General features: G+C 48.4%; 4 protein-coding genes, 1 long non-coding RNA gene and 2 other non-coding genes across 22 annotated transcripts; 3 read left to right on the top strand and 4 right to left on the bottom strand.

The window, feature by feature from the left end:
• Positions 1–5,854: 5,854 nt before the first annotated feature.
• On the top strand, positions 5,855–128,063 carry NTMT1 (N-terminal Xaa-Pro-Lys N-methyltransferase 1). 10 transcript variants are annotated; one of them, XM_053281959.1, is made up of 6 exons: positions 5,855–5,939; positions 11,095–11,307; positions 20,842–20,918; positions 124,754–124,929; positions 126,270–126,522; positions 127,507–128,063. In XM_053281959.1, exons 3-6 carry the CDS (start codon positions 20,870–20,872, stop codon positions 127,761–127,763), a joined length of 735 nt encoding a protein of 244 aa, XP_053137934.1. In that variant the 5' UTR covers positions 5,855–5,939; positions 11,095–11,307; positions 20,842–20,869; the 3' UTR covers positions 127,764–128,063. The 10 variants fall into 10 exon arrangements, with proteins under 10 accessions (XP_053137934.1, XP_053137938.1, XP_053137935.1 ...); XM_053281963.1 differs by lacking the exons at positions 5,855–5,939; positions 11,095–11,307; positions 20,842–20,918 and adding exons at positions 115,031–115,093; positions 121,310–121,367 and having other exon boundaries at positions 124,646–124,929; XM_053281960.1 differs by lacking the exons at positions 5,855–5,939; positions 11,095–11,307; positions 20,842–20,918 and adding exons at positions 115,033–115,093; positions 121,310–121,367.
• On the top strand, positions 30,022–30,086 carry TRNAT-GGU (transfer RNA threonine (anticodon GGU)). The gene has a single exon. It is a non-coding gene; the product is annotated as a tRNA-Thr (tRNA).
• On the bottom strand, positions 38,418–40,757 carry LOC128338864 (uncharacterized). The gene is made up of 2 exons (XR_008312733.1): positions 40,540–40,757; positions 38,418–38,777 (listed from the first exon to the last, which is right to left on the bottom strand). It is a non-coding gene; the product is annotated as an uncharacterized LOC128338864 (long non-coding RNA).
• A 2,474-nt stretch (positions 128,064–130,537) lies between the features above and the next one.
• ASB6 (ankyrin repeat and SOCS box containing 6) lies at positions 130,538–148,657 on the bottom strand. Of its 5 annotated transcripts, none has more exons than XM_053281956.1 (7): positions 148,617–148,657; positions 141,095–141,293; positions 139,354–139,535; positions 135,044–135,150; positions 134,354–134,462; positions 133,438–133,524; positions 130,538–131,674 (listed from the first exon to the last, which is right to left on the bottom strand). In XM_053281956.1, the coding sequence occupies exons 2-7, from the start codon at positions 141,238–141,240 to the stop codon at positions 130,998–131,000; spliced, it is 1,308 nt and encodes a 435-aa protein (XP_053137931.1). In that variant the 5' UTR covers positions 141,241–141,293; positions 148,617–148,657; the 3' UTR covers positions 130,538–130,997. The 5 variants fall into 5 exon arrangements, with proteins under 5 accessions (XP_053137931.1, XP_053137929.1, XP_053137927.1 ...); XM_053281954.1 differs by lacking the exon at positions 148,617–148,657 and adding an exon at positions 144,227–144,380; XM_053281952.1 differs by lacking the exon at positions 148,617–148,657 and adding an exon at positions 143,744–144,177.
• Positions 148,658–167,174: 18,517 nt separating this feature from the next.
• TRNAA-GGC (transfer RNA alanine (anticodon GGC)) lies at positions 167,175–167,246 on the bottom strand. Its single transcript has one exon. It is a non-coding gene; the product is annotated as a tRNA-Ala (tRNA).
• Positions 167,247–174,737: 7,491 nt separating this feature from the next.
• Positions 174,738–243,535, top strand: PRRX2 (paired related homeobox 2). 2 transcript variants are annotated; one of them, XM_053281780.1, is made up of 4 exons: positions 174,738–175,035; positions 235,930–236,114; positions 237,224–237,402; positions 238,495–243,535. In XM_053281780.1, the coding sequence occupies exons 1-4, from the start codon at positions 174,786–174,788 to the stop codon at positions 238,631–238,633; spliced, it is 753 nt and encodes a 250-aa protein (XP_053137755.1). In that variant the 5' UTR covers positions 174,738–174,785; the 3' UTR covers positions 238,634–243,535. The 2 variants fall into 2 exon arrangements, with proteins under 2 accessions (XP_053137755.1, XP_053137756.1); XM_053281781.1 differs by having other exon boundaries at positions 238,498–243,535.
• Positions 243,536–246,499: 2,964 nt separating this feature from the next.
• On the bottom strand, positions 246,500–271,142 carry PTGES (prostaglandin E synthase). 2 transcript variants are annotated; one of them, XM_053282393.1, is made up of 4 exons: positions 271,063–271,142; positions 261,000–261,191; positions 255,599–255,681; positions 246,500–247,654 (listed from the first exon to the last, which is right to left on the bottom strand). In XM_053282393.1, exons 2-4 carry the CDS (start codon positions 261,105–261,107, stop codon positions 247,405–247,407), a joined length of 441 nt encoding a protein of 146 aa, XP_053138368.1. In that variant the 5' UTR covers positions 261,108–261,191; positions 271,063–271,142; the 3' UTR covers positions 246,500–247,404. The 2 variants fall into 2 exon arrangements, with proteins under 2 accessions (XP_053138368.1, XP_053138369.1); XM_053282394.1 differs by lacking the exon at positions 271,063–271,142 and adding an exon at positions 264,787–264,910.
• Positions 271,143–271,737: the final 595 nt, after the last annotated feature.

Consider the following 271,737-nt stretch of genomic DNA (forward strand, 5'->3'; position numbering starts at 1 on the left):
GGTACGATGCCTCTGAGTACCAGTTGCAGGGGAGCAACAGCAGGAGAGAAGGCATGCCCTCAACTCTTGCTGTAGGCTTCCAGTGGCATCTGGTGGGCCACTGTGTGAAACAGGATGGGCCTTGGGCCCATGGACTAGATGGGCCTTGGGCCCGATCCAGCAGGGTTGTTCTTATGTTCAGTTCAAGGTTTATTACGGTCTATGACCAGCACAAGTTCTTATGTTCTTAACTCACTGGAAGGTGAACCAAATGTAGTCAATCATCCAAATGCCAACCGAGGTGAGCCCTGCTTAGCAGAAGAGACCATTCATGCTTGCTACCATGAGCTTGGCTCTCCACCCCGAGGCTTGGGGGGCAAGCTTCCTCAGTGTGAGGATTGGCGTGGAGGGCGTGGGGGGGGGGAAACAAGTTGGCCCCTCTTTTTGTCTGTGAAATGTGGGAGGGGGCAGGGAATTTTCAGATCAAGCCCCCATTCGCGAGATGGGGTGGGTTGGGGAAGGAAGCTCCAGGGTTTGGCAAACGGAATGGGACTGGTGTGCGTGAGAGCGGAGTTGTGTACCTATGCGAGGGTTGCGTCAGGAGGCTGTGTTCTATTCTCGCTCTGTGCACCCTCCGCGGTTGTTAGCCATCTTTGCCTCCTCCTCCTCCTGCTGCTTTCTGGGCCTTCTGCCATGCATGTCTGGAATAGATTATCCACCTCCTGCTCTCCCTCCCTCCCTCTCTCTGTACTTGCCAGACCTGCTTTCTCCTTTCTCCACAGAGTCGCTTCTCAAGACTCGGCAGAGCTTTCCCTGATCCAGCCGCACTGCCCTCACCTTTCCAGAAGCTTCTCTGCGGCTCGGTGTCGATACGGCAAGGAAAGCGAAGCACACAGGATGACCCTGAGTTCTGATTTGCCCCTGGTACTTTTCCTTGCAAATGTCCAGGCGGATTCCGCATTCCTGCCGAAAGATTTGTTTTCTGTTTACGCTGGTTTCCTCTCTGTGTGGGCGGGGGAAACCCTCATGGGGGAATCGAACCCCGCTCCACACACACATTTGAGTCCAAAAGGATGTAGGATTTGAATGGGCTGAGCGAAGCAAGCTTTTACATGTATCTCCCACTTATTCTCCAAGGAGCCCAGACATGGTACATGGTTATGTTTCTCCTCACAACAACCCTGTGAGGTAGGTGTGGCTGAGAGAGACGTGACCGGCCCAGAGTCACCCAGTAAGTTTTGTGGCTGAATGGGGATTTGAACTCGGGTCTCCCTGCTCCTAGTCCTACACTCTAACCACTACACCAGGCTGGTTTTGTTTAAAGCAAAGCCAGCTACTAGTTAGTAGTTGTACTACTGAGGGCTTCTCTGATGCAGCTGGGATGGTGGACTAGATTGGCCTTTGGCCTGATCCAGCAGTGCTGTTCTTATGTCATTAATTCATCCAATTCAATTGGTTTAATTCATCCTATAATGCCTTTATACACATCTATGGTGCAGCCACATTTGGAGTTCTGCATACAGTTCTGGTCACCATATCTCAAAAGGACATTATAGAACTGGGAAAGGGGCTGAAGAGGATAACTGAGATGATCACAGGCCCAGAGCAACTTCCATTCAAGGCAAAGCTACAACATCTGGGGCTTTTTCGTTTGGAACGAGAGTTCTCAAACTCGGGTCCCCAAATGTCGTTGGACTACAACTCCCATCATCCCCTGCTACAATAGTGAAAACTGGGAGAGGAGCTAGTCCAACAACATCTGGTGATGCAAGTTTGAGAACTCTCAGTCTATTTTTTTAAAAAGCAACTAAGCAGGAACATAATAGAGGTGTATAAAAGTATGCATAGTGTGGAGAGAGTGAATTTTTTTGTGTTGGACTAGGAGCGAGAAGACCCGATTTCAAATCCCCATTCAGCCATGAGACTTGCTGGGTGACTCAGGGTCAGTCATGTCTCTCTCAGCCTAACCTACCTCGCAGGATTGTTGTGAGGTGGAACATAACCCTGTTTCTGAGCTCCTCTGAACACCTCAGAGAAAGAGCAGGATATAAATGTAAATAATAACTAAATAAATAATACAATACAGGGGCGTAGCAAGGTTGGTGTGGGCCCAGAGACGAGATGTTAAAATCCCCCCCCTCAAAGTCCAGGGCCTCCGCACACGCAAGGCCCCCAAGGATTTAAGTCTGCTATTTCAAAATAAGTACTGTATGCTGCCTAGAAATACATTTCACTGAACACACACACACACACTTTACAATATATAGTGATATACATTGAGTACTATATATGTGTGCTGCTTTTAATGCCCAGAACACACTAGAAACACTAATTATTAAAATGGGCCCCTCGCTGCAGATTAGCCAAGGAGACTTTCAACCATGCGGTGTGAGCCTATGTGTTTTCTCAGAATTCTGAACAAATTCAGTAAAGTTTGATTGCAGGAGGTTTTTCAGAGGAGGCTTTTAAAGCCCTTTAACACACATCTCCTCTGGAATGGAGGTGCTGCATTCACATGTTGGCCAGATTGACCCTGAAGTCCCTGCGAGTTATTGGGGAGCGAACTGCACACAAGAAAAACACAATAAAATAAAATAAAATAAAAGCACCACACATGCTTCACAGTTCTCACTCAGACCTTCTGGGTTGCAAAACAACTTGAGCATAAGTGCATTTATAAATGAATGAATGAATAAATAAATCTAATATTGTTTGTTCCAGAAGTTTTTATAATTTTCTGCCATGAAACAAGCCACTTATAGGGCTTTCTAGAAAGGTTTTTTTTAAGCCAGCAAATTTCCCCAGCTGTTTTAAATTAAATATTCAGAGACTTCTCAGTCTCTCCCCCCCCTCCATATCAAAGCCCTATGGCAAGCAGATGATCCCTATATATGGGCAGCGGGGTGTGTGTGTGTGTGAGACCACAAAAAAGGAGTTCACATTCTACCTGGCAAATGCTGGGCTGGGCAGAGGGTCTGCTGCAGAGAACCGTAGGGGCCACTCTGCCTGCCTGCCTTCCTTGCTTGCTTGGGGCCTGCAGGCCTACTCGAGTTCAGGCTTCACTGAGGCCTACACGGAGGCCTCCGTGGAAGCCCCGCCCACCCGCCGATCAGCTGAGAGGCGGGGAGAAAAGGCTCTCTTGGCAGCTGGCCCTGCTGCTTCCATTGCCGGCCAGGAGGACAAGCAGGAGAGAGGCAAGTGGCTGAGGGTCCCTGGGGCTGGGCAGGGGGCAATAGAGAGTCATGTGAGGTGTCTTTGGGGGGGCCCCCAGGCAACCACCTCCCCTTGCCTAATGGTAGTTACTCCCCTGATACAATAACTAGATAAACACGTGATCTTAGCCAAAAGGCCGAGATACTAGAACCTGGGTCATGCCATGAAGTTGATAGCCAGGATTTTTAGTACCAAGAAAAGGAATTGATTTTTTCACACAACTTGGTGACTCTGGGCCAGTCATGGCTCTCTCAGCCTAACCTACCTCACAGGGCTGATGTGAGGAAAAACAAAACCATGTATCCCGCTCTGGGTTCTTTGGAGGAAGAGTGGGATATAAATGTAAAAATAAATAAATAGCCTATGGAATTCCTTGTCACAGGATGTGGTGGCGGCTCCTTGGAGGAAGAGTGGGATATAAATGTAAAAATAAATAAATAACCTATGGAATTCTCTGCCACAGGATGTGGTGGTGGCTCCCTGGAGGAAGAGTGGGATATAAATGTAAAAATAAATAAATAGCCTATGGAATTCTCTGCCACAGGATGTGGTGGCGGTTCCTTGGAGGAAGAGTGGGATATAAATGTAAAAATAAATAAATAGCCTATGGAATTCTCTGCCACAGGATGAGGTGGTGGCCACCATCTTGGGTGGCTTTAAGTGAGGCTAAGGAGAATTCATGGAGGACAGGTCGGTCAGTGGCTACTAGTCTTGATGGCTAGAGGGCACCTCAAGGCTCAGCGGCAGGATACTTATGAATACCAGTTGCAGGGGAGAAATAGTAGGAGAGAAGGCATGCCTAAATCTCCTGGTTGTGTGGCTTCCCAAGGCATCTGGTGGGCCACTGTGGGAAACAGGATGCTGGGCTAGACAGGCTGTGGGCCTGGTCCAGCAGGGCTGTTCTTATGTTCTTATTTCTACGGCGATCTCTAATCACAACTGACCCGGGTTTCCAGGATCAGTCTCTATTTGCTGTCACTAGTAAATCACCACCCTAGTCTTACCTCTTGGGAATGCCTTGCTGAAACCGTCTTAGTGATGAATTGCTAGCATTTAAGTTCTTTAGAGCTCAGCCTGCTCGCCCAAACACAAACACCCCAATCTCTGGTGGATCCCTCTCATCTCTAGTGCGCATCCAGTGAATGCTTGCGCATGGCCAGGAAGGCACCACAAAAAGCAATGCCTCTCGTTTCTCTCCTGCAGCTGCTGAGGTCTATTTCGAACTGTTGGTAAATGTCCAGGGCAAGGTGGGGGAAAACAATATTTTCACTCGTTTCTGGTTTTGATTCAAAATATTTTTGCTTTCCTTCTTTCTGTTTTTTTTTTTTAAATTTGCATTCACTTTCACTTTCACTTGTGTTTCATTTTTGAGACAAGGGGTTGGAAACAATTGGCTGGTGGCTGAAGCTCCACCACACAACTACCTCCTCCTAGCAGTCAATATTTTTCTATGCACATGCCACACAGTACATCATTGTTGCAAGGTGGTATGGGTAAAAACCATGACAAGAAAGAATTCATGAAACCATGAAAAAATCATGAAAAGAAGCAGTTGTTGTTGTTTTTTTTAACCCTCACTGTGTTGTGATGATGATACACCATAACTGAATGAAGCCCTTTGGAATGGTCTAAACTAGGTGTTCTGAAACTTGCGTTGCCGGAGGTTGATAAACTATAGCTCCCATCATTCCCTGCCACATTTGAGAACCTCTGGTCTAGGCTCAAAACACTAACAGCATCTCTCTGCCTCTTGATTAGCAATCTCTAGTAATCTTCCTCTGCCTGTCCCTACTAAAGTGTTGAGAAACTGTATAATGTGTGCATGCGCACTTGGACATTGGTGAAGCCTCACACAAAAGGAGCCTGGATGCAATCATACATACCTGGGATGTGCACGAATCCAATTTTGCGATTCGATTCAAATCCGAATCAAATCTGTCTAATTTGAATCAAATTCAAATTGAATGAGTTCAAAACAGGGCCGATTAGATATGAATTTGAATCAGTTCAACCCTGTTTGGGTGCCTTTTTAACCAATCAGGGTGCCTAGATGGTTAAACACCAAACGGTTGTCGAATTGATTCTAATAATTTCAAATTCAAATCTGGCTAATTTGATTAGAATTTGAATCGAATTACCATTTTTAGGGGTGATTCAACTCAAATTTGAATCACTCGAATCACCTAGACCTGAGTCGAATCAATTTGAATTTGTATCAGTTCACACATCCCTAATATATACTTAAATGTGCTCTTTTGTAGTGTTTCATTAAGGGGAAAAGATGCTCATGAACGGAAGGAACGGGATGTTTTGCTTAAGAACATAAGAACAGGACTGCTGGATCAGGCCCAAGGCCTATCTAGCCCAGCATCCTTTTTCACACAGTGGCCCACCAGATGCTTCTGAGAAGCCCACAGGCAAGGTTAAACCACACATGCGCATGTACAAAATTTGGAAACTAAAACTTGAATCAGTGGAGAATTCCTCAGACCTCAGTTCCACTTGAAACAAGACCACGTGGAACTCCAAAATCCAGAGAAAAATTCCTAGGAGTTGAATTTCAGAAGTATGTCTACCTGAATTCTTTCTTCTGGAGATGCTTATCCCAGACCGTGTGCTCTGGCACTAACTACTCGTCTTCTCTGTTGCAGAACGAGGCATCCTGGGATGGGAGAGCAGCAGACCCGATATCACTTGCCAGGATAAGTGATATCCAAGACTGGATATCAAGTGATTGCCAGGATTAGGTCAGCAGCCTGTAGTTAATCGATTTGTGAGATAAATTGATGAAATGTAACTCAGGTTTATGGGGCATCAGATATTTAATTTTAACACAAGTACTCAAAATCAACAACACCCCCCCCCGTGTTGTTTTTTTTAAGTTGCATGCATATAATTTCAACCAAAGGATACTACCTCCTGCTCCAAATGTTCTTTTTATTTATATGTAAATGTATGCAAATGTAGCCTTCAATCTGATGCACATGTATCTGCTGTGAGGAAGCCCTATCTAACATCGTTTGGACTTCTCTGTAAAAAATATCTAGGGTCAGGCAAGTGATGGATTCATTTAGCAAATATGTACTCATATTTAGAAGAATGAAAGGCGATCATGAAAAGAGATTGTTTTTAGTATCAGGGAAGGACCTAGATATTTTGGTATCAAAGCTAAATGCGCAAATGGTCAACACCATAGGGATAGAGAAGGCTCAGAGTCAGACCATTGGTCCATCCAACTGAGTAAACTTTCAAGTATGAGTTGACTGGTGTGGTTGTCCTACCTGGAGTCTGGATGTGCCGTTTTTGATGGTCTTCTGCAGGCCCTGATCTTCTGCAGGCCTCAGGTTATTTCAGGCTGAAAAAGTATACCCAAGATACAAATATGATGAATATTTATATACCACTTTTCAACTAAAGTTCCCAAAGTGGTTTATTTTGATATATATGTATGTATTTCTTTTTTACATTTATATCCCACTCTTCCTCCAAGGAGCACAGAGTGGTGTACTAGATACCTGAGTTTCTCCTCACAACAACCCTGTGGAGTAGGTTAGGCTGAGAGAGAAGTGACTGGCCCAGAGTCACCTAGCAAGTATCATGGCTGAATAGGGATTTGAACTCGGGTCTTCTCGGTCCTAGTTATTATTATTATTTCTATATTTTATATCCTACTCGTCCTCCAAAGAGCCCAGAGCGGTGTACTACATACTTCAGTTTCTCCTCACAACAACCCTGTGAAGTAGGTTAGGCTGAGAGAGAAGTGACTGGCCCAGAGTCACCCAGCAAGTTTTATGGCTGAATGGGGATTTGAACTCGGGTCTCCCTGGTCCTAGTCCAGCACATGTATGTGTGTATAAATAACTAAATAAAATGGCTCCCTGTCCCTAAAGGGCTTACAATCTAAAAAAGAAACATAAGATAAGACACCAGCAACAGCCATTGGAGGGATGCTGTGCTGGGGATGGATAGGGCCAGTTGCTCTCCCCGCTGCTAAATAAAGAGAGTTGCCACTTTAAAAAGGTGCCCCTTTGCTCAGTTAGCAGGGATTGATTTGAAAAATATCCCCTAATGTGCACTAGAAAGAGATTATTCATTGGGACCTACATGTTTTGGGGAAATAATGTATCTTTCTCTGAGGTACAACAGGGTCATTCTGAGGGGATTTTCAAGAACACGAAGGTAACAAGTAGCATTGCCACTGTGGGGACTTATGGGAAATAAAAACGGAGGCTGCTAGATACTCCGAAGTTCCCCACCTCAGTCTCAAATTCGCCTCCCCAAAATGGGCAAATACCTCCCCCCCCCACAATAAAATAATATTTTGCCACATAGGATAGAGAACATACTGAGAGAGACCCTTTTCTTGAACCAGGTCAGATATGTTCTAGTGCACTGCAGAAGTTGTCTTCCTTCTTGTTTCTGTGTTGGTGCTAGGACTGAGTCAAAATGGCTTCCCCACTTCTGCCATCCCTCAGACAAAGAACAAAACTGAGGGAAGGAATTGGGAATTTGGAAAGCAAGAGAAATCGAGACAGGAGTGCAAGGCTTTCAGGTGGGGTTCTTCCTGAGCGATTGGCCGCCTCCATTTTTATTTCCCATGTCAACAATGCTATCCATCATCACCGGAGTGTTCCCCTCAGAATGACCAAATGACCAAAATGTTCCCCTCAGAATGACCAAAAAATCCCCTCAGAATGACCAAATTTTACCCCGGAGAATAAATAATGGGGCCACTGACCACCCAGAGGAGGGCTCGTGGCCCCATTTTTATTCCTCTGAAGTGAAATCTGATCATTCTGAGGGTTTGGGGTTTTTTTTAACGCCCAGGTGTGCATAGAGGTGTGTCACAGCGGTTGTAAAAGTGGTGAGAAAGGGAAGTTTTTCCACACCTGGCCTTTAGCTCGCATCTCCTTTGGAAAGGAAGTGTGCCTTCACATATTGGCCAAATTTACCCCGAAGTCCCTGTGAGCTATCAGGGAACACTTCACACACGTTGTGCACATTGTATGTTAGAGTGTAGCCTGATTTATATCTGGGGTAAAAAAAAACTCTTTGCGTTCAGTTTTGGGAGCAACTCGAACTTGCCGTAAAGCCTGGCGGTAAACTGTCTGGGAAAGCTTCAGATGAGCTGGTGGCTTCAGGGCAACTTTGCCTCCACTCCCCAAATCTCTGACTGAAACCTGTGGTTCAGAGAAGCCTTCCCTTCTTCTCTTCCCTGTTTCGGGCAAAGAGTCGAATCTGTGAAAATCACCTCATGAGTTTCATGGCCATGGAAGGATTTGAACCCAAGTTTGCCCAGTCCAGACCCAAGCGAGTTTTCCACTGTGGAAAAAGACTTCCGCCTAGGAACGGCCCTCGAATCGGCCGAACCGCTGTGTAGACGCTACCCTCAGGGGCATGGGAGCAGCCCCACTTTGGGAAGGTGGAGTCGATGGTGTGCAATAGATCGAGAGATAGGTAGGCCGCCTTTTGGGGGGGAAATTAAAAAAAAACAAAAACCCAGGCCTTTCCCTTCCGCTCCATGGCTCGTGGGGCTCCGCCGGCTGGCGCGCCCGCCCGTTCCCCCTCCCCGTTCTCCGAACCCCCTTCTCCGAGACGGCGCGCTAAATAATTGATTGCCTCGCTAAATAATAGATCGCGAGTTTGCTCCTTTTGCTTTTCTCTGCCTTCCTCTCCTTTATTTTGTGGTGGGTTTTTTTGGGGTTTTTTTTTTTTTTGGTTTTTTTTTGGGGGGGGTCTGTGTTGTTTGCCTCTTTCCAGCCTCCTTCATTAGGGGTAGAAAGATTCTGGTTGGAAATGTGGGGTGGGGGGGATGTGAGGCGGTGGTGGCGGCAGTGGCACTGGGGGGGGGAGCGGGCTTGAGGAAGGGGCGGTGGTGGAGTCGCAGCTGAGGCAGAGGGAGAACATTCCGGGGGAGATAAAGGGCTGGTTTGATGTGTGTTCATGTGGTGGGGCTGTTTTGCCTCGCGTACTTTTCTCTCTCCCTCCCTCGCTCTCCCCCTCTCTTTCCCCCCCCCCTTCCCGGAGAGAAGGTTGGCGCCAGCAGTCTGGAACTAGGCTGACAAGCTTTTGAGTTATAGAAAAGAGGGAGGAGGGAGAGGGAGGGAGGGTGGAGGGAACGAGAGCAAGAGAAAGAGCGAGAGGCAGCTGGTGTGCGGATTATTTCAGGAGAGCAAGAAAACACACCAGAGGCTGGGGAGAGGGGAGCGGAGGGGGGAGAATAGCAAGGTTTTGAACCAGCTCTTCTCCCCCCCCCTTTTGTAAAAAGAAATCATTGGCTCTGTGTGTGTGTGTGTGTGTGCGCGCACAAAGGAAAAGAGCAAGATTTGAACCCACATTTTCTTTCCTTTTTGCAAAAATAAAAATAAAAAAAAATCACTGGGGGGGGGCGGTGAAAAGGGAAAGCACAAGATTTGAACTAGCCATTAAAAATCATTCGAGGGGTGGCGCGGGTGGGTGGGTGGGGGCTGGAAGGATGATTTGAACCAGACTTTTTTTTCTTTTCTTTTTGCAAAATAAATAAATAAATAAATAGAAATCGTGGGGTGGGGTGGGGTGGGGTGGGGTGGGGTGGGGTGGGGTGGGTGGGAAGAAAAAAAGTAAGATGAGAACCAGCCTATTTTTTTAAAAAAAATATTTATCATGGGGGGTGGATGGGAAAGAAAAGAATAGGATTCAAACCAGCTGCTGCTGCTGCTGTTTCTTCTTCTTCTTCTTCTTCCTTTCTCTCTCTCTCTCTTCAATTTCCCCTTTCCCCTTTCCCTTCCCACCCTCCCTCCTTCCTGCCTGCCTTCTTGCCTGCCTTCCTTCCTCCTTTAAAAATCAGTTTCGGGGAGTTTGTGGCATAGCATGTGTGGGGTTCGGATTAGTCACATGGGGGGGCAAGGAACAAGGGCATGTTCAAAAGACACCCCCCCAAGAGAGGGAGCATTTTATTAACAACAACAACAACAACAATAACAGGAGCAGCAGCAGCAGCAACAACAACAACAACAACAACAACAATAATAAAAAGAAACACGCCAGAGGTTTAAAAGAGCCGGCTTCAGAGAGACTTTTGGCTGTGGTTCAGCTCCGCTATCCCGTGAGGACATTCCTTTCTGCTGAACACGGCTGTTCCGTTCTCAGCCCTCTCTCTCCTCCCTCACAAAAGTTTCCTGATTCTGAACGGAGTGGACTTGAGTCCGTGTGGTCTGTTCGCCACATCCCAGGCTGTTCTGCTCCCCCTCCCTGTGTGCAACCCCCTCCTCAAAACAGCCACATATGGCATGGAGGTTTATATGTGACAGATAAGAGGTGGCGGGCAGGCCGAAAACAGATGGGTGAAGTTGGCCTCTGCCAGATGTTCATGACAAGGGCCAAGGGGATCTTGGTTGGCTCAGGCCAACAAATGCTGCCCTTTGCTGGTGGCTTTGGGAGGGCACTGTTGAAAGATTCAGTGTTGGTCAATCTGAAGAGCACGGTCGGCTTGTTCAAATGCACCACACTGCACAAAGCTCCAAAACTATGGGAAAAATCCCTTTTGTTCAAGATGAGAGTTAAGGTGTTTTCCATTTTCACCCATACTCTAAAAAGTATGGAGATTGCAAGTTAAGGTACCCACCTTAACTTCTATGCCATGTAAGCTGTAAAGCTATTTTATGGTCTTTTATATTATGCTGGCTTAAGAAAGTAGACAACGTACATCCCCACTGCCTTGGTCTTTCAACTCAATTCAGGGCTGGGGAAGGATGCACCCAGGAAGAAATTCAACAGGCACAGATTCCCCATCACTTGCTAGAGCTGCCCTGATGGCATTCTGCCTGGTGCATCTCTACAAGCCACAGTGCATCTTTAAAATGTGATGCATGCATGATGCATTCATTCATACATTCATTCGTTCATTTTTGCATTTATATTCAGCTCTTCCTCCAAGGAGTCCGGAGCACGGTGTTTATCCTCAACAACCCTGTGAGGTGCATTAGGCTGAGAGAGAAATGACTGGCCCAGAGTCACCCAGTGAGTTTCATGGCTACATAACATAAGAACAACCTTGCTGGATCAGGTCCACAGCCTATCGAGTCCAGAATCCTGTTTCCCACAGTGGTCCACCAGATGCTTCTGAGAACTCCACAGGTAAGAGATGAATGGAGATGTGAACTCTGGTCTCCCCAATTCTAATCCAACACTCTAACCCCTACTTTGCCTAGACTAAATGTTCAGGCAGAAATCCAACAGGTCCACAATCCCACATTTACACCTGGTGCATTTCTGCCTGATATATTGTGACACCATCCACAGAGTCCTAAAAACCAAACTGCATGGGACAATAAAGGTCACACACTGCATTCAGTACACAGCCTATGAACAGTGTAGATAGGACTGTTCATCTTGACATGAGTACTGTTTATATACTGCTTTTCAACAACAACAACAGCAGCAACAACAGCAGCAGCAACATTCTCAAAGCTATCCACATAGAAAAACAGTACCAATAAGAAGATGGCCCCCTTTCCCCAAAGGGCTTACAATCTAAAAAAGATGTATAAGAATATAGGAAGCTACTTTCATTGATCCATCTAGCTCAGCATTGTCTACCAGACTGGCAGCGGCTTCTCCAAGGTTGCAGGCAGGAGTCTCTCTCAGCCTTATCTTGGAGATGCTTCCAGGGAAGGAACTTGGAACCTTCAGCATGCAAGCAGGCAGGTGCTCTTCCCAGAGCGGCCCCATCCCCTAAGGGGAAGATCTTCCAGTGCTCACACATGGAGTCTCCCATTCAGATGCAAGCCAGGGCAGACCCTGCTTAACAAAGAGAACAATTCATGCTTGCTACTACAAGACCAGCTCTCCACCTACTAAGATGGAGAGGATTAAGTAGTACTAAGGTCTGGGTATTTAAGAGAACATCTGCTTTGTTATGAACCCCACCACCCATTGAGATCATCAGGAGTGGTCCGTCTGCATTTGCCACTGGCTCGTCTGGTGGCCACTCAGGGAAGGGCCTTCTCCGTTGCTGCCCCGAGGCTTTGGAATGCGCTCCCTAGTGAAATAAGAGCCTCCCCATCTCTGACATCTTTTCAAAAGTCTCTAAAGACACATTTCTTCACCCAGACTTTTAACTGATATTGTTTTGATTGTTTTAATGTTGTTTTTAGAGTATTGTTTTAAAATTTTAAATTGTTTTAAATATCTTGCTATTAAATTTTTTTTTAAAAAAAATTAATGTTTTATTTTTAATCTTGTTGTAAACCACCCAGAGTCGTAGGTTTTGGGTGGTGTAAAAATATGATACATACACACACACACACACACGAGAAACCACCAGCAACAGCCACTGGAGGGATGCTGTGCTGGGGTTGAATCAGAGTTGCACAATTTTAGCCTTTGTGCCAGAGTGCACTGCTGTGGGACACTGTGCATTATATGGGCCACCATATTTTTCTCATGGGTACAGCATGACATGAGATTGACATCCTGGGCTTGTTCTCATGGCTGACAGTAGGGTAGGAGGAGAGTCCAGCCTGGCTGGGGATGATGGGAGTTGTAGTTCAACAGCAGCTGGAGGACCAAGGTTCCCCACTGCTGCTCTAGGTGGTGGGGGTGTGTGTCCACGGGGGTTCCTCTTCCCCGTGCTAGTCTCCTTGCCTCCCAAACTGGCCCATTTGGCTTGCTCTTCAGCTTGTTCGGGCCTTCCCCCTCCAGCGTGGTGGCCATTATGGAGGCTGGCATGCCTGCTCAATCGGCCTCTGTGTGGCCTGGCATGACCTGTTTGCACATTACTAGTGTGTGTGTAGGAAATCGAGGCTTTGCCTGGGGTAACCCCGAATTCTTGGGTCGGCCTTGCAGATACTGAAGTAACTCTTTATCCCGGGGTTATAGTTCCACTGGTTAATTTTACTGTCTTGACTAAAAAGAATCTGTCTGAACATTTCAAATAGTCAACTATATTTCGGGGTGGGCTCCCTTCATCTGTGAGGCCTAGGGTGACTGCCTTCCTTCCTTCCCTTAAAAAGGACCCTGGCAAAAAGGATCCCTTAGTTAGTGCAAGATGATCACTTAGCTGTGCTAAAATCCAGAGATTTGTGGAATTGTGCTCTAGTGTGCATGTGCCAAAGTTCCGCCCTTGCTTAACGGTTGCGCATTCCAACACTGGAATTCTTTGGATGTCAGAATGAACAGATTTTCCCATCTGAATCTTTAATTGTTTTGTGGGTTCGCTCTGCTTCGGCTCCAAAGTTCCCTGTAACAGGGATTCCCAGACGGCGTTGACTACAACTCCTGTCATCCCCTGCTTCCGTGGCCTTAGTGGGGGTTCTGTTCCGCAGTTGTACCGTGGATACAGAAACTGTGAATGTCAAGGCATTAGGGCAATGGGGAATTCAGGGTTAGGTTCCTGGTCACTGGGAAAATTAAAACAAATGCCAATTTTCAGCTAAATTTGGAGGTGGGGGACGTAAGGTGAAGTGCGTTACCCTTACCTTTGCTGTTCTTCTGTATTGTGCTGTGCCCCCAGTATACCTGAAAATCAACCAAAAATTGGCCATTGGTTGTTTTTTTAAAAAAAATAGGAGCCATTTTGTGGCTTTGAGAAACAAAATGGTGGCCAGAAATGACCTCCGTGGTAGGCCACCTCCGACCCACAGATATGTGAGGTTGACATCCCACCCCTCGTGTATGCTGAGGTTGGGTGTCTTTTACCCGACTGCAGATACACGCATCTGCGGATAATGAATCTGTGGATAAAGGGGTATCCCTGTAATCCTGTGTGACTGCAGTATTGTGTATTGATTGAGAGATGAAATATCCAGTTCGTCTTGTAATATTGCCAAACACGTTTTGACTATCCTCAGTCTTCACCAGTGGTAATATAAAAGAATTCTCACTTCCGCTAGTAGTCATGGGGCTAGTCAGCTTTTGGAGTTGATCAAGTCAGTTGTGGCCTACTGGCCAGTGTCCTACATAGGCACATAGGAAGCTGTATTATGGTTCCATCTAGCTCAGTATTGTCTGCACAGACTGGGAGCGACTTTTCCAAGGTTGCAGGCAGGAGTCTCTCTCAGCCCTGTCTTGGAGATACTGCCCGGGAGGGAACTTGGAACCTTCTGCAGGCAAGTAGGCAGATGCTCTTCCCAGAGTGACCTCATCTCCAAAGATCTCCATCTTATAATCCACACATGTCGTCTCCCATTCAAATGCAAACCAGGGTCAACCCTGCTTAGCAAAGGAGACAATTCATGCTTGCTACCGCAACACCAGTGGGAAACACTGGCTTATTTTAACCCCTTAGTTACACAGCAGAACGGAACTGTCCCTTGGGATTTCTGTGAGTAAAATTCTTCAAGGACATGCGTCCAGCAGTGGAGGGAGACAATGCTCTAGTGATGAAAAATTTAAAGAAGTCAGCCCCTTATTGCCCCAAAGAAACAAGTGGGAGCAGGAGCCTACATCCTTAGAAGTTTTCCAAGCAACCATTGGCTCTGCATGCAGTTCTGTCTTTACATCAGAACATCCTGTTCTAGGCTGAGTCTGGGGTCCTCAGAGGCAGGAGTCTGGGAGCAGTGTTCCTTGTAAGAGGGATTCTCAGATGTTGTAGACTCCAATTCCCATCATCCCCAGCCAAAGAACATTTTAGTTGAGGATGTAGGGAGTTGTAGACAACATCTGGGAATCCTTGTTATTGGGAACACTGTTTAGAACCTTGGACAGCTCCAATGGAAAGGGTTCAGGACCACGGCTAGCTCCAAGCCGGAATCCCCCCTCTAGCCACACAGGAGAGAGAGGTTGCTCCAGTGAGTGCTTGAAGCAGACTGCGGGAGTTTGTGGCAGAGCGAATCGGCCCTGCTGCTTCCCTAAGGAAGGCTCTGCTGCTTAAAGGGGCCTGGCCTGGTTCTACCACCGCTTGCTCCGGTGACACTGGGGAGCCTCGGAAATGTTGGTAGGGGGTCAAGGAGAACAAAGTCTTTCTGATGCCAAAGTCAAGGCTGTGTCTTCAGTCGTGGTGGAGGTGCTGGCTGAGGTTGCCCTGATGTTGCTGGGGTCAGACCCACGGCCCATTTAACATCTCATCTGTCCATTCTGATGGGCAGCGGCTTTCCATGGGCTCCCGCACCCTACTGCCAAGTCTTGCTGGGTGGAGGACCCTGTCACTGAGAGGGAAAGCTGCCATGACTTCCACCTCCTGCAAGGAGAACGCTGCACCCCCATGGTAGGAACCTGCTGTCACCGTGCGGTGGGCAGATGCCTGTGAGAACAGCCCCACCCCCGCCATCTCTATGCCACTGGGCAGAAGCAAAGCAGGGAGCCACAGAGGCTCTGGGGGTTTCTATAGGATGAAACAAGAGGTGACTCAGTCCTTCAAGAGAGGCAAAAGCCAGCCCTTCACGTGCCACAGGACGAAGTTATTTAATCAACCAACCTACACCAATCAATGTCTATCGATCCCACACTCTTGTCGGTTTCTATCCCACTCTTCCTCTCATGAGCCCAAAGCAGGATGTTTATCCTCACAACAACCCTGTGAGGTAGGCTAGGCTGAGAGACAAGTGTCACTCAGTGAGTTTCATGAAGGCATGGGGATTTGAACCCAAGTCTCCCTGGTCCCACTCCCAACACCCTCTTTGCTGGCTGTCGTCCAAGCTGCAGTAGGTTTTAGCCCAGGGGGTTCTCATCCTTGGACTACAGCTCCCATCACCCCCAGCTACAATGGCATTCTGGATGATGGGGGTTGTAGTCCAGTCGTTAGGGCTTGTGAGTGATGTGAGTCGCAAATGGGCACCAAGCATGAGAACCCCGGGGTTAGAGAAATTCATGGCATGTCCCAAAAAGACAGCCTGTCCAAATGCCATCCAAAGTGTAAGGGGAAACTGAGTCATGGGTTGACAAATCAGTCATAGATCCTGGAGGGGTAGCTGTGCTAGTCTCTTCAGCAAACACACACACGGACACATAAACAGCTTGGGACCAAGTTACTGGAGAGAGTGTCTTGCCCCATACGTCCCGACTCGGACCTTAAGATATTCTTTGGAGGCCCTCATCTGAGTGCCCCTGCCAAACGAGGCAAGGCGAAACTGGTGGCTACTAGGGAGAGGGCCTTTTTGGTGGTGGCACCCTCTCTGTGGAATAGCCTCCCCAGTAAGGCTTGCCTGGCATTGTCACTTTGTTCTTTTAGACGCTCGGTGAAAAAAACTTCTCTGTTCACTCAGGCTTTTAAAAATAGTTTCTAAAACGTATTGTATTTTGTATTTTGAGTACGTTGTGATTTGTTTGTCATGCTTTATGCGTTTTTCTTGGATGTTTTCTACTGTTGAGTTGTTGTGATCCTCCTAGAGAACCATTTGTTATGGGGTGGCCAACAAATACAATTAATTATTAATTGTTGTTGTTGTTGTCGTCACATGACAACTACCACTAGAAATAAAATTTGCTTCCAAGATGCCTCGAAACCTTTCCTCAATCAGCCACATTGGCAGTTCTCCACGGGGGAAGTCAGGCTGTGTGTGTCTCCACGGAACAAACCTCAGAAGCTGCCATATACTGAGTCAGACCCTTGGTCCACCCAACTCATTATTGCCTGCACAGACTGGCAGCTGCTTCCCCAAGGTTACAAGCAGGAGTCTCTCCCAGCCCTGTCTTGGAGATGCCTGGGAAACACCGGGAAGGCAGAACCAGACGGAGGGAGGGAAGGAAGGAAGGAGGGAGGGAGGGATTCCTGCTGGGGAGGCCCCTTTTCTATTCTGCAGCAAACCTCACCTTTTCATATTCTAATGGCTCCCCCCCCACCTTGATTTGCGAGCTTTCTCTGAGGCTCCTGCTGGGAATTCTCCCCATCACAGGCACACGCCGTGTCCCTCGGTAAATTACACTGAGATATAATGAAGGAGGAGAAATCAGCAACTTGGTGACGGGGCCTCTCCAGGGGACTTTAATTCAAATATTTGTGGAGCAGAGCAAGTGGGGCGTCGGGAAAGCACAGGCAGCGCCTCCCTGTAGGTGATGTGCAGGTGCTCGGAGCTGCTTGGGGACAGAGGAGGCTGCCTTCGCTGCTGGTCCATCATGTTCAGTATTGCCTACACTGACCGGCAGCGTCTCTCCAGGGTTTCGGGCGGGGGTCTTTCCCAGGCCTACCTGGAGATGCTGCCAGGGATGGAACCCGGGACCTTCTGCATGCAATGGGGATGCTTTATTCAGGAGCTAGGAGTCCTTCCTCAGATATGAAGCTGCTGTCTACTGAGTCAGGCCTTTGGGCCATCTCTCTCCGTACTGTCCACGCCAGGACTGTACAGCTTCGGCCCTCCTGCAGGGTTGAAGCTCCTGAAGATGGTGGACTACAACTCCCATCAGCTCTGAGTATTGGCCACAGTGAGTGGGGATGATGGGAGCAGCCATCCCAAAAGGTCTGGAGGGCTGAGGTTGCGTAGCCCTGGTCTACTCTGACTGGCAGCAGCTCTCCAGTGTTTCAGGCAGGAGGCTCTCCCTGGCTCACCTGGAGATGCTGCCAGGGAGTGAACCTGGGACCTCCTGCAGGCCAAGCAGATGCTAGCCAGCATGCATTGTCCCCTTCGCTAAGCAGGGTCCACCCTGGTTTTCATTTGAATGGGAGACTACATGTGTGAGCACTGGAAGATCTTCCTGCAGGGGAAGGTGCCACTATGGGAAGAGCACCTGCTATTGTGCTTGCATGTAGAAGTTCCAAAGTTCCCTCTCTGGCATTTCCAAGATATGCCTGGGAAGGACACCCGCCTGCCAATTTGGAGAAGCTGCTGCCCGTCTGTGCAGACAATACTGAGCTAGATGGACCGAGGGTCTGACTCAGTAGAAGGCAGCTCCCTATGTGCCACACGCCCTCGCCCATCCAAAACCAAACCAAGGAAGACCCTGCTTAGTAACGTGGAGGCCTCTTGCTCCTGACCTCAAGACCAGCTGCCCTCCCCATTCCATCTCCGTGGATACCAGCACACAGGCCTCCCCGCCGCCTCGCCTTGCCGGCCGGCTCTCTCCGTTCCCTCCCCGCTTTGTTCGCTCCCTCTGAACCGGCAGCAGGGAGGGACGGTGAATGTGGCTTTGTGGAGAGCCGGGGGGCTCAGGTGCCCCCGCGCTTTTGTGCAGCTGTTCGGGGTGACGCGGTGCCGAGCGAGACGTGTTGTTGCCATGCCGATGGGGGCACTGTGGCACAGCGCAGGGGGCTGGGCACACCTTGGCAGGAGAGCCCGCAGGGTAGGAGGCCATTCGCAGGCACGGAGGCAGGCGGCCCGATTTCCTTGTGGGGTCCTCTGTGCAGGGTCCGGAGCCACGACATCATGCTTGATCGGCCTCCGTCCCTGTTAGGACCAGGCCCAAAGTCTTAATGTGCTCGGCTCTGGGCTGAAGAGGCCCGTCTTGCAGGGATGCAGTCATGGCAGGACAGGATCCGTGCGAGAACTGAGGAGGGTAACGACAAACCTCCACTGGATATGCAGGAGTGCAGTGAAATGTTGCTTTTCAGCATTCGAAGCTGCCAAATACTGAGTCAGACCCTTGGTCCGTCTAGCTCAGTATTGCCTGCACAGACTGGCAGTGGCTGCTCCGAGCTTGCAGGCAGGAGTGTCTCCCAGGCTGTATCCTGGAGATGTCAGGGAGGGGCTTTGCAAGCATGCAGATGCTCTCCCGCTAAACTACAGCCCCATCTCCTAAAGGGAACATAGGAAAATTGGAAGCTGCCAAATACTGAGTCAGACCATTGGTCTATCTAGCTCAGTATTGACTTCACAGACTAGCAGCGGCTTCTCTAAGGTTGCAGGCAGGGCTCTCTCTCAGCCCTGTCTTGAACACAGGCCCCCTCTCCCTTAGCTACACCCCTTCCTGTAAGTGTAAAACAAGGAGGATCTTGGGACCTTGTAAAACATGACATCCCAGGTGGCGGGGATCTTGATCATGAGCTACGCCCCAGCTGGGTGGGAGAGTCTCCCCTCCTGCCTCGTCCCCGAAGCTGGGGATGGAATCTGGGTTGGGTTGCTAATTCTGTCCAATCATAATCAAGATCTGCACAGTTCCAACCTTGTTTGCCACTGAGTAGGTTGGTTTTTCTTCCTCCCTTGTTCAGTGCTGGACCAGAGGAGAGCTGGTCTGGTGGTGCCAAGCCTGACTTTTCCAAGATAGCTAAGCGGGGTCCGCCCAGGTTGCATATGAAAGGGAGACTAGAAGTGTGAGCACTGTAAGAGATTCCCCTCAGGGGATGGAGCCGCTCTGGGAAGAGCAGAAGGTTCCAAGTTCCCTCCCTGGCAGCATCTCCAAGACAGGGCTGAGAGAGACTCCTGCCTGCAACCTTGGAGAAGCCGCTGCCAGTCTGTGAAGGCAATACTAAGCTAGACAGACCAAAGTTCTGATTCAGTATATGGCAGCTTCCTATGTCCCTATGTTCCTAATGCTGGTTACAGGGGCAGGGTGGGGCAGGGTAACGTCCTCCTATCCAGCTTCTAGTCTTGGATCTTTGGGGAGGCAACTGAATATGTCATGTAATGCACCCCCTTGAAAAAACCCCAGATGCCCTCAGTGTCCGCTGTAACAAGGACTCCCGGAAGTTGTTGACTACAACTCCCACCATCCCCAGCCTTTGGTCAGATTATGCAGGATCAGGGTTCCCTCTAACAAGGATTCCCAGCTGTTGTTGACTACAACTCCCAGAATCCCCAGCTGCAATGGCTTTTGCTTGGGGATTCTGGGAATTGTAGTCAACAACATCTGGGAATTCCTGTTAGAGGAGACACTGTGCAGGACCCTTCTTACTGTGTGCGTTACTTCTTACAGGGCTTTGTATACAATTTGGAAAGAAATGGAGGATTCCTGGTTCTTTAGTTCCACTTTGGAAATAAGACCAGGATATCTGGGGACAAATTTAGGTGTGGAGACTTTGGTAAACATCCTGACACACTTAATCAAAACATCAAGACATTAATAAGTTGACCCAGACTTTACAGGGGAGAGGAGGCTTTGAACACACCATTGATATTTTCATGTAACAGTCAACAGATCCACTTGCAGTATCAGACAAAAGTTGACAGTGCCCACATTTGCACGTAACACGGAACGGCAGTTGAACAGGACTGCGGTTCTGTGGACGTCACTTCTTAATGCGGGCAATTGGAGTCTGACACGGCAATGAAATCAAGTGTTTAGAATTTGAACTCCGATCGGAACCCTCAGGTTGTAGTGATTTTCATTGCTGCAACCTCAGGTTCTAGGCAGCCTGTGGTATGTCCAAATATGGAAACGCAGGCTGCTGGCCCTGGAACCAGAGTTGAAGGAGGAAGCTCCTCCCTCAGCTCCGGTGTGATTGGCTGTGCGGGCTGTCCTTCAGTAAAGAAGGAAGCCCGCACAGCCAGCGGCCCCACCTCTCTGCACTCTTGCTGACTACAGAAAGACTGCTCTCCTAAATGCCTGAATTTGGACAAGAGAGCAAAAGAGGGGGCTGCAGAACCGTGGATCTATTGGCCAGTATCTGATAGACCCCCTGACTATCTTTGCTGATTTCCCCTGATCCTGTTCCATTTGTCTAAAGTATGACACCCAGAACTGGAACCATTACTCCAGATGAACTGGTATGGAGTCAAATGGAACGATTCCTTCTTGTGACTTGGAAACTTTGGTTCCATTGAATGCATCCTAAGACTGTGTTCACATTTTTTGCCTCTGCAGCACACCACTGGCTCACATTCAGCTTGCGATGGATTGCATTCTGGAGATTCTTCGCATATGTATCTCTGCCAAATCAGGTATTCCCCGTTCTGTACTTATGCTGTTGATTATTTATTTTGCCCAAGTCTGGAGCCTTGCATTTGTCTCTGTTGAATTTCATTTGGTTCATCGCAGCCCAGTTCCCCACTCTATCAAGGTCATTTCGAATTGTATTCCTGTCTTTCTTCCCATTAGCTATCCGTCTCAGTTTTGTCATCTGCAAATTGGATGAGGATGAACTCCACCCTATCTAAATAGTTGGTAAAATGTTGAAGTGTACTGAGTCCAAGACAAAGTTTGACAAAGTCAATGATCGCTGATCCCCCCCCCCCGTTCCTTCCTACACCTTTTGAAAGAAGTGATTGTCAGCAAAACATGTCAAGAATGTGTTGGCAATTCCATGCTTAGTGGAGTTTGTCTCCCAAGAGATAGCAGCTAGTTGGAGTCTCCCATCTTATTAGGATGTGCAAAACATTTTGAGGTTGAAACGTTTCGATTCAAAACAGGCCGTTTGGGACATTTTGAACTCGAAACAAAACACCCTTCGAATAAAGGGCCTTTTTCGAGCTCGGAACAAAACAACCCCATTTTGATCGATACGTTTCAGCATTTTGAGCACCATTTTGGAGGCCTGTTTTCCCCTTGCTGATTGGTTTTCTGGCACTGGTTTCCAATTGGCTTGTGATCTTCTTGCTTCTCGGTTGGCTTGTTATCATACAAATCAAGTGTTGTCCTGGGCAACTATTAGCTGGGGGGGGGGAAGGGAACGCAAAAGGAGGGAGTTTCAAAAGGTATTCAAAAGGACTGGGAGGAAGAGAGTGCTCTTATAGTGTGTTTTTCTTGAAGAAAAGGAGAGAGGAAGGAATCAAGGAATGTTTGATGTTGTGGTTTTCTCAGTACTAATATGCTGTGCTATTGCTGCTGTAACTAGTTTTTCTGGATCTCAGATTTACAAAGGGAGAACTTGGGTGGGTGCCTTCCTTCCTTGAGTTGTTGGTGAGATAGTGTTGTGGCGAGAAATTTACAGTGACAGCTCTCTCTCTCTCTCTCTCTCTCTCTCTCTCTCTCATATTACTTGGTGATTGCTGTGATGAGCTCCATGTCTGGCTTTGAGATTAACTTGTGCTTCAACTGCTCTGGTCAGCTCGGCAATTGGCATTGCCAGGTGTACTGAGTCAAAATGTGGCTGAAGTTGCTCTAGGGGAGTGCTAGGTGGGAGGAACAGATTCCCTTCTTCGGTGTACTTCTGCCATGTCCTTTTTCATGGCGGGGTCACAAAATGCATTGCAAATTGCAATATTAAAGTTTGTGCACTCTGTGAGTGCAGTTTGTTCTCACCATAGGAAACAATGGGGGAAACTTGAAACACCCCATTGTTCCCCATAGGTAGCTCCTAGGGATACCAAGTGGGTGGGGTGGTAGGGTCTGATAGGTGCTCCCTACCACCCAATCCACAAAAGAAATGAACAAGTGGGTGATTTTAAACAACCCACCCAGCCCTATAGTATCCGAGAAGTTCATGCACATTTGAGTTACACGCCTTTCTGAATAATATGTATACATCTCAAGCAATGGATATCATGCACCAATCTCTCTTCTGTTATGTTATTGTGGAGTTTGCTAAGCAACCTTCCCACTCCCCTGGTTTCTCCTGCGGCACTGAAGCCTCTAACTTTAGTAGTAAAACTTGTTCTTAACTTCAGGCTTTCGTCTCTGTCCATAGGATTTAGTGTAGAGCCCTATCATAGTAAGCTGACATTTACTGAGTCGAACCATTGGTTCAGCTAGCTCAGTGTTGCCTACACTGACTGGCAGCAGATCTCCGAAGTTTCAGGCAGGAGTCTCTGCCAGCCCTACCTGGAGATGCTGCCAGGGAGTGAACCTGGAACATTCTGAATACAAAGCAGATGCAATAGCACTTAGCTATGACATACAACACTGCTTTAGACAGAGACAGACCCTTAGATTAGGTGCACTGTGGCAAGAAGCAAATAAATAGTGAGTTGTTTTACCTAGACCTTCTCATGTGAGCACAGAAGCTGCTTTCTACTGAGTCTGGCCTTTGGTCCATCTAGCTCAGTATTGACTACACTGACTGGCAGCAGCAGCTCTTCAGGATTTCAAACAAGAGTCTTCCCAGTCCACCCTGGAAATGCTGCCAGGTATTGAACCTGGGACTAGGAAAGTGCATGATTCAAATTTTGCGGTTCAGTTGGAATTGAATCTGCCTGATCTGATTCGAATTTGAATAGAATTGGTTCAAAACAGGGTTGATTCAATTCGAATTCATAACGATTCAATTCAAAGTTAAATCGATTCAACCCTGTTTTGGCAGCTTTTATAACCAATCAGGGTGCCTCAATGGTTTTTAAATGGTGCCAAAATGGTTGTTGATTTGATTTGAATTGATTCGGACTCAAATTAGGTCAATTCAATTCAAATTCAAATCAAATTACCCTTTTGGGGGTGATTCAATTCCAATTCAAATCTCTTGAATCACCTAGATTTGAGTCGAATCAATTCAAATTCAAATCAGTTCGCACATCCCTACTAGGGACCTTCTGCATGCCAAAGAGATGCTCTGCTACTGAGTTCTGGTAGCGAGAGATTAGGGGAGTTGTATCCTCGAGCATCTGGGAACCCAGGTTTGAGAACCCCTGTCTTAGACTATTGGAGTGAGGATAGATGTGGTTAGTCAGAGCAATAGGCTGACCCAGTTTAATGCAGCTTCATATGTTCAAGCTCAGCCACAGAATGCTACCGGCGGCATTGACTGGGAAAATAACCTTGTGTTAGTGCAGTACGGCATCTACAAAACGCTGAAACCATCTTCTACTGAGACGGCCCATTGATCCAACTAACCCGGCCTTGTCTCTTCTCACTGGCAGCTGCTCCCCAGAGCCTGCTTCCTGGGATGCTTTTAACTTGAGACCAGGTATGCAAAGCATGCGCTCAGCTGCTGAGCTGCATCCCGTCCCCAGTAACCTCTGCACAAACGGGCTGGCTGCATCAGCCGCAGCTGGAGGCTTGGCAGGGCAGGAATAGTGAGAGGCCTGAGGGAGGACATTGTTCAGTTACACGGATCCTCCCAGGCTCTTGGCAACAATAGGAGGCTTTGTCAAATGCTTGGCTGAAATCAAGATATGCTATGCCCACAGCATCCCCATGATCCACTGAACTAGTAATGTGATCAAAAAAGGAGATCCGATCTGTCCAATGTGATTTGTTCTTGACACACCCATGCTAGTTTCTAGTAATCACCACATTTTTTTCTAAGATGCAGAGGTGCTTGGGCCCCAGGCGGGCCAGGTGAAGCCTCCCCACCCATTCGGCCAGGTATGCCTCCAAGTAGCGGTGTGAACAAACCATTTGACGTTGAACCGCTTCGCATCGAACCAGGCTCCTTCTGTGGCTCGATCATGAACCGAATCAGGGTCAGTTCGGTCCACGATCAAACCAAACCAAACCAAGGCCAGTTCAAGATTAGTTTGGCATCAAAGGGAGGTGGTGGTAGAAAGGTAGTCAAAAGTACTTACCCGTCCAGCCCTCTGCATCTGCGGAGGCCAGACTCGTGCTGCCACTACGTGGGCGGACTGCTGAAAGAGCGATCCAGCAATGGAGCTGTACTGGAGGGTGGTGAGCGGTGGCTCTGGCAGCCATGCCAGGCTGGGATGTAAGAAGCTTATGCTACTTTTCTCGCTGCTCCTCCGCTGCTCTTCTGTAGGTTCACCCACCCCTTTGTTTGTAATGGGGAATCCTAACCAGATTCCCCTTTATAAGTACTGCCACGCAAACCGCCAAACCGGTTCAGTCAAATGGCCCGGCCTGGCCAGTGGGTTTGACTGAACTGTTTCGGTGGAATGTGGTTTGGTTCAAATTTGATTTGGATTTAAACCGAACCATGATTTGGGGTTCATGCATACCGCTACCTTCGAGGAGTAGTGGGCATTCTGCTCAAAATAGTCCCCACTCCCTTTACCTCACCCCCCAGACTGGAAATATACAGCAAAGTGACAGACAGTGCAGTCATAAGGCCTGTTCACATGGCCATTTGCAGGAGAGTGCAGGGTCATCTCTCCTGAAGGTAGGAGACTCCTCCAGCCTCCCAGGAGCCAGGCCAACCTCTTCACTTCCTCCCTGGACAGGAAATGGGCTGGGTGAGACCATGTTTGGAGGAAAGTACAGGGCATCTCTCTTGTAGGTAGGAGACTCCTCCAGCCTCCCAGCAGCCAAGCTAACCCATTCACTTCCTTCCTGGACAGGAAATGGGCTGGGTGAGGCCATTTCTGCAGCGGGGTACAGGGTCGTCTCCCCTGCAGATTTCAGTTGACCTGGCACTGATCTCCCTACCCACCCCAGTCTTTCCTGCCACATGATCTTGTACAGGAAGAGCAAGCTAGCCTGCAAAGCAGCTTGGAAGGTTTGGCTTAACCCAAAAAGACACTCTTTGCTACGAGAAATTTGGCCAATGTTCTGAATAAGCTTCAAAATGTCAAGCAAGCTTTATCAATAAGATAAATTAGCACCATTAATTACCTTACCTTTATCAGTATTTAATATATAGCAACATCTTCACTCCCCTAATAACATTCTTTGCCCCCTTTAGCCCCCCCCCAAAAACTAATTGTTTAAGAGTCACCCCTGCATTGGGCCCTGATATCTCTTCCAGGGAGGGGGTATATCTTCCTGAGCCCTACAGTGGGTGAAGGAGAACCCAGCAATACATGTGTCACCACTGCATGGAAGAATCTTCCACCATCAAATGGAAATTCTTCTTAATGTAGCCTAAATCTGCTTCCTTCTCAATCCAATGGCCCTCAGGAGCAACAGAGATCAAGTCCACTCCTTCTTTTAGGTAGCAGCCCTTCAGATATTTTAAGATGATCCTATCTCTCCTTAGACTTCTCTTTACTAGATCCTTCAACTGGTCTTCAGAGGACTTGATCTCCTGACTCCTCATCATCTTTATTACTCTTCTCTTACAGCCTGGACATAAAATTGGAGATGTGCACGGAATGAATTTTTCAATTCGTTTTGAATTCAAATCGAATTCTGAAAATTCATCTCGAATTCAAGTCAAATCTGAATCTCATGGTTCAAAAATTCAGTTTGAATTGGAATTTATCCGACCCTGTTTTGGTGCATTTTTTAACCAATCAGGGGGCTCGAATGGTTTGAAAACAGTGCCAAATGGCTCTCAAATCGAATTCAAATCAAATTTCAAAAAATCTATTTAAATCCAAACCAAATTGCCCTTTTAAGGGGTGATTCAATTCAACTTTTAATCACTTGGCTCACCCAGATTTGAGTCAGATCAATTCAAATTTGAATCAATATGCACATCCTTACTTAAAATATGTTGCTCAGAACTGGACACTGCTACATACGAGGTCCGACTAGCACAAAATGCAGTGGAACAATTACTTCTCATGATACACTATGCCTCTGTGCATGCAGCTTGAGATGGCATCCACTTTTTTAGCAGCTGCATCACACTGCGGGCTCATGTTCAACTTGTTGTCCACTAAGATCCCTAGATCCCTATCATGTGTAATGGTTCCAAGTCAGGTCTCTCCCATCGTGTACTTGCACATTTTTCATGCCTAGATGTAGGACTTTTTCATGCCTAGAACTTTTTCATGCCTAGATGTAGGACTTTACATCTATCTCTGTTGATATTCTCCTCCTTCTCCTCCTGGCCCAACGTTCAGCCTGCCCAGATAGCTGTCTTCTAAACTTTTCACTTCCCCCTACCTCCAAGATTTGTATCATCTGCAAATCTGAGAAGCATCCTTTCATTCAAGTCACCTATAAAAGTGCGGACCAGTACAGGGCCCAGGACACAGTCCTATGATATTTCATTTAATACCTCCCTCCTGGGTGTCATGGAGCCAGCCAGAGTATTCTCTGGATGCTGTTCAGGCAGCTGTGTATCTTCCTAGCAGTAGCATTGTCTAATCCACATTTGGCCAACTTGTCAACAAGGATCTATCATGGGATACTGGCCAATGCTTGGATGAAATGGAGACAGCCAGCACTCCCATGATCCACGAAACGAGTAACTCTATTGAAAAGGGAGATCAGTATAGTCTGGCATGAGTCATTCTTAACCAACTCATGCCAGCTCCTTGGAATCACCACATGCTTTTCTCAGTGCTCCAAGAAAACTGCTTAATAATCTGTTCTAAGTACTGACGTCCTGTTGACTGGCTTCTTGTCGTCCCGTTGACTGGCTTTTCCCCAGCTACTCTTTCCCTCCCCTTTTTGAAGATCGGGACAACATTTGCACATTTCCAGTCGTCTGCTTTCTAGGGATGCTGAAAGATGACAGACAGCAGCTCCGAGATCACTTCTGCAAATTCCTTCAGTGCCTTGGGATGTAATTCATATGGCCCTGGAGATTTAAATTCATTTAAGGTATCCAGGGGTTCTCTTGACATCTCGTCACATATCTTTAGCCTCCTCCTTTCTCCCTTAGAGATGACGTATATCCATGGCCCTCACGTTCTCCTCTTGCCATCAGACCTTTCTCCATCCTGTCTATAGTCTGGGATTCTCAACGTTGGGTCCCCAGATGATATTGGACTTCAACTCCCACAATCCCCAGCCCCAGTGGCCTTTGGTTGGAGATTATGGGAGTTGAAGTCCAACAACATCTGGGGACCCAATGTTGAAAATGCCTGGTCTAGGTCAGGGGTTCTGAACCTGTGGTCCACGGACAACTGGTGGTCTGTGAGGGTACTGCAGGTGGTCTGGGGAGAGGAGGATAATGTAATATTAACAAAATCCCGTGTGTCTCTTATGTAGCCCTCCTGTGCCCCATGCTATCTTTCTCCAGGGTGGGGGGTGTCCCTCAACCCTCAGGAGCAGGTTTTGGAGGTGAAATTGGGTTGAAGAAAGGAGGGAATTGGGAGAAATTGCCTCCATTTTCCCATTAGGTAAGAGTTCTCTATTACTACTACTACTACTACTAATAAGAGAGCCAGCGTGGTGTAGTGGTTAGAGTACTGGACTAGGACTGGGGAGACCCGAGTTCAAATCCCCATTCAGCCATGAGACTCGCTGGGCGACTCTGGGATAACAAATGATTAGAAAAAGCAGCATTTTTAATACCCCTTGATATATGAGTTTGACTCCTGTCAGCCATATGAACATAGGAAGCTGCCTTCTGCGTAGTCAGACCCTTGGTCCATCTAGCTCAGTATTGTCAACCCAGACTGGCAGCGGCTTCTCCAAGGCTGCAGGCCAGAGTCTCTCTCAGCCCTATATGGAGACGCCGGGGAAGGAATCTGGAACCTTCTGCATGCAAACATTCCCAGAGAGACCCCCCTCCCTAAGGGCTCCATGTTCTTACAGTGCTCACACATGTAGCCTCCCATTCAAATGCAAACCAGGGTGGACCCTGCTTAGCAAAAGGGACAAGTCGTGCTTGCTACCACCAGACCCGCTCTCCTCCTTGTAGACCAGCTCTCCTTGTAGACTCCTGGTCTCATGGACCATGTTAAACATTTTTCAAACTGCTTGCTTACGGGGAAGTGTTTCCGATGACGACATTGTGGTCTGCATCAAGTAAAAGGCTGGGAACTGGGGGTCGAGGTGGAAACGGTATCATTTCAATGTCGCGTACAGCGCCGAGCACCTAACCTGCTGTCGACGCCCTTGTGGGGGAGAGAGACCATTCCCAAGGACAGAAGAAAAATTGCCGGGTGCCCACCCCATATTTAGGGCCCCCCCGACCCTGCCCTTTCCTCCCGCCCCCGCCCCCCGAATTTTCGAAAGGGCCAGTGATGCCTCTGTGCGCGCGTGCAAATACACGTCCAAGTGTATATGCCGATGAAAACGGTTGCACACCCAGACACTGCAGTGGTGTGGCTGTTTGGAAGGAGGGAAATGAAAAACAGCTTCAGCAGAGCTGTGGGGGGAGAGAGGGAGAGCGAGCGAGCGAGCGAGAGAATGACAGACTGTAATCCCCCTTGAGTGCCTAGTCTCATGAATATTAATAAGGTGGTAATTAAAATGCAGGGACACAGCAAGATGGATGCAGGAGCCGCGTTCGGAGCGCTGGGAATGGGGAATGGGTTGGGGGGGGGGGAGAGAAGCATGCGGCTTTCCAGGCAGTTTTTGATTTGGCTCTCTGATGAAAAGAAGGAAACGGAGCCTTCAACTTTAATCAGTTTGGAAGGGGTTTTCTTCTCCCTCTGCCTCCCTCTCCCTGTGTGTGTGTGTGTGTGTGAGTGTGTGGGTTTTGACACAACCGATCTTTAATTACTGATTTTTTCGGCTCCCCTGCAACCCGCAAGCAGCACCGTCTCCAGCCGTAGCCCGGAGATAACGAACCCACAATGCCTCTCCTGTTGCGGCGGCGGTCTCTTTCAAAACAGAACACGTCCGACTGGCATTGCCTCTCGGCCTCGGGTTGAAAGATGGCGGCTCGCCCGTCTGGGAGAATGGGGGCCCCGTCCTCCACCCCACCACCCCCGCAGTCCTGCCTTTCCTCCCCAATCCAGGAGAAGCCCATCATTTATGCCAATGGTGGTGGGGGCCGTGGCGGCAACTGTGGGGACGTTCTTCGCAATCCAGGAAGCGAGTGGCTTGCATTGCATCGGATCCCATGGCTTGACCTGTGGCAACCTGAGGAGGATGGTGCTGTAGGAACATAGGAACATTGGAAGCTGCCGTATACTGAGTCAGACCATTGGTCTATCTAGCTCAGGATTGTCAACACAGACTGGCAGCGGCTTCTCCAAGGTTGCAGGCAGGAGTCTCTCTCAGCCCTGTCTTGGAGATGCTGCCAGGGAGGGAACTTGGAGCCTAGATGCTCTTCCCAGGGCTGCTCCATCCCCTGAGGGGAATGTCTTCCAGTGCTCACACCTCAAGTCTCCCATTCATATACAACCAGGGTGGACCCTGCTTAGCTAAGGGGACAAGTCATGCTTTTGACCACACAACCAGCTCTCCTCTCCAATAGGAAGGCATTCTAAAGAAGTAAGCATTTCTTCTTCACGGCCAAGTCCTCCCTTGGGTTGACCCAGTTTTTCTCCTCCCTCCAGAAAATTCTCCATGGCTTGCAACCCCAGTTGCTACTAGGCCTTTCTGGTCCTTGGGGTTCGCTTGCAAATGTGCCTGTTGACTGCTCAAGGAGAGCTCAGTGGAAGAGCATCTGCTTGGTATGCAGAAGGTCCCAGGTTCAATCCCTGGCAGCATCTCCAGGGATTGGGAAAGTAGGTAGAGCTAGTTTTGGGGAAGCAGGTAGGGCTGGGAAAGACTCCTGTCTGAAATCTTGATGTGCCACTGCCAGTCAGTGCAGACAGTACTGAGCAAGATAGACCAATGGTCAGACTCAGTATAAAGCAGCCTCCTACGTACATATATGTTGAAAGACCTGGGTGTTCTTCACACAGCAGGCTTTACTGTGAGTTTACTGCAAGGTTTTACTGCAAACTCGAAGTTGTCCCCAAAAACAGATGCAAAAAGTGGATTTTTTAAAACCCCGGATATAAATCGGGCAACTTTCTAGTGCACAGTGGAAAACCTGAAGTGTGTGTGAAGTTCTTCCTGATAGCTCACAGGGACTTCGGGATAAATCTGCCCGATATGTGAATGCCCACAGGCCACTCCGTGGGGCGTTGTGAGCTAAAGCCCTGTGTGAAAAATACCTGGAGAACATAGGAAGATAGGAAGCTGTTATATACTGAGTCAGACCATTGGTTTATTAGGCTCAGTATTGTCTTCACAGACTGGCAGTGGCTTCTCCAAGGTTGCAGGCAGGAGTCTCTCTCAGCCCTATCTTGGAGATGCTGCCAAGGAGGGAACTTGGGACTTTCTGCTCTTCCCAGAGTGGCTCTATCCCCTGAGGGGAAGATCTTCCAGTGCTCACACTTCTAGTCTCCCATTCATATGCAACCAGGGAGGACCCTGCTTAGCTAAGGGGACAAGTCAGGCTTGCTACCACCAGACCAACTCTCCTCTCCTGTTGGAAGCCTAGCCTGTTGGAACATTTATTGCTGGGCTCGGTGGCTCATAGCTACCTGCTTTGCATGAAGAAGTCCCCAGGTTCAGTCTCTGGCAGGATCCTCACTTAGAGCTGGGAAAGACTCCTGCCTGAAACCCCAGGGGAGATCTGTTGCTAGTCGGTACAGACAACTCTGAGATGGATGGGCCAATGGTGTGACTCCATTGTCACACCAGTTTCATAATGAGCGGAGCTGTAGCTCAGGTTTTGCATTCAGAAGGTCCCAAGTTCAAGTCTTGGCACCTCCTAATAGGGCTGGGGAAAACCCGTTTTCTTCAAGTCTGGTCAGGCCTGGTGCCAAACTGTCCAGCCAACAGTGTGGGAAGTAGATCTACCCACGAGCGAGATGAAGAGGGCATCTTGAAATCTCCGGTCCTGTTGAGGTTGCATCGGACCCTTGCTGGGCCGATACGTGCAGAGGCAGGACGGGGAAAGAACGGCCGTGTCGGCGGATTCGGCAGGGCACCGCTGCCCTGATTGCTTATGGAGTTTACTTAAAAGGAGGCTGGAGTTCATTGCTGAGCTGGTGTCACTGATGAATCACATCCTGCCGGTGCTGGAGTCACCTCCCCGCCCATGGCTCAAGGCTTTTGAACAAGTCTCGGCTGCATTGGAGGCTTTCCTGGGTCCTGACAGGCTTTTTATCCCACGGAGACATCCATCCCTTCATCATCCAGAACCCTGATTATGAAAAAGGCTCGGGGTGAGTGAGGGTTTCACTCGAGGATTATTTGGCAGTTTTCACAGGGACATCGGAAGCTGCAAGATACCGAGTCAGATCATGCACCCATCTCGCTCAGTGTTGTCTACAACACTGGCAGTGGCTTCTCCAAGGTTCCAGGCGGGAGTTTCAGCCCTATCTTGGAGATACCCGGGAGGGAATCTGGGACCTTCTGCATGCAAGCAGGCGGGTGCGCTTCCCAAAGCAGCCCCATCCCTTAAGAGGGAATATCTTCCAGTGCTCACACATGCAGTCTCCCATTCAAATGCAAACCAGGGCAGACCCTTCTTTGAAAAGGGGACAATCCATTCTCGCTACCAGAAGGCCAGTCCTCCATCCACTTATACCCAGCATTTTACCAGGGTGGGAGCGAAACCTGTCCTACGTACCTTCTTTCTCACATTTGATCCCTGCTTCTCCTTTCTAGGTTTTCCCTAGCACACATATGTAAGCAGAGTGTGTAATCAGAAACAGTAAAAAGCCCAGTTAATGTGGAGTACAACTTGTTATGGAGTGGCTTACAACGTTGTATTGTTGTTGTTGCTGTTGCTGTTGTTGTCCCTTGCCAGCTGCGAGGGTTCAGTTCCTGGAAACCCCCGCATTTGGAGAATGCGCCGTTGACAAGGCATTGAAATGAATGGGAAACAAGGGGTTAGGGGAATCGTGATTGGGAAAGTACCTGGAAAATAAAGGGAAAAAATAGAGAAAATCCCTCTTGACCCCCCCCATGACCCCTGATCCACAGGAAAGACCCCCTGATCCCCAGAAATGACCCTCAAACCCCTAAAAATCACCCCGACCCCTGGAATGATCTCCTGACCCCGGAGATCCCCCCCGCTGCCAAACTGCCCATTTTTTTAAAAAGGCGCCAAGCTGCAGATACTTGGGTCACGGTTGATGGAGGTGGTGACAGTTTCCCAGTCGCGGATACTCAAATCTGCAATTGGGAGACCCTCAATTGATATTGATGAGGGATGACTGTATTATTATTATTATTATTATTCACCATCATCAACAACATTGTTATAATGCAGGGCTGTGCAACTTTGGCCCTTCTGCAGCTGTTGGACTACAACTCCCATAACCCCTGGGCATTGGCCACTGTGCCTGGGATTGATAAGAATTGTAGTCCAAAAGCTGGAGGGCTGAAGTTGTGTTGCCCTGCTTTCATGTTACCTTGGGGTTCAGGGACTGTCTCTAGATTGTACCAGGGAAAAGCCCAGGGAAAATAGTTTTCATTGGGCCCTCATGATGAAACAACATTTTTCTGATGCTAATGGAACTAGAAGAGTCTCTGTTGTCGGGCTCCCATCTGGAGCTCCATAAGTGCAGAGCCCTAGGTGACTGACCCCCTCGCCCTCCCCTTCAGACCTCCCTGTTGGGGACTTGCTAAATGATTTCCTTTCTTCCAGATGCCAGAAAGCTGACAGTGGTTGAGAAGGATCTTGCAGTAATTGTACTGATGATCACACTGAGATGACTTTTTTGGAGTGTTTTATCAGTGCATGCACATGCATACATGGGGGGAAAGAGGGCCCCGTGGAACAGAACAGTCACTCCACACGCAAGTGAAACTCTGCAGCTCCCCACAAGAGAGGAAGAGGTATTACCTCCCTCACTGCACTCTTCCTCCGAGTGGGGCAGGAATCACACTGAGATGACTTTATTGTAGTGTTTGATCAATACACAAACAGGCTCGAGTAGCAAAGAGAGGGAAAAGAATTCAATGAACTGAATGCTGCAGTCAATATATATTCTCGAATTCCAGACTTAACTTTAGAAATTCTCCTGCTTAATCCAGAATTCAGGAGCAGCAGAGAGAATCCATGGAACAACCAAACATGTGAGGTGGAATCTCTCCATTGAGGTGTTCCGATATGTCCCTATACAGAGAGAGAGAGAGAGAGAGGGAAAGGGGGGGGGGGAGAGAGAGAGAGAGAGAGAGAGATGGGTGATCTCATAAGCTTACTTTCCTTAGGGAAAGTGGGCTACAAAATAAAATAATAAATATCTCCTCTCCTACTTTATTAGGGGAATGTGGATGGTTGCCCTGTATGGCGCATCCAAACCACACAAGCATAAATGCAGATCTGAACCAGATCTGGAGCCATTTCATTGATAGACACTGAGCCTTTACTTCTGGGGGGGGTGTAACCCCATCCAGAACAGGCAGATCGAAACTATATCTTGCGTTCTCAGTAAAGGTAAAGTGTGCCTTCGCGTCAGTTTCGACTCCTAGTGCCCACAGAGCCCTGTGGTTTTCTTTGGTAGAATAGAGGAGGGGTTTACCTTTTCCTCCTCCCATGCAGTATGAGATGATGCCTTTCAGCATCTTCCTATATCACTGCTGCCCAATATAGTACCAGTAGGGATTCAAACCGGCAACCTTCTGCTTGTTAGTCAAGCATTTCCCCGCTGCGCCACTTAAGGTGCCCACAGTCAGTACCTCTGACTTATTGGGATTCAATTTCAGTTTATCCCTCATCCAGCCCATTACTGCCTACAGGCAAGCATTTAGGGATATATAATGTCACACATCATAAAGAAGACTAGTTTTAAAACAAAATGGTACTGAAGCAGCCAGTTGAGTCTATGAACACCAGTGAACAGGTATGAAAATGTGGAGTGCAGTGATGTGTCTATGCTTGCCATCAAAGCGTTCTCCAGAATTGCTCATCACCCAGTCCTGTTGTGAATGATGACTCGCTCTTTCCTAACACAGAGAAAGCCAGAGCCTCTTCCTTGTGATTAATCAGCCAGGGCTGTTTCCAGGACCTCCTCTGAGCTTCTATACCTGTACAAACTTATTCAATGTAATTGGGCAGGTCCCGATTTAATGTTGCTGGCATAGTTACGCTAATAACTCCAACAAGTTTTGCTTTGGTTTCGTAAGGGTCACGGCTTCCCCTAAAGGAGTGTGGTTGTGGTGAGAATTCTCTTCGAAAGCTGTAGCCTCTGAGAATACAGTTCCCAGGGTTCCCAGTGTTAGGGGAATGTCTACGAAACCAGTTTGAATCTGTGGATTAAATCTGCCCACAATGCACACAGCAGCAGACTAGACACGTTATCTAGTCTGGTGGTTCTTATCTAGTGTGGTTGCTATGGGCAGCCTCCAGTCTCAGAGGCAAGAGGCCTCTGAATCCCAGTTGCAGGGAAGCCACAGCAGGAGAGAGGGCATGCCCTCACCTCTTGCCTGTGGGCTTCTCAGAGGCATCTGGTGGGCCACTGTGGGAAACAGATGCTGGACTAGATAGCCCTTGGGTCTGATCCAGCTGGGCTCTTCTTCTGTTCACACCCAGTAGTATACTGCTGAATTTTTTTTACACTAGTGAATTTTTATTCTCCCTCTCTCACTAGAACCAGGGGGTGATTCCATGAAACTGCAGGCCAGGAAATTTAGGACCAGCAACAGGAAATCCTTTTTCACACCGCACGTCACGAATCTATGGAATCAATGGCTTTCTCTGCTGTGGGATGTGGTGATGGCCACCAGATTAGATGGCTTTCAAAGGGGCTTGGACAAATCCATGGAGGACAGGTCTATCAATGGCTCCTAGTCTGGTGGCTATAGGTCACCTCCAGCCTCAAAGGCATAATGCCGCTAGATACCAGTTGCAGGGGAGTAACAGCAGGAGAGAGGGCATGTCCTCACGTCTTGCCTGTGGGCTTCCCAGAGGCATCTGGTGAGCTACTGCAGGAAACAGGATGCTGGACTAGATGGGCCTGATCCATCAGGGCTGTTCTTATGTTCTTATGATGAAAGGATAAGTTGAACATTGCCTAACTAGGAACATAGGAAAACATAAAAAAGCGGCTTTTACCATTGGTCCATCTAGCACAGTATTAAGGCTGTTCTCACAAACAACTTAAACCAGGCTAGAGATAGGTTGTGTGCAGCATGTGCTACTCATGTGTAGCGCCAGGATCCACATGGATCCTGCCACTGCTTGCCTGCCTAACCCCACTTTTAAGCCTGGCCTTTAGCCAAGTGAGGCCTTAACCCTGGCACTGGGATTATGTATGTGTTCTTTGTATATGTTCTGGCTGCTTGCAGCCTGAGCACACACAGAGACAAGTGCCTAGAGAGCCCATCTCATGGGGGTATCTCCCCATGCATGGTGCTCATCACGCAGTGCATTGTGGGATACGTGGAGGCCAGGATGCATCGTCCTGGCCTCCGGAGATCTGAGCTGTGTAGAGGAATCATCTGGGAGGAAGGTAAACTTAACGCAGACTCCCCCCTGCCCTCCCTCCCTCCCTCTGGTCTTGTGAATACCCTTATTGTCTACACAGACTGGCAGCGGCTTCTCCAAGGTTGCAGGCAGGAGTCTCTCTCAGCCCTAACTGGAGATGCCAGGGAGGGAACTTGGAATCTCCTGCATGCAAGCAGGCAGATGCTCTTCCCAGAGTGGCCCCATCCCCTAAAGGGGAATATCTTACAATGCTCAGACACATAGTCTCCCATTGAAATGCAAATCAGGGTGAACCCTGCTTAGCAAAGGGGACAATTCATGCTTGCTACTTTGTCATAATTTCAAGGGGACTGCTTTGAGTCATGTTCCTTATCACGTCAGCCCGCCTTTTCTTTGGAAATGGGTCTCCCAACAACACGGGAGAAGTCTCAAGACGTCTGTGTGACTTCCAGAACCTATATGAAACAACAATTCCATGTATTAAGACAAACAGATATATATATATTTAAAAAAATAAATAAATAAGGGAGCAGCAGTATTGGAACAGTCCAGGCCAACAGATCACAGAATTGTAGAATGTTAAAAGTTGGAAGGGACCTTAGCGGTCTTAGAGGTCCAACCCCTGCTCCCTGCAGGAATCTATTACTTACAGTACCCCTGTCAAATGGCTGCCCAGCCTCTGTCTGAAAACCTTCAGCAAAAGAAGAGTCCACTACTACTGCATGAGGCAGGTTGTTTCACTGTCCAACAGCCAGCATAGTGTAGTGGTCTCCCCGGTCCTAGTCCGACACTCTAACCACTATGCCACACTGTCTCTCATGCCATGGTGGCAGGGGGGAGGAACAAACCATTGGGGAATGCACATGAATACACATGATGGTGCGGGGGGAGAACAAACCATTCTTCCCAGATGTTCTCCAGGCTATTGCAGTGCCAGTTTGTAGCGGAGAGTTGGTCTTGCAGCAGTGAGCATCAATTGCCCCCTTTGCTTAGCAGGTCTTGCCTAGATTTCTATTATAATGAGTGGCTGCAGTGAAAAAAATGGGACTCCGACTAAATGTAAAGAGAACTAAACTACTGACAACAGGTACAGCGACCAGCCTCAGAACTGATCACGAAGATATGGAAGTGGTGGATAGCTTCTGCCTTTTGAGATCGACCATCAACAGAAAAGGATCCAGCAGTCAAGAAATATGCCGCAGCCTAGCACTTGGTAGGGTTGCCATGAAGGCCTCGGAAAGGATATATTGAGATGCCATGATGTGTCTATACCTACAAAGATTAGAATTGTTTGGACAATGGTTTTTCCCGTGACACTCTATGGATGTGAAAGTTGGACTTTGAAGAAGCAAGATAGAAAGAGTATTGATGCTTTTGAACTTGGGTGCTGGAGAAGGCTTTTGAGGATACTGTGGACAGCCAGGAAAACAAAGCAATGGATCATAGGACAATTCGATCCCTGTCTCTGGGTAGGGCTGGAGTGCTGCTACCAGTCAGAGTAGAGCAAGATAGCCCAATGGACTGACTCAGTATAAGGCAGCTTCCTCTGTCCCAGGCAGTGTTCCCTCAAACAGGGATTATTTCCAGATGTGCCTGACTACAACTCCCAGAATCCTCAGCTGCAGTGGCTTTTGCTTGAGAATTCTAGGAGTTGTAGTCAACAACAACTTCTGGGGATCCCTGTGAGAGGGAGGACTGGTCCCAGGGCACCTAGCTGAGCTGGCCAGCCCATTTTTGTTGACTGTACAGTTTGCAATGAAGCCGTGGAAGGACTGGGAGACTTCTGTGAGAGAGCCCAGAACTGGAGCTGCCAATTATTATTATTGAGAGGTATTTCTGGGCCCTTTCCGTGTACATAAGAAACATAGGAACACACAGAGCTGCTTTGTACTGAGTCTGACCCTTGGTCCACCTAGCTCAGTCTTGTCTGCACTGACTGGCAGCAGCTTCTCCAAGATTTCAGGCAGGAGTCTCTCTCAGCCCTACCTGGAGATGCTGCCAGGGATTGAACCTGGGCCCTTCTGCATGGAAAGGAGATACTCTTTCACTGAGCCGCGGCCCAATCCAGGCCCGCATTATGACATGCTGAGGCCTACGTCAGACTTTAAAAGCCCCATAAAGGAAAGGTTGAGTCAGTGTCGAGTAGGTGTCGCCTCCTGGCACCCACAGAGCCCTGTGGTTGTCTTTGGTAGAATACAGGAGGGGTTAACCATTGCCTCCTCCCACGCAGTATGAGATGATGCTTTTCAGCATCTTCCTATATCGCTGCTGTCTGATATAGGAGTTTCCCATATTCTGGATTTGAAACAACAGCCTCCTGCTCTCTAGGCCAGGGTTTCTTAACCTTGGGCCCCCAGATCTTGTTGTACTACAACTCCCAGAACCCCCAGCCACAAAGTCCATATCTGGGGATTCTGGGAGTTGTAGTCCAACAATATCTGGGGGCCCAAGGTTAAGAAATCCTGGCCTCGGCAGGTTAGTTCCCCGCTGCGCCATTAGGTGCCTTACCATTTGTGTGTGTGTGTGTTTATCTGTGTGTGTGTGTGTGTGTGTGTGTGTGTGTGTGTGTGTGTGTGTACACACACACACATCTCAAAAAGGACAATGAAAATAGAAATTAAAAAGCTTTATTTTTACTTGGTGATGATGCAGTGGAACCCTGATCATCCAACCAAAAACAGTTATCTTACAAAGAGCCTGCTTGCATTCGAAATTTTGAAATGCAGGGAATTAATCCATGGAAATGCATTCGGTCAAACTTGAAATTTCGTCTTTAAAAAAAAAAAGATCCAGAGGCCCCTCATCAAGTGGGGCTCTACACTGCAGATTCCTTAGCTGGTGCCTAAATCCATCTCCGACCCCATATCTGACAGTGCTCCCACGTCGTCTCCCATCCAAATTCAAACCAAGGCAGACCCTGCTGAGCAAAAGGGGGCATCCCTGCTTGCTTACCGCGAGACCAGCTGTCATCCTAGGAGGAGAAAGAAATGGTTTGAAAAGCTGGGGACAATGCAGCAAACCCATCTTGCAAACCCGCCAGAAACACTGATAATCGAACCGCGAGGGTTCAGGCCAAAGGCACTGCATGGCTAAAGCCCAATTGATCCCCAGGCTGGCCCTGCTTAGGAAACAGGGACCATCAACATAGGAACAGAGGAAGCTGCCATATACTGAGTCAGACCATAGGTCCATCTCGCTCAGTATTGTCTTCACAGACTGGCAGCGGCTTCTCCAAGGTTGCAGGCAGGAATCTCTCTCAGGTCTATCTTGGAGATGCTGCCAGGGAGGGAACTTGGGACCTAGATGCTCTTCCCAGAGAGAATCCATCCCCTGAATCTCTTCCAGCGCTCACACTTCTAGTCTCCCTTTTGTATGCAACCAGGGCAGACCCTGCTTAGCTTACGGGGACAAGTCATGCTTGCTACCACGAGGACCAGCTCTCTTCCGCTGGGTGCCTGCAATTCCCCTTTTAGTCCCCGAAACGCCGCCACCCTGCCCTGCTAAGAGGCTCCGGGCTTGCCTGGGCTGCAAGGAGTTAAATTCCTTTCCAGTTGAGCTGGCAAGCCAAGCCTGGCGTATTAGCTAGATCGCAGTAGGAGAGGGGTGGGGAAGGAAGGGGGGGAGAGGGGAGGGGAGGGGAGGGGCCGGGGGTTGAAAGCTTCAGAGATCTATTCTCAGGGGCTCTCCAGAGGGAGGGGGGAGAAGGCTCCGCTTCCCAGAAACTTGAATTTATTTTTAACCCAGGGAGGGGGTGGGAAAGAAAAAACAGAGGCTGGAAAAAAAGTTGCTGGCGCAGTGGATGTACTGCAGAGGGGAAGGACAGGCTTTGGCGGACGGGAAATGCTGAACAGGCTGCAGGCTTGGCCTTCCACATCCACCCCTGGCTTCCTTGCCCGGCTTCTGCGGGACCCCAAACGGGTTGGTTCCATTTGCTGCCAAGCTGCGGCCAGCGTTTGCTGAACCGAAATTCCGGGGCTTGCGCAGGGTTCCTCTGAGGATGTGCAGAGTTCTTCCCTACCAGAGTGAGGGAAAGTTTGCCCTGGGGTGGGAGGACAACACAAAGAGAGGGAGGAGAGCTGGTCTTGTGGTGGTGAGTGTGGATCGTCCCCTGCGGCTAAGTCCCCTGCTAAGCAGGGTCTGCCCTGGTTTGCATTTGAACGGGAGACGACATGGGTGAGCCCTGGAAGATATTCCCCTTAGGAGATGGGAAGTGGGTCTGCGTGCTTGCAGGCAGAAGGTTCAGAGTTCCCTCCCTGGCAGCATCTCCAGTTAGGGCTGAGAGAGAGAGAGAGACTCCTGCCTGTAACTTTGGAGAGCTGCTGCCAGTCTGGGTAGACAATCCTGAGCTAGATGGACCAATGCCCTGACTCGGTAGAAGGCACCTTCCTATGTTCTCGTGCTCTGATTAGGAACAGAATGCCTTTTGTGTGGGAATTCTCATGGATCTGGTTGGAGGTCAACTGGACATGTATTGGAAATTTGTATCTTTCTCTCAGGTCAAAGGTGGCAGAATTCTCAGGTGTTCTAGGAGGAGAAATAATTCTTATTCCAAGGATCATAGAATGTTAGAGCTAGAAGGGACCTTGGAGGTCTTCTAGTCTAGGATGTGTCATCGGCCTCCAGAGCTGCACGCTGCACCACGCAGCGCAATCGCTTGTCCGGGGGGAAGGTGAGTTCAACTGACCTCCCCGCTCCCCCCGTCTACCCGCCTGCCGCCCGTTCGTGTGAACAACCTCGTCATCTACCAGTCCGGGCTGTACTTTGTAGTGGTCGCCATTTTGTTTCCCACTGTCGTGTCTGCCAAGAGCATTGTAGAAACAAAAGAGAGGAAGTGTGTCCAAAAAATATGGTTGCTCCCACTGAAAGCTGCCATTTCCCCCCACAGTACTCTGGAGTAATGCTGTGCCTGGTGCATTGTGGGTAACTGCCACCTCCCCCACAGTGGTCTGGAGTGACACTGTGCCTGGTGCATTGTGGGTAACTGCCACCCCCACCCCAGTGTTCTGGAGTGACGCTGTGCCTGGTGCATTGTGGAGAAATAAAACTGTGACTGCCAGGAGGCAGTTGTGAAGAGGGTCTGTGCCGACCACTGTGAGCACATGAGCTGGCAGCCATGGTAAAAGCAGGTAAAGGCACAAAAATGAATGTGATTGATGGAACAAACAAACAAATCTTGTATAACTGAGTATTGAATCAGGAAAAAAGAATGAATGAGTTCCAAAATGAACTAAACAAATGGAATGATCTCATAAACAGTCCCTTTAAGTATCTTGGGGGACCACAAGTTGAGAATGAGCCAGCGGCGTGATGCAGCTGCTGAAAAGGCAAATGTGATCTTAGACCGCATGAACAGAGGCAAAGTGTCCAGATCATGAGATGGAATCATTCCACTCTATTCTGTACTTGTCAGACCTCACTTGGAATACAGGGCCCAGTTCTGGGCACTGCAGTTTGCAAAGGACATTGATCACCTGAAAAGGCTCGGAGGAGGGCATCCAGGATGGTGAGGGGTCTGAAAACCAAATCCTATGAAGAGAGGTTAAAGGAGCTGGGTATGTTTAGCTTGTAGAAGGGTGTGTGTGTATGATAGCCATCTTCAAATATCTAAAGGGCTGTCACAGGCTGATTCTCTCTTGCTCCTGAGGAGAGGAACAGAACTTCTTTGCCTCACACCCTTGGTAGGGATCAGCCCGCTTTCAAAACAGGCCTTGGAAACTTTGAAAATGCAGGCGGGGCAGTGAAAAGGGGTCTTGCTAGCAACATCCTCTTCTCTGCTCAGGTTTCTTGCAAGTTTCTGTCGTAGTGTGAAGAGAGGACCTCCAAGTATAGTTTGCAAGGGTCAGATCCTCAAGGGGTCCTTGCCACCCTGCTGGAGCCTCAGTAATCTGCCGCCTGAGGCCACTGCCCCACCTTGCATCATGAAAAGGCCGCCCCCAGAGAGCTCCAGCCCTGAATGCTCAATGTGTAAGGAATGGGGCTCCAAACAAGAACCTTATTCACACCTATTCACATCGGTTTTAGAATGAATAGGGGGAAAGCCGAATGGACCCATTTGGCTTCATTTCCATTCATTCCAAGAATGAATGCACACTCCCAGCCGAGAGAACAGATCTGCTTTAGAGCGCAAGTGGGGAATTTCATCACAGGATGCTTAGCAAATGTTAGCAATTCATAGGAACATAGTAGGCTGCCTTAAGGCTTATACCGAGTCTTCCTTATAAGGAAGCCGCCTTATACTGATGGAGCTGTGGTCATCAGCAGCTCCAGAAAGTGCTTGCTCCAGTTCCAGAGTGGAAGTTTGGCCAGAGTGGGAACACAGGAACATAGCAGCTGCCATATACCGAGTCAGACCATTGGTCTATCTAGTTCAGTATTGTCTACCCAGACTGGCAGCGGCTTCTCCAAGGTTGCAGGCAGGAGTCTCTCCCAGCCTTATCTGGAGATGCCAGGTAGGGAATCTGGAACCTTCTGCATGTAAACATACAGATGCTCTTCCCAGAGAGGGCCCCATCCCCAAAGGGGAATATCTTACAGTGCTCACACATGTCGTCTCTCATTCAAATACAAATCAGGGTGGACCCTGCTTAGCAAAGGGGACAATTCATACTTGCTCAAGATCAGCACAAGATCAGCTCTCCTCACTCCAATTCCCTACAAGGAAAAGAACTCGTACCTCAGGGGGAAAATGTTGGCAAGCCTAAGCCCTGATGTGCTACAGGCAGATTTTTTTTTTTTTTTTGAGATAAAAGAATATTCAAATGTGCAATCTCCCCCATCTTCAGCCTGAACTGATACAATCAGCACTGCCCCATTAGTACTCTATCACTTCATTCCCACCTTTTCCTGATGTCTGGGCAATTCCAAAAGTAACGGAATCAGGCATGAATTACTGCCTTGGCCATTTAAAGAGTAACGGAACCAGGCATGGTAATGGAATCAGGCACTAGCAAATTTTCAGCTGAATATTCTGTACACCCACTGGCAACAGAACAAGGTGGTTCTCATGAGCAAATGGTTCTGCAGCTCAAGTGGCCACACAAACGCCTCAGTGGCATTCTCTAAATCTGAAATTGGGAGCTGGGGCCTCCAGCTATCCCACAATGCATTGTGCGAGCAGCGGAGAGTTAGCCCTCAGTACTGAAGCCACTCCGCTCTGCCCAGCCCTGCTATCTTTGGAACTCTTTGGTAAACATGGCCGCTGGCTCCCGGGAGCTCAAAAACCCAGCATGGTTGCCCAGATGATCAAATGCTGAGGTAGGACAGCAATTTCTGTCCTACCTCAGTTTAGACCTGGATTAAAAAACCTGGGCTACCCATTTAGGTAGGAGGGATTTCCATGGCTCCAGTTCAGCCTCTGAACCCTGGTTTAGCCTCTCCTACTCAGAAATGACTGGTCATGAGAACAAGCTCAATGTCTCCTATAAAGTCATTTTTTTAAAAAACAAAACCTTTAAATATTATTGATAATGAGGCTATTCTCATGATGGGGGGAAACCGGGCTAAAGAAGCCCAGCCCAGTTTCCTCCCATTGTGAGAACCAGTGGGCTTGCGGGTAAGCCCGTTGGTTCTCTGGTGGCTAGCCCGCCAAAGTAGCCCTCCCCGTAGTCCAGGTTAGCAGAGCAAACACTCAGCTAACCCGGGTTTTCTGACCGTCTGCCGCCACGACGCAGCTCCGCGCCATGGCGAGACACAAAGAGACCCCCGCCGGGAGGCTGCAAGCAGCCTCTCAGGTTTGGAGGTCTCTCCAGGATGCCCTGCGTGCTTGCACAGGGCATCCTGGAACTTCTGGGGGCTGTGTGGCCCCCCCGATCTCCGTCGCCCTGTTGGCTCCGATCCGGCCACCTGGCTACGAGCGGCTGCTCATCTGCAGAGAGAGCGGGCTAAGCTTGCTCTCCCCGCAGAACCGCATCCGGCTCTTCCCTCCGATCGTGTGAAGTGCCTCAGTGTCTGAAATGTGTGAAACACATCAGTAACAGAACCAGACACGCTGTCCGAAATGGTGATTCCATCCCCGGCATATTTTTCATGCTTTAGCCCCTATTCTAATATTTCAAATATGGCTTTCTCTTGCCATTGGGTATACATCATATCCACTTGAAAATGTGTTTATGGCTACAGTTGTTGAGAAAGTGGTAGCGTGCCTGATTCCGTTACCCTGGGAATGGCCCTTCTATGGAGCCTTCCTTTACTGACTGAGATGGGAATGAGATGGTAAAGCCAGAATTCCTAGACTGTCCGGATTCAGACTGGGATGAGGTTGCGTCCACCTCTCCCCCCACCGCCCGATATGTTGACTTACTACATTCAGGGTGCAATTTTCGATATGACAGCATATTAAAAAATACTAGCTGGGCCGGGCACAGAGCATCTGCTCCTCTAGTTCTCTCCCCGCCCACCACCACCGCCCCTTTCTTTCCTTGCCTGCACGCCGTGACCATTTTCTTCCCTTCCTGCCACCGCCGTGTTCTTCCCTGCCGGCCCGCCTCCTGCCGCCACCATTTTCTCCCCTCCATCTTTCTCCTCTCGCCCGTAAGCCTGTTCGCAGGCACAGGGGAAGGCTGGTTAAGCTTACCCCCGCCCCATACAAGCGATGGCTTGTTTCTGGGAGTGTGGACCACGCTCCCAGATGAGCAGGGCTGCGTGCCTGCAATGCACAGCTCCAGAGGCAGGGATGTCACTTCCCGGCCTCTGGGGATCCCACAATGCACCGCATGACACGTGCAACACATTGGGAGTTTCCCCCAGGAGATGGGTGCACTAAAAATAGCCCCAGCGAACACATCATCCTGGAGCCTGGGTTAAGGACTCGCTCGATCTCTTAACCCTGGCTAAGAGCCGGGTTTTAAACCGGGGCTAGGCGCAGCTTTCCCACCAGAATTGGGCCCAATCCCAGCGGTTCTCACGTGTAATCTAATCCAGGGGAGATTAGGGGGAGATCCAGGGGAGATCCAGGAGAGGAGAGCTGGTCTTGTGGTAGCAAGCATGACTTGTCCCCTTAGCTAAGCAGGGTCTGCCCTGGTTGCATTTGAATGGGAGACCACATGTGAGCACTGTAAGAGATTCCCCTTAGGGGATGGAGCCACTCTGGGAAGAGCAGAAGGTTCCAAGTTCCCTCCCTGGCAGCATCTCCAAGATAGGGCTGAGAGAGACTCCTGCCTGAAACCTTGGAGAAGCCGCTGCCAGTCTGTGAAGACAATACTGAGCGAGATGGACCAATGGTCTGACTCAGTATATGGCAGCTTCCTATGTTCCTATGTTCCAGTGTGGGCTTCTCTAGCCTGGGTTAGGCTGTATATGAGAACAGCCTCATGGTCTCCCCCCAAATCTATCTATCTATCTATCTATCTATCTATCTATCTATCTATCTATCTATCTATCTATCTATCTATCAAATTTGTACACTACCCCAAACTAGCATCTCTGGGGCTGCCCCGGGGCTTTGGAATATGCTCCCGGCAGAAATAAGAGCATCTCCTTCTCTGTTTGTTTTCAGGAAGTCCCTCAAGACTCCCCTGTTCTCACAAACTTTTAATTGGAATTAGTATCTATTTATTTATTTATTTATTTATTTATTTATTTATTTATTTGACATATTTTTATACCAGCCAAAACTTACGACTCTGGGCGTAAGTTTAATTTTAGTTGTTTTAGTAACTGTTGTATGCTATTGTTTTTATTGTGTCATGTATTTTAATCTGTGTTGGCTTTTAAATATTTTAAATGCTATACACCGCCTAGAGATGTACATATCAGGTGGTATAAAGATATGATAGATAAATGAATGAATGAATGAATGAATGACTAAAATAAAACAGGTTAAAACACAGGAATTTTTTTTAAAAAACCTTAAAACCATTTAAAACCAGAGTCAGATTAAAAAGCTTGGGTGAAGAGGTAAGTCTTCAAGTGCTTTTTAAAAGTGAGGCTCATATTTCAGTAGGGAGCACATTTCACAGTCTTGGGGCAGCCACAGAGAAGGCCCTTCCCCCGTGTGGCCACCAGATGAACTGGTGGCAACTGAAGATGAACCTCTCTGGATGATCTCAATAGGTGGTGGGGCTCATAATGAAGAAGACGTTCTCTTAACACCTGAAATTGAAGTTCAAATGGGGACAATAGCAAATCAGGGCTCACCATCTAAGAAAAAAACATAAGGTAGGCACAAGCAACAGCCACTGGAGGGATGCCGTGCTGGGGATGGATAGGGCCAGTTGCTCTGCCCCTGCTCAATAAAGAGCATCGCCACGAAGAGGTGAAATCTTGCCAAGGATCAGCTAAGAGAGAGGAGTAATCCATTTTCAAATGGGGAACCCCAAGGCTTCCAAAAACGCTTTCAGAGTAGTCCAATATGTGTCTGAATGGTAGCAGGTCCCATTGTACTCAATGGCCCTTACTCTCAGGTAAGTATGCCTTAGCCTCTCCACTCCACACAGTGAAAGTCACTATTTTTAATATTAAGGACTTCATTTTTGGCACGAGCAGCGTCCTTCTGTTCCTGCTCCCTTTTTGTTCCAGAAGTTCACTCTGGTTTGCATTCCTCCCCTCCCAAATTCCAGCATAACTTGGAGAATGTTTAAAATAAATCCCAGAACTGTAGCGTGTGTGATACCCTGCAACGTTCAGTGGTGGGCGAACTTCATCAGGACCAGGGAACAGGGATGTGCCAACAGGATAGATGTCGAACGTGTTCCAGGCCATGCAGAGACCCATTGCACAGGCACGGTGGCCACCAAAATTAATTTTTTTTTTAAAAAAAATGTCCACGAAACCCCCCAGACTGAACCAAATGGTGGTGGGGGGGGGAGGTTGAGGGGGTGCCAGACCGAACCGGCCTGGTCCAGTTTGGGTCTGGTTCAGACTTGAATCAAACCAGACCAGCCAGTTCCATGCACACCCCTATGAGGGATGTGCAAACTGGTTCGGAAGCAAAGTGGGTTGAGATCGAACCGGTTAGGTTCGGCGACTCCGCCGCCCCCGGTTTGGTTTGGCATCAAGCCGAACCCCCTGACCTGTTCAGAGGGTTCAAAGTAACTTGTTTTACTTCAACCCCCTCCCGAACCAAACCGGGGGAGGGGTTTCGAGGGAGTACAAAACCGAACTTGTCCGGTCCAATTCGAGTCCGGTTCAGACTTGAACTGAACCAGGCCAATCTGTTTTGTGCACACCTCTAACCGGGACTAGCTAAAAGCCACTACAAGGTTGTTTTCTTTTTATTGGCCAATGAGATGTGCATGCAGATATGCGGAAGGCATTTCCTAAGCATTGTACCACACCATACTGAAGCAATCAAATGCTACAAAATCCTATAACATCCCCAAACAATGAAAAGCCAAACATACTCTTCAGGAACCCCAATTATTCAAGGATGAGGGGACTTATTGGCAGAGAGCGACTGAAAGCACCACAGCTTAAGTCAACCTGCTTGCAGAAGGGTAACAGAGGGCATCTCTGCCATGGACTTCTTATTAAAGCTATTTTCTGAAGCACTGGGGCTGCCACCGAAAAGGCCCTGTGCCCGGAGGAGACCAATCAAAATAATGAATATTCAAAAGTCAATGCTTTTATTCAGATTGATTCATGATTTATTCTGTCTTAGATCCTGTGTGCCTCTAGGTCAGCATTCTCTGGGGTGGGCCAAGGGATTGTGGTTTCTAAGGTGAGGTGTACAATGTTTCCTTGCCCCATGCAAGGGGTCCGGCCCCCTTCAGAACTGATCTTTGTAAACTTTGAAGGCTTTCCATCCGAGAGCTCTAAAAAAAGGGCTCCATCTGTCTTAAAGGACCCTCCCAGCCCTGAGAAAAGCACAGCACAGGAGAACCTCATTATACACGGATTCTATATCTGGGGTTTTGCGTGCTGACAGGTGTCTAATTGACACCCGATTTCAACATTTGTGGATACGAAAGGGTTAAAGCCTACATATCCACGGTTCCTAGAGGGCGGGAAGTGACTGGAGGACTGGTGGTCCTCCACCCCGCCCCCAGTTCGGTTTGGCATTGAGCCGAACTCCCTGACTTGTTTGGGGTGTTTGAAGTAATTTTTGTTTACTTCAACCCCTTTCCCCCCAAGCTGAATCAGTGGGGTTCGAGGGGGTGCAAAACTGGTCTGGTCCAATTTGAGTCCGGATCAGACACGAATCGAACCAAGCCAACTGGTTTTGTGCACACCCCGAATCATTTTGTGTGTGGGAGTCATTTTGTGGCTGATTTCAGCAAAAAAGGGGGGGGGAATCCTCAATTTTGGGGACTGTTTGGACTTGGGGGGGGATTTGGAGGCATTGCTGGATACCAGGAGACCCATGGAGGATGGTAGGGCACTGTATTTGACCCATTTTGGTGGTTTTGGTTTTGGTTTTTTTGATGAGTGCTTACGTGGTTTTATTCCCATTTGGGAACCTAACTCCTGCGTTCCCATGAACTCAATTACTCATTATCTGCAGTTTCGTTACCTGCAGTAATCTGCTGGAACGGAACCCTCGGAGGTTTTTTTGTCAGAGTGGCTTCTTCTTGAAAAATAGTGAAGACTATCTATCTATCTATCTATCTATCTATCTATCTATCTATCTATCTATCTATCTATCTATCTATCTCCGCCTCCTCTCCACTGAAAGTTCAAGATACTCGGTTCTCACCAGAACAGAGCGATCCGACGTTTTCTAACCAGAAGACAGAGCTGCTAACTTAACTCTGCCCTGTGATTTCATCCAAGTGGAATTCTCTCCGAAGGATCCAGCCACATCTCTGCCATGCCTCCAGTAAGCCAGGATGGAAAAGTCTCCTGCGAGGTCAAAGATCAGAGGTCAGCAGAGAGGAAGGGCCAAGAAGATCTTTCGCGATGAACAAATAATGGGGAAAAGGAATGCGAGGGCTGAAATGCCTTCCCCACAGGAGCCTCAAACATCGTGAAGTTTGCTTCTTTCCAGAATCAGGGATGGATCCTCTCTCTCTCCAGTGCCTTCCTCTTAGGGGGGGAAATAAAATAAAATAGGGGAAAAATAAAATAAAATAGGGGAAAAATTAAAGTCTTGTTCTCCCTACCCACCTCTCCTCTTCTGTCTCTTTGCGATTGTAAGCTCCTCGGGGGGCAGAGACCTATCAACGTTTCCAACTGTGCCAGTATGCATGGTCTTCAAGGGACTGTGCGCACTGCGGGCCCAGAATAAATAATATCGGTCTTCATAACCAGCTAGGCCATTCCTTCATATCTTCATCCCTTTCATTTGGAAACGCCAGCTTTTAATATTTTTTAAAGTTGTCCAGAATCCAGAAACAGCCTTTGTGGTGTTTTTGGTCAACCCATTCCTTAATCCAGGCCAGTTTTTGAATAGGGCTTGAGTTACTTATCCTGGAGTGGAGGTGGGGCTAACAAACAGCCAGCAGCAAGAGCCCAGAAAAGCAGTCTGCACTTGCCTCTCTCTACATCATATCTGTTTCATTAAACTAACTCTTCATGTCCCTGACTCCACTCCACTGCCTTGTCTTTGCATACCACAACTCTTTCCCTTGGGTTCTACAAGCCTCTTGCCATTCATTCTCTAGTGAAGGCAGTTTTTCCCACCCCAAAGGGTCGGTTTTTGTGCTAGAATCCACCCGAGGGGGCTTGCCGTTGGGCAAAGCAGAGAATGACTCTTCTTTGCACTTGAGGAGGACAGTCATAGGAACATAGTTGTCTTCTAGCCAGTCAGACCCTTGGTCCATCTAGCTCAGGATTGTCTACCCAGACTGGCAGCAGCTTCTCCAAGGCTGCAGGCAGGAATCTCTCTCAGCCCTACCTTGGAGATGCTGCCAGGGAGGGAACTTGGAACCTGGAAGTTTCTGCATGCAAGCATGTAAATGCTCTTCCCAGAGCAGCCCCACCCCCTGAGCAGAATATCTCACAGTGCTCACACATGTAGTTTCCCATTCAAATGCAAACCAGGGTGGAACATTCCTGTTAGCAAAGGGGACCATTTGGGCCTGCTACCACAAGACCAGCTCTCCTCCGTTCATTTAGTGAACACCAACCCACCCTTCCCTTGCCACCCCACTGCATGACTTGTCTCCATAGCTAAGCAGGGTCCACCCTGGTTGCAAATGAATGGGAGACTTGATGTGTGATCTCTGGAAGATATTCCCCCCTCAGGGGATGGAGCCGCTCTGGGAAAAGCAGAAGGTTCCAAGTTCCCTCCCTGGCAGCATCTCCAAGATAGGGCTGAGCAGGGGTGTATCTAGGGTAGGGCAGGCAGGGCACGTGCCCCGGGCACCACTTGAAGGGAGGGCGCCATTTCTTAATTTTTTAAAAAAAAAATCTAAAGGCTGCCGAAAACAAAATGGTCACTGTGCATTCTCAAATGGCCTCTGTGAGGCCCTAGGCCATACCAGGCCTCACAGAGGCCATTTGAGCATGCGTGGTGGCCATTTTGTTTTCAGCTGCCATTTTTTAAAAAAAAAGTTATTTTAAAAAATTGGCCGACGCACATGCTCAGATGGTCCCTGTGAGGCCCTAGAGGCCATCAGGGGGGAGGGGGAACCTTTGCAGACTCCCCCCCACAGCCTTTAGGAAGCCCCCCGAAGGGGCTACAGGTAAAAATATTTTTTAAAAAATTAATATAATATAAGTCACTGTACACATATTCATATAAGTGACTTGTATGAGACCTTCAGACTTGTATTTTTCAGCTGATATTATGGTAAAGTTATCTGAAAGATGGGTGTCAGATGTTTGGACAGGGGGCGCAATTTCAATGCTTGCCCTAGGTGCTATTTTCCCTAGATATGCCTCTGGGGCTGAGAGAGACTCCTGCCTGCAGTCTTGGGGAAGCTGCTGCCAGTCTGTGTAGACAAGACTGAGCTAGATGGACCAATGGTCTGACTCAGTATATGACAGCTTCCTAAGTCCTTATGTTACCCCCCTTTTTTTAAATGGGAGGGGAGCTGGTTTTGTGGTAGTGAACATGAATTGTCCCCTTTGCTAAGCAGGGTCCAGCCTGATTTCCATTTGAATGGGAGACTACATGTGTGAGCACGGTAAGATATTCCCCTTAAGGGATCGGGCCACTCTGGGAAGAGCATCGAGATTCCAAGTCCCCTCCCTGGCAGCATTTCCAAGATAGGGCGGAGAGAGATTCCTGCCTGCCTGCAGCCTTGCAGAAGCTGCTGCCAGTCTGGGTAGACAATGCTGAGCTAGATGGACCAAGGGTCTGATTCAGTATATGACAGCTTCCTATGTTCCTAAGTTCTCCTCCACGTGAAATGTGCAGAGGCTGTTCCCGGTCACTCCAAGTGCAGTGAGAAGGACGGACGGCCCAGTGGGTTGTGTTCTTAGCAAGTGTTTTTCTGCCGGGAAAAGGGTCTGAAAGCCAAGAAAGAGGCGGGAGGGGAGAGGTTAACAAAAAGAAGGGGGCAAACCCTCGAGAATGGCCTAAGAAAGAGGGGGCCAAAACGGCAGAGAGAGAAGACGACATTGTGTGGGGTAGAGGGAGGGAGGGGTCTTGGAATACATGAATGCGCATGAGAGGAGGGCAGAATCTGAGCACCGGGGCCTGGGTGGAAGTCGGAGGGAGTGAAGGGGCCTCTTTGATTTCTCTGTGCCTCATACCAGACACTGTCTAGACTCCTACAATTATTGTCAGCTCCGAACACCCAGGCGCTGCCATTTCAGCTGAAAAAGAGCTTAACAAAGGATGGGGGGTGGGCGGAGAGAATAGGGGGAAAGCTGGGTGGTGGTGGTTCCCCAGCCAAGATTGAAAGGAGAAAAAGGAGGAGCGCTGGCCTGATGTTAGCAAGCAGGACCTGTCCCCTTTGCTAAGCAGGATCTGCCCTGGTTTGCATTTGAAGGGGAGACTACATGTGTGAGCACTGTAAGATCTTCTCCTAAGGGGATGGGGCTGCTCTGGGAAGAGCATCTGCCTGCTTGCACGAAGAAGATCCCAAATCCCCTCCCTGGCAGCTTCTCCAGATAAGGCTGGGAGTGAGAGACTCCTGCCTGCAGCCTCAGACACGCTGCTGCCAGTCTGGGTAGACAACGCTGCACCAGCAGAGCCAATGGTCTGACTCAGTATAAGGCCGATCCATATGGCTGTGAGTCACAGCTCAGTGGTTGAGGACATGCCTTGCATGCCGAAAATCCCAGAATCCAGCCCTGGCCAGCATCTGCAACCCTGGAGAGCTGCTGCCAGCCTGGGTAGTTGAAGCTGGACCGATAGTCTGACTCAGTTTAAGACAGCTTCCTGTGGACCGATGGAGAGTCAGCTTCATGGATGTGGAAGACATTGGGTCCTGAATCCTTCCTTCTGTGCAGAAAAGGGTCAGCCAATATGATCAGGGGACTGTCGATCAGCTTTCCTATAACAGCAGGTTCCGGTCGTCCATCATCCCCCAACATGATATCCAATCACAATGGGAAAATGTGATGACAAGAAGGGGAGGGGCCTGTGCATGTCCTCTTGAGCTGTTCAGATGATGTGCGGAGTTACAATGTAATGAATAAACCACCACATCATCGAATTTTGGAGTTGGAAGGGGCCCTTGAGGTCCTCTAGTCCACCCCGATGCACAACGCAACCAACTATAATGGGCTCCCTGGCAGGTGACCACCAGCCCCTGCAGGCTTGGACGACGCATATCGAGTTTTTGAAAGTCCCCAGGCCTTAAATAAGACCTAGTAACCTTTCCCAGGGTGATGATGGGGATTCTCCATTCCTTGTTTGGATGCCATCTCACCTCCCTCTGTTTCTCAGAGTGTTTCTGCCTGAATGTCGCTTTTCAGTGGACTAAGTATTGGAACATAGCAAAATAGGAAACTCTTTTATAACAACTGAATCAGGCCCTTGGTCCATCTCGCTCAGGATTGTCTACACAGACTGGCAGCAGCTTCTCCAAGGTTGCAGGCAGGAGTCTCTCTCAGCCTTATCTTGGAGATGCCAGCGAGGAAACGTGGAACCTTCTTCATGCAAGCACATAGATGCTCTTCCCGACAGCCCCATCCCCTAAGGGGAGTCTCTTCCAGTGCTCACATGTGGTTTCCCATTCAATTGCAACCAGGGTGAACCCTGCTTAGCAAAGGGGACAAGTCATGCTTGCTGCCACAAGACCAGACATCTCTGACAAAAAGCTCACCTTTTCTCTGACTGCAAGGGGAACCTATCAAGCCTGGACAATAGGAGCCATTCAGAAAACCTGTTTGCCTTTCCTTTCTCAGGACTTGTGAGTGTGCTTTGAGATCCACTGCTACGGGAAACACCTCTATCAGGCAGCAGTGATGTAGGAAGATGCTGAAAGGCATCATCTCATACTGCGTGGGAGGAGGCAATGGTCAATGCTTCCTGCATTCTACCAAAGACGAGCACAGGGCTCTGTGGTCTCCAGAAGTTGACACCGACTTGATGGCACACCTTTACTTTTAGCAGGGTCCTCTGGTAAGCCAAATAAATACTTGACCGAATGAGTCATGAGTTGTTCTGAGATATACTGGAGAAAATCAGTTCAGTCCCAACAAATCAGCAGAGTTGTATGAATCTTGAAAAGGCTATGTTTGCTTGATGGCTATAAAAAACAAAACAAAAACACAGTGGTGTAATACCTTTCAAAGAAACGAGTGAACAAGCTTTTGAGTACAGCAGAACGCCGCTTCAGACAGCAATAAAAATCCAGCCCACTCAAATCTTGACAGATCGGCAGGGCTGTAAAAATCTGGAAGCGGCTATGTTTGCTCCATAAAGTAACAGTGGTGAAATACCTTTCTCAGAAGTGAGCAAGCTTTTGAGTACAGCAGGATGCTTCTTTAGTCTGGGTGATAAGCAAAATCGCAGTAGAAATTCAGCCCACCCAAATCCCAACAGATCGGCCGGGCTGTAAGAATCTGGAAATGGCTTTGTTTCCTCCATGGCCAATCCAAAAAGTAACCTTTGAAAGAAGCAAGCAAGCTTTATGAGTGCAGCAGAATGCTTCTTCAGGCTGGCTGGAAAGCCAAACAATAATAAAAATTCAGCCCACTCAAATCCTGACAGATCAGTAGGGCTGTAAGGATCTGGAAATGACTATGTTGTTTGCTCCAAAAAGTAACAGTGGCGAAATACCTTTCACAGAAGTGAGCAAGCTTTTGAGTACCGCAGGATACTTCTTAAGGCTGGGTGATAAGCAAAGTAGAAGTAAAAATTCAGCCCACCCCAATCCAAACAAATCGGCTGGGCTGTAAGAATCTGGAAATGGCTTTGTTTCCTCCATAAAGTATGCCCTCAAATTGATTTCGACTTTCCATGGCCGATCCAAAAAGTAACCTTTGAAGGAAGCAAGCAAGCTTTTGAGTACAGCAGAACACTTCTTCAGCTTGGGTGGTAAGCAAAATAATTCTTAAAACCCCCAAATGAAGCACAACACTGTGGTGGGGCACAATAGCATCATCTGCACTGCCGACCCTTCATAGATGAAAGTGACCAACTTTGCAACACCCCAGTGCTTATTATTATGGATCCCTTCAAACCTTTCCCCTCTTTTCCTCATCCACAAGGGCTCCATGCTGTCGGCCTGACATGGCATTCCTTTCCTCCACAATAACCTTCCCCCTGCTGATTGAAAATGCCCATATGCGCATGTGCACGCCACGCGCATGCGCACACGCTTGTCTTTTACACCATCTGCAGTCCACCTGCGCTGTGGAAACTGCAGCAAAGTTGCCATGTGAAAGCCACATTCGGAAAGGATGCGATCTATTTTGAAAGCGGGCTGGTGGGGCGGGGGAGGCAGCCAGCTGGCCTTTGACTGTGTTGTGCTGGCCACAAGGGAGCATTCTGCAGGCTGGTGATCTCACAGGCCTTTGAATTGCACCAGGATTGGCAATCCAGGGACGGAGAAAGGTCTTCAGAGCTGAGAAAGGTCTTCAGAGCTTGCTTCTGAAGGTGACTTCTTCTTCCACATGAGCAGAGAGGGCCTAGGCATTTCAGCACCCGAGTTGAGGTGCAAATACCGCCTTGCCCTATGCCCCTGGTGGGGCCCAGCAAGCAGATGCTCTACTTCTGAGCGATGGCCCCTCTTCATAAACATCGGAAGAAGCTGCCTTTTTCCTGGCTGTTGGTTCATCTAGCTCAGTCTTGTCTACACAGACTGGCAGCAGCTCGCCAGGGTTTCAGGCAGGCGTCTTTCCCCAGCCCTTTCTGGTAGGGATGTGGATGAATGGTTCGGCGCAGAACCAGTTTGCCTTGAACTGAGCCGGTTCGAAGGTTGGATTGCAGACCGAACCGGGGGCGGGGGGGGGGGTAGTTCGGTCTGTGATCGAACTGAACCAAGCCCCATTACGTGCTGAACGGGCAGCCGGAGCGGTGGTGGTGAGAAAGGTTGTTAAAAGGCCCTTGGACCAGACTGAACAGTCAGTTCGATCAAACCGATTCAGCACAACCCGGTTCAGTTCAAATTGGTTCAAATTTGACCCAAACCGTGTCTTTTGGTTCATGCAAATCCCTACTACCTGCAGATGCTACCAGGGATTGATCCTGGGATCCTGGCTTCTGCAGACAAGAAGGTGCTCTTCCACTGAGTTACAGCCCCCACCCTGAACATAGGAAGCTGCCTTCTACTGAGTCAAACCACTGGTCCACCTAGCTCAGTCAGGGGCGTATCTAGGGTAGGGCAGGAAGGGCACTTGCCCTGGGCGCCACTTGAAGTGGGGGCGCCATTTCTAAAAATAAAAAAATAAAAAAATGGATGACTGCTGAAAACAAAATGGCCACCATGCATGCTCAAATGGCCTCTGCAAGGCCCTAGGCCATGCCAGGCCTCGCAGAGGCCATTTGAGCATGTGCAGCAGCCATTTTGTTTTCAGTGGCCATTCAAAAAAAAAACAAAACTATATGGCCACCACACATGCTCAAATGGTCCCTGTGAGGCCCTAGGCCTTGCCAGGCCATGCAGAGGCCATTTGAGCATGTGTGGTGGCCTCCAAAATGGCCACCATGCCAATCTTTGCAGGTCCAAACAGGCCCAGAAATCAGCCTAGGACGGGATGTGGCAGTGAATTAAGAGGCTGGCGGGGGGGAGGGGGAACCTTTGCAGGCCCCCCCACAGCCTTTTGGAAGCCCCCCAAAGGGGCTACAGGTAATTTTTTTTTAATGAGCCCCAGCATACTGAAATTTGTAATTTTCCAGCATTTTTGGGTCTGGCTACATCCACTGCTAAATAGTTTTTGAAATATTAAAAGATTAAAGAGCTTGAATTGTATTTTTGAGCTGATGATATGGTAAAATTGTCTGAAAGATGCATGTCAGATGTTTGGACAGGGGGCTTCAGTGCTTGCCCTAGGCGCTATTTTCCCTAGATACGCCTCTGAGCTCAGTACTGTCTACACAGACTGGCAGCAGCTCTCTAGGGTTTCAGGCAGGAGTCTTCCCCAGCTCTACCTGGAGATGCTGCCTGCCTGGGATTGAATCTGGGACCCTCTTCATGCCAACCAAGTGATCTACCACTGAACTATGCCCCCCCGCCACCATCAAAATCACCCAAAGGAAGCCGCTGCCAGTCTGTGAAGACAATACTGAGCTAGATAGACCAATGGTCTGACTCAGTATATGGCAGTTTCCGATGTTCCTATGAACGTGGTGGAAGGTAATGAGAATAATTCTACACAGTTGCCACCCCACAGAAAAAACATATAGGGGAAATGGACAGCCATCTGCTTTCTCGGCATCCTCAAAATCACCCCAGCTTGGTCCCTGACAAATGTAGCCCAACGCCGCGGATTCGAGATGGAGCCTTCTTCACCGAGAACATTGGGCTAAATTCAAGGACAGGTGCCATAGATCTCTGAAGACTAGATGTCGCCCATGGCCCTTCATACCTTGCTTGTGAGCGTCATAGAAGCATCTGGCTGTCTGGCATTCGACACAGAGCAGACCATCGCGGCTGGCAAAGAGGATGTGATCAGGCAGTGCTTGATTGCATCGTCACAGGGACAAGATCCAGAACGATGGGGAAAGGAAAACCCACCCACCCCCACCTCTTGGAGCAGAAACTCTCCTCGGAAGGGAAGACCTCCAGATCGCTGGCAAGAATTAAGACCGGTTTTGCGCTGAGAGTACAAAAGAAGAAGCAGGCCATCTGGAGGGACCCTAAGCCGCGCCGGCTGCCTTTTCAGACGGAGCCATCTGTCAAACGTCCCTGGTCTCGGACCAAAAGAGTCGGGAGGCAGGAGAGAACATGCCAGCGCTTCGACTCTGCAAGGAGGGAGGCGAGCTGGTCCTGTGGCAGGCAGCAAGCATGGATTCCCCCTTTGCTAAGCAGGACCAACCCTGGTTGGCATTTGGATGGGAGACCACAGGGCAGGGATGCGCACCTGACATGTGCGCGCGAGCGGGCACGGTGTGCACATGTGCACGCCTGACGTGCACATGCGCATCGGTTACTTCCTGTCACTTCCGGTCCGACGAGGCAATGGGGCGGCAGGGAGGGACACTTTCAAAGTGTAGAAATGCCAGTGGTGGAAATGCGGCAGGAGGGGTCAGAGCACCCTCTCCCGCCCTTAAAGGTATCCCGCCCCACCACCTTTGAACTGGCCGAACCGCCAGTTGTTCAGACCTGTCCAAGTCCCCTCCCTGGCAGCATCTCCAAGATAGGGCTGAGAGAGACTCCCACCTGCAACCTTGGAGAAGCCGCTGCCTGTCTGGGTAGACAATCCTGAGCTAGATGGACCAGTGGTTTGACTCAGTATAGGGCAGCTTCCTATATAGTTGTTCCTATGTTGGAGATGCCAGGGTAGGAACTTGGGACCTTCTGAATCCAAGCAGGCAGATACTCTTCCCAGACTGGCCCCATCCCTGAAGGGGAATCTCTTCCAGTGCTCACATGTATTCTCCCATCCAAATGCAAACCAGGGCAGACCCTGTTTAGCAAAGGTTACAATGGATGCTCGCTACCCCAAGTCCAGTCACCTTAAGTGGCGCAGCGGGGAAATGCTTGACTAAAAAGCAGAAGGTTGCCGGTTCGAATCTCCGCTGGTACTATATCAGGCAGCAGCGACATAGAAAGATGCTGAAAGGCATCATCTCATATTGCGCGAGAAGAGGCAATGGTCAGCCCCTCCTGTATTCTACCAAAGAAAACCACAGGGTTCTGTGGGCGCCAGGAGTCGACACCGACACCTTTACCTTTACCTACCCCAAGTCCAATTCTGCTACCAAGGGAGGAGGAAATGCCAGCGTGCACGCACCTTCCCCACAATCACTTCCCCCCACCTCGCTTGTCGCACACAATCAAATATGGAGAGTGTTCTTGCCCTACCCACGAAATGGACGTGACAGCAGCCCTCTAGGCTGGCCTCAGTGGGCAGCCACATAAGGTTGCTGCCAGTCAGAGCAGACAATACTGAGCTAGACGGACCAAAGATCTGACTCGTTATAAGTTTTAAAACAGAGGATGGATGGCCACCTGCTGTTAAGGATACTGTAGCAATTTCCTGCTCTGAGCCAGGGGTTGGACTAGATGACCTCTGAAGATCCCTTCCAACTCTAAAATTCTAGCATTCTATCAGCACAATAGCTGCAAGTAGACTCTTGAAGTAAGGTCACATTTGTCCAGAGGAATGTGCTCTCAGAGGCACTTGGTAGTCCTGTAAGCGAGGCAAACCCGATAGATAATCCACACTATCAAGCTTCTCCTGTTTCACTCCTCTTTCCATGACCTGGGTCTGTTCTCAAACACTGGGAGAGACTTTTTTTAAAAGTGCTTAATTAGTCCCATCTCAGCGGAGGAAACCCTCCCGGGTAAACTCTGAATTCTGATTTTCCTCCCAAAATATATATATACATACAGCTAAGATTTGGGGCTGAGAGCAAAATGCTGTCGATCTGCACATTCAGCGGTTTTCCAAGGGAAACGGCATCTCCCTCATCAACAAGGAAGCCATCCTCCCCTCTTCAGTCTTGATGAGTCTTGATGGGGATAGGAGAGCTGGTTTTGTGGTAGCGAGCTTTGGTTGTTGTCTTTGCTAAGCAAGGTCTGCCCTGCTTTGCATTTGGATGGGTGACTACCTGTGAGCTCTGTACGATATTCTCCTTAGGGGATGAGTTTGTAGCTCAGCAGAATAGCATCTGCTTTGCATGCAGGAGGTCCCTGTTTCGATCCCTGGCAGCAACTCCGGGTAGGGCTGAGAGAGACTCCTGCCTGCAACCTTGGAGAAGCCGCTGCCAGTCAGTTTAGACAGTTCTGCACTAGATGGACCAGTGGTCTGACTCAGTGTAAGGCAGCTTCCTATGCCCCTACAAGGGGGAAAAAAACATTTCAGGGAGTGTGTGTTTGTTTGTGTTCCCTGAAATGCAGTTTACAAATGCACATCTTGTTACTTACAAACATACAAGGCGGAAATTCTCTGAAGTGGTTATTCTCGTCAGGGTTTTCAGGGTAGGGATGTGCAGGATTCGGTTTTTGTGATTCCGTTTGAGTTTGAATCGAATCAGCCTGGTTTTATTTGAACTCAGATCTGCTGGCTTCAAATCTGGGGTCGATTCGCTGTGGATTTGATTTGATTTGAATCCGAATCAATTTGGTACCAAAGTGGGCTGGGTGGTAGGTCCCCATGGGTGCCAACTAACACCCAAACCCCAAAGGTATCGGGCAAAGGGGTGAATTTTTAGGAGTTTTAATGTGTTGTGGATTCTCTGATTGACATCTTTTAATTAGACTTATGGCTTTAATATTTTTAATGTTGGTTTTAAATGATTTTAATGTTTAGATGATTTTAGTTGTTTGATTTAGTTTTGATTTTAATTGTCAATTGATTTTAATTGTGTTTATTTTGATGTAAGCCATTTTTGAAAGAGTGGTATATAAATCCAATCCAATCAATCAAATAAATAAATAAACAGACAGACAGACAGACAGACAAACAAATAACGTCTTCACGGAAATTCCCTGTGAATGTATGATTTATCATCCCCTCTCCTAAGGGCAAAGATAAGGTGATGTTGGCAGCTCTTTTCTCTGCCCCCTTTCCATACCCCCTACCCCTATTTCTTTCCCACCCACATCAACCTCCCTCCTGCCTTTCCCCCACATTTTCTGCTCCCAACCCTCTGACGTCTCAAAGGGGAAAATAGAGCCGTGCTTGTGAACACCCCTGTTCTCGTACTGCCAAGCATCCTCATTAAATATCGCTGAAGGCCCTACGTGCTCTGCTGTGTCTGCTGTCTTCATGGGTGCTGCAAAAGCCAAGAAGGTGTCCCCCCCCCCTTTTGAGCTGAAGATGCACCAAAAAGACATCATTACCCTCCAGCAGGTGATCAAAACTTGGCTCATAACAGTCCAAAATACACCTCAGCACAAGCAAGAAGAGAAAAGACCAGTTTATGCCTTGCATGTACCTTAGTATTCATCTGCATGCCCCATGTGGCTTAACATTCATGCGCATGCCCCATGTGCCGTAACATTAATGCGTGTGCCCCTCATGCCTTAACATTCAGGCACATGCCCCATGTGCCTTAGCGTTCATGCGCATGCCCCATGTGCCTTAGCATTCATGCATATGCCCCATGTGCCTTAACATTCATGCGCATGCCCCATGTGCCTTAGCATTCATGCATATGCCCCATGTGCTGTAACATTCATGCGCGTGCCCCTCATGCCTTAACATTCAGGCACATGCCCCATGTGCCTTAGCGTTCATGCGCATGCCCCATGTGCCTTAGCATTCATGCATATGCCCCATGTGCCTTAACATTCATGCGCATGCCCCATGTGCCTTAGCGTTCATGCACATGCCCTGTGTGTTTTAGCATTCATGCACACACCCCATGTCCCTTCGCATTCATGTGCATGCCCCATGTGCCTTAGTGTTCATGTGCGTATTCTGAACACTGCATGTGCCTGAGTGTTCAGACATATGCTTTGATTTACATATGCACAAGATATAATAAGCATATGTATGTATGTCAGTCATTTATATACTGCCTAATAAAAATCTCCAGGCAGTTTACAAACTAATAAAATAAAGCACTCTACTTAGGGCTTAAAGCTCAAAAGACCCTGGGAAGGGACTTAGCCCTGAAGAATGATGGCTCTAAGGAACTCACACTAACAATGTGTGTGTTTTTAATGCATATTTTAAATACATTTTTATTACACCATGTGCATACACACGACGGCCCCTGAGCACAGACTTGACAGACTTCCAGAAGGCCCCCAATTGAATCCCATCCCCAGGTAGGTCTGGGAAAGACCCTCTCTAAAATCCTGGAGAGCCCCTGCTGGTCAGTGCAGACACTCCGAAGCTAGATGGACCAAGGGCCGGACTCAGTATACGGCAGCTTCAGAAGGCCCAGATCAGAATGTTGTTGTCGATCCTCCCTGGCAAATATGGACAAGTAGAGGAGAGATTCTCCTTTCCTGGGATCAGCTTGGGGTCCAGCCACAAGGAACCCCGCCCAGCGCAGGCTGGCAAGAAACCTGATCTCCTTCTGCACACACACACACCCCCCGCAACCTGAGGCTTCTTTTCCATGACTCATCCGAGCCGAGGTTGCCGCAGCCTTCGCTTCCCTCCTCTTCCCCAGCATGGCGCTCCTGCGTTCTCACTCCCCCCCCGCCACTGCCTCCCCCTTCCAGCCTGCCGTCTTCCATAGGCACTTTGTGCAAATGTAACCTTTCTCCAAGGCTTGCCTACATCGGAAACCTGGGAGGGGGGCTGTGGCGAGAGGCAGAGGCAGGGAGATGGTTTCTCTCCTCTGTCTGTCTCTCTTTAAAAGAGAAAAGGAAAAAAAGTCAGCCACCAGAATGCAGCCGGTTCTGGTCTGGCTGGCACCCAGAACTTATAGTGCATCACAGGCCGGAGTGGTTCGGACTACGGAGGGATACCTTTTCCGGCTGAGTTTTGTTGCCTCTCTTCTAAGGAAACATCCCCTCTTTGACCGGACTCAGGACCCTTGTGGTTTAGAATCCCAGCATCTGGAGGCCTCTGGGAAGTGGTCCTGGTACTTTTCCCCTTCCAGGGTCTCAGCAGGGATGCAAAGCCTTTGTTTTGTTTTGTTTTGTTTTGTTTGTTTTTAAATCCCGCTTTTCCTCCAAGGAGCCTGGAGCATACAACATACTTCAGTTTCTCCTCACAACAACCCCGTGAAGTAGGTTAGGCTGAGAGAGAAGGGACTGGCCCAGAGTCACCCAGCAAGTCTCATGGCTGAATGGGGATTTGAACTCGAGTCTCCCCAGTCCTAGTCCAGCACTCTAACCACTACACCGCGCTTCCTCTCTTATTGGAAATAATGCGCTGCTCTTGCTACTCCGGCCATTTATTGCCATTCTTCCTGTCTTAGGAACATAGGACGCTGCTGGTTACTGAGTCAGACCCTGGGTCTATCCATCTCAGTACTGTCTACACTGACTGGCAGCAGCTCCCTGTGGTTTCAGGCAGGGGCTTCCCCAGCCTTTCCTGGAGATGCTGCCAGAGACGGAACCTGGAACCATCAGCATGTAAGTCCTATGGTAGACTAGTGTTAGGACATCCTAAAACATGTGACGGTAGCCATAGGAATGCATGGCATTTCCACATGGCCATTCGGACATTCAATGCATTCCATGGCCATTTGGATGCATTCGATCCATTCCATGGCATTTCAGTGGGCATTCCTTGTCATTCATTCTAGTACCTTCCCTATTTAGGGCTGTCAAATTCAGCCCTCCTGCAGATGTTGGCCTACAGTTCCCTTGATCCCTGGTTATTGGCCACTGTGTCTGGGAATTATGGGAGTTGTAGTTCAAAAACAGCTGGGGGGGGGGCTGAAGTTGAGCAGGCCTGATACATGATCCTTGATGTAACAGAACCTCCCCGCACCCCACCGGCCAATTATCGCATCTATCTGAGGGGTGTGGCCATTGGGATGGGGGTGGCTGTCATGGTGGGTGTGGCAATGGGGGCTGTCAAGGAGAGAAGAGCTGGTCTTGTGGTCGCAAGCATGACTTGTCCCCTTAGCTAAGCAGGGTCCGCCCTGGTTGCATATGAATGGGAGACCACTCCTGTGAGCACTGGAAGATCTTCCCCTCAGGGGATGGAGCCGCTCTGGGAAGAGCAGAAGGTTCTAAATTCCCTCCCTGGCAGCACCTCCAAGATAGGGCTGAGAGAGACACTCCTGCCTGAAACCTTGGAGAAGCCGCTGCCCGTCTGTGTAGACAATACTGAGCTAGATGGACCAAGGGTCTGACTCACTATAAGGCAGCTTCCTATGTTCCTATGTTCATGAAGAGTGCCTGCACTTCTGAATCTGCAACGACATCACTGCCTCTGGGGAATCTACGAGTGGGGTCATGAAGGCAGCGGTCTTCCCTGCTGTCAGCCTCCACCCCCACTGTCATTCGGGGTAGACTGCACCTGAGCATGGAGGTTCGATTCCTGGCAATCATGGGTGAAAGCTGCTGATAGTAGGCCCTGGCCCAAGTTAATAGACAGAATATGGATGTGTCCACTGCAGGTAGGGCCTTCGCTCAGTGGCAGAGCCTCTTCTTGGTGGCGCAGTGGTAAAACTGCCGCCCTGTAACCGGAAGGTTACAAGTTCGATCTTGACCAGGGGCTCAAGGTTGACTCAGCCTTCCATCCTTCCGAGGTCGGTAAAATGAGTACCCAGAATGTTGGGGGCAATATGCTAAAATCATTGTAAACCGCTTAGAGAGCTCTGGCTATAGAGCGGTATATAAATGTAAGTGCTATTGCTATTCTTGCGTGCAAAAGGTCCCCCGTTCACTCCCTGGAAGCATCTCCAGGTAGGGCTGGGAGAGGCTCCTGCCTGCAACCCTGAAGAGCTGCTGCCAGTCAGTAGACAGTACTGAGCTCGATGGACCAAGGGCCTGACTGGGTCAAAGGCAGCTTCCCATGATGTTATGCAAAACAAAACAAAAGCCCTCCATGTTTTTAGGTGCATATTCAGGAACTGAATCTATGAAGTAGCTAAAAGTGGAGGCAATGGAGGCCTCTTTGGAAAAGTGTGTGTGTGCCTGTGTGTTTGGGGGGGGGGGAGGAGAGAGAGTGCGAAAGAGAGAAAGAGGGGGAGGGGGAGTGTGTGAGAGCAGGAGAGAGTTTATGTGTGGGGAGGAAGGAGGGAGAGGGAGAGAGAAAGAGACAGAGAAAGGGGGAGGGAGAGGGTGAGTAAAAGAGAGAAAGAGGGGGAGGGAGTGTGTGTGTGTGTGAGAGAGAGAGAGGGAGAGTGTGAGAGGGGAGAGCGAAAGAGAGAGAGTGTGTGTGAAAGAGAGAAAGGGGGAGAGAGAGAAAGAGGGAGACTGTGTGTGAGAGCAAGAGAGAGGGAGAGGGGAGAGAGATAGAGAGTGAAAAGAGAGGGAGAGGGAGAGAGTGCGTGTGTGAGAGAGTGTGTGAGAGAGTCTATGTGTGGGGAGGAAGGAGGTAGAAGGAGAGAGAAAGAGACAGAGAGGGGGAGTGAGAGGGAGGGAGAGGGCGAGTGAAAGAGAGGGAGGGAGAGTGTGAGAGGGGGAAAGCGAAAGAGAGAGAGTGTGAAAGAGAGAAAGGGGGAGGGAGAGAGAGGGAGAGAGAGTGTGTGTAAGAGCGAGAGAGAGGAAGAGGGGAGAGATAGTGAAAAGAGAGGGAGAGGGAGGGAGGGAGAGTGTGTGAGAGCGGGAGAGGGAGAGAGTGGGGGAGAGTTTATGTGTGGGGAGGAAGGAGGGAGAGGGAGAGAGAAAGAGACAGAGAAAGGGGGAGGGAGAGGGTGAGTAAAAGAGAGAAAGAGGGGGAGGGAGTGTGTGTGTGTGTGAGAGAGAGAGGGAGAGTGTGAGAGGGGAGAGCGAAAGAGAGAGAGTGTGTGTGAAAGAGAGAAAGGGGGAGAGAGAGAAAGAGGGAGACTGTGTGTGAGAGCAAGAGAGAGGGAGAGGGGAGAGAGATAGAGAGTGAAAAGAGAGGGAGAGGGAGGGAGAGTGTGTGAGAGCGGGAGAGAGTGCGTGTGAGAGAGAGTGTGTGAGAGAGTCTATGTGTGGGGAGGAAGGAGGTAGAAGGAGAGAGAAAGAGACAGAGAGGGGGAGTGAGAGGGAGGGAGAGGGCGAGTGAAAGAGAGGGAGGGAGAGTGTGAGAGGGGGAAAGCGAAAGAGAGAGAGTGTGAAAGAGAGAAAGGGGGAGGGAGAGAGAGGGAGAGAGAGTGTGTGTAAGAGCGAGAGAGAGGAAGAGGGGAGAGATAGTGAAAAGAGAGGGAGAGGGAGGGAGGGAGAGTGTGTGAGAGCGGGAGAGGGAGAGAGTGGGGGAGAGTTTATGTGTGGGGAGGAAGGAGGGAGAGAGAAAGAGACAGAGAGAGGGAGAGAGGGAGGGAGAGTGTGTGTGTGAGAGTGAGAGAGAGGGAGAGTGGAGAGATAGAGAGTGAAAAGAGAGGGAGAGGGAGGGAGAGTGTGTGAGAGCGGGAGAGAGTTTATGTGTGGGGAGGAAGGAGGGAGAGGGAGAGAGACAGAGAGAGGGAGGGAGAGTGTGTGTGCGAGAGAGAGAGAGAGAGCAGGGGAGAGAGAGTGTTTATGTGTGGGGAGGAAAGAGGGAGAGAGAGAGAGATGGTGTGTGTTAGAGAGAGGGGGAAGGAGGGATGGGGGGAGAGAGACAGAGAGAGGGAGGGAGAGTGTGTGTGCGAGAGAGAGAGCGAGCAGGGGAGAGAGAGTGTTTATGTGTGGGGAGGAAAGAGGGAGAGAGAGAGAGATGGTGTGTGTTAGAGAGAGGGGGGAAGGAGGGATGGGGGGAGAGAGAGAGAAAGTATAAATCCACCATCAGCTCCTTTGGGATTCCATTCTGGGCGGGGACCCCCCATGAAACCCGGCCTGTGTTTGTGGCATGCCTGTGTGGGGTGGAGAAGAGGTTAACAGAGGGTGAAAAGCTTTTGAAATGCAGCTTCCTCCGCCCCCCCTCCCTCTCCCATGGGCTCAGCAAATACCCTCCTCCAGGCCTCTCTCCCCCCTCCCGACATCTGCCTCTTCTCCCTCCCCCTCCCAGACATCCATTATTCCCAAAGACCCTTTCTGTTAGGACCCCGGGAGCAGGAGAGGCAGGCAGGCAGAGGGCCTGTAATTGAATAGGCTCCTTTTGGCTCTCAACCCCGGTCAGCTGATGGCCTCCAGGCCTGTCCATCAGACTGTGGTAAATGCTGCACCCTCCGACTGCCTGCAAACACTGCCAAGGAAGGGGGTGATGGGAAATGGGGAGGGGGCGCTCAGGGGTCTCCCTGTTCAGAGCCTCGACTCCCGCCCGGAGATCTTGCTGCAGAAACGGCACCGCTCCCATCTGCTCCCGGAATAGCATCCCTTTGGATTCCTTTCCCCCTTTTCTTTTCGAGTCCCTGAAGCTCTTTTGTTAATGAGAGCCGGTGTGGTGTAGTGGTTAGAGTGTTGCACTAGGACCGGGGAGACCCGGGTTTGAATCCCCCCCTTCAGCCATGACACTCACCGGGTGACCCTGTATCTCTCAACCTAACCTACCTCGCAGAGTTGTTGTGAGGAGAAACATAACCCTGTACACTGCCCCGGGCATTGTGGAGGAAAAGCGGGATAGAACATTGAAAATAAAATAAATATCAGAAATAAATAAGTGCCAGAGAACTCAGCATGGAATAACAGAGGGCACCTTGACGTATGATGAAGTACCTCTGGGTATATGCAGAGTTCCTCAAGCTGGTGCCAACCATGGCAATAAATTAGGATGAGGGGGAAAGTAAATTTTCTCTATTTTCTGGCCCCAAGGGCAGTTCACACGACAGACATTTGTGTAGAAGCCTCCTCCCCTCCCTTGGGCTCTGGGTGCATTCCCAATTTTCGATCGTGGACCATTTGGAGACAAGGTCGGAGGCGGGGAGCTGGGGAAGGAATCTTTCTTTCTTTCTTTCTTTCTTTCTTTCTTTCTTTCTAAACCGCTGTGAGAACTTTGGTTCAAAAGCAGTCTATAAATATTTGTGTTGTTGTTGTTAGTAGTAGTAGTAGTAGTAGTAATGGCTCTGTGGTCACCAGGAGTCAACACCGACTCAACGGCACAACCGTAGTCATAGTCGTAGTCGTCATAGTAGTAGTAGGGAGGGAGGCGCTTGGACCCCTGCCCACCCCCCAAGCCACCCTCGCCCTGCCCAGCTGGGGCCCAGCTCACGATCAAGTTACCTGCCTCCAACCTTTTAAAATAATTGACACAGAATCGAAAAATAGGGAGACCGCCCAGCTCCAGAATTCGCATAGGAGGCCCATTGTTCTGGTACCCACCCACTGAAAATCACATATTTCCTGGTTTGCCTTTGGGGCAGGTTTCAGGGATTTTAAAAGGGAGCCTGAGGTTCGAGAGATGCCCTGACTTCAGATTCCAGCCACACACAGACACACACGTCCCAGGAAGTTCCCAGAAGTTAACTCGTCAAGTTAAGTCACAAAAGTTAAAAGTTAAAAGTTAAGAAGAGAAGTTAAAGCTAAAAGTTAAAGAGAAGTGGGAGTTAGAGAAGTTAAAGTTAAAAGTTAATGTTAAAATTCAGAAATTAAAGTTAGAAGTTAAAGTTAAAAGAAGCTAAAGTTAGAAGTTAGAAGTTAAAAGTTCGAGGTTAAAAGTTAAAAGCTAAAAGTTAAAATTAGAAGTTAAAGAGAAGTTGGAGTGAGAGAAGTTAAAGTTAGACGTTAAAAGTCAGAAATTAAAGTTAGAAGTTGAAGTTAGAAGTTAAAAGTTAAAAGTAACTTAAAAGTTAAACAGACGTTAGAGTTAGAGACGTTAACGTTAGACACTAGAACAGAGAAGTTAAAGTTAAAATTAAAAGTTAAAGTTAGAGAAGTTAAAAGTTAACTTCTGGTTAAAACCAGATCAAGATTTTGCTCCCTCGAATCTCAAACTGCTCGTGATGGCCAAAGGTACATGTCACTGTTTTTAAATCAGAAAAGCTGTTTCTGGTGCAGGCGTCAGTCTGCCGGCTTTCCGGTGGCATCTCCCTGGCTACTGTGAGAAACAGGATGCTGGACTAGATCTGGACCCATTGGGGTCCTTAGATGTTGTTGGACTACAGCACCCATCACCCCCTGCTTTGGGTCAGTGTGGCTGGGGATGATGGGAGTTGTAGTCCAGCAACATCTGGTGGAACCTCTGGGACAGATGAACTTTCGGACAGATCCAGCAGGGATTTTGTTGAAGCCTTGTTAAAACACCACACGGAAGAGAACCATGACACAGTTGTACTGAGGTAGCTTTCTCGCGGCTGTTTAATAAGGCACACAGGGCTGGTGGGGTCATAGAATCGGAGAATGCTAGTGCCAAAAGGGACCATGGAGTTCATCTAGTCTAACCCCCTGCTTGGGAAACTGCGGCAGCACCCTTGACAGATCCTGACCCAGGCTCTGTTTGAAAATCTCCAGCAGTGGAGAGAGCCCACCACTGCAAGAGGCAGACTGTCAAAAACACCATCCGCTGTCAGGAAATTTATCGGAAGGTCTAGCCTAAATCTGCATCCCCGGAATGTCTCGCCGAAATCCTCCTTCCTTATCGCTTCTAGTTCTGCTCTCCGGAGTCACAGAGAACAAATCCACTCTTCCACCTAGGTGAGAGAGCCCTTCCGATCTTTGAAGAGGGCCATCATTTTCACATCTCCCCTTGGCCTTCTCTTCTCCAGGCTAAACATCCTCAGCAACTTCTACGGCTCCACCTAGTTATTACCCCTGCTAACTGAGCAAAGAGGCGCCTTTTAAAGAGGTGAGTCTCTTATATTTAGCAGGGGGGGAGCAACTGGCCCTATCCGTCCAGCATCCCTCCAGTGGCTGTTGCTGGTGTCAACTTTAGATCTCTTTTTAGATTGCAAACCCTTTGGGGACAGGGGGCCATTTTATTGATGTATTGTTTATTTTCTATGTTTTCTTTGAGAACTTTGGTTGAAGAGCGGTATATAAATATTCATAGTCATAGTAGAAGAAGGACCCCTGCCGATCCCTGAGACCGCCTTCCGCCCCCTCATTGCCTTTGTGGGGTGATAGCACAGGCAGAAGCATAGTTAGCCATGGACCTTGGAGATCCCTTGGGAATCATCAAAGTGTCCTAAGCTACTTGGAGGAAGAGAAAGAGAGAGAGATTTATAAAAATATATAGATGGAGATTTATAAAAGAGATGTATGGAAACTAAATTATGTGCCTTCTGGCCTGGCATCAGCAAACTGGCCCCCTAATACCTGGGTAGGTGCTGAGAGAGATGATGATGATGATGACATTTATTTCCCACTCTTCCTCCAAGGAGCCCAGAGCGGTGTACTACAGTACATACTTGAGTTTCTCTTTCACAACAACCCTGTGAGGTGGGTTAGGCTGAGAGATATGTGACTGGCCCAGAGACACCCAGTGAGTTTCGTGGCTGAATGGGGATTTGAACTCGGGTCTCCCCGGTCCTAGTCCAGCACTCTAACCACTACACCACGCTGGCAACATCTGGAGGACTGAAGTTGTCCATCCCTTGTATACATGGTTATTTCTATCCTCACGAGCCACCCTGTGACGTAGATGAGCCGGGGCTAATCCTACTCACAGTCACCAAGGTCACCCCGTGATCTTCATGTCTGAGCAGGGATTTAAACCCAGTCCAGATCTTGTTGCCACCGCGGGAGACCGGAATCCGGGCCGAGTTCTGATCTTGGGACCAGAACTTTGGTTTGATCGAGCATAAAAATACTAATATAATAACGCCCTCATACGAATCTATGGTGCGGCCACATATAACAGAGTACGGTGTACAGTTCTGGTCACTGTATCTCAAGAAGGACATTGTAAAACTGGGAAAGGTGCAGAAGAAGGCAACCAAGATGATCATTGGCCTGGAGCACCTTCCTTAGGAGGCAAGGCGACAGCATTTGGGGCTTTTTAGTTTGGAAAAGAGGTGAGGACTACGGAGAGACATGATTGAGGTATATAAAATTATGCCTGGAGCAGAGAGAGTGGACTGAGAGACATTTTTCTCCCCGTCTCACTAGAACCAGGGGTCATCCCATGAAAGTGAAGGTCAGGAAATTTAGGAGCGACAAAAGGAAGGACTTTTTCACACAACACACCATTAATCTATGGAATTCTCAGCCACAGGATGCGTTGATGGCCACTAGTTTGGATAGCTTGAAAAGGGGTTTCTGCAAATCCATGGAGGACAGGTCTATCAATGGCTACTAGTCGGAGGGCTATAGACTACCTCCAGCCTCAGAGGCATGATGCCTCTCATAACCAGTTGCAGGGGAGCAACAGCAGGAGAGAGGGCAGGCCCTCGCCTCTTGCCTGTGGGCTTCTCAGAGGCATCTGGTGGGCCATTGTGGGAAACAGGATACTGGACAAGATTGGCCTTGGGCCTGATCCCATTAAGCTGTTCTTATGTTATGTGGCGCAGTGGGGAAATGACTTGACCAGCAAGCCAGAGGTTGCCGGTTCGAATCTCCACTGGTATGTTTCCCGGACTATGGGTTTCCCAGACAACAATATAGGAAGTTGTTGAAAGACATCGTCTCATCCTGTGTGGGAGATGGCAATGGTAAACCCCTCTTGTATTCTACCAAAAACAACCACAGGACACCGACTCGAGGGCACACTTTACGTTTACCTTGAAGCTCCCCCAATGTTTCTGAACTGGGAAGAAGGGCGCGGTAGGGGGAGAGAAGGAAAGAGACTGGAAACCCACACAATTTCCCAACAGGGCTTTGTATGCACACAGCGATCTCTGCAGCAAAAGCGGAGCATGGGTGTCCAACGAAGTGTCTTTCGGCGGGAGGTGCCTCCTGCATCCCAAAGGCAAGGCTTCCAGTAAATGGAGTTGATCTGGTGGAGAGATTAACTCAGGAGATCTTCCTGGCGGGATGGGGAGGTGGGCAGGGCTTTCCCGGCAAGACCCCCCGCGCATATCTTTACTACAGATAGCACCTAGCAGGAAGTCAAGTTATCTAAAGGCCTTTTGTTTTGCAGGCAAAGGGCTCTTTTGTGTCGGGAGGGAATTGCCTGCAGGGGGTGGGGTGGGGAGGCAAATTCCATGGGCCAGCGGGGGCCCCCCCCACCCCAGAGCTGCTCTGAAGTGTAAACATTCCCCAAGACCATGGGTGGTGGTGGGGGGAGTGTTTGCAGGATGGAGGATGATGGGTTTATAGCCCCCAGCCTGAGGGTGGGCGGGCGCAGAAGCCCCACTGAGAAAAGAGGGCTGTTTCTCCTCTTGCCTGAATGCAGCAGTATTCAAGCTTCCTGCCTTCGGGACACTTTTTCTCTGCATGGGGAGAGAGCTGGTCTTGTGGCACTGAGCATGAATTGTCCCCTCTGCTAAGCAGGGTCTGCCCTGGTTTGCATTTGAATGGGAGACTCAAGGTGTGAGCTCTATAAAATATTCCCCTCAGGGGATGGGGCGGCTCTGGGAAGAGCAGAAGGTTCCCAGTTCCCTCCCTGACAGCATCTCCAAGATAGGACAAGATTTTTTTTATTGAACCAACAAACTACCAAAGCATACAGTACGTTGCCAAGATAGGGCAGATAGAGATTCCTGCCTGCAACCTTGGAGAAGCCGCTGCCAGTCTGTGAAGACAATACTGAGCTAGATAGACTGTGAAGACAATACTGAGTTAGATAGACCAATGGTCTGACTCCGTATATGGCAGCTTTCTCTGTTCCAATAATATTGTTTAAGCTGGTCTTGTGGTAGCCAGCATGACTTCTCCACTTAGCTAAGCAGGGTCCGCCCTGGTTGCATATGCATGGGAGACTAGAAGTGTGAGCACTGGAAGATATTCCCCCTAGGGGATGGGGCCGCTCTGGGAAGAGTATCTGAGGTTCCAAGTTCCCTCTCTGCCATCTCCAAGATAGGACAAGATTTATTTATTTATTTATTATAGGACAATTTTTTTTATTGAACCAACAAACTACCAAAGCATACAGTACGTTGCCAAAGCACGATTATATACGAAGTGGTTGCTTGTACATGATATATCTACAAAGATTTACACACAATGATTTGGAAACCCACAAGGTTATGACGTATATGCAGGTAGTACTGTAACTCGGGGGTGGGGGATTTCAAGGCACATCAGGTAATCGAGGGGGTTACGTCCGACGTCCATTTCCACAATTTGTCCCATTGCTGTTTAGAAGAGATACTCTTGTCTTTTTGCACATAACCATACAAACTTTTCGAGAAGAGATTTACTGTCTCATCTGCGTGAACCAAGATAGGGCTGAGAGTAGAGTTGTCATGTCCCCCAAATTCTGTGTTTCACCTGGATTTTAAGCATCTCACCCAGATTGCTTAGCCCACCCAGATTTGCCCGGATTTCAGCTTCCATTATTATTATTATTTAAAAGCCAAGCTCTAGCCCTTGTAGAAGTGGAGTGATGGAGCAAAACATGCAGTCGCTATTCTGCTCAGAAATTAGTTTACAGCCAATTTGCATAATATGCAAATTAGGCACCCAGATTTGGAAAGCCAGCATGTGGCAACCCTAGCTGAGAGAGACTCCTGCCTGCAACCTTGAGAGAAGCTGCTGCCAGTCTGTGCAGACAATACTGAGCTAGACGGACCAAGAGTCTGACTCAGTATATGGCAGCTTTTGATTTTCTGGCTTAGGAACATAGAAAGCTGCCTTATACTGAGTCAGACCCTTGGTCCATCTAGCTCAGTATTGTCTGCACAGACTGGCAACAGCTTCTGCAAGGTTGCAGTCAGGAGTTTCTCTCAGCCCTATCTTGGAGATGCCAGGGTGGGAACATGGACCCTCCTGCATGCGTAGGCTCTTATTTTTCAATTATTATAAAAGTAAGTGGTATGTGACCAGTACGTAATGCACTTACAGCACAATCCAATGTATGTTTACTCAGAAGTAAGTAATAAATTGTGGCAGGGGGTTGGGAGTTGTAGTCCAACTGCAGCTGGAGAGCTTGCTTTCTAGCATTTTACACAGTGCTGGCTCCAAGATTCAGGGAAGGCATCGAGTAAAATGGTTCTATAGGGAGTAGTTTGGTGGTAAGAAAAGTATGGATGTATCTCGCTGGGAGGGGAAAAGGGAATTAATGCAGAAGCGGTGAGGCCCGAAATGCAGGTAACCTAACAGGCATGTTCACACAATCATCCAAATCTAGGTTTAATGTGGGTTACCAACATACCTTACCAAGGTGATAATAGGCTGAGATTCCCATCTCGGTATGGGTCCACACAGCCACGCTGTTGGTGACCCACACTGACCCTAGATTCAACGATTGTGTGAACTGGGCTGAGGTTGGGAACTGACATTCTTCGCCCAACACTGGCAGCTCCAGATATTATGAAAACAGCACAACCGGCCCTTTTCTCCTGCTTACTTGCTGTGTTATGAGTGAAGCCCTTCAGAGAGTAAGAGGCCAGCAACAGCTCTACTTCCTATCCTTCCTGAATTCTTCTAACTCCCCTTTGAAAGCCCTCTTTAAAATGGCCACATGCACATCCAGTGGCAGGGAGTTCCACAGCACAGCGCCCCCTTGAGTGCAAACGGCTCCCAGCTCCCTGTCTTGAATCCGCGGCCAAGCAGATTCCCGGTGCCTGTCGGGGGCTGAAGCGGCGATGCTCGAAATCTCCCGATGAGCTGGTGTTTCTTCCCCAGTCCCTGTATCGACATGCAGAGAGGCAGCTGGGATCTCGGGGTTCTTGGGAGACAGGCTGAAGCAGTTCAGGGACTCTGCAGTGGAAGCAGCGGCAGAAGGAAGGGAACGGGGGCCTCATCACCCAGACAAAAGATCAATAACTAATTTCACCGCAGCAGTGAAGCAGGTTTTTCCCCGATAATTGTAAGCCAGCAAGTTGGGAATGAAGCTCTCGCGGTTGCTCCTCGCTAACCTGCGCCCGATCAATCCCCGCCACCGCTGGGGCAGCCAGCAAAACTCATTTTTTCTCTTTTTCTCCCCCCCCCGCCCTTTTTCCTCCAGTTGCGCTCTCTGTTTGCTTTGGGGGGGGGGAAATATATCCTTGCAGCCCAGAGGCACACAGAATTAATTGCAGCCCAGCGTTAGGGTGGTGGTGGAGGGAGGAGATGCTTGCTGGTTGTCGGGAGGCCTGAATTGTCTGCTTTGCTATGCAGGGCCTGCCTTGGTTTGCATTTGGATGGGAGACTACATGTAAGCACTGTAAGATATTCCACAAAGGGGATGGGGCCACTCTGGGAAGAGCATCTGAACAGTTGCATGCAGAAGGTTCCAAGTTCCCTCTCTGGCACCATCTCCAGATAGGGCTGAGAGAGACTTCTGCTTGTAGCCTTGGAGTAGCTGCTGTCAGTCTGTGTCAACAATACTGAGCTAGATGGACCAATGGTCTGACTCAGTTTATGGCAGCTTCCTATGTTCCTATGAAATCTGCCAAATAATTAGGATTCTGGATGATTAAGGGATGGATGTCTCCGTGGGATAGAGCTGGCATCTCCAAGAGAGGGCTGAGAGAGAGACTCCTGCCTGCAACCTTGGAGAAGCCGCTGCCAGTCTGTGTAGACAATGCTGAGCAAGATGGACCCAGTGTCTGACTCAGTATAAGGCAGCTTCCTAAGTTCCTAATCAGGATGTCAGCCAGTATTTCAAGTGAGGTCTGACTAGGGCAGAATAGAGCAGAATGGTTGCTTCTAGTAATCTGAACATTCAGCCACCTAAGATTGCATTTGCTTTTTAAGCTGCTGCATCACAACTGCTGGCTCACATTCAACTTCTAGTCCACATCTTGTAGAGCTCCCATTTACTTCCATGGGGCTTGTGCAGAAAATTTTTTCCATGTTGCATCCTACGTTAGTTTGTGGCTGGAGTTCCGCTTCCACACTCTGCTTTGCAACATCATCAGATGCTGGTCCTGTCCTGTATTATGTATTTACAAATCCGTTGTCGCCCAATATGGTCTGAAGGTTGTAAATGTCTGTTTGCTTCCCCTCTGTCAACATACTTATGTTAGATTTCTTCCCCTCCCGGAGGGGGCTCTATCATGGAATAGTTAAATAATGATCCAGCTATTGGATAGTGGATCTACTAATACCGGGATTCCCAACCACCTGTAGTACTTCATATCTTGCTGAATAATAATAATAATAATAATAATAATAATAATAATAATATAATATCCCACTCTTCCTCCAAGGAGCCCAGAGCGGTGTACTACATACTTAAGTTTCTCTTTCACAACAGCCCTGTGATGTAGGCTAGGCTGAGAGAGAGGTGACTCTCCCAGAGTCACCCAGCTAGTATCATGACTGAATGGGGATTTGAACTCGGGTCTTCCTGGTCCTAGTCCAGCACTCTAACCACTACACTGGCTTTGTTAATATCCATTGGCATAACCGGTTGGGACTGGGGAAAACATTTTCTATTAGGTCAGATTAACTGTACAATTAAATATGTTTAAAAGTTTCCACTTGTGAGTGTAACTGACATGATCAAAAGGTTCTGAGCCATCTTCCCCAGGAATGAAATATTGGGATCTCCCGGAGGCATGAAATTAACTAGACCAAAACGGCTTGATCTTTTGGTCTAGTCAATTTCACCATTCCTTTGTATCTATGGTAGATTGTCTGCTCCACCTTTCCGTCATATGCCCTGCTCCTTGCTTGATTGTTGCGGAAATCAGACAGAGGAGAACGAGAAAGAGAATGAGAGTAAGTGGGGGGGGGACCCACTTTATTTGTTAGTTGCCCAATGACAAATTGTTTTCTGGGTGGCTTACAACAACACAACTCTAAAAACATCCAAAGAAAACACATAAGACTAAACAAACAAATTACAGCATAAAACAGAAAATACAAAATACAGCACAAAACATTTTAAAACATTTTTAAAAGATCATTTTAAAAAACTGAGTGAACAGAAAGGTCTTCACCTGGCAAGCCTCACTGGGGAGGCTGTTTCATAGACAGGGTGCCACCACTGAAAAGGCCCTGTTCATAAATTAAAAGCAGATCCTATGACGAAAAGAAGAGCAGGATAGGGCAAAGAAAGGTGAGTCTCACCTTAAAGCCTGGATTCTGGTTCTCAGATGCTTATGGACACAACAGTATTATATATTTCGGGGTCCAGCTTCCATAATTTGCCTCAGCTTTGCAGACCCACAGACCTCCTGCCTCAGTTTGCCCTCTGTATGTTTTTTTTTAAAAAAATAAGGAGTCATTTGCTGGTCTCAATAGCGAAGAGGTGGCAGCTTTAAAATCAAAAGATAAATCCCACCAAAATTTGCAAGACTCAGGCCTGGAATGCAGTGGAATGAGGGCAGAATCCTGAGATGGTAGAGAGTACTATACCACTTCTGTTGCATCACCGAAGTGGTATAGTCCTCTCTACCATCTCACTATTTGTTTTAAATCCGTCCACCCCATATAGGAATCACATAAACAAAATACAACCACCAGCTTTTCTAGGCTGTATAAACTTTATCGACGGAATCCAGTTTTCAGTTGCAAGGAGCTCTCCAATGATGACAGGTTTGCTAAAATAAAAATTTTAACAAAATATCCCCATAGGTAGAAAGCTAACAAACCCCCTTTCTCCCTGATGTGCTACATTTTTACTTGCAAGATTTTTTATATATGTGTGTGTGTGTGTGTGTGTGTGTGTGTGTATATATATATATATATATATATATATATATATATATATATATATATATATAAATATATATATATGGGTAGGTGTTGAAAATTACATGCAGTACAGTGATGATTGCTATGAAAGATGCTATCGCTTTGCAGCCTGAATCGTGTATTGTCCATTCCATCGCCTTTGGATTTTACCATCTCACTCTACTCCAGGTCCAGATTAAGTGCTAAAATGGAGGTTCAAGAGTTCAGCCTGAACCAGATACAGAAGCACAACTCGGTGTCTACCTTAAGTGAATCCCAGGGTGAAAAATTGTCCTCTGATTGCTGCCTTGGCTTAAACTCCTAATCAATATCATCTCCAGCAACTGATATGGCAGCTCAGAGTAAACCATTACTCTTCCCCACTGGTGTCGCCTTGAACCCCTTCCCCGCTGGATGAAACGAGGGCCGTCAATCTTCAGGGACAACTCAAAAACAACTCATTTTGGGGGAGCAAAGTGTTGGCAAAGCATGTTATTAGGAGAATGAGGATTTTGCTATACACTAAATACTTCTAGAGGTAAAGCAATTAATGTTTGCGTATTTACCTCGTTAATGAAGGATGTGTGGCATTTTCAAATGTATTCAGAAAATAGGCCAAATTCTGTTTAGCAAAGGTTGTCTTTTTGGATTCGACCAAAGCTTCCAGTTTAATTTCTAGGCTGGTTTCCTCTTCCTGTCCAAGATCACATGACAGGAAAGCTTGGGTGGGGGAGAGAGGTCAGAACCAGGCCAGCTGAAATCTGCAGGGGTGATGTCTCTGTACCCCTCTGCAAACATGGTCTCACCCAGCCCACTTCCTGGCCAGGAAGGAAGTTCAGGGGGTTGGCCTGGCTGCTGGGAGGCTGGAGGAGTCTCCTACCTACAGGAGAGATGACCCTGCACACCCCTGCACACATGGTCTCACCCAGCCCACTTCCTGGCCAGGAAGGAAGTTCAGGGGGTTGGCCTGGCTGCTGGGAGGCTGGAGGAGTCTCCTACCTACAGGAGAGATGACCCTGCACACCCCTGCACACATGGTCTCACCCAGCCCACTTCCTGGCCAGGAAGGAATTTCAGGGGTTGGCCTGGCTTCTGGGAGGCTGGAGGAGTCTCCTACCTACAGGAGAGATTACCACATACCCCCCTGCACAGATGGTCTCCACCAGCCCGCAAGGAAGCTCAGGGGTTGGCCTGACTCCTTGGAAGCTGGAGGAGTTTCCTATTTATTTTTTATTTTTCCTTCTTTCTTTATTTTATGTGCAATATTCGCATAATAACACAGAGCAGTGACATAATAGCACAGTACATTTAACAGGGGTTTCCTATTTATAAGAGCGATGACCCTTCAACCCCCCACCCTGCACACATGGTTTCACCCAGCCCAGTTCCTGGCCAGGAAGGAAGCTAGGGGCTTCTGGGAGACTGGAGGAGTCTCCTTCCTGCCTGGCTGCTCCGGCTTCTGCGGCTTGTTCGGGGGTAGAGGATTGGACGAGGCTTCTTTCCACAACAGAGGCCGTTGAAAAGAATTAAGCCAAGTTACGATTCCATCATAAACCACCTAACGGCACAGCGGGGAGATGACTTGACTAGCAAGCCAGAGGTTGCCGGTTCGAATCCCCGCTGGTATGTTTCCCAGACTGTGGGAAACGCCTATATCGGGCAGCAGCAATATAAGAAGATGCTGAAAGGCATCATCTCAGACTTGGAGGAGGCAATGGCCAACTCCTCCTGTATTCTACCAAAGAAAACCCTAGGGTTCTGTGGTCGCCAGGTGTTGACGCCGACCCGAAATGTGCCGTCGAGTCAGTGTCGACTCTAGGACCATAATATATGATGGCTGTATTGCCTGGTCGTTTGCTGTCAAGTTCCCATCTGGTGAATGGGAAAGCGAAAGGGGGTGGGTGGGAATTTTTTGGGGGGTGGGGGTGGGGGAAAGCATCCACATCCTTTTCTACCCGTTAGTCATCCCTGTCCATCTCGGTCCCCAGACCGTCTGTGGCCCAAATATTTGGATCCAGCATATCCTGAATCATTTTCGAAGCTCGATATCATGAGAAAGGAAGTGGTGCATTTTAGGGGGAGCGCGCGGGGGGGGGGAGAGCTTACCCAAATGGCTCCATTAGAGAAGGCACAGCCTTCTCCAGGCATCAGCTGAAGGTGACAGCAGGGAGCCTGCTGTGGTGGAGGGAGGGAGGGAGGGGACTCGATGTTCGGGGGAATTAAAAAACAGGACGGGAGAAAGAGCTGCCGGATGGGTGGCAAGGAAGGAGAAGGAGCAAGCGAGGGAAAAAAGAAGTCGAAGTCAAGCCTCTGCAGGCAGCGGCTTTGAATACGAAAAAGGATCTTTGGCGGCGCATTAATGACTTTGGAATACTTACCACCTGCTGCTTCCATGCTGTCAATCAGTAATGCGGATTACTTCGCCGTTCAGCCCCGGCTATGCATCTGAAGCGTAGGGGGCATCCCGGAGGCAGCGAGGAGGGTCCCCTAGCTTCTTCCCACACGGAGAGGAACATTCGGAGCACAGGAAACTGCCATATTCTGAGTCAGCCCCTTGGCCCATCTAGCTCAGCATCGTCTACCCAGACCGGCAGCGGCTTCTCCAAGGTGGCAGGCAGGAGTCTCTCTCAAGCTCAGCCCTATCTGGCAGAGGCCAGATCCGGCCCGTGGGGGTGTTTTTGCTGCCCGCAGGTAGCCAGCAACAGCAGGGGGTCACAAAGAACTTGGCATTTGTGTAGGGCTGGCACAGGCAGGTGTCCTACTGAAAGCATGGGCGTAGTGTCTATTGGGCAAGCAGGGATAAATGTCCCTGGGCCAACAGGGTCAGAGCCCATCCCAAGCAGACCGGAACCAGGAAGACCTGAGTTCGAAACCCCATTCAACCATGAAACTCACTGGGTGACTCTGGGCCAGTCATGTAGCTCCCAGCCTAGCCTACCTCACAGGGTTGTTGTGAGGATAAACCTAACCATGTATACCTCTCTGAGCTCATAGGAGGAAAAGCTGGATAGAAATGTAAAAATCAATCAATCAATCAATCAAATAAATAAATAAAATATCTGGTAGGCCACTGTGTGAAACAGGATGCTGGACTAGATAGGCCTTGGGCCTGATCCAGCAGGGCTGTGCTTAGTTTCTTAACTCCAAGGAAGTGGGGAGTGGAGGGTTTGAACAAACAGAGTAGGGAGTTGAAAAGGAACTAGGACTGAGTGCCAGTGGCCCATGATTTGCCAATCCTGAGAAAACCAGCGCGGTGGGGGATAAAATTAGCACATGAAATTAGACCCCAGTTAGAGGAAGGACTCTTGTCTTTGTTGTTAACTTTTGTTATGTCACCATACTCAGCTAGAGGCTCAAGTAACACATGCACACCAGGGATAAGCAGCAAGATTTTCTTGCCGGTCCATACTTGCTCGCTTTCTTTACACAAATACCGAGCATTAGGTGGGGTGGGAAGAGGAGAATCTCCCTACAAGCACAGCTGCAGGTTACATCAGGGTCTTAGAGAGACATCCCTGCCTTCTGCCTGGCCTTGGCATTCCAAACTCTTAAAAACCAGACTAAACATCGGAACATAGGAAGCTGCTTTCTACTGAGTCCGACCACTGGTCTATCTCGCTCAGGATTGCCTACACTGACAGGCAGCGGCTTCTCCATTTCCCCCCAGCCCTACCTGGAGCTGCTGCCAGGGATTGAACCTGCGACCTTCGACATTAGGGCTGCATATATGGGGATCAAAGCCATCTGTCAAATCTGCACTTGCAGATGTCAACTAGGAGAGGAGAGACGCCACCACTCCGAATTTGGTGCAGAATGTTGAAAAAAACCAACAGCACTACCATCAGGTGAGGGATACGTGACTTACACGGTTTCCTTCACCAATGAGTCCGCTGTTATCTCACCTTTTGAAACATCCTTCAAAGAGTGCAAAGTGACGCATATTGGGGCATAAAAAACCCCCAACTTCACATATACACAGATGGGGTCTGAGCTGTCAGTAACTGGCCAGGAAAGAGATCTTGGGGTCATGGTAGACAGCCCATTGATAGTGTCAACTCAATGTGTGGCAGCTATGAGAAACACCAATTCCATGCTTGGAATCCTTAGGAAGGGGTTTGAAAATAAGAATGCTAATAATATACTGCCCTTCACAAATCTATGGGGCAGCCACATCTGGAGAATGGTGCACAGTTCCGGCCACCAGATCCTGATATTGTAGAACTGAGAAAGGTGCAGAAGAGGGCAACCAAGGTGATCAGGGGCCTGGAGCACCTTCCCTAGGAGGCAAGGCGACAGCATCTGGGGCTTCTTAGTTTGGAAAAGAGGCAACCACGGAGAGTCATGATTGAGGCTTATAAAACGATGCATGGAGTAGAGAGAGTGGACAGAGAGGGGGATTTTTCTCCCTCTCTCACCACACTAGGGGTCATCCCATGAAACTGAAGGCCGGGAAACGTAGGACCGACAAAAGGAAGGACTTTTCCCACACAGCACATAATCTGTGGAAGTCTCTGCCACAAGATGTGGTGATGGCCACGAGCTTGGATGGCTTTAAAATCTGGACAAATCCACGGAGGACAGGTCTAGCAACGGCTACTAGTCTGGTGGCTATAGGCCACCTCCAGCCTCAGAGGCAGGATGCCGCTAAATACCAGTTGCAGGTGAGTCACAGCAGGAGAGAGGGCATGTCCTCATGTCTTGCCTGTGGGCTTCTCAGGGGCATCAGGTGGGCCACTGTGGGAAACAGGATGCTGGATTAGATAGGCCTTGGACCTGGTCCAGCAGGGCTGTTCTTTCCCTCTGCTCCCACTGACTTTCAGCCAGTGATCTGTTTAAGGAAAGGGATGACCAGTAGCCATTACATTACAAAGCCTGTGCTCTTACATTACAAAGCTTCTGATGGGTATCTCTTCAAAAAAGACTTCTGATGGGTATCTCATTCAAAAACACAGAGAGAGATTCCCAGCCAGCAGGAGACCAACTCCTAATCATCATCTCTCGATGCAGGCACATTTTCCCTTGGTTGTTTGGCTTGAACCCTCTTTCTCTTCCAGTTGCATGGAGCTTGCTGCGCTCACCTGACCTGCTGTAGAAAAATAAAACTCAAAATAAGTGATTATTATAGCCTGCCTCATTCTAAGGTACTATGCCTGTTAACCGTATGTAATCCCCACTGAGTTCAATGTGTGGTACAGCCAGTGTGGTATAGTGTGCAATTGGGACCAGAGAGACTCGAGTTCAAATCCCCATTCAGCCTTGAAACTAGCTGGATGACTCTGGGCCAGTCACTTCTCTTTTCAGCCTAACCTACCTCACAGGGTTGTTGTGAAGGTCAACATACTCATGTACACTGCTCTGGGCTCCTCGGAGGAAGAATGTGATAAAAATGTAAGAGTATAAACAAACAAACAAATGGTACTTACTCCATTGTGGCAGATGTAATAGTACTTTTAAACGATTTTAGACGAAATAGGACTTCTTCAGACATTTCTGTACTGCCGACTTATGTGTGCTTATGAGACATAAAGTCTTATTGATTTCAGCAGGACTTTCCACTATCTGAATATGCAAATAATTGTAGCCTTAAACTGGTTTGACAGGCCTTACCTCTCCCCCGAGGGAATTCTGGGTCCTGTAATTCTGCCAGTGATCTCCAACTCAGATTTGCCAGCACGCAGGTGAAACTACAGTTCCCAGAAATCTCCAGTAGAACCCATCACTGCTGAAGTTATATCAAACTAGTATTTTTAAGCCCGTTATGATAACGGGCGCTAGCTTTCTATCCCGTCTTTTCTGTCTCTCTCTCTCTCTTTCTGTCTCTTCCCCCCCCTTGTCCCCTCTCTCTTTTTGTTTTTTGTTTTGTTGTTGTCTCTGTTTTTGTTCTTCCTTATTTTGCTTATACTTTTTTTTGGGGGGGGGGATGAATAACGGCCAAAATGGCCCATGAGAAGGTGGCCGCCCCCGCCTATCGCCCTCCCGCGCACCCAGCTGCCGGAGCCCACCTTACCCGCTCCAGCCCGAAGGAGAAGAAAGGAACTCGGGAACAGAGCTACTCTCTGTGTTAAGCTGCTGCCCATACTGTCGCAATGGACGCAATAGGCATCCTTTGCGTCCATAGCGGCAGTTTGAGCAGTGACTTAGCACAGAGAGGAGCTCTGCTCGTGAGCTCCTCTCTTTTCCCTCGGGCTGGAGCGGGTAAGGTGGTCTTCGACAGCTAGGAGGGCGATAGGCGGGGGCGGCAACCTTCTCATGGGCCATTTTGGCCCTTAATCTTTTTGGGGGGGGAGCGGGGAAGGTGATTTTGGGCAGCTGGGAGGGCGGGTGAGCAGGCGGCGGCGGCTGTGAGCGGGCGGGGGCCTCGTTCGCTGCTTCGCCGCCACCTCGCCCAGCTTCATTTTGGGCAGCTGGGAGGGCGGGTGAGCAGGCGGCGGCGACGGCTGTGAGCGGGCGGGGGCCTCGTTGGCGGCCTCGCCGCCACCTCGCCCAGCTTCCCTGTCCCCCGTCTCGGTCTTCCCCCGCCGCCATTGCCCTCGCCTTTTTCAGGGCGGCCGCTTCTGGTTGCCTCGGCCTCCTCTCACCGTGCCGCAGCTCATGGCCGAGGCGGCGGCTCCGCTGCCGCCTCGGCCACTTTCCCCCGCCGCCACACACCGGCTAATGGCCGCCCGTGGCTGTGGGACACTGGTGTCTGAGGTCCTGTGTCCCTTGGGCTCTTCTGGGCCTGCGCTTCCCGCAGGCCCAGAACAGCCCAGGGAGGCAGGGACGCAGATCCCCAACGTTCCAAAGCCACGGCCACTCACTTAGCCTTTTATTATATAGGATGGATACAGATGCATTGTGCAGAACCGGCCTTCAGAGTGTCTAGTTATGAATCAGCCGCCATAGCTCAAGGGTAGAGCATCTGCTTTGCATGTAGAAGGTCTCCGGTTCAATCCCAGGCAGCAATTCCTAGGCAAGTTATTTCCCTGCTGTGCCATGAGGTGGCTGTGGTCTTGTGGTAGCAAGCATGACTTGTCCCCTTTGCTAAGCAGGGTCTGCCCTGGTTGCCTATGAATAAGAGACTAGAAGTGTGAGCCACTGGGAGATCTTCCCCCTTAAGGGATGGAGCCGCTCCGGGAAGAGCATCTGAGGTTCCAAGTTCCCTCCCTGGCAGCATCTCCAAGATAGGGCTGAGAGAGATTCCTGCCTGCAACCTTGGAGAAGCCCCTGCCAGTCTGTGAAGACAATACTGAGCTAGATGGACCAATGGTCTGACTCAGTATACGGCAGTTTCCTATGTTCCTATGTAAAATTCCTATCTGACACCCTCAAGAAATGCTGCCAGACAATGCAGGCAATACTGAACTAGACAGACCCATGGATTTGACTCAGTGTGAGGCAGCTTTATAGGAACACAGGAAGCTGCCATATACTGAGTCAGACCATTGGTCTACCTAGCTCAGTATTGTCTTCACAGACTGGCAGCGGCTTCTTCAAGGCTGCAGGCAGGAGTCTCTCTCAGCCCTATATTGGGAGATGCTGCCAAGGAGGGAACTTGAATCCTTCTGCTCTTCCCAGAGCGCCTTCACCCGCTAAGGGGAATATCTCACAGTGCTCACACACGTAGTCTCCCACTCATATGCAACCAGGGGGGACCCTGCTTAGAAAAGGGGACAAGTCATGCTTGCTACCACAAGATCATAGCTTGGTGGTAGAACTTTTGACAATGAACTCAAGTTCAGTCCCTGGCAGCATCTCCAGGTAGGTCTGAGAGAGACTCCTGCCTGCAACCTTGGAGAAGACGCTACCAGTCTGTGCAGACAAGTCTAAACTAGATAGACCAATGGTCTGACTTAGTATAAGACAGCTTCCTATGTTTCTATGGAGGCTGCCTAGTGGAATAGAGACTGGTTGTGGGTGCCATTCTCCCATGTGACATGAGAGGACACCTGCTAGGCCCAAGGAGATCACAGGACCATCAATCCTACCATCCTGTTTCCAGCAATGGTCAGCATGAGATCATCAGCTAGGCACGAAGACATTTTGACCATCATGGCCAGAGGATTCTGGGAACTGAAGTCCATCAACATCCGGGGTCCCAAGTTTGAGAAACCCCTGCCCAATGGGGAATACCTTACAGCGCTCACATGCAGCCCCCCCATCTAAATGCAAATGAGGGTGAACCTGCTTTGCAAAGGGGACAATTCATGTGTGCTACCACAAGACCAGCTCTCCCTTGACCTGCTAGCTTTCTACATGCGGGGAATCGTCCCATGGAGGGACGCTCCGTCAGTGAATCGCGCTTCCACTGCACTCTAAAGTGGTGCGGCTCTGGGTTCAGGTCCAGAGAGAATTAAGCCCGTGTGCAACTCTATGAGCAGGCAGGCCAATTGCAGCAGTCTCCAGACAAATCGCGGAGGCCACCGGCGGGTGCACGTGATACAAATCGGGGACGTTGCAAAGGCGACGAGGGAGGGAGAGAAATGAAGTTCAACTCCGGGTCGTCCTTGAGAAGCAGAGAGGCTCGAGCGCTATGCCTCTATATACTTATTATATGAACAGAGATTTCTAATCCATTTTGGTCAGGAAACCCGGAACGACTGCTCCGGCGAGGAGAACGGATCGAGGACCCGGGGTTATAAATCTCGCCGTTCCCGCGTGCTCCTCCGCTACCTGTATCGACATGCCATATATCTTGCCGCTGGATCCATAACAACCCGGAGAGAGCGGAGGGGACACACACACACCCAGACACACACACACACACACACACTCGTTCCCCCCCCGCCCCCCGTCTTTCTGTCTCTCTGCAAAATGATGCTTGCAGAAAATAGGTCTCTGGTTCAGCAGAAAGGGGAACAGCTCGCTGTCGGGATTATGGATAGCCGCAAAAGAGGGGGCCCCAGCCGGCAGCGAGGTGGAAGATGTGCGGCAGGGAGGAGTGGAGGGGTGGGGGAGAACACAGACTGCCAGTCACCTCTCTCCCCCCCCCCGCCCGACAATAAGCAGCTGAAGTTGTCAGCAGAGACTCACAGAGAGCTGTCTCAGCACAATTTTTATTGAATCCGCTGCAGCGAGCCAAGGAACTCAGCCGGCCTTACCTCCTGCTTCTCTCTCTCTCTCTCTCTCTCTCTCTCTCTCTCTCTCTCTCTCTCCCTCTCTCACACACACAGAGGCTCCCTGCTGATCCTCGGTTGTATTCCATCAAGATCCACCAACAGACAAGTGGAATGGGTCCACTTCTTGGGGCGGGACATAGGAAGACAGGAAGCAGCTTTTTTACAGAGCCAGACCCTTGGTCCATCGAGCTCAGCATTGTCTACACTGGCTGGCAGCATCTCTCGAGGGTGGCTACCATGGGGCTACTTATTACATTTATTTATTAATTAAAAGAGGTGATATACTGCCCCATCCACAGACTCAGGGCGGTGTACAAACAAGGACAGCATCCAAGATCTTTTAAAAAAATATATTAAAGGGGAAAAGCCTGGCGGAAAAGAAATGTCTTCAATAAGGTTTTAAAGGCTGAAAGGGAGGAGGCAGACCAAATTTGGCAGGGAGGGAATTCCAAAGTGAAGGGGAAGCAGCAGAGAAAGCCCTACCTAGTACTGTGGACCACTCTGAGACCAGGGACTAAAAAGAGGGCAACTTGAGAAGATCTCACAGGATGGGACAGGACTGGCCGGGAATCAGTGGGAATCAGTGGCACACAACCATTTGAACCTGCCTTCTACTGAGTCAGACCACTGGTCCATCTAGCTCAATATTGTCTACGCTGACTGGCAGCAGCTTCTCCAAGGTGTCAGGCAGGAGCCTTTCCCAGCCCTGTTTGGAGATGCTGCCAGAGATTGAACCTGGGACCTTCTGCATCAATGGTGATGCTGCCCCACTGAGGTAGGGCCCGATCCCCATCTCTTTCTCAGTTTCCAAATGGTGGTAATGGGCTGGAGAGAGGACCAGGCGAAACACACTTTCCCAACCAGGGCAAGAGAGGAGTCCCTCCCAAAATTGAGCCTGCCCTATTGAATTCAATGGGCTTTACTCCCAGGCCCATGGGTATAGGATTGCAGCCCCCCCTCCAACCCCCCCCGCTAGCAAATACCCACACCTCTTTAGAGAATCACACTTCACCCTGTAAGCACAATTTTAACATCTCAGCCTAACCTTGTCAGAAACAGGAAACTGGGTGAGGCAGAGCTTGAGCGTGACCCAAGCCGATTTTCTTTCAAGGGCTGAAAAGTCTCCTGGGGGAGCTTCTTTTCAAGAGAGATGAGTGAGGGGAGGGAGAGAACCTGTCTCCCTGCTTAGCATGTTAATTCTCACCCTTCCAGGAACCACAGGTAGAAATTAGCTTGAGCTTTTCCGCTGGTGATAGGTTTTCAGCAATGACAAAGTTTCCAGTCCCTGGTGAACAGGGACTTAACAAAGGAGTGGAAATGCTACGTGGCAATGTGAGGCAGACGGGTGTGAAAAAGAGCCTTCCGTGTGGGCTGCAAATCTCATCTCTGAATCCTCTTGCCGTGCTTCCGCATGTGTTAATGAATGAAATTCTCAGCTCTCTTGGTTGCAGTCCGATTTTGTGCTCAAGCATGTTAATTAACAGATGTGTTAAAACATGATAAAGAACGACTCTTGATTGCCCCATGACTTCTTATAGGAACACTGGAAACTGCCTTCTTCCGAGTCAGACCCTTGGTCCGTCTAGCTCAGGATTGTCCGCACCGACCGGCAGCGGCTCTTAGAGGTTTCAGGCAGGAGTCTCTCCCAGCCCTACCTGGAGATGCTGCCAGGGATTGAACCGGGGACCTTCTGCATGCAAGCAGACACTCTTCCACTGAGCTACAGCCCTATCCCCTATGGTAAGACTGCACAACCTCAGCCCCTTTGCAGATGTTGGCCTACAATTCCCATAATCCTCACCATTCGCCATTGTGCCCGAGGATTATTGGAGCTGTTGTTCAAAAGCAGCTGGAGGGTTGAAGCTGAGCAGGAATATCTTACAGCATCCACATCTAGTCTCCCATCCAAAATCCAAACCAGGGCATACCCTGCTTAGCAAAGTGGGCAATCCATGCTTGCTACCACAAGGCCAGCCCTCCATCCCTCACCCCTGCTTGAGGTAAGCTTTGTTTTGACGGCGGTGTCTGTGTACCTGTGCACACCTTCAGAGATTCAACCCTCACCCTCCCCTTCACTCTGCCCCTTCATGGATGGGTTATGTAGATCCAAGCATTTGGGTTTGACAGAGTTCTGGCTCTGCCTGTGGGCTGGTCCACAGATGCATATTTATCCGTGGCAACTTGTATGAATCCACAATTGTAAATGGAGCACCGATCATAGATCAAATAGCCATGTAATTTGATGTTGCCAATTCACACGTCCATCTGCCAGCCGTCTGGTACACAGGGTGAAATTGAACTGATGTACACGTCTGTCTTATTGAAGCTGCCAAAGCGGCTCCCGCCTCCGAATCGGCGTGTATGCTTTTCAGGCTAGCATGTCTATTGATGGCAGCCGCTCTAGCCACAGATCTCTATGGTTCCCATGCAGGGAAAGACAGGCTGGATGCCAGTAGCTGGGCTGAAGAGGTGCGAGGGTTCCCACAATAAAAGGATCATGATAGGAAGGGTCCTCCTTGTTGGAAGTGAAGGACCATACGCTGTCTCTTGTCTCAGTGACATAGGAGGACAGACTAGTGAGTCAGAGGGCTAGAGAGTCAAGACAATGGTCATCCCTTCTCTGCTACTCTGACACTATCCCTTTGATGTGTAGATTGCTAATCTCAGGGACTTCCTTCCTTCCTACCACTTCCTCTTCCCCTTTTCTTCCCTTCCTCTCCATTGCAACATGTAAGCTCCTTTCTCCCTGCACCATGTGTACAGAGATGCAGAATCCCTCTGCATCCAGCTAGACAGATAGATTAGAGATCCTATCTCCTCACTTTCCTATCTAGAATGGAGTTATCTAATAAAGACTCATATTGATTTGAAACTATGAACTGGCTCCAAGTTACTTTACTCTCAGCTTACACGCATGCCTAACCAAATTCCGCTGTGTTGTGCCTCTGTGCACTCTGCTATAATGAAAAAGGGTTTCTCTTACCAGAGAGAATTCCCAACACTCCTCTCCTCCATTCTCAGTTCAAACCTGGGTAGAAAAACTGGGTAGCCCTGCTTGAAGTAACCTGGGGAATGCATGCGTTTTGATGGTCCTGCAGATCGGGGTAGGCTCCTACATCAGGATCAGAGTGTATGCTTTGCAGGCTAGCATATCCACTGATGGCAGCCACTCTAGCTAAAGATCTCTATGGTGTCATGGTAGCCTGCCTCCTACCCTGATTTCGATGGCCGTGTGAACCCACTCTTTCAATTACTGTCAATCTATTTCTCGTTGGGGTACATAGGAACATAGGAAACTGCCATATACTGAGTCGGACCATTGGTCTGTCTAGCTCAGTATTGTCTTCACAGACTGGCAGCGGCTTCTCCAAGATTGCAGGCAGGAATCTCTCTCAGCCCTATCTTGGAAAAGCCAGGGAGGGAATTTGAAACCTTCTGCTCTTCTCAGAGGGGCTTCATCCCCTGAGGGGAATCTCTTCCAGTGCTCACACTTCTAGTCTCCCATTCATATGCAACCAGGGCGGACCCTGCTTAGCTATGGGGACAAGTCATGCTTGCTACCACAAGACCAGCTCTCCTCTCCCTGAACCCCCAAGGGCACCGCTCCCCTTAAACTCCTGGATTCCAGCAGGCCCCAGGATTCGCACACAGCCCGCAGGCAACCAGATTCCATGCCTTTGTCTCTTCCGACTGCCTTTCCAATGACTCCGATCACAAAGAACACAGAAGGGATGCTAGAAAGCCTGCCTCTTGTTCTCGCCTGTGCAGCATGACACCAGTAACCATAGAGATCTTGCGAGACGTCCCGACTGGGAACAGTGACTCCATTCCCCGCTAGGTGGTACAAAAAAGTCATTAAAGGGTTGATTGTGGAGCCCTGGTGAGTCAGAGAAGAAACATGACCTTTATGTTCCCTGCATCTCCTGACCCTGGTCACTGATTTACCCTCGGGACCGTTGCTTCCTGGCCAGGCGAATGCAGGGGACAACGTCAGAGCAGGAAGTGTGGGATCAGAGAACCTATAAGTAGAGCGGCACATTCCAGAGGGTTAACCCCGCTAGCTGGTTGCGCTCATAGCTGCCTTCTACCGAGTCGAGCCATTGGTCCATCTAGCTCAGCATTGTCTACACAGACTGGTAGCGGCTTCTCCAAGGTTGAAGGTGCTCTTCCCAGAGCGGCTCCATCCCAGAGCGGAAGATCTTCCAGTGCTCACACATGGAGTCTCCCATCCAAATGCAAACCAGGGCAGGCCCTGCTTAGCAAAGGGGACAGTTCATGCTCGCTACCACAAGACCAGCTCTCCTCCTTGGTGTCCCTGGCTTTGTGTAGCTAGGAAAGAGAGGCTTCCAGTTCACAAGAGGAGCTGGGACCCCTCTGCTTCCGACCCCACCTTCCTCTCGACAGCAGCGGGCTCCGGGCTCGTCTCGGGCGTCATCGGCGGCTTACGAAACGACTGGAGCGCAGCAGGCAGCTTTGCTTCTGACCTAGAAAAGAGATAAGGCTTTAACGCTCTGACTCAGCCGGGGCTTGGGTGCAAGCCAGGCAGCCTCTCGGGAGGTGCTGGGCCTGGCCGTGGCGTTCCGGGCTGCCACTTCCACGGCATTTTGGCCTCGCAAGGCAGGCATCAGGGGGCATCTCCCAGGTTTCCCATGCGGCAGGGAGAGGAGGAGACCAGGAAAGGTGGATGGCTTTTTGTCCACACTCAGTAAAGGGCTAGGGGCAGAACCTGGGAAAGGCATGCTTGTTGGGCCCATCTCCTGCCTCATAGGAACACAGGAGGCTGCCATATACTGAGTCAGACCCTTGGCCCATCTAGCTCCGTATTGTCTACCCAGACTGGCAACGGCTTCTCCAAGGATGCAGGCAGGAATCTCTCTCAGCCCTATCTTGGAGATGCTGCCAGGGAGGGAACTTGGGACCACGATGCTCTTCCCAGAGCGGTTCCATCCCCTGAGGGGAAGATCTTATATTCTCCCTGCCTCCTACCTTGGTTTTTGCATCCACAGGACCCCCAGATCGGGACCGCACACGGCTCCTCTACCCTGGCTGTCTGCTCCTTTGGCCCTGTTTAGGGTCATCTAAACAGTCTCGTTGTTTTGCATTTCAGCAATAAAACTGAATTGATTTGAGATGGGCAGGATGTAGCCATAGATTCGTGGCAGAGAAACTACTCTGCATGCAAAATGTCCTAGATTCAATTCCTGGCAGCCTCTCCAGGCAGGGAGAGGAAAGCGGGTCTTGTGATAGCAGGCATGCCTTGTCCCCTTTGCTAAGCAGGGTCTGCCCTGGTTGCATATGAAAGGGAGACTAGAAGTGTGAGCACTGGAAGAGATTCCCCTCAGGGGATGGAGCCGCTCTGGGAAGAGCAGAAGGTTCCAAGTTCCCTCCCTGGCAGCATCTCCAAGATAGGGCTGAGAGAGACTCCTGCCTGCAACCTTGGGGAAGCCACTGCCAGTACGTGTAGATAATACTGAGCTGGACAGACCAATGGTGTGACTCAGTATATGGCAGCTTCCGATTTTCTTATGTTCCTTCCTAAACCGTCAGTTACATAAGTCTCAAGGCGGCCCATAAACAAATAAGAAAGCCCAACGTTTAAAAACAAACATGAAAACATATGGTAAACAAAATGCAGTTGAAGTCAATAAAAATTCAACTAAAAGCCTAACATTTGGCTTACCTTCGGAGAGGATTGCTGGTCTTGTGGTAGCAAGCAAACTTGTCCCCTTAGCTAAGCAGGGTCCACCCTGGTTGCATATGAATGGGAGACTAGAAGTGTGAGCACTGCAATTCCCATTAGGGGATGGAGCCGCTCTGGGAAGAGCAGAAGGTTCCCAGTTCCCTCCCTGGCAGCATCTCCAAGACTGGGCTGAGAGATAAGATATTCCTGCCTGCAACCTTGGCTGGCAAGATGAATGCTGCTTTCATGCAAGGAACCAAGAGGGACCCACCCTAGAAGGTCCTATGGCCGAGTGGATGCTTCAAGTCGCTCTGCCTCGTGCGTCCTTGGTCCACTTGCGAAAGCGTTGCGCCTGCACAGTAAGGATAGCAGAACAGCTCTGCGCCATCCCCTGCAACAAATATGGACTGAGGAAGTGGTTCCATGGAAGGAGACACACCACAGGTTGCACCACAAGAACATAAGAACAGCCCTGCTGGATCAAGTTCTAGGCTCATCTAGTCCGGCATCCTGTTTCACACAGTGGCCCACCAGGCTCACGGGCAGGAGATGAAGGCATGTCCTCTCTCCTGCTGTTACTCCCTTGCAACTGGTATACAGAAGCATCTTGCCTCTGAGGCTGGAGGTGGCCTAGAGCCCTTAGACTAGTAGCCGTTGATAGACCTGTCCTCCATGAATTTGTCCAGGCCCCTTTTAAGGCCATCCAAGATGGTGGCCATCACCACATCCCGTGGCAGAGAATCCCATAGGTTAATTATGCGCTGTGTATGATTAATTATGCAGCAGTGAATTGTGCTCTGGAATATAACTTCTCACCTTTGTGGATCCAGTTAGCACAACATCCTGGTACTATAGTCTCTGGATCTCAACCACTCTAAGGCAACTTCCTAAAAACCTCAATACAATCAAAGGTAATACATATTTATAGAAAGGGGAGCGAGAGTTGAAATTAATTAATTGATTGATTTGTTAATCAAGAAAGTGTTCATTTCTTCTGGACTTTTTTTGTTTTCAGGCAGGAGAGAGGCCATGCCCTGATCTACTTCTTGGGCTTCTCAGAGGCATCTAGTGGGCCCCTGTAGGAAACAGGATGCTGGACTAGATAGGGCCTGATCCAGCAGAGCTCTTCTTATGTTCTTATTCACACATTTTATTGTCAAGCGTATGGGGACAGGGGACGGGGGATGGACTTAGGAACACAGGAAGCTGCCTTTTACTGAGTCAGGCTACTGGTCCATCTTGTTCAGTATTGCCTACACTGACTGGCAGCGGCTCTCCTAGATTTCGGGCAGGAGTCTCTCCCAGGCCTACCTGGAGGTGCTGCCAGGGATTGAACCGGGGACCTTCTGCGTGCAAAACAGTTGCATGACACCTGAGCCATGGCCCCATATCTTAACAGCGCTCATGTGCTGCCTCCCATTCAAATGAGAACCAAGGTAGTTCCTGCTTAGCAAAGGGGACAAGCCCTTCTTGCTACCACAAGACCAGCTCTCTTCTGCATGATATCCGGGAAGATCTGTCTGTGTTTTCCATGTCTGGTAATATTTTCCAGCAACAGTCCTCCACAGGAATCTTCAGAAAGCATGATTGCAGAGAGAGAGAGAGAGAGAGAGAGGAGGGATGGAAAGAGAGAGAAATAGAGAGGGAGGGAGGGAGGGAGAAAAAGGGAGAGAGAAACACAGAGAAAGAGAGGGAGGGAAATAAAGAGAGAAACAGAGAGAGAGAAACAGAGAGAGAGAAGGAAAGAAACAGAATGAGAGAGAGAAACAGAGAGAGGGAGGGACGGAGGGAGGGAGAGAAAAAGAGAGAAAGAGAGAGAAACAGAGAGGGAGGGAGGGAAAGAAACAGACAGAGAGAAAGAAAGAGAGGGAGGGAGGGAGGGAGGGAAAGAGGAGGCTGGAACTAGCCTGGAGAAAGAGCCTTAATCCTAGCAGTACGAGGCTTTTAGGGCAAATGGAGTCTTCAGAATTAATTGCTAGCCTAGAGGTCTCATCAGATGCGGCATCCTCTCTGGCCTCCCATCTCCTCAAACCGCCCCCCCTCGCCTTCCCTACCACGCATAAAGCTGACAGCCTCCATCTCCACATTCAGAGGACCACCGCATCAAGGAGACACGGCCCTCCCATTTGTCTCCGCGCCAGGCGCTGGAGAGTTCGGCGGGGATAACGTTGGGGACTCAGCTGGGTGACGATGCCGGGGAAAAGGCTTAGATATTTATAGGGGACCGGATTGCATGCAGGGAGCAGCAGACCAGCTGTCATATGGCAGGGGCCAGGCTGCAAGCAGGCCAGACAGAGGCAGAAAGGCTGGATTAACCCTTTTAGCCTTGCAGGGTCCTTCTACCTCCTTCGGCCAAGAGAAACGTCCACCCCAAGCCTTGACTTTGGTGGCTTCGCGATCATACGCAGTTCCAAAATTCTTTTTTAAAAGACAAGGAGCAGGGGTATGGCTAGGTCCTGAAAAGATCCGGGTCGTGGACCCACATCCCCACCCCGTTTGATGATTAAACTCAATTAAACCCCCAAGGACAATTACGAACTTTTTTAAAAAGTCTCTAATATTAGAATAATACAGCACTTTTGAAGGTAGAAGCAGCAGAGCAGTGGATAAGGCCAGGAGCTCTTTCTAAAGCTGCTGCTCCTCCTTTCTGAAAGAGGCCATAGGGACCACAGAACATAGGAACTGAGTCGGACCATTGGTGGGTCTAGCTCAGGGTTGTCTTCACAGACTGGCAGCAGCTTCTCCCAGGCTGCGGGCAGGAATCTCTCTCTCCGCCCTATCTTGGAGATGCTGCCAGGGAGGGAACTGGGAACCTTCAGCATGCCAGCATGCAGGTGCTCTTCTGAGAGCGGCCCCACCCGCTAAGGGGAATATCTTTTGGGAGGAGAGCTGGTCTTGTGGCAGCAAGCATGAATTGTCCTCTTTGCTAAGCAGAGTCCACCGTGGTTTGCATTTGAATGGGAGATGACAGATGAGCACTGGAAGAGATTGTTCTCAGGGGATTCATTCATTTATGGTTTTATTTCATTGTCAAATTGGTATACCACCTTTCATTAAAACAAACCCAAGGTGTTTCACACAAAAAACTAAAAACAAGACTACAAAAAGGACACCATTAAAATATTAAGCAAAGATATCAAACACATTTGACTGAAAAGATTTAAAATACAAGCATAAGAACTGTACAAAATTCAAAGAAGCAGCCATAGAGGCAATCATACAAAAGCCTGGCTAAAAAGCTGGGGATGGGGCCATTCTGGGAGGTCTGCTGCCTGCTTTCGTACAAAAGATCCCAGGTTCCAGCCTCTCTGGTGTCTCCAAGATAGGGCTGAGAGAGACTCCAGCCTTGGAGAAGCCACTTCCACTCTGTGTAGACCAGGGTTTCTTCACCTTGGGCCCCTAGATGTTGTTGGACTACAACTCGCAGAATCCCCAGCCACAAAGGCCATGTCTGGGGATTCTGGGAGTTTTAGTCCATAAACATCAGGGGGGCCCAAGGTTAAGAAACCCTGGCGTAGACAATCCCGAGCTACATGGACCAATGGTAGGACGCGATATAAGGCAGCTTCCTCGGTTCCTATCTTACGGGGCTCACACACCTAGTTGCCCATCCAAATGCAAATCAGGGCAGACCCTGCTTAGTAAAGGGGACAATTCCTGCTTGCTACCACAAGGCCAGCTCTCCACCTGGTCCTGCAGGAAGAGATCATAGGGACATAGACAGTGGCCTTAGACTGAGTCAGACCTTGGTCCAGTGTCCTCTACACTGACTGGCAGTGGCTTCCCAAGGTTTCAGCCACCCACAAATTTTCGGCATGGCAGTCGACCAGTGAGGGCATTAGGGCAAAGACAGGTGTAATTGTGTATAGAGTGGGGCCAGTCTTCACTGCATTCAGAATAGATGTATCTTTTTCATACAAGGTGAAACTCATCACAAATGACCTCATGGGTGCTGGCCAGTCAGCGTTTGCTTCCAACAGTCAAGTTGAAGCAAATGCTGATTGGCTAGCGCCTGTGATGTTAACCAGAAATCTCCAGCTGCAGTTTTGCACTCCTTTAAAGATGCTTTTTGTGCAGAGTTGGCCTAATCATGACTGGAGAATGCCTCCCTGCTTCCAGTGGTTTCCAGCAGAAATGGAGATGGTAGGGGCAGATAGGGAAAGTGGTGGAGGCTTGTGTAGGCTGCTCCGTCAGCCCAGCTAGGCCCTTTGGAAGGAAATCCAGTGGGGAAGGATGGGAGAAGGCAGGAGGAGATAGTAGGCTGAACTCCCCTTTGGCACCATAGGGATCAGGAGGTGGTACAATCCCCCTGCTTCTTGACTGGGGAAGGCAGAAGGAAAGTATAGCCCTCCCCAGCTGGAAAACAAAGAGAGGGCATGCCCCAAAGTAAGTAAGTGGTGTAAGACAACAAAGAAAGCAAGAGCTGAGAAAAGGCAGCATGGTGTTGTGGTTAGTGGTTAGAGTTTTGGACACTGATTGGCTAGCGCCTGTGATGTCAACCAGGCATCTCCAGCTGCAGACCTGAGTTCAAATCCCCATTCAGCCCCATAGCAACTCACTGGGTGACTCTGGACCAATCACTTCTCTCTCAGCCTCTCCTACCGCACAGGGTTGTTGTGGGGATAAGCATAACCATGTACACCTCTCTAGGCTCCTTGGAGGAAGAGTAGGAGAGAAATGTAAAAACCAAATAATAAATGAATGAATGAATTCAAGTTTGTCTCACAGCAGGCTAACAGCCTCCTTGCATTCACAACCCCCCAGCCCATGATAGCTTTGGGGTCCTCGTGCACAGGCCACCCTGCATCATGGGATTTGTAGTACACTTTGGCTGCTCACAGGATGGTGCTTGAGTGTGCCAAAATCCAGTTTCCCCCTGTTGCGGATTCTAGAGTTACCTGGGTGATGAATGTTAATGATCTTTCTAGTGCAGAGTAGTACACATTGTTTAGAGACATCCCAACCCTGCACCCAGCTTTGCTGGGGGAACATCTCTGTCGGTGCTGGAAGCCAAACTATTCCCCAACCTGCGTATTTTGCTAAAGGGATGGGAAGCAGAAGAAACTTGCAAGGCCTGGATCAACAGCCAGGTGGTTGCAGAAGCTCTGAGTAAAAGCCAACGTTCAAGGAGGAGAATTGACTACAGAGAGAGCTGGAGGAACAGCATTATAGCACAGTTAATTTGGTTGCAATCGAGTTTCATGAGCCTGTGGTCTGCAAGAAACTCTGGATGGCTTTGGATTACATTTCTCAACCGGGAACATGCTAGCTTAAGCTTTATTGTGGGCCACTGTTTCTGTCCTCCCAGACATCAACCGGCAAATTATGTTCCTCTCCTCTCTGCCGTTTTCCCGGGCTGCAGGGTGGTTTTTTCCCAGAGAAAACAAACAGCAAGTCGAACAGCAAAGGCTCTCCACTGTTGGGACTGAAAACACGTTGTGTTCGCTTTCTCTCTTCTGCCCACACACCACCCACTTCTCAAGAACTAGGACTTTCAGCCAGCTCTGCAATCCAGTCCAGGTTTTCCAGCCTCCTTCTTTTCTGGGCGGGTGTGGTGGTGGTGGGGCGGCTACATTACAATCCTGAAGGAGTCCTCAACCTGTCTGACACCAGTGCACAACTTCAGCCAAGCCCACCCACCCCTTCACTAAGGGCAGCGGCAGAGAAATCCCAGGATGGAGTTCAGGGCTCATTGGGAATGGATTGTTACCCCCTGCCTGTTTTGTTTTTGTTAATGGAAGGCTGGGGCCCAGAGGGGGGGGAGAGGGGAGAGAGAGAGAGAGGAGGGGGAAGGGAGAGGGAGGGGGAAGATCCTCCAAATTACTATCTGCCTCTGAAAGCCTGTGTTTGGCATATCCCGCGCAAACAGGGATGATGCCAAGGAGTAGTGGGCACTCCCCCCTCCAATATTTCCCACTCCCCATTTCATGCCCTCACCCACCAGACTGGAACTTGACCGCAAAGCATCAGACAATACAGCCAACATATATCATGGTCTTGTAGCTTGAATTCCTTCTTTCTAAAAGGTCCCGTTGTTTAAAGAAGCCTCGTCCACTCTCTCCTCTACCCCAGAACAAGAAGCAGAAGCCAGGTCAGCCAGGGAAGGAGGAGAGTCCACCAGCCTCCCAGGAGCCCTTAGCTTGGGCTGGGTGAGGCCATGTGTGCGGGGAGGTACAGAGCCATCGCTCTCGTAGGTAGGAAACTCCCTCAGCCTCCCAGGAGTCAAGACGACCCCTTAACTCCCTTCCTGGCCAGGAGGTGGGCTGGGTGAGACCATGTGTGCAGAAAGGTACAGGGTCATCACTCTTGTAGGTCGGAAACCCTCCCAGCCTCCCAGGAGCCAGGCCAGTTCCTGGGCTTCCTTCCTGGCTAGGAAGTGTGCTTTGTGAGACCATGGCTGCTTTCACACATCATGTGGGACCCGAGTTGCAGGGGCCAGCGGTTTCCCTACTGTTACATCCGAATGTGTGCTGCCCCGTTTGCCCAGCGTCACGAGGTTGCGCTCTGCAGACTCCCGTCCGAACCCTCGGTTTCTCATGAGTTCGGCTGCTCGTAACTGGGGTTCTGAACGCAGCGCTGGAGGCTGCATTCGGTCAGACCGGAGCGGAGGGAGGAAGCTGCTCCCTCTCTCTGGGGCGTGATTGACTGCGCAGGCTGTCCCTCAAGCAAGAAGGAAGCCCGCACAGCCAGCTGCCCCTCCTCTCCGCAGTCTCCCTGACAGCAGAGAGCCCACTCTCCATTTCACATTTTGTCTGAATGCGTCAGAAGAACGGCGGGGAGTGAGAGTAGGGGAACCATGGGACCATTGGACCCGTGGGTCTGTTACATGCAAATGGGGCCCATGTGTGCGGGGGGGGGATAGGTACAGGGCCATCTCTTCTATAGGTAGACGACTCCTCCAGCCTCCCAGCAGCCCGGCCAACCCCTGAGCTTCCTTCCTGGCCAGGAAGTGGGCTGGGTGAGACCATGTGCACAGAGGGGTGCAGGGTCATCTCTCCTGTAGGCAGGAGACTCCTAAAGACTCCTCCTGGCCAACCCCTTCACTTCCTTTCTGGACAGGAACTAGGTTGAGTCAGACCATCTGTGCAGCGGTGGAAATAGGAAATAGGAAATAAACTAACACTAATTATCTTACCTCTGTCGGTATCCTCCTTCCCTTACTGAACAGCCACCACCTTTTTACTGGTTGACCAGCTGAGTTCAATCTCTTTGCTATTGTCACTCAAATTTCTGTTTCTCTACATCTTAGAAGATGGGGTCGTAGCTCATTGACAGGGCACTTTCTTTGCATGCAGAAGGTCCCGGGTTCAATCCATGGCAGCATCTCCAGGGCGGGCTGGGAAAGACTCCTGCCTGGAACCTTGGAGAGCTGCTGCCAGTCAGTGCAGAGAATGCTGAGCTAGATGGAACAAGTGTCTGACTCGGTATATGGCAGCTCCCCATGTTCCTAGGTCTCTTCCTTAAAAAAAAAAAAAAAAGCACTTTTTCATATTTATGCAACCTCCCAGTTCCTTTCTATCAGTTTCCCTGTTACCATAAACAAAACAAAACAGTTTGAAAGACATACTGAGCGCACATTTTCCACCCCACATCCCGTACAGGTGTTATTTCAAGGCTTGCAAAAATATTTGGCTGCTCTGGAAGCGGTGAAACTGACTAGATCAAACATTCTTCAACCTGAACTAGTCAATTTCACCACTTCATGCTAGGGCGATAGGGCTGCAATCCTGAGTCTGTGCCCCTTTAAACCTGCTGCTGGATCAAGGGGTTTAGCAGCTGTGTGGCTTCCTGCCTGCTTCCCTCTCCCTCATCCAGCTCTGTGGTCCACCTTCCTCTCCTGCCTGCTGTGCAGAACATCTGGAGTCCTGCAAGTTACAGCAGGTAGCTGGGATAATAGGAAGGGGGGCGGGCGGGGGGCAGCAGAGGCAAGGAAGAGAAGAGATCTACCAGCAGATTTAAAAGGAAACTCCATTTAGTATGACCATTATTATTTATATGCTGCTTTTCAATAAAAAGGGAAAAGTTTACAAAGCATTGCGCAGTATTATTATTATTATTATTATTATTATTATTATTATTATTATTATTATTATTAGGAATGTTAGAGGGCTTGTAGGGGAGATTTCTTTATCTTTACTTTATCTACCCCATTTTTAGGGGTAAATTAAGGTGTGCTGTCGAGTCGGTGTCCACTCCTGGCGCCCACAGAGCCCTGTGGTTGTCTTTGGAAGAATACAGGAAGGGTTGGCCATTGCCTCCTCCCACGCAGTAGGAGATGGTGATACTTTTCAGCATCTTCCTATATCGCTGCGGCCTGATAGAGGTGTTTCCCATAATCTGGGAAACATACCAGTGGGGATTCGAACCAGCAACCTCTGGCTTGGTAGTCAAGTCATTTCCCTGCTGCGCCATTAGGTGGCTGTACAGATAAGGGGAGCACTGTGAATTAATATTGCCTGGAGTTCAAGTTCTAAGTAGTGTAGTTAGGAAATCCATCAGGGGGTAGATAAGGCCTACATGCCTAGCTGCTTGCTACGTACAGGAAGAGGGGAAAGGAGAACGCAGAGATTTTTGAAGAGTTAGGTTGCTGAAGATTTTGGAAGTGTCACATCCTAAGAGAAGATTTGAGGTCCCCCCCCCCCCCGCCGGGAAGAAGATATATTCCACATCTTCCAACATCTCCTTCAATATGGCTTTGAAGTTCTAATGAAGATCTGATTGAGATTTATGGGAGAGGATATGAACTCATATGGACACTTGAAAAAGTAGTTCAAGACAGCTTTATTGTCATCATCACATCTATTATGGACTACACAGTTCTCCTTTTTGATTCATTGCCGTTTCGTGTATTTCATGTTTTGTTAGCATTTTTGCCTCACATGATCCGACTATAATACCATGTATAAGTGACTTCATAAGTTTCAGTATCTTTTACATTTATATATTCATTCTTTATGTCCTTTCCCCCAATTGTATTATTGGATCCGTTGGGTAGTGTTTTGCTCTCTTGTTCAAAGGCAAACCAGGGCGGACCCTGCTTAGCAAACCTGTTCACGCTTGCTACCACAAGACCAGCTCTCCTCCCCTGGTTTGTTGATTAGATGAGTATTTGCCAGCCAGAACATGGATGCATTCAAGCCTCTGGTTGTCATCCTTATCCAAATAATTTGATTAATCCCCAAGGCAGATGGAGAGAAAGCCAAATGGCCACAAACCTGATCTTTCAAGCACTGACCACCTTCGCCGCCTGTTAAACTGAGCCATGCTCAGAACCTTCCCAGGGTGAAAGAATTCAGCACAAAATAGATGGAGATGCCTTTTTGTGTTTGGACTCTGTGCTGGGGGAGGCTCAGCGGCTTCCTGAAGATACCAAATGCCACATGCAGAATAAATTTTGCAGATCAATATGAGGTGCGAGCATACACAGAGGTCTGCTTTCCTTTGCTGTGTTGGGAAATTTAACACTGCCTTGCCTTGATTGGATAGTATCCTGTTCTTTTTGGAAAAGAGAGAACGGGAGGCTTGTGTGATCTTAAGAACATCGAAACATTGGAAGCTGCCATATACTGTACCGAGTCAGACCCTTGGTCCATCTAGCTCAGTATTGTCTTCACAGACCGGCAGCAGCTTCTCCAAGGTTGCAGGGGAAATTGAAAATGTGTTCAATACTTGTGGAATTCAATTCTTACCCCGTGGTGGCCTTCATTTTCCAATCACTTTTTATTGCCCCCGGGCCTGAAATTTTGGGGGTGGTTGCAAAACAACTCACAAGGGGGGGAAAGCCACAAACCCAGCTCAATTCAACTTGACCAAAACCGGTTTCCCGCATTCAGTTGATTGCTTGGTTTTTTCCTCCCCGATGGTCACATGCGAGCGAAGTTGATCTTCTGGCGGCAATTTAATTTCACTTGTGAAGTTCCTTTAAACAGAAGGGGAAACTGGCAAAGTGCTTTGCATATTTAGACTTGAGAGTCACATTTATCAAACAGAAAGTAAAATTAATCAAACAAGGGAGAGCTTAGTGTGATGTAATTTGTGGTGTGCTCTCTCTCTTCTCTTTCCTCCTCCTCCTTTCCCCCTAATCGGAATGGATCCTATCCCGCTCTCATCTGTGCTTCTGTACACTCAAAGGACGTCGCTTTTAATCCTCTGGGGTGTACACCATTCATTCAATGCAAACTTGGTGGATCAAAGCCTGGACCTCACCAACGGATCTGCAGCCAAGTTCATATATTAGAAAGTTTCCTCCTCTTAGAAGGACTCAGCATTCGAGAGTATAAAAGCAGTTTTACTGTGATGTTGCTTCCTAGTAAGGGGCCAAATGCCCTTTATAGCAGTCACTACCAGCAAATTAATTATGTAAATCCATGCCAGAATGAAGGTTTTTCAGGGAGATCTATGAGGGCCAGGGTAGTGTAGTGCAGTGGTTAGAGTGCTGGACTTGGACCGGGGAGACCTGAGTTCAAATCCCCATTCAGCCATGGAACTCACTCTGGGCCAGTCACTTAACTCTCAGCCTCAGCTACCTCACAGGGTTCTTGTGAAGAGAAGCACGGCCATATACAGTGCTCTGGGCTCCTTGGAGGAAGAGTGGGATATAAATGTCAAAATAAAAATAATTAAACTGTTGACCGAATTCGAAGGGAATAGAGAGAAGCCAAATTCTCCTGTGTCTTCTGTGTTTTGTCACCATTACTACAGCATTCATCCCAGGGGTGCAGCTATAATTGAGCAGATGGGTTCAAAGAACCCAGGGCCCCCAGCTCCTGAGGGCCCCCCAGCTCCACACCTCCTTAGTTACTTCATTATCTCACTCCGAGGGGCAGCTGGGGATTGGGGCAAACACAGGCCCCGTCTCCCCTAGCTATGTCACTGATTCATCCCTTGCTTCATGGGTATCTGGAGAGGAGGGTAAGGGGGGAAGGTTGTCTGTCCACATGGTTGTCTGTTAAATGCCCTCTGAGTCCATGAACATTCCGCTCCACTGAATTATTTAGGGACAGTTTCAGGAGGGAGGGATTGACCCCTTATTTCCCCCCCCCTTCAGATATTTTTGGTATCAACATATCTGTGGATGACCATGAATTTGCTGGTAACTCCCTCAATCCCTTTGGACTGAGCTAGCTGTTGCCCACCCCACATCCCTGAAAAACATCCTGCAGAGGCCCATGATGTAAAACAACCATTTAACAAGATACGGAAAGTTAAAAAATTGTTTATGCTGGTCTGTGACCATAATAAAGATTGATTTGATTTGATTTACAAAAATCGCACACACAGCCATTGAATTCTGCAATTACTAAGGAGTAACTCACTTAGCTTAGTAAGAATTACTGGGAATTAAACAAGTTTGTTTGCTTAAAATATTTATACTCCGCCTGCCCAGTACACTACTGGATGGGGCGGATTATAACATTCATCAACTGAAATATTGATCTAAATACATCTACCTGTATATAGATTTGTTCTACAATATAGAACACCACACATTAATACAATTAAAAAGTTAAAAGATCAGGCTAAGGTCGCATTTAAAAGAAACCAATTTTATAAAGTTTCAGATGAAAAGTCATAAGTAATAAGCTAAAAACTAAGAAACCTGCCAGATATAAGCAGTGAATATTAGGAAGCCTCTCCAAAAAGGTGTGTCTACATTTTCTTCATAAAAACAAAGAGGGAGCTTAGGTTTAGGACTGAGAAGAGAGCAGAGCTGGTCTTGTGGTCACAAGCATGAATTGTCCCCTTTGCTAAGCAGGGTCTGCCCTGGTTGCATTTGAATGGGAGACTTGATGAGTGAGCACTGGAAGATATTCCCCTTAGGGGATGGGGCCGCTCTGGGAAGAGCAGAAGGTTTCAAGTTCCCTCCCTGGCTTCTTCAAGACAGGGCTGAGAGCAACTGAGAGAGAAACCTTGGAGAAGCTGCAGCCAGTCTGTGTAGACAATCCTGAGCATCTTAAATGATGCTGAATAGTGGTAACAAAAAGCGTAGTGAAATTATACACACACACACACACACACACACACACACACACACACACACACACAAATGTGCCACAACAGAACATCATCCTAAATTATTAAATTATTTTTTAAAAGGTTTTGTAAATTGTGGACGATGCAAGTCCTTTAATGGTACTAGAGAAAGACCTGCTGTTCTGGTAGCTCCAGGTCTTAACACTCATATCAATTTCGGAGGATAAATACAACTGAAGGAAACCCGGGCGGGTGTGCGGCTGGGGGAGTTAGTCATGTGACTTGCCTCTGGGGGCCCCCCAAGGCAGTGGGCCCCCAGACAACAGTCTCCCCTTGCCCTATTATAGTTACGCCCCTGGAACACCCAATATGCATCACCAAAAAAGAAAGAGACCAAGTCTCAAGATGCTTGTAATCTTTAATAAACCCAATGTGTTTCAGCCAATGGCCTCCCGCAGGGGCAAATTTGTTGAAACCTTATGAGAGATCTCTGATCAATGCTATCCACTGACTTCAGTCCACTGATTTTTCAGAATCAAACCAATAGGGATCTGCGAATCAATACAGATTCAGATCTGTTTGACTTGAATCCGGCCAATTTGAATGATTCAAGTTTGAATCGAATCACTCCTAAAAGGGTAATTTGATCTGAATTCAAATTGAATCGACCAGATTTGAATTCAAATTGATTTGTCCACAGTTTAGGGACATTTTGGCACTTTTAAAAAACCATGCGGGCGCCATGATTGGTCAAAAAAGACACCAAAATAGGTTGGATCAATTTGGATTCGAATCAAATTGATTCCTTTTCTAATCGAATGCACCAGTTTCGATGCAAATTCAAATCAAATCTGAAAATTCGGTTCGTGCACGTCCCTATAAACCAATATGTTCACTATTTCTCCCAAGGCCCACACCAACATTGACGATCTGATCATCATCAGCTATTACCCTCCGGGGACCCAGGCTGAAAAGCACCACCGTACAGACAAGCCTTTACAGAAAACGCCGTCTCCAGCATCTCCCAGAAAGGAAAACAAGGACAGCCATTTACCAACGGCGGATCCCTGGAAAATAGCAACTGCCCCCCGGTTGGAGCAGATGGTACCCACCACGCTGGCTCAAAGCAGATGGAGACCAGAGACTCCATTCAGGCAGTCATGAAAGAGGCAGTATCCCCAAACCAAGAGATATAAAAGGGGTCTCACTGGGGTGGATGCCAGGCCCGCTTCAGCCTGCCTCCTCCTGATGGAAGGAAAGAGCTGAGCGGCTTTGAAGCAGAAACTCCCAGCAGCCCTGGCTTGACTGCGCCTGTAGCTCAGGCAGTGTCGGCGTCCCTCTTTCCCCCAGGAAAGTTTCCCTGGGAAAAAAGCTTGGCTCGAGTCCAGCCATTAGCAATGGAAATATACCCTCTCCCGGAAAGCATCCGCCAGACTGGCTTCCCCCCCTTATGACTCTATTCTTCCCTTGCTGCTCGGCACGCAGCCTTTGGTGGGAATGGAGTCCACTGCCTGTGCCTGATGGCCTCTCCTTCTTGTGACCACCAGCCCTTTTCAGGAGGTGGCCCACGTGTTCGCTCGCCCTCTTTCTGAAGGTGGTCGGGCCAGGGCGTAACTATAATAGGGCAAGGGGAGACAGTTGTCTGGGGGCCCACTGCCTTGGGGGGGGCCCCAGAGGCAAGTCACATGACTGACTCCCCCAGCTGCGCACGAGCCCAGGCTTCCTTAAGTTGTTTTCATACTCTGAAATATTAATAATAGCAACAACAACAACATTTATATCCTGCTCTTCCTCCAAGGAGCCCAGAGTGCATGCAAAACATGCTCCCCCGATGAGCCATGGTCCCATCCTCTAAAGGGACTATCTTACAGTGCTCACATGTAGTCACCCATCCAAATGCAAACCAAGGCAAACCCTACTTAGCAGAGGGGATAATTCATGCTCGCTACCACAAGACCAGCTCTTCTCCTCTTAGTGGCATTTACTAACCATTGGTCTCTTTTATTCTTAATATTGTCCATGGCGTGAAATGCTTCTCACTCTTGAGTCATGGTCTATTTTGTAGGATGCTGGTTTATCATTTTTTAATCTGGTGTCTGTTTATATATACAGGGATAGGCAACCTTGACTCTCCATCTGTTGTTGAACTACAACTCCCACCATCCCCAGCTACAATTTATTGTGGCTGGAGAGGATGGGAGTTGTAATCCAGCAACAGCTGGACAGCCAAGGTTGTCTACCCTAGATATGAGGTATTAATTATACTATAGGCTATCTTTGGTTGATCTTCTTGTTTTTTGTGCTAAGTGTAAATTTGCCATTCTGCAGGTTTCGTCTCCGTAACCCAGGGTTATTGAAATCCAATCTCTGATAGAGATGTACGAATCGATTTGAATTTGGATCGATTCGACTTGAATCTGCCAGATTTGAACGATTCTAATTCGAATTAAATCACATCTAAAAGGTGATTCTAATTCGAATCAAATCACCTCTCAATTCAATTTGAATCAAATCAGCCAGCTTTGAATTTGAATTGATTTGAATCATTTTGATGATAGTAGGGACATTTTGGCACCTTTTAAAAAAAACCATTCAGGCACCCTGATTGGTCAAAAAGGCACAAAATAAATCGAATTGCTTTGAATCCGAATCGATTCAATTCAAATCTGAATAGAATCAACCTGTTCTGCATGAGTTCAATTCAAATTCAGATCCAATCAGCCAGTTTCGGTCGACTTTGAATCAAATCTGAAAATTCAATTCGTACACATCCCTAGTCTTTGAGCTGAAGGTGCGATGTCTTGACTCGAATGTACATCTGGGCTAGCTTCAGAGATTCACATGTTGGGCAGCTGTGGAGGGCGTGGAGCGCTCCGAAGGGGTCACTGCTACTGACCCCTGAGCACACTGCTGTGCATAGAATCACAGAACGTTGGAGCTGGAAGGAACCCCGGAGGTCTTCGTCCAGCCCCCTGCTCTGTGCAGGAAACTGTTACATCATCCCCAACAGATGGTGGTCCAGCCTCTGTTGGAAAACAGCTAGTGAAGGAGAACCCATCACTGCAAGAGGCAGGCTGTTCCACTGTCCAACAGCTCTTACAGTTAGAAAATGACTCCTAATGTCTAGCCTAAATCTGTTCCCTTGTAATTTCATCCCATAATTAATTACATTTATAGACTGCCCCATCCAAAGGCTCTGGGCAGTGCTGACACCATTAGCTGGTATGATGAGGGAAATTACTCAAACTCATCCCACTGAAATGCAGCTTCCTTTTAATTTCAATGGGATGACTTCAAGTAATCATCAGGCGTCAGCAGAGCCTGACTTCATCATGTCAGGCTCTAGTCATGCCCTCAGGAGCAACAGAGAAGTCCGTTACATAGGAACGTAGGGAGCTGCCATATACTGAGTCAGACCACTGGTCTAGCTAGCTCAGTATTGTCTTCACAGACTGGCAGCAGCTAATCCAAGGTTGCAGGCAGGAATCTCTCTCAGTCCTATCTTGGAGATGCTGCCAGGGAGGGAACTTGAAACTTTCTGCTCTTCCCAGAGCGGCTTCATCCCCTGATGGGGAATATCTTCCAATGCTGCTCACACATCAAGTCTCCCATTCCTCTGCAACCAGGGCGGACCCTGCTTAGCTAAGGGGACAAGCCATGCCTGCTACCACCAGACCAGCTCTCCTCTCCTGATTGGCATGAATCTATGTCACTGCTTCGTTCCTGCTTCTATGTGTCATGAATCTAGCCTTCAATTGGTGGTGGTCTCAGGGATCAATAGTCATCCATTCCTGGCAGCAGCATCAGACAGGGCTGGGAAAGATCCCATCTGAAACTCTAGAAAGCTGCTGCCGGTCAGTGCAGACAATCCTGAGCGGGACAGCCCAATGGTCTGACTCCGCAGAAGGCAGCTTCCTGTGTCCCTCATCAAAATGAAGCCATCAGTGTGCACATGGGTTAAGAGGTTGAGCCACAGGTCAGCAGCAGTGGACATGTTTTGCACACAGATGGTTCAGTTTCCAGTAAAAAGAGGACTTTTGGAAGCAGGACTTGGGAAACGGGTCTGAGTGCTGGGCAAGCTGTTCCCTGACGGCAGACATCACTGGACTGGGTACGTGCATGTAGACGGCCTAATAAACAGTGGCTTAGGTCCCACAGTCATTCAAACCTAGGTTTAATGTGGGTCACTGACATTAGTGTGATTGTGTGAAATCAGGTGGCTTGTGGCCCAAGATGAATCTGAGACTCTTGCCTTGGTGTGGGTTCACACAACCATGCTGAGATCAGTAACCCACATCAAACCTAGAGTTGGACGACTGCGTGACTGACTGATCGAAGGGAGGGGATCTGGTCTTGTGGTAGCAAGCATGGATTGTTCCTTTGGCTAAGCAGGGTCTGCCCTGGTTGAATTTGAATGGGAGACTACATGTGAGCACTATAAGATCTTCCCCTCAGGGGATGGAGCTGCTCTGGGAAGAGCAGAAGGTTCCAAGTTCCCTCCCTGGCAGCATCTCCAAGATAGGGCTGAGAGAGATTCCTGCCTGCAACCTCGGAGAAGCCGCTGCCAGTCTGGGAAGACAATACTGAGCTAGATAGACCAATGCTCTGACTCAGCATATGGCAGCTTCCTATGTTCCTATGGTGAGTCCTTTTAGGTAAGGGTATAATCCTCCTTTATCTTTTGCTGTGGAAACTTGCTTTTATTCATTTACTTATATCCTGCTCTTAATCTGAGGAGTCCAGAGTGGTGTACATAGCTCACAACAACCGTGTGATGTAGGTTAGGTTGAGGGATAAGTGACCAGCCCAGAGTCACCCTGTGAATTTTAACCGTAATGTTTCTCTAAACAGTGCAGATTATTTATGTATCATCATCATCATCATCATCATCATCATCATCATCATCAATACTATTACTATTATTATTACTACTAGTTTTATTTATTTATTTATTTATTTATTTATTTATTTATTTAGTACATTTCGATACTGCCCCATACAGAAAAGTCCCTGGGCGGGTCACAATCTAAAAACCATTAAACCGTTGACACAATTAAAACAATTAAAAAATACAAATAAGAACTCTGAAACCAGCAGCTTTCAGACGATCCTCTAAAAGCCTGGCTAAACAGGTATGTTTTCCGGTCAGCAACATTCAGAGAAGGGGGAACTCTGGTTTTGCTTAGAAGCGCATTCCAGAGATGGCTCACAGAGGCTTGTAGGTTGCTTTTGACAGCCGATGGCTACTAGCTACGATGATGCCCCCACTTGCTGGGCGGAACATTTTGGAGCTGGGAGGCTGGCAGCAAAGACGGCATCATCCCAAAGTGGCTTTGGGTTTATAGTGGAAGAGTCCTTTGCACACATCTCTGGGCGGTGCAGAAAAAGCAAAGGCCTCCTCCAAAGCCTCTGGTGATTTCACCCTGGCTAAGAGAGGATTAAAGAGCCCTTGGCATGGATCTCGGGAGGGAGGAGGGAGAGCCTGCATTGCTTGCCTTCTTCCCGTTCTTTGAGTTCAAAGTCAATCCGCTGTTTTAAAAAAAAACCCAACAAAAAACCGGGGAGTTGATCAGAAGGTTAGGAGAAAGAGTTCCACCAGGCGCTGTGCAAAATAATGTGTTTGGGAGCGAGGGGATCTGTCTGTCTGTGCGGTCATTTTTTCAATACCCTGTGGGGTTTGCAAGACACAGGCAAGGGGTACAGGATGGAGGGAGAAGGGAAAGACGACCACTGAGGAGGAGGGAGAGGAGGCGAGACCCTGGTTGCCTTTGCTGCCTGGTCTCTGCTGCTGGTTACTGCCTGGAATTAGTCTTACTCTCCCTCCCTCCCTCCCTCCCTTCTTCACTGCCTTTCTTTCTCCCTCTCTCTTTTTCTCCTCCCCTCCCTCCCCTTCTCTCTCTCCCTCCCTCCCTCCCTCCTTTTCTGTCCCTCTCCCTCCAACTCTCTCTTTCTCTCCCTCTTTTTCTCCTCTCCTTCCCTCCATCTCTCTCCCTCCCTCCCTCTTTCACTCTCTCTCCCAGTCCCTCCCACCCTCTCCCCGTCTTACTCTCTCCTTCTTTCTCTCTCCCTCTCTCTCCTTCCCTCCATCTCTCTCTTTCTCTCTTCTTTCCCTCTATCTCTCCCTTCCTCTCTCTCTCTTTCAGTCTCTCCCCCAGTCCCTCTCTCTCCCTGTCTTACTCTCTCCTTCTTTCTCTCTCCCTCTCCCCTTCCTACTTTTTCTCTCTCCCTTACTCTCCCTCCATCTCTCTTTCTCTCTCCTTTCCCTATATCTCTCCCTCTCTCCCTCTTTCACTCTCTCTCCGTCCCTCCCTCCCTCTCCCTGTCTTGCTCTCTCCTTCTTTCTCCTTCCCTCCCTGCCTCTCTCTCTCTCTCTCTCCCTCCCTTTCCTTCCCTCCTCCTCCCTCCCTCCCTCCCTCTTTCCCCACCTCTGTCCATCTCGCCCCTTCCTCCTTGCAAAACAGGGGCTGGCATACTGCACAACGTTCTGCATGGATTGTAACGGAACATGCGCACAATTGTGCAACGTTGCGCAGAGGCGTGAAATTGTGCAAAAGGAGTTGTCTGACAGACGGCTATGTTTTCCAGGGGCTATCCATTGGGCAACAGTGTTTGCACAATTTCATGTGTTTCCACCAGGGCACTCTTGCACAACTGCGAGCTTCAGTCTGAGATCTCGATTCAATGTGAGATCTCCGATTCAATCCCTGGGCCGTATCTCCAAGTAAAGTGGCTGGGAAAGACCCGAGTGAAAACCTGGAGAGACGCTGCCAGTCAGTGCAGACGGTACTGAGCCAGATGGACCAAAGGCCTGAACTGGTTTAAGGAAGAATATGTCTCCCATATCTCAGTGGCATAACAGGTTCCGCCTGGTTTAGTACTCCTCAACAGCATTGTCTGGTAAGGAAAATATTCTTGCCCAAAACTTTGAAGAGCTGCTGCCAGTCAGAGCAGACAAACAGTACAGATCCCCCCCCCAAAAAAAATAACTGAAGAGCACCCTCCTCATTTTACTGGTCTCCCTCTAAAAAAGGTTACCTTTCCACCACCCTCCATGTTTATTTTTCTCCCACAACTATTAAATGTTTTTTTCTCTCTCCCCTGTGTTAAAATGTGTTTTTCTACACACACACACACACACACACACACACACATACACACACACACACCCAAATTAGGGAGGGGGATAAATGTGTTGTTCTCTCCCCAACAGTGGTTTTTCCGCAACAGTGTTTTCCCTCTCCCGCTCACCACAAAAATTTAAGTGAGGACTAGCTCCTTACGTTTCCCTTTCGTCTGCACTCCAGCAATATTGCGCTCGATAGTCAATGGCAAGATAATTGGACTGGGAAGGCCCTGTCGCCTTGGAGAGGTGCTGCCTGGTGGAGACTTGCAGCCTTTGTTAGCTGCTGCCAGTCAGAGACTTGCAGCCTTTGAGAGCTGCTGCCAGCGGGGGACACGGCTCCTTGGAGGATTGCTTCCAGATGCGGCACACAACCTGAGTGAAATGTACCAGTGATCTGACTCTGTGCATTGCTCATCTGTGTCAGTGCTTGTGATCCTGGATAACACACACACACACACACACACACACACACCGTGTTTCTCCCAAAATAAGTGTCTTATATTAATTTTAGCCCCCCCCAATGCACTAGGGCAATTAGCGGTACATCAGAAATTACTGCTAGGTCTTACTTTCGGGGTAGGTCTTAGGTATATATATATTTAAAAATATCTAAATTTTTGACAATGTAGTCTGCCGGTTTAGTGCTGTTTCCCTGTACATGAAGGTGGAGATTAAAAACAAGGGAGAGACTTGGGGAGAGCGGAGAAAATGAATGAAGGCTTGCATCTAAACCAGACTGCTCCTCCACTGGTGCGGAATCCGTCCCTGACTCAGTTTCCAGCAGGCCTGGCCATGGGGCTGCCTGGCTGGCAAGATGTTCTCCTCCTCGCTGGCTCTTTTGTTCCTCTGGCGCTCTCTTTTCAAAACCGAGGCTTTGCATACAAAAGGGTTTGTGGGGCAGGGAGAGAGTGGGGCATGCAGTGGGGAGCCTGCCAAACGCACGGGGCAAGCGCGGCTTGCCGCTGCTCCTCCGTTGCCTGGCATAGGATGTCCTCGGCGCAGCGGAGAGAAAAACAGAGGGAGGCGGGAGGGGGGAAAAGTTTCCAATCCATTAACAAAGAAAGAAGCAAAGTTGAGCAGAACAGCCTGGAGAGCCGCCGCACGTTGGGAGCGGATTTCGCCTCTTCGCCCAGCCCGGCCAAAGAAAAGCCAACACTTCCCCCAAGTGGTCGAGGGAGGGAACTGCAGGAGATGAGCCCAGCAGCCTCCCTCTGCGGGTGCGAGTGAGGAGTGCGGAAGGCGGCGAATCCGAAGGGAGCCTCTGGATGGGGCATCATTGCTCCTCCTGGCCTGAGTGGGGCGGCGGGGGGGGGTGGCGCCCGGGGGTCGTCATCCAGTCGGGTGATGTCGTAGTTCGGAGGGAGGGAAGGAAGGAAGGAAGGAGAGGGGAGAGAAAGAAAGAAAGAAAGAAAGAAAGAAAGAAAGAAAGAAAAGGGGAGAGATAAGAAGGGGGAGAGGAGACAGGGAGAGGAGGAAAGAAAAGAGAGGAGAGAGAGATAAGGGGAAAGAAAGAAAGAAAGAACGAAAGAAAGAGACATAAGAAGAGAGAGGGAGGGAGAGATGGTGAAGGAAAGAAGCAAGAAAGAAAAAGAAAGAAAGAAAGAAAGAAAAGGGGTGAGATAAGAAGGGGGAGAGGAGACAGGGAGAAAGGAGGAAAGAAAAAAGAAGGAGAGAGAGAAAGAAAGAAGAGGGGAGAGAGGTAGAGATGAGGGGAAAGAAAGAAAGAAAAAAGAGGGAGACATAAGAAGAGATATAAGAAGAGAGAGGGAGAGGAGAGACAGAGAGAGATGGGGAAAGAAAGTAAGGGGGAAAGAAAGAAAAGGGGAGAGCTAAGAAGGGGGAGAGGAGATGGGGAAAGAAAAAGAGAGAGAGGAAGGAAGGAAGATAAAAAGGGGAGAGAGGAGACAGGGAGAGAGGGGGAAGGAGAGAGAGGGAGATTCCTTTATCTCTTTGCACTGTCGTGTGCTCCCACAGCTTAGTGGTGCAGCCCCCACCCGCCTTGCATAAAGACAGTCCCAAGTTCCACCCCTGACACCATTTGCAGGTAGGGCTGGGAAAGACTCGGCTGAAGCCCTGAAGAGTTGCCGCCAGCCAGTGTGGAAAATACTGCACCAAGTGGTCCGAGTCAGTAGAATGCCGCTTCCTTTGGCGGGGTGGGGGAGAGGTGCTGCCGTTCAGTGACTGCGCATACGCCCTGCTGCATGCAGAATGTCCTGAGTTCAATGTGCAGAGTCATCTGGAAAGAACCCTGCCTGAATCCTTGGGGTGGGGGGTGCTGCCGGTCAGAGTAGCCAGTCCTGAGGGGCCATTTCCGTTCAGTGCAGCTTACCCAGGGACGGCCCTTTCATGAGGCGTGCTGGGGTGGCTGCCTCAGGGGGCAGATTTTTGGAGCCCCAGCAGAGTAGCAAGATGCCTCCTGTGGCCCTCAGGACAGCTCTTGGGGAGCGATTGGATCTTTTGTCGGCTTTGCAAGGAGTACAGAGAGACGAGGAAGGGCTGCCCCCTTCTCCTCGCACTCCTTGTAAAGCTCGCGAACGGCATGAGAAGAGGTTGCCATCAGCCTTCAATGGGAGGAGAGCTGGTTTTGTGGACGTGGGCACGAATTGTCCCCTTTGCTAAGCAGGGCCTATCCTGGTTTCCATTTGAATGGGAGACTACATGTGAGCACTGTAAGATTTTTCCCCTTAAGGGATGGGGCCAGCGTGATGTAGTGGCTAGAGTGCTGGACTCAGACTGGGGAGACCTGGGTTCCAAGCCCCGTTCAGCCGTGAGACTTGCTGGGTGTGACTCTGGGCCAGTCACTTCTCCCTCAGCCTAACCTACTTCACAGGGTTGTTGTGAGAAGAAACTGAAGTATGTAGTACACCGCTCGGGGCTCCTTGGAGGAAGAGCGGGATAGAAAATGAAATAAATGAGTAAACAAACAAATAACTAATTCAGTGGAAGAGCATCCACATCTTGCATGCAGAAGGTTCCCAGTCCCCTCCCTGGCAGCATCTCCAAGATAGAGCTGAGAGAAAGATTCCTGCCTGCAACCTTGGAGGAGCTGCTGCCAGTCTGGGTAGACAATCCTGACCTAGATGGACCAATGCTCTGACTTGGTATACAGCAGCTTCCTATGTAATCTTCCCTCCACTACCCCCGCCCCCCGCACCCAAGAAGGAAGTTTCCCACACCTGGCATTCAGTTTGCATCTCCTCTGGAATGGAGGCGTGAGTTCACATATCGGCCCAATTTACCCCAAAGTCCCTGCAAACTATCAGGGTGCACTTCACACCCGATTCATAGTTTTCATCCCATCTTAGAGTGTAGTCCGATTTCTATCTGGGATAAAAAAATATGCTGGATAATTGAGAAAGCCAAAGAATACCAGAAAGAAGTCAATAAGTCAAGGGCTTTCTTGCCTACAGAAAAGCCTTCGATTGCGTCAACCATGTCAAGTTGTGGAATGTCCTTAGGAAAATAGGCATCCCAGGACATCTCACTGTTCTCATGAGAAACCTATACACAGGGCAGGAAGCCAGACAGAACACGGCAAAACGGACTGGTTCCAGATCGGCAAAGGAGTAAGACAAGGCTGTATACTTTGTCCGTATGTATTCAACTTATATGCTGAACATATACTGAGAGAAGCTGGACTGGAAGATGAGCGTGACTTTAAAGTTGGAGGAAGAAACATCAATAACTTGCGCCACGCTGATGACACTACTCTGAGAGCTGAGAATGCGGATGATCTGCAAGCTCTAGTAATGAACGTCAAGGAGCACAGTGAAAAAATGGGACTACAATTAAATGTAAAGAAGACTAAACTAATGACAACGGGTACAGCAACCAGCCTCAGAATTGACAATGAAGACATTGAAGTGGCAGATAGCTTATGGATGTGAAAGCTGGGCCTTGAAGAAGCAAGATAGAAAAAGCACTGACGCTTTGATCCTGGGTGCTGGATAAGGCTTTTGAGGATACCATGGACAGCCAGGAAAACAAACAAATGGATCATAGAACAAACTGATCCAGAATTTCCACCCGAGGCACAAATGACCAGGCTCAAACTATCCTACTCCGGACACATTCTGCAAAGACCCAGCTCCTTTAAGAAGTCCGTAATGCTGGAAGGAAAGAGAAGAAGAGGATGACCAGCAGCAAGATGGATGGACTAAGAGAATTAGATAGATAGATAGATCCTTTAACATAAGCTAGACATGTTTTGGCTATGATGTAGTCTTCATCAGTGGCATTAATGAGAAAGATTCAAACTCCTTGTAATCCAATAGAATCATTTTCAACAGTATATACATAATGGCATAAACTTTTTGAAAGGATTTAACTTGTTGTTAAGATGTAAAAGGGTGTCGCGGTTTTGAAAGGAAGCAACCAAACAAATAAATCCACCATACAGAACTATCTCCAATACTGATAAACATCAATATTGTTTATCATATATATAGCACTATACTGTATATAAATGACTGTGTGGGCATTTTATTTCTCTTTCCCTTTCCTCTTACAACAGATCTTTCCCCTTGGGAAGCTGGTCTAGTCAATTCCACAAATCATGGTCTAGTCAATTTCACAGAGCATGGTCTAGTCAATTCCACAAATCATGGTCTAGTCAATTTCACAGAGCATGGTCTAGTCAATTTCACAGAGCATGGTCTAGTCAATTCCACAAATTATGGTCTAGTCAATTTCACATAGCATGGTCCCCTCAATTTCGTGGTACAGTACAGACAGAAGTCATGCAACCCTCTCTCCCTCCCCACCCCGGATTTTGTAGTGGTACAGTCCAGACAGCTCAGTGAGAGCTGGTTTTGTGATCTGCTCTTTTCCTATTGGCCTGTAGTCCCCTCTGTGACTCTTAAGACCAGTACAGTCAACAGAACTCTGTTTCCACAGTAACTCATTGGCTGGAGTTTGATTTCTAATGGCAAGGTAAAGCGCTTTCATGTTCCTTGTATCTTACAGTTTTTGAACATATTCTTCCCAATCAGCACTTCCAATATTTAATGTTTAATAATAGCACTTTCTGCTTTTGAATGTTCAAAGCACTTCATGTGTATCCCCATGTTCTAACCTATACAACAACCCTGTAAGGCGTGGTGAGGTTTTTAGCCTAAACTTGGAGTTCCGAACCTTTGGTCCCCAGATGTGTTGGACTACAACTCCCATCATCCCCTGCCACCATGGCAAAAGGCAGGGGGTGATGGGAGTTGTGGTCCAAAAACATCTGTGGGGCTCACAGTTGGGAATTCCTGACCTCAAGTTTCTAGTCCATCTGGGTTTAGGACTGTTCAGACCCCTGGAATGATTAGACAGGCCGAGCCACTCACACAGGCTTTGGCTGCAAAATGGAAAGAGTTATCCCTACTAACTGAGCAAAGAGGCACCTTTTAAAGTCGACGACTCCCTTACATGTAGCAGGGGGAGAGCAACTGGCCCTCTCCAGCCCCAGCACAGCAACCTTCCAGTGGCTGTTGCTGCTGTCTACCTTATTTGATGATGAGCCTTTTGGGGGACAGAGAACCATAGCTCTCTCTTTCTGTGCCAATCACCTTGAGAACTTCTGTTGAAAAGTGGTAGATAAATATTACGAGCCCGTGGCAGGCCAGTAGTTGGCCTAAAGTTCTTTTGGGAGGGGTTGTAAAGAAGTGGGGTGGGGGGGCTTATCTGGGCCTTAGTAGCCCCTACCTGCAAGAGTCATTCAATTATTATTATTTTTAATTGCAGATTTTTATTTTTGTTTGGCAAAGATGCCACGAAAAACTCACACGGGGCTGCCCAACCTCTGGCTATTGCTGGACTACAACTCCCATCACCCCCAGCCAGTGTTCCCCGTAACAGGGTTTTCCAGATGTTGTTGACTACAACTCCCAGCATCCCCCACTGTGGTGGCTTTTGGCTGGGGATGATGGGAGTTGTCCTCAACAACCTCCGGGAATCCCTGTTACAGAGAGAACTGCCCTCAGCTACAACGCATTGTGGCTGAGGATGATGGGAGTTGTGGTACCTCAAGAGCCGGAGTGCCAGAAGTTGGGAGCCCCAAAGAGAGTTATCGGGCAAGTTGCAATGAGCCGATTATTAGATACACCTTGGCATGAGAAAATGCATGATGCGAAACTCTGAAATGTATTATTTATTTTTTAAGCGGAAGCTTATTTCGCGTGGCGCCGAAACCCAGCCCTGACAGCACCCTCCGCAATCGCATTTTATTTTCTACAACGGGGTTGGGGGAGAAGAATCCAGCTGCTGATGAACTACAACTCCCATCACCCCCCCAGCCACAACAGACTGCAGCTGGGAACGATGGGAGTTGTAGTTCAGAAAGAGGGGGGCTGGGAAGAACCCCGCTGGGCTGGGTCTCCTTCTGGCCAGCCGCCCTGCGCGTCCCCCTTCCCCACCGCGGCGCGAAGTGGTACAGCCCCCTCCGCGAGGGCTGTACCACCCGGCTCGGATCACCGCGGGATTGAGCGCCGGCTGCTGGAGTCTCGCTTCCTCCTGCCACTTTCCCAGCCTCTCTATTTAAGGAAATGGCGTGGCGAGGGGAGGAGATTCCCCAGCCCAATGCACGGCCTCGGTGGCCGCCGCCGCCGGCGGGGAGGAGGCGCGATCTGCCGCACTCGGCGCAGGCTTCCCAGCCAGGGAGGGGCCGCCGGAGGGAGGCCTCCCTTCCTCCCCCAATCGCGCCCCCCTCCTCCTTCTCTCTCTCCTCCTCCCCCCCCCCCCCACCGCCCACGCCTGACTCAGACACGGTGCGGGCTCGCCGGCGCCTGCCAGGGTGAGTTTACACGGGGCTTGCCCAAAGCGGAGTGAGTCCGCTTCAGACAGATCCCCGTTCGCGCGTCCAGGGAAAGAGGAGGCAGACAGAGGCGTGGAGAGCGCGCGCCCCACGTGGATCAAGGAGATGGGGCGGGGGGGGGAGTGGGGAGTTGGGGGAAGGGATTCGGGGCGGGGGGAGCTGGAGAGACGGAGGGTCCCTCCTCCAAGGGCGGGCTTCTGCCCCCCACCCAGGAAACTGCCTTGTGCTCAGTGGCTCGTCAAGTTCAGCATTTTCTGCCCTGGCCGGCAGCGGCTCCGCTTTCCCAAGTTTCAGACACAGGGGTCTCCCCCCCCCAGCCTAACTTGAAGAGGTCAGGACATGAAATCGGTGCCTTCTGCGCGCAAGCAGATCCACTGCCACTGAGCTGTGTGGTGGCCCCATGCCTTGTATCTCCCCCCCCCCTTCATAGCTGCCTTCTACCGAGTCAGACCCCTGGGGCATCTCGCTCAGCACTGCCTACACTGATTGGCAGCGGCTCTCCAGGGTTTCAGGCTTTCCCAGCCCCACCTGGATGCCTGGAGATGCTGCCAGGGATTGAACCTGGGACCTTCTGTATGCTAAGCAGATGCAGCCCCACAGGGTTCTGCCCCACCTCTTCCTCTGGATTGTGCTTCCACTCTTGTGCCTGAAGGCCTGTACCCTATAGCAACCATACCATGCACCCCACTGTGCGCTCACCACTGCAGCCAGGGGTGCAGAAAAAAGCATTTTAGGACAACCCCCCCCCGTTTTAACTGCACTCTAATCTATGTCTGCCCCCCAAGTGTCATTTTCCCCCCAGAAACAAAGTGAGGATTTGCTTTCAAGCTTTCCTTCTGTCATCAGCCCTGAATAATACCCTCCCCAGCTTTCATCATCCCTCATCCATCATCATCATCATCATCATCATCATCATTATTATTATTAATTTGATTTCTATACTGCCCTTCCAAAAATGGCTCAGGGCGGTTTTACATGGAGAAATACTAAATAAATAAGATAGATCCCTGTCCCCAAAGGGCTTACAATCAATGGCCTTGGCCCGCCCCCCGCCTGCATGCATGCATGCGGAAATCTCTCCATAATTGTCCCATAGACTCTTTACTCTTAACCTAGGCCACATGAGTGGTAACGGTAATACCGGATTTCCCATTAATAAGTCTAGGTTTCTCCCAAGTTATTTAATGTTAGACATGGGTGTGTGTGTGGTTCATCTTAAATTCAGAGTTCTTTTTCTTCGGGGTAAATGCAGGTGTAGGAACATAGGAAGCTGCCATATACTGAGTCAGAACCTTGGTCCATCTAGCTCAGTATTGTCTTCACAGACTGGCAGCAGCTTCTCCAAGGCTGCAGGCAGGAATCTCTCTCTCAGCCCTATCTTGGAGATGCTGCCAGGGAGGGAACTTGGAACCTAGATGCTCTTCCCAGAATGGCTCCATCCCCTCAGGGGAATCTCTCCCAGTGCTCACACTTCTAGTCTCCCATTCATAATGCAACCAGGGTGGACCCTGCTTAGCTAAGGGGACAAGTTATGCTTGCTACCACAAGACCAGCAATCCTCTCCGAAGGTAGGCCAAATGTTAGGCTTTCAGTTGAATTTGTATTGACTTCAACTGCGTTTTGTATACCATATGTTTTCATGTTTGTTTTTAAACGTTGGGTTTTCTTGTTTGTTTGTGGACCACCCTGAGACTTGTGTAACTGACAGTTTAGGAAGGAACATAAGAAAATCGAAAGCTGCCATATACTGAGTCACACCATTGGTCTGTCTAGCTCAGTATTGTCTACACAGACTGGCAGCGGCTTCTCCAAGGTTGCAGAGGCAGGAGTCTCTCTTAGCCTTATCTTGGAGATGCTGCCAGGGAGGGAACTTGGGACCTTCTGCTCTTCCCAGAGTGGCTCCATCCCCTGAGGGGGAAGATCTTCCAGTGCTCACACTTCTAGTCTCCCATTCATATCTAACCAGGGCAGACCCCGCTTAGCTCAGGGGACAGGTTGTGCTTGCTACCACAAGACCAGCTCTCCTTTCCTAGGTACAACCTGTATTTAACCTTTTTTTTTTTAAACGGGGGTGTCATCTTAAATTCAGAGTACTCTTTGATTCGGGAAAATACGATGCGAATAAATACGATGCGAATAAAGTGTGTCTGCCCCTGAACATGTTGGTTCTGATGTGGGTTAGGAGGGAGGGGACTGTCTTCAGGGTGAATCTTCTGAGTGGGCATCAATTCCTGGTCTGCGACTATAGGCAATCATAATTTTATGTCTCATGATTTCCCCCTTCTAGCAAAATTGCTTTGCCGTGTTTGTCTGGGTTGTTCATCTGGGTGGAGGAAACTGAGGCTGGTACTGTGCTGTTTTTGCCAGAGGCTGGCTGGTTAGTGCTTGGCTGAGCAGGGATTTGAACCTGGATTTTGAATACGACGCTGACTAGAGGCATGGGAGAAAGCCATGCATTCTTATTCTCATCTTATTCCTCTTTCCAAGAACTCTATCCACTATGGATTATGTCCAGGGGTTTTTGAACTTGGGGCCCCCAAATGTAGTTGGACTATAAACCCACGATGCGGCAGGGGATGATGGCAGTTGTAGTCCAACATATCTGGGGGCCTGACTTCGAAAACCCCTGGAATATATTTATAATTACACTTTCCCTTTATGAAGGATTACATGGAACACAATTCAAAAATGTCATTCTCCCCCCCCCCCCCAACTATGGGAGTAGGAACTGGTTTTACAGGTGCAAAGTAATAACCTAACAGCCCATACAAGTTTCTGGTCCTCAGCACCACTGGTGTTGCCCTGTTTGATCTTTGCCCTGGAATGGCTTGGAGGCCTTGTTAGGAGGCTAGAAGGTGGACCTCCACTTTGGGGTTAGTCTTGGCTCTCGTAGAGAAGGTCAGGTAATGGATCTAGAAGAATGTTGTTGATCTTTGTGGCTCCAGAAGAATATTGTAGTCACACTTCCAGGACTGCTGCAGGCGGAAACTGCATGCATTGTTGTTGCTAAAATATTTATATACTGCTTTTTAAACAAGAAGTTCTCAAAGTGGCTTGTATAGAAACATGAATAATATTTCTTAAATAGGAACCTTCCTTCTACTAAGTCAGACCCTTGGTCCATCTAGTTCAGTATTATCTACCCAGGCTGGCAGCGGCTTCTCCAGGGTTGCAGGCAGGAGTCTCTCAGAGCCGTATTTTGGAGATGCCAGGCAAGGAACTTGGAGGCTTCTGTTCTTCCCAGAGCGGCTCCATCCCCTGATGGGAATATCTTACAGTGCTCACACATGGGGTCTCCCATTCAAATGCAAACCAGGGTGGACCCTGCTTAGCAAAGGGGACCATTCATGCTTGCTGCCTCAAGACCTGCTCTCCTTCCAAGCTGCAGTCCAACGTCTAAAGGAGGGTTGATGACGATGATTATTTTTTTGTTAGCCGTCCTATAACAAATTGTTTTCTGGGTGGCTTACAGCACAACACCCCAGTAAAAATAAATATATAAAAATCCAATCAAAACGCATAAAACAAGACTGACAAATTGCAGTATTAAAAAACCATATGCCATACCAAACATTTTGAAAACTTTTTCTTAAAAAGATCAAGGTGGGTGACCCTGACGTAAAGCATAAGTATGCAGACTTTCGATTCTTCTACCAGTCATTTGTCTTCCAAGTTAGGATATATGAAGCTGCCATACTAAGGACCTTGTGCATGCAGATCACATGCTCTTCTACTGACCCCCCCCCCCCCAGCCCTTCTCCACAATCCACCAGTTCTCAGATATGGGCCCCTGCTCGGCCGACTACAACTCCCATCACCCCCTGCTACAATGTGGCAGGGGGTGATGGGAGTTGTAGTCCAGCAGAATCAGGGGGCCTGCGTTTAAAAGTCCCTGCATCTATATACGCATGCTCAGGAGCAGTCTCAGGGGCTGGCAGCACTGGGGCGTCTACCAGGGATCGGGGCCCACTGCTGATCCCAGTGGCCGCTTCTGTGCCGATTGCCTTCGAGGTGCGGTGGCAACTCAGATCTCCCGGGGTCCACCCAGGTGGAAAGGGGCCCATGGGGGCAGTTTGGCGAGGTCCCCCTGAAACCTAGGGTCCAGCCTTGATGCATCTTAACCTGGTCCATCTCGTCCAAATCTCTCTGTCCTGGAACAGAGGCAGCTGCCATCTACTGAGTCTGACCCTTGGTCCGTCTGGCTCAGTATTGTTGACCCAGACTGGCAGCAGCTTCTTGAAGACGACAAATAGAAGTCTCTCCCCGCTCTGCTCTCTGTAGGACAGACTCCCACCACCATATTTCATGCCTGTGAGTCAACCTGAACGCATTCTTCTGTTCTTTTTCCCCAGCACTCAAGTTGCCATACTGCCAATCCTGAACAATCATCCAAAATGGGGTTGAGCCAAGGTATTGTAAATTATCCAAATCTGTCCCCTCTGCCTTTTCAAGGAACACAGGAAGCTGCCATATACTGAGTCAGACCATCGGTCTTTCTAGCTCAGGATTGTCTTCACAGACTGGCAGCGGCTTCTCCGAGGTTGCAGGCAGGAGTCTCTCTCAGCCCTATCTTGGAGATGCTGCCAGGGAGGGAACTTGGAACCTTCTGTATACTTTATTGTATGTATTACAGTAATCCGCATAGCAAATGGGTCATTAATCTTTCATCTCAGTGACCGGGTAGATCGGAGGAATTTTATCAATCTATACACAATTTTTCGTGTTGCTAACATTTGTGTTACAACATTTAAAACCCGGCGTGAAATTACACAGTTTATGTCAGTTTATTGACCAAGTGTCGTAAATAAATAGGCAAACTTGAAGATCACACAGGAATAATTCTGTTTATGATGTCCGCAATAATTGTATTAATTTAGACGGCTGTAGATTGCTTCATTGTGGTGTATGCTGGTCGTGGATTGTAATAAAGGCTTGATTTGAGATTGAATTGTCTCTCTCTTTTGGAAGCGTTTTGGGGGGAAAGGATAGCTCTCTTGTGGTTTATTATATGTGGTCTGTGTGGATTGAGTTGTTCCAAGCTAAGGGCGCTAGAGAAGTCTGTGTCCCGTCTCTATGTTTGGGATCGAGAAGGCGCACCCTCGTAAGCGATGTATATTTAGCTCCTGCACTCCCATCTTTCACAGTCAGAAATATTTCTGGGGTTAGAACATTGGATGCTTTCCTTTTAGCTCTTTCCTGCTTTCCGGGCTTGTCAGCCGTAGAGAAGGGTTCGCTGTGCCTGCTTGATCTGCTGCACAAATCGACCTTTCCTTTGTTGAAGACCGCTGATTTTAGCCTTAGTCTTGCAAATATTGCTGGTCCATGGATGCTTGTTTCTGTATGGTACCGTATGATCTGGATTTTAATATTTCAGAGGTTATTAATGGTGGCGTTGAGGTTATGGGGGGGACCATTCTCCTTTATTTTCTAAAAAGTAAATAGGAATGTGCATGAATTTCAGCCAGATTGATTCAACACTGCTTGAAACGAATGAGATTTTGCCGAATCTCATTCATTTCAAGCCATTTTGAATCATTTTGAATTGCGTTTGATATGAATTTGAATCTATTTGGCCAAAATTTGTGCACACCCTCAAAATAGATGTTTGAAACTGGAGAAAATAGAGTGTAAAAAGGGGATGGATTTGAGGGAGAAGAAGTGGGTGTGTTCACCTTCTTAAAATCTTTAAAAGGTTTTAGACATGTTTAAAAAATGCTGTGCGAATGTATGTCCCACCATTCCGTTTCTAAGGAAGCTCAAGTCCGTCCGCAGATTTAAGAAAAAATGGTAATCTAAAACCTCGACAATAAAAACGGCAAACTGCTAAATTAAGCTAGAGAATTTTATAGCTGCTGGGAGTTAGAATTTACAACCCCTGCTAACAGGGCACATAGGCTCCTTTGGGAGAGATGGCAGAAATCTAACAGGTGCCGCTTCTCCAGCAGCATGTCCACAAAAGGAAGTGATTCCACAGCCATTGCCTTTTGAGAACTGATCTGTGGAACTCCCTGCTACTGGATACAGTAATACGATATTTCTTTTATTATGGTCGGAGAAGGAAGCATGGTTCATAAATACTTGCTATTTGTGGGGAGGGAGTATGTCAACATGTATTGAGGTAACTAGACAACATTCCTTGTCCCTTATTCTGCACTGACAGACAGAGGCATGAAGCTGGGAGATCCTTCATTCAGGCTGAGAGCCCAAACAACTCCTTGTGTATTCATCCGACTGGATGGAGGGGGGACAGAGGTGAAGCTGCCGCACCTGTTGAATTTCTGGCTGGAGACTTATTATAGTAGGAGGCGTCTGGGGCAAGTACAGAGCCTTGCAAAAATGCACCCAGTAGAAATTCATCAGGGGCATTTCTAGCAAATTTCTAGGCAGAGCTGCACCTGTTGCATTCTTGACCAGTCCAGCTGAAAGAGCACGGCAATGTGTAGGTGCACGAGGCCTTATTTCTGAAGCCAGCATAAAATAAGAGCTGTGGACAAAGTCCTGCTTCCATGGGTGCCTTAACTTGCCATTTCCCTGTTTTTTTAAAGCACCTTAACTCTCACTTTAAACCGTATTTTTTAATATATTTAAACTCTACTCCTGCAAAGAATGAAAAGTCGTAGACGTTGTGTAGGATTCAAATCCAAATCATATCTGTTTGACCATGGGAGTCCTAAAAAGAGGACCAAGTGCTTTGAAACCACGATCTGTTCCATTGCTTTTGTCTCAGATGGATGTTTTCAGGCAATGTAACATCGGAAGCTGCCTTATATCCTTTATTAATTCTAAAGAACGCTGTAAACCCCTCTGAGCCTTTTGGGAAGAGCGGGATATAAATGTAACAAATGAATATAAGTAAGTACCAAATCAGACCTCTGGTCCATCTAGCTCAGGATTGTCTACACAGACTGGCAGCGGCTTCTCCAAGGTTGCAGGCAGGAGTCTCTCTCAGTCCGATCTTGGAGATGCTGCCAGGGAGGGAACTTAGAACCTTCTGCTCTTCCCAGAGCGGCTCCATCCCTTGAGGGGAATCTCTTCCAGGGCTCACACTTCTAGTCTCCCATTCATATGCAACCAGGGTGGACCCTGCTTAGCTTAAGGGGACCAGTCATGCTTGCTACCACAAGACCAGCTCTCTTCCCATACAATTTTGGATCGGAAGAACCCTAGTCAGTTAAAAGATTCCATGTGTGTGCTTTTTTGATAATGTTTGGGTGGTGTAGAATTGTGGGTGATGGCTTAGCATAGGGTTTCTTAACCTTGGGCCCCCAGATGTTGTTGGACTACAACTCCCATCATCCCCAGATGTGGCCTTTGTGGCTGAGGATGATGGGAGTTGTAGTCCAACAACATCTGGGGGGGCCAAGGTTTAAGAAACCCTGGCTTAGCAAATAGACTACATTTAAAAAGAGAGTTTTCCCCGCCAGGATTGGTTCCTCCTCAGTGATGTCTAGTAGTACTTGCCTTCAGTTGAGATGTCTGGGTCCTCCACATTCCCCGCCCCCCCCCCCCAATGTCCTGTTATGCAGAGTGGGGAGGTGGGGAATGTGGAACATCCTGACACTGGATGTTTTATTAGATATCATGAAGCTTGAAGGGGGGGGACTGAAGACGTGGCTCCCAATTTCAGCGGTAGCCACGCCATTTCTATTGACACGAAGCTTGACCCCAAACGATGCTTTTCTACGCAGGTCTTTGGGTTTCATCTTGGGCTGGAGTTGCATAGATCCTCGGGTATCCTTTCTTCTCCTCTTCTGGGTTACGAAGAAAACCTCCTGACCCCAGTTTGCTTTGCTCAGGGAAAACACCCAAAATGACAAGCGACATGGTAGAGGACGAACTGGAATTCTACTCTAAGGCAGAGAAATACTGGAAGGACATCCCTCCCACAGTGGACGGCATGTTGGGTGGATACGGACATATCTCCAGCATCGACATCAACAGCTCCAGAAAGTTCTTGCTCCAGTTCCTACAGGTAAGTGGAATCGTCCATGCCGAGCAGGAGTAAAGGTTGTCCAGAGGGGGAACAGAAGCAGCTGCCATATACAGAGTCAGACCCTTGGTCCATCTAGTTCAGTATTGTATTCCCAGACTGACAGCATCTTCTCCAAGGTTGCAGGCAGGAGTCTCTCTTAGTCTCAGCTCTATCTTGGAGATGCTGCCAGGGAGGGAACTTTGAACCTTCTGCATGCAAGCCTGCAGGTGCTCTTCCCAGAGCGGCCCCATCTCCTAAGGGGAATATCTTCCAGTGTTCACACATGTAGTCTCCCTTTCAAATGCAAACCAGGGCAGACCCTGCTTAGCAAAGGGGGGAAATTCATGCTTGTTACTACCAGACCAGCTCTCCTCTGTGTGGTGGTTAGGATAAAGCTGTGTATTTAGGAGCAACATTTAAAATGGAATGGAAAAAGTGTTTCTGGTTCTCATTGAGGTTGCCAGGTCTGGACTGTGCCACTTAAGAATGCTGTTGGGGGCCCTTGTAGGGTAGAATAACCCTCCAGACCCCAAAATTGCCCGCATGTAGAAAACTAGTGTGTCAAGGAGGAGGATTTTGGTTTTCTATGGGCAGGCCAATTTTGTCTCTGGGAAGAGCATTCTACCATGCGAGGGCCCACCTACAGTCTGAAGTGGTACAGTCCGGACACAGGCTGACCGCCTCAGTGAGAACTAAAACTTGCATAGTTCCCAGGTTAAGTTCAGTATATCCCCTTCTTTCTTTGTGAGAGCCGGTGTGGTGGTGTGGTTAGAGTGTTGGACTAGGCCTGGGGAGTCTGGAGTTCAAATCGTTGTTTAGCCCTGCAACTCAGTGGGTGACTCTGGACCATTGCTTCTCTCTCAGCCTGGCCTACTTCCCAGGGTTGTTGTGATGAGAAACATAACCATGTCCTCCACTCTAAACAGAACCCTGTCCTGACTGACAGGCTGGTGAACTCCAGAGCTCAGCCAGTCAGCACACCAGGTGGGTGGGACTTAGCGAGCCATGAGGAAGAAGAGAAGGTTCCTTTGCGAGAAGAAGCTAGACTGGAGGTAAGACATGGTTATGATAAGAAAAGGCAGGATAGAAATGCAAAAATAAAGTCTACTCTTCGCAGACTTGGGCAGCAATCCTTTTCCTGCAGATGTAGGAGTAAGCTCCATGGAAATAATGGATTTACTCCCAAGTAAACAGAATTGCAGCCATAACCTGGAAACAGAGACCGTGTCTGCAGACCTGAAGGAGACGGTGATGCCATCTGGTAGATGCAGGAAACTGACTCAATAAAAGATCCAAGGCCTGCTCAAGATTCTATCCCTCATTGAGCATTTTCTGTTCAGGAAGGACCAAACAGGACAGGGACATCCCGAGCCTTGGACTGCGGGGCTGGCATCGGCAGGATCACCAAGCGACTGCTCCTGCCCCTCTTCAAAGCGGTGGACATGGTAGACGTCACGGAGGATTTCCTCAACAAGGCCCGCACCTACCTTGGGGAGGAAGGCAGGCGGGTCAGAAATTACTTCTGTTGCGGCCTACAGGACTTCAGCCCCGAGCCCAGTGCTTACGACGTCATCTGGATCCAGTGGGTAATAGGTGAGGGTCCCCCCACTCCCCACCCCACCTAGGCCCAAAGATAGGTGGTGCCCCAGACAAAGCCTGCTGTTGGGAGATGGGGGTTGCGGGACGGGAAGAGAGACAGAAACCTACCCCGTTGTTGGGGAGAGTCAAGTTAGCCTGTCATGTGCCTTGACTGCTGTCCTAACTTGGGGGTGGGGATGATACCCCTGATGGGGGCATGTTGGGGCCAAACTGGCCCAAACAGACAGGGATGCCCATAAGTGTACACAGGAAGCTGCCATATACTGAGTCAGACCCTCAGTCTATCTAGCTCAGTATTATCTACACAGACTGGCAGCGGCTTCTCCGAGGCTGCAGGCAGGAGTCTCTCTCAGCCCTATCTTGGAGATGCTGCCAGAGAGGGAACTTGGAACCTAGATGCTCTTCCCAGAGCGGCTCCATCCCCTAAGGGGAATCTCTTCCAGTGCTCACACTTCTAGTCTCCCATTCATATGCAACCAGGGCGGACCCTGCTTAGCTAAGGGGACGAGGCATGCCTGCTACCACCAGACCAGCTCTCCTCTCCCCTCTGATTGCCGAGAGCTATATCAAGAGAGACTGGCCAATGATGAGAAGCCAGTTACCTATGAGAGCTCAGGCTGGCAGGAACTCTGTGAGTCAGTTGAAGAGCACCCCGGGGAGGTTCTGTGAATGCACTTCACCTCCCTGTACATCAAGGCTGCTCAACTTCAGCCCTCCTGCAGATGTTGGCCCACAACTCGCATAGTTGTTGGCTATTGGCCGCTGTGGCTGGGGATTATGGGAGTTGTAGTCCAAAAACAGCTGCGGGGCTGGGGGGTGAAGTTGAGCAGGCCTGATAGGTGGTGCTCTTGACAATAGATTTATTTACATCTCCGCAAACCGCTTTGGGGACTTTAGCTCGCCATATCCGCGAGCTGCCTTTAGAGTGCTTTTGGTCCAGTTCAACAGGCCTGCCTTCTCTTTCGTCCCACCCTGCAGGGCACCTGACGGACGACCACCTCTCCAGTTTCTTGAAGAGGTGCCGGCTGGGCCTACAACCCAACGGCATCATTGTCATTAAGGACAATATGGCCCAGGAGGGCGTCATCATGGACGACGTAGACAGCAGCGTCTGTCGGGACCTGGACGTTGTGTGCAAGATCATCCGCCAGGCTGGCCTCAGCCTCCTCGCCCAAGAGAAACAGGAGAACTTCCCCGACGAGATCTATCACGTCTACACTCTGGCCATGAGATGAATGAACCCTCTCCAGCCTCACCGAGATTGCTCTCCCAGAGTTCTCGTGGCACCACGTCTGAGCGAGAGCGGCCTCCGGGGTTCCTCCACGGTGGAGGGTCTGAGATGAACAAGCCAGGGAGACGGTCCAAAAATCTGGGGAGGTGTCTTAACAGTTGTGGCGGAGACTGGTCTGGGGCGGGGGGGAGTGCAGCAGAGTTTGGCTTTTTCTTTGTTTGGCCTCTGCGAGCGACTGCTGGTTTTTTGTCGGAAAGAAAATCTGCCTAATACACGCGAGTGTGGTCGCAGCTCTGGGTGTGAACTCTGCGTCGTGGTATGTCCGGTGGGTTTGGGGCTGGTTTCAAGGTCGAGGGGATGCTCCCCACACGTAATTTCTGCTCCCCCAGCCACCAGACTGGAACGGGAGAGTAAGGTACAGTCATCCTTTGTCAATCGCAAGGGTTCTGTTCTGGGGAAACCGCGCGGTTGGTGAATTTGTGGTTGGCGAGCCATTGAAATCAATGGGAAACAAGGGGTTAGGGGAATCGTGGTTGCGAAAGGACTGCAAAATACAGTAAGAAATAGGAAAAAAATCACCACGAGTCCATTAGAGGAGTGAAGGGGACCCCCAAAGCCACTCCGACCCCCCAAAATTGTGGAACCCCCCTCCCCAAAATTGCCAAAAAATCTCTCCACATCAAGGATACTCCAGTCGCAGTTGATGAGACCTGCCACAACTTCCCAGTTGTGGATACTTAAAGTCGCAATTGGGAAAGCTGTGGTTGCCGAGGGAGGGCTGTACCACAATATTATATTCTGATCCTATCGCTCTGGGATTCTCAACGTGTGGGTCTCCAGATGTAATTTGGACTTCAGCTCCCATAATTCCCAAACAAAGGCCACTGGGGCTGGGTATTATGGGAGTTGAAGTCCAATTATATCTGGGGACCCACACGTCGAGAAACCCTGCTGCAATTAATTCTTTTAGACATCCTCCGTTGTTTAAAGAAGCCTCCTTCGTTCACTCTATCCCAGAACAGGCAGCAGAGGCCAGATAGTTAGAAGACTCCTCCAGCCTCCCAGGAGCCGGGCCAACCCCTTCACTTCCTTCCTAGGCAGGAAGTGGGCTGGGTGAGACCATGTGTGTGGTGGTGGGTGGTGGCGAGGATTGGATGCAGGCTCACTTCTCCTGCAGATTTCAGCTGACATGGTACTGATGTCTCTCTCCACCCCTGCCTTGCCACATGACCTTGGGCAGGAAGAGAAAACAGATAGGAAAGTTTGGCTAATCCAAAAGAACAATATTTTCCAAGGCGAATCTTAGCTGGCATACACAAATTCGTATCTGTGGTGCGAATGCGACAAATATTTATATACTGCTTTTCAACAAACGTTCCCAAAGCAGTTTACATAGAGCAATAAGCATAAAGATGGGTCCTTGTCCCCAAAGGGTACTAAAAAGAAACATCAGAGAGACACCAGCAACAGGTACTGGGGGTATTGCTGTGCTGGGGATGGATAGGGCCAGTTTCTCTCCCCCTGTTAAGTAAAGAGAACAGCCACTTTAAAAAGGCGCCTCTTTGCTCAGTTTGCAATGTGTGGTGCTCCAGGTAGGACTGGGAAAGACTCTTTTCTAGCTGAAATCCTGTTAAACCTTCGTTGCTCTTGGGACGAACCAACTGTCTAACTCAAGGCTGGTCCCTAGATATTGTTGGAGCACAATGGCCATCCCATGATGCTGTGTTGCACCAGTTCCATCCAGCCCAACGCAGTCCTGGCAGCTCTCGGAGGGCGGCTGGAGGTTTCCCCCGAGCCCAGCTACATTAATATTTACCTGCCACTTTTCAGCCAAAAAAGATCTAAAAGCAGCTTACTTAGCAAAAAGAAGGGATTCGAACCGAGGACCTTCTGTGCGCAAAGCATGCCCTCTGCCTCCGAGCGACAGCTCCTTCCATGCTTTCAAAAGGACGTGGAAGACCGTTGTAGCTGGGGATGATGGGAGCTGTAGTCTAGCAACAGCTGGGGACCCAAAGTTCCAAAGCATGGAAATTGTAAGTTAAGGTACCCTCCAGTGTTCCTTGTAACAGAGATTCCCCAGTGCTGTTGACCAGGGATGCTCATCGTTGGGTCCCCAGATGTTATTGGACTTCAACTCCCATAATCCCCAACCAAAGGTCTCTGGGGATTATGGGAGTTGAAGTCCAATAACATCTGGGGACCCAACGTTGAGAATCCCTGCTGTTGACTACATCTCCCAGCATCCCCAGCTGCAATGGACTTTGGGAATTATGGGAGATGTCATCGTCAACATCTGGAAATCCCTGTTACAAGGAACACTATCTGCTCACTTGATGCGGAAGTTAAGCTGGACACCAGCATTCCCTGTAACAGGGATTTCCAGATGATGTTGACAACTTCCCTAATCCCCAAGTAAAGGCCATTGCAGCTGGGGATGCTGGGAGTTGTAGTCAACATCTGGAAATCCTTGTTACAGAGAACACTGGTGTTCTCAGCTTCCATACCATATGAGCAGTAAATATTCCACCTTAATTTCTACACCGTCTAACCTGTGCTCCAAAGGCATAGAAATTGTAAGTCAAGGTGGTCTACCTTAACTTCCTCACCACATAATCAGTAAAGGCCCTGTATGGCCTCGCATCTTGTGCTCACTTACAACACAGCCTCCATGCCCCACACGTTGGCTTTGCTGTTTTGCACAGACGGATGGATAAAGCACTAACGCCCCTTCCCAATTTGGCAGCTTTGCAACTACCGAAAGATACTCAAATCAACGTGTAACTGGTGCTGACGCATAATTTTAATGGCCTTAAGTGACTGGAGTTTTTCTATCTGCCCCAAATTCAGAGCAGGCATTGGGTCATCAAGGGTTGTTCCAGTTGAGTCCTCCAGCCCCACAGAGGCTGATCTGGGTTCTTATCGGGCAAGGCACCATTCCACCAAAGCCAGGAAAATGTTCCTTTTCTGACCAATCTTTTGACCCCCAATTATACGTGGTTTAGCCACAGATCCTACCCCGTCGGAGGTACCGATCCCCCCATTATGGGAGCAAGGCCAGTGTGCTGAGAGGAAATGCCACCGTAATGCCACACGTGATAGCTTGTGAACACTGTCAGAAGTGACCAGCCGATGAACGAGCTTCTAAAGTTGGCCAATGTGGGTTATGAAGGCCTCTGTGGGCTGGTGTACCCCGTTACCGACAAGTGTGTTGTGTGGCAAATCTTCTTGTTCCGCGGAGTCACACGTCCTCTTCTGTGGAACTGCTTTGGTCTATGAGGAGGTACCATTTTAGCCGGTCGGGCAGGGGCAGAAGCTTGATTTTCACGTCCACCGGCCAGGGTCTGAGGTGCTTCCGGATGTAGATTCTGCAGAGGTGTTTCAGGCCGGGCGGGGAGCGCTCCAGCTGCTTCAGAGAGCTGAAGAGCGCCTTGATCTTCTCCCCGTGGAAGCGGCAGTTGCCGGGGTTCACCTCAAAGTTGCTCGGCAGCTTCACGGCCTGCGAGCTGGCCGCCATCAGCTCCAGCACCGTCTCGGCCTTCTGCAGCAGGTCGGCGGAGAAGCGGTCGTCTTCGGACTCGCTGAGGTGGGAGCACAGCTGCTCGAAGACGAGGTCGAAGCCCGACCAGCAAGACGGCCCGTGGAGGGAGCAGTTGTAGGCCGCCCCGGACTCCAGCAGGAAGCGCAAGAGCGGGAAGTGGAGGCGGAAGTTCTTCAGGCAGAGGTGGGTGAGGGACTCGTAGGGCGGGCACTCGCTCGGGTCGGCCCCGTGGGCCATCAGCAGCCGGGTGACCTGGAAGCAGAAGCGGTGGATCATCTGGGCTTCCTCCTGGTCTCCTCCCACGGTCTCCCCGAGAAGTAAGATGATGAAGGTGAAGACGGTGTCCCCGTCTTTCGTGGTGGCCTTGACGTCGGCTCCTGAGGGGTGACGAGAGAGATCCATTATGTGCATTATGGTTTACATGGACGTCCTGCCATAAACGACCATGCAAGAAAGTCGGGAAAGAGTTTCGAGCTCGTTGCCTCTACGTTAGATACTTGGGTGTAGAGTCGAGCGCAGAGGTTCCCAGCTGGGGATACTTGTATCCCTTGGGGTGCTTCTAGAGAAGAGAGGTGGTCTTGTGGGTGCAAGCATGAATGGTTCACTTGCATAGGAAGCTGCCATCTACTGAGTCAGACCCTTGGTCCATCTCGCTCAGTATTGTCTACACAGACTGGCAGAAGCTTCTCCAAGGTTGCCGGCAGGAGTCTCTCTCAGCCCTAGCTTAGTACATAAGCACAGCCCTGCTGGATCAGGCCCAAGGAGGCCCATCTAGTCCAGCATCCTGTTCCCCATAGTGGCCCACCAGATGTCTCTGGGAAGCCCACAGGCAAGAGGTGTGTGCATGCCCTCTCTCCAGCTGTTGCTCCCCATCTTGGAGATGCCAGGGAGGGAACTTGGAACCTTCTGCATGCAAGAATGCAGGTGTTCTTCCCCAAGTGGCCCCATCCCTCAAGGGGGATATTTGTGCACCGCTCAAAGCCTTTGGATGGGGCAGTCTATAATTTTTTTTAATTAAATCATGCTCATACATGTAGTCTCCCATCCAAATGCAAACCAGGGTGGTCCCTGTTTAGCAAAGGGGACCGTTCATGCTTGCACAAGCCCAGCTCTCCTCTCCCTTTGCTAAGCAGGAACCACCCTGGTTTACATTTGGATGGGAGGCTACATGTGAGCACTGTAAGATATTCCCCGTTGGGGAGGCAGCTGTAGCTCAGTGGAAAAGCACCTGCCTGCTTGCATGCAGAAGGTTCCAAGGTCCCTCCCTGGCAGCATCTCCATGGTAGGGCTGAGAGAGATTCCTGCCTGCAACCTTGGAGAAGCCGCTGCCAGTCTGTGAAGACAATACTGAGCTAGATAGACCAATGGTCTGACTCAGTATATGGCAGCTTCCTATGTTCCTAAGTGCCGTGTGTCCACATGTCCAGTGTGCGAGCGCTCCGGGAGTGGTGAAGGTGAGGAGGAAAAGCCATCTAGGTCCTCCTCCATCCCAAAATGCACTGTACAAGGGGGATTTCTATACTGCCAGGATTTCTTTCTGTCCGACGCTATGGGCTACCAGCACCCCAAGTATCCACATGACCTATCACTTTTTTTAGCCTGGGATTTAAACCCGGGCGACCCAGCTGAAGACTGCCAGGATTGGGACCAATCCCAACACTTCTCACAACCCGCTCTACCTGCGTTGGGCTGTGCGATCTCAGGTGGAGCTGGTCGTAAGAATGACCTCTCTCTTTCGGGAGCAGGTAACCTTGGCTCTCCAGCTGTTGTTCAACCACAACTCCCATCATCCCTAGCCACCAAAAAAATTGTGGGCAAGGGATGATGGGAGTTGTAGTTCAACAACAGCTGGAGGGCCAAGATTCCCTACTGCAGCTTTCAGGGGGGTATCTGAACTGCAGGTTTGCAACAGAAGGGGTGGGCTTGGTTGGTTGGTTTTTTAAAGTTGGGGACCCCCTGGTTTAGAGCAGGGTTTCTTAAGCTTGGGCCCCCAGATGTTGTTGGACTACAACTCCCATCATCCTCAGCCCCAAAGGCCATGTCTGGGGATGATGGGAGTTGTAGTCCAACATCTGGGGGCCCAAGGTTAAGAAACCCTGGTTTAGAGCGTTGGATTTCAAAGTGGCAGAGTGGGCCTCACCTCCTTCCAACAAGAGGCGAATGTTTTCCGTGTTGTGGATTTGGACCCCGTCACTGCTCGCCAGAGCATGCAATAAGGCCGTCTTTCCTGGATGGACGTGAAGAGAACAAAGCCATTTAAACAAAGACAATGAGAGAAGTTTCTAAAACTTGCCCCCCCCCTGCCCCCAAATGCTGTTGGACTACAACTCCCATCATCCTTGACCACTGCGGCTGGGGGTGATGGGCACCCCAACTACCTCTGGAGACTCAGGTTTGAGAAATCCTGACTTATACCAATGCTATTTATTTCATTTTGCCTCCTCTACAGATGATCTTCGCTGTTGGTTCGGACAGCACGGAGGGTTACCCTCTCTTGTTAGAGATGCCCCTGATGATGTTGTGCCTGATGCATCTCCGCCAGCCACGGTACTAACACAAGACTGCCACCCAGTATTGTATGTATCCCGTCAGAAATCCAACAGGTCCCCCATCGAGTCAGAAACCCAACTGGTCCCCGAGCCAGTCCGTCACACTTGTGACTGTAAGAGGTCACTTCGTACAGATCTAGCCCTTCAGCGAAGCAATGTTTGCGACAACCCTCTGAAAAGGTGGGACTCTTGGTACACCTGCCATAGGCCTATGAGATGAGGTGGAGAAGTTATAAAGGCTGATTCTAAGAGAGCCAGCGTGGTGTAGTGGTTAGAGTGCTGGACTAGGACCGGGGAGCCCCGAGTTCAAATCCTCATTCAGCCTCTCAGCCTAGCCTACTTCACAGGGTTGTTGTGAAAGAGAAACTCAAGTATGTAGTACACCGCTCTGGGCTCCTTGGAGGAAGAGCGGGATATAAATGTAAAAAATAAAATAATAAATAAAATAAATAAGTTGGAGGGATACAGATCTCGGCTCGGGACAGACAAGGGGAGGAGGTCACTGACCGTTTTTATCAGCCGCGTTGATGTCGGCGCCAAGTTGCAGGAGACGCTGGAGGCAGGGCAGACGCTCCGATTCCTCGCTCGCGAGATCCAAAGGGCTGCTCTCGTGAATCTAACACAACAGTGGGGTGGGGAGGAACCACAACTGGGTGGTTTAATCATACTCAACATTTGATGCTAAGCACTTTTTAGAAGGGGATGGGGCCGTAGCTTAGTGGTGGAGCATCCGCTTTGCACGCAGCAGGTCCCCGGTTCCATCCCTGGCAGCATCTCTAGGTCGGCCTGGGAAAGACCCCTGCCTGGGACCTTGGAGAGCTGCTGCCAGTCAGGGCTGACAACACTGAACTTGAGGGACCAAGGGCTTGACTCAGTAGATAGCAGCTTTCTATTGGGGATGGGGACGTGGCTGCTTTGCATGCATAAAGTCCCAGGATCAATCCCTGGCAGCATCTCTAGGTCGGCCTGGGAAAGACCCCTGCCTGGAACCTTGGAGAGCGGCTGCCAGTCAGGGCTGGGAAATACCCATCTGAAACCTTGGAGAAACTGCTGCCAGTCAGTGCCGACAATCCTGACCAAGGGTCTGATCTATGTTCCTTTGAAGGGGTGGGGGTTGTATTTTAATCCAGTGCGATTTCTCCCTATGTCGCCAGCCCCCGCTGCCCCCTCCCCAGACCAAAGGGGTGCACTCCGTACCCTGTCTCTCCGATTAATGTCTGCCCCACGCTGCACCAAGAGCTCCACCATGTCCGGCTGGTTTCGAAGCACCGCGATATGCAAAGCCGTGTAATAGGTGACCGGATCTTTAAAAATAAAATAGAATCACATCACATCAGAAGAGGACAAGAAGCAAAGATGCATTTACTTAGCATTTAAAACATAAACTATCCAGAGACACAAGTTTTGGGCGGTAAAAAATATGTTGAATAAATAAATGAATATTCTGTATTTACCTGCATCCCAGACTATGCCCCCCCCCCCCGAGTTCTTTGATATTGGAATTGGGAGGATTGTCTTACATTCAGGGTCCTCATCTTTTGGGGTAAATATGGCTATAACCTGTATTCAACCTTTATTTTTCAAGCGCCTCGTCTTACATTCAGAGTCATCTTGTATTTGGGTAAATATGGTATTTGATGTTAGACTTTGTGGAGAGGTAAAGTAATGGTGCAGTGGGGAAATGCTTGACTAACAAGCAGATGGTTGCCGGTTCGAATCCCCACTGGTACAATATTTGCAATATAGAAAGATGCGGAAAGGCATCATCTCACACTGCGCCGGAGGAGGCAATGGTCAACCCCTCCTGTATTCTACCAAAGACAACCATAGGGCTCTGTAGTCGCCAGGGGTCAGAATCGACTTGAATGCACACTTTATTTTTCAAAGAAAAGTTGCACCTCGAATCAGTGTTGACTCCTGGCACGCACAGAGCCCTGTGGTTGTCTTTGGTAGAATACAGGAAGGGTTGACCATTGCCTCCTCTCACACAGTATGAGATGATGCTTTTCAGCATCTTCCTACATCGCTGCTGCCCGATATAGTACCAGCGGGGATTCGAACTGGCAACCATCTGTTTGTTAGTCAAGCATTTCCCCGCTGCGCCACTTAAGGTGGTCTGGAGGCTTTTAGGGAAGCCTTAAAGACCCATTTTTTTTAGCCTGCCTTTTAATATCTGGTTTTAATTTTAATCTGGCTTAAATGGTGTGGTTTTTTAAAAAAATATTATTATTATGTGCTTTTGATTTGAATGTAAATTGCTCTGAGCCACTTTAGGAAGGCTGGGATCCAAACTGATCAAATGAATAGATATCTAAAAGACGGTATATTGTGTCTCCCTGATGTCGGCGCAACTATAATTCAAACAATAAACCTCTGAGCAGGGAGGCAGTCCTCCTACACTGCAGGGCTGGTGTTAGCACAGATGAAAAAGAGCAACAGCTTACCCCTCAGCGTGTATGGCCAGCAATACGGGAAGCAGCAAGACAGACAACCCACCGCCCAGTTCCTCCCCATTGCCTTCCAGCCACCCAAGCGGTATCCCCCATATCATAAAGGCAACTTTGCCCAGAAGCGGCCATGTTGCTACAGAGACAGCCTGCAAGGAATCTCCCCATGACATCACAAACCCCATGTTTCTCACCAGGTCTCCAGAGCCTCGGGCCTCCGGGCCCAGGGGGAGGAGCCTGGGAGGAAAGGGGTGTGGCCTGGTGGGTAGGGTGCAGGGGGGAAAGCTCTCAAAGAGGTGGCGGGGAGCAGGGAGGGTAGGAAAAGAAAGGGGGATGAAAAAAATACACAGCTAAAAGACTAATTCTATTGGTTGGCAGGTATAAAGTAACCATAGGGCTGTGCAAGTTTGGATGAGGGAGGTCAGGAATTCTTCAAAAAAGGACCTCTCTCTGGAACATAGGAAGCTGCCATCTACTGAGTCAGACCATTGGTCTCTCTAGCCCAGTATTGTCTTCACAGACTGGCAGCGGCTTCTCCAAGGTTGCAGGCAGGAGTCTCTCTCAGCCCTCTCTTGGAGATGCTGCCAGGGAGGGAACCTGGAACCTTTTTGCTCTTCCCAGAGCGGCCCCATCCCCTAAGGGGAATCTCTTACAGTCATCACACTTCTAGTCTCCCATTCAAATGCAACCAGGGCAGACCCTGCTTAGCTAAGGGGACAAGTCATGCTTGCTACCCCAAGACCAGCTCTCTTCCCAGTAAAAGGAAGCCTTTTATGGAGTCAAACCTTTGGTCCGCGTCGCTCAATATTGTCTTCACAGACTGGCAGTGGCTTCTCCAAGGTTGCAGGCAGGGATCTCTCCCAGCCCGACCTGGAGATGCCCACAGGCAACCTCTGGCTTGCTAATGAACTCATTGCCCTGCTGCGCCATGAGGTGGCTCTCTCCATCCCTAGCCCAACATAACTTCTGGTTTTATAATGCAGAATGCCAATTATGCAGAATAGCAGTTATGGCAATCCATCACAATGTGCTTCTATAGGGCCCCAGAAGCTAATGTGGAACAAATATGGCTCTATACCACCACCTACTGACTGACACAAATATTACAAACCCACCAGGGTGTTTTCTAGATCAGTGTTTCTCAACCACCAGTCCGCGGACCTGTGCTGGTCCGCAAGGTGTTGGCTACCGGTCCGTGAGGCATCACTAATAAAAATCACACACACACACACACACCCAAAATAATTTCAGGCTGGTAAGGGCTCTCTGGAGCTTATCTCCAGGCAGCCCTCGCAGCTGGATAATGTTTATTTCACTTTCTCGAAATGAACATTATCCAGCAGCGAGGGCCGCCTTGAAAAGAGCTCCAGAGAGCGTCCCAAAATTGTTTTTTTGGGGTGCCTGGGGGTGGGGTGGGGGAGAGGGGGGCAACCCCCTTACTAACTGCGGGTCCAGGAAACTGCACAAAAATAATAAACTGGTCCTCCAGGACTCCAAAAACGTTGAGAATCAGTGTTCTAGATAACATGTTAAAGAAATGCCACGGCTAATAAGCTAAGTGTCCGTCTGTACGAATTGTGTTTTGACAGCGTCATGCATGCAGTGACAGCAAGGTGCCATTTGCACACCCGCAGCCTGCTTTCCGGGTTTTATCTTTATGTTTCCATATGTAAGTTGGGGGGAAATAGCTGTATTATCCCATTTTAGGCGGGCCGTCCCGCGGATTCCACAGTGTGATATGGAGGCTTCGTTCAATTCTTTGACATTTCAATATCTTAATCTTCTCTCAGCTTTTGAAATGATCCTTAAAAAAAAATTTTTTTTCCTCCTTGGGGTTCTTGCACAGCGGTACATAGGTGCCATTTGCGTTGTATTTCCTTTCCGCCATATCTCCCTGCCCTGTTAATGTTAAACTCATTGTGGTTATATTTCTTTCCATATTTCTGGGATTCTGTTTCTTTCTGTCGAGCTGTGTTCTTCCTTTCCTCTTTCAGCCTCTGCCAGTGAATGTTTTAATTGGTTTTTAAAAAAACCTAATTATCAGCCATGGCAAGGAACAGTTACGTTTGTGCAAGCTAGAAAAGACGGCACAGCGCCCCCTACAGGTGGTTCTGCGCAAAGCCACCAAGAAGAAAAATCCTCATTTAAAAAAGAAAACACCTCATCACGTCATTGTCCCCACCCCCACCCGCCTCCTCTGTGACCCCATTGGCCCAAAATGGGGCAGTAGGAGGGCCCAGAGAACACATCTTACAAACAATATGAACAGTCCCTGCTGGGAAAACACGTCATTATGGATGGCAATCTGAACGGCCACAGCTTTACCACGAACGATGCAACAAGTGGCTTCTACCCTTTATGCTTTGGATACGATCCTGCCAAGCCGAAGCACCTTACACCAGTTCCAACCGCTGTAGACCTCACAGTCTGGAAACCACACAGAATGGGTGGATGGAGGCAAAAACCATCATCTAGTTCCTGTCTTGTTTTTGGTTGTGCCGTCGAGTCGGTGTCGACTCGTGGCTACCACAGAGCCCTGTGGTTGTCTTTGGTAGAATACAGGAGGGGTTTGCCATTGCTGTCTCGGCGTCACACTTTACTAGTTTCTGTCTAGAAAGGAAGTGGGTTTAAAAAATTATCTGCATTGGGGAGCAGATCTACAGGAGAACCTCCGTCTCCATTTTGAGGCTCCCGATCTCGAAATAACGGCCAGAAATGACCTCTGAGGTCATTTCCAGCCACCACCATCCCCCAGACCTGCGGATATGTGAAAATTAACCCCGTAGTTGCTGATTCCTTTTGCCTATTCCGAGGTTGAGTGCCAATTCCTCGACCGCAGATATGCAAAACTGTGGGTATGGAGTCTGAGATTGATGAGGTTCTCCTGTATATAGGTTCCACTTGGAACCTATATATATATGCTCCCAAATGCAGATGAAACCTGGAAAATATGCACTCACACCGAGTGAATTCACCATTTTTGGATTTCTCTTGTCACGCAAAGAGCGGACGATATGATACCCCGGCTGAAGCTGGAGGTACGTCATTCTCCTCTCCTACCTTCAAAGACAATATCTGCCCCACTGCGCAGAAGGGTTTCGGCAGCAGGCACCAGCCCGAGTTCGGCCACCTTCAGCAAAGCGTAGCTCACGCCTTCCTGGTAAAACGGGGAATGAGCTTCTCTCTCCAGAATCTCATGGAGGACCAGTAATCCGGTGTCACCTTCGGCCGCATAGCTGGGACTGCACAAAGACAGAATGGTCACAGGACGTCAAGTAGGCGGGGTAAACCTTTTTGCAAAATTTAAGAGAGGGGCTAAGGGGTTAAGAGGAAGTGTACCTTGGTTTTACACCCAACATTCCAGACAAAAGAGGCCCAAGGCACCTACCATCCGCACAAAGGAGTTGGGTACCATGGGAAAATTATTCCCAAGGCGCCTAGCATTTAAGGAGCTGGGTCCCATGGGAATGTCGCATTTCCCAGAGGCCCTGGCACCCATGATGCTGCTGTTGCAGGGAGATAGGCAGTCGTTCTCCAACTATAATCTGAGCCAAAGAGGGACATTTAGGGTCTCAGTCCATAACGCAGGTGAGCATTACAAGCAGAACGCTTTTGTAAGGGCGAGCCTGGTTGGGTCATACTTGAGTGGCATCACCGAAACACAGGGCAAGAGGGGAAACTAAGCTCCTACTCTCGGTACCAACCTGACTGTCAGGGGTTAAGAGGAGAGTCTTATTTTTTAATCGAATCACATTCCTGTGCCACAGGTGTTACAGGTGGGGGGACCCTATAAAGTGACAGTTTCGTCACACATCGCCTGGGAGCTGCGTTCTGATAATGCAATCCCAGGAGGCTGTGCATATGGATCCCAAAACCGTGTGGGTGGGGCAAACGATACGAGCAGCATCCTGGGTGGGCGGGAGAGATTGCGGTCCACCGTATTGGCTGTAGCAAAGGAAGCCAAGTGTGTGACTTCTTCGAGACTGAGTAACACAATGTGAAAAATAACCTGCATCTCTGGTACCCCACCGAGACTGTGTGTGTTACAATTATGAGACAGCCTACAGCCAGACTCTGCTACTCATGAGTAAAGGTAAAGCAAAGTGTGCCGTCAAGTCGATTTCGACTCCTGGAGCCCACAGAGCCCTGTGGTTTTCTTTTGGTAGAATACAGGAGGGGTTGACCATTGCCTCCTCCCGCACAGGATGAGACGATGCCTTTCAGCATCTTCCTATATTGCTGCTGCCCGATATAGGTGTTTCCCATAGGCTGGGAAACAGACCAGCAGGGATTCGAACCAGCAACCTCTGGCTTGCTAGTCAAGTCATTTCCCCGCTGTGCACATAAAAACACAAATCGAGGTGTTTGGGGCTCATACCCACACGAAGTTACTCATAAGTTGTCTTATGGAAATTAATAGGACACGTTTACTTGACCTATTGATTTCAGTGGGAGCACACCCAGTGCTGATTTTCTGAAGCCTGTCAGGCGGAGGAGAGTAGAGGCATGCTGAGCTCCAGCACGTAGCCAGCCAATTAGGAGCCGAGGAGGAGGGGCTTCATGATCCTCCCTCCCCTTCTGCAGCGGACACATCACTGAGGACGCATCGGCTTCAAGCTGGCCATTCTCATATGGGGAACAGATGGTGAGGCTGCACCATTGGGAGGGAGGTGGGCTTTGAGTACCCCATGGAGCCCTTACAGTACGCCTGGGTATCGCCTCTTGGGGGGCGTCAAAGTGTTAAAAAACAGGTGGAGAGAAAAGCACCCATTCCCACCCACCCATCCTTAAAACCGGGTACCTCTCTAGAGTTTCCTGTCGCTCCGGATCCTGCAGACCTAAACAGCCCAAGATCTCGTCGGCCAACGGCTGGTATTCAAAGATGATCCTCCGGAAGCCGTGCAGAAAAGGCATGGTGGTCGCTGAGCTGTCCTGGCGGAAGATCATCCAGAAACAGCCGCTGCTTTCACAGGCAGGCAGAGGCTTCCAACGTGGCCTGCCTAAAAACAAATGTAAATCGCTTTTTACAGACATATTTATTTATGATACGCGTATATCCCGCTCTTCCTCCGGGGGCCTCAGAATGAACGAGAGGGATAGGCGGCCTGAGGAACATAGGAAGCTGCCATATACTGAGTCAGACCCTTGGTCCATCTAGCTCAGTATTGTCTACACAGACTGGCAGCGGCTTCTCCAAGGTTGCAGGCAGGAGTCTCTCTCAGCCCTGTCTTGGAGATGCTGCCAGGGAGGGAACTCGGAACCTTCTGCATGCCAGCAGCCAGATCCTCTTCCCACAGCGGCCCCATCCCCTAAGAGGAAGATCTTCCAGTGCTCACCCAAATCTCCCATTCAAATGCAAACCAGGGTGGACCCTGCTTAGCAAAGGGGGCAATTCATGCTGGGTACCCCAAGACCAGCTCTCCTCCCATAACCTCAGCTTTCCAGCTATTGTTGAACGACAACTCCCACTATTCATCAGCGCAATGGGCCATTGTAGCAATGGATCCTGGAAATTGTCATCTAACTTCTGGGGCACAAGGTTAGGAACCCCAGCTCGAAGGGGGACAGCAATCACACCCCGAGAAAGAGGAGCCACTCTTTGTCTTCTTAGTCCACAATTTATATCCCTTCCCAGATAATTCTCCCAAGGAAGTGTAGAGACTCAGTATATGGCAACTTCCATGTTCCTTTGTTCCTAAGACTACCATATTTACCTGAATCCAAGATGAGCCTCCCCCACTACCGGGCCAGTTCCTTTCCTGTTAAATATGGGGAGGGGCAGGATGGTCATCTTAAACTTGGAGTCCTCTTTTGGTGGGATAAATACAGCGATAACCTGTATCTCACCTCTCATTTAAGGCATCATCTTACATTCAAAGTCGCCTTCTATTCAGGTAAATACAGTAGTCGGCCCAGACAGCCCTGCCCTCCGTGAAGTTGTCTAAGCCCCCTTCAGGCAGAACATTAGGACAAGAACATGGTCCACGGAGCCACGAGCCCAGTCTCGAAAGGCTAACTTTCCAACTGCTAATCGGTCAACTCGCCTATGGCGAGTAACAATCCCCTCCAGGCGACCAGCCGGCGGGGAACGAATCCCTTTCATTTCAGGCCTGCAGTGACTTACATGGGGACGCCTTTGAGATGCAAGGACAGGGAAATCTTTTGCGGGCTGGGCATGTCGGTCACTCGTTTGTCCCAAGAGGTCTTTAGACCTGCTCCATTCTGCTACATCCTCAAGGGCGCTTAATGAAACCCTCAACTTGGTCAGGTGCTGGGAGAGGCTTCAACGGCTCTCTCACCACCGGATCTGCTGACCAACACCATTCCATCCAGGTGTTGATCCAGCGCATCCCATGATCCTCCTGGCCTTGGAAGTCAGGTGATGACAGAGGGCCAATCAAATGCTTTTTGTATGTATATCTTCCATTACTCTCCCGGTCTCCCCGCTAGCAGCCCAGAGTGGTGTACGCGGTTCTGTTGATTGATCCTCACAGTTTCGGTGACCTCCGCGCATGCGCAGAGGCTATTTGCATGACCTTCACACACCTCAGAGGGCTTCCCGGCACCGCTTGCTTTTGAGAGAGGGAAAGTATTTCTCCCTCTTCCAGCGTTTCATCTCAAGGATGAGTTAACTGCATTCAAAGCGACCTTGTAGGCTGCCATGTCAATTTCTTAAGGGAGGGCAGAACAGAATGGTGTAAAGAGAAAACAATCATTAACTTGGCTTGTTTATTTTTAAGGGCTCGGTCTGTTTTTAAATGCCTTGTTAAAAGTTTGTCAAACTTTGTTCACAATCTACTTTAGCTGCAGCGGCTTTTAGCTGAAAGCCGTAACGTTTGTATAATAACTTTAATAAACAACTAAACTAAAGTAAATTAACTAAACTGAACTAAACACCCTTCTCCTTCCTCCTTGCTAGATGCCAGCTCTAACAATATGTCCCATTCGGACAGAAATCACTGCAACAGGGGTCCCCAACTTGGGTCCCCATGCGACGTTGGACTACAACTCCCATCACCCCCTGCCACAATGGCCGAAGGTAAGTTGAGGTCTTTAGCCTAAACCAGGGCTTTCCAGCCTTGGGTTGCCAGATGCTGGAGGACTACAGCCCCCATCATCACCTACCACAGTGGCTTTGTGGCTGCGGGTGATGGGAGTTGTAGTCCACCAGCATCTGTGACCCAAAAGTTGGGATTCCCTGCTCGGCAACACACACACACACACACACACACACACACACACACACACACACACACAGCAATCTAGTTTCCGGCTACACACACAGGCCCTACGCCGAGAATCCAACTAATATTTCTCCCTACATATTAATGGGCAGAATTTGCACAACATGGAGTGGGGCCGTAACCCCAAACAATCTAGAAATCCAGCCCCTCCCGATCTTTTGGAAAGAACCCAGTTGCTGCCAAATGGGGATGGCATGCAGGCCTACCCGACAGGGGTGTTGCTGCCAGCAGGGCTGGTACACCGTGAAGCATCTTGAGTCCCACCAAAATGCTTCACGCATTCTTAGGATGGGCCGATACAGCCCTGGGAACCCCTCCGGAGACGCAGCCTCCTTGCATCCAATCCAAAATGGATTCTCTCCCGCCCTCTGTCGAAAACCCCCCAAAGAAAATCCTCCAGAGCCTCAGCCCCTTTGGGCAGCAGGCCCATTCCTTGGAGGGGGGGCACCCCCCCCACACACTCTCCCCCATCCTTGCTGATCACCCAGCCCCATTTCCTCCCCTCCCCGGTTTGCTCTCCTGCAATCAACACCTTCCCTCCCCCTACAAGTCTCGGCACAATCCCCACGGATTCAGAGGGCCTTGCTGCCGAGAAGGGCACAGCATGGGGCCGAGAGAGGAAACCCCACCAGGCGCCTCCCCGCCCAGCGGCCCCCAATTCCTTCCCGCCAGAGACACCCACCCCCTACCTTCACCGACTCCCTCCTGGCCAGCCGGAAGGCAGCGGAAGGAAAGGCGAGCTGCCAGCACATTTCAGATTTGCAGAAAGGGCTGCCAAGAAGAGGCAGATCTGGCTTCCAAGTGCCCTCTGCAGGCTGGAGGTTCCCTGCATGGGGGGAGAGGCTGGAGCGGCGAGGTCCCTCGCCCTGCAGGGGGCAGGCTGCCCCAGCAGAAGCCAGCCAGCTCCCCTCCCTCCAGCTTCCCAACCTGTGGGCCACCAGATGTGGAGCCACATCTGGAGGACCACCAGTCGGGGCATAAGAACATAAGCACAGCCTTTGCTGGATCAGGCCCAAGGAGGCTCATCTTCTCCAGCAGCCTGTTTCCCACAGTGGCCCACCAGATGCCTCTGAGAAGCCCCAAAGCAAGAGGTCTGTGCATGCCCTCTCTCCGGCTGTTGCTCCCCTGCAACTGGGCATCTGGCCTCTGAGGCTGAAGGTGGCCTGTAGCCCTCCGACTAGTAGCCATCGATAGGCCTGTCCTGCACGAATATATCTCAACCCCTCTCAAAGCCATCCAAGCGATTGGCTGTTACCACATCCCGTGGCGGAGAATTCCATAGGTCGATTATACGTTGTAGGAAAAAGGACTTTGTTTTGTCGGTCCTCAATTTCTTGGCAATCAGTTTCATGGGATGGCGATCCCCGATTCTCATGTGATGAGAGCGCAAGAAAAATTTCTCACTCTCCACTGTCTCCACAGCATCATGATTTGGTAAAATTCCTACAATGTTTCCCCTTAGTCATCTTTTTTTAAAACTAAAGAGCCCCAGAGGCTGTAGCCTTGCCTCAGAAGGAAGGTGCTCCAGGCCCCTGATCATCTTGGTTGCCCTCTTCTGCACCTTTCCCAGTTCTACAATGTCCTTCGGCCTTTATGGTGTAGTGGTTAGAGTTTTGGACTAGGACCGGGGAGACCTGAGTTCAAATCCTCCCTCAGCCATGTCACTGAGTGACTCTGGGCTAGTCACGTATCTCTCAGCCTAACCTACCTCACAGGGTTGTTGTGAGGATAAATATAACCATGGGCTCCTTGCAGGAAGAGCAGGATATAAAGGTAAAATAAAATACCTGGGGGCGCCAAGGTTCCACAGCCGTGCTCTAGAAGTAAGGCCATTTATTTATTTATTTGTTAATTTAATTTAATTTAATTTATTTATTTATTTATTTATTTATTTATTTATTTATTTAATTTTCATACCGCCCTTCCAGCATGGCTCGGGGCGGTTAACAATTAAAACAAAACCATTAAAATTAAATTTAACAAATTAAATTAAAATTAAAATTAAAATGAACAAAACAATTAAAACAAAAATTATAAAACAGTATAAAACAACAATTAACCATTAAAACATCATAAAACAGCAATTAAAGAATCACAACACTTTTTAAAAAAACCTTGAAAACCAGGTTACAACATTAAAACCCATTACAACTATTTAAAAACCCTGGAAGGACAGGCTCTCCCATAGGTTATTGGCCGCTGTGGCTAGGGATGATGGGATCTGTAGTCCAACAGCAGCTGGGGGTGCCAAGGTTCCACAGCCGTGCTCTAGAAGTAAGCCTGTTAATGCACGTTTGGAAATGTCACATAAGCATCATTAAGGTATGTAAGTCTTATTAGTGGCATTTGCTTGGTATTGCCAAACTTATTCAGACAACGGGCCAGATGCTTCTTAGAGAAGAGCTGGTCTTGTGGTACCAAGCAGGAATTATCCCTGTTGCTAAGCAGGGCCCACCCTGGTTTTCCACCTGGATGGGAACTACGTGTGTGAGCACTGGGAGATTTTCCTTTTAGGAGATGAGGCCACTCTGGGAAGAGCAGAAGGTTCCAAGTTCCCTCGCTGGCAGCATCTCCAAGATAGGGCTGAGAGAGATTCCTGCCCGCAACCTTGGAGGAGCTGCTGCCAGTCTGGGTAGACAGTACTGAGCTAGATGGACCAAGGGTCAGACTCCGTATAAGGCCGCTCCCTATGTAAGAAAGTGTTTATTTAAAGAGGTTACAAACTTAGATAGAAAGCCTGTATCCTGTACAAGCTACCAAATGGTGGAAGGCAGAGGAAGAAACAGAGCGAATGAAGAATGGAGTGTCCTAAGCATATCAATCTACGACTCACAAGCGACTTCGAGCATAGATACAGAAGAGAGCGAGAACCAGGGGGCAGCCCTACACTCTCCAGTTCTGCTCCTCATGTCCCTGCGGTCAATAGGAATTATTGTTGAGAGTCGATGCCTATGGACCTACGACAGACAGTATTCTCCATCTCCCTCAACATGGACCCCACTAAGGTTCATGGTGGTACTGACCTTGGAGGATGGGATGGGACAGGGTGGGATGGGAGAGAGGAAGTGACATTGTTGCCCACTTCATGGAGAGAATCTCTTTGCTACCCCACCTAAAGGCTAAGGGGGCACAGAGGTGGTCTTGGGGGTCGGCAGCTGACCCCTTTGAAGGCCTGAGGATGGTTGACCAACACTGAGGCCGTTCACACAATCAAAAACCGAGTTCTACCCCACTTTGGGAGCTGTGTGTGCTCCCAATTTTCAGTTGTGTGACAGCAAGGTAGGAGGAAAACTGGATAGCTCTTCCCTCCATCTTGCTTCCACACAATCACCTCTACCCAGCTTTGCTTCCATACGATCACTTCTACCCAGCATTTCCTCCTACCTTGCTTCCACGCTATCATTTCTGCCCAGCTTTTCCTCCTACCTTGCTTCTTCACAATCACCTCTATCCAGTGTTTCCTCCCACCTTGCTTCAACACGATCACTTCTCCCCAGCTTTTCCTCCTACCTTGCTTCTACACGATCACTTCTCCCCAGGTTTTCCTCCCATCTTGCTTCTACACGATTACTTCTACCCAGCTTTTCCTCTTGCTTCCACACAACCAAAAATTGAGAGCACACACACAGCTCCCAAACCCGGGTAGAACACAGTTTTTGATTGTGTGAATGACCTCAGTGTCAACCCCTGCTGCCAACTTTGCTCCATTCTGACTCCTAGAAAATAAATAAATCTTGGCCTCTTAAACATTACAAAAACTTCTACACTTCTCATGATGATGATGGTCAGAACTTGGAAAGCGACGGTGTCTGTTTCAGTGGGGGCCTTGCTGATTTCAGGAATGATGGATAAGGAGACCATTCATCTTTGCTGTCTGCCAATAAAAAAGAAGTTTTATACCCCATCCAACTTAACGGTCGGGGTACTTATCTCCAGAAATTAATCTGCCCTTTGACATTTCCTCTCTATTAGTTTTTTTTTCTCTTCTCTTTAAAAAAACACAACCCACTTCTTTATTATTAGCTTCCATCTGTTTGTAATTTATAACCCATCTTTTCTAGTTCCAGTTGACTTTATTGGTCTTCCTCTTTCAGGGCCAGATACTGATTTCCTCCCAACCCAACCTATGTTTCCCCATTTTTCTTATGTTTGAAATGTTACAAATTTTCCAGTTACAAATGCTGTTTGATTTTTGTCTGTAGAAAATGTATGTGTAAGTGGGTGGGGAAAGCAATTTAGCTAAAGTTAAGTGTTTTTTTTTTTTTAAATTAAAAAAATCCTATTGATTTAATCAGAGAGTTAACTCCAAATACAGCTTCCTGCCTTAACCCACGAAGGTGAGAAGAACAAAAAGCTTAATTTTGGCACTTAGGATTCTACTTGGCGAGCTGATACGTAACACGATTGCCTCAAAAGCTGTAACCAAGACCTAAGGTTTGCAGTTGTAAAGTGTCCTTCAAAATTGGCATTTTTTTAAAAAAATAAAGAATTGGTCCCAGTGAGTGGAAAGGAGGTGTGGTGTAGTGGTTAGAGCAGGGTTACTTAACCTTGGGCCCCCAGATGTTGTTGGACTACAACTCCCATCATCCTCAGACATGGCCTTTGTGGCTGAGGCTGATGGGAGTTGTAGTTCCAAAACATCTGGTGGGGCCAAGGTTAAGAAACCCTGGGCTAGCATGTTAGACTAGGACCGGGGAGACCTGAGTTCAAATCCCAGTTCAGTCACGAAACCCACCGGCTGACTCTGGGCCAGCCACTTCTCTGAGAGAAGTAAGAGCCTGGCCTACCTCACAGGGTTGTTGTGAGGAGAAACATAACCATGTATACTGCTTTGATGTAAATGCAAAAATAAATAAATAAATAAATAAATAAATAAAGAAATGAAATGAAATGAAATGAAATGAAATGAAATGAAATAAGGTCATCTTGGTGAAACTACGTGGGTCAGGTCAATGCCTGGATAAGTGCTATCCTGGATACTGTCATATATTTTGCCTTGGCTTTAATGATAGAAGAAGGCAGAGGCTGCATTCACATGTAATGGGGAACTGAAGTTGAAGCAGCCAGAGGATTCCCTACCGTTACATCCGAACACGTGCAACTCGGTCCTGACCCTTCCATGACCTGAGCTTTCATGCCGGAGACTCCAATTCGAACCCTCGGTTTGTAGTGAATTTCGCTGCTCCAAACTGGGCTTCCATGGAACCTCCGGTACATCCAAATGCAGCACTGGAGGCTGCATTCGGCCATAATGGAGTTGAGGGAGGAAGCTCCTCCCTCTCTCCCTTACATGATTGGCTGTGCAGGCTGTCCTTCAAGCAAGAAGGAAGCCCGCACGGCCCATTCCCCCTCCTCTCTGCAGTCTCGCTGTTTGCAGAGAAGATGCTCTCCATTATGTCTGAATTCAGATGGGAGCAGGAGCAGAACCGCGGGACCATTGGACAAGCAGTTCCATGTTACGTGAGAATGCAGCCAGAGTATAAATCAATGGATATTTTAATTGCCTGAATTGGAAGGGGTAGAAGTACAGGAGCATCGGAAGCCGCCTTATGCTGAGTCTGACCCTTGGTCCATCTAGCCCTGTATTGTCTACACAGAACGGCAGCAGCTTCTCCCGCAGGCAAAAGTCTGTCTCAGCCCAATCTGGAGATGCCAGGGAGTTTTCTTGGAGATGCCAGAGATACCTGGGGACTTTCTGTCTGCAGGCACGGAGACCCTCTTCCCAGAGCGGCCCCATCCCCTAAGAGGAATAGCTTACTGGGCTCACACATAGAGTCTCCCATGCAAATGCTTGCTGATTGGCATTGGCCGGTGACGTTGCTAACCATCTGCCTGGGAGCTGTGTTTCAGGTCTTGAAACGCTCTGAGCCTGCTGAATTGACCCAAGTGGTAGAAGGGAAACAGGGCCTGATCTGTGAACTGTACATCCATTCATAAATATACCTGTTTTATATTCTTACATTCTTGTGAGTTCAGTCGCAGTTTGTGCCCTCAAGGATCAACATGTTAAAAATACTGTGTGTGTCACTGAGTCAGACCATTGGTTTAACTAGCTCAGTATTGTCTTCACAGACTGGCAGCGGCTTCTCCAAGGTTGCTGGCAGGAGTCTCTCTCAGCCCTATCTTGGAGATGCTGCCAGGGAGAGAAACTGGAACCTTCTGCTCTTCTCAGAGCGGCTCCATCCCTTAAGGGGAATATCTTGCAGTGCTCACACTTCTAGTCTCCCATTCATATGCAGCCAGGGCAGACCCTGCTTAGCTTAAGGGACAAGTCATGCTTGCTACCACAAGACCAGCTCTCCTCTCCTAAAAACGGTGTGTGTAGGGGGATAGTGCTTAACATGAAGCAAGGTAGGGGAGGGTGGGTGATCCAAACTCCAAAGGCCTTTCGGTCCAAGCTCCCAAATTACCTAGGTGCACCTCTGAAGATAGACACCAGCAACAGCCACTGGAGGGATGCTTTGCTAGGGATGGATATGGCCAGTTGCTCTCCCCCTGCTAAATCAGGAGAATCACCACTTGAGAATCACCCCTTGTATGTAGTCCGGAAACCGCAGTTGGTCCAGAATGCAGCAGCCAGGTTGGTCTCTGGGTCATCGCGGAGAGACCATATCACTCCCGTATTGAAAGAGCTACACTGGCTGCCGATATGTTTCCGGGCAACATGCAAGGTGTTGGTTATAACCTATAAAGTCCTAAACGGTAAGATATTCCCCTTAGGGGATGGGGCCACTCTGGGAAGAGGCTTGCAAGCAGAAGGTTACAACCAACTTCTGTCCCAAAGGCACAGAACTGGTTTCTTCCATGCTCGGACTGTATTTTTAAAATCAAATCTGTATTTCCTCCCACCTGGGGTGTCTTTCCTGCGGATTCCTAACTTGGTACAAGCCATCTTCCGACATCCCCGTGTCGTTTGAACCGTGTCGGTACGGCTCTCTTGCTGGCTGATTCCCGGGCCTCTGAAGCCAATGTACTTTTGCTAACAAGCATATTGACGGTCAGCAACTGAAATATCAGATTGGGGGGTGGGGTTGCGGGTGCTTTTAAGTCACATGAACATACACCCACCCACCCCCCAAGGCAACCCAAATTTCAGGAAGAAATCAATCACACCCGGTCTCTGTTTCCCAGCCTTTCCCCTCTATTTATCTTTCTACTACATTCCTGACAGCCGGATCGCTTTCCGAAACGAGTTTACTTAAGTCTCGGTCCGAAAAGTGCTGAGGGCACCACAGCTGGGGTTTGGCTCTGCTTGCTGGGTGGACCCCAGGGAGAGGACGTGAACCATATTCAAGCCCCGTCCCTCCCCTTGAGGGGTGGCTGCTTTCGGAAATGCACACGGATCGGATTTGGTAACCTGCTTCCCTTCCATCAGTTATTGGAATGGGAGGAGAGCTGGTCTGGTGGGGGGCAAGCATGAATTAGGAACAGAGGAAGCTGCCAGATACTGAGTCAGACCATTGGTCTATAGAGCTTAGTATTGTCTACACAGACCGGCAGTGGCTTCTCCAAGGTGGCAGGCAGGAAAGGAATCTCTCTCAGCCCTTTCTGGAGAAGCCAAGGAGGGAACTGGGAACCTTCTGCTCTTCCCAGAGCGGCTCCATCCCTTGAGGGGAATCTCTTGCAGTGCTCACACTTCTAGTCTCCCATTCAGATGCAACCAGGGCAGATCCTGCTTAGCTAAGGGGACAAGTCATGCTTGCTACCACAAGACCAGCTTTCCTCTTAGGGACAATTCACTAAACAGGGTCTGCTCTGGTTTGCCTTTGAATGGGAGACCATATGCGAGCACTGTAAGTTATTCCCCTTAGGGGATGGGGTAAATGGCAGCTTCCTATGTTCCCTATGTTCTTAAATGAGCAGAGCTGCACAGCTTTGACCCATGGCTGGAGATGATGGGATTTGTAGTCAAGCCTTTGGAGGAGGAAGTGGGGATCTCTTGGCCAAGTAAAGAAGCTGTGAAAACCACTACGCAATCAGCATCGTTCTGGGAAAGTTCTCCTGGTTTTCATACCTGACCAGTCCTAGTTGACAGACCGCTTCCAGCGGCATCTGGTGGGCCACTGTGAGAAACAGGATGCTGGACTAGATGGGCCTTGGGCCTGATCCAACTGGGCTGTTCTTATGTTCTTATGTTCTAACATGGTCCACAGAGCCATGAGCCCAGTTTTGAAAGGCTAACTTTCCAACTGCTAATTGGTCAACTCGCCTATGGCGAGCAACAATCCCCTCCAGGTGACCTTTGGTGGGAAAACGGATCCCTTTCATTTCAGGCCTGCAGTGACTTACATGGGGACGCCTTTGAGATGCAAGGACAGGGAAATCTTTTGCGGGCTGGGCATTTCGGTGACTCGTTTGTCCCAAGAGGTCTTTAGACCTGCTCCGTTCTGCGACATCCTAAAGTGCGCTTAATGAAACCCTCGACTTGGTCAGATGCTTGAGAGGCTTCAACAGTGTGGAACTGTGTGGAAGCAAGGTAGAAGGAAAATCTGGTTCAAAGTTATTGTGTGGAAGCAAGGTAGGAGGAACCTCCTCCCTTTCTTCCACATGATCACTGAGACCCAGGTTTCCCTCCAACCTTGCTTCCGCACAACCAAAAATTGGGAGCACACACAGCTCCCAAACCCCAGGTAGAACACAGTTTTTGATTGTATGAATGACCCCGTAGTCTCCCATCCAAATGCAAACCAAGGCAGACCCTGCTTAGCAAAGGGGACAATTCATGCTTACTAACACAAGTCCAGCTCTCCCCCCACCCCACCCCACTGGTCTTCCAGAAGGACTTTCTGGACATAAAAGGCAGCGAGGGTGAATGAGTAGAGACATCTAAGACAACAGAAAACTTTCAGGGCTGTGGTTGAGTTACATTCTTGGGAACAACAGCACAGGAGTTTGTGCAGGCTTGGAAAATGTTGCCCGACGAACAGGATGACCTCACGAACTGAAGTAACTGAAATGGAATGAAATTTAACAGGCCAATGTGAAAGGTCAGTCACTGAGGGGCCCATAACAAAAAGCATTTTTATGAGTGGTTGGGGATTCCCCAGATGGAAACAACAGAGGAACGCGATCGGGAGATTGTGGCCCAAAAGGCAAATCTGATTATCTATCTATCTATCTATCTATCTATCTATCTATCTATCTATCTATCTATTTTTATATACCACCCTTCTTAAAATATCTCAAGGTGGTTTACATCAAAATCCAAAACACGTAATCAATCAATTAAAATTTTAGAAGCATTTAAACCAGCTTACATTTAAAATTAAAACTAGATATCATTAAAATCCAGGCTGAAAAGATGGGTCTTTAAGGCTCTCCTGAAGGCCTCCAAGGAAGATAATCCTCTTATATCCAGCTCATCATCTTCATGGGATCAGCCACAAGCCACAATCTCCTGATCGCATTCCTCTGTTGTTTCCATCTGGGGAAACACCCTGCCAGTCAGTGTAGACAATACTGAGCTAGTTGGACCAGTGGTCTGACTCGGTTTAAGGCAGCTTCCTAAGATCCTCTGTTATTCTGTCCTGAAACTAAGCATGAGAGTTGCTCCAGCCCTGAAGGATTTGGGAGTGGTTACCTCCAGCACTCCTGGTGAGGCTGGGTTGCTCCTTCAATGCAGACTCCTCCAGGCTGCTGTCCCCTTAAATGTCTGAGTACAGGTGTTAGGCCCTTAAATGCTTGCCTACAGGGAGTAATGGGCTGGATGAGGGATAATAAACTGAAGCTGAATCCAAGCAAGATGGAGCTACTCATTGTTGGGGGTCGTTATCTGCAAGACGAGAAAGAACGTCCTGTTCTGGATGCGGTTACACTCCCCCAGAAAGAACAGATTCATCACTTGGGATAGAACAAAACCCCAATCCAGCTATTTCCCCTTAGTATTCTTTCCCAAAATCAGGAACCAGTTTCAGCACCCTGGAGAGCTCTCAGGAAGCAAGTTGCTCTGATGAGGGCCAGAGCTGGCGTGCAGCCTTAAATACCTCCAGGTATTTAAATACCCTAACCCACCTCCTCTGGGTCTCCATCACCCTGCCTGGAGAGCAGAGGGATTTAAAGCAGCAGTCCTCTGGCCTGGAGTCTAGCATCAAGTTCCTTCTGGCCTGTTGGTGGCACTGTCATGCACTGTTGAGTAATCACAAAGAGGACAATTCATTGGGGAGCTTGAGCTTAGGTTTCATGCATGTTGGTTCTGTGGCCTCCCAGCTGGCAGACTCAGCTTTGACACTGCTGCTCAGGGCTGGGGTCATGACCCCTCCCAGCAAGCCATAGCTACTAAACCTCGGAGTAGAGATGTATACAAAATGAATTTTTCTTTTCATTTTGAATTCGAATTGAATTCCAGAAATTTGTTTGTAAGTCGAATCAAATTTGAATCTGGTCCAAAAATTTGATTCGAATTCATATCTAATTTGAATTGATTTGACCCTGTTTTGGTGCCCCTTTTAACCAATCAGGGGGCCTGAATTTTTTTTTTTTTACGTGCCAAACAGCTCTCAAATTGAATTTGGATCAGATTTTATAAATCCGATTCAAATTCAAATGGAATTTTCCTTTTAAGGGGCGGTTCGATTCTGATTCAAATCACCCAAATCACTTAGATTTCAGTTGAATCAATTTATTTATGATTTATTTATTTGATTTGATTTGTATACACCGCCCTTCCAAAATGGCTCAGGGAGGTTTGAATTTGAATTTGAATCTATGTGCACATCCCTACCTCAAGGTCTAAGCCTTAGGAGACCCAGTGACCGTAGCCGACCCATAACATCCCCCCAATATTCACTCATAACTCAAAAATAAAATAAAATTAAAGGGTGACTAGACATCTCAGAAAGCAAATTAAGATTAAGTTCCTATGAACTTAATGAGTCACACCAGACTAGTCCCCTTGATTTCAATGGTGCTTAGTCACGACTAATTAGATGGAATCTTGTCCACCATTTCCCAGGATTTCAGTGGCTGCTACTTGCACATGATGGAGTGGAGGGCCAGAATTGCAGCAGAGAGCATGAATTGCCCCCTTTGCTAAGCAGGGTCTGCCCTGACACATGGTCATTTGGGGCTAGGCAGAAGCCTAACTCAGGCTAGTGTGCTGGCACACCACATTAGTGGCCTTTCCACTGGGCTCTGCAAAAACCCACACGGACATGATCACGGCAGCGGTCAGTGTGGTGCCCGGAAGCCTACCCCAGAATCGAGGGGGATCTTCCCACTATGCCCCACACTGCCAGGAGAAGGGAAACACTTCAGCACAGAATCACAGCAGTGATGTGACTGGCCATGCTGGGGCAGGATATGGGGCAAGCCCCATTCATGCCAGGACAAGCTGGCGACCACAGAGAGGGCTGTGCAGAGTGGCACATTCACTGCTCCTGATGCTGTCAGTTGCAGCCCCGTCTGGAGATCGTGGTGGGTCCGGAGGTTATCATGCTCCTCGTGATCCTGGTGAAACTGATGGTGATGGATGGTGATGGAAACTCATGGGGATGGGGATGGGGATGGATGGTGATGGTGAACCACCATTCTGATGGTGATGGTGAGCCACCATGATGGTGATGGATGGTGATGGAAACTCATGGGGCAACTCATGATTCATGGTGATCATGCTCTTGATGCTGGCAGTCACACACACACCCTGGAGGTCATGGTGGGTGCCTGCCGAAACTTCAGGGCTGTGTGGGAAGCAGCCAGGCACTCTATCCAGGCTCCGGTAACCCTTCACTGCACTAAACTGGATGAAGATCCAGATTTATTTTCAGGGTTAGTGGCCTTGGATTAGCCTGGGTCTGGGAGCTTAGGAACATAGGAAGCTGCCATATCCTGAGTCAGGCCATTGGTCCATCTCGCTCAGCATTGTCTACACAGACTGGCAGCAGCTTCTCCAAGGCTGCAGGCAGGTGTCTCTCTCAGCCCTATCCTGGAGATGCCAGCCTGGGAAGGAACTTGTAACTTTCTGCATGCAAGCCAGCAGAGGCTCTTCCCAGAGCAGCCCCATCCCCTGAGGGGAATCTCTTCTAGTGCTCACACATGTAGTTTCCCATTCAAATGCAATCCAGGGAAGACCCTGCTTAGCAAAGGGGACCATCCATGCTTGCTACCACAAGACCAGCTCACCAGCTCACAACTTTTCCTCCCCCCCCCCACTCCGTGTATACATGACCAGCTAATTGTGCGGCCTTCTCCATGTCGATTCAGCCACAAAATTCGTGTCGAATCGACATGAATGTCCGTGTCGATTCGGCTGCGGTCGATCCACAGACTTGAGAGATGCCACAGCTTTGGTTGGAGCTGATGAGTGTCTTTTCCAAATTTAGGATTCCACGGGCAGGTTTTTAGTTTGCCACTCACCTGGGTTAGTGTCGTCATGTGTCGAGACACAGAGTGTAGTTCAGCTGTGGAATTCGCTGCCACCGGATGGGGTGATGGTCACCTATCTAGATTTTAATGGGAGATAAGACAAATTTATAGAAGACAGGCTTGTCAGTGTCTACTAGCCTTGATAACTATTCCCATCAGGATCAGAGGGGGCATGCCCATGAACACCAGGTGCTAGGGCGTTCTGCCCAAGGTGAGGCAGTTGATGTCCTTTCCACACTTGCGGGCTTCCCAGACACACCTGGTGGGCCACTGTATGAAGCCGGATGCTGGACTGGATGGGCCCCAGATTTTGATCGTGAGAATGGGCTTGTCTGAACAGGGCTCATATCGGCGGGCGACCACACGGGGAAAGGCCTTCTCGGTTGCTGCCCCAAGATTGTGTAATGCGCTCCCTACTGAAATACGACCCTCCCCGTCTCTTGGCAATTTTAAAAAAGCATTTGAAAACCCACCTCTTCGCCCACACTTTTTCGGCTTTTTAAATGTCTGGGTTTTAATCTGTTTTTGACGTTTTAAATGGTTCCCATTGTTTTTAAGTGTTAGGTTGTTGTGTGTTATTGTTAACCGCCCCAGAGAGGAAAGTTTGGGGTGGTGTACAAATCTGATAAATAGATACATATAAATAAATTTATAATCCGTATACCAGTACCTGACCGTATCTGCTCAGGTTTGCTGCTGAGAGAGAGAGAGAGAAAGAGAGAGATGTTCTCACAACCATTTTTGTATCAGGTTGGGTGGGGGGAAGCAGGATTGGTCCTACCTCCCCCCTGGCCTCCAGGAATCCCACAATGCACCTCACTGCTGGAACGGTACATTGTTGAAATCCCTGGGGCTGGGTTGTTCTTTCCCCCAGCCTCTATGGTTAAAATGGCCGCCGGCAGCCCAGCCGTGTGTGTGTGTGTGTGTGTGTGTGAGAGAGAGAGAGAGAGAGTATGCAAGAGACAGTGTGTGTACATGTGTCTATATGTGTGTGAGAGAGAGGGAGAGAGAGAATGTGTGTGTGAGAGTGTGTGTGTGTATGTGAGAGAGAGAGGGGGGAGTGAGTGTGTGTGTGTGTGTGTGAGAGAGAGAGAGAGAGAGTGTGCAAAACAGGATGCTGGACTAGATGGGCCTTGGGCCTGATCCAGCAGGGCTGTGCTTATGTTCTTAGTGTGAGTGTTTGTGTGTGTGTGTGTGTGTGTGTGTGAGAGAGAGAGAGAGAGAGAGCGAGTATGCGAGAGACAGGTGAGAGACAGTGTGTGTACATGTGTCTATTTGTGTGTGTGAGAGAGAGGGGAGGAGAGAATGTGTGTGTGCATGTGTATTGTGTGTGTGAGAGAGAGAGAGAGTGAGAGAGAGAGTGTTTGTGCATGCATGTGTGTGAGTATGAGTTGCATTTCAGAAACCAGCAGTCCCATTTTAATGCAGCACGCATTTCTGGAAAAACCTCCCCATCGTCGGCAGGTAACCGCCTTCACAAGCTGTGCCACCCCCCAGGGGAAAACGAACTCCAGATTCTGAAGGAGTGGGGGGAAAGCGCACATATTTGTGTAACACAATCCCGGTTGCCTTATGAAAGGGGGAAAGGAGCTGAGGGAGTGGGGAGGGGTCCCATCCTGATGCTGTCAGTTTGCTTCACTCGGCACGAACCGCAGACAACTTAAGACGGTTGCTCCAACTAGAGCAGTTGGCCCCAGTAAAATGCTCTTGGCTATCCATCAGGGAAAGAACTGGGGGGCGGGGGGGGGCATTTTAGGAAAAAAAGCCAGGGAAATCTGATCATTAAGAAACCTCTCCTGGCTGTCTGGGGAAATTTAATTAAATCGCTGGAAGGCTTGTGCGCAACAGAACACATCTGGATTCAATATGTGCAGCTTTGATTTTTTTTTTGAAAAGTTCACTCTTTTCCCATCTTGTTGTTGAAGGGGAACTGAGGCGGGCAGGGGGGGGAGTTGAAGAGACAAGGAAAATAGAAGCACCACGGAGCAGCGGTTCATCGGCAATGAGAATTCCTGGCAGAGAAAGAGAAAGAAGGAGGGAAAACAGGGGGGGGAGGGAATGAGGAGTGTGTGTGTGTGTGTGTTGTGAATTGTTTAGCAAAAGGCAAAACCCAAAGCTGGATAAATAAGAAGCTAAACTACAGCTCAAGGCCATTTTAAGAAACCCAAAAGCAATTTGGTTCAAGGTACACCCTCGCAAACCAGGACCAGAGAGTTCTGGGTTCAAGTCTTACCTTGGGCACGTAGTGCTTAACTAACGTATTTACTTACTTGCACGAATATCCTGATTTCCCCCACCCACCTCTGAAGGAGCTCATAAATTCACATTTATGTTTCTTCTCACAACCACCCTGTGAGTTCGGTTAGGCTGAGAGAGAAGTCACCCGGTGAGTTTCTTGGCGGAATGGAGATTTGAACTCAGATCTCCCCAGTCCTGTGCTCGAACTGCTGCACCAGGCTGGCTGAAAAGTCTCTCTCTTTTGGCTTCAGGAGGTTGCGGAGATGGCGCAGGTATAGCTGAGGTTTAATTAGAAGTAGGATCGGGGCAAATCTGGGCAAACAGGAAGGGGATAGGCAAAGAAGAAGGAGTTGGTAGGATTCTGAGCAGAGAGCAGGCTCAGGAAAGGGCCTGCTGGTAGAAAGGCCAGTGTGGTGGGGCGTAATGCTGCTGGCTTTGACCTGTGCTTGGAACCCTGAGCATACAGAATGTCCTTGTGCCTCTTCCACCTCGTTGTCCTCCCTCACAGGGTTGTTGTGAGAACAGAAAAAGTCTGGACTCCACACACACAATTCCTTAGAGGAAGGGCGGGGGGTATAAATGGAAAGAATCAGTAATAGAAGCAAAAAAAGAAACAAAGGAAGAAAAACAGGAGGCCGTAGCCAAACTGGCTTCCAATGCCTGCTGTTGATCTCCCTGCCAGCAGTCTCTTCCTGCTTCCTTTTATAGAGTCCGCAACCAAAGAGGCCACGGCAGACTCTGGCTGAACGGACGTCTGCCAAGCCCTCAAGAGGCATGGCCGAAATCCAAAGTACGGGCCCCGCTCCCCTATCCCTTCGACTGACAATCCAAACCTGGGGGACAGTTCCAGAATACATTATGCAAAGCACAGTCCCGTGCATGCAAATTGTCATTTGCGCCCGGCGTCTGGGTGGGGAGAATTTGTGCGGTCTTCTCCGTGCCGATTCGGCCGCAGATTCGTGTCGGAGTGACATGAATCGCTGTGTCGATTCGGCCGCAGTGGATCAGCAGACCCGAGAGATGCCGCAGCTCTGGTTAGAGCTGATGAGTGTTCTTTCCAAATTTAGGATTCCATGAGCAGATTTTTCCTTTCATCATCAGCTCTGCGGCACTCCACCCATCCTGATGGCCTCCTTCTCCCATTCCTTCGAAGAAAACATCCTGAGGGTTGGGGGGTAGCCGCAGCAGGCTGTAGCCGCAAAGACAACAGGCCTTTGGGCACCTTCAAGACGAACGCTTGGGATCTGGCAATCCCTGCATCGTGAAATCTGTCCCTCTTTTATGGGGCCCCTCAGCCTCTCTCTTGTTTTCAAAGCAAACGTCACATTCCGCCCCCATCCCACAACATCTGCAGTTCATGCATGTATCTGCTTCCCTCACCCAAGTGGCACATGTTGAAAGGTCTGCTCGTGAGTAGGTCTGCTCGTAGGTCTGCTCGTGAGTAGCAGCTGTGCAGAGCGGCAGTGTGTATCACAACTACAGCTCACTGATAGGGGGTATGTGTAGCCTTTTAATGCAGATGGGGGTATCTAGCTTTTTTATGTGGATAGGGGGTATCTAGCCTTCAGCATGTAGATAAGGTAAAATAAAGTGTGCCTTCGAATCGGTGTCGACTCGTGGCAACCACAGAGCCCTGTGGTTGTCTTTGGTAGAATACAGGAGGGGTTCACCATTGCCTCCTCCCGCACAATATTAGATGATGCCTTTCAACGTCTTCCTATATTGCTGCTGCCCGATATAGTACTAGCTGGGATTCGAACCGGCAACCTTTTTCTTGTTAGTCAAGCATTTCCCCACAGTGCTCCCCACAATGGGAAAGGGTTAGTTATGGCCTTCTAGCCTGGCTTGTGGGCTTCCAGAAGCATCTGGTTGGCCACTGTGAGAAACAGGATGTTGAGCTAAATGCGCCATTGGTCTGTTCCTGCAGTACTCTTAGGTTATGAGTTTTCTGCTAGATCAAAGGTCACCATTATTTCCAACACGAGTTGGGTCAGGGGTCAGGACCTCAGACCAATCCGAGAAGACGTGGTTGAGCTGGATAGTGACATTAAAGCAAAAAAGATGTTGCTCCAGCTAAGGTATGGAGTTGCAATAAGGCATGGGGTCGTAATTCAGTTTCTAAGAATCGGAGATCTGATTTCCTGTTTGACATGACTCTTTCCCTGCTCCCTAGCATCCTAAAATGACAGGAGAATAATTCAGCGGGAGAGGGAGAAGAAAGATCAAAAATAGACATGAGGCAAAAGACAGAACCTGCTGAGAAATTTAACATTCCCCTTTTTTGATATTCAGCTACTGTGGCACCTTGGGGCACCATGTCAGCGGAAATGGGGTTCAGTGGGGCTGGAATATCCTTACGAGGAAGGAAGGAATTGTTTTCTCTCTCCATTGGAAAAAAAATATTAATAAATCAAACCAAAATCTTTGCCAGGCAGTTGTTGTTTTTTCTGTCTGCCGAATATTGCATAGGACTGGCCATGTGATACATTTCGGCCCTCATGAATGCAAAGTGTGATACAGACAAATCCACGTAAGGTCACTGCGGGGAAAAATATCTGTCAATAATAATATGTGCCAATGAATAATATGACGGATATTTATATACCACTTGTCAACACAAGTCCCCAAAGCAGTTTACATAGAAATAAATAAATAAAATGGCTCCCTGTTCCCAAAGGGCTCATAATCTTAAAAAGAATCATAAGAGAGATACCAGCAACAGCCACAGGAGGGATGCTGTGCTAGGGATGGATAGGGTCGGTTGCTCTCTCCCTGCTAAAGACAATCACCACTTTAAAAAGGTGCCTCTTTGCTCAGTTAGCAGGGGAGTTTTACACTGTTTTAATATTTAATCTATCAAAATATTTAATTGTTTTAATATTTTAATGTTTTAACATTGTTTTAATTTGTGTCGTTTTACCGTAAAACGCCCAGAGATTCAATATGATCAAATACAGAGTTTCTCTAAATTCTGAGAGCTAATATATGTTTCCCTTCCAAATTAAAACTGGATGTAGAATTCACATTGGCAACACAAAAGGTTTACTATTTGAATGACTTCGGAGAAGCTCACCACCTTTGTTTCTGTCTGAACAAGTCCAGAGCACTAACTCGTACAGAGACACAATATACACCCTCTGCTGCTGGTGGGTTACTCTGCATCGCTGCATCGGCACTGGCCAAATGCTCGAATTATAATGCAGCAGAATTACTCACCCTAGGGGAGGCTGATTACAAGGAGGGAAGTCCAGAACAGGAAGTCATTCTGAGACACCACAAGCAACCTCCTTTCTAGGCATTGCATTGGACTCAGAAGTAGTTGATTAATTTATTTCTCATGGAACATCAGAACATCCCAGTTCACAATCTGAGAATTACTGATTGAGTGCAAATGATTGGGGAAAGAGACAGGAGGCCTAGGTAGTTTCTGGACCATGGATAGTTCCAGGGGAGAGCAAGAGTCAGGTCAGGGATCAGGACCTCAGACAGCTCCGAGGAAGGGTGGTTGAACTGGAGAGTCACATTGAAGCAGGAAAGATGTTGCTCCAGCTAAGGTCTGGAAGCGAATGCCAGCATTTGTAGATTGTTGACCAGGTAGAGTAGCTTGGTCCCGCGCTTTCCTTGAAGGTTGGTCTTGCAGTAGCAAGCATGACTTGTCCCCTTAGCTAAGCAGGGTCCACCCTGGTTGCATATGAAAGGGAGACTAGAAGTGTGAGCACTGTAAGATCTTCCCCTCAGGGGATGGAGCTGCCCTGGGAAGAGCATCTAGGTTCCAAGTTCCCTCCCTGGCAGCATCTCCAAGATCGGGTGGAGAGAGACTCCTGCCTGCAACCTTGGAGAAGCCGCTGCCAGTCTGTGAAGACAATACTGAGCTAGATAGACCAATGGTCTGACTCAGTATATGGCAGCTTCCTCTGTGCCTATGTTCCTAAAGTTATGGCAGTTTTAAGGGGCCTTGCCCATATTCAAGCTGCCCCACCTCCATATTTCCACCTCCATATGCGTTTGCTGCAAATGTCCCCCACTCCTTGAAGAGTGGCAACACTCTTCTGGCTCAAATGAGAACTATGTCTAGTTTTTATTGATTGTATATGAAATCTATATTTTCATTCCTGCACTCTAATTTCACTCAGCTCCTCTATTCCGGTTCATCAGCTGTGATACTTCTATAGGGGACTGGATTTTTTGGAAGAAATAAATTCTTACTCACTTTTCGTTGCAGGAGAACCAAAATGCTTCCCTATTGCTGGGCAGAACACACCAACTTTACAACTGAAAGGAACAAGGCAGAAAAGCCCAAAGGTAGAGTCTAAATGCAGCCCATAATAGAGGGTTTTAATAAGCAGCTTTTTAATAGTAATGCTACCACAACTTTTTCCTTTTCATTTACGACTCAAGCATAGTCTTTCAAATAACTAAGAGTTCTTTATTGCACTGGATAACCTTTTGTTTCCCCCAGAAAGTATCTCCAATTTTTTGGCTTGGTGGTCTCATGAATGGCCCCAAGTCACAAGTCTTTGATGCTTCAGTAACACTATATGGACTCTAGAGATTTATTTATTTATTTATTTATTTATTTGATTTATATACCACCCTTCCGAAATGGCTCAGGGCGGTTTACAATTAAAACAGAGATGCACACAAAATGAATTTTTTTTATTTACTTCGAATGTGAATCGAATTCAAATCGGATCTGAAATTTTTGATTCAAAATTGAATCGAATTTGGATCGACCCGGTCCTGTTTGGGCACCTTTTTAAACCAATCAGGAGGACTGAATGATTTTTAAAAGGTGCCAAAGGGCTCTCAAATCGAATGTGAAGCGAATTTCACAAATGTGATTCAAATTCAAATTGAATTTACCTTGGCTGATTGAAGTTGAACGTGGGTCATTTGAATTGCCCAGATTCTAGTCGAATGGATTTGAATTCAAATCGTTTTGCACATCCCTAATGGACCCTCTTTCTCTGCACACTCATTCATCTCTGCCAGGGGCTGATTTATTTATTTAGTTAGTTAGTTAGTTAGCTAGTGCATTTTCATACCCCCCCTAACCCAAGGTTGCAGGACGGTTCACAACATTAAGCATTGGGTACATGTCATAGGCTTAAGCATTGGGTCCATGTCATCAGTCCAACCCGCCTGCTACTAGGCAAACTAGGTGCTTGCCTAGGGTGACAAGGGGTGCTGCTGACAGCCTGAGTCACAGTTGCCTGTGGGGGTGGGAACAAAGCAGAGAGCGTGTGGATGAGTGAGTGGGCGGGCACGGGCTCCCCATCCCCCACTTGCTCTCCTCGCCGTGGCAGGCCACGGCTCCTGCTGCCAGCCCACCGAGGTGCGTTATAACGGCATTACTGCATCATGCGATAAAGCACAAACGGGGAAAAAAAATATATTGCACGTTGAGTGCAATGCTGGTTTTTATTTCACACATGCGTCATAAAACGTGCATGTTACGGGCTGATGATACCCATTTGCATGAACGAGCTCTCCCTGACTTTGAAAGCCATCCCTGCAATGTGAAATCAGAGAGAAGATTTCCTGTGTGGATGGAAGCTGAACTGGTTTCGGAAGTGGGCCAAGCAGCGTACCGAAACTTTATTGCCTGGAACTGAAATCGGATTGGCACAACGCCCGTCACATCTAAAGCGGAACCAGCCCAAACATGGAATGGTTTGCTTCTCTTTCCCACCCTCTAGGATTCCTCTCACCGGAAGCTGCTGCATACTGAGTCAGACCATTGGCCCACCTAGCTCAGTATCGTCTACACAGACTGGCAGCGGCTTCTCCAAGGCTGCCGGCAGGAGCCTCTCTGAACCCTATCTTGGAGATGCCAGAGAGGGAACTTGGAACGTTCTGCATGCAAGCAAGCAGGTGCTCTTCCCAGCGTGGCCCCATCCCCTAAAGGGAATGTCTTATAGGTCTTGTGTGTAGTCTCCCATTCAAATGCAAACCAGGGCAGACCCTGCTTAGCAAAGGGACCATGCTTTCTTCAACAAGACCAATTCTCTTCTCGCTGCTCCACAGTCTTCCAGCCACCACAAAACAGGAGCTCAAGAGCTCTTCCAACCGCCTGCAGGACCCACTGCCTGTCATTCCTGTGACATGAGGATTTCACGCCTGATTTGTGTATTTAAGACCAGCTAACCGTTTATACAGCTCTGTAATTAAATTTTTATTATCCATCTACAGCTCTGCAGAGGAGAGGGAGAGGATGGGGAGCATATGTCCTGAAATCATTCAGGCAAGGGAACCGAGCAGAAGGTTGATCGTAATAAGATTTAGCATTCTTGGATCTTACAAGTGCTTCGCATAAAATGTAATATATTGGAACATACCTAAGGTGTCTCTGAAGGAAGTGATTGTGGCTGGATTGGGGACGTTGGATTTCTGGCTGATGTACTATATAGGTAGCATTTGGGGGAAGCACTGTGCCTTGCAGAAATGCAGAGGGCAGGAATTCATCAGGGGCATCTCTAGCGCATGTTTGGGGAAGTTGCACCTGTTGAATTGCTGCCTTGCTGCAAACCTCCCCAGCCTTATGTCCAGCCGAAAGGCAAGGCAAAGTGTGTGTGCAAAGTCTTAACAGCTGATATGGGATGGAAGTTAATATGGGCTTCTATACAGAAGGGGAAACCATTGCTCTAAAAACCATCACAATCATCACAATAAAACCTAATGATTTCTTCAAGAATTTCAAACACAAAGAGCCGACATATAAAACCTGTAATACAAAATAAAGCCAAATGGGTCTCAAATTTTAAAGTCCTATAATCCAGAGTACTCATGGATTCCACAAGCAAGACGTCCCATATAGGAATATAGGAAGCTGCCATATATTGAGTCAGACCCTTGGTCCATCTAGCTCAGTATTGTCTACACAGACTGGCAGCGGCTTCTCCAAGGCTGCAGGTACGAGTCTCTCTCAGTCCTGTCTTGGAGATGCTGCCAGGGAGGGAATCTGGGACCTTAGATGCTCTTCCCAGAGCTGCCCCATCCCCTAAGGGGAAGATCTTACAGCACTCACACATGTCTCCCATTCATCTGCAACCAGGGTAGACCCTGCTTAGCTAAGCCCAGTCAAGTCATGCTTGCTACCACCTTCCTCATGAGAGGAAGATCCCAATCTTAAATGATAGAGAAATTTCCAAGTTGATGATTTCCCAATTGTTCTTGACAGCCATACGCGTTTCAACCACACCAGGATCTTGTTCAGTGGTGCACTGAACTTTTTCTACACTCTTTCTACCAGCGTGGTATAGTGGTTAGAGTGCTGGACTAGTACGGCGGAGACCCGAGTTCAAATCCCCATCCAGCCATGAGACTTGCTGGGTGACTCTGGGCCAGTCACTTTTCTCTCTGCCTAACCTACTTCACAGGGTTGTTGTGAGGAGGAACTTATGTAGTACTGGGCTCCTGGGAGGAAGAGCAGGATATGAAATGTAAAAAATAAAATAATAATAATAATCCACATTCTGGGTTTCCTCTTGTACTCAAATCCTACAGACACTTAGCAGTCCGCTATCACTTCTTGCATATCCCAATCCTGTAACCTCGGAAACACTCCTGTCTGAAATCCTGAACAGCCGCTGCCAGTTAGTGCAGGCAATACTGAGCCAAACGGACAAATGTCAGACTCAGTAAAAAGCAGCTCCCTATGCTCCTAACATATGTTCCTAGGCATTATGGAGCCAGGTTACAGGTAATATGCAGGGTCTTATTTTTAAACACATTGAATGCACAATGCTTTTCTAGAACTAGGTTTCCAAGACATCCACCCAAGGCCTAAAAACTACACACCCCCACCAAAAAAAATAATAATAAAAAAAAAAATGATAGTATGAAATTACAGAACAGTCATCCTGACATTTCTTCAGCAAGACAGCAGTTCCAGAGTTTCCTCAGTGCCGGTTTGGAAGTCAAGACACGTGCGTTGTAAATGGCTTCCTCTAGCTCTTCGTGTAAATAAAGCAAATTTATCGGTTTGACCTCCTGGATCGTCTCTCCTATGAGCGCGAGGGGGAAACCCCCGGCTAATGAAAGCGAAAGGTCAGAAGTATAACTGGCTCACGAATGATCATAAGGGGCGGGGCAAGCAGATAAAAGCCAGCTTGCCCCACTCAAGAGGGAAAGAAGGGCCAAGGATCCCATTAAGAGGGGAAGTTTTTGTGAAAACAGAGAGAACATGGTGAAAGCTCTTGACCGAAAGCAGGGATACTCCAACATGCGTCCCTAGATGCAGTTGGACTACAGATCCCAGCATCCCCTGCCACGATAGCCAAAGAGAGGAGATGGTAGTTGTGTAGTGGTTGACGCGTTGGACTAGGACCAAGGAGACCCGAGTTCAAATCCTCACTCTGCCGTGAAATTCACTGGGGGTCTCTGGGCCAGTCACACATCTCTCCGACTCAAGCCTTCTTCAGTTGTTCCCCAAGACAAGGAATGCATCCTTCAAACGTTTAATGGGAGGTGATGAAGAGCTCAGCTCCAGGCCCAGGGAAGCCCTTTAAGGATCCTCACTCTGTAAAAAAAAAAGAAGAAGAAGAGGGGTGGAACCTGAGAAAGCTCATCAGGACTGAGATGCTAGGGATGTGCGAACCAGTTCGACTCAAACCAATTCGAGTCGAATTGGCCCGGTTCGACTGGTTTTAGCTCGAACCGGACTGGCCCTCTAAAAAAGGACCAGGCAGCTCAGTTCAAGTCTGGTTCAGACTCAAACTGAACCACCCGGAGCGGTTCCGTGCACACCCCTACGAGAGGCATGAAAGGGCTGGGCTGGAGCAACTTGTTCATTCGAAGCTCTCCAAGGTTCTGTAGATTCATATCACCTTGCCAGCCCCTCTCAGTATCCTGTAATAGGCTGAGTTGGGTCTCTGAAGGCAAAGTAGTCCGAAGCTTGGCTAGCTCCGAGCAGGAACACAAGAGCTGGGGACACAGGAAGCTGCCGTATACCGAAGTGCATCTAGCTTAGGATTGCCTACACTGACCGGCAGCAGCTCTCTAAGGTTTCAGGCGGGAGTCTTTCCCAGCCCTGTCTGGAGGTGCTGCCAGGGATTGAACCTGGGACCTTCTGCATGCCAAGCAGACGCTCTGCCTCTGAGCTGCAGCCCCATTCTCAAAGGTGGCATACATGGGTTTCCCATCCAGGCACTGACCACGCTAGGACCTGCTTAGCTTCAGCAAGGCGACTGTATCGTGTGCCCTTAGACCAAGCTCTTGAGACCCATCTAGGACTTCCTTTTTTTGACACCGGTTGCTGAGCACCCTAGCCGAATATGGTCATCCCTGCAAGCACGGAAAACCACAGACAGCTCATACTGGAGTTGATCCACTATTGCTCGTCCGTATAAGTTATCCGTCCCACATCTTAATCTGCATTTACAACTTTGAATGGACTACTCACACTGAATTATCGCACTCAGGCTAGCCACCCTGATGTTTTTTTGTTTTTTTTAAATAGATTTAGTACTTTCTCTAACTGGAAACAGGTCTTGCAACTGGAATCTATTAAAATGACAAGATAGACATTTTTTTTAAATAAAATAAAATAAAATAAAATAAATGCATTTGATCCTGTATAAATTGTGTAACTAGAGAGAGGAGGGTGGAGGAGAAAAGCACAGGCAAAAAAGCCCGGCGAAAGAGGAAATTGCATTAATATGGATTGTTTTATTTATTTTTTTTAAAAAAGAAAACCTTGACCTCAACTTCAACAATAAAGTCATTAGGCTTTTCCCCTTCTAAAAGGCCGACAGGGGACGTTATTGAAAAGCCTGTTAATTTCTGAATGACGAACGGTTCCATCTCTGGAATTGGAAGTGTGCAAAGCGTCGGTAGGTAATTCTCGGGGACCCCCGCTGAGAGGTGTATAAATCTTGCCGTGTCTAAAGAAATTTTAACAGACCGTTAGGACTGGGAGGAAGAAAACTCCCTCGCTTCCCCTCCCCACTTTAAGTCCCCCCCCCACTTCTTTCCCATTTCCTTTGGAACTCGGATTCTCTTTGATCATTAAAAAAAAAAAAGAAGGTCATATTTCACCTTAAAAATACCAGCAATCACCAGAACCGAGGAAGTGAGATCCTGAGGGGGTTTGACTGTTGATTGCTCTCTCCGTATAATTATTTAACGCCCTAAGCAGCGACCCACATGTGTACTCACACTCCCCTCCCACCCCCCCACAAACCACCCCACTTCTCTGGAAGAGAAACAGAGAGACGTAGGTTCAAGAACAGGTTATAATAAATAATAACGGTGGGATCGTTACAACCCCAATTAAACAAGCAAGAAGACCAGCCCTGCTCGTTGAAGGTTCCCCCCCCCACACACGCCGCCTTCCTTGATGCCTTCTCCGCATGGTCCCAGCCCTCGCTGCCGACAGAGCCTGACAATGCCCGGAGGCGCTCAGACCCAGTAATCACAGCAAGATGTTCGCCCCGTTAAGAGGCGGCCTCTAGGGCTAGACGTGGCCAATTAAAAAGCTTGTGTGGAGGTCAGAGGTCAGAGCCATAGCCTTCAGATCCCCGGCGCTCCAGTCACAAACCCTTATGAGCATTTGGAGCTGCCACATCCTGAGTCAAACGACTGGTGCGTCTAGATCAGGGCTGTCAGCACTGGCTGGCAGCAGTTCTCCAGGGTCTCACACAGGGAAGAGTCTTTCCCAGGGCATTGTCTCTGGGCCTCCCTGCGTGCAAAGCAGATGCTCTATTGTGCAAAAGGTGCTCTGTCATAGGGATGTGCACGAATCGATTTTCTCGTTTCGATTTGTATGCAAATCGAATATGCCCCAATTTGTTTTGGGTCCAAATCTGACACACACACACACACACACCCAAATCACCCCAGATTCAATCTGTACCCAAATTTTCCGAATCCAAATCTGAGTCGGGCAAAGGGGTGATTTTTAAAGAATTTTTGTAGTTGTTGCGTCTTTAAGCTTCCCCCCATAGGAATAATGGGGATTTCAGCAGCCTTAGTTATAACTCCTGGGGGTGTGTGGCACCAGGATGGCCCTGAAATGGTTGTGTTGAGTGGTAGTGCCCAATGGGTGCAAGGAAGCTACCACCCAGATTTCAAAGGAATTAGGCAAAAGGGTGCTTTTTAAAGAATTTTTGAAGTTGGCATGTCTTTGGGGCAGATTCGGGGCAGAAAAGGAGTTTCGGGGGCAGAACAGTGGGTCAGATGGTAGTGCTCTGATGCATGCCTGCTACTATCCAGATCTCAAAGAAACTGGTGAAAGGGGTGGTTTTTAAAGAATTTCTGGATTTTGTGCATCCTTAAGCTTTCCCTCCATAGGGAATAATGGGGATTTCAGCAGCCCCATAACTCCACTTGGGGGGCACCGGGGTGGCCCAGTGCGAGTGGTGACATAGAGCACATAGAGTTCCAACCACCCCCCATCCCACAAGCCCATGGGGCACTGGGTTTTGTTGTTTCTGAGGTGTTCTGAAAGTAGATTCTCTGGTAGGAAATGAGCGTGGATTCAATTTCAATGACAAACAATGAATCCACTCTCATTTGCTACCAACGAATCTACTCCTGGAACACTTCAGAAACAACAAAACCCAATGCCCCATTGGCTTGTGGGTTGGGGGGCAGTTGGGACCCTATGTGCTCTACACCACCACTTGCTCTGGGCCACCCCGGTGCCCCCCAAGTGGAGTTATGGGCTGAGGAAATCCCCTATGGGATTTGCATGCAGAAGACCCCACGTTCAGTGTCTAACAGCATCTCCAGGTAGGGCTGGGAGAGATTCCTGCCTGCAACCTTGGAGAAGCCGCTGCCAGTCTGTGTAGGCAATACTGAGCTAGATAAACCAATGGTCTGACTCGGTATATGGCAGCTTCCTATGTTCCTATGGTCTTCAGGTAAGGGGCGGATTTAAAGTGGGAAGCTTCCACTGAAATAAGTAGTACATGGAGGACTGAGAGACCCAAGCTCAGCATTGTCTGCACAGACTGGCAGCAGCTCTCCAAGGTTTCAAGCAAGAGTCTCTCCCAGTCCTAGCCGGGGATGCTGCCAGGAACGGAACCTGGGACCTTCTCCATACAAAGCAGATGCTCTGCCACGGAGTTACGGCCCCATCCCTGTCCTTTCCCCATGTCCTCCGTCAGAGGCTGCTTTCCAAATCCTTCAACCCACGTTCCTTTGAAGCATTGATTCTGGAGATTGAGTTTCCAGCCTTCTGTATGCCACACATGCGTCCCGCCGCTGAGCTCTGGCTTCTTGATCTTGCTTCTAGGTGCTAGGAAGGAAAGGGAAGCTGGGATTCTCGGCCTCTGTTTTCTTTTTTAATTACTCCAGCAGCTGGTTTTCATCATCCCCTTTTATTACCCTGTTTTAGAACATTAATATATTAGTTTGCGTGTTGTTTTTTTGTACGCTGCCTTGATCAGTCAAGAGAAGAGACAGCGTAAAAATTAAAATCAGAAATGAAAAACAAAGAATGTTGCAGGTTAGATAACTACAAGTTGGAATAAAAATATGTATCTTACAGAACATTAGTGTTGAAAGGGACTTGGGAGGTCATCCAGTCCAACCTTCTGCTAAGCGCAGGGAACTGCTGAAGCATCCCTGAAAGATGGTTGTCTACTCCCCTGCTCAACAACCTCCAATGAAGGCAAGCCCACCACATCATGAGGCAGACTGTTCCACTGTCCGACAGTGAGTTAGGAAATTCTTTCTAATGCAGGGGTTCTCAAACTTGGGTCCCCAGGAAGAGCCGAGTTCAAATCCCCGTTCAGCCATGAAACTCACTGGGTGACTCGGCGCCAGTTGCTTCTCTCTCAGCCTAACCTACCTCTCAGGGTTGTTGTGGGGATCAGCATCACCACGTCTGTAGAAAATCAAAGCAAATTTGGGCCTCTTGGAGGAAGACGTAAAAATAAATAAAGTTTTGTGGGCCAGGATTCCAGAGATTAGATGCTGGAACTGGAACTAGATCTGAGAGTTGGATGTCCACAAAACTGCCGTCTGGATATCGTCAGACCGTTCTGATGACCAGCCAAAGGGCAGGAGAGCAGAATGCCATGCACCAGATACTTCTGACAGGCCTAGCCAAGCCAGAATACTGCCAATACTGCCTTGTCCTGTACACCTGGGGCGGGGGGCAGCCCCCTTTCAAAAACAACCCATGGAAGCTTGGAAATTCATGGGGGAGCAGGATTAAGGAAAGGTTGCTAGCAGCCTGCTCTTCTCTCTGTGTGCTTCTTACAAGTAGCGTGAGGAGGGTCAGATCAGTACTAGGGAGCCTCTCTTAGGGCAACAGGGTGGCAAAATACAGAGTGCTGTTTTGCCACCCTGCTGACACCCCAATAATCTGCCGCTGAAGGCAAGAGCCCCACTTTGCCTCATGAAAGGGCCGCCCTGGATTATATGTATTTGCTCCTCCTTTTGCGCCTCCTGTCCTTTGCTGTGAGTTTCTATCCCAGGCTGTTGACCAGCCTTGGTGTTTTACCAACAACGGAAAGGCGGGATATAAACGTTGCTATTAGATATATGAACATTTAGCTATTATTTATTTATCATATTTATATACCTCTAGGTGGCGCATGCAATTTAAAACAACAACAAGAACAAAACTCAGCCACCTTGGTATAGCACTGAGGATGATGTCTTACTTCAGCACGTCTGCTATTTTTGTTACATCTGGGGTTTAGTTTTTAAGTTTTAAACTTTTGACTCTTTTTAAACTTCGTAACGTTTAACTTTTATTGCGCATTAAAGCAGGTCCTTGAAAAAGCTTGGCAACAAAAACAACAAACATTTATATACCGCTTTGCAACAAAAGGTTCCATAGAGAAATGAATGAATGAATGAATGAATGAATGAATAAGATGGATCCCTGTCCCCAAAGGGCTCACCCTCTAAAAAGAAACATAAGATAGACACCAGCAACAGCCACTGGAGGGATGCCGTGCTGGGGATGGATACGGCCAGTTACTCTCCCCCTGCTAAATAAAGAGAATCACCAGATGAAAACGTGACACATATTAAAAAACCATTCACCATTTGATGGAATAAAAAAAGCGAAAAAGCATTTCGTGGGATGAACAGTTAAAAAGTAATTTAAAATTAGGCCTGGAGTAGAGAGAGTGGACACAGAGAGAGATTTTTCTCCCTCTCTTACCACACTAGAACCAGGGGTCATCCCAGGAAACGGAAGGCCGGGAAATTTAGGACCGACAAAAAGAAGCACTTTTCCACACAGCGCGTAATGAATCGGTGGAATTCTCTGCCGCAGGATGTGGTGATGGCCACTAGCTTAGAAGGCTTTAAACGGGGCTTAGATAAAGTCATGGAGGAGAGCCGGTCTGTCAGTGGCTACTAGTCTGGTGGCTATAGGCCACCTCCAGCCTCAGAGGCAAGATGCCTCTGAATACCAGTTGCAGGGCAGCAACAGCAGGAGAGAGGGCATGCCTTCAGCTCTTGCCTGTGGGCTTCCCAGAGGCATCTGGTGGGCCACTGTTGGGAACAGGATGATGGACTAGATAGGCCTTGGGCCTGATCCAGCAGGGCTGTCCTTATGTTCTGAATTTCTATTAAAAGACTGAGAAAAACGGTGTGTCTTGAGGGTCTTCCTAAAAGCAATCAGAGATGGAGATGCTCTTATTTTGACAGGGAGCATATTCCAAAGCTCCGGGGCAGCCACAGAGAAGGCCCTGTCCCGCTGCCAAACGAGCCGGTGGCAACCGTCACCAGACCTCTCCAGATGATCTTAACAGGCAGCAGGGTTCATGACAAAGAAATATACGAAATATTAGCCACACTTCCCGCGTTTATCAATCTTCACTTCTGAGCCACCCAACAGGAGGACTTTTTTCCTTGCAGGAGAAAAGATGCTAAAGTTCTGTAGATAAGAAAAACAGCTCGGGGGGTGGGGAGGCAGAAATTCACCATGTGACTGTTTCCCCAGTCACTTGCTAGAGATGCCCCTGATGGATTTCTGCCCGATGCTACCCTACAAGGCAGAGGGCTTACAGGCACCGCCCTTGTTGAAGCACACAATTCTAGTCTGCTGATGAGCAAAGTGGCATCTTTTAAATGTGGAGGCTCTCTTTTATTTAGCAGGAGGAGAGCAACTGGCTCTATCCATCCCCAGCACAGCATCGCTCCAGAGGCTGCTGCTGGTGTCTACCTTATACTTCTTTTTAGACTGTGAGCCTTTTGGGGACAGGGAAGAATCTTTATCCCCCACCCCACCCCTAGGAAAATTGCTTTAGGAATTTTGTTGAAAAGTATAAATATGCATAGTATATAGTAGTAAATATGCATAGTAAATATCCGTAGTGGTATCTAAATATCTGTAGTATAAATATCTGTAGGCGTGCAGAATGTCAGCCCTTCAGTTGTTGTTGGACTACAACTCCCATCATCCCCAGCCAATAGTAATGGTTGGTGGGAATTGTAATTGAACATCTGCAGAAGGTCCAAAGCTATGCAGCCCTGTAGTAGTAGAACTGTTCTTGTGGTAGCAAGCATGCATTGTCTCCTTTGCTAAGCAGGGTCTGCCCTGGTTTGCATTTGAATGGGAGCACTGTAAGAAATTCCCTGTAGGGGTGGGGCCATTCTGGGAAGAGCATTTGCACGCTTGCATGCAGAAGGTTCCAAGTTCCCTCCCTGGAAGCATCTCCCAGATACGGCTAAGATTCTTGCCTGCAACCTGGGAGAAGCCGCTGCCAGTCTGGGTAGACAATACTGAGCTTGATGGACCATGGGTCTGACTCAGTAGAAGGCAGCTTCCTATATTCCTAATAGTTTCTACCCCCTCCCACCCCCCCACCCACCCCACCCCCACACACACTAACTAGACTGCAGATTTTATGCAATTTCATCTCAGCTAACCTGGGAGATAGCAAAATTTCACAAAATGTGCTAGTTTTCAAACGAACCTTCTTCGAAGGAGGAACAGAGTTTTTCAGGGTCCCCCACCACTGGAAGTGGGTGGGAATAAAGGAGTAAAAAGAAATATATATATATATGGCGGGGGGGGCACCTATGGGATTTCTTTCCAATGCTCTCCCTCTATCTAGGACTTAAAAAAAAAAACACCACCACCACCACCACACAGAGGCTTTCAGAAGGGGTGGAGCGGAGGAGGAAGAGGACAGAAAATTGGGAAGAGAGGAGAGCAGGAGTGTGTGTGTGCGTGTGCTGAGAAGGGGGAGTCAATCTTTATCAATTTCAGAAGGCAGAGAGAGACGGGGGAAAGGCTTGGTCAATTGCAGAAGAGGCAGGCCTGCAGGAGGGACCAGTTCCGGACGCCCGCGAGCTGCTCGTCAATTTCACTTCCAAGGGACTTGCGCATCAGCAAAGTTTGCCGGGGAAGCCGAAAAAGCGGCTGGTGGCCGGAGCAACTTTTGGGACAGGCTTCCTCTCTCGCTCTCCCTTTCTTCTCTCACGTCAGCACGAGGCGGACCAATTTCTGGCTTGTCTTGTCTTCTTTTTTTTCTTCCTCCCCTTCCTTGCCTGGGAGAAGGCAGGAGGCGGAGGGAAGGGGGCTAAGAAATCAAAATAAAAAGGACATCAGGGGAGCTTGGGGAGGGCGGCGGGGGGGGGGGGAGGGAGGGAGAGGGGAGAGCCGCCGGGGCGCGGGGAGAGGAGGCTGCCGCGCGAGCCGCCGAGGCGGGGGCAGCCCTGGAGACCCCCGGAGAGATGGAAGGGGTGGCCGCCTACGGCATGGACAAGCAGTTCGCCCCCAACCCGGTGCGGATCCTGGACCCTCCTGACAACCCGCAGGCGCGGAAGAACTTCAGCGTCAGCCACCTCCTGGATCTCGAGGAAGTGGCCGCCGGCATGAACGGAGCCAAGGAGCCCGGCCCGGAGGCGAGGGAGGGCGGCCAAGGGGCGCCGCAGGAGCCCTCCGGGGCCAGCAGCGGCAGCGAAGGAGGCGCGCCGCAGGACGGTGAGTCGGGGCGCCCGGGGCGGGGGACCCAGCGAGGGGGCAGACCCCGATCGTGGGACGCTGCGGGGCTGGGGCTGGGCGCGGGACGGTGGCTTCACCTTTGCGGCTTCTTCCCGGCCACGAGCAGGGACGAGTCATCACTCTTGCTCCGTTCTCATGATCCATAATGACCCGTGACAAATCGTCACTTTCAACAGCCATTCAGATACATCCGAGTCGAAGCGCAATGCCTCCAGAACGCATCGCCGTTGTGTTTAGGGCTCTATGCCACAGGGATTCTCCAACCAGGATCCCCAAAGGTTATTTTCTTTCATCATCATTATTACTGTTGTTGTTGTTGTTGTTGGTAATGATGATGATGATGATTTAATCATTATATTGTTAGCATCATATTATGATTATATATTAATCCTGATATTATCATTAACTATAATGGTGATGATGATGATGATGATATCATCATCATATTATTATTATTATTATTATTAAATATAATGATAATGATGCTGATAATATCACCATCATCATATTATCATCATTGCATTATTATTAAATATAATGATGATGATGATATCATCATCATCATTAATAATAGTGATGATGATATTATCATCATTATCATTATATTTAAATATAATGATGATGATGATAACATCATCAATATTAGTAATGATTATAATAATAATATCATCGTCATCATTATATTTATTATAATATCATCATCATTATATTTAATAATAATAAATATAATGATGATGATATCATTATCATCATTATCATCACCATTATATTTAATAATATAATGATTAAATCATCATCATCATTTTATAATAATAATTATTAATCATATTTCTATACCACCTGATATAGACATCTCTAGGGGGTGTGCAGCATTAAAAACATCACAAATGTGAAAACAATATAAAAGCAGTTAAAAGTTATCAGACAGCTAGACACAATCTCCGTGAAGAAGAACATTAACAATTTAGATTTCAGTCAAAAGCCTGGGAAAACAGGAGGGACGTCTGGAGGGTCTTCCTAAAAGCAAGCAGAAAAAAAGAGATGCTCTCGTTTTGGCCGAGAGTGTGTTCCGAAGCCCCGGGGCAGCCACAGAGAAGGCCCGGCCCTGAGTCACCGCCAAACGAGCCGGTGGCAACCGTAACCAGACCTCTCTGGATGATCTTAATAGTCAGGAGGGTTCATGATGACGATGGAATAATAATTAATACTCTTTATTTGTTAGCCACCCCATAACAAAATCTTCTCTGGGGCGGCTGATAACAGCACAACAGTATATATGAATACTGCATATGAATACATATGAATATATGAATACATTCACGCCTTTGCTTTACAGCAAACCCAAGACAAATTGAAACAGAAATCAGAACCTTAAGGAGAGTTTAAAACCACAGTTCTCGTTTTAAAAGCTGGTCTAATAAATGAGTCCTAAGAATCCTTTTAAAAGGGGCAAGCGATGGGGAGGCTTTTATTTTCCTGGCACGTCGGACTACAACTCCCATCACCCCCAACCTTGTGCTTGAGGACCATGAGCATCTGGGGACCCCGGTCTGAGAAGCCCTGCCTCTCAGAAGTGAATCGCGGGGAACCTGTGGAGAAACTCCCGCATGGTGAAAATTACTCCAAGCAGGCCCACGGAAATCAAACATCCTCTTAATTCCAATGGGGCTACTTGGAGTAATTAGGATGAGGATAATTACGCCAAGTAATTATCCACTAAAACTGATGCTGCTGCAGCAAGATCCAGTAGGCGGTTTTCAGCCTGATTAGCGCATTTACTCAGAAATAAATGCTACTACGTTCAGCAGGCTTTTACTCCCTAGAAAGACCGCTTAAGACCGCAGCCTGTAAGCCTCGCTGCGGCTAATGGCAGTGCAAACTCCATGTTTAAGAGGAGGATTCCTGCTGTCTCGGTGACCAGTGGCCAAAGTAGCAGATGCCCACGGACCCTGGCCATTGGGAAAGGCCTTGCATTATATTTGCACCCGAGGAGTCCTATTGCAACCTCTTGGCACTATCATGCATGGTGCTGTGGAGATGTATGCCAGCAAGGGGCACGATCCCTTGGCTTATGCAAGTGTTTTCCAGCTTGGCCACAGGGGAAGTAATTTTGGCAGAATCGCTGGTTCTGTGTTAAGGATCATACACCTTTGTGTTGCGATTAGGAAGAAGATGAGGGCACCGATCCTCTTCTTAAGCATGGAGGTTGCACTGCCCTTAGCAGCAGCGGGCCTTACAGACTGTAGCCTTAAGCCGTCTTTCTAGGGAGTAAAGCCAGCTGAACGCAGTCAAATGTATTTCTGAGTAAATCAGCAGAGAATTAAGGTGAAAAGTTGCAGCATCAGTGTTGGTGGTTAGGATATTATTCCGAGTAGGACCACTGCAGTTAAGAGGATGTTAGGCATTTGATTTCAGTGGGCCTACTCTGAGTAATTTTCCTCACCATCGTTATTGGCAGACTCATCATTATTATTGGCTGATATGATGAGGAAAATTACTAAGAGTTGGCCCATTGAAATTAAGAGGATAAGCATTTGATTTCATTGGGCCTACTTTGAGTAATTTTCATCATCCTCATCATCAGGTGACAGGATGAGAGAAATTACACAGAGTCGTTCCATTGAGATTACGAGGAAAAGTTAAACATTCAATTTCAATGGGATGACTCTGAGTAATTCTCCACATCACGTCCGCCCTTATTTCCCTTGGTCGAGCAAAACTTCTTTTATAAATAACACAATAAGATTGTTGTGCCTAACAATGGGGTGCTAAAAGTGGTTTGCTTGTGGTTTTTATACTAACTGCATCGGGAATGTGTCTAGGTTTAAAGACGGTGTCCATATGGGCCCCTTTCTGACCCCTATTAATGACATTGGGGCTTGCGCATAAATGGTGTGTGATGCTCAAAGCTGAAAGGAGTGTCATGTCTGAAAATGGCAGGAGTTTTATGCACGGCACAGAAATTGCAATAAACTGCATCTCAGCCGACCAGGAGCATTTCCAGACAGCAGGTTTTACTGCAAGTTTGAATTTGCCCCCGCCCCCCCAAAACCCATTGCAAAAAAGTAGATTTTTTTTTTTTAACCCCAGACATAAATTGGGCTGGGCTCTAACGCGCAATAAAAAACCCAAATCGTGTGTGAAGTGCTCCCCGATAGCTCGCAGGGACTTTGGTTCGGTATAAATCTGGCCGATACGTGGACACACACCTTTCATTCCAGAGGAGAAGCGAGCTAAAAGCCCCATCTGGAAATGCTTCAGGACATCTTTCTGTTGAAGCCTCATGGGTGGGAAACCAAAGTATTCTAGCTCATACCTGTTCCTTTTGGTGGGGTTAACCCTAGAGTTGGAAAGCTCTAGACGGCTTGTGATCAACAGGATTTCCAGCTATGCTGGTTCACTTGGAAGCGAATCCGATTCGGTGAAACATACTCCTTCGTATCATAAATGCATCTAGGAGCGCAGTCTTAAGTGACCCCCCCTTCAGTACACCAGTCCTGATAAGGATTCCGCCGTTTAGGTTGGCTTGACGTGGTTATTATTCTTATTTATATTGTAATAACATTCCTTGACCTGGCGCTTTACCGCAGACGAGAGGTCAGGTCTCTGCCCTGAGGTGCTCACAATCTATAAACAGGCTCAAGGAAGTCAACAGAGGAAGGGGAAGGAAATGTAAATAGAGGAAGAACATGTGATGATTTCATAGACCCCCTTCTTCAATTTTGTTATTGGACTATGACTTCCATCATCCCCGGCCGCCATAACCTTCTGGGGATGACAGGAATGTTAGTCCAGCAGTATTAGGGGGTACAACTCAGAGAACCCCCTCCAACAGCATCGATCCCTGTATAGTATATAAGCCATATCATCCATCCATAGTATATAATCCTGGTTAATTATTTTTATCTACATTTCCAATTCTCAAAGGCCGTTGGGGTGAAAAATAGGAAGGCAACGGTCTCTGAGTGAACTGACGTTCGGTGGAAGTATGTAATTTTCCAGGTTGCACAAGCAATGGAGAATTTTGTGTAGCTACAAAGCCTACGCAGTTAATTAAGAGCACTTTACTTAGAATGCATATCATATATTCTCTTGTCCTGGTAGGGCAACAGATTTAATACGGAATTATCTCACCAGCGCCGGGTGCTGGTCTATGTGCTAGATTCAAATCCTGACTTAGTTGCACAGTAACTTGATATCCCCACCAGAACCTGGCCTCAGTTTTCGCATCTGTAAAATGGGAAGGGTGTTATGTTAAACAGAGTAGATAAACATTCTTCCCATTTTACAGATGCGGAAACGGATGCGGAAACTATTTATTTATTTATCAAACTTGTATACCACCCCAAATGTACATCTCTGGGAGGTTCAAACGTATGTCTCTTACATCCATGGTGTCAGTATGAGGATGAAAGATGTGAAGTGGGTGTGTTCTCTTGGGCGATAATGCCAGTCTATAGATTTAAATATGATAAATGAATATGGTGAACGAAGGATATTTCCAGAACTCAGGGTTCGTGGAACAAAGGATTCATACATGCAAGGTATTGCTTGATGACTGTAGCATGTGAAGGAGCAAAGTCAGCTACAACCTTACATATTAATATTATTATTTGCGAAATTTTAATGCCGATTTTCAACCAAAAACAAAATCCGCAAAGCAATTCGCACAGCAAAAGGAATGAAAAGATGGTTCCCTGTCTCCCAAAGATTTACGATTTTTAAAAGGATCATAAGGGCATGACAGCCAGTGTGGTGTAGAGTGCTGGACTAGGGCGGTTCAAATCCCCATTCAGGCGTGAAACTCACGGGGTGAGTCTGGAACAGTCACATATCTCTCAGCCTAACCTACCACACAGGGTTGCTGTGAGAGTAAACCCATGTACACCACTCTGGGATCCTTGAAGGAAGACCAGGATATAAATGTATAATAATAACAACAACAACAACAACAACAATAACAATAACAAAAACGATGATGAAGAAGAAGCAACAGCCACTGGACTGGAGGAGCAAACAGAGATAGTTGCTCTCTGCTTGCTAAATAAGAGAGAAATAGGAACATAGGCAGCTGCCATATACTGAGTCAGACTATTGGTCCATCTAACTCAGTACTGTTGACACAGACTGGCAGCGGCTTCTCCAAGGTTGCAGGCAGGAGCCTCTCTCAGCACTTCATAACCTTGTGGGTTTCCAAATCCTTGTGTGTAAATCTTTGTAGATATATCATGTACAAACAACCACTTTGTATATAATTGTGCTTTGGCAACATACTGTATGCTTTGGTAGTTTGTTGGTTCAATTAAAAAATCTTGTCCTCTCTTGGAGATGCTGCCAGGGAGGGAACTTGGAGCCTAGATGCTCTTCCCAGAGCAGCTCCATCCCCTGAAGGGAATATCTTACAGTGCTCAAACATCAAGTCTCCCTTTCATATGTCTCCCATTCATATGCAACCAGGGCAGACACTGCTTAGCTAAGGGGACAAGTCATGCCTGCTACCACAAGGCCAGCTCTCCTCTCCTTGTCCCCTTAGCTAGGCAGGGTCCACCCTGGTTGCATATGAATGGGAGACTAGACGTGTGAGCCGTCGTGAAGAGACTCATCCCCTGGCACCCAGGTTTGCTCTGCTACCCTCACTGAAGCCAGCTGACCCAGACTGGCAGTGGCTTCTCCAAGGTTGCAGGCAGGAGTCTCTCTCAGCCCAACGTACTGTACGCTTTGCCATTTTGATGGCAGCTGATTCTCTTGCTCCAGAATCCGGTAAATTTATACCATGCCAAGGACATAGCTAGGAGAGAGGGGGCCCATCTTTGCCCCTCTCTCCGGTGGCCCCTCAGAATGAGGGCGATAATTAAGAAAATAGGGAGGGTGGGTTTGGGGGCCCCTCAGGAGCTCGGGGGCCCGGGTTCTTTGGACCAATTCGCTCAATTATAGCTACATCCCTGTACCACGCTCTGTTGTCTTCAGGATTAACATTAAATGTCCCATTTCCCCCATGATCCCTATTGCTCATGTGGGCAAATTAGAATTCTGTGAGAAATTCCCTCTCAAGAGAGGCGTTTGCTGTATTGTGCTCCATTAAGAAAAGAGAGGCACACAGTTATTGGTAAGATAAGACTGCAACCCTATGCATGTTTAAAGGTAAAGTGTGCCGTCAAGTCGATTTCGACTCCTGGCGCCCACAGAGCCCTGTGGTTTTCTTTGGTAGAATGCAGGAGGGGTTGGCCATTGCCTCCTCCCGCACAGTGTGAGATTGATGCCTTTCAGCATCTTCCTGTACCGCTGCTGCCCGATATAGTACCAGCGGGGATTCGAACTGGCAACCTTCTGCTTGTTAGTCAAGCATTTCCCCGCTGCACCATGTTTACCTGAGAGTAAATCTCAGTGAATTGGTAAGACCTGCCCAGAAAACAATTTGTTATGGGTGGCTAACAAATAAATTTGTTTATTATTATTATTGATGATGATGAAGATGAAAAGTAGGGCTGAATTATGACATACTGAGGCCCTAAGCTATGTCAAGCTTGAAAGGCAGCATAGATCTCTCTCTCTCTCTCTCTCTCTCTCTCTCTCTCTCTCTCTCTCTCTCTCTCTCTCCTGCTTCTACATGGTAGAGATGCAACGAAAAACTACGAATCTAACAAAAATGATCTCGCAATGAACTTATATATGTTAGAAATACCTTTCCATGAAAGGACATTTCACATGCGAATACGTTCGAGTTTACGATCCTGCAAAAACGTGAAATCGAAGCGTTTGTTCGATTCGTTCAGTTTGTTCATGCGAGGCCTTCAGTCGTTGCTTACTTAGCTTGTGCCTAAATCTGGCTCTGCATATGGGACGAGGGGCTCATTTTACCTTTAAAAATGGCAAACGAGGCCAGGCCCGCTAAGGTTGCGTCTCAGGCTGGAATGAAGGCCCGGCCAGGCCAGAATTAAATGCAATACTTCAGGAAGCACGGATGATGAGTTATCTTCCGTCTGTAGACAAGGTTGTGTCATAGTTATCCAAGGTATCTGCTTGCATCTCTTTAGGAGAAGATTCCAATGGCTGGTAGACAGCCCTAGTGTGTCCATTCATAGCTGGGGTGTGCAGCTTCTTGAATGTCTGAAAACCAAGCCAAGAGCTTTTGTAAAATGTTGTGCATTTTTTGGTTACATTGTAATATAGTGCCCATGGGAAGGTCTAATCTGGAATGGGGCCAGTGTGTGTTGTATTGTGTGTGTGTGTGTGTGTGTGTACAGATCAGGGCCCTGTGCATGCTCTATTTATAATAGAAAATAGCCCTCGCATTCTCCCCTGCTAACGGAACAAAAAGGCACCAAAGTGATGATTCTCTTACGTTTAGCAGGGGGGGAGCAACTGGCCACATCTGGCCCCAGCACAGCATCCCTCCAGTGACTGTCTACCTTATGTTTCTGTTCAAATGGGAGTCCTTTGGTGAGGTGCACCTTATTCCTTTGCGGTTTCTTTTTCCACTGGAAACCGCTTTGAGAACTTTTGTTGAAAAGCAGTATATAAATTTCTGTGGTAGCAGTGCACTGGTGTCATTTGCATCATGTACCGCTGACCCCAAGTTGGGGGGACAATGAGACAAATGTTTGTCTATGGTTGATCCTCCATTCCCTGCCATGATGTCCCGAACTATGCCCCAAAGAGCCCTAATATTCGTGACACCCATGTCTAACTCCCATTCGGCAGACTAGCTTCTACAAACTTTGACTTCTACAAACCAGCTGGGAAACTTTGTAGAGATACACCTTAGCTAAGCAGGGTCCACCCTGGTTGCTTATGAATGGGAGACTAGAAGTGTGAGCACTGTCAGAGATTCCCCTTAAGGGTTGGAACTGCTCTGGGAAGAGCATCTAGATTCTAAGTCCCCTCCCTGGAGGCACCCAAAAGAGCATTTGAAAGGAGGTTTAAAAATGCAGATTCTGGCTAGCTCCTGCCCAGAATTATCTATGATTCTTCATAACAGAGTAAGTGCATCAGAAATGCCATCAGTAAGTGCATCAGAGAAGCTAATGCAATGAGCTTAAAGTGAAATAGTTCAGACATGATCAGGAGAAATTCCTGGATAGTTGTGATGGGAATGAGCCGGTGAGGAGGCACCGCTCTCTCTCTCTCTCTCTCTCTCTCTCTCTCTCTCTCTCTCTCTCTCTCTCATATGATTACTTCTAGAAGATGTACAATATGTGGGTGTCTTGTGGTTGGCTCTGAAGACTATTGCATTTAATGTGGTTCGGCTTTATTGCATTCTGCCCCTGGATGAAGGGCAGAGGATAAAGGTCATCCATTGGCATTGGAAAAACTGACATTATTTACTGTGAAACAATTTGACTGCACACTTAAAGCATGTAATAAATATCACCAATACACATTTTAGCAAGTGTGTTAGATTGGCTGGAAAGGGGAGGAGTTAAGACACAGGGCAAAAGCATGTTTTTTTGTTTTTATTTTAAATCCACTCATCATTCCAGTTGTAAGTGTGTTTACTCAGAAGTAGGCTTCATTGGTGGGAGTAATACGGCCTTCTGCACTTTGCTGGAAATGGGGCATGGTAGGGGCCCTGCCCTCCAATTTATTTTATTAACCTAAGAAACTTGGCGGCATAAATATCTGGGCGATAGCCAAGTGATGGTTAGTCATAATTAACTCTCCGGGAAATCAAAAGGACCTTGAACTACATATGGCAAATTCCTATTCCACTGTGTTTTGGTCTTTTCTGATGTAGTAATAGTAATAGTAGTAGTGGCTGACATCTAGATTAAGTTAATAGTACTACTCAGGAGTTACTCTATAAGACTATTAATTTCAGTGGCCAACATGATGGGGAAAATTACTCAAAGTCAACACTCTAAAATTAAAAGGACTACTTAGGCAAAAGTACTCAAAGTCATTGCCCTGGAATTAAAAGGACAATTACTCAAAGTTGTCCCATTGAAATGAAAAGGACCAGTTAGGCAGAATTACTCAAAGTCGTCGCTCTGAAATTGAAAGGACAATTACTCAAAGTAGTCCCAATGAAATTAGAAGGAGAGGTTAGGCAAAATTACCCAAAGTTGTCACCCTGAAATTAAAAAGACAAGTTAGTCAACGCCTTGTCCTTTTAATTTCAATGGGACTACTTTGCATATTATTTTCTCTCATTACATCAGCCAGCAGAACTACTCAGCAGTAATTTAGTTTGGGTGACAGATGATGATGATGGTGATGATGATGATGATGCCACCAAAAGTTGTTGGTGCCCTTGGTGCAGTACCAAAAGAACTTGAAAACCTTGGGCATCAATAAAATGACAATACATCAATTCCAGAAGGTCACACTACATGAATACTATGATGAAAGAATTAAAGAATCTTTAATTCTTTAGTTATACTAGACCCTTGGAAAGGGCCCGATAATTAAAGTACCAAATCCAGTCAATAACATCTGGTAGACTGTGTGTATAAACAAACAAACAAACAAACAAACAAACAAACAAACAATACAAGCTACCTGTAGCCAAAAATTGGTGGGACCATAAAATTGAAAAAGTTGTTGAAAATGAAGATGCAAAAATATTATGGGACTGTCGACTACAAACAAACAAAACTTCTGCCACACAATACACCAGATATAGCTGTATTTATTTATTTATTCGATTTCTATGCCGCCCTTCCAAAAATGGCTCAGGGCGGTTTACACAGAGAAATAATAAATCTATAAGATGGAACCTTGTCCCCAAAGGGCTCACAATCTAAAAGAAACATAAGATAGACACCAGCAACAGCCACTGGAGGGATGCTGTGCTGGGGGTGGAGAGGGCCCGTTACTCTCCCCCTGCTAAATAAAGAGAATCACCACATTAAAAGGTGCCTCTTTGCCAAGTTAGCAGGGGTGTAGTCGAGAAGAAAGAAAAACAAATCAAAATAATTGACACAGCCATACCAGGTGATAGCAGAATAGAAGAAAAAGAAATAGAAAAAATAACAAAATGCAAAGATCTACAAATTGCAATTGAAAGGCTGTGGCAGAAAAAGACCAAAATAATCCCAGTGGTAATTGGCGCCCTGGGTGCAGTTCCAAAAGACCTTGAAGAGCACCTCAGCACCAGAGGGGCCACAGAAATCACCATCAGCCAATTAAAAAAAGCAGCTTTACTGGGAACAGCCTATATTCTGCAACGATAACTATAATAATAGCAACGATATTGGTAATAAAATTCAGCCATCCCAGGTCCTTTGGAAAGACTCGATGTCACTCTGGATAAAACAAACCAGTCAATAACACCTGCCTGACTGTGTAAACAAGAAATAACAATATTATTACAGTTTTCATGTGATTACTTACAGTCCGTATCAGTTGAAGTGTATGTAGCTCACAAAAGTGTCTGAAACAGTTTATATATTAGCCTTTAAAGTTCTGGAAGATCCTTGGTTGTTTTTGCTGTTATAGACGAACACAGCTCAGGATATTGTTTTTGTGTTGTGTTTTTCGGGCATTTCATGAGGATTCATTGCATTTATACATTTTGTTGGTGCTATCGATCTTGCTCTGCAAAAGCTGCTCCATACATAAATAACTAAATACCATTACTTTGCATAGAGTTGGATTGTGCCCTTAATTTGTGTTGCGAGGTGGGGAGAGAAGCAACCGATCTATAGGGGTTGGCAGTTCACAGACTATCCTCTCTCTTTTGCAACAGGCCTACAAATCTGACTTTCCAGAAACGATGGGAGCATCTGTGCTCACTTTCCAAATCTCAAAGTAGCCACTGAGTGTGTGGATCTGTGAATTAACACCCTTCGATCAGCTAGAACAATCAGTTAAACTGCCCAGAGACGAAAGTCTGGGGCGGTGTACAAATTAGATGATAGATAGATAGCATTTTAAATGTACACAAAGGGGCTTGTTATAATTGATTGTGTTTTTACACAGTGTTTGATTATTTTTAGTACAAATAATCAATGAAGGTGGCAAGAGATTCCCTCCTGTGTGATTAAAATCAGGGTATGCCTCTTCTAGAGCATACAAGAATACCTCTTCTAGATCATGCAAGAATGCCTCTTCTAGATCATGCAAGAATGCCTCTTCTACATTGATACAAGCAGCCAGCCTTCTAGAGGAGAAGCATTCCCTATTCTCGTTCATTGAAAAACAAAGCAAGTTTGATTCCCCCCCTTAGAACTTTCTTTTATATGTAAGTTTATGCATAGGTCTATTGATTAATCAATTAATGCATTAATTAACTACGAGTCTGCAGTTAGGTGGCAATCCTTGTATGAAAGTGTGTTTGTGTATGCATTAAGGAGAGGGGGAAATATGCCAATTGGCTCTGCATATTAACAAAATGCATGTTGCATTTTCCAATTAACGTTCGCTCCTCTGCTGTCATCACACTTAAATTTCCCCAGAAGTAGAGGAAACGGGGCTTTCCCAGAGCCGAGCACAACAAACCCTAACTCAGTTTTGAGTAGACGTCAGATAGTAACTTTGAGTAGCTTTAACAGTAACTTTGTTCCTACTCAGACAGCTATTTACTCACTGTCTGTTACTACTGTTAGTTGCTACTACTGCTTGTTACTACTCAAGACAGTTACTGCTCAGACACAAACGTGGAGTCGACTCCAGACAGTAACCTTGCAAGTGCATCTCTGTCTGGAAGAAGCTGGTGACGCTTGTGATCTCTTTGCAAACTCCTGCCATTCTGAAGAAAGCTGGCCCCGTAAAAGATAACCCCGTGGCTTCGTTTCCCCTCGTTCACGTTCATAGCAGCGACACCCCAGATTAATCATAACAGGACATACTGTTGAGGTTAAAAATAACAGTTTAAGATGTGATGTGATTGCTACTCTGCTGGAATAACCACAATAAAATTCCAGACCGGGAGTAGCCAACTTCAAAGGGACAGAAGCGCAGAAGTGATTTTTAATGCCATAAACACTCAACTTGTGTGCATGTGTGTGTGTGTGTGAGAGAGAGAGAGGGTGGAGGGAGGGTTATATCTGTGTGCAATTATTCATTTCACTTTTTATAAGTCATCCTAAAACTCGCCGTAAGAGGCCCACCCGATCGGGTGCACGGATCTCTTCTCCCACCGAAAGAGCCAAAACAGAGCTGAAACTGATTGCAAACTTTAAAAACTTTTTTTTTAAGTGTTTAGTTTTCCTTTCAACCAATTTTTTTTAAAAAAAATTGTTATAGGGAGCTCATTTAACTTGTGGTTTTGGCCACTTTTCCTCTCTGTCGGCGGCAAAGAAGCCCTTCTAAACGCATAAAGAACAGGGAAACCGGGAATGTGGGAATAAAGGGGACGTGAAACGATCAAAAGTGGCCCGTGTGTTAAAGGTGCGACTAGTTCCACTCCTTTCCTGGTATGATCAAGACATCATATATCTTTTGAGAAGTCCATCCAAGCCAGTATCTTCAGTAACGTTTTCCCACAGAAGCTCTGTGCCACAGCATCAGCCGGAAATTAAAAGCTCAGCTCTGCCTATGGGGGAAGTACACACACAAAAATCCCCCAAAAATATTTGTAGTCTTTTCAAGAATATTTAAGCATTCCTCTCTGCCTTCTTGTTCCACCGGTCTTGAAAGATTATTGGGGGTTCTGTTGTCTCGGATTTTCCCATGAGTCCTTTAAATTACCACTGATGATTCCGAACCCGCTTTCCTACTGAATTCTAGTGAGGGCCCCAAGAGAACCGTGAAAGAATTTGGCGCAATTTTAAAGCACACTTCCGTGGAACTAGACCGGTTTCAGCTCGGGAAGAATTACTTTGGGATAGCCATGTGCAGGAACAGGCTACAGGCAGACTTATGGCTAAGTTTTGAAACCAGTGAAACTTACATCCTATTAGTTCTGTTTCTGTTCCAGGAAACTGGAGACGAGTTTGCTGAAATTAATTTTTTTCGACATAAGCTGCACAAGGATAAATTAGTTAAAGATGGAGAAGCTCGCTCTCTGTTTTGTGAACAGAAATATGTGTGCAGACAGCTCTCTCAAATGCACAACACTCAGAGCTAAGAGCTGATCTGAGAACATATCTATCCACACACCATTAGTTATTTTGGTATTCCGATATGTCTCGGACTGTAATCCTAAATAAATTTATTTGCACATTACATCCTATGAAAGTTAATTGGCTTCATTTCCTAGAAACGACGCTTCAGATCAGGACGTTTTTGCGAGTGTCTATTCGCACAGTGGTTACTCAGAAGTAAGTCAAGGGAACTTGCTCCTAAATCAATTAAGATTGCTACCTTAGACTACAGAAGCAATCATTTTAAGGAAAATTTGAAAGCAAAAAATCTGAAAGCAAAATTGGAAAGTTGAAAGCAGTTTCAGAAGAGCTTCAATCTATTTTTTTTCGTACAAAAGAAATTCACCTCTGGTCCAACAGGTGCTTCAGGTTTCTTAACGGATACATAAACCTGCCAGAGCTATTGACCCGACACTCACAAGTCCACACTACCAACAGCTATCTCTTTCTCAAATCATCTTCAACTCTGAAAAAACAATCAGAGGGCTTTTTAAACTGGAATCGGCCACAGGAATGTGGTACTGAAAAGGAAAGGAACCTATTTTAATATGGAATGCGTATTAGGGTTTCCATCTGAATGACAAACATGAGAAATACACTAACTGACAGCCATTCAACATGATCTTGTTCATGTTTATGCAGAAATGAGTGGAAGAAGTTTATACCTGAGTAAATGTGCCTGTGGGTCAGTGATGACCTCAAAGGGTAACTCCCCCCACCAAATATTTCCAGCTTCCCCATGAATTGCTCCCTTTGCTAAGCAGGGTCTGCCCTGGTTTGCATTTGAATGGGAGACTATATGTGAGCACCGCAAGATCTTCCCCTTAGGGGGTTGGGCTGCTCTGGGAAGAGCACCTGCTTGCACACAGATGGTCCCAAATTCCCTCCCTGGCACCTCCAAGGTAGGGCTGAGAGAGACTCCAGCCTGTAGCCTTGGAGAAGCTGCTGCCATTCTGTGTAGACAAAACTGTGCCAGATGGACCAAGGGTCTGACTCCGTTGCTATGTTCCTATGCAAACTTCTTGCAAGGTGTAACAAAAGAGAAAAGTGAACTAAGAAACTTTCAGCAAAGAAACGGAACCACAGATCTGGACTCCCCGGTTTCAAATCTTGCCCATGGCATTAACTCACTCGATGGCCAGAGGCAAGCCACTCCCTCTCAGCCAGTGATGCAATATGCAGATGATGATGATGATGATGATGATGATGATGATTAATACATCTTAATAATAATCTCAAGTAGAATAGCGATGTAATGATGAATGGATTCTTACTTATTTAATCGTGCATTGTGAGTGCATACGGTGGAGTTTTGTTTTGTTTTATTTGTGGTGGTTTTGGGGTCGATTTCTTCCTTGATCCAGGCGCAATCTTTCCTTTTCCTAAGTGTGAGCATATGTGCACCAGAATTGTCATTTCTGAGGTTTCAGATCCTTTCTGCATGTCTCCGGCCTCTAGTACCCATGCATAAAGACTAAGGTGTCATGTAGAACCCGATCTGCCATTTGGGGGATATGGCCATACGTCAGTGGAAGAGCCTCTGCTTTGCATGCAGAAGGTCCCAGGTTCAATCCCTGGCAGCATCTCCAGGTAGGGCTGGGAGAGGCTCCTGCCTGGAACTTTAGAAAGCTGCTGCCAGTCTGTGAAGACAATGCTGAGCAAGGTGGACCGAAGGCTTGAGTCAGTATCAGGCAGCATCCTCAGTTCCTTTAGCTGCATTTTCACAACCCACCAGGATCCTGGTTCAAAAGTTAATTACGATCGCAGCATGTCAGAGACAGCCTGCTCAGGCCATCTCGGCAGGCTAAATGCTGGTTAACGGGATGTCCTGGAATCCTGCGTTCTCACAATCAGTTCTGCTGATCCGGAATAACTTTTGAACCAGGTTCTTTGCGATTGTGGGAATGTGGCCTATCAAACCAATTTGGAGGCAATCTTCTTTTTCTTCGGAGCCAAAGGGAAAGGGCGCCTCCTGTGACTGGAAGCAGTGGTCAAAAATCAGCCTGGACCTAGAGGGCTTCAGAGACCCCCGCCGCCTGCCCCGTGAGGCCCCCATCCACTGCTGGGGGTTAGGGATGAGCAGAGCAAACCACTGCCCATGGCTTGCGTGTGGGCTTCTCTCCATGTCATGGCACACAATGCTCTGCAGACTCAAACTGCACAGGTGTACCGGCCGGAGAAAAGCCCCCATGCCGGCCAGGGAGTAGGGAAAAGCCCATGGCCTTGGCTCACCCCACATACCCCAGTGGTGGGGCAGCAGCAGGCACGGGGCAGTGGGGCAGTGGCAGCACAGTGGTGGGGCTATGGCAAGCCCCCCCCCCAGTTTGTTTGGAGGCCCCACAAGAGACAGGAGACCACGGACCAGGTCCCCAAGGTCCGTGGCTACGTACGCCTCTGACTTGAAGTTCTGTGGCCAGACGAGGCAGCAGCTAACTGGATTCTTTCTATTTTCAGCTTGCTGCAACCGATCCAGCTTATAAACACAGGAACATCGGAAGCTGCCATATACTGAGTCAGACCATTGGTCTATCTAGCTCAGTATTGTCTGCACAGACTGGCAGCGGCTTCTCCAAGGCTGCAGGCAGGAATCTCTCTCAGCCCTATCTTGGAGATGCTGCCAGGGAGGGAACTGGGAACCTCAGATGCTCTTCCCAGGGCGGCTCCGTTCCTGAGGGGAATATCTTGTAGTGCTCACACTTCTAGTCTCCCATTCATATGCAACCAGGGCGGACCCTGCTTAGGTAAGGGGGAAAGTCACGCTTGCTGGCTGTTTGTCTCTGAGTTGCGGCTATTCTAGAATAATTACAACCAGATCCGTGGGGCGATTAAGCATTCTATTAGACCCAAGAATGCCTGATCACACTGTAGATCTGGTTGTAATTATCATGGCATCCTTTGCATCCTTTTAATAGTCCTGTCCCCACGGAGTTCACAATCCTTATATTAAAAAACTAAGCACAAATAAGTGAAAATTAAAAAAAGAGGATGGCCTCAAATGTGGTGGTGGTGATGATGGTAGGTCTTTCCAGATGGCAGAAAACTGCATCGAATAGAATGGGGTTGTAGCTGAATCTCTGCTTTGCATGCATAAGGAACATAGGAAGCTGCCTTCTACTGAGTCAGACCCTTGCTCCATCGAGCTCAGTATTGTCTACACAGACTGGCAGCGGCTTCTCCAAGGTTGCAGGCGGGAGTCTCTCTCAGCCCTATCTTGGATGCTGCCAGGGAGGGAACTTGGAGCCTTCTGCATATGCAAGCATACAGATGCTCTTCCCAGAGGAGACCCATCCCCTGAGGGTAAGCTCTTACAGTGCTCATACATGTAGTCTCCCATTCAAATGCAAACCAGGGTGGACCCTGCTTAGCCAAGGGTACAAAATGCTGCCATGCCCCACAACCAGGTGGTGGGCACCCCCCGTTCAAAACTGACCCTTGCAAGCTTTGAAAGCAATGGAAGGGCAGACAGGAGGGAAGGTTGCCTCCTTTCCTCTCTCCTCGCTAAGCTCGCAAAGGTCAGCTCGGTCTCAAAGAGCTGCTCTGAGAATAGCAGTAAGGAATGCCACCCCAAGAACCTGCCACCTGAGGCATCCAGCTTGCTATGCCTCATGAAAGGACCGCCCTGAGGAAGCCCCTTTGCTGAGAGAGAGGGAGCGAGGAGGAGGCGGCATTTCCCTGCCCACTTCTCATCCGCAGATGGGAACCCCTCGGATGTTGGCTGTGAGCCCTTGGCCAAGGCTTGGCTCGGCTGACCCCTGAAAAAATCCCATGCTGGAAGGAAGAGAACCAGGACAACTGCTTTTCTTCCTCCATGAAGGAGAAAACATACCTAAACGTTTTGCTCCCTGAATGGAAAAGCGCCTGGGGGAATATTTTGAACAAATAAATGATCAGTGGGGACAAAGGGTGGAGAGCTGGTCTTGTGGTAGCAAGCATGAATGGTCACTTTTGCTAAGCAGGCTCTGCCCTGGTTTGCATTTGGATGGGAAACTACATGTGTGAGCACTCTAAGATCTTCCCCTCAAAGGCCGGGCTATAGCTCAGTGGAAGAACATCTGTCTGTTGGCATGCAGAAGGTTCCAAGTTCCCTCCCTGGCAGCATCTCCAAGACAGGGCTGGGTGAGACTCCTGCCTGAAACCTTGGAAAAGCCGCTGCCAGTCTGGGTAGATGATACCGAGCTATATGGACCAAGGGTCTGACTCGGTAGAAAGCAGCTTGCTGTGTTCTTAAGGGGGGAAATGGAGAGGAAGCTTGAGGAGCAGCTCCTTTTCAGGGGAGGCATTTGGGGGGAAGATATGGATCATTAGGTTTAGTAGAGGGAATTCATTACTATATTTACTTGAACCCAAGACTAGTTTCCCCCACAAGATCTTTGATCTTAGAACGTTGGGCATGGCATCTTTAATATAGGGTCCTCTTCCTTTTGTGTAAATACTATAACTATATTTAACCCATATTTTTAAGGGAGTCATCAACTCAGAATCAGGGGTGCACCTAGGTAATTTTGCTGCCCGGACCACTGTGAGGCCACCACCACCACAAGACCCCCCTGCAACTTATTTTCGGGGGCCTTCTGCAGCCACCTCATGCCCAAACCTCTGTCTCTCCCCACCCACTAATTTCATGGCTGAGGGGTGGCAGCCAGGGGGGTGAGTTGAACAGGCCCCACCCCACCGGCAGTGGCAGATGGAGTGACCACCGGGCCTGTCCATCCGGCCCAGCGGCTCTTGAGAATTGCAAGGTGCTCCAGCACGCCTGTGCAGTTGAAATAGATTGTCTCAAGGCCTGTGATCTATTTCAACTGTGCAGGAATGCTGGGGGGGGGAATATGGGGGGGGGAACCATGGAGGTTTGGCTCAATGGCAGGGCAGGCACAGGGTGGTTGCAGGACACACATAAACACCCCGGCCATTTGGAGCCCCCCCGGGTCTTGGAGGCCACGGACCGGGGCCCCAAGGTCCGGTGGTAAGAGCGCCTCTGCTCAGAGTTATCTTCTATTTGCGTAAATACGGTAAAATGGTGGGGGGGGCTTTAATGCTTAGTGGGGAGTAATCTGCACAGCTGGTAGAGCCACGATCCACCCACCCCATTCTCCTTTTCTTTGCATGCAGAAGGTCCCAGGTTCCATCCCTGGCAGCATCTCCAGGTAGGGCTGGGAGAGACGCCTACCTGAAACTTTGGGAAGCTGCTGCCCATCAGAGCTCAGTTACCTGTGTTCCTTTGTTTCTATATCACCTGCCTTTGAATCAATGGATGGATCAATCCTGTGGTCTCTTGGTTCTTATTATCCATCATCCCTTAGTACTCCGGCGGCTGTTGGTTGCTGAGTGTGGTTTGATGGATGTTCTTGTTAGCTGTCTTGTATCATCTTGACAACGGTGGGGTGTAAATTCTCTTAAATAAATAAATGGCTGTTCCTGGTTTTGCCTGCCAGAGACATTCGGTTAAAATGTGGCTCCTGTGGCACTTATTTTGTATAAACAGAGCAGGTCAGCTCAACATCAGCCCTTCTGCAGATGTTGGCCTACAACTCCCATAATCCCTGGCTATTGGCCACAGTTGCTGGGGAATATGGGAGTTGTAGTCCAAAAGCAGCTGGGGGGCAGGGCAAAGTTGAGCAGGCCTGATAAACAGCCTGTGTGGTGTTGTGGTTAGAATGTTGGACCAGGACTGGGGAGACCTGAGTTCAAATCCCCTCCCAGCCAGGAAACTCCTTAGGTGACTCTGGGCCATTCATGTATCTCTCAGCCTAACCTACCTCACAGGGTTATTGTGAGGGTAAAAATAACCATATACGCTGCTCTGGGCTCCTTGGAAGAATAGTGGGATATAAATGTAAAATAATTTTTTTAAAAAAATTCAGTCCCTCCCCTGGTTTCTACTTCTCTGAACAATATGAATGGATGGGGACAATATTCAGATCTGATACAATTCTGATCCGAAACGGGTGATGATCAAATCATGCATATGAAGCTCATACCGGCCCATACCGAATCATTCAAGGCATCGTTATAGAGTCAATACATTGCGAAATACAGATAAGGATTGTCTTGAATTGGAAATGATTGTTGTTCTAGTTTGATGCACAGCTCTTTAAATCCAGTTCGATGCACAGCTCTTGGTAAGAGATAATCAACGGATTGATGTTTCTCTAATAGAACTTGAATCCCAAAAGCAAGAAATACTCTCCTGGCTACCTGTGATTTCTCAATAGTTATTTTCCGCATGTACATAGCACGTCCGTGTGTTCCGAGTTCATACACGATATTGTTGTTCTTCTTATAACCACGCTCTAAAGCTGGTATTTTTGAGCCCATACCACAGATGGGGGCTGAGGCGGAAAGGCAATGGCTTCCCTAAGGCCACCTGGTGAGTTTGTGACTCAGCAGCTACTCTGTGACATCACAGCAGTTCAACCAATGGCTGCCGGAGACTTTACCACCAAGTCTTTCAAGGCACTTTAGCACAAGATAAATAGGTGTTTGTCCTTAATAATGACAATAAAAAGACAGACAACCCAGCTCCAGAAGTCCGTGGGGGGAAAGGCAAGGAAAGAAAGTGAGTTCTCTTCTGCCAAGTCGAAGTATTCTCATCCGCCAGTCCCTTTGCTATTTGAGGAGAGGAGAGAAACAGTTCCAGACTCCGACCCCAAGTTTCCATTTCTTAACAAGCGTGAGGCCATTAAAAGGAGGGGTGGGTGGTGGGGGGGGAGAGTTGGGGAAATAAATTTTCTTCCTGAAGGTAAAACATGTAATTCTTCTCTCGTTATGATTAAAAGAAACAGTAAGGGAGGGATTGATTTCAGCAGTTGTAAATCAGTCTCTGCTTTTTGTGGGCCGAGTGCTCGGCTGAAGGGTTGATCCCGGCTGCCGTTAGAAGCCGATGATTAGTGGGTCCCGTCCCGTCCCGCCCCCCCCTTTCCCCACACTACTCTCCTGTACGTCTAGCCTACCAAAAGGGAGAGGTGAGGAGGGGGAAGCCGTTAGCCAAAATGTGGACATAAATCAAGGTTTGGAGGGCGCTTCCTGAAAGAGACACAGATCAATGGTGATAAAGGGACACAATGAATAATTCTCTCTTTTTTCCCAGGACAAAGCATCTACACACATATGCACACGCCCCGCCGTCCGAGGGGGCATCTGTGACCAATTAGAGCCGAGAGGGTTTCGTTTAGATCTCAAGTTTTAATTTAGCCCTTGCCTGGCAATGTTGATAGAGAGAGCATCTAACGTTACATATCCTATGTGCTCGGATCTGACAGCAAATGAAACGTTGTCCGCGTTGCTTCAACTTGAAATCGAGGAGGCTCACGGCAAGTCAGAAGAGCACAGAGATGGAGGGGAGAAACCCAGTCATATAGGAACATAGGAAGCTGCCTCCGACCGAGTCAGACCCCATCTAGCTCAGTATTGTCTACCCAGACTGGCAGCGGCTTCTCCAAGGCTGCAGGCATGAGTCTCTCTCAGCCCTATCTTGGAGATGCTGCCAGGGAGGGAACTTGGAACCTTCTGCTCTTCCCAGAGCGTCCCCATCCCCTAAGGGGAATATCTTACAGAGCTCACACATGTAGTCTCCCATCCAAATGCAAACCAGGGTGGACCCTGCTTAGCAAAGGGGACAATTCCTGTTTGCTACCACAAGACCAGCTCTCCTCCCTTGACCTTTCCTCCCTCAACCTCACAGAGGTTAGGTGAAGAGAGAAGCTCCGTTCACAAGTTACTGCCCATGTTGACAGTTGAGCATACCATCGAGCATCTTCCAAATGGCCGTGGCAAAGTGCACACTTGTGCAAACGACACAATGGTGTGTGAGGGTGTTCCGGCCCGGCCCGGCCCGGCCATTAATCAGACGTTGGCGGTTGCCTACGGCGCCAGTTCTTGGGGGCGCCGAACAAGGCACTCACCCAAGGCACCAAACCTTGGTGGATGTTGACCATTTCACTCCTCCCCACACACCGTGAATAGCTGCAGGGGCCCCCAGTGGCCGCTGGAGCCAGGGATGGTGCATGTAGAATCCAAGGGAAAGAGTTGTGCTGTGCAAAAACAAGGCAGGGTGGGAGGCAGGGTGGATTCCGCATGAGGCTAGGCAGCAGCCTGTGGGGTGACTGTAGCAAGAGATCTTGTGGTTTTTTTTAAAGATACAGAGCCCGTTCCCACGGCCATGTAAGGGTGGGCTGGAGGGGAGGCGTGCTCCTCCTGTCTCTGGTCTCCCAAATGACCCTGCGGTGTTTTTGGTTAACCCATTCCTTGACCCAGGCCAGCTTTTGAACGGGACTTGAGTTACTTGTATTCCAGTCCTGGAGTAGAGGCGGGGCTAACAAAACAGCCAGCAGCAAGAGCCCTAAAAAGCAGCTCTCTGTACATCATACATCTATTTCATCAAACTAGTAATATTCCTGATTCCACTCTACTGTCTTGTCCTTGCATACCACAACGACCGGAACCCCTGTTGGGGCTAACTTACTCAACCCCCAGACGATCAGCCTGCTGTGCACTCCAGGAGGGAAGAGAACTGGATCTGGGTCTTCCAGTATCCCACAATGCATTGCGCAAGCAGCAGAGAGGCAGCCCGCCATATAGCAGTCGCTCAGCTCTGCCCGGCCCTGCAAGCCCAGAACTCTATGATAAGCATGGCCCTCAGCAGCCAGAGCTGCATTTCTCGCAGTTCGCACACACAGACGACCTCAGAGGAAGGTAGGATGGGCTTGGCTCTCCTCCTACCTCAGTTTGAACCCGGGTAGTGAATCTGGGCTACCCAGGTTCAGCACAGTTGGGTCAGAAGGGCTGCTGGTTACCCAGATGACCAGGGATCCCTGGTGTAACCCTCTCCTACCCAGAGATCTCTGTTCATGTGAACAGCCTCATAATCTGCTTCCTGACCACCAAGTACGACTTTGGTGCCCGCCCACAGATTAATTTAGAATGTTCATTAATTGATTAATTTTAAAAGTTAACTAAAAAAGTTAAATGTTAAAATCTTAATTAATTGATTTAAAATGTTAATTAATTAATTAATTAAAACCTCAGTTAATTAATTAATTAAAACCTCAGTTAATTAATTAATTAAAACCTCAGTTAATTAATTAATTAAAATCTTGATTAATTAATTAATTGAAAAGATAATTAAAAATATTAATTAAGATGTTAACTGTTACAATGTTAAATGTTACAATGTTAATTAATTAAATTAAAATGTTAAAATTATATTATGTATGGTACAGAATAGAAAAGGAAGGATTGGGGTGTGATTTTTATTCCTTCCTTCCTTCCTTTCTGTTTTTATACTGCCTGATATGTACCTTTCTCGGCGGTGTACAGCATTTAAAACCCAATAGAAAACAGAATGAAAGCAGTTAAAATTTCACAAAATTCAGGAAAAAACAATCTAATTTTTAAAAACACACACCACCAGATTAAATAGTTAAAAATTAATTCACTGAAAAGCTTGAGAAGGAAACCTATCTTGAGGGGCTTCCTAAAAACCAACAGAGAAGGAGGTGCTCTTATTTCGACAAGGAGCGTATTCCAAAGTGCCAGGACAGCCACAGAGAAGGCCTGGTCCCGATTTTTTGGCAAACGATCCGACAGCAACTGTAACCAGACCTTTCCAGAAGCTCGTAATAGGCGGCAGGGCTCATAACAAAAGAGGCGCTCTCTTAAATACCCTTCTTTTAATAGAAGAACAGGGGAAGGTGCATCTCAATAGGCTCCAAGGAGCAAAATGTCACGAGCCAGCCCATCTTATGCTGTTGGACTGGGAGCTGGGAGACCCAGGTTCGAATCCCCTATCGGCCACGGAGCGCACTGGGTGACCCTCCAGCAGGGCTCTTCTTATGCACTTATACAGAGTGCCCCCAGGTTCAATCTCTGGCAGCATCTCCAGGTAAGGCAGGGAGAGACTCCTGCCTGCCTGCCTGCCTGCCAGCTTGGAGAAGCTGCTGCCGGTCTGTGCAGACAATACTGAGCGAGATAGACCAATGGCTTGACTCAGTAGGCGGCAGCTCCCTATGTTCCAATGACCTGTGGGCTTCTCGAAGGCATCTTCTCGCAGGCCGCTGTGGGAAACAGGATGCTGGGCTCGATACGCCTTGGGCCTGATCCAGCCGGGCTCTCCTTACGTTCTTCGGTCTGCCTGGAGTCCTGCCCCCCTCTTCCCTTTCTCGAGCCTCCAACCTGCCTCCCCTTCTCAGCACTGCCTCCTCCTCCTCCGCCTCCCATCTGGAAAACTCCCAATTTCCAGGAGACAACGTGATGATAGGGACGGCGAGGCCACATGGAACATTTTACCAGGAATGTTATCTTTTTATAGTGATTCTAAAACAAAACAGGCATCGGGCGGTCTAGTTTCATGGCCTTTTATCGCTCGCTGTGCAGCCTGCAGATTCGGCTTTCAGTGCCGGAGTATAACAGTTGGTAGAGGTGCGACTATTAGGACCGACCCGGGGTGGGGAGGGAGGAGATGGGTGACTGCGCATATGTGCCAGCTCCAGGTTCTGTGGGGAAAGGAATCCCCAAGGCAGGCCCTTTAACCGGGAAGAACTCTTTTTTCATTAGTAAGCTGCCATATACTGAGTCAGACCACTGGTCTATCTGCCTTAGTATTGTCTGCACAGACTGGCAGCGGCTTCTCCAAGGTTGCAACAGGCAGGAATCTCTCTCAGCCCTGTCTTGGAGATGCTGCCAGGGAGGGAACTGGGAACCTTCTGCATGCAAGCAGGCAGGTGCTCTTCCCAGAACGGCCCCATCCCCTCAGGGGAATACCTTACGGTGCTCACGTGTACAGTGCTCCCATTCAAATGCAAACCAGGGCAGACCCTGCTTAGCAGAGGAGACCATTCATGTTTGCTACCACAAAACCAGCTCTCCTTACTTGATGCCAGTAAGACAGAATCAGATGTTTCAGACCAGAAGATTTCAAAAGTTATAGAATTATAGGATGTCAGGGTTGGAAGGGACCTTGGAGGTCTTCTAGTCTGACCCCCTGCTCAGTGCAGCAATCTGCAGCAGCATCCCTGATAGATGTCCATCCAGCCTTTCTTTGAAGACCTCTAGTGAAGGAGAGTCCCCCACTGCATGAGGCAGGCTGCTCGACTGTCCAACAGCTCCTGCAGTCAGGAAATCTCTCTAAATGTCTAGCCTTAATCTGCTTCTGTGTGATTCCACGATTCTAGTCCTCAGGAGGAACAGCGAACACATCTGTTCCTATGCAACAGCCTTTCAGATATTTGAAGACAGCAATCACCTCTCCCTTTAGGGAGGAGAACTGGTCTTGTGGTAGCAAGCATGAATTGTCCCCTTTGCTAAGCAGGATCTGCCCTGGTTTGCATTTGAATGGGAAATGTGTGAGCACTGTAAAATATTCCCCTCAGGGGGTGGAACCACTCTGGGAAGGGCACGAGCATGCTAGCATGCAGAAGTTCCCAAGTTCCCTCCCTGGCATCTCCGTCAGAGCTGAGAGAGACTCCTGCTTGCAACCTTGGAGAAGCCGCTGCCAGTCTGTGTAGACAATAGTGAGCTGGATGGAACAAGGGTCTGACTCAGTAATAAGGCAGCTTCCTATGTTCCTAAGCATGCATTGTCCCCTTGCTAAGCAGAGTCCACCCTGGTATGCATTTGAATGGGAGACAAAATGTGTGAGCACTGGAAGATGTTCTCCTTAGGGGATGGAGTCTCTCTGGGAAGAGCATCTGAGGTTCCAGGTTCCTTCCCTGGCAGCATCTCCAAGATAGAGCTGGGAGAAACTCCTGCCTGCAACCTTGGAGAAGCCGCTGCCAGTCTGGGTAGACAATACCGAGCGAGACAGACCAAGGGTCTGACTCTGTAGGAAGCAGCTTCCTACAATCCTATGTCTCTGGTCTTCTCTGTTCCAGGCTAAACATCCCTCACCTCCTTCAACCATCCCGCCTAGGACTTGCTTTCCAGAGCCCTCACCATTTCAGTTGTCCTCCTCTGAACCTGACCCACCATCCACCCCTTTCTTGAAAGGCAGGGCCCAGAACTGGACAGAGTGTTCCCAGGGAGGTCTGAGCAGCGCAGAACAGGGACGATTACTTCTCGAAATCTGGCCGCGATGCTTCTGCTAATGCAGCTTTGTTCCTTCTCTAGCAGATCTGGTGTTCTAACAAGGACAGTCCCAATTGACCTTCCCCTAGTAAACCACGTTGTCTTGATTTTGTCCCGAGTGCTGCTTTCAGGTGTGTCTCCTTCCACATGCGAGCTTCTTCCACGAGCTTCTTCCACGTGTGAGTGGCTTGAGGTGTCCTTCAAGATTCTTTCCCCTCCCACGGGGGGGTCTCTAGATCTTAGACCTCTGAGCTGTGGATGGATTCATCGATGGATGCGTGTTGGTCTTGTGGCAGCAAGCACAAACTGAATTCTCCCCTTCCAGGAGAGGATTGCTGGTCTGGTGGTAGCAAGCCCGACTTGTCCCCTTAGCTAAGCAGGGTCTGCCCTGGTTGCATATGAATGGGAGACTTGATGTGTGAGCACCGGAAGAGATTCCCCTCAGGGGATGGAGCCGCTTCTGGGAAGAGCAGAAGGTTCCAAGTTCTCTCCTTGGCACCATCTCCAAGATTGGGCTGAGAGAGACTCCTGCCTGCAACCTTGGAGGAGCTGCTGCCAGTCTGTGAAGACAATACTAAGCTAGATAGAACAATGGCCTGACTCAGTATATAGCGGCCTCCTATGTTTCGATCTTCCTTTGCTAAGCATGAGTTGTCCCCTTTGCTAAGCAGGGTCCACCCTGGTTTGCATTTGAAAGGGAGACATGTGAGCACTGTGAGGTCGGGGGAGGCAAACTTGGCCGTTGCAGCTGTTGTTGAGCTACAGTTTGGCTGTGGATGATGGGCGTTGTAGTTCAGCAACAGCTGGAGGCCCACGATTGCCCACCCCTGTCTTAGGAGATGGGCCCACTCTGGGAAGAGCATCTGTATGCTTGCATGCGGAAGGTTCCAAGTTCCCTCCCTGGCAGCATCTCCTGGGAGATGGGAGAGACCCGAAGAAGAAGCCGCTGCCAGTCAGTACAGACAATACCGACTGGGGACCGAGGGTCTGACTCGGTATGTGGCAGCCTCCTATGTTCCTCTCTAATGCACATGTGTTTGAATGCAGCATTGCACGTGGACTTGAAGGGGGTGCAGTGCAGAGTTCAGGCTGCCTGTTCACGTGCTGGTGAGGCTCATTTCATTCATTCATTCATTCATTCATTCATTCGATTTCTATACCACCCTTCCATAATGGCTCAGGGCACTTTTACACAGAGAAATAATAAATAAATAAGATGGCGCCCTCTCCTGGGAACAAGGGGACGGCAGACTGCAGCGCCCGTGGTGCTTTTTCGGAGAGATTGTGAACATAAAGAGAAAACACCCTCCTCTCTCTTGCAAGCAGACAGGACCGGCTGTTGCTGCAGAGTAAACAGATACAGCACAAACCAGATGGAGTAGAACTTCCCGCAGCTGGGACTTTGGGCAGGAGACCTTGATATGAGAATAGGAGTATTAAATGCATATCTTTGGTATCTCATGGCCCCTAACTAATGGCTATATTGCCACTAATAGAGATCAGGCTGGCGGGGCTTAGAGACAGGGCCTTTTCAGTTGTGGCCCCTCAACTTTGGAACGTCCTCCTGGAAGAGCTTTGCAGTGCTCCCTCCAGTGTTTTTAAGAAACAACTAAAGGCACATTTTTAAAGAGAGGTTTTAAAAATCTTTTACCCACTGATTCCCTGCTGACTGGGCAAAGAGGCGCCTTTTAAACTTGGTGATTCTCTTTATTTAGCAGTGGGAGAGCAACTGGCCCTGTCCACCCCCAGCACAGGACCTCCAGTGACTGTTGCTGGGGTCTATCTTGTGTTTCTTTTTCGATTGTGAGCCCTTTGGGGACAGGGATCCATCTTATTGATTTATTATTTCTCTGTGTAAACCACTTTGGAAACTTTTGTCGAAAAGCAGTATATAAATATTTGTTGTTGTTGGAGTTGTTATATCTGGTAGGTTTCTTAGTGTTTCACTGTTTGTTGATAACTTTTAATTTCAGTTTTTTAAAAGTCCTTTTGTGGTTTTCGCCTGGTCTTTTAACTTTTGATTATATTACATTTTTGTTCTATTTTGTATCTATTTCTTTAACGTTGTAAGCCACCAGAGCAGTATTTCACTGGAGGGGCAAGGTATAAATATGTATTATTATTATTATTATTTATTTACACAGTCAGACAGGTGTTATTGACTGGTTTGTTTTATCCAGACATCGAGTCCTACCCCTCTGGTATTGCTATGTCGATTATTTTAACTTGTTTTTCTTTCTTCTCAACTACAGTTATATCTGGTGTATTGTGTGGCAGATGTTTGTCTGTTTGTAGTCGGAAGTCCCATCATATTTTTGCATCTTCATTTTCTTCAACTTTTTCAATGTTATGGTCCCACCAATTTTTGGCTACAGGTAGCTTGTATTTTTGGCAGATGTTCCAGTGTATCATCCCTGCTACCTTGTCATGCTTTGTAGTCAGTGTTTGTAGTCAGTACATTGTACTCATCCATTGTACTCATGTTTGTAGTCAGTCTGTGCGATCTTTTTACAACAGCTGATCAGGTGGTCCACGGTTTCATCTGCTTCTTTACAAAAGCGGCACTTGCTGTTTGTGGTTGATTTTTCGACTTTTGCTCTTATTGCATTTGTTCTGAGTGCCTGTTCTTGTGCAGCCAGTATTAAACCCTCTGTTTCTTTCTTCAAGTTGCCGTTCTTAAGCCATTGCCAGGTTTTGGTGAGGTCTGATTTTCCACTTATATTGTGCAAATATTGACTTATTTCTCCATTTTTCTGCTCGGTTCTTGACTTGTTCTTTCTTGTAGGCCTGCTTTCTTTCATTGGTGTTGAATAGTTTCGCATTATTGACCATTTGAAGTGCATCTTCTTCACTGTCTTTTATTTATTCTTCAAGGCCTCTTTTCTCCTCCTCTACTGTTTGATGATGATGATGATTACTGTATTATTATTATTATTATTATTATTATTATTATTATTTAAGATCCCTATGAAATGTGGCATAGGAAATACTCTGTGTGGATCAGGGATCTTTTCTATATATGTGGTGGAGGTGTGACCTCATTCAAAGAAAGGAGGCTTGCTGCACCACGCTATTGCAATGATGTGCAATACATTACGCTGTGTGCAATAGTGCTCTTGCACAAATGTCCATAGGTGCTGTATGCTTGTGGTAGCAGAACAACAGCCGTTTTGTGCTGGAACAACTTCTGTCCACAGGTGTTTCCTCATTCCGGGTGTTGGCTGTATACAGATTGTACATGCATTGAACATAATGAGCCCGTTCTCATGACTTCCTGGGATTCCTGGGAAGGAGAGGGTTAATCCAGAAATCTGCGGTTGTCTGGGGTAGCAAGAGTCCTCCTGACCCAGCAGTGGGGTGGGACAAAAACGGAGCCCATCTATCTTTTGTTTGGTTCATCTGTTTCAGCCACACCATTTGAAACTGTTCCCAGGCAACCGACGGCCATTTTTATCATAGAGTTGTGTGACTTGCAGGGACAGGCAGAGCAGAGTGGCTGCAGTGCTGAGGGCTGCATCTCCGCTGCTCATGCAATGCATTGTGGGATACGTGGAGGCCCTCGTTCCCGATATCAGCGACGGAGAACAGCACTACAGCATCCGTGTGAGCTGCAGAGTCTAACGGAGACTCTGGTCGTCTGGGAGGCACAAACCTGCCTCATGCAGTGGGGGACTCTCCTTCACTAGAGGTCTTCAAAGATGGCCATCTATCAGGGATGCTGTCGCAGATTACTGCACTGAGCAGGGGGTCAGACTAGAAGACCTCCAAGGTCCCTTCCAACCCTGACATCCTATAATTCTATAACTTTTTAAATCTTCTGGTCTGAAACATCTGATTCTGTCTTACTGGCATCAAGTAAGGAGAGCTGGTTTTGTGGTAGCAAACATGAATGGTCTCCTCTGCTAAGCAGGGTCTGCCCTGGTTTGCATTTGAATGGGAGCACTGTACACGTGAGTACTGTAAGGTACTAAGGGGATATGGCCGTTCTGGGAAGAGCACCTGCCTGCTTGCGTGCAGAAGGTTCCAAGTTCCCTCCCTGGCAGCATCTCCAAGATAGAGCTGAGAGAGAGAGACTCCTGTCTGCAACCTTGGAGAAGCCGCTGCCGGTCTGTGCACAGAGTGCTAATCTTCATCCTTTAGAGAAAGTGCTAATCTTCATCCTGTCCCTTTGAAGCAAACTTGGAATAGTGGAACATTGGAAGCTGCCTCATACTGAGTCAAGCCCTTGGTCTATCTAGCTCTGTATTGTCTACACTGGCTGGCAGTAGCTCTCCAAGGTTTCTGGCAGGGGTCTTTCTCAGCCCTACCTGGAGATGCTGCCAGGGATTGAACCGGGGACCTTCTGGATGCCAAGCAGATGCTCTACCACTGAGCTGCAGCCCCATATAGAACTCGCAGGCTTCACCAGTTGAACTCCTCCAGCCACGCCATGCACCCCTTTCCCTGCTGATGCGTGGGGCGCGAGCATCAGTCGCCTGGCACATCACTCAGCGTGGCGTTGGACGCGATTGAAAAATGACCATGCAGAGCGATCACTGAGAAGAAAATCAAAAGCAGAAAACGCCAGGCACAACCGGCCGGGCTCTAGTTCTCTCCTGGAGCCGTGCAATAACCCGTGTGTATAAAAAAAAACCTTATCCAGGGGGGGTGAGGTCTTGAAAGCTTATTCACCTCCTTTCATTAGACTAACAAATAATGCTTAATGCAAACCAGATGTCTGCAGCAGACCTGGCTGCGCTGGAGAAGATAAAACAGACGGGTAATTTTAGCCCGAAAGGGCGCGCATCTGAAGCCTTCCGAAACACCGCTGTGGCCGTGGGGTCTCTGGGGAGGAGGGGTTGCCCGTTACGGGAGGGGGGGAACTGGGGGTCGGCGAGGGGAAGGGGCTCCCGACATCTGCAGCGTTGTCCCTGCGCCATGCTTTGGACATCTGGCGCTCTTCTGCTTCCACACCAGAGAATCCACCGCGTTTGGCCCAGGGGAAATGTGGCATGCAGCCCAGCCTAAATGGCTCACTGGCACAGGATTTGACCAATAGGTTCAAGTGTGCATCGGATATCTGTAGGGTTGTGGTTTTTTTTTTTAAAAGAAGCCTGCTGCTTCTTTAAAGAGAGATGGTCTTGTGGCAGCAAGCGTGACTTGTCCCCTTAGCTAAGCAGGGTCCGCCCTGGTTGCATATGAAAGGGAGACTAGAAGTGTGAGCACTGTAAGAAATTCCCCTTAAGGGACAGAGCCGCTCTGGGAAGAGCATCTAGGTCCCAAGTTCCCTCCTGGCAGCATCTCCAAGATAGAGAGAGATTCCTGCCTGTAACCTTGGAGAAGCTGCTGCCAGTCTGGGTATACAATACTGAGCTGGATGGACCAAGGGTCTGACTCAGTATAAAGCAGCTTCCGATGTGCCTATCTCGCTGAGGAGTGTGTTGGAAGCAAAAAAGAAAGAAAAGATTGCTGGGTTCTTTTAAACCACGGTGGAAATGCAACCCTGAGCAAAAAAAAAAATAGCTGGAAACGCTCTTCTCAGCAAAGTGTGCACGCCCCGTTCTGGAGATGTCAGCATTGGCATCGACCGCAAACGTTTTGGGTTTATTTGTAGGAGTTGGAGGCATATCCTTCCGAACACGAAGGGCTGCTCAGCACACCCTCTTGCCTCCCGCTCCAAGATCAACATCGCGCACATGATGGCGGAGGTCTGATCAAGGCAATAGCCGCTCCTAACAGGAACCCGCCGTGGCCCTTCCTGGGTGTGGCGAAGAGGAGAGCGGGTCTTGTGGAAGCCAGCGTGGCGGGTCCCCTTTGCTAAGCAGAGTCCACCCTGGTTTGCATTTGGATGGGTGATCCGGTGGAAGCCCTGTAAGGTATTCCCCGTCGGAGTTCCCAACCTGCGGGATTCCAAAGGTTGCTGAACTACAACGCCCATCATCCCCAGGCGATGGGAGTTGTAGTTCGGCAGCATCTGGAGTACCACAGGTTGGGAACCCCTGCCTCAGAAGTTGGGTCCTCTCTGGGAAGAGCAGCTGCCTGCAGAAGGTTCCCAGTTCCCTCCCTGGCAGCATCTCCAAAATAGGGCTGAGAGAGAGATTCCTGCCTGCATTCTTGGAGAAGCCGCTGCCAGTCTGTGTAGACAATACTGAGCTAGAGGGACCGGTGGTCTGACTCAGTATAAGGCAGATTCCTATGCTCCCATGATGTGTTGGCTTCCTCCATGGTGGAATAGATCAGGCATTCTCAAACTTGGTACCCCAGATGTTGATGGACTACAACTCCCATCATCCAATCCAACACCATATGGGGGCCCAAGTTGGAGAACCCCCGGAATAGATTATTTCCTGCATAAATCAATGTGCCTGTAATATACTGTGGAGATGGGGCTGTAACTCACTGGTGGGTCATCTGCTTTGCTTGCAGAAGGTCCCAGATACGAACATGACACAAATACGACAAATATTTATATACCACTTTTCAACAGAAGTTCCCCAAGCAGTTTACATCGATAGGTAGGTAGGTAGGTAGACGGGCTCCCTGTCCCCAAAGGGCTCACAATCTAAATAGAAACATAAGGTAGACACCAGCAACAGTCACTGGAGGGACGCTGTGCTGGGGACGGATAGGGCCAGTTGCTCTCCCCCTGCTCAATAAAGAGAATCGCCACTTTGAAAAGGTGCCTCTTTGCTCAGTTAGTAGGGGGACCATCCCTGTTAGCGGATCCAATCTCTGGCAGCATCTCTAGGCAGGGTTGGGGAAGACCTGTCCAGAACATTGGAGAAGCTGCTGCCAGTCTGGGTAGACAATACTGAGTGAGAGGGACTAATGGTCTGACTCCGTCTAAGGCAGCCTCCTGTGTTCCTGTGTTCCTCTGGGCCTGGACAGAGATCTGCTCGTTTGAAGCCCAAGATGGCTCAGCTGTTGGGACCCAAGCTCCACATTCTCAAACATGGGGCACCTTTCCCTTCTGAACTTGACCTCTGCCTCCGTTGATTCTTCCTGGAGATATTGAATCCGCTTCGGATGCCAGACTCTCGGGGCTTGGCTGCGTGCTGTGGAAAGAGATCCCTTTTCGCTTTCTGTATGGCCAGAAGGGAAGCAACTGGTCCAAGGCCAGCAAGGGACAGGGAGTGTTAGAAGGGAACTCTTCTCCGACATCCTCTTGGGAAAACATTCTCTGACCGCTGGGTCGGTGGAGTTTCTTCCGAGCCTTTTAAGGTTGGCTTGGTGGTTGCGATGCTCATTGGGATCTATAACAATCTATGGGGGATATCCGATTCCTTCTATAAGGAGAGAAATAGGATATCTTGGGAGGCGACCCACTGGTAGACCACTGGTCTATTTCGCTCAGTATCATCTGCTCTGACTGGCAGCCTACTTCTTCCAATGATGTGATCGCCTGTTGGCAGTAATAAGAACATAAGAACAGCCCTGCTGGATCAGGCCCAAGAAGGCCCATCTAGTCCGGCATCCTGTTTCACACAGTGGCCCACCCGATGCCTCTGGGAAGCCCACAGGAAAGAGGTATGTGCATGCCCTCTCTCCTGCTCCTGTTGCTCCCCTGCAATTGGTATTTATTTATGTATTTCAAAATATTTCTATGCTGCCCCAAACTTATGTCTATAACAACAACAACAACAACAACAACAACAACAATAAGAAGCAGCAGCAGCAGCAGCAGCAGCTTTACTGGGAACAGCCTATATTCTGCGACGATATCTATAACAATTGACAATAAAATTCTGGCATCCCAGGTCCTTGGGAAGGACTCGATGTCTGGATAAAACAAACCAGTCAATAACACCTGTCTGACTGTGTAAACAAGAAATAATAATAATAATAATTCGATTTCTATACCGCCCTTCCAAAAATGGCTCAGGGCAGTTTACGCAGAGAAATAACAAATAAATAAGGTGGATCCTTGTCCCCAAAGGGCTCACAATCTAAAAAGAAACATAAAATAGACACCAGCAACAGTCACTGGAGGTACTGTGCTGGGGGTGGATAGGGCCAGTTGCTCTCCCCTGGCTAAATAAAGAGAATCACCCTGTTAAAAGGTGCCGCTTTGCCAAGTTAGCAGGGAGGCAGTTTACAATTAAAATTATTTGGAGGCATCCTGCCTCTGAGGCTGGAGGTGGCCTATAGCCACCGGACTAGTAGCCACTGATAGAACCGGCTTCCATGAATTTGTCTAAGCCCCTTTTAGTATATATCTATACTTGCACGTAAGACTCATCATTGACCAGGCAAAGTCATTTGGTGTAGATTACACTCCTAGGAAAGTTCAAGAAAGTAAATATATGCCATAGAATTTTTTTTTTATTAATGTGCTTGCAAAAGGGAAGTGAAAGGATAGTTTTAAATGTGTAGGATTTCAACTTCAATTGACTGAATAATTACTATACATTGTAAATTTGAATCATAGTCACTTTGAATCTGAGAAGGATCTTCTGCTTCTCTTGGGCATGATGTCATTTTGGAATTATCGCTCTGATTATTGGGTGTTTAAATTCTCTTGAGGACAAGAACAGTTAAAATATGTATATAAATATAATTATATTCTGAATTTCTTCTAAAGAATTTTAAAAAATCAAAACCCGCCACCCAACATATTCTGGTGTAAGAAGTAGTGCATTTCCTTAATTTAGGTGGCAGCATTGATGCAAAATGTGGTATCTGTTGGTAGTTGTGAAGTATGATTTTATTTGGCACAAACAAAACCACTGCATCCTTGGAGAAGCCGCTGCCAGTCTGTGTAGACAACACTGAACTGGATGGACCAATGGTCTGACTCAGTAGAAGGCAGCTTCCTATGTTCCACAAGCAAGCAAACTCTCCAAAATATGTCATAGATCTATGCCCCCTATTCATGCTTCCCCACCTGCATGGTCATTAAATGCATGAAAAGAGAAGCAAAGCCACCCACATGATTGGCATCTCTACAGGCTCCTCCTCACAAACCTCTGCATGGGAGTTCTATGTCCTGTTCTAGGTGGAGTGATTGACCATGTCAGGGTTTCAGCTGAAGCGGTAGTCTGGGTGGATATCTGGGTGGAAGCCTTGGAAGGAATTCAGCACCTCGGACAGTTCCGAGGGAAGGCAAGAATCAGGCAAGGGGAGACAAGGCCACAGGTGGCTCCAAGCAGGAGAGGTTGAGCTGGAGAGTAACACCAGAATAGATATGACAATGCTCCAGCAGAAGTCTGTAGTGTACTCCATGCTTATGTAGGTTGATGGCTTGTTAGAGAGCTTAGGAAGTCAAGAACCAAGCAAGGGGAGATGGGCCCGCAAGTGGATCCAAGTAGGAGAGGTTGAGCTGGAGAGTAACACCAGAACAGATACGACGATGCTCCAGCAGAAGTCTCCATGGCTTGTTGATAGCTTGTTAGAGTGCCTTAGTCCCACACTTTCTCTGGAGAACCTTCTGTAATTCTAAGCGGCTTGATTTTGCTGGTGCTGATACCAACAGGATTTGCAGGGCAGGCTTTGTAACAACTGTTGAATCCTTAAGAGACTCCTCTGGGGCAGATGACGAGGGAAGAGATGAATCCTTAGGTTATGGAGTGGGTCCTGGAACCAGCCCTCTTGGTTCTCCTCATGCAGAGGATTCCGGTGGACATTGGGGCCGGGGGCTTTCTGCTTCATCTCACCCACCGTCTTCTGCTTCATCTCCAGATTGGGGGTTCTGACTCCAAGGTCATGACAGTCTGAAAATTCTAGTGCCTACGGCTCAGCTAGCCACTGGAAATTCTGTGCAACAGGGATTCCTGGTCGTGTGGGATTCCTCCATGATGTGCCCCTTGTCAGACCTGCTGCTGAATACATGGAAACAGAGATGGTGCACACACTTATTTTAGGGTCAGGAGCAGTGGACATCCCAGCATTGGGGGCTGTCCTGGTCTCTGTCTCTTGGTCACACGAGTGTGACAGAATGCAGAAATATATATTTTTTACATATGCTTGCCATGGGGATATTTTGTGCACTTCATACAAAAAGCCCCAGTTCTGTTCCAGTTGGTTTTGTATTTATGTAATCATCAAAGGCTCACATTTCTCCTCTCCATTCTTTTTTAAAAAAAATCTTGGCATATGTGTATGAAAAGCTAAATACAGCAAAATATAGCGAGTTGAAAAAGATAAATAGCTTAACTCACAAGGGTTTGGTTCCGGGGTCCTATTTATCTTCTGTTGCCATTCCATGAGGTCATTCACACAATCAAAGGTAGGAGGAGACCCTGGGGAGAAGTTATTGTGCAGAAGCAAGGTCAGAGGAGACCCTGGGGAGAAGTGATTGTGGTGGTAGGATGAGACACTGGCAAGGTAGGCAAGGTAGGATGAGACCCTGGGAAGAAATGATTGTGCGGAAGCAAGGTAGAAAGAAAACCTGAGTAGAAGTTATTGAGTGGAAGCAAGGTCGGAGGAGATTCTGGGGAGAAGTGATTGTGCGGAAGCTAGGTAGGAGGAAAGGCTACCCTGGTTTTCCTCCTACTCTGCATCCACACAATCACTCCTACCCAGGTTTCCCTCTGACCTTGCTTCCACACAACCAGAAATTAGGAGCACACACAGCTCCCAAACCCGGGTAGAACACAGTTTCCGATTATGTGGATGACCTCCATGCCTAATATTCTTTGCTTTACGGCCTTTCTTGCTTGCTTATAGCCCATAATTCACTGCGCATCAGGAGAAAACTCGGTTAGGGATGTATTTGTGGGTGGCACAGAGGGGGTCCTGGAGAAGGGGTTGTCATACTGTGTGTGGAACTAATGAGGAGAGGTGGGGCAGCAGTCAGGAACAATAACACAGTAACACAGGGGAAAAGTATAGACAGAGGGAACAGCTTCTAGGAAGCGCTTGTTATTATAGCATGGAGTAGGGGCAGGAGGGGATCATATGGATGCTGGAGTTGTCTCCTCTATTAAAAGACTTTTGTGATATACTCCTGCTTGATCCCACATGAAACAAGGGAGGTCATCTAAAATGGCCCCTTCCACCCACCACCCATGCCGTTAGTTTAGCAGTACTCGTAGGCTTCTCTGCCACTGCTCCTTGCTTCATATGTCAACAAGTAGCACAATCCACACAATCGGCATTAAGGTGGGAGTCTAGTAGAAGCTTCCTAGTCTGATTCAGGAGCTGGGTGCACTCCTGAGGATCAGTAGTGGGTGAGATGAAAACACCATGCCTGGCACTTGTCGGGATCTCCTTTTGGTCTGGCCCTGGTGATGGACTCTCATTGGTTGATGGGTCGAGAATGATGGGATGCCCATCTTTCAAGACGCAGGGTGTATATGGGAGGGACTTGAAGGTCCAGTCAACCTTCCACTGCTCTCCTCAGGTGCTGTGAGATCATTGGTAGTGGGATGCTCTTTGGCTATAGCTCCACCTGGTCTTGCTGAGGCCCCTCCTAGCTCTCCAGGGGTCAGTTCTGAGAGCGAATCTGAGTCAATCTCTTCCTCCTCCTCCTCCTCCTCCAAACCAGCCAGATCCTGACAATGGGGAGCTTGATCGTCAGTCAATTCCCAGCTGGGCAGGCAAATTTCCCTCCAACCTTGTCCAGAAGCTAGGGACTGGAATCTGGATAGAGCATGCGTGTCCGATCCAGCTGCAATGTGACTGATGATCAAAGAGGGGGCCGGTCGGAGTTCAAACCGAACCAGGCCCAGTTCAATTGGCTTGATTGCCCTGTTTGTAAAAATTTGGTAAGGATTCGCCTTTACGGACAAAAAGCAATTGCTTATGTAAAACTGGGGTGGGGTGGGGTTGGGCAGCTTACTGGTTCTCGTGGCAGCTAGGGATGTGCACAAAACTGGTTTGCCCGGTTCAGTTCGAATTCAAACCGGGTTCGAACCAGGAGAGGGAGGTTCGGTTTTGGTTTTGCTTGAACTACCCCCCACCCCTCGGATCAGTTCGAATTTGATGGCTGATGGCTGGTTCGGTTAGAATTCAAACCATCGAACCGAACCGGTTCGAACCGGTTCAAATTTGAATCAGTTTGCACATCCCTAGTGGCTGCAGGGAGGCTTCGTGGCAGTGGTCCCTCTTGGCCCTGCGGGCACTCCTCCCCAGGTTCCAGTCTCCGCACATGCGGTTCCGTGCACACCCCTTATGTGAACTATCCTATTATCTTTTTTAAACCTCTGGGTTGTTGTTGTTGTTTTGTAAGGAGCTGTAAATATGCCTTCAGCTTTTGCTAAAAATATCACCAATTAGGGTTTGCTTCATTGCCTGGCTGCAGCTGAAAATCCAGAAGGGAAATCTGGAGCTTGTTAAAAATATATATTTCACGCCATTATCCAACACCCTTGCCTTTCCCCTCTCTCCAAACCCCTTATTAGATTCTTTTACGGCTTCTGTTATACAAGGACCATAAAGCCATCCAGTCCACCAGCTCACCCACAAGGCAATACAACCCACCTCATCGCCACTCGCCTACGGAGTCCCAAACGGCTTACGAAATCGGGACCACACTATGTGTCAGAAGTAGCCCACCAACTCTCAGCCAAGAGAGGCTTCCAAAATCCTCCTCATTGGATTTTCACCCAGATCTCAGAACTCCACATGCCTTAGCGATGGAGCTGACTCCGGATGCAACCTCTGCATCAGAAGAGACAAAACTGCTGCCTAGTACCGAGTCGGACCACTGGACCATCTAGCTCCGGACTATCTACACAAGGGCTGCTCAGCGTCAGCCCTCCTACAGTGGAGAGGAGAGCTGGTCTTGTGGTAGCAAGCATGACTTGTCCCCTTAGCTAAGCAGGGTCCACCCTGGCTGCATATGAAAGGGAGACTAGCACTATAAGATCTTCCCCTCAGGGGATGGAGCCGCTCTGGGAAGAGCAGAAGGTTCCAAGTTCCCTCCATGGCAGCATCTCCAAGAGAGGGCTGAGAGAGATTCCTGCCTGCAACCTTGGACAAGCTGCTGCCAATCTGTGTCGACAATCCTGAGCTAGATGGACCAAAGGTCTGACTCCGTATATGGCAGCTTTCATAGGAGAGAGCGTTGTGATGACAGAGCCATTCCTGTAGGAGATTATTAGCAACCCCAGAATACCTGCTCCATCCGTTTAGGAGTGAATACACAGAGCTCTCCATCGGCCATTCGAGGTTCTGTAGTAGCCGACTCGCGAGGCCTGAATAAGATGTTGGTGACTTTGGCTGTAGAGGACGGGTTTGAAATCGAAACTGGGGCTTAGCTGGCTTCCTGTGGTTAAAGCCCCCAGACTGGTTTACATAAACAAGGGCTGGATTTACAAGGTTTCGTGAGCTGCCCCCCCCCACTGCCGCTCCCCCCCCATTCCAATCTCCCCGGTGGAATTTAAGAGCCCTGCAGCATAAACTTGGGCTTGCCCAGTCCCACAGATGGCTTGAGTTAATCGCGAAAGGAGGGAAGGAGGCACGGGCCTCCGCTGGTGGGAGGGAAAGGGAGGTGAAAAGCAACCCTGAGGGGAAAAAAATCTATCGTTGGAGTAAGAAAATCAACAGTGAGCAATCGGGTACTGTGTGCCTAGGATAGACAAGGAAATTCAGGCTGTACGAGAGGTGAAATCCGCAGAGCTGCTCTCACAGACGTTACTAGGCACCGGGCACGTTCCTGATACATGGTCATGTGTAAAGAAAAAAAAACCCCGTTCAGATCAGACTTCTCCGACCCCCTTCGGAAAAATTCAGAGCTTTCCAGAGCTCTAAATGCTGGTGAGTAGTAGGGATTTGCATGGAACCAGCCAGGCTGGTTCGGTTCAAATCCGAACCGGATTAGAACTGGCCTCTTCCAGTTCTGGTTGAATCAGTCCGAACCGGTTCGCAGACTGATCCAGGGGTCTACTCATAAAAGGGAATCCGGTGAGGATTCCCCTTTATGAGTAAAGGTCAAGGAGGCTTCCTAGAACTAAAGGGTGCCGGAGGGGAATCAAGGGGACCTTCTTTAGGTCACTAAAATGTCCTCGGTGCATGCACTGAGGCCCGAACCGGGCCACAGGTGGCTCAGGCTGCTCTGAAGGAGGCCAGCGGGATGGGGGGAGCTGATGATGCCCCCAACTCCACCCCCCATGCCAACCAATCAAGTATGTAGCCTTGACTCCCCTCCCGCTCCCTCCAGCCCCCCAGCCTTTTGCCCGTAAAGTGGAATCCTCGCCATATTCCCCTTTACGAGTAGACCCCAAAACAGCCTGAACTGGTCCAGTTCAAACCAGGGCTGGTCTGGTTCGAACTCAGACTGGGCCTCCGTCTCAGGAGGCTGGTTCGGTTCAAACCCGGACCACTCACTGCCCCGATTCGAGTCAAACTGAACCGGTTTGCAACACCCCTAGCGAGAGGTGGGTTGTTGTTTTTATTAGCGATTGTGGTTGATGAGGAGAAACCCACCTGCCTGCCTGCTTGTCCATCTCTGAGCTTTAAAAACAAAGAATCTCAAGGTTTTTAGCCTGTTTTTAAGTCACATTAGCAGCTGCCAGCCAATTCCAGGTATCTGTTTGGGAGATAACTTCAAAGGGCACAATTGGATAATTGTGTAAGAGCTCCCTTTTGTGCATGGCACCAGTTGTGTACCTGTTGCGCACATGCAAATGTGCTTGCACAAATGCAGCCCGTCACAAGCATGCCACTAGTCAGGGGGTTGGCCAATGAAATGACAAAAGCCAAAGATGAACGCTCCGGTCCCAGATGGAGATGTTCAAATGCACACAAAGGTGTCTTTGCTTTGTTTTATTGTGTATTTATTTTCACATTTTACACCCCACTTCTCCTCCCAGAAGCCCAGAGTGCAGTGCATAGGAGGAGAACTGATCTTGTGGAAGTGGGCATGAATTGTCCCCTTTGCTAAGCAGGGTCTGCCCTGGTTTGCTTTTGAATGGGAGACTACAAGTGAGCACTGTAAGATCTTCCCCTCAGAGGATGGAGCTGCTTTAGGAAGAGCATCTAGGTTCCAGGTTCCCTCCCTGGCAGCATCTCCAAGATAGGGCTGAGAGAAACTCCTGCCTGCAACCTTGGAGAAGCCGCTGCCAGTCAGGGTGGACAATACTGAACTAGATGGACCAAGGGTCTGAGAGCCAACTGGAAAACCAAAGTATTCACTGTGTTCACTGCCAAGGTACTCCCTGTAGTCCATGCATGTGAGTTTGTGTGTTTTGTGTTGCCGAATGTTGACGCTTACCAGTTATTCTGGCAGTTTTCAGAGGCCCAGTGGGAAAGATCAGAAATGTCTGCATGTCGTGAGGTTTCCCCTGGCATGGGAAAGGTCCTTTACTAGGAAATGATGCTAAGAGTGATGCTATTTCCTGGCAGTGCCCAGTTGCCTCTGACCTGTGTTGACGTCGCTTTAACCTTTCTTTCTGGAATCCTTTGGAATCATCGTCTGGCCAAGGTCCACCAGATTTCTGACACTTACTGGAAGGAACATTGGCATAGTACCCCAGTCTCCCGCCCCATGCTGCTATCCATGGGAAGGGGCAAAAGGCCAGTTAAAGGGACACAGGCAGCTGCCACCTACTGAGTCAGACCATCGGTCCATCTAGCTCAGTATGGTCTACACAGACTGGCAGCAGCTTCTCCATGGTGTCCGGCATGAATCTCTTCCAGCTGTATCTTGGAGATGCCAGGGAGGGAACTTGGAACTTTCTGCATGCAGAGGCTCTTCCCCAGGGGCGTATCTAGTATGGGGCAGGCAGGGCATGTGCCCCGGGCACCACTTGAAGGGGAGCGCCATTTTTGAAATTTTTTTTTTTTTTAAAAAATGGCCGCCAAAAACAGATGCCCACTAGATGCCACTGGAAGCCACAGGCAGGAGTTGAGGGCATGCCCTCTCTCCTGCTGTTACTCCCCTGCAGCTGGTACTCAGAGGCATCCTGACTTTGAGGCCGGAGGTGGCCTATAGCCCTCCGGCTAGTAGCCGATGATAGACCTCTCCTCCATGAAGTTATCCAAACCCCTCTTAAAGCCATCCAGGTTGTTGTCATCACTGATTTCAACAGAGTTTCTTCATAATTTGAACATGTGGCCAGACGCTCTGATTCACTTACGAATCAAGGGGGACAGTTTTGGCAAAAATCAGATTTCTGGCACCTGCTAGAAAGAGAAAAGATCTACTGATTAATCGCAGGGTGTGGCCACATGTTTAAATTACGAAGAGACTCTGTTAAAAATCTGTGGTACTATATTGTGAATAATAATGCTTGATTTTTGTAGTTTGGTGTTGAGCTGGCAGATTTTTCACCGATTGAGGTGTTTAGATCATTATATTAATATTAATAAATCCATTACATGTTTGGTATACTGTACCTTTGATCTTCCTTTATGCAACCTACCCAGGTCTGCCTAGGGGACCAGATGTCCTGGCCCCTTCCAAATCTAGCCTTCTGTGATTCTACATGCTATCAGGTCAGGGCAAGCCAATTTCCACCATAAATAGCACATGCAGGAGGCTTTTCAGACAGAAGGCTTTACTGCGGGTTTACTGTGAGGTTTTGCTGCAAGTTCCGGGCATAATGGATAATCCGATGCAAAAAGAGGGGTATTTTTTAAATCCCGGACATAAATCGGGCTAGGTTCCAATGGGGAGGGGGAAACCCAAATGGTGTGTGAAATGCTCTCTGAAATACCGCACAGACTTCAGGGTAAATCTGGCCGATATGAGAACGCACACCCATCCTCCCAAAGTAAAGTTGTGGTAAAGTCGCCATCTGAAAAAGCTCCAGGCTTTTTCCTCCATTCAGAACTGGGAGAATTCAAATTCCCGCCTTCAAATTCCCGCCTTTGCAACTGATGTCAGATTGGTCATAACCTCTAACTGGAAATGTGCTGACCTCCCCCCCCCCCCCCTGCACTCCCTTGGGATGATTGGTTGGTCAAAATGTGGGATTGTGGCGAAATTGACTAATTCCATCTGAATGCAGGAAGGCAGACCACGAGACGAGGATTTTGTGCTGAACTGGAGTCTTTTCATCCATTGCTGGGATACCGAGATCCAAGATAATATTCCACCTTTTCTTTCATCTGGTGTCATTTAATAGAGCTGACAGGCGATTGTGCTCTCCCCCCCCCCCTGTTTTTGGCGAATGAATACTATTTATGTTCATGATTTCTTTTTCTATCTGTGATTTAAAACAAAAACAAAAACATACCATATTTACCGAAATAGAAGATAATTCTGAATTTAGGACGAGCCCCTTTAAAAATGAGTTAAATACAGGTTATATTTGCATGGACGCAAAAGGAAGAAAAGTCTGCATGAGAGATGTGCAATACATTCGACCAAATCGATTCGAATTTGTTTCGAATTCGAATCAATTCAATCGAATTTCTTGCACATCCCTACTTTGAATTTAAGAGGACACCTCAATGTCTAACATCAAAGAACTTGGGGGGAAACCTAGTCTTGGATTCAGGTAAATATGGTATTACTTCATTTTGGAAGTGCAGGGGAAGCAGGGAGGATGGAAGCCTCCTCTTTTCTCCTATGCATGTAAGGAGAGGCTCTCCTTTCAAAGTTTGCAAGAAGCAGATGATGACATCAGGGGGCATAGGAACATAAGAAGCTGCCTTCTACTGAGTCAGACCCTTGGTCCACCTAGCTCAGCATTGTCTACACAGACTGGCAGTGGCTTCTCCAAGGTTACAGGCAGGAGTCTCTCTCAGCCCGATCTTGGAGATGGTGCCAGGGAGGGAACTTGAAACCTAGATGCTCTTCCCAAAGTGGCCCCATTATCCCCTAAGAGGAATCTCTTCCAGTGCTCACACACCAAGTCTCCCATTCATATGCTACCAGGGCGCACCCTGCTTAGCTAAGGGGACAACTCATGCTTGCTACCACAAGATCAGCTCTCCTCTCCATTTATATTTTCCAATGTATTTGGGGTGGGAAAGGCAATTCTAACAACTAACCCCCACCCCACCCCCCAGAAAAACCCACCACCCAAGACTAAACAGGGTGTTTCTAGATGAAATTCGCAGGTCAGAAACCAGCTATGAGACTCCTCTGTTTGAACATCTGCTCACTTGGGTGGGACAATTTATGGCCATGATATTATTGGCAGGAGAGAGCCAAAAAATGTTCAGTTTCAAAAGACGAGACCAGATTCCAGACCGCTTACTGAAGGACCACGAAAGCAGCTCATTTCGGAAAAGCAAAACACGATACCAAGCTCTAAACCTGTGAGTCTTCTGATGCAGAAGACGTATGCAAGCTCCCGCCTTCGTAGAATTAGCTAGTGGGACATCTTTGCACTATCCATGAAGGATGTTGCACTAGCTGCTATAAAACTGCCATGTTTGCCAACAAAACAATAGATTTGAAATGCAAGCCCCTGCCATGGTAGGAACATAGGAAGCTGCCATATACTGAGTCAGACCATCACTCCATCCAGCTCAGTATTGTCTACCCAGACTGGCAGCAGATTCTCCAAAGATACAGATAGGAGTGTCTCTCAACCCTTATCTGGAGATGCCAAGGAGGGGACTTGGAACCTTCTTCACACAAGCATGAAAGTGCTCTTCCCAGAGTGGCCCCATTATCCGCTAAGGAGAATATCTCACAGTGCTCACATCTTGTCTCCCATCCAACTGCAAACCAAGGTGGGTCCTGCTTAGCAAAGGGGACCATTCACGCTTGCTAGTGCAATATCCTCGCACTGTCCTTGTGGGAATGTCGCACTAACTATCGTATTTCCCTGAATAGAAGACGACTCTGAATTGAAGATGACCCCCTTAAAAAACAGAGGTTCAATACAGGTTAAACCCATATGTACCCCCCAAAGGACTGCACTCTGCATTTAAGATGACCTCTCGATTTCTCATACCAAAGTACTTCAGGAAAACCTAGTTGTGGGTTCAGGAAAATGCAGTACTATAACACACCAGTTTTATAGTTTTTACAGTACTATAAAATCAACATTTTGTCACCGAAAATGTTGATTGGCTCAATGCCTTCTCTAAGTCATAGGGACGTAGGGACATAGGAAGCAGCCATATACTGAGTCAGACTCTGGGTCCATCTAGCTCAGGATTGTCTACACTGACTGGCAGCAGCTCTCCAAGGTTCCAGACCGGAGTCTCTCTCAGCCTTACTTGAAGATGCTGCCAGGGTTTGAACTCAGGACCTTCTGCCCGCAAAGCAGATGCTCTACCACTGAGCTATAGCCCCATCACCTACAGGGAATATCTTACACTGCTCACAAGTAGTCACCCACCCAAATGCAAACCAAGGCAGACCCTGCTTAGCAAAGGAGACAATTCATGCTTGCCGCCACAAGACTGGCCCTCCTCCTCTCCTCCAATCCTAAGAGACCCAGCACCCCATGCTTCACCTTTTCTCTCTATTTCTCTTCTCTGACTCTTCAAAATTGCGAACTGCCTTTTTCCCCACACATACACCCTTCGGCTGGAAGAACGTCACTTTCTCGGCTGGGTGTCTCATTCAAAAATCCAGAGAGATCCCCTCAACTATCAAGAGAGCATATCCGAACCATTAGCTCTCATGGATGAACCAGCCATCTGCCTAATAAACAAAGCAAATGCTTTGTTTATTGGGTCAGCCAGTGGTGCTAAGAATGTTCTGTTTTTCTCATATGGGCCAACAGCCATATCTATAGGATTTAGGGATGTGCACAAAATCGGTTTGCTCAGTTCGGTTCGAGTCCGAACCGGACTCGAACCGAACCGGACATGTTCAGTTTTGTTCCACCCAAACAGACCCCTGACTCGGCTCAAATTCGAGCTGGTTCAGGGGTTCTAAGGTTATAATAAACTTTATTATGATCGGTTCTAAGGTTTAAAGGGGGGAATTAGAACTCACTGCCAAGTCCGTGGGTGCTGCCGTGGCCGTGGGGAGGGGTCTCTGCCATCTCCCCTCCCCCTGGCCTTGCCCTGCTCTTCAAAGGGCCATTTCAGCTCTGAGCCGGCTCGGGGAAGTTCGTCTCAAGGCTGAGCCGAACCAGGCCCCCTCCGGCTCGAGGGCAAGCCCTCGAGTCGGTCCGGTTCAATTGCGAACCGGCTCAACCTTGAGCCAGTTCTCACATCCCTAATATGATGGAGAAGAAAGCACCCTGGCCTTCTCTGACTTCTCATTAAACCCATTTTCGCCAAGCATCACCACCCTACCTTACAACCATTGAGGTTATTTGTAACTCAAGTTTAGTCTGTGCAGAATGAAATCCGCTTCTCCCAACGGTGCCACAAAGGCCTTTGTGATTTCAGTGTCGGATAATCGCAAGACTGGCCCACAAATCACGAGTTGACAGTTTGGGTAATAAAATGGGGGCGAGGGGAGCTGGTTTACAACCTGAAACTCACAAATCAAACCCAAGTGGCTATAAATATAAAAGGCTTTGTGTTTATCTCTGTGCATCAGTTTGCAGCCAAATGTCAGCGGAGCGGGGAGGGACCATTAGTCCATCTTTGTGTTGGAGGCCCTGCACTTTCGGCCGAGGGCCTCTGAGCATGTGCAGAGCTCCTTTTAACAAGGGCTAAAGGGCACCTAAGGCAGGGGTTTCCCGACCTGTGGTACCCCAGATATTGCTGAACTGCAACTCTCATAATCCCTGCTGACTATTTATTATCACTGGGGATGATGGGAATGGTAGTTCAGCAATATTTGGAATAGCTCTGGTCGGGAAACCCCTGCGGTATAGTACAGAATACGAAAACTTTAGACTTCTTTAATGGGAACATAGGAAGCTGCCATATACTGAGTCAGACCATTGGTCTATCTATCTCATGTATGAGCACTGCAAGATATTCCCCTGAGGGGATGGGGCCACTCTGGGAAGAGCATCTAGGTTCCAAGTTCACTCCCTGGCTGCATCTCCAAGAGAGGGCTGAGAGAGACTCCTGCCTGCAACCTTGGAGAAGCCGCTGCCAGCCTGTGCAGCCAATACTGAGCTGGATGGAGCAGCCGTCTGACTCAGCATATGGCAGCCTCCTACGTTCCTGCGAGCATTTTCAGAATCTTCTCCTCCTCCCACTTCCCTAAGAGCTGCCAGACCACACATGTCTGGGATGGGAGGCCAGGCCAGAAGACATACACCCCGACATCTCTTTTTGAAGAAGAAGAAGAAGAAGAAGAAGAAGAAGAAGAAGAAGAAGAAGAAGAAGAAGAAGAAGAAGAAGAAGAAGAAGAAGAAGAAGCCACCCGCCACACTATCCCTCTGCCTTGATGGCCCAACAGAGACCATCCAGATGTGGAATTATTATTATTATTATTATTATTATTATTATTATTATTATTATTATTAAATAATAATAATTATTATTTCACATGTATATCCTGCTCTTCCTCCAAGGAGCCCAGAGCGGTGTACATGGTGACGTTTATCCTCACAACAACCCTGTGAGGTAGGTTAGGCTGAGAGAGAAGTGACTGGCCCAGAGTCACCCAGCAAGTCTCATGGCCGAACGGGGATTTGAATTCGGGTCTCCCCGGTCCTAGTCCAGCACTCGCCCCACGACACCATGCTGGCTGGGGGGCACCTGGGATGAAGCCCAAACTCTCTTTTGCTGGGATCTCAAATGTGGCTCTTGATCCCGGCGGGGGGAGTGGGTGTCAGCCGCGAAGTCACCCACCCCGCGCATGGCGGGCGGGCAGCGTTTGCTGTCTGTTGCGCATTTAGTGGCCTGCTCCCCACCCACCCGCCCCATCGGAGTGAGCGAGATGATAATGCGTGTTGGCACTTTTAGAGCCGGGTCTTGTATACATCCTGCCGAAAAGTCTCTGCGTCTCTCTCCTTTTCTTCTCCGCCTGGGTCTTCTCTTTTTTTTTCTTCCCCCTCCGTCCCCCTTTTCGGGAAGGGGGGGGGACGCGTTTGGAATTGAAATATAATAAAGCAGCTTTTCAGCGGCGGCCGGAGCGAGAGAGCTCCGGAAGAGGATTGTACAAGTCTATTAAAGTCTGTGTGTCTCTCGGCTGAGCGTCTGTGGCTACGGCCGGCGCCAGCCGCTCGCATTGAACCAGATGCGGAGAGGCGCCATCCCTCCCAGCCACCGAAGCCGAGTTCTCGCAGGCCTCACACGCAAGGAGAACTGGAACACACATGGAAAAGCCGTGGGGCTGGGAGAGGGCTCCCCGGGCTCTCGGAGGAAGCAGATGTCAGAGCGCAGGGAAAGGAGGAGGTGCCATCTACTGAGTCAGACCCTTGGTCTATCTAGCTCAGCATTGTCTACACAGACTGGTAGCGGCTTCTCCAAGGTTGCAGGCAGGAGTCTCTCTCAGCCCTGTCTTGGAGATGCTGCCAGGGAGGGAACTTGGAACCTCCTGCATGCAAGCATGCAAGAATGCAGAGAGAGAGAGAGAGAGAGAGAGAGAGAGAGAGAGAGAGAGAGAGAGAGAGAGAGAGAGATTTGATATGTGATAAGTGATACATGATATATGATATATGACAAATATTTTATATACCGCTTTTCAACAAATATTCCCAAAGTGGTTTACAGTTTATAAATGAACTGATATACAGGCAATGCAATACGCATGATGGATCTGCAACTATGTTCCTCTCCAGACCTTTTGACGTAAACACGGCAGCCTCAGTGTCTGATATCCCACTGTTTAAACCGCATTCTTAAAACTAATCTTATTTTGCGCGATAAAGAAGGTCTGGAGATAGATAGATAGATAGATAGATAGATAGATAGATAGATAGAAAGAAGAGCTCTCTGTCCCCAATGGGACTCACAAACTAAAAATAATCATTAGGTGGGCACCAGCAACAGCCACTGGAGGGATGCTGTGCTGGGGATGGATAGGGCCAGTTGCTCTCCCCCTGCACAGTAAAGTTAATCCCCGCTTTAAAAAGGTGCCTCTTTGCTCAGTTATCAAGGATGCTCTTCCCAGAGTGGCTCCATATCTCACAGGGCTCAGGCACTCTGAGCCAGTCAGTTACTCCTCTCTCCCCCTGACCTACCTCACAGGGTTGTTGTGGGGATAAACATAACCATGTACATCGCTCTGGGCTCCTTGGAGAAAAAGCAGGATATTCATACATAAATTGGTACATATGCTAGGGCTCCCTAAAAGCCAACACAGTGACTGGACCCTTTGAAAGTGTGGATGGAATGCCAATCAGATGAGGTCTGGAGAGTGCACACACATCCACAATCATGCACCTGCCACACACAGATCGTGACTGTGCATGTGCTGAACACGACATGCATGGGGGCGAATGCTTCCCAGCTGAGTCAGCACATACATTTCGCTGCCAGCTATTCGAGCAACCAAGGATGACGTTCTCACATGTGATATGTGCTTCTCATTCTGCAGATGAACAAGAGGGATTCATCTTGAACAGAGTGTCTCTGAGCATGTGCCGTTATAATTGGCCTGCCATGGGAAAAATCCTAAACCCTGGGATTTGAATGGGCTTCCACAAACAGTCCCCCAAACGGGGGTACATTGTTTGTAATGCATTTTTCACCAAGAGTGTTATCAGGCGGCAGTGAGGTGTGGGAGCTGCAAAGCTGTCCTGCAAATTCCAAGCATGATCTTATTCACCGTACATGGGCTTTTCTAGAGAAACCTGACCCTCTGTACGGACACCAAGCAGGGACCTTGCACAACTTCCTCAGCGCCACCTGCTGACGGGCACTTGCATCACAAGAAGAACCCACCTCGTTTGTCGTTCCTACTTTTCTGGTGACTGGGGGAAAGGGCAGGTTTTTAATGCAATGCAGCAGCTGGCCAGCGGGTGGGGCTGTGAAAGTTGCACGAGGTCCCCGCTCAGCATGCAGGAATAAGGAGCTGGGGAAAATCATGCTGGGAAGGAGCAGGGAAGCACTGCAGGAGCATCTTACGGTATGTAAGATTGTGTTTAGAGCTTTGTGAAATTTTTGCAGCTCCCGCACTCTGTTGCCATCTGGGAACACTCCTGTATTTTTCCCCTCATGGAAGGAAAAGCAACTGGGGGAAACATCTTAAAACAGCTTCTAGGGAAAGGGTTAAGGCTACGCAAACCATTGCTCCAACCCCCTACTCGACCCCTGCAGCTGTATTGCAGTAAAAAGAAAAACCCATCAGGACACTGTCATTTTGTTTGGTTCAGATCAATAATCCATCTAGCTTAGCATGTTTGTTTTCAACAGTGGGCAGCCAAATACTTCCAAGAGGTCCATAAGCCAGGCATGAAAGGAACAGTCCCTTCCCCCTCTCCCCACCCCCCAGCATCTGGGATTCAGCAGCTAACTGCCTCTGTACATGGAGGTTCCACAGTTATAGGTAATAAAGAACAGCTTTGCTGGATCAGCAAAAAGTATGTCTAGCCCAGGATCCTATACCTCATGGGGACCAGCCAAAAGCCTCTGGGAAGCCCACAATAGAGATGTGCACAAAACATTCTTTTTTCCAAATTGCAAAATATGTTTCGAATTCAAATCAGATTCGAATTCGGTCTGAAAAATCGATTTGAATTCAGATTGAATTCAAATTAATTTGACCCTGTTTCGGCACCTTTCTAAACCAATCAGCCTGGATGGTTTTGAATTTGATTTGAATTTGAATCACTCGAATCACCCAGATTCGAGTCGAATCAATTCAAATCGATTCGCATATCCGTAGCTCACAAGCAGGAGATGGAGGCAGCAGCCCCCTGCCCCTTGCTGGAACTCTCTAGCCCCCATCATGCTGTTTCAAGTAGTCACCAGCCAAATGCCATGGAAGACAAATTAGACAGGGCAGGGGAGATCCACGAACATGATCTTGTATTTTTAAATAAATAAAATAGGTGGGCATGGGAAACTTCTTTTAGATCCGGGCTCTGAATCTGGCCCCCAGAAGTGCTCGGGGCCTCCGCGGCCGAAGGACATTTGTCCTCCGGTGGTCGATGCTGGCCACACACCTATTTTGTTGATGCTGGCCACGCACCTCCGATTCGAGGTGCCGAAACGATTCGAGTTCCACTGGCCGAATCGTTTTGGCAGTGGGCGATTTAAATGGAGGGAGGCTGGTCTAACCTGCCCCTCTGTCGCACCTCTGCCGCCCCACAACACCCCAGCCTGGTGCTAACCATAATAAAGAGCCGCCATTTATGTAACGGCGATGCCCACAGGATGCTGGGAACAGGGAACTTCCTGTCCCCAAACAGGAAGTCCCTGTGCAGGCTCATTTGTAAGAACAGACCCGTGGGGCTGTTTATTATAGATAGTACCCCGCTGGGGGGCGGGGCGAGTGATGGAGGGGCAGGTAAGATGTGCCTCCCTCCGTTTAAAGCAGCACCCGCCCGCCGCCACCCTGGATGTGCATGGAGTTCTTTGTGCACATCCCTACGGCTTTGAATTCAACTGAGATGGTCAAGCCAGCCCTGATTCTGGATCTCAGCCTGTGTGAGCCGTAAATCAAAACAGAGCACTCGGCCTGCCCTTCGCCCAGCTAGCCGAGGAAATGGAGCAAGACCGCGCCGTCCTTTGAAGCCCTTTCCCTCGGACGCCCATAACCCCCCCCCCTCCGATTTCAAAGAAACCCACTCCCAGAAACCCATCTCTGCCGGGTCCAGGTACGGCCCTCCTAGCCTCCCTCCCCTCGCCTGCCTCCCGTTTCCTGTGTGGGTTGAAAGCAAAAGACGCCGGCTTCCTCCGCAGTCGCCTTCTGACAGTTTGAAGGGATCCGGACGAAAATTGAGACGCTGGTAAATGTTTTCAGATGGGGCGCTTCAGAGGAAGCTGGTCACCGCGCGTTTGCTTGCCTCCTCGCCCTCCCCAGGTTTCGCCCGTTGGCCTTTTGTGTTTTTTAAGCCCCTCTGGAGGAAAAAGCCGCAGAAGAGAACGACTGTCGTCAAAGTGGTGAGCTGTCTGCCATGCGCGGGGTGGATTCTTGGGTGATGCTATCGCACTGAAGTACGGCCCCATCTCCTAAGGGGAATCTCTTACAATGTCGTCTCCCATTCAAATCCAAACCAAGGAGAACCGTGCTTAGCCAAGAGGGATACATTCATGCTTGCTACCACCAGACCAGCTCTCCTGCCCAGGGAGTGAAAGCAACTGCCCTCTTTGTGCCCTTCCGACAGCTGGCATTCAGATAGACTGCCTCTGGCCACGGGGCTTCTACTTTGCTCGCGTGGCCCACTGCTGCTGACGGACCCTTCTCCCTCCACGAACGTGCCGAACCCCCTTTTAGATCCATCTAAGCTCGAAGTAGGTGTGTGGCCCAGCCCTTGTTCTCACGCTCAAAAGCGCTGAGTGCATCTGTGGACCATCATGGGGAAGTGTCACTCTCCCTCTCCCACACCATCACTCCTTTTTAAAAATTCACATTCTAATTTAAAAATCTCACCAACAAATACAGAACATGCTGCCTACATTACTCTCGCAAAACAACGCCCGGCGGGGAAATGACTCCCAGGTGGGCGAGCTCAGCTTTGCCCTGCAAGCGCTTGATTGGGTGAAGATATTTGCACATGGGGCCGGCGGCCGGACGAATTAAAAGCAAAACCGATCCGTCACGTCCCATTTTCTTCCGCGTCGAGATCAAGGTGATGGTTTTGACCCAGGAAACTTCCAGGCTTGGGAAATCACCTTCTCCACGACACTCTGCCACATTCGCTTCACTGCACGTCCCGTTTCGTTCTCACTTTATCACGTATCAGTGTCTTTGCTAAACCGTCTCTTTCTGTAGCAGGGGGAGAGCAACCGGCCCTATCCATCTCCAGCAAGCATCCCTCCAGTGGCTGTTGCTGGTATCTGCCTTATGTTTCTTCTTAGACTGTGAGCCCTTTGGGGACAGGGAGCCATCTTATTCATTTATGTATTATTTATTTTTCTGTGTAAACTGCTTTGAGAACTTTGGTTGAAGTACAGTATATAAATATCGTTGCCGTCGTCGTAGTAGAAGACCCTTTGAGGCTATTCTCATGCACACCCTAACCTAGGCCTGGGTTAGGCTGCGTGTGAGAACCGCCGGGAAAGGGCCCGATCCTGGCAGGAAGTGCCACCTAGTCCTGCTTGGAAACCCAGATCTTAGCCAGAAGTGCATGGGCGAACACTTAACACAGGCTCCATGACTTATCCCCTTAGCTAAGCAGGGTCCACCCTGGTTGCATATGAATGGGAGACTTGATGTGTGAGCACTGCAAGAGATTCTACTCAGGGGATGGAGCCGCTCTGGGAAGAGCAGAAGGTTCCCAGTTCCCTCCCTGGCAGCATCTCCAAGACAGGGCTGAGAGAGATTCCTGCCTGCAACCTTGGAGAAGTCGCTGCCGGCCTGTGAAGACAATACTGAGCTAGACAGACCAATGGCCTGACTCAGTATGTGGCAGCTTCCTATGTTCCTATGGTCCTGCTGGCCAAAATCTGTGGGCCCTGCTCATGGACTGTCTGGCCGTGGGTTATTTGCCTAGCTCTGCCTTTTGCTCGGAGACACCCCACAAGGGTCCGACTTCCCGGGAAATACAGAAGCTGTCAGTAAAGGCCTGTTGTATGTCTGGAGCAGAGTTTGGAGGCGGAGGCTTCTGAAGATGTTACTGCTGTAATGCAAACATATCATTGTAAATCACCACTGGGATAGCGGCCTTGCGGCTGTGAAGATCCTGGGCTCTGACAGAAGCCCTTGAACTATCTGAAGTGCTTTTTTGGTAATTTGAGCCCATCTCAAAGATTTTTAAACAAAGCACTTGAAACGCTCGCAGACACAGCGATGGAGCGGCTTAAGAGGCCCCAAGAGTCCTGAATACGCTGTGAGAACGAACTATAATGTTGCCACTGTCTGAGGCCCATTTGGAAGCAACACAGGACAGGGCCTTCTCGGTGGTGTTTCCCTCCCTGTGGAACTCCCATCCCCAGGAGATTCGGTTGGCCCCTCCCTTCCATTCTCTCCGATTCTTCAAGATGCATCTGTTTAAGCCACTATCCCCCACTACTGGCCAACTGAAAGGGGTTTTAGAACTGGAACATAGAAACATAGGAAACTGTGCCTTCTACGAGATCAAATTCGTGATTCATCTCGCTTCGTTTTGTCTACACTGACCGGCAGCAGCTCTCCAAGGTTTTAGGCAGGAGTCCTTCCCAGCCCTACTGGGAGATGGTCCCAGGGATTGAACCTGGGATTTGGATCCTCTATCACTGAGCTCTGGCCCTAAGGGGAAGATGTTACAGGCCTCACATGAAGTCTCCCATCCAAATGCAAACCAGAGCAGACCCTGCATAGCAAAGAGGATAATACATGCTTACTCCCACAAGACCAGATCTCCTCCACTCTTGATTCTTTCTCTCCTGATGAAGAGTGCATGCATGCAACGCTTTCGGATTTGGTGTTAAATATATATTTTCTGCACATATCTGCCCACCCTACCGAGATGCCATTCCCAGCTTCCGGATGAGGTTGGAGGAGAAAATATCCTACCCTGCTGGGCCTTGGTAGAGTCTCAGAGTCCCTGCCTCCCACCTTGATTTTCACTCACAACCAAAAATCACAGGCGTACACCACTCTGAAGCGGGGATAGGATACTTGTCCTACCCGGCTTTTGATGGCGTGAATCATTCTTTGAAACTGTAAATTTTATCAAGGAGTAACAAATTTTGTTTATTTGTTAATTGTTATCTTTGTAATTTGTTAGGTGTTATCACAATCTGAAATTCTGAAGTCTGCCATTCAAACTTTTTGTTTGCAGGCCATAATACTGGAATTACTTTTAAGGTGGCTACGTTTTGCCCTGTGGCTAGTAAGATTAGGCATGATTTGCTTATATCTGATGCTGAGCTCTAAGAGATATGAAAGTAAAGGTCAAGTTTTGCCATCGAGTTGGTGTCAACTCGTGGCAACCACAGAGCCCTGTGGTTGTCTTTGGTAGAATACAGGAGGGGTTGACCATTGCCTCCTCCCTCACAGTATGAGATGATGCCTTTCAGCATCTTCCTATATCGCTGCTGCCCAATATAGGTGTTTCTGGGAAACAGACCAGCGGGGATTCGAACCAGCAACCTCTTGCTCGCTAGGCAAGTTACTTCCCCGCTGCGCCATTAGATGGTGATGGTTAACAAACTGCTGTATTTTACCGTATTTGCCCAAATCTAAGATGACTCTGAATTTAAGACTTTTAAAAAGAGGTTAAATAGAGGTTGTACCGATACTTACTCAAAAGGAAGAGGCCTCTGAATTTACAATGACCCCCTGGTTTCTAACATCAAAGGGGGTGGGGAAACCTGCTTTTGCTAAATACAGTATGATTGTGAAGATCTGTAAGTCGGGCTATTCCCAGTGTTTCTTTTCTTCTTGTTTCTGGTCATTGACCAAAATAAAGTTAGACAGACAGACGGATGGATGGACGGATAGACAGATAGAGATGGATGGACGGATAGATAGATAGATAGATAGATAGATAGATAGATAGATAGATAGATAGATAGATAGATGGATGGATGGATGGATGGATGGAGATGGAAGGATAGATAGATAGATAGACAGATAGATAGACGGGGAGAGAGAGAGAGAGAGAGAGAGAGACCGATCACATGAATAGTTCCTTTTAAGACTTTTTAGACTCCTTTGAGGGAGAGGGAACCATTTTCTTCACACCCATATTTAGCCAACTCGAAGATGATTCTGAATTTAAGACAACCCCATAAAAGGCAGAGGTCAAATACAGATTATGCCTGCATTTATTCGAAAGGAGCAGGGCTCTGAATTTAAGCAGCCTCCTGGTTTCTAATACCAAAATATTTGGGTGGAAAACTAGTCTTGGATTCAGGGAAATACAGTATTATTCTTTCCTATATGAACCGCTTTGAGGGCTTTGTTTGGTTGAAAAACTGTAAATGAATAGTAGTAGTACTATATTTACCTGAATCTGAGAGTAGGCTTCCCCCCCCCAAGTTATTTGATATTAGAAATCATCTTAAATCCAGAGCCCTTTTCCTTTCGCGTAAATAAGGGTATCACCTGTATTTAATCGGTCTATTTTAAGGGGCTCGTCTTAAATCCGGAGTCGTCTTGTATTCACAACATCTAGCCCAGGACGAGTAACTCACTCACTTCCTTCCTTCCTGTATTTCCCTGAATACAAGACGACTCTCCAGTTGGGGACTCATCCTGGGCTCGAGGTTGTGAATGCTACAAGCAGCTCAACACTGACCTTCCCGCAAATACAGCAGACGCCACAACATAAGGTAGAGAGTTTTGGAGACATTCAGGCTGTATTGTCAGTGGAGTTTGACCGCAGCGAAAATGTCTGATTCCCAGCCAGGTAGTTAGGCTCTTAAAATTTCCAAAAAGTCAGCGTTAGCACTTGGCTGCTTGAGGTTAGTCATGGCACCCTTTAAATGTTTCCTCCTTTCCACAAGCGTTAGCAAAAAGCTGCCACTGGCATTGTTGCAATTTTTGGAGTCCTTCTCCTGGGAGAATGGCGCCCCAGTTTTGCCTTTGGGGAGGGCCTTGGAGTGGTATCATTTTAAAAGGGGGTGTTCATTGTGACAGGGGATGATGGGAGTTGTAGTCTGGCAAAATCTGGGTTTTTTTTTGAAACCTCTGCTCTGCTGAGTTGCAATTGAATCCACCTTCCTTCTCGTTCTCTGCTTCTTCTTCTTCTTCTTCTTCTTGGGTCTTTGGGCCTCCCTCTGTGTTGAATTTTAGATTGTAATCTCCTTGGGGCAGGGACTTAATTCACTGTTAATCCGTTGAGATGCTAGAGCAATACCGTTTTTAAAAGAGGGTACTCAAACTTGGGTCCCCACCTGTTACTTGTATTCGCAATGAATTTTCGGCATTTGATTCAGATTCGAAACGCATCGACAAATTGGTTTCGTGCACATCTCTAGCAGCGGACGTAAAGGCCTGGCTGGGAGGGCAAAGGGGCATTCGGTGAGCCACCACAGAGGCAGCTGGTGAGGAGGAGAAAAAGGAGGAGGGCACGGCCTGGGAAGAGGGGGAGAAAGATGGCGGCTGAGCTGGCAGTGTAGCTGTGGCGATGGCTGCCTAGTTTTGAACCCAGGCCACTGCCACCATCATTAGAAACTGGGTGCGTTCCAGGAAGGGCTGTACCATGGGCCATTTCTAAACCTGCCGTTCCACTTTCAGTCTGCAAAGGAAGTCGCTAATGGACCAAGAACTGTCCTGGGAAATACTTTGTTTCTCCAGAATGTTTCTGGGCAGAGCGCGTCCCCGTGGCCTTCCCCTGACAGAGCCGGAGTGTGAATGTGTTAAATCCACATTAAGTGCCCCGAGCAGCGGCTGTTTATTTTTCCTCGTTCCGACCGCAGAGATCAAATTGGGATTTCATTTGCTGAGGACAAATGTTAATTAATAAAACCTATTTATTTGCTCAGAGGTGCCTGCAGCTTTGGGGTCACGTTGAGCATAATTGTTATTTCAAACCGAAACAGAAGGAAGTCTTTCGACGCTTTGAAGGGGGTGGCGGGGAGTTAGGAAGGGGCTGCATTTATTTTTCTTCAGAAGAATTTACAGCTAAAGCCTCCAGGCTATTCCAAACCCTTCAATTAGAGAGACGGAGAGGAGAAAAAAGCTAACAGTGTTTGTGCTGGACTTTGGTTGTAGGGCCCCGAGTTCAAATCTCACCCCCTCGGCTGGAATTCAAGGTTAGAAGAGCAAAAATGCCCCAATTTTTATTTCTTATATTTGTATTCAATCTTCCATAGAGGCTACCATCATTCTATCCTCATGAAAGCCCTGCGAGGTAGGTTAAAGGGCTACTAAACTTACACACAAATCTTTTTATTTCTCTCTTTAAACCACTTTGGGAACTTTTGTGGGAAAGCGGTATATAAATATTCGTCTTTGTCATGCAGTAGTGGGCTCTCTTTCGCTGGAGCTTTGCACAGCCATCTGTCAGGGATACTGCTGCACTGTTGTTGCACTGAGTAGGGGGTGGGGATAGAAGACCTCTAGGGTCCCTTCCAAACGTTCTATGCTTCTCTGATTCTATACCGTGCTTCTGGAGCCAACATTGTCCCCCCTCACCGCCTCCTTCAAGAGTGCTGTGTCTACTCCCACTCCTCCCCCCCCCAAAAAAAACCCTTGCATGTTGGTCTGCTCAAACATTTTTTATGGAATTAATTTTTTTTTTGTTCCCACGTACAAGATTGGTCCCAGCAGGAGGAAGGTAGCTTCACATAAATCAGCCGCAAAGTGGAGGGGGCAGTCTCAAACCATGGTCTTCAGTAGACAGGCTCTAGCATCTTCTCCCTTGTAACACCAAGGTAGGTCTTCAGCTGAGACCATTATTGGCCTTATCTTTGCTGCTCCACAGCGCCACCCAGTTGATGGCCAGAGTGGGTACTGCAGCTCATCAGCCCAGCCAGGCCAAGTGATCTGGAGGACTAACGGGGGCTGGGCTGTCTCTACTTGCATTAGTCCCCATTCTGTCTCAGCTCCTTTCCCCGCAGACTTTGAGAATCTACCTGATCATTGGCCTGACTGTTGACTGACCTTGCCTGTACTACCTGCCTCATGGGGCTGTAGCTCAGTCAGAAAGCGTCTGCTTTGCATGAGGAAGGTCCCAGGTTCAATACCTGGCATCTCCAGGTAGGGGGGAAACTCCTGCCTGAAACCCTGGAGCTGCTGCCGGTCAGTGCAGACAATCCTAAGCTAGATGGACCAATGGTCAGACTCACTATAAGGCAGCTTCCTATGTTCATAAGAACATAGGAAGCTGCCATATACTGAGTCAAACTCTTGATCTATCTAGCTCAGTATTGTCTTCACAGACTGGCAGTGGCTTCTCCAAGGTTTCAGGCAAAAGTCTCTCTCAGCCCTATCTTGGAAATGCTGCCCGGAAGGAGGGAACTTGGGACCTAGATGCTCTTGGACTGAGCAGCTCCATCCCCTGAGGGGAATCTCTTACAATGCTCACAACATGTCTCCCATTCAAATGCAAACCAGGGCAGACCCTGCTTAGCTAAGGGGACAAGCCATGCTTGCTGCCACAAGACCAGCTCTCCTCTCCTGTTCCTGTGACAACTAAACCTATATTCATCTGAAGAACACCCTAACTAGCCCATGGTCACTCAGTGGATTTCATGAATGAGGCAGGATTTGAACCCAGCTCTTTCTTGCTCACAGCCAGCATTTGGCCACACTGGGTCTAAACCAGGAACTTTATCTTCCCAATTCCGCCTTGCTGTGTACAGATCTTTGGCGGGGAAGAGGACAGCAGGCAGAAAGATGGCGCCGTGCTATTTTTGACTTTCCGTAACAAGCACATCTTATTCTTGGAAAAACCCTTGATTCCACTGTGAGAACTGTGGAAAATACAGTTGCAGTAACTTTTCCTCCAGTGGGTCCAACATCGTGACAAAGTCTTTGGCTGGGAGTGGGGAGGGGGGGTGATCAGGTGGTTGAAGATGCTGACTACATTTCCCAGGAACTGTCTCAGACAGCAGACTTTTCTGCGAGTTCGAAGTTGCCCCCCAAAAACCCACAGAAAAAGTGGGGGATTTTTTTACCCTGGATATAAATTAGTCTACACTCCTGGGCAATGAAAAACCTGAATCATGTGTGAAGTGCTCCCCGATAGCCAGCAGAGGCTTTGGGGTAAATTTGGCCGATATGTGAATGCACACCTCCGTTGTGGAGGAGAAGCAAGCTAAAAGCCGGGTATGAAAAACTTCCAGTGGAAACCATTTTCAGGCGCTTGGGGACACGAACCCAGTATGGTGGGAAGGATTAAGATGATGAATGGATTTACGCATTCAAGAAGAATCCTGTGGGGCAGTCAATGTCAGTTCTAGTTTCGGGGAGTTCCACAAGCAAATGGCTTCTGGTGGGCTGTTGCATCAGAAAGCCTGTGGGTAGGCAAACCAGCTAACAGTCAAAGAGGAAGAACAGCCTCACTGCCTGTGGGCATTGGCTCCATGGTGCTGAAACGTGCCTGCCCCCCAAGTATATGGGGCTGTAAAACAGCATCCGGACCTTCCAGGGCAGTCTGCTCTGCACAGCCACCTAAAAACACTGACCTTGGGAACAGCCCTCTTGAACACTTCTCCACATTGAGAAAGCTCCTGGCACCTAGAAAACTAGCATCTCTGAAAGAAAGCCAAGGTAGTACATTCTCTGATATCGTAGCTTTCAACAGGCAAGACATTGTTGGCACTCTGAAGTGGTATAATCCCAGCAAGAATGTACCATTTGAATATTCTGCTCTTAGCCTTGAAATGCCTGCAGAGTTAGGGATGGTGGAAACCTACATGCAAGGGTACGTAGCATCATGTTTTGGGGAGAGAAATACTGTGATGCATTGCCAGCATCATCCCGTTAATGATTACACAGGCACTAGCCAATAGACCCCTGCGTCAGATGTAAATATGTATTTTGAATCAGCCTTCATCTCTGTGTTGAAGAACCATGTTTCCCTGATTCTAGAAGGGCAACAAATACATTTCAAATCATCATCATAATCTTTGCAGTCACAAGAACTAAGAATCCAGTCTTTTTTTCGGAAGGGAGGGAGGGAGGAAAGGGGGGAGGGTTTTTTAGGAAACTGGGCTCTGCTCCTGATATTAGTAGTAATAAGCCAAATAGCCCCTTTCCCTACTTTTACCACCACAGTGAAAATTGGGAGTGAAAATGGGAGGGTTTTCTGTAGTGGTGGCCATTTTGTTCCTAAGACCTCTTGAAAGGATGGTGTATCAAGAAATAGCAACCTTTCTGGGACATCCGGGAAAAACAAAATGGCGGCCAGTCATAAAGACACCGGACGCTACCAAAGGGCAACAAGCTGTCCCCCCACCCCACAGAACTGGATAAATTCTTGCCCTGACACACCAGATTGGCTGCCACCCACCCTGGTTTCATTCCCCTCCTGGATTGCTTCAGAATTCCCAAACTTGAGCCAGAAATTCTTTTTTTTAAAAAAAACTAATTTTAGACTTTGCCTTAGATCAGGGTTTTTCAACCTTGGGCTCCCAGATGTGGTTGGGCCAACACCCATCATCCCCTGCCTCTGGGCATTGTGGCAGGGGGTGATGGGCATTGTAGTCCAACAACATGGGGGGGATGTGTGGGAACCTTTGCTCTAATTAATACGTCATGTGGTTTCCTCTATCTTTGTATGGCATCTACGTTACCATGGGTTCAAGAATGGAATCCGTTCTGGGAGTGAGAAGGCAAACACAAAAGCCATGGATCCCCCCCCCCCCCAATTTTCTAAGCAGGGGTTTGGACCTTTCTTTCATATATCCCTTTTGCAGATTTTGTGTCTTCCCCTTGTCCTATTTCCTGACAGCACCGCAAAGGCTGATTAGTGCGCAGTCCTCCCGCTGGGCAAGAATTTTGCCACATCATAACCGCTAAAAGTTGACATACAGCAGAGAGATCTAGGAGACCTCTGCTACAAATCAAAGGGCTGTCATAAAACTATTCCAAATTTCAAAACCATTCCAAAATAACGTTTTTTCCCCCGCTATTAGGCAGCAAATGGAAGCCAGATGTTTGCCCAGCAGAAGGGGGGGGAAGCAAAACACTGTATAACATTTCAGTCGAGAATTAAACTAAAACACACTCCGAGGGATCTTTCTCTCATGACTTGTGACTTCCTAGACCAGGCAGGAATAAAATGTGGGGCCTGCAAAGCTTGTGTGCAAATTCCAAGTGCAAGCTTACTCACTATACAAGCAGAATTCCTTCCTTGTTCCTAGCACAATTTTACCCTTCGCCAAACAGTTGCGCAGTTTTCTCAGTGCCACCTGCTGGCCGGCCCATGCATTGCAAGAAGAACCCATCTCTCTCCCCAGTTGCCACAAAAGCTGAGGCACCCTCCTCCTTTTCCGCAAAGAGGGGTACTTCCAGGTCAGGATCCAGGCGGGCTCAAGCAGGTATGCACGCACAGAAGGCTGGCTGCGAGGTGTGCCTGCATCGCATGAACTTTGTGGTGGTCTTGTGATCTCCCAACAGGTGAAAGCCTGAGTCTGACTCGCAGTTCCGCCAAGCGGAAGAAGAAGCAGAGACGGAACCGGACCACCTTCAACAGCAGTCAGCTCCAGGCGCTGGAAAGGGTCTTCGAGCGGACGCACTACCCAGACGCCTTCGTGCGGGAGGAATTGGCACGGAGGGTGAGCCTCAGCGAGGCCAGAGTGCAGGTGAGAGAGGCGGGGAGGGAGAAGTGGGGGTTGCCTGCCGAGAATGGGTTCCCTAGTGTCATCATAACAAAAGAAATGATAAATAAATAAATAAATAAATAAATAAATAAATAAAACATAATAAAATTGTCCTTTATTATTTTTAGCTATTGATATTCTTGTATTACATTTGGTGTGGGGTGGGGTGGGGGGGTTATGTAGATTAGGGATGTGCATGAATCGCAATTCGAATCGCGATTCGAATCGCGATTCGAATCGTGATTCGAATCGTGATTCGTAACACATCCCCGACACCTTTAAAAGGGAGGAGAGCAGGTCCATACCTGCTCCTCTGCCACTCGCCCGCAACTTCCTGTTCAGGCGGCACGCCCCGCAGCAACCATGGTCAGCAACCATGCTGACCACGCAAATGGCCAGTGCGCATGTGCGGAGGCCATGTGCACGCCGCTGGCACATGAGGGCAGCTGGTGGGGGACGTCCAAATAGGACGGTGCAGGTGAGCAGTGGAGGAGAAGGTATGGACCTGCTCTCCTCCCTTTTAAAGGTGCCAGGGATGTGTTACGAATCGCTCTCTGTGCACATCCTTAATGTATGGATGGATCGGTGGGGGCAGGGTATTACTTATATATATTATATGGAGGAAGATTGCCCACAGTTTCTTTCTTAGCACCTAAACAGATGTTTCAAGTGGGATGGTATTTTAGAGGGTTCTTTTGGAGTTGTTTGTTGACTGGACTGAACCCCATTAAGTCTTTTGAGTGATCAATTACACCAAATCAGACCCTTGGTCCATCTAGCTCAGTATTGTCTTCACAGACTGGCAGCGGCTTCTCTAAGGTTGCAGCCAGGAGTCTCTCTCAGCCCTATCTTGGAGATGCTGCCAGGGAGGGAACCTGGAACCTTCTGCTCTTCCCAGAGCGGCTCCATCCCTTAAGGGGAATATCTTACACTGCTCATACTTCTAGTCTCCCATTCATATGCAACCAGGGTGAACCCTGCTTAGCTAAGGGGACAAGTCATGCTTGCTAACACAGCTCTCCTCTCCTGGATTGACCTCTTCATCTGAGATAAACACCGGGATCTCTTTCTCTCTCCTTCCTCCCCACCAGGTCTGGTTTCAGAACCGCAGGGCCAAATTCCGCCGGAATGAGAGAGCCATGCTGGCCAACCGATCTGCATCCCTCCTCAAATCCTACAGCCAAGATGCAGCCATCGAGCAACCCATGGCCCCCCGCCCGACCACCCTGAGCCCAGACTATCTCTCCTGGTCCAGCACATCCCCATACAGGTAAGTCCAGGTCCTCTTCATTCGTTCCCTGTTCTTGTACTGCGGGACCGATTAAGCAGTGAGGAAGGGCCCACTCCCTACACAGCTGTTGGGTGAGATGTTCATTTTCAAGCAAAAGTTCTAAAAATAAAAATAAAAAAACCCAGATGGCTGTACAGTCACACAACTGCCTCACACAACTGCAGCATTTCACTAGGGATGTGCATGGAACCATTTTAAAAATTCATTTCGAGTTCAAATGGAATTCCAGAAATTCGTCTCGAATGTGAATCAAATTCGAATCTGGTCTGAAAATTCGATTTGGATTCCAATCAGATTCAAATTTATTTGATCCTCTTTTGGCACCTTTTTTTAACCAATCGGGGGCCCAAATGGTTTTTAAAAGGTGCCAAACAGCTCTCGAAGCAAATTTAAATTGAATTTTGACAATTTGAATTCAAATCAAATTGCCCTTTTAAGGGTTGATTCAATTTAAATTCAAATCACTCGAATCTCCCAATTCAAGTCGAATCGATTCGAATTCAAATCGATTTGCACATCCCTACATTTCACTGCCATTAACAAGACACAGTATCAAAAATGGAAGACTATGTGATATGCCAACCACAAAGTGCTTGATGGGAACCTAGGAAGCTGCCTTCTACTGAGTCAGACCCTTGGTCCATCTAGCTCAGTATTGTCTACACAGACTGGCAGCGGCTTCTCCAAGGTTGCAGGCAGGAATCTCATTAAGCCTCATCTTGGAGATGCCAAGGAGGGAACCTGGACCATCTGCATGCAAGCATACAGGTGCTCTTCCCAGAGTGGCCCCATCCCCTGAGGGGTATGTCTTCCAGTGCATGTAGTCTCCCATTCAAATGCAAACCAAGGTGGACCTTGCTTAGCAAAGGGGATGATTCATGCTGGCTACCACAAGACCACCTCTCCTCTTTTTGAATTGACTATTTGGTGGGAGATATATATATATAGAGAGAGAGAGATCTGGTGGGAGAGATAGAAAAGTTTTTGTTCTATTTTTTCATGCAAGTCTTAATGCCTCTTTCCCTTCGTTTTGCTCCTGTTTCACTCCCCTTCCCTGCCCCCTCCTTCCAGCAGCCCGGTGCCTTCCTACAGTTCCAGCAACCCTGCTACGCCCACACAAGGGGTCAGCATGGCCAACAGCATTGCCAGCTTACGCCTCAAAGCCAAAGAATTCAGCCTCCATCAGAACCAAGTGCCCACCGTGAACTGACAGCGGGTCATGCCGAAATGGGTGTCCTGCCTCTTTCAAGACCCGCCCCCCCCAGTCAAGATCTCCAGGTGAATCCACTGGGAAACCAAGACCTTAAAATGATTCTCACACCAGCTCCGCTGTGCACAACCCCCCTCCCCCTCTCCCTCTTTCTGTCTCCTCCATACCAATACGGAAGACAGAGCCCGGTTCAACAAGCTACTAGTCCTCAATGAGGAATTCCCTCACCGAGCAAGGATCCGGTCTGCTCCAAAAGTGCCCTTGTCCATCTCTCCAGACTGAAAAGAAATCATGTGTTGTTGTTTTTTGCATCGGGAGGAGCTCTGAATTCTTCCAGACAGAAGAAAGCAACCCGCCACACTAACCTGCATTCAGTGACTTCAAGAAACCAAAGAATGGATCACTGGGAGAGTTCCCAGCCCATATGACTGGATGACCAAAGATCGACTTGAGAACAGAAGTCGGAAACATCCACAGGACGGTATCCTCCTTCCTCTCCACTGCTTGTACGGCGTTGCTTGTGTGAGGCCGATTCGGACTATGCAAGGATAGCAGGGCCAAAGTCAATAAAACCGGCATTTGATTTCACACTGACGGGCTGCAGTATCTGACAGAGAAAGATACTCTTTTCCCCGAGTGGGTAGTGCTACTCTCCGGACCCTGCTGTACATATCCATGGCCCATTCCTGCACTGTGCAATTGTACACGTAGGCGTAGCCAACAACACAAAGTTGCTGGAAAATAGACTATACCTCTGATTTTCCCTATCCCCTTTTCTTAAAAAAAAAAAAAAAAAAGCCAGCAGATGGTGGGGTGGTTGCAAAATGATGGAAAGATGCTGCCAGTTCGTGTAGGCAATACTGAGCTCAGTAGACCAAGAGCCTGACTCAGAAGGCAGCTGCAAGTGCAGCTGTAGCTCAGTGAAAGAGCGTCATGCAGGAGGTCCCAGGTTCACTCCTTGGCAGCATCTCCAGGAAGGGCTGGGAAAGACTCCTGCCTGGAACCTTGGAGAGCTGCTGCCAGTCAGTGTAGGCAATCCTGAGCTCGATGGACCAAGGGTCTGACTCAGTAGAAGGCAACTCTCCCTCTGTTCCAGTCTCATAATAGTAGAGATTACTCAGAAAAACCTGTGTGCCTTAAATTCAGAGTCCTTTGGGGTAGATACAAGTATAAGCTGTATTATTTCATCTCTATTTTTTGAGGGGAGTGCCTTAAATGCAGTCGTCCACTATTCGGGTAAATGCAGTGATTAGAGCATTAGAGGGCTGATGTTGGGCAGCCCTGCCCTCGATTCTCAAAATGAGGAACAGAGAAAGCTGCCATATATCGAGTCGATCCTGCCGTATTGGTCGATCTACCTCAGTATTGTCTACTAGGGATGTGCAAACTGATTCTACTCGATTCGACTTGAATCTAGGCGATTCGAGCAATTCGACTTTGAATCAAATCGCCCCTAAAAAGGGTAATTGGATTCAAATCCAAATCGAATTGACTCGATTCAAATTTGAATTGATTCAAATCGGTTCGGCAACCGTTTTAGCGCCTTTTAAAAACCATTCCGGCACCCTGGTTGGTTTTAAAAGGTGCCAAAGCCAGGTCAAATTGATTTGGATTTGAATCGAATCGACCCTGTTTTGAACCGATTTGATTTGATTTGAGCAGATTCGATTTGAATTCAGATTGAATCGTAAAATCCAATTCGTGCACATCCCTATTGTCTACCCAGACTGGCAGTGGCTTCTCCAAGGTTGCAGGCAGGAGTCTCTCCCAGCCCTGTCTTGGAGATGCTGCCAGGGAGGGGACTTGGAACCTTCTTGCTTTTTTCAGAGTGGCCCCATCCCCTAAGGGAAATATCTTGCAGTGCTCACATGTAGTCTCCCATTCAAATGCAAACCAAGAACAGCGTAGCTGGATCAGGCCCAAGGCCCATCTAGTCCAGCATCCTGACCCACCAGATGCCTCTGAGAAGCCCACAGGCAAGAGGTGAGGGCATGCCCTCTCTCCTGCTGTTGCTCCCCTGCAACTGGTATTCAGAGGCATCTTGCCTCTGAGGCTGGAGGTGGCCTATAGCCACCAGACCAGTAGCCATTGATAGACCTGTTCTCCATGAATTTGTCCAGGCCCCTTTTAAAGCCATCCAAGCTAGTGGCCATCACCACATCCTGTGGCAGAGAATCCCACAGATTCACTATGCGCTGTGTGGGAAAGTGCTTCCTTTTATCAGTCCTAAATTTTAATAAATTATAAAAGGAAAATCCTTCCTTTTATCAGTCCTAAATTTTGCAGCCTTCAGTTTCATGGGATGATCCCTGGTCCTAGTGTTCTGAGAGAGGGAGAAACATGACTCTCTGTCCACTCTCTCTCTCTCTCTCTACTCCATGCATAATTTTATAAAGCAAGTACAGGAAGGCAATCCTGGTTCTCCGGCTTGGTCTGTATCTGCCCCATCCCCAGTCTAGGACCGAACTAAACTGTAGCTAATCTAAAGCATAGTGTAAGAGCTGGCCTGGATTGAGGAATGGATTCATTTGAAACACCACAGGCAACTTTGTAGAATCACCAGAAAATAAACTGGCTGGAACCACCTTTACCCAGCAAATGCAAAGCCCCAGTGTGAGCACTGCCAATTTCTGTGTTGTCCGAAACCACCATCCTCTGGTTCCAGAGCCACCTTTCCCTTCACCACCCAACTTCAAATGTACGTAGGAACACAGGAAGCTTCCTTGGTATAAGCTCAGTATTGTCTTGATATAAGTTCAGTACAATCTACCAGCTCAGTATTGTCTACATGTCCTGCCTGAAACCTTGGAGAACCAGATGGCAGTCTGTAAGTATTGTCTTACCAATAAGCTCAGTACTGTCTTGGTGTAAGCTCAGTATTGTCCTACCAAGAAGCTTACTAATATTGCCTTACCAAGTATTGTCTTACCAATAAGCTCAGTGTTGTCTTGGTATTAGCTCAGTATTGTCTACACATCCTGCCTGAAACCTTGGAGAGCCGCTAGCAGTCAGGGTAAATAATACAGAGCAAGTAGACAATATTGAGCACAGACCAAGGCAACTACTGATATAAGCTCAGTATTGTCTTGGTATAAGCTCAGTACTGTCTACAAGCTCAGTATTGTCTACATGTCCTTCCTGAAACCTTGGAGAGCCGCTGGCAGTCAGAGTAGATAATACAGAGCAAGTAGACAATACTGAGCACAGACCAAGGCAACTACTGATATAAGCTCAGTATTGTCTTGCTATAAGCTCAGTATTGTCTCCATCAGGGGCAGGCAACTTTGGCTCTCCTGTTTTTTGAACCACATCACCCCATCCTCCCCAGCCACAATTGTGGCGCCTTCTACAATCACTCTGCTTTCTTCTCCAGCCATGAGTTCCAAGGGACACTTATGGAGATTCTCAGGGCGGCCTCACACAACCATCAGAAAGCCAGTCACTCCAGCTGTGAGGCCAAGGCCAAGTGTGGGTGCATTATGCTTCATTTCCAAAGCCAGCATTAATATAGGGGCCTGTACAAAGCCTTTACAGCTTACGTGGCACGGAAGTTAAGATGGGCGCCTTAGCTTGCAATTTCCATGCTTTTTAGAACACAAGCGAACACGTAAAGCATCTTCACTCACCTCTTAAACCAAAGGTTTCTGGATGACTGAATTTACAATCTGGTTGCCTGACAAATGGAAGTGGACATCGCCCACACTACAAACGTAGATCCTAGCTACAGAAGCTACAGCCGATGTGTTAGACCTCTTGTTCTCTCACTCAGCTAATTCTCCCGAGCAGTTGAGAAGCAGGAGAACTGGGTTAAGCAAGACAATAAAAAGCAAAAGCCTGTCAAGCATCTAACTTTTCCTTCGCGGTCAGCATGGTATCAAGGTAGAGCCCTCCTGGTTAGCTTCTTTCAGAAGAGAGTCTCCACAACAATCTTCTGTGGCTGTCTGCTTTTCTTGCAGTGAATGTAGCAAGTAGATAGGCGTCCCCTCCTTCCCAGAAAGAGCTGGCATGAAATGCCAGCAGGATATAGGGAGTCCTAGCAGGAAAAGCTAGCAGGATATTTCCTAGCTAGCAGGAAATGCTTTTCCCAGAAAAGCGAAAGCAAGAAATTATCTCTTTCCCAGAAAGAGATAGCTGGAAATGTTAGCGGGATATGGGAAGTGCTAGCAGGGAATGCTAGTGGAGTATTTCCTAGCTAGCAGGAAATGCTTTTCCCAGAAAAGCGAAAGCAAGAAATTATCTCTTTCCCAGAAAGAGATAGCCGGAAATGTTAGCGGGATATGGGAAGTGCTAGCAGGGAATGCTAGTGGAGTATTCCCTAGCTAGCAGGAAACTCTCTCTTTCCTGGAAATCGCTAGGAAAGGTCCCAGTTTCCCAGGCGCCCTGGGCATTGTACTTGTGGGAGGAGGTGACCCAGAAATCCCAAACAGAATTCTCAGCATTCTCACTAAATGACAATCCCCATGATTCTTTGGGAGGGGCAAGTAATGACAATCAAAGCCATAGAGACCAGTCTGTGTTACAAACCAAGCCCAGGTGGCTATTCTGGAGATGGCGAGATCAATCATGTTCATTTGAGCAACACGGCACGCCATCTTCCAGTGGGTGTTGTTTTGATGGAATCGTCAGCAAGTCAAAAAGAGGGGACCACCTTCTCCGACAGAAGCCCACACAGCATCCATCTAAAGGGATGGAGGAGGAACCGTGCATCCCTGCTTCCGTCCCCAGCGTTAATCGTGAGAGGATATACAATGGATTTTAGATGTGTCTGATTGCAAGGAACGTTCTCTGTTTCAAAATGGCGGCCATCAGGGGATGGAAGCTGGTCACAGTGGCCAATCCAGTCTGATTCTATTGATTGTCTTACCTCTGTGCTTACAAAATAAATACCAAATAGTTTTTACATTCAGTGTCTCAATGGCCTCAGTGATTGTTTTGGGGTTTAGTGTGCGGATTGAATGCTCAATTGGGTGTGTGTGTGTGTGTGTGTGAAGGTCCCGCATGGTGGGTGTGCCCAGGGGGTTGGGATTTATATGGGGAGAGGCAGGGCCAATCAGCAGCACCCAGACTAAGTTATTCAATACTTAAGGATTACTCTGTAGGCAACATTTGGTGCCTCATCCATGTATATGACTACTTGATTTCAATCGGTCTACTCAGGAGTAAATTAAGCCAGATGCTGCCCAGATTCTGCTTCAATATTTGGTCTATAGACATCTGGAGGACATTTTCTAGTGGGGGGGGGTGTACTAGAACACCCTAGGCCTACTTACCTGGGAGTAAGCCCCACTGAATTCAATAGGATTGGCTCAATCCAGGGCGGAGGGAGGGGAAAACTGCCTCCACTTGCCCCCCCCAGACACCCTTGGGGCCTAATTAACCCTGGAAAGCTAAAGGTCAGTTGTAAAGCAAGACTATTCGAGGCTGGAATTGGACCTGCAAATGGTGGACACAGAAGGGCCAGATTCAGATATGATGATGTACGAGTGTACTGATGTCTGTACACTCGTACTTGAGTTTGTGTGAATGATTATACCTGTGTTCATTTTAAAAGTGAACCAGGATACAGGCCTTTCAAAAGATAGGAAGGATACTTCTGTACCTGCGTTCAACATAACATGTGAATGACTGTACTTGGGTACACTATACACTCGTTGTACAAGTGTTAAATGCAATGTGTGAATGGGGCTAAAGAAAAGACTGAAACAGGGATGTGTCTACTCTATAGGCTTTAACAGGTTTACCAGGGATTCCCTCTCCCTCTGGCCCTCCTGCAGACGTTGACCTACAACTCTCATAATCCCTGGCTATTGGCCACTGTGGCTGGGGATTATGGGAGTTGTAGATCCAAAACAGTTGGGGGGGGCAAAGTTGAGCAGGCCTGCCCTAAGGAATGCTGGGAATTATGATTGTGCGGAGTAGGGATAGAGATCTCCCAACAGGAAATTCTCAACTCCTCCCCAGACTACAGTTCCCAGGATTCTTTGGGGGGAAACTATAAACGTTCCACAACCAAAAAATTGATAAGCTTGCACCGGTGGCAGCTCAAAGCTTCTGTCAAATGCCACCATCCTTGTGTGGAAGCTCTTCTGCTCCTAGATGCCCATTTTTAGAAGTAAGGGATAGAAGGCCACCTGGCCACCTCTCTGGGAGGAAAGCTGGTTTTGAAGTGGCAAGCACAAATTATCTAAGCAGGGTCTGCCTTGGTTTGCATTTGGATGGGCCACTGCCTGTGAGTGCGGTAATATGTTCTCCTCAGGAGACAGGGCCATAGCTCATTGGAGAGCTTTTTTTTTTTTTTTTTGCAGGCAGAAGGTCCCGGGTTCAGTCCCTGGCAGCATCTCCAGGTAGGGCTGAGAGAGACTCCTGCCTGCAACCTTGGAGAAGTGGCTGACAGTCAGGGTAGACCATACTGAGCTAGATGGACCAAGGGTCGGACTCAGTATAAGGCAGCTTCCATCAGTTGGCCACCTCACCTCACAGTTTACATTTTTGCTTGTGGTTGAGGAGAACCTCTCAACTTTTAACAGTTCCATCAGCCTAACGTGAAGCAGGGCCGTGACTAGTGCCTGCCTGACCCACCTACCCACTTTAAGGAAAAGAAATCTCTTACTTTACAACATGACAGCTTCCGTTTAAAGGACAAGAGCTTGTGTTTAGAACAAGAAAAATCCTAACCTAGCCTTCATTCTGACATGCTAGTTTTCTATTGGGATTCCATGTTCACAGGAGAGCTTTCCATCATGTGTGCCCCTACCTGCAGCCTGAAGTGGTACAGTCCTGCCATTAGTATTATTTATTTCCTCCATGAGACTTCAGTCTTTAAGTGCCCAACTCATTAAAGTGCCACTAGAGGGCACTAATGCATAATCTACAGGGCAGAATCCAACATTATAGGGACAAATTTTAGTCTTTTAGTGCCTTGACTTTAAAGTGCCACTAGAGGGCACTAATGCATAATCTACAGTGCAGCACCCAACATTTAGAGGGAAATTTCAGTCTAAGTGCTTTGACTTTAAAGTGCCACTAGAGGGCACTAATGCATAATCTACAGTGCAGCACCCAACATTTAGAGGGAAATTTCAGTTTTAAGTGCCTTGACTTTAAAGTGCCACTAGAGGGCACTAATGCATAATCTACAGTGCAGCACCCAACATTTTAGGGGGGAATTTTGGAAGCTTTTGGGAAACTTGACTGCCTAAAGGGAAACAATATACCCTATTTACCCAAATAGAAGATGTCTCTGAATTTGAGACAACCCCCTTTTTAAAAAACAGGTTAAATACAGGCATTTATACCTGTATTTACCCTAAAGGAAGAGGATGCAGAATTTTAGACAGCACCCAATTTCTCACATCAAAGAACTTGGAAGGGGGAAAAAATCCTTGTCTTGGTTTCAGGGAAATACGGTATTGTATCTTCTTGGAGCATGGAAGCACTGATATTTCCGCCCCTCCACCTTCATTCCCACCCCAGTTCTAATGTGCTCATTCAAACAGGGTTTCTGACACATCACAATTAGAGTTGCCAGGTAAGAAATGGGACCCCACCGACAGTGAGACGCTTAAACTGCAGGAGGGAACCCAACAGTCGGAATTTCACCCAAATGTCAACATCCCTGTCAGACCAAGTTAAAATGGGCAGCAAAAATTGCTTCTCAGATGAGAAAGTCAGAAGCTGCCATATACTGAGTCAGACCCTTGGTCCATCTAGCTCAGTATTGTCTACACAGACTGGCAGCGAAAACCCAGAGCAGAGACTCACACAATCAATACGCATGCCTGGGTCAATGATTCGAGGAAAGAAAAGCACGTGAGCTCCTTAAAAAAGAAAGGGAGGCATTGTTATATACTAAAAGCAAAACCTGTGTAAGCATGAAGCATAGGGTGAATTTTAATTGAGAAAAGGTTTCGAAAACACGGGTGTGATACCTTCACTGGTACCTTAGAGGCAAACTCATAGCACAGTGCGTCTACTCAAAAGTAAGATCCACTTAGAAGTGGAACTTACTCCCCAGTAAATTTGCTTGGGGCTGTGGTCTTCGAGAATCATAACTGGAAACTTTGGCAAACAGGAAATTCAATAAGGGGAAATAATCTTAAGAATGTTTGCAGGCAAATCCAAGTTAAGAGAAATCTCCTTCTATTAATAGAAGTTGTAGCAGTGATGCAACAACTCCCTGAAGTTATGGCCTTTGGAGCATGCCTGCGCCCTCTCTTTCCACATTAAAAATGAGCTGACTTGTTCTGAGTTTCCCCTGAGGGCAGAACCAAGAAATCACAAGGGAGCAGATTTAAGCTAATCACTTAGGAAGAATGTCCTAACAGGCTGTGGAACAGCCTGCCTCATGAAATGGCAGGCACTCCTTCATTGGAGGATTTCCAAGAGGCTAGACGGCTATCCGGCAGGCGTGCTGTAGCAGATTTGTGCTTGGAGCAGGGAGGTGAACGATTGGACCTCCGAGGCCTCTTCCAGCTTGTTGATCGTTGCAGCTCAAAATTAGAGACATTTTCTTCTGGGAGGAAATGCTTTTATTGAGCACTGATGGATCTGCATCTCACCACGGGAAGGTATCTTTGGAAGAAAAGGTTTACAAGCAGCGTAAATGTGAGCTGAGCTCCATCCAGATTCCAGACAAAGGCGGAAGAAATGGAATTCGAATGCCAAAAAGCAAGGAAACGGAAGAGTTCGCACACCCGCCTGCTTGGACGGGGTCTACTGTCTGTCTTTTCCCAATCTCCATCACATCAAATTGCTGCCGGGCTGCTGGGTGATCACCAGCCTTTTACAAGTGCGTAGAGGATCTGTAAGGCCATGGAGAAGCAGGGTAACTGGGCCACGCTGTAGGCCACGGAGCGGGTGGGGGCTCTCAGCTTCAGGAGGTAGGCCACCGTGTGGACGATCCGGCCGATGAAGAAGATCAAGAAGTGGATCCGAGCCACAACGGGATTGGGGCGCAGGAGGGAGTAGACGGCCCCAAGGAAGAGGAAAGGGTAGATGTTCTCCATATCATTGCGGTGAGCCCTGGGGAAGCAGGAACGAGAGCAGGGTTGGGTTAAAGGGTCAAATACCAATTTTGCTGTCGTTCAGGGCAGTACTTTGCTCTGTACTTTAGAGCAGTAGTCCCCAACTAGGGTTCCTCCAGATGTTGCTGAACTACAACTCCCAGCACCTGTGGCTCAGCAATTTCTGGAGGAACCCTAGTTAGGGACCACAGCTTTAGAGTAAGAGATTCCAAGTTACTGGTTTTGTTGTTGTTGTTGTTTTTTGGTGTGTGTGTTTTTAAAATCACCATTCACAAACAAGGTCCTTAATGAGGTAGATATTGTTGAGCCAATTTGATAAACATTAAAACATGTTATGGTGTGAGCTGCCCAGAGATATAGACGCTATAGAAATGTGCTAAATAAATGAATAAGCTGGGATGGAAGGTGCGGGTTAGTGATGGCACTGGTCTCCCGCCAATCAGTGCTGTGCCCAGCTAGCTTCTGTTGTAAACTCTCAGGACTGCTCCCACCCCTACCCTGGAGCCCCCCAAAAGAAGCAACTACTGCACATATTTGCACAACGTGTGTTCAGCGGCAGGCTTACCCCTGAATGTGTGCGCCTTCGTGCACCCCAAAACATTTGGAACTAGAAAAGTGGCCGTGCCACTAGCCAAGTAAAGAGAGTTCATTCCCAGGTTAAGACCAAACGGCGTGAGCCAAAAACGTCCCTTTGACAAATAAGGTCCATAATCCAAGCAGACATTCCAGCACAAGCCAGCACACATCTTTTTTTAAAAAATAGATCCTGTGTAATAGCTGGTTGGAAAGTATGCATCAGGTTATCCAAGGCCTTTGACACACACCCTCCCAGGTGACTGTTAGGGAAGAAGGCCCCACTAAAAATCCCAGCCGCACCTTTCAGACACAGCTGGCTGTCGCCTCCCCGGCCCGAACACACCAGGACAATCCCCGCCTTAGCCTTGCCCCGGCTGATTCACCAGGTGATGATCCGGAGCCGCCACACGGCTGGATTCACAAAGCCAAGTCTGGCTTCATTACCGCCTGCGGTTTCTTCTTCCCGGACCAAGAGAGGTTCCAGGAGATTCCCCAGACATCAGGATTGACCGGGGTTTTCTGCGAGGCTTGGCTGCGAGTTAGAAGTTGCCCCAAAACACCGGCACAAGAAGTGGATTTTTTTTTTTTAACCCCAGATATAAATCGGGCTCTACGCTAACAAGTGATGAAAAACCTGAATTGTGTTTGAAGTGCTCCCTGATCACTCTTCAGTAAGGTAAAGTGTGCCGCTGAGTCTGTGCTGCCTTCTGGCGCTCACAGAGCCCTGTGGTTGTCTTTGGTAGAATACAGGAGGGGTTGATCATTGCCTCCTCCCGCACAGTATGAGATGATGCCTTTCTGCATCTTCCTATATCGCTATTGCCCAATATAGCTGTTTCCCATAGTCTGGGAAACAGACTATGTTTCCCATAGTCTGGGAAACATACCGGCGGGGATTTGAACCAGCAACCTCTGGCTTGATGATCAAGTCATTTCCCCAATGCTCCATTAGGTGGCTTCAGTAGGGTTGCCATATTCTGGATCTCCAAATCCGGGCACCCCTATTTGCATCTTATGCAAATTGGCCCACAAATAATTTGCATCTTATGCACATTAGCAGGTGCCGAATGAATTTGCAAGAGGAACAAAACGTCTGAGTTGCTTGCGACATTTCCCTCGAAAGCAACATTGGTTTCCATCACGCACGCAGCATTGGCGATGAGCAAAACCCATCCCCAGAACGGTGATGTCCATCCCGAGAACGGCACGGCGTGTCGGGCGGCCGAGAGAGGAAAGGAGAGATTGGCTTCGATCCACGATCCCGGAAGACACGGAAATTGCAGGATGGGACGCAGGCCGAGGCCTGGCGCCCAATTAACCTCTCCGTGAGAGGGGTGAGAAGCACATGGACACAACGGTTGCTATGACAACAGCCCCCGCCGCCGCACCATTTCCCGTCTCTTCCAGCACAGCTGCCCCGTCTCTGTCTGTGTACACTCAGACGACTTGGCAGCCCTCCAGAGCCATTAGAGAGAGTTCACCAAAACAAGGCAATCCAGAGTCCATAACCTTTGCGACCACTTCCTGAGTTCCACACCGGCAAGGCCCGCAAGGGCCAAGGTGGCCGTGCCTGGACTATTTGTTTTTAAAACCAAGGAAACTCTGGTGTCGACTGAGGGCTTCCTTGCCCACACGTCGGACTTCAGGGGGAAACCCATCCTACAGCAGGGCCCGACACACTGAAGGCGTCGTACAGCATGGCCCAGCACGTTAAGGGAAGATTCCCACAGAGTCTCCTGGCTTGCGGTGGCAATTTGCCTGAGGAGCCATTTATGGTGGCGATTTCCCTCTTTTGTGGTGCCATTGGAATGTGAAGCATGCATTCCAAATGTTATGAAGCCACAGCTAGTTCTCTTCAGCCCCAAAACGTTTTGTGACTCTACGGCATTCAGAGGCGGAGCCACCATTGGGCGAATGGGTTCAAAGAACCCGGGCCGCCACCATACAGGGCCGCAAGCGCGGCCCCAGACATGCCTCCCCGCTTCTGACGTCAGATGTGAGGGGGGCACTATTTCGGCCCCATCCCCTAAGGGGAATACCTTACAGTGCTCACCCATGTAGTCTCCTATCCGAATGCAAACTTGAGCAGACCCTGCTTAGCAAAGGAGACAATTCATACTTCCTACCACAAGGTCATCCCTATAGGGTGCCAGAGAGGCCATGCAGAGCATTCAGCTTCAGCCAATGCTTTACACAGGCCCAACAAGAGAGGAGAGCTGGTCTTGTGGTAGCCAGCATGACGTGTCCCCTTAGCTAAGCAGGGTCTGCCCTGGTTGCATTTGAATGGGAGACTTGATGTGTGAGCACCGTAAGATATTCTCGTTCGTGGATGCAGCCACTATGGCAAGAGCAGAAGGTTCCAAGTTCCCTCCCTGGCAGCATCTCCAAGATAGGGCTGAGAGAGATTCCTGCCTGCAACCTTGGAGAAGCCGCTGCCAGTCTGTGAAGACAATACTGAGCTAGATAGACCAAGGGTCTGACTCAGTATATGGCAGCTTCCTATGTTCTTAACAAACAATGAGTCACTGAGGCATACTTATGATTGATGGGGTGGAGGTCCCCACTGCCCGCCAGGCATTACAATGAAGAACACTGACTTATAACAGGGATTTCTTTGGTCCCTAGAGTCCGCACTGAGCCATTTTGGAAGGGTGGTATAGAAATTGTATGAATGAACAAACAAACAAACAAACAAACAAACAAACAAACATTAAGCCAGTTAGATTTTTATCCCACCCTTCCTTCAAAAAGCTCAGGGTGGCTGATATGTTTCCCCTCGATCTTCACAACAACCTTGCGAGGTCAGATGTTAGTGACTGATGCAAGGCCACCCAGTAAGCCAGGATAGGACCCAGACCTCCCTCCGGTCTATGCCCAACACTACCCACTATACCACAATGCCCCCTGGACAGCACCATGAAATGACCACTATCGCAGGGTAAACCGTTGAGTCATTCAGCAGTTGGCGTGATTTGCTGACAAGTTTCTACAAAGAGGCATTGTGCAGCAGTTGCCCAACCAATGTGAGATAACAATCACTGCCACATGGAATGATCCAAAGCATTTTTCTGGGTGGTGGCCATGATGGGTAAACCAGGTGTGTCAACCTTGTAAATCAAGGTATGTTGGTAGGATTCAAAGAATCGCAGGTAGTGGCAGTGTGCAGAAGTGCCTTTCACCAACTATGGCTGGTATGCCAGCTGCGACCCTACTTGAAGAAGTCGGACCTGACCTCAGTCACTCATGCGTTGGTAACATCCAGATTGGATTACTGCTTTGCACTCTATGTGGGGCTGCCCTTGAAGACTGTTCAGAAGCTTCAGCTGGTCCAGAATGCTGCCGCCAGGATGCTCGTGGGTGTGAGTCGCTTCACAAGTATTACACACATCCTGCGTGAACCTAATAATTGTTTTTCATCTGACTTTTTTTAAAAAATAATTTTATTACTTGTATCTGTGTCTATCTTATTGTTGTAAGCTGCCCTGAGCAGTATGGCACTGGAGGGGCGGGGTATAAATATTTAAAATAAATAAACCACTCCAGCCTGGCCCCGCCCCTCAGGTGCTTTCCTCCGCCCCAAGCAAAAGCCATTGCAAAGGGGGATTCTGGGAGATGTAGTTAACAACATCTGGGAATCCCTGATAGAGGGAACACTGTCGTCGTGTTTTCACCACCGCTGCAGGGAGGCAAAAGAAAACCAGGAGCCCTTTCTCATAATCCATGAGAAAAGCAGCAAGGGGAAGGCTGCTCAAACGTATCTTTCCTGCAGAAGATTCCTCTGTTGTTCCTGGGTGTGCTGATCACACACCAGGATGATTGCCAGCTGCCCCCAAACAGAGTTTTGGGGGCCAGGACGTATCGTGCCAGCCCCCAGAGCTCCCATAATGCACCATGTGACTCATGCTCTGGTAATCTCTCTCATCAGTTACTGCAATGAGTTGTACGCGGGGCTGCCTTTGAAAATGGTCCCGAAACGGCAGCTGATACAAAATAGGGCTGCAAGATTATTAACTGGATGCTTTGACATACTATGCCAGTGCTTCATCAGCTGTACCGACTCCCAGTCCATTTCTGGGCCCCATTCAAAGTGGGATGACCTGAGAGAGCACATGGCCCCATATGTCCCAACTCGAACCTTACTAACTTCTTAGGAGGGCCTGCTCCGAGTGTCCCTGCCAAACGAGATGAGGCAGGTGGCTACTAAGGAGAGTGCCTTTTTGGTGGTGGCCCCCCATTTAAGGAATAGCCTCCCCAGTGAGGTTTGCCTGGCTTCATCACTTTGTTCTTTTAGATGCCAGACAAAGACCTTTTTGTTCACGCAGGCCTTTTACATTTTGAACTCTAAATTTGGTTTTTAAACCAATTTCAAAAGAGTTTTTAAATTACTTGGTATTGTACTTTGGATTTACTCCATGCCCACCTCCCACCCCCGCCTTTGACCTGTCATGATCTAATGTGTTATGTGTTTTTATTTTATGTTTTAATGCTGTGTTGTGAGCCGTCCAAAGAACAATGTGTTGTTGTGAACCACCCAGAAACACAAGTTTGGGGCAGTATAGAAATATTTTAAATACATAAAATAAATTATGGGTCAGTTAAGAAATAAATATTATGATTATTTTTTTTACTGGGACAAACTCCAGAAAATAGGGACCCTCTGAGCAAGCATGAATTGTCCCCTTTGCTAAGCAGGGTCCTCCCTAGTTTGAATGGGAGACTACATGTTTGAGCACTGTAAGATATTCCCCTTATGGGTTGGGGCAGCTCTGGGAAGAGCACCTGCCGACTTGCATGCAGAAGGTTCCCAGTTCCCTCCAGGGCAGCATCTCCAAGAGAGGGCTGAGAGAGACTCCTGCCTGCAACCTTGGAGAAGCCACTGCCAGTCTGTGCAGACAATACTGAGCTAGATAGACCAATGGTCAGACTCAGCAGCTTCCTATGGTTGCCAGTCCTCCAAGATTGGCCAGGAGCCTCCTGGAATCAGCACCAATCTCTAAGAGACTATGAAGATGTCCATGGCTTGCTAGTATGGAAAATATTGAGCTAGACCAGGGATTCTCAAACTTGGGTCCTCAGGTGTTATTGGACTTCAACTCCCATAATCCCCAGCCTCAGTGGCCTTTGGTTGGGGATTATGGGAGTTGAAGTCCAATAACACCTGAGGACCCAAGTTTGAGAATCACTGAGCTAGACTGAGAAAGTGGTGGGGGGGGGGGCTAAAGTCTATGCCCCTTGCCACCCCCGCCCCCAGGGGATGCTGGGAAAGTCACGTCACCTGCCAAGCATGGAAACCCAAGCACCGTAAATCCTTTGCTTACATTCCAGAGTCAGCTCTCGTCCACGAAGCAAACAATGTGTTGTAAATCTCCCCACACCCCGAGTCACTGGCGTTCCTATGCCAGAAATCATGCTTTCTTCTTTTATGACCTCGGGCGAAAGAATATTGAAGCAAGAAGGAGCAACAGCTTGAATTACCAAACAAAGATGAGTTGCGCTTGATTCAAGCCTGCTCGCTCTCCGAAGAGAAACCGAGGAATCGTCCAGGTATGATCTGGCCGATAGAAGAGTCAGATATAATCTGAGTCCTATATCGAGTCAGACCATGGGGTCGTCTTGTTCAGTATTGTTTACTCTGACTGTCAGCAGTTCTCCAAGGCAGGGGATATTTCCCAGCCCTGCCGTCGAACCTGGGACCATCTGAACGTAAGACACGTGCTCTGCCACTGAGCTATGAGATTCACAACTATAGGGGCAAAGAGCTGGTTGTGTGGTAAGATAAAGTGTGCCGTCAAGTCGATTTCGGCTCCTGGTGCTCACAGAGCCCTGTGGTTGTCTTTCACAGAATACAGGAGGGGTTGACCATTGCCATCTCTCGCGCAGTATGAGAGGATGCTTTTCAGCATCTTCCTATATCACTGCTGCCCGATATGGTACTAGCGGGGATTCGAACTGGCAACCTTCTGCTTGTTAGTCAAGCATTTCCCTGCTGTGCCACTTGAGGTGGGGTCTTGTGGTAGCAAGCATGAATTGTCCACTTAGGAACATAAGCTGCCATATACTGAGTCAGACCCTTGGTCCATCTAGCTCAGTATTTCACACACAGACTGGCAGCAGCCTCTCCAAGGCTGCAGGCAGGAATCTCTCCCAGCCCTATCTGGAAATGCTACCAGGGAGGGAACTTGGAACGCTCTGCTCTTCCCAGCGCAGCATGAGAACACACAGAAAACTGGAAGAACTGCAATGCGATCAACTCTTCTCCATCTCTAGGGGTGCAGAGACGTTGACACATTTCAGAATGAGCCTCCATCCTCCCAGGTGGTACCCATCAGCTCAACGGGCTCATGCAGTAAAAGCAAGCATTTATCCTCAGCCCCCACGCATTCCAGATCTGCAGTTGTGGGGGGGGGGGAGGGAGAGCTCTGCATTACAGAAATGTTATAAGGTACAGTATATTTTACATTTATACCCCTCTCTTCCTCTGGGGAACTCAGAGCGATGGTTATTTTTGTCCTCACAACAACCCTGTGAGGTAGGTTAGGCTGAGAGATACAGGACTGGCCCAGAGTGAGTTTCATGACTGAATGGGGATTTGAACTCGGGTCTTCCTGGTCCTAGTCCAACACTCTAGCCACTACACTATGCTGGCTCTATGAAAAGCTTTGAATAATATGGGCCAACTATGGTGCTCATTTCCTCCACAGAGACTTCTAGCGGCTTAGCCCAGAGTTTAGGGCCAAATGAGATTTCAGGTTGGCCAAATCTGAATAGTGAAGATTTGTTCAAATGGATTCGATGGTTCCGAATCGAATCGTATTTGAATCGATTCTTGCAAATTTCGTGCACATCCCAAGTATAGGGCTTCCCAAACTGGGTGCCCAGATGTTGTTGGGCTACAACTCCGAGTCACACTGGCCTTGCACATGTGTGTACACACACAAACACACAAACCATATGCTGGGCAGCACACTCCAGCCACCACAGCACAAGGTTCGACTTTGCATCATCTCTTTGCTTTTCCACTAGTCTCGCTAGTCACCGCTTAAGAAACATTTCCTCCTTTTAATTGCACAATGCAGGAACCTCCTGGCTTTGGGGTTATGGCTAGTCAAAAATTAAGCCGATCCCGGACAGAAAGCTAGAGGCGACAGAAGCAGCTGATCGGAAGCTCCCCTTCCTTGCCCTCTGCGATCAACCTTGCGTGGATTGATTAGCAGCCACACAGGTGAAGACGATGGCATGCAAATCAACAATCACAGTGCTGAAGTGGTTGGGACTGGTGCGTGAAAGCCAACAACTTGACCCATTGGGCTGAACGCACAAGAGAGCCTTGCAGCCAACCAAGTGGAAAAGGCGGTTTAAGGCTGACCTGAGACATCTTTCCACATCAGGGTCTCCTCGGTGGTATTGCAGGCCTCCATGCCGGAGAGCATCTTCAGGGTTGGCAAAGGCCTGGAGGAAGACAGGAAGACGAACGGGTTAGGAGAAGAGAGGGAAGAACACACCAGAACGTTAGAAGATGGGGCCGGGAGGAGAGCTGGTCTTGTGGCAGCAAGCATGAGTTGTCCTCTTTGCTTAGCAAGTTTCCATTCGAGTGGGAGCATAGGGACATAGGAAGCTGCCATATACGGAGTCAGACCACTGGTCCATCTAGCTCAGTATCGTCTTCACAGACTGGCAGCCGCTTCTCCAAGGTTGCAGGCAGGAGTCTCTCTCAGCCCTATCTTGGAGATGCTGCCAGGGAGGGAACTTGGAACCCAGATGCTCCTCCCAGAGCGGCTCCATGCCTTAAAGGGAATATCTTCCAGTGCTCACACTTCTAGTCTCCCACTCATATGAAACCAGGGCAGACCCTGCTTAGCTAAGGGGACAAGTCATGCTTGCGACCACAAGACCGGCTCTCCTCTCCAAATGGGATTGAGGGGAACCTTTATTCAAGCTGGAAACATAGGAAGCTGCCATATACTGAGTCAGACCATTGGTCTATCTAGCTCACTACTGTCTACCCAGACTGGCAGCGGCTTCTCCCAAGTTGCAGGCAGGAATCTCTCTCAGCCCTATCTTGGAGATGCTGCCAGGGAGGGAACTGGGAACCTTCTGCTCTTCCCCGAGCGGCTCCATTCCCTAAGGGGAAGATCTTAACAGCGCTCACACCTCCAGTTTCCCATTCCTATGCAATCAGGGCGGACTCTGCTTAGCAAAGGGGACCCGTCATGCTTTTACCACAAGACCAGCTCTTCTCTGAAAGCTCTAATGACTTCCTCACGATATCAGCGAGTTTCAACTGAGTAAATAACATGCACGGGACAGGCGGTCAGATGGGAGCGGGGAGGCAACTACTCCCATGTGTGAGCCCTGTAAGATCTTCCCCTTAGGGGACAGGGCCACTCTGGGAAGAGCACCTGCCTACTTGCATACAGTAGATTCCAAGTTCCCTCCCTGGCAGCCTCTCCAAGAAAGGACTGAGAGAGATTCCTGCCTGCAACCTCGGAGCAGCTGCTGCCAATCAGTGTTGACAATACTGAGCTAGATGGACCAAGGGTCTGACTCAGCATATGGCAGCTTCCTACATTCCTAAGGAGAGGGAGAACCGAGTGATGGTCCCAGTGGGGCCCTCCTGCACACTGCAGCGTGGTTTGGCAATGGACTCCGTGACGTCTGACTTCAGGTAGGGCGTCGTTCATTAAACCCAACAAGCAACCCACTCCAGGATGTGGAGAGGAGATTTTCCTCATTTTGCACTTGAAGTGGGGAAGTGATGACGGCTGACCCCTTGCAGGAACAGCCTCGCCTCATAACTATGTCTCCCTGACTGTCAGCCGCCTAATTATGGCCTCCTGGACTTGCGTGCGTTCAGTGCTCCATTCAAGGACGTGACCAAGTCTGTGGAATGCTTACACTTCGTTGAACTAGTCACAGCAGAGTCAAAATGTGGAGGGGTGGTGGAATTAGGGTTGTTCATGAATCAAATTTTCAGATTTGATTCGAATCCGAATCGAAACCGACTGATTCGAATCGGTTCAGCCTATTTTGGCTCCTTTTTTTGACCAATCAGGGTGCCTGAATGGTTTTTTTTAAATGGTGCCAAAATGTCCCCAAACTCATTTAATCCATTTGAATTCGAATCAGGCAGATCTGAGTCGAGCTGATCTAAACCCTTGTGAGGGGTGATGCGATTCAAATCTGGATCGATTTACACATCCCTAGGGAAAAAATGGTATTGCTCTCCACAGACTGTGGGTGAGCCGGGCTGGACTAATATATGAATGCAAAAGAAAGGTGTCTCCCTACACTGAGAAAATTTAGCTGTCTTCCCAAAGTGCTAGAATTCGCTTTTCTGGCTCTGGAAGTTGAGCGCGAGAGAGATAAGGGTATTTTCCCCTCTTCTCCCACAACTCTAGAATCAACAGTCTTCCCATAGAGCTGACTGGCAAGAAATTTAGGCCCGACAAAATGAAGTCCCACATTCACCCAACATGCTCAGAGGCGCACTAACCCCCGGACCATGGGGACCCGGTCCGGAGAAGTCCTTCTCCCCTCTCCCCCAGCAGTGGAGAAACCGGAATGACACTGGTTCCATGCACCTGCGCAGTTTAGAGATCGTCGCTGTGATGATCTCAATTGCACAGGCGGGCCTCGCAGTTTATTAAACAACAACAAATATTTATATGCTGCTTTTCAACAAAAGTTTCAAAGCAGTTTACATCGAGAAATAAATAAATAAGATGGCTCCCTGTCCCCAAAGGGCTCACAATCTAAAAAGAAACCTAAGATAGACACCAGCAACAGTCACTGGAAGTGTGCTGGGGGTGGATAGGGCCAGTTACTCTCCCCTTGCTAAATAGAGAGAATCACCATGTTTAAAAGGTGCCTCTCTGCCCAGTTAGCAGGGGTAAAGCAACAGGCGCGCCCCTGATGCTCACACATGGAGTCTCCCACTCAAATGCAAACCAGGGTAGAGCCTGCTTCGCAAAGGGGACAACTCATGCTTGCTACCACAAAACCAGCTCTCCTCCCTTTAGGCCTGAGATCCGCAACCAGGGTTCTCCCAGATGCTGCTGAACCACAACTCCCAGCCTCCCCAGGCACAATCCGTCGTAGCCAAGGATGATGGGAGTTGTAGTGCAGCGACACCTGGAGGAAGCCTAGTTAGGCCCCACTGCTTTAGACCATCGTGTATGCAATTGTGCTGTATTGTTCTCTGTGCAGTACATTGGGTGTCTGGTATATTAATGTGTAATGGGTATCCCGCAGATCTCTAATGCTGCGACCTTGATCTTAAGTTTATAATTTGTAAATCATATGTTAATATGTTTTGTGTTAATGTCGGTTAAAAATCCTAGCCCAGCACGCTTGCCACTACATGGCTCTATCACCACTTTGCCGAAATCGTCCAACACAGCCCCCAACTTCCTCAGCAACACAGCTGTCTCTGATCATGTTCCCTCCAGCGGTCCAATTTTGAAATTCCATTGCGGAATACTACACATCCCTTCCAAATGCAAAACAAAAAATAAAAAAAAAATCCCAGCTTGTGAAAGGATTGCACAAGCCGGCCACTTTAAAGCGTTCCAAGATGCCATTTTATAAGGAGCAGCGGTTTTATCACCAAAAAGCCGCCTGCTTCTCAGGTTCCAGACAATCTTGTTAAATCAGATATTTCAGTGTTCAAAGGGAGAGGCTTGTTACAGGCCTGGGTTAAAGGGGAGCATCTGGTCGGTTCTGTAATTCTCAGTTTTTAGCTTTTTAAAATCACTTTTAATTTGAAACTTTTTTTAAAAAAAAGTAATTTTCAGTGTCATTTTAGCCTGGCCTTTTAACTTGTTTAACGTGATTAGTCTTTTGACATTGTTTGTATCTATTTAATGTTGTAAGTGTACTAGAGGGGTGGGGTATACATGTTTTAAATAAATAATAAATTTTGCTTCATGAGAAGCGCACTTTCCATTTTGGAATCTTCCATTGCTCAGTAGAAGAGCATCCATTAGCCATGTAGGAGGTACCAGGTTCAATCCCTGGAAGCATCTCCAGGTCAGGGTGCAAAAGGCTTCTGCCTGCAATCTAGAAGTGCTGCTGGCAGTCAGTGTAGGCAGAAGAGAGCTAAATGGTCCAGTGGTCTGACTCAGTATAAGGCAGCTTCCTCTGTTCCTCATGAAGTCTGTCTATTGCTTTGTGCCCTCCACCTGAAGCCTGCAGATCTTTCCCAGTTTGGGGTTGCTGTCCCTCACACACATTGTGTGTAACCCGTTAAAGCCAGAGGTGGACAGTTCCAATTGGCCAGCGCCTATGCCATCACCAGGATAATATCCCAATCCCTGAAGGATTTTTTCCAACTATTTGTGTGAATGCTTTTACATTGTTTTAATTTGTTTATATTGTTGTAAACCCCCAGAGCTTGGGGCAGTACACACAAAATAGGATACGATTATATATATATATATCTTCACCCAAAGTGTAAGAGCCTTGCTGGAATCTCCACATCTGAAATTCAGTATTCAGGGGCAAGGGCTTCAAGGCTTTGCCACTCCCCCTCTACTAGCAGAATCAGTATTATGCAAAATATATGCAAAACCAGAACATCCATGTTCTCAATGGCCACAGAATCAAAGCATTTTAGTGTTGGAAGGGACCTTAGAGTTCTCTTATCCAAATCCCTTGCTCAGTACAGAAATCAGCTAGAGCAGGGATTCTCAACGTTGGGCCTCCAGATGTTCTCGGATTTCAACTCCCATAAACCCCAACCAAAGGCCGCTGGGGCTGGGGATTATGGGAATTGAAGTCCAACAACATCTGGGGACCCAGCGTTGAGAATCCCTGAGCTAGTGCAACCCTGCAAGCCTCTTAGGAAATCCCCAGTGAATGAGAGCCGGTCTCACTTCATGAGGCAGACTGTTCCCCTGGCAAACCACCATTATAATTAGGACATTCTCCCCACTGTCTAGCCTAAACCTGCTTCCTTGTACCTTCCACCCATTGTTTCTAGCCCTATCCTCAGAAGCAAGAGAAAACAATCTGATGGAGGAGGAGTGAGCTGAAGAACAGTCTTTGCCCCAAGGGTCTTCCAATCTATTTTAACCAGGGAGGAAGACAACCAGGGAAGGGGAAACAGCCAAGAAGTCACCGACGGAGAAGAATGCACACAAAAATGGTGTTACACATTCTTTCGGTTAATTCATCCTTGCCCTCATTTGAAAAACACCCTCTGGCTGAAAATCTGAATACATTCACTAAGGTGACATGGAAGTTGGCTAGACTTCCTTCCAAAGACACATGCATAAACATGTTCTCCAGAAAAGATTTTAATCTTCCTCCATCCCTGCCCCCTCCCCGGAACAATTTCCTCCGGGGGTTCTGTTATCACTTGCTTTTCGCAGGTGTGATAACACAGAACCATTTTTCATGTTGAGTCCATGTGGAAAAAACCCAGCCATTCACATCAACACCTTTCTCCAGGTGGCGTTCTCACCTGCCTGAGATTGTTCTTTCCTCTCCCTCCCAGCAACCTGCTTCAGTGCCGCGAATCTGTGCATTTACTGCAGGCTTGTTTAAAGCCCAACTTGAAAAAAGCTAAACAACCGCAGGATTGAAGAGGAAACTGAACAGCAGAAACTAATAAAAACTTTCTCGCTCCCGAGCAGCAAATAACGCTATGCTGAAATGACCCCACCAAATAAAGCTAATGTTTACAGCAGTTGGGATTTAATTCTTCACAGAATCCACAAGCAAAGGAGCATGCTGTTAGCTACGGGTGTGAACGAGAGGTCGCCTACCTTCTTCCGAAGTCTCACTTGTCCGGTGATGACAGCCAGGAGGTACATTTTCAGGACCAGAAGGGTGCCAAAGACGACGAAAGAGGCGAAGGCTTCATTCTCCATCATTATTGCACGGAGGAAAGGAGAGTCTGAGAGTCCTTATGAGGAAATAAACCAAGGGGTACTTCTCCGGAATGGTGAACAGAGGATCTGGCAAGAAACGAGCAAGGGGAGTGATCATCCGGAACCCAGAGAGTGATTAATCACTACCCAGAATACTAAAGCAAGCCACAGGCAGGGACTTATGTTTCCCCTCTGCAAGCATGCTCTAGATCTCCTTGAATAGCAACAGCAGGGGAGAAAAGAGACTGCTCTCAACTCCTGCCTGTGGGCTTCCAGCAGCATCTAGTGGGCCACTGTGTGAAATAGGATGCTGGACTAGATGAGCCTCCTTGGGCCTGATCCAGCAGGGCTGTTCTGATGTTCTTAACACAAAAGCAGCGGTTTATAAAAGCCCGTTTCCAAAATGGTCAGAGATCTTTGGACGCTTCAGGGATTGCACCATCCAGGCCTGGTGATCTCCACAATCAGGCCTGGTGATCTATGCCCACCTCCACTGTGCACCCTTCCCTTCAGGGGGGCGGCCCTTTTATGAGGCATGGTGAAGCAGTAGCCTCAGGACATCGATTATTGGGGCATCACCAGGGCAGAAAGCGGGTCCGTGCTGCTATTTCCAGAGCCACTCTTCAGGTCCTATGTGACCCTTGCAGGGTTTCCAAGGTGCATCTCCCCTAACATGCCTAACGCCCCCTAACATGCATCTCCCCTAACAAAGCTTGCAAGAAATACAAGAAGAGAGAGGAGGCTGCTGGCAAACCTTCTCCCTCTGAAAAGTGGTTTCAGAGCTTGCAAAAATCCAGAGTTATTATGGAGCAAGGCAGCAGAGGGTGCCTCGTCTCAGGCACTCCCAATATCTCAGGTCACCTCTGCTTCCCTGCAATAGGAAGCTGCCATATACTGAGTCAGACCATTGATACATCTAGCTCAAGATTGTCTTCACAGACTGGCAGCGGCTTCTCCAAGGTTGCAGGCAGGAGTTTCTCCCAGCCCTATCTGGAGATGCTGCCAGGGAGGGAACTTGGAACCTTCTGCCTGCAGATGCTCTTCCTAAAGTGGTCCCACCCCCCAAGGAGAATCTTACAGTGCTCACACATGTCGTCTCCCATTCAATTGCAACCAGAGTGGACCCCGTTTTAGGGATGTGCAAATAGATTCAAATATGAATCGATTCAATTCAAATCACATCGGCCCTTGAAAGGGCTGATTTGATTCAAATCAGAATCAAATTTGCAAAATTCAATTCGAATTTGATTCATGGGCCATTTGGTACCTTTTAAAGACCATTCAGGCCCCCTGATTGGTCTAAAAAGCCCCCCCAAAACAAATTTGAATCTGAAACAAATTTGAAATGAATTTTTGGAATTCGATCCAAATCAAATGGGAAAAATCAATTCGTGCACATCCCTACCCTGCCTGGCAAAGGGGACAAGTCCTGCTAGCTACCACAAGACCAGCTCTCCTTCCAGTCTGGAAAGCCCTGAGCCCCCCAAGATGGGGGGGAAAGCAAGCCTACCGGTACCCCATTGAACTGAGCATGTCCCCTGGAATAATGACCCAGAAGTTCACCCTACAGGTTGGAATGCCCATCAAATGCCCAGTAATGACATCTCTTTCCAGGCCAAAGTAGCCTCTTCTCCCAGACAGCTGGGAAGGTGTCCACAGATACCTCCACCTTGCAGAAAGGGCTGGGAAGAAACTACATTTCCCAGGCATCCCTGTGCAACCTTGCCAATGTCCCCGTGGTTCTGTTTCAGTAGGAGAGGTTCCACTAGGACAAGAAGTTACAGGTCATGCATGGAACTTATCACTCCCAGAGGACCCACTTATTTATTTATTTATTCATTCAATTTTTTTTACCGCCCTTCCGAAAAGGCTCAGGGCGGTTTACAATTAAAAACAGAAACCATTAAAACCAACAGTTAAAACAGAAATATAAATATGAAAACCAATTAAAACACATCTTTTAAAAAACAATTAAGCTATCAGAACAATTAAAACCCTAAAAAACCAGGTTAACATTAAAACAATTAAAACTAATTAAAAACCCTGAAAGGCCAGGCCAAGCAGATGGGTTTTTAGGGCTCTCTTGAAGGTCAGTAAGGAATTAAGGTTACGAATTTCTGCCGGGAGTGCCTTCCACAGCCCAGGAGCAGCCACAGAGAAGGCCCGCCTCTGAGTCGCCACCAAACGAACCGGTGGTAACTGGAGACGGACCTCCTCAGATTATCTTAACGTGCGGTGGGGAGCGTGCAGAAGAAGGTGCTCTCTAAGATAACTCGGACCTAAGCCATTCAGGGCTTTAAAGGGAATAACCAGCACTTTGTATTTTGCCCGGAAACATACTGGCACTTGCTCATGGCATCAGGGTCATGGTATACATTGACTATTTATATCCCACTTCATACTAATGTCTTGTAGCAGTTTACAAACGGACCATAAAACCAGAATTAAAAACCAAGATTAAAACCGTTTTAAAAAACCAATTCGATAGCAGTAACAAGCACCATAAAAGCCAACTTCCAGCTGACCGAAAGCTTGAAGCAGAGCGTTGTGGTTAGAGTGTTGGACTAGGAGCGGGAAGGACCGGGTTCGAATCCCCATTCAACCATGAAACTCACTGGGTGACTCTGGGCCAGTCATATATCTCTCAGCCTAACCTACCTCGCAGGGTGGTTGGGAGGATAAACATAACCATATACTGAGCTCCTCGGAGAAAGAACAGGATATAAATATAAACAAACAGAAATAAAGGACTGAAGCGGGCTTTTAAAAGCTGCTAAAAGATGGGGACACTTTTACAACAGCAGGGAGCTCATTCCAGAGCTTTGGGGCTGGCTATAGAAAAGGCCCAAGCTGCCATGAGACTAGTTGGGGGCAACTGAAGGTGGACCTCTCCCAAAGGTCTCAAGAAGTGGTGGGGATACTGGAAACGGCACTCTCTAGACCCTGGGCCCAAACCATTCATCAGGACTGGATGGTCTAACACACAAGCCTCCCAGAATCCTTTGCAATGCACAGGAGTTCCACAGCAGGTGAGGGGGAAACACCATTTCTCTCTGAAGGCAGACCCCTTGGGCACCACAGCTGTACAGGGACCTCAGTGTTAAAAAGCCATATTTCCAAGAAGTCAAAGGTACTTTGCTTAAATGCCCAAAAAACCCTGTGCATCTCATTTCTTCCATAACAGAGAAACATAGACAGAGGGTCCCAGGATCAGAGCTGGTCTTGTGGCAGCCAGCATGAGTTTTTTTCACTTTGCTAAGCAGGGTCCACCCTGGCTTGATTTTGAATGGGAGACTACATGTGAGCACTGGAAGATCTTCCCCTCAGGGCATGGAGCCACTCTGGGAAGAGCACCTGCCTGCTTGCATGCACAAGGTGCCAAGTTCCCTCCCTGGCAGCATCTCCAAGACAGGGCTGAGAGAGATTCCTGCCTGCAACCTTGGAGAAGCCGCTGCCAGTCTGTGTAGACAATACTGAGCTAGATGGACCAAGGGTCTGACTCAGTAGAAGGCAGCTTCCTGTGTTCCAGACACCAACCTATAGATCTCACAAGGCCTTTCCACCTGTGCAGGTGGGCAGCAGAGGAGTTTTGGAAGAGACATCATGGACACAAGGATCTGTGACAATATCTCATCACCTGGAAGGCAAAGCCAGGGCCTACCAGCAAGGGAGAAGCACTAACCTTAGACAGGGGTGAGCACAGAATTTCAGCACCTTGGAGAGCACCACACTCCCAGCAGCTGGACAGCACACCAGCAAAAGAATGTGGCTCCAGCAACAGCCTGAAGTAGACTGCTGGTTTTTATGGTGGCTGCCTGGGCAGAGGGAATGAGCTCTGCCCACTTCCTGAGAGAAGGCTTTGTGTCTTAAAGGAGTCTTGCTCAGTTTCTTAAGTACTGGCTCTGTGGAAATGTGCTGACATCTGTGTGACTCATCCCGTTAATTTTCTGTGTGATCCCCCCCACTTTTTTCAGTGTAACTTTTTTCTGTATAATTTTTTGTGTAGTTCCCCCCATGTGATTCACCCTCCACACACACACACACACACACACACACACACACACACACACACACACACCCCTCTTTTTATTCCTCTGTAAAGTGCAACAAAATATTCGGTTAAGGGTCCCATCATTTTTGTCCATGCTATTTTCATTTGTGTTATTATTTGAAATATTCTCTTGCATCAAAACTCTAAAGCAAAGTCTGATTTTTGTTAAATGCGGAATAAACAATGATGGGTGCCAATTACGTTTGTCAGTTTCAAGTTATTTCAGAGACAATTGTGGGTTCTTCTTTTTTCGTGGAGGGGTACCAACACATTTGTTCACGTGTGTATGTCTGCACATAGGAACATAGGCAGCTGCCATATACTGAGTCAGGCCCTTGGTTCATCTAGCTGAGGATTGTCTTCACAGACTGGCAGCAGCTTCTCCAAGGTTGCAGGCAGGAGTCTCTCTTGGCCCTATCTGGAGATGCTGCCAGGGAGGGAACTGGGAACCTCAGATGTTCTTCCCAGAGCAGCCCCATCCTCAGGGAAATGTCTTACAGTGCTCACACATGTGGTCTCCATTCAAATGCAAATCAGGGTGGACCCTGCTTAGCAAAGGGGACAATTCATGCTTACTACCACAAGACCAGCTGTTTTGTGGACATAGGAAGCTGCCATATACTGAGTCAGACCATTGGTCTATCTAGCTCAGTATTGTCTTCACAGACTGGCAGCGGCTTCTCCAAGGTTGCAGGCAGGAATCTCTCTCAGTCCTATCTTGGAGAAGCCAGGGAGGGAACTTGAAACCTTCTGCTCTTCCCAGTGCAACTCCATCTTCTCTGGGAGCTGTCTCCCAAAAATCCTCTCCTGGGATCAGTGTCCCCTCTAACAGGGATTCCCAGATGTTGTTGTCTACAACTCCCAGAATCTCCAGCCAAAGGCCATTGTAGCAGGGGATGCTGGGAGTTGTAGTCAACAACATCTGGGAATCCCTGTTAGAGGGAACCCTGCCTAGGATGCTCGTCTCCACCTAGACCCTGCTCCAACTGGGACTGCAGTTCAGCCAATGGCCCCATCTGGAACAGGATAATAAACCAGTCCAAGTGACTCTGTGTGGAGTATTAACTCAGATGCACACAGAATCCAAGAGTTGGAGGGTCCGTTGAGGGCATCTCGTCCAACCCCCTGCTCTGTGCAAACCAAGCCAGAGCATCCTCCAAAGATGGCTACACTCGGAGATCTTTGGCACAGAAGAGCCCACCCCACTCGGGAAGTGGTTGAACTATCAAACATCTCTTATCATTAAAAAATAAAATAAAAATCTCCTTCTCGTGTTCAGCTGAAAGCTCCCTCCCATAACTGAAGCCCAGGAAGGGAACTTCAACAGGAAACACAATGAGAATTTATCGTCACGTTTGATAATATCTGCACAGCCTCAAATCAAGACTAACTGCTTCCTGGCGCATTACAGGAATTAGCAGAGCAGAAAGGAGGATATTGTTCATGCCAATTACTGCAGTTGAGAATGATCACTTAGCAACATTTGTCACAGATCCAACCTCTTATATTTCACAGTCATTTGATCTGTTCGTTCTCTCTCTCTCCCTCTCTCTCTCTCTCTCTCTAACTGAGCAAAGAAGGTAAAGGTAAAGTGTACCATCAAGTCAATTTCGACTCCTGGCACCCGCAGAGTCCTGTGGTTGTCATTGGTAGAATACAGGAGGGGTTGACCATTGCCTCCTCCCGCACAGTATGAGATGCCAACGCAGAGACAACCCTTTGTGCATCTCATGGAAGGGACTATAGTCTGCAAAAGTGTATGCTTCATGGTGTAGCGGGTAGAGTGTAGGACTAGGACCAGGGAGACCTGAGTTCAAATCCCCATCCAGCCACAAAAACTCACCAGGTGACTCTGGGCCAGTCACTTCCCTCTCAGCCTGAACTACTTCACGGCATTGTCGTGAGGATAAACGTAACCGTGTGCACAAAATTGAACAGATAAATAAAATAAATGTGTTCGCCTCCGCAGATGTTGTTGGACTACAACTCCCATCATCCCCTGACACAGGGGATGATGGGAGTTGCAGTCCAACAGCAACACGTGGGCCAAGGTGCACCGAGGTTCTTTTAAAAAATAATGCTGTTATTTAAATAGTGAACCAAAAGGTCAGTGACAATTAAAAAAACTCATCCTAGATTTAATCACAAAGCCACCGGGGAACTCTTCTGCATGCAGAACGGGAGGTCAAGGGTAAAAAGGACCCACCAAAGCAGCCAGGCAGAGGCTTTCCGGGGAATTCCAGCTCTCTGAAAGCCTGCCAGCTAAGCAATTTGGGAATTGCCAAGCAGAGCTTCATCTTCACGCAAGAGATGAGGAATCAAAAACAAACAGAAGACCAGGCAAAGACACCAGTCTGGGACGTTTACAAGCCAGCTCAAGTGACGAGTTTCCTCTATTAAACGGGAGAGATGCAGCCCTCTCAGCCCAGGGGGTCATTTTCACAACCGCTGGACTACGTATAAACTAGCGAGCGGGGCGGACCCTCTAGATATAATCTTTCGGTTGCCCAAGGACTTCTCCTGCAGCCAAATCTCTTTCTCTCTGTGGATTGGGCTCAAGACCAGAAAACAGCCACAAACTTCAACAACCAACAAAATACAGAATTATAAGGACGCTGCGCCTTACGATAAAACTACCATCGCCATTAAGGCATTACGCATCAGGTTCGGAAACCAGCACGCTTCTTAGGGATTTATGTTCCAGATTTGACCCATCTGTTTCCTCATAAAGCAACCCTGGCAGCAGCAAAAGTTTGCAATATGAAAAGTGAGCTCAGTATGAGAATCTGAGAGAAGGTGGGGGGAGGTATAAAATTGGTCTGATCTACCTGGCAATGTGATTAAAATTAAAATATAAAAAGGTGACGGATGTCTCCAAAATAGGGAGGTGCACATTTATTTGAATTCAAATCGATTCAACTCGAATCTAGGTGATTCGAGCAATTCAAATTTGAATCGAATCACCCCTAAAAAGGTTAATTTGATTTAAAGACAAATTGCATTGACCCGATTTGGATTCGAATCAGTTCAACAACCTCTTTGGTGCCTTGGGGGCCCTATCCAGCCCCCAGCACAGCATCCCTACAGTGGCTGTTGCTGGTATCTGTCTTATGTTTCTTTTTAGATTGTGAGCTCTTTGGGGACAGGGAGCCATCTTTATTTATTTTTACTTCTCTATCGCTTTGGGAACTTTTGTTGAAAAGCAGTATATAAATATCCATGGTTGTTATTGTTTAAACCATTCAGGCACCCTGATTGGTTTAAAAAAAAGGTGCCAAAACATGGTCAAATCAATTCGAATTTAAATCAGTTCAAATGTGAATTGACCCTGTTTCAAACCTATTTGATTTGAACTAGAATCCAATCACAAAATCCGATGCGTGCACATCCCTACTACAGAATTGACAATACAATAAAACACAATTCACAGATTCAATCGCTGCGGATTGACAATGCCTTTGGGTTTAGGAGGATCATGGAAGTGGTTAGAGTACTGGACTAGGACCGGGGAGACCCAAGTTCAAATCCCCATTCAGCCATGAAACTAGCTGGGTGACTCTGGGCCAGTCACTTCTCTCTCAGCCTAGCCTACTTCACAGGGTTGTTGTGAAAGAGAAACTCAAGTATGTAGTATACCGCTCTGGGCTCCTTGGAGGCAGAGCAGGATATAAATGTAATAATAAATAATAATAATAATAATAATACCTACTGCAGGTTTTAACACCTATGCGAAGAATGCAGAAGTAAACAGGCCTTGGGGAATTTATGTTACAGAAAACTGGGACTTCCCCTGGAATGTTTTCAAATGGCGACTTTACTGAGACTTTACTTTGGGAGAATGGGTGTGTGTTCACATATCAACCAGATTTACCCCAAAGTTTGTACGATATTTCAGAGAGCACTTCACACACGATTCGGGTTTTTCTCTCCGTATCGGAACCTAGCCCGATTCATGTCTGGGGTGGGGGGGGAAATCCTCTTTTTGCATCAGAGTATCCGTTATGCCCCGAACTCGCAGTAAAGCCTCACGGTAAGCCCTGCTGTCTGAAAAGACCCCTGGTAATTGGGGACAGCTGAAGCCGAGGAATTTTCTGCTGGAAATTCCCTTCGGTGGGAGAAAAATGCAGCCCTTTGAAAAGTACTGCCTCACTTTGGCTGCAAAGTGAGTCTCGTTTCTTGTTGCGGCCAAAAAATGCAAAACTCATTTGTTTCTGAAATCACTCCCTGATGTGACATTTCAAAGCAGAAAGGCTGCAACGGATTCCACAGATAGCTGTATTCCAAATCCCTGGAAACAGAGAGGCGGTCAAACTTACCACTAGAAGATCTGAGTAACAGATTTAGGTGCAAAAGCAGACGCAAAAACTGAATCAGCCCTGCTTCTGTTCATGTTGCCCAGCAGGCTAGGACGGGGCTCTCGCAATACAGGATAGTTCCAAATTGCCTAGAATCGTAACATTTATGTAAGAGTGGACATCAGCCAGGCACATGACATGAGTCATAACTTGGCGAAATAAATGATTGGATGAGGGAGTCCCTTTTTTTTGATAAATTTGCTTCTCAAATCTGCAGAGGACACGGAACTGTGGAAAGATGGCTAGCATGCTAGAAGGGAAAGGTGCCGAGGAGGGCAACCAAGATGATGAGGGACCTAGAGAGGAGAGCTGGTCTGGTGGTAGCAGGCATGCCTCGTCCCCTTAGCTAAGCAGGGTCCACCCTGGTTGCAAATGAAAGGGAGACTTGATGCACGATCACTGGAAGATCTTCCCCTCAGGGGATGGAGCCGCTCTTGGAAGAGCAGAAGGTTCCAAGTTCCCTCCCTGGCAACATCTCCAAGCTAGGGCTGAGAGAGACTCCTGCCTGCAGCCTTGGAGGAGAAGCCGCTGCCAGTCTGTGTAGACAATACTGATCTAGATGGACCAATGGTTTGACTCAGTCTATGGCAGTTTCCTATGTTCCTAGAGCACCTTCCTTAGGAGGCAAGGCTACAGCCTCTGGGGCTCTTTTGTTTGGAAAAGAGGCAACTATCGGGATTTCCTGTTGTATATCTGCCTTGTTTTTAGCTCCGTGGTTTAAATCTGCCGTATTTCTGCCCTGCTTTTAGACCCGCAGTGGTTTAATAAGAACATAAGAACAGCCCTGCTGGATCAGGCCCAAGAATGCCCATCTAGTCCAACATCCTGTTTCACACAGTGGCCCACCAAGTTTGAGTTTGATATGGCTCCCTTAAAGTTTAATGTACTGTTTTATATTTGCTCAGTTTTTAAATTTGCAGTCATTTGATATGGTTGACTAATCAATAAAAATTCTATTCTGTTCTGTTTGATTCGATTCGATGGTGAAATAGTGGAATAAATAACAGGCTCCCAAAAGGATTGTGGAGATGAGAATGAAACTATTTGCTGGTGCTGCCACCTGGTGGAGTTGATGAAGCATTTCGAAGTGCATCCTCCCAGCCTCCTGCGTTAGGGAGGGGAAAATAAAGTAAAGTTGTGTGGTCGAGTCAGTGTTGACACCAGAGCCCTGTGGTTTTCTTTGGTAGAATGCAGGAGGGGTTGACCATTGCCTCCTCCAGCACAGTATGAGATGATGATGCCTTTCAGCATCTTCCGATATCGCTGCTGCCTGATATAGGTGTTTCCCATCGTCTGGGAAACATACCAGCAGGGACTCGAACCGACAACTTCTGGCTTGCTAGTCAAGTCATTTCCCCACTGCACCATTAGGTGGCTAGTATATCTCTAGCTATAGCTATGTATGTACTTGGGAGGTTTGCTAAGTGAATATTTAAGAACCCCTGATCTACAGCGTAAAGAAGAATCTATCAATATATAAGTGTATCTAAAGCCCACCGGCTCAGACATACACACACACACACCCCATCAGAAAAGTTGCTATGCCACAGACCTGGTGTTCTAAGCAGGCAACTGGATCTTCGCCCCTTCTGTTCTGGATCCGTCATCTGGAGACGAGAGCACCACGGGGACCTCTTCACCAAGGCCCTCCGCACCTGAGAACGACGATGCAGGCAGCTTGCTGGAGGCCAGAAGGTATCGGTGGGATCGGACCTTGGGGAACCGGGAAAGCTCCAAGACATCAGGGGCTGTTGGCTTGATGCCGATGTCCCAGATGTCCACCAAGGGGCCACAGACCGCATTACCCATGGTGAGCTCTTTGTCTGCAGACAGGTCCTCGGATCGCTTCCGAAACGGAGAACTCAGTGGCTCATGGAGAAGGCACTGTTTGCTGCCGATCTCCCAGTCTCGTGATCTCACCTGACATTCACAAAATGGATGCACAAAAGTGGTCCATTTTTCTTTTCATGCTTTGCCAATGAGCTATGGCCCGATCCCCTAAGGGGAATGTCTTCCAGTGCTCACATGTAGTCTCCCATCCAAATACAAACCAAGGCAGGCCCTGCTTAGCAAAGGGGACAATCCGTGCTTACTGTCCCCAGCTCTTCAAACAAGTGCTCTGGACACTTGTGAGTGGTAGACAAATTCTAGGTGTTATTAACATGCCCTCTAAAAAGAAACTGACTAGAGGGTGGAAAGCTATGGGAACAATCCGATACTCAAAACT

The sequence above is a fragment of the Hemicordylus capensis genome, chromosome 17 (assembly GCF_027244095.1).
Source record: "Hemicordylus capensis ecotype Gifberg chromosome 17, rHemCap1.1.pri, whole genome shotgun sequence".
Taxonomy (NCBI): domain Eukaryota; kingdom Metazoa; phylum Chordata; class Lepidosauria; order Squamata; family Cordylidae; genus Hemicordylus; species Hemicordylus capensis.

Excerpts from the sequence above, each read along its gene's own strand:
- NTMT1 (XM_053281959.1), top strand. The coding sequence starts at position 20,870 with ATGGATTGCATTCTGGAGATTCTTCGCATATGTATCTCTGCCAAATCA. Across the intron at positions 20,919-124,753 it reads ATGTATCTCTGCCAAATCAG|GGAAAACACCCAAAATGACA; the intron begins GTATTCCCCGTT and ends TGCTTTGCTCAG. Across the intron at positions 124,930-126,269 it reads TCTTGCTCCAGTTCCTACAG|GAAGGACCAAACAGGACAGG; the intron begins GTAAGTGGAATC and ends TTTTCTGTTCAG.
- ASB6 (XM_053281952.1), bottom strand. The coding sequence starts at position 143,789 with ATGCTTCACGGTGTACCAGCCCTGCTGGCAGCAACACCCCTGTCGG. Across the intron at positions 139,536-141,094 it reads CGACAGGAAACTCTAGAGAG|TCCCAGCTATGCGGCCGAAG; the intron begins GTACCCGGTTTT and ends GTCTTTGTGCAG. Across the intron at positions 134,463-135,043 it reads ACATTAATCGGAGAGACAGG|ATTCACGAGAGCAGCCCTTT; the intron begins GTACGGAGTGCA and ends CTGTTGTGTTAG.
- PRRX2 (XM_053281780.1), top strand. The coding sequence starts at position 174,786 with ATGGAAGGGGTGGCCGCCTACGGCATGGACAAGCAGTTCGCCCCCAAC. Across the intron at positions 175,036-235,929 it reads AGGAGGCGCGCCGCAGGACG|GTGAAAGCCTGAGTCTGACT; the intron begins GTGAGTCGGGGC and ends ATCTCCCAACAG. Across the intron at positions 237,403-238,494 it reads TCCAGCACATCCCCATACAG|CAGCCCGGTGCCTTCCTACA; the intron begins GTAAGTCCAGGT and ends CCCTCCTTCCAG.
- PTGES (XM_053282393.1), bottom strand. The coding sequence starts at position 261,107 with ATGATGGAGAATGAAGCCTTCGCCTCTTTCGTCGTCTTTGGCACCCTT. Across the intron at positions 255,682-260,999 it reads AAGTGAGACTTCGGAAGAAG|GCCTTTGCCAACCCTGAAGA; the intron begins GTAGGCGACCTC and ends GTCTTCCTCCAG. Across the intron at positions 247,655-255,598 it reads GATGTGGAAAGATGTCTCAG|GGCTCACCGCAATGATATGG; the intron begins GTCAGCCTTAAA and ends CTGCTTCCCCAG.